The sequence below is a fragment of the Pelodiscus sinensis genome, chromosome 3 (genome assembly GCF_049634645.1).
Source record: "Pelodiscus sinensis isolate JC-2024 chromosome 3, ASM4963464v1, whole genome shotgun sequence".
NCBI lineage: Eukaryota > Metazoa > Chordata > Testudines > Trionychidae > Pelodiscus > Pelodiscus sinensis.
In genome coordinates, this window is record NC_134713.1 from 42,422,140 (window position 1) to 42,710,497 (window position 288,358).

The following is a 288,358-nucleotide window of genomic DNA, read 5'->3' on the forward strand; positions in this document are numbered from 1 at the left end:
CACGACTATATTTAATTTAGCATGTCCTATTATTAGAAGGAAATGAAGAGAATACATCTTAACATTAAATTCTAGTGGGACGGCTCAAAACCAGACACCGGTAACTGAGAAAGATCAATGGATAAACTTATGTATCCTTTTTCAAATGTTGCTCTGGTTACACTCAATGTCTATGTAACACCATATCACACAAGCTGATCATTTTTATCATATTAATTGGCTAATAAGCTGTGCTCTCAAGAATAAGTTCTATTGTGATCTAGCTGTTATTTTCAAGTTCCTTTTCAGGGAGTCCTTAAACACAAAGCTTTCTTTGTGGTGGGCCAGGTAACGACAAACCTGTTACAACAGTGCTCATGTTAAATAATTTGCTTTGATGCCAGAATAACATTTATTTATCTGAGGCCAGCTGCCTGCTTTCTCTCTAGGATTCTATTTGTGAAGTTTCTGTGTCTATAAATGGAAACACTAGCTAGCCAGAAATTATCACCAGTGCTGCCTGATAGAGTTCTGTGTCTCAACTTGAAAAGTACTGTGATACCTAATATGTAGTCAGATTAAATCATTTCTGCCCAGGATCTGAGCCTTTTTTCCCTGGGACATGGCATTAGAAAAACATGAAAAAGAAATCTCAGCAAAGCGCACCTTAAAGGAGCAATTGACGGTAAGACACGTTGAGATTTCTTCTAGAAACATTTTAAACTTACTGCTGAGGAGGAAGGGCAAAGAAGTTGTTGAACCTTAGAAAGGTTCCAGCAATATTTTCATGCTTCCTCTAACTAGTGACCTTGAAGATTAGCTGGTTCAGTGGTGTCTGTTGAAATTAATTATGATGCTATCTTTCAGTGGAATGATGGAATTCAGTGACATTTGTATAGTCACAGAGTGCAAAACTAATTTAGTATAATTATATATCCCAAATCCAGGCCTCCATCAGTTTTCTTCCAGGGTTTCTTTATCAGAGTATTTTCATGCCCTCACAATTTATTTTATTTCACTGGAAACTTGAAATCTAATATAAACTAACGCAGTTGACCATAAGAAAAAAGAAGGGTCAAAAATGCAATTTTAATTTAGAGTAACACAGTTCTACATTGCAAAATAGAACTTATTAATACTAAAGGTCATTTCCCAGGCTTCATTAAAGTGTTAGGTTGTTCTTTATTTTGCAAACTGATAAGCTGTACTTAGCGTAAGTGATTGTCACCTTCTTTAAGAAACAAATCCGCAAGCTACTGTGATGCTAAGAGCAAAACAATACTATTCTTGCCCTATGGTCTATTATTTCACTTCACAATAGGTTAGATATTACTAATGTTTGAGAATAACTTATTTCTGAAGTAACCCCATTTAAATGAGCATATATGTCAGTTGATATGTTACTCAATGAGAATATTGGTATTGGAATCTGACCCTAAACTGGTAATTACACCTAGAACCTGATTGAGACGGGGTAGGTTGGCAAATGAGTCTAGGAGACCGTGAAACAAAATATTAACTAATTTCTCCATCTCAACTGTTACAAATTTTTGGGGTAGAAAATTAATGTTTCTTTAAATAGATTATTTGAAGGAATTTTCAGATAACATTGATATTAGTATTTTGTAAAAAAGCTACTCAATCAAAACAGTTTAAATTTTCATTGGATGAATTTTATTAACACTTCAGAGTGCAAGAAATGCTGAATCTCATGGTAAGATGCATGTAACTTAAAACGTATCAAAGGTTAAAGCAATTGGTAATTCATACAAGCTATAGGAAAAATATGACTCAGTTCTAATTTTGTATGGAAAAAATAGTATGAACATGTAATTAAAGATTGTAATGTAATGCATACACACAAAGACGACCAATTAAGTTTGCCCAGGCAACTTTAATTCTGGCATTTCCTCACTTTTAAGGCATGACTTTGCAATCATTATGTTTTCCTAATGCAGTTTTTCATGTGTAATTTCCTAGATTCTTTTTAAAAAGCAAAGCAAACTGAAAAATCCAAATTCCATTATGTGGAACCATGTTGACCTCCGTGTGGGTCAGCCACATGGTTGAATCCAAAACACAGATCTTTACTAACAAAGTAAATGATAGAGGATAACAGCCTACTATTTCTGTGTGGACCAGACACTAAAGAAGGATTCATGTTACAGCGATTTTCTTAGTGAGTGTCAGAAACATTTGGTGACAACGAAGAACGGCGAAACTCCAGAATCTTGTGCTCTCTTCAGGTTCTGGAGGGAACTGTGCTGAAGTTGTCACAGACCCTTCTGCCTGTTCCCTCTAAACCTGACCCATTCTGCTCTTGTCACCTTAGGCGTACCTCAGCCCTGTCCCTTCTGTTTCATTTCCATCTCTTCATTCCAATCCCAGGCTGTTTGCCTACCCAGTTCTTATCTCCCAGTCAGGACTCCCTATTTAATTCCCATTCTTCCCTGCACCATGTTCCCAGTCTAAATCTCTTCCTTTTGTAATCCCCCTAAGGCTTCTCATCTGGTCTGAGTTTCTACTCCTTGAAACAAGCAGATCAGCTCAATTTCCAAACAATTATAGAAGCCGTGCCAGTTTTTAATCTAAGTATAATGGATAAACATTATAGTCCATGTCTTCACATATTTGTCTTCAGTGTGTAGTGAGTGTGTGAGCTATGATTAATGTTGTCTGAGATACTAATTCTGCATTTTAAACTGAGAGTGCACTGCAATGGCTTATGCTTTGCTGATTATTCTAAATATTTCCACCCATGTATTCACTGTGATTACAACAAAGATCTGATCACAGATTTCTACAGTTCTGAGAAATTTTCAGTGATTCCCCATTTTCCAGAAACTAGTTCATACTCAAGCTACTGTATGTCTCCAAGGTGTACCTTCACTGTACATGAAGGCATCACTGTACATGAAAGCGTCATTGCTTTCTGACACTTCAATAAACAGGAATTATTGTCTCCTTTCACTTCTGCAGTCTGGCTTTGTTGCTGATTCAAACCATCCTGTGGGCCAGATCCCCAGCTAGTGTAAATCAATTTACACTGAAAGTGTGGCTTGCTTACTCTGACCACTGAGGATCTAGTCCTACAAGTCTAGCCACCCCTCCCCCCCGAAAAGTTCTCTTTGTAAATGCCTCATAAATATAAGGCAGTCTCTGCCATTTCACTTAATAATTTCCAGACTTGATTTTAAAGAGCTCCCCTTATCTTGGCTCACTAGAAAAAGTATTTTTGTTATCAAGGTCCCTGGGAGAATTTTTTTAAAAGCTGACTGTGGGAATAGAAGGTTATGTTAGTTCTTTTTTGTGGATGGTAAAGTAAAATAAGCTGTATACTGATATTCTAGAAAATCCCTTTATCTCTGTTAATATTCAGTAGATCAGCCTAACCAGATTCCTGGAGCTATCTGTTTACACTTGTGACTTTATATATGCTCCCAAGGCTGAGGCTTTTATGGAACACCCCTATTGAGATGAAGGTAGATATTGAATTCAGAATAATCTTCCTTTTTCTATTCCTGATTTCTCACTTACTGATACAGGAAGAGCTCTCCTCCCAGCTGTTTGAAGGGCTTTTATTATATTTCACATTTTATCTATTTCTCATTTGAAAAAGTGAGGGAAATTGACACTGGCATTCTTAACAGAGAACCTTCAATCTTTGCCCTTCCATTTTCAGGTTTATAAAACACATTTGACTTTTAAGGCAAATTAAATAATGGTAAAGAAAAGTCACAAAGTGACAACAAATTAAGCCAAACCAATATGCAGAATGGAAAAAATAGCATGTGTTGCTTGATGAGGCATTAGGCTTACGCTTTGATGATGTGCTCTATATAGAAAGGACTGAAGGATTTAGGGTAGAGAATAATTTATTTTTCACAACTCGTATTTGGATTCAGCTAGAGCGGAACCAATGATTTAAACCAAATCCCCAAGTTACTATTCTTTGATAGTGTGAACTGGAGTTTGCTATGACTCTACTGTATAGATTTCTACACTTACATTGTCAATGTATCTGCTTGCAGAGGTCTGTCAGATGGGCCTGAAAAACAGTGGAGTTCCCTAAACTGCTAGCTGTGTAGGTACTCCCCTATTAGCAAAATGATTGCAGTCCCACTTCAATGTTTCAGGAACAGTGGGGAATCTGGAAAGTCAGGCTATGTATTTAGGAGTGAGAAAACTGGGATAATTCTTGATAGTATAATGGGCTGTAGTTTTGCTGATCAACTTATTTACTACTTTCCTCCAAACTTCATCCCCTCCTATACTTTAAATTGCTTCACTGACTCCTTGGGGCACTGAGCCTATTCTGTAAATTGTAATTGTTTCCACAGCACAGGTGAGAACCTAGTTATAAGAATCCTCATGAAGACTTGAGGCAACATACAAGCAACAAACAGCCACAATTAGTGGGGGACCCAGATCCTGTTGCCAGTTAACAGAGGACAATCTCTTTATGGAGTGCAACAAAAAAAACCCAGGGATCCTCCATCACAGAAGAGAGTGCCACACACAGTGGAATAATGATTTACAATTTGGTAGCATTTGTACATTGCTTGCCCCTTCCCTTTATCCTACACTCTCACCACTCCTTTCATCTTTCCATCAAAATACTCCTTACTGTCCCAAGTCTGTCACACTTTGACACCCTCACTTCCATCATTCCTTTTAACCTTCCTCTACCTCCAATCAAAACAATGATCAAAATAAATTGTGCCAGATGTTCATCTATATATTCTATTCCATATCACTTTTCCCCATCTAGTATGGGGACCTTGAGGCTGCAAAATCTTAAGGGTGCAGCTGTTTCCAAGAATGCACTTCATACAGGGCTTAGCATATAAGGGCCAGATCCTGATGGGGTCTGTCTTTTGCTGCTACCATTAACTAGTAAATAACTCTAGTCTGTGTACTCCATCAACGTATGCCCCATCAGCTGAACCTCTTTTCCAGCTTATCTAAATGTAAATAGTGTAACCAAGTAGCTGTACTGGCTGGGTCTGTGTGTGGTACAACTACACAGTCCCTAAAAGATGCAGTGGTTCTCCCACATGGGAGGGGCGCTTATTCAGAGAATAAACCTAGGAAGAAGTTCTGAGGCATGGTTCCTGCCTAGGGAAAGCAGAAGTATTTTGGAGTCAGAAAGGGAGCTGCCTCTACCCCCTCTTCCAGGAGTAGAAATTCTGTTACTGAGAATGTTACCTGTGTCATCCCTCTGGGAACTCTGCTTGAGTTAACCCACCAAGAGGGAGATTATGAGGCCACACAAAAGAGCCATTGCAGGGCTGCCCCTTGTCCCAATGGGATATCATCTTGGCCTTTGGGCCGATCTTATGAATTGGTACAGCAGGCCGTGTAGGTGGAGAGGTGTCAGATGATGGAATGCTTGTGCTCTGCATTTGCTCTTTTCTCTCCTGCTTGCAAAGGGAGCAGTGGCTATGACCAGATGATGTACAAAGCTGTAACTAAGATCAGTTTGTTCAGGAAAGATGGTAGTGGATGTGGTGGTGGTGATGAAATGACAGCTTTGCTAAAACTTTTTTATTTTCTGAGCAGGTCTCTCTTTTTGGCTTTTCTCTCACTCTGTTCTACTTGGGTAGGATTTAAGAGGGGAGCTTGTAGAAAAACATTGTACCCTCTGTCCAGTCTCAGTTAATTTTACTAGATGTCTTACTGAGTAGGTCACATTGTTCTGAGAGCTGTCAGTGACCCCCTTTCACAACAAGAACTGCAGTGCTGTACTGTCAAAGCACAATGCATATAAGGAATTTCCCATTCAGTACCAGGGCACTGCTAAATTTGTCATCTTTCTTTTAGGGGCTGCTGCGTTAATATTGAATCAATTCTTCAAACACTCCGTAAGTTGTTAGCCAACAAAAATATATTTTGATTTTGAACTAGAGACTTCTGTTGTAGATCATGTTTATTATTATTTATGTTAACACTGGTAAATCCCACATGTCTTGAAAGGAGTCCCATTAAAGTCTCTGGAGCTGCTCTGAGTACTAAAGTGAGCAGTGTTTGACCCTTAGATTAAACTTCCAATATAATTTTTTAGGAATTTCCATGGTCCCAGTGTGATACTAAATTACTGGTGCAGAACAGAGCATGAGCTCATAAAGGAAACTATGATGAGGACTTAAACCTAAACTCATTCTGGATTATTTTGGTAACATTTAAATCTATTGGATTCAAGCTAAGCCATAGCCAGATACAAAACTACAAAGGGAAGGGAAGCTGGAGCACAATATAAAATGTACAATCAATTTCATTGTCAAGTTGACATGTACAATATATAATAAAAGTCGACATTGCCAGTAAGCAAGCATGCTCTGGAAAGCTGGAGAAATTCAGGTTTCAATTAACTGGAACATTACATATAAAGGAGATAGAATTAAAGATCTTACTGTTCCCAAAACTTTCAATGTCCAGTAGGTTGTTAGTGGAGGGTTAGGGTTTATCTACACTAGTTTTGTAAGTTGAACTAAGTTGTGCTACTTCAGTTATGTAAGTTGTATAACTGAAGTCAACATAACTTTATTGACTTAAAATAGTATCTACACCAGGGGTGGGCAATAATTTTTTATGGGGGCCACTCAGGCCAGAAGAATTACCTAGGTGACTCCTGGCCAGCATCCCAGCATGTTTCTCAGGCAGCCTCCCTGTCTGCTCCGTCCCACACCGTGGCTGCAGGGACCATGTGGGTCTGTGAATAAGAGCTTGAGGGGAGGGGTGCTTTGCATGTTGCCTGTTCTCCCTATAAGTTGGCCGCCCAGGAGAGATTCAAATGCATCCCTGCTTGTTAGCAGGGTGCCCACAGTGTCCACAGCAAGCAGCATGTGTTTCTACTGGTAGCACAAATCTGCATATGCCTCAGTGCACATAACATTTATGCTGCATGTAGATGGAAAAAATTAGAGGGAACACTGGTTGTGAACTACCTTGTTCCAAAGAAGCACAATTGTCTTGGTGGGTGTGGGGGGATATTTCAGACCTTCTTAGGCTCCTTCATGGCCCTGCCATATCCTGCCCCAATAAACGGCAGAGGAGAGGGTCCTCCAAGATGTTCAGAATGACTCTGGCTATGTCTACACTACAAGGTTTTTGCACAAAAATGGCTGTTTTTGTGCAAAAACCGGCGGAGCGTTCACACCTCAAGTGTGTTTTTGCATAAGAAAATCTACAGAACAGAGGGCTTTTGCCAGTAGAGTTATTCCTCTCTTCACAAGGAATAACTCCTTTTTATGCTACAGCTCTTGTGCAAAAAGGCAGGTATGGACACTCCGGAGGGGTTTCTGCGCAAGAAACCCCTATTGGAAAAAGTACAGGTGCTCTGAGGCCATTCTTTGAATGGCAATCAGAGATTTCTTGCGCAACAGTGTCCATGCAGTGTGGATGCTCTCTTATGCAAATGCACATTGCTTTTGCAATGCACTTTGAGGTCTGGATGCACTTTTGCACAAGAAGTTTTTGTGGAAGATCTCTTCCATAAAAGGCTTCTTGCGCAACAATCTTGTATTGTAGACAAAGCCTATGTGGGACACAGACAATCAGGGCCCATCTAGTCGATATAAGAAGAGTTTGCAGGGCCATCGTTAAGTAAGTTCCTTGTTAGAGCTGAGGAATGTGAAAAGATGTGGGAGCTGCAGAACTTGGATGGGGTAGTGCTGCCAGAAGCTGGGGAGTGTGAGGAGCTTGAGCTGTGTGCAGGAACTCCATCAGGACAAAGCCCTGAGATAAGGGTGAAGATGGCACAGGGGCAGGGGGAAGTGGTCCAGGAATTAAAGCAGTGGTGCAACTTAGCTAATGAGACCAAAGAGATGCTTCTGAGAGGTGTGCGCGCCCCATTACAATGAGTCACTGAGGAAGATGTGATCATTGAGGTATTTGGGTAGATACCTCTGAATGGCTTTGAAGATGGGGACCAATGGCTTGAGCTAACAGTGAGGGTGGACTGAGAGTCCAGGAGGGAACTGAGCCATCCAGATGGCATACTCCAACTGTCCTGTCTGGCCCATTCTGTGGGCTGCTGTGCTGCACAAACTGGAGCTTCTGCATTGCTACCCCTGGGAGCCCCTGAGATTAATGAGAGATAGTAATCCTGTCAAGAGGTGTTGAATGTATGGGTCCCTGTAGTCGGATTATCATCTCAGAGGTAGGAGTGAACTTTACTAGCAAGCTGCAGGTGCCAGAATGCTTGTCACTGTGGATACTGATTGTCTATGGTCAGGGATGAATCAAACAGGGACCAAAGTTGTGCACCATTTTGACAGATGAGGGGGAGATTCTTTTGAAGAAAGGGGGAGGACAGAGACTGTGCGAGTGCTTGAAGTGTTTCCTCTTTCATCAGCATGACTTTACTCTTGCCTGAGTTGGGTTAAAGCCAGCTGCCAGATAGTCACTGGTAGGCTTTGTGAACTCCTTGAGATTGTTCTGGTTGCACTGGTAGAAAAGGAGAGCTACAGATGGCATCATCAGCACATGCTTGGCAGTGGGTTCTGTATATTGGCACCAAGTGTTCTCATAGCAAAGTTGAAGAGGAGGGAGAGAAGAACAGATCCTAAGGGACCCCACAGGTGAGGCATTTCAGGGATGATCAGCAGTTGTATATTTGCCATTCTCTGGATTCACTTGGTGAGGAACGACTGCCCTTGTAATTCTGCACCATATGCTTTAGCACAGTCATACAAGTGGAACAGGGACACATTATGAGCCACTATAGTAAATGCTGCAGATATTTTGAGTTGCATTAGCATTGACTCATAGCCTGGGCTGTGTGCGGGTGTACTCTAAAACCTGATTGTGAAGCACTGAGAATGTTGGTAAATGTCATGTCTGTCCAGAAGATTTTACCTGGGACTGTACAGCTGGAGGAAGGGTGATGTTTTCTGTATGCAGTGCTGGCTTTTTGAGGGTTTGTCGAATAAATAATTGAATTTTTTTTAAAAAGGTAGTTTTCATATATTCATAGAGTTCAAGGCCAGAAGAAATCACTGTGAACATCTAGCCTGACCTCCTGTATAATGAAGAATGTCCCCAAAATAATTCCTAGTAATTTCTTTGATAAAGAAACCCAATCTTGATTTTTTTTTAAATGGCCTGTGTTGGGAGTATCCACTACAATCCCTACTAAGTTGCTCCAGTGGTTAATTACCTTCTCCTGTTCCCAAGCCCTCTTCAGCCATAGATAATAAAACCACACCTGTCATACAGATAAACTCTCAATATAGCTCCTGCATAAACAGATCGCCCCACTTTTAAAAGTGCCCTTTGACTGGAAAAGCACTCAGCAGTACAGTAGCAGTTGCTGCAAGTCTGTCAGTGACACACGCTGCTGAAATGAACTTTTGGAAATAGCCCTTGTGACAGTAAATGAGAGAAGAGAAGGGAGATGATTAATGAGAAGGGAAGGTGCAATCAGGACTGTCAGAGAACTGTGTGTTCACTGTAACATTTATTACATATAGCACATGTGGTAAAAATATTTTCCATATTCTCTTTGCAGCAATTGTCAGATATTGAACTATGTCAAGCCATTTTGCCAAGATTGTTCCCACTGGGGGAGAAGTTTAACAAGACTGGTATTTAGGATAAAGTTAATTTTAAAGGCTGTTTTAAACTACTAGTTTTAAAGGTCCCAAAGTACTTTAAAAACTTGACAAAACTGTATATCTATTTTGCACATTTCACTTCCTGTCTCTTGATGTGTGTCCCAAGATAATTTTTAGACAGCAGTGCTCCTAACACTTCTTCTTAGAAATGGATTGACACTGATTCAGAAAGATAAGACAAAAGTGGCGAGGAGTCCTGTGGCACCTTATAGACTAACTGAAGTGTAGGAGCATAAGCTTTTGTGGGCAAAGACCCACTTCGTCAGATGCATGTCTTTTCCGCTTTTGCAGATTCAGACTAACACGGCTACCCCTCTGAAAGACAAGACGCAGATAGACAGAAAGGAAGTTTTTCTTTTTGTCAGATTAAACATAGGCAGCAAGGCAGTCAGCCACTATGAGCCTCAGGGTAAGGTGTGGGGGTGGGGTGGCTCTGCATCCCTAAAAGGGTGGGATCTTGGACAGAAAGGGGTGGGCTGACGGCAGTCAGCCCATAGCACCATCCAGACTTCCCCTTTATTCAGCTCTGGTGAGGCCACATCTACAATACTGTGTCCAATTCTGGGCCCCCCACTATAGGAAGGATGTGGATGCATTGGAGAGGGTCCTGCAGAGGGTAGCCAAAATGATTTATGGCCTATGAGGAGAGACTGAAGGATTTGGGTTGGTTTAGTCTGCAGAAGAGAAGAGTGACAGGGGATTTGATAGCAGCCTTCAACTTCCTGGAGGGTGGTTCCAAAGAGGATGGAGAGAGTCTGTTCACAGTAGTGATGGATGACAGAACAAGGAGCAATGGTCTCAAGTTAGAGGGAAAGGTCTAGGTTGGATATTAGGAAAAACTGTTTCACTAGGAGGGTGGTGAAGCACTGCAATGAGCTACCTAAAGAGGTGGTGGAATCTCCGTCCCTAGAGGTTTTTAAGTCTCGGCTTGACAAACCCCTGGCCGGGTTGATTTAGTTGGGATTGGTCCTGCCTTCGACAGGGGGCTGGATTTGATGACCTCCTGAGGTCTCTTCCAGCTCTATTGTTCTATGCCTCTCCTCCAGCCCTCAGAGGCTCACTTGGAAGCCTCTCTGATTCTTGTAGGTGCCTTAGCCAACCATTTTAGGCACCACTGATGTTCTTTCTCAAAGCCACTGCTAAGCTGCCTTCAACCCCCTGATGGTGCCTAAGTCTCCATGGTAACAAAGTTTCTCTTGGGAGGCATTTGCAAAGACATGCAAGTCCTGATGTTGTCCTGTAGCAAACAAGCAGCTGACAGCTATGGATAAGTGAAAGGAGAGGGCACATTGTACATTCTGTGTGATTACACTATATCCTGCAAAGTCTGGGGAAAGAGGCCAGCAAAAAGTGGAGATGTATGAAAGGTCAGGTGGACAACTGCCCCTTTTGTCCTATAGCAAATGATGCCTCTACTAAAGTCCCTGAAGCAGGATTCTCAAAGTAGGTGGAGGAATACTATCTTGTCTCTGGGACCTGATCCTGTCAGAGTGCTCTGAACATGCCTAGGACCTGGTACACATCAGACCCTGCAGCAGTAAGACCAGATGCAGGGCCCAGATAAAGGTAGGTATGTGTGTGTGTGTGTATGTGTGTGTGTTTAGAGGGGGGAGTAGCAGAGCACCTCCACAAGAGACAGATTAGGTCACAGGAGAGACAGACTGAGCATGAGCAGTATCACGTGTGAGCAGGAGACAGGGAGAAATGGTTTCAGTTGCTTGAGTATGAGCTATCTAAGGGTACGTCTAGACTACCGCGTTTTGTCGACGGAAGTTTTGTCGACAGATACTGTCGACAAAACTTCCGTCGACAAAGCGCGTCCAGACACATTGAGTTCTGTCGACAAAGCAAGCTGCTTTGTCGACAGAACTCCGTAGTCTGGACGCAGTGTTACAGGCAATAACACCTTCTGTCGACAGAGTTCTGTCGACAGAAGGTGTTATGCCTCGTAAAATGAGGTATACCAGCGTCGACAAAACGGCTGAGTTCTGTCGACGTTATGTCGACAGAACTCAGCAGTAGTGTAGACGCTGGTATAGTTTTGTCGACAAAAGTCCACTTTTGTCGACAAAACTAGGTAGTCTAGACACACTCTCCGACACGTGCATAACTCCAGGAGAGGATTTATGGCTGAGGATCACAGGTGGAACAAAGTGTCTCTACCTAGCCCATCATCCTGGGGCACAAGGTCAGTCACTTAGGGTATGTCTATACTACAAAGTTTTGTTGAAAAACAGCCATTTTTCCAACAAAACCTGAGTTACATCCGCACTGCAATTGCATTCTTCCAAAAGTAAACTGAAGGAACAGAGGTTTTTTTTCCAGCATTGGTAATCCTCTTTCTATGAGGAAGAAGGCTTTTTCCGAAAGAGCTCTTTTGGAAAAAGGTGGGTATGGACAGGGAAGAGGGAGTTCTTTTGGAAGAAGAGGAAAGAGGAAAAAGCACAGGTGCACTGGTGGCCATTCCATCCATAGTAATCACAGCTGAAATGCGAGATAGCGTCCATTCAGTGTGGATGCTATTTTTTTGAAAAAGTAGATCACTTTTTCGATGTGCTTTTGTGTGTGGACGCTCCCTTTCGGAAGAAGTTTTTTAGGAAGATCTCTTCCAAAAAAAAGTTCTTCCGAAAGAAGCCTGCAGTCTAGACATAGCCTTAGGTGCCCAAACTCCTCTCTTCTTCTTATCCTCTTTCTGCTCTCTTCCTTAGCATTTCACTCTTGACTGAGGCAGCTTGCCACTTAGCTTCCCTTCCTTAGGTATTGAACACTCCCAGTACATTGCATGCGGCGCATGGGGGCTTAACTGAGGGCTGAGAATTCCACTAGGTGGTCAGTGCCTCAGAGTCAGGTGCTGCAATGCTGAGAAGATCAATACCTAAGTAACTTTAAAGATCTGGGCCTAGATATCCTAACTTAATAGACACCTTTTACTCTAATCTCTTGGCTCCTCATTTGCCCAGCTATAAAATGGGGATAATAATATCTTCCTGCTTCGTAGGGTTCTTGTGAAGATGAATTCATTAGTGTTTATGAAGCACTAAGATACTATGATGAGCACTGTAAAAAAGCTCATGAAGAAATTATTAATTCTGATTTAAGAGCAGGGCGTGGATGGTGTGTAGTAAATAAGACCAGTGATCAAACATGGCATGCTTAGCTATCATAGTACTCTAATAATATCACATGATTCCTACATCCCAAAATTAATTTTTATTTTTATTCTTGGTCAACCCATTTTTGTAAGAACTTACTTCTTCATTTTAAAAGCATGTATGATCATTTGAAGTGACAACCAAGTTTAGGTCATAATACATAATTTGTAGAGACTGAATCCTTGTTGCATATTTGTATGTAATTCTGTAAATGAATATGGAATGACAACATTTTCTACTACAAAGCTGTAGTTTGTGTCTGAGTTTAAAAAAATAATTTTTAGAAAAATTTGAGAGACTTAACAGCACCCTTGTCAATGAAGTAGAATGAGGCTTAAAGATGCCAATAGCCTGCTTTTCTTATTCTTAGGTATTAAGAAGCAGTTTGTTTCATTAGTGGTCTCTAGTTAAAATGTCAGCACTGACCTCATCATAGTATCTAATGCTAACAGTATCTTGGATCAGAGTTATACGTTTCCTTTCTTAAATACAGGGAAAGGTATTAAGTCATGCTGGGAATAATAATTGATTACAAAGTGAGTTATACCCCCATTGCCAAATACGAGACCATATAATGGTGGTAAAGTCATTCACAGTAGAATTTTCAGTAGTGCTTCCAAAGCCTACCAGTTCCACTTGAGATCACCACTGCACTCAATGAACAGCATTTAAATGTTGGAATCAAATCTAAATTTATTTAACAACACACAGAGATTCAAATAGTAGTAAGTAGAAGTTATGAAAACAAATAGCCACACAAAAATTAAAATTATAAGATGCAACCTTTTCCTCAGTCCCACTGCTATTTCCATTGCCTTTGACTTTCTGGGATGGTCTACCCAGGGCCGGCTCAAGCCATTCCTGCACCCTGGGCGGCGGGCGTGCGATGCATGTGCGGCTCCACCCCTGGGCACACTGCTCATGCGCAGCCCTGCCCCTCTGGTGTGCTGCGCACCTTTCAGCTGCTATCAGGTGCACAGCACCTGATGGCAGCTGTAAGGGGTGCCACGTGGACGGGCGCGCGGTGTCCCTTTCAGCTGCCATCAGGCACCCCCCATAGGTTGGCGCCTCGGGCACTGCCCGGCTAGCCCCCGCCTTAATCCGGCCCTGGATCTACCTTTGTTAGCAGCTTACCCAGATGAAGTGGCAGATGGAAGCAGGCATCAATCCTTCATCCATTAACAAAAGAAATCTTTATTCCATTTGTAAATAATTTACATAGAGTTGATAAATAATTACTAGATTTTTTAAAATGGGGACTCAATTGTTAGAGTCCAATCAATCAATAGCTTATTTATAAATGTGGCTTATACCCATCTATAATACCGTCAATTGATATCCTTATAACTGTCTATTACATACAAATCATGTCAGTAAAATGCCTTGACCTCTATTAATCATTAAATATTTATAAACCAATCACAAATCCTCATTGTAAATTGTGACATTCTTCACTGTGCTATATATTGCATGGGAGGTTTACTTATATGGAGGGAAATCCTGGCCCTGTTGGAGGCCACGGATGTTTTGTCATTGACTTCCTTAGGGCCAGGAGCTGCTTTGTTGTTTGGAGTGATTCTGAAGAATTATACTTACAAGTTTGCCTTTGAGTTACACACATCATCACTCTTTTCCAAACTGAATTTTACACAAGACTCATCTCCCAACCCTTTGGCATCCCAAATATGGAACTTGGCTGCATTATTTGTGTGTCTTTCAGACTCTTCAGACATTGAGGGTTTTTTTTAAGCATGATGCTTCTTCTTCCAGAGACTCCAAAGATAGCTTTGTCTAGTAATAAATGTTCTCTTGTGCCTTTGAATAACTGCTGAGTACAACCTAGCCCTGTGTGAGGAAAGATGTCAACCTGGCAAATGAACAAGGAATATACTGCAGTATAGACTCCCTTCCAGAAATGAATAGACGGTTTACTTTACTATTATTTCCATTATTAATTTTCCTTTGATTTCAGTTTATATTCATCCTTTGTTGCTGTAATCTCATTGCTGAAGTAGTCTTCTCACTCATCAACACATTGTCACCAAGCAATATATCACATTTTTAGGTGAAGCTCAACGTTCCATTTCTTCTGCAAAGTGCTTGGAGAAGTTTGTAGCACCATAGTTCACCATACAGTTCCACTGTGTATAAATAATTAAATTGAGCTAAAGGTTACAAGAAGGGGTGACACTACCAGTTCCTCCTACCCCAACTATTTTGCATTGGTTAAGATGTGCTCAGAGCACAGCTACTGGATAGGTCCCTGAAAGTGAGATAGGTGGGGGAATGCAAAGCTTTGTGAAATCTGTTGGGGCTTAGGTATAGGTTAGAGGCCAAGCTGCAGCGTAGATTCTTTGGGAACTTTTGTGGTGGAATCTTAGGCAGCAAATGAGTAGGGGAGTTGTGAATGTCAATGACTCCTAAATGTCGGATTTAAAAAACTAAAGTGCTGGTCACTGAATTCCAGCCCTAGTTTTCCCTTCTGCTTCTCAGTCATTAATAGAGGCTCTGTAAGACTCAGTAAGGCAAAGAGTGAGAAAAAGGGTCCATTTTCAGTCTGTTACAAGACTTCACTCTTATTATACATCTTGGCTGCGTCTAGATTGGCATGATTTTCCTGAAATACTTTTAACGGAAAAGTTTTCCATTAAAAGCATTTTCGGAACAGAGTGTCTAGATTGACACGGACGCACTTTTTGCAGAAAAGCGTCCGTGCCAATCTAGACGCGCTTTTCCGCAAAAAAGCCCGGGTCGCCATTTTCGCGATCGGGGCTTTTTTGCGGAAAACAAATCTGAGCTGTCTACACTGGCTCTTTTGCACAAAAGCTTTGTGCAAAAGGAACTTTTGCCTGAACGGGAGCAGAATAGTATTTCCTCAAGAAGCACTGATTTCTTACAGTAGGAAGTCAGTGCTTTTGCGGAAATTCAAGCGGCCAGTGTAGACAGCTGGCAAGTTTTTCCGGAAAAACAGATGATTTTCCAGAAAAACTGGCCAGTCTAGACACAGCCCTTATGTATCAGTTATTTCAATACAACAGTTCAGTGATGGCTCATGATGTAAATAAGGAGGCTGTGCAAGACATGAGATACTTGTTGACACAAATGGCTCTGAGATGTCCATCCAGAGAGCTCGAGTGCTGCTTTGGTTCGGGTTTGATTATTTTATGCATACTTTTTCTAACCCATGTGGCTATTTTAGTGCATGCAGGCAATTAAATCTGATGGAAACTGCATGGCTAACTGACATGATTGCTCTGAAGTGGAAGAGATGGGGCCAGTTTCTAGCACACATTAAAACACTTTAAAGAGCACTTGTTTCTTTACTTTCCCCCTCCTTTCGTAGTAGTAGGGCTGCAGCAATCCAGTCACAGACTGAGTCACACCAGAAGATTTTAGTGTATTCCATCAAAATAGGCTGTAGAGATGTTCTGCTGCTATTCTTAGCGGTTCCACACCCTGTGCCCAAAAGGATGGAAGATGAGCCTGTTGATGATGAGTCAAACTGGTGACAAGCACGCTGAATAGTATCAAGAAGATATTTGGCTTCTACACCAACTACTGTTTAATGAGTAAACAACTCTATTAAAATAACCAACAGGGAGTAGAGACCCAGACCAATCTGAGGATAAGTTCAGCATAGGAGAATCACTGTGGGGAGTAGAGCAGATGTAGCAGACTTTATGCTGCCCCTTCTTAGGCTGTTCCCAGGTAAGTATGTTGGGACAGAAACCTTTGTTCTCCCTGTGTCCAACACCAAGCCTATTTTGGACCGAGCTCAGTCCAGTCTGTTTAACTCACCTGTTTTGCATGAATGAACGTGCATAGAATCATAGAATCCCAGGGCTAGAAGAGACCTCAAGAGGTCATTGAGTCCAGCCCCCTGCCCCAAGCAGGACCAACCCCAACTAAATCATCCCAGCCAGGGCTTTGTCAAGCCGAGACTTGAAAACCTCTATGGATGGAGATTTTACCACCTCCGTAGGTAACCCATTCCAGTGCTTCACCACCCTCCTAGGGAAATAGTTTTTCCTAATATCCAACCTAGACCTCCCCCACTGTAACTTGAGACCATTGCTCCTCGTTCTGCCATCCGTTACTACTGGGAACAGCCTCTCTCCATCCTCTTTGGAACCTCCCTTCAGATTGCTATCAAATCCCCCTCACTCTTCTCTTCTGCAGACTAAATAAGCCCAAATCACTCAGTCTCTCTTTGTAGGTCATGTGCTCCAGCCCCCTAATCATTTTGGTTGTCCTTTGCTGGACCTGCTCCAGTGTGTCCACATCCTTTCTGTAGTGGGGGCCCCAGAATTGGATGCAATACTCCAGATGTGGCCTCACTAATGCCGTATAAAGGGGAATAATCACTTCTCTAGATCTGCTGGCAATGCTTCTCCTAATGCACCCTAATATGCTATTAGCCTTCTTGGCTACAGGGCACACTGTTGATTCATATCCAGCTTCTCATCCACTGTAATTCCCAGGTCCTTTTCTGCTGAACTGCTACCTAGCCAGCTGGTCCCCAGCCTGTAACAATGCTTGGGATTCTTTCGTCCCAAGTGCAGGACTCTACACTTGTCCTTGTTGAACCTCATCAGACTTCTTTTAGTTCAATCCTCTAATCTGTCTTGGTCACTCTGGACCCTATCCCTACCTCTCCCCCTAGCTTCATGTCATCCACAAACTTGCTAAGGGTGCAATCCATCCCCTCATTCAGGTCATTAATGAAGATGTTGAATAAAACCAGCCTTAGAAATAATCCTTCGGGCACTCTGCTAGAAACCAACTGCCAACCAGATATCAAGCCATTGGGCCCAACAATCTAGCCAGCTTTCTATCCACGTTACAGTCCTTTTATGCAATCCATTTTTCCTTAACTTGCTGGCAAGAATATTGTGGGAGACCTGTATCAAAAGCTTTGCTAAAGTCAAGGTATATCACATCTACTGACTCCCTCATCTCCACAGAGCCAGTTACCTCATCATAGAAGCTAATCAGATTGGTCAGACATGAGTTGCCCTTGATGAATCCATGTTGACTATTCCTGATCACATTCCCCTATTCCAGTTGCTTCAAAATGAATTCTTTGAGGATCCCCGCCACGATTTTTCAGGGACTGAGGTAAGGCTGACTGGTCTGTAGTTCCCTGGATTGTCCTTCTTCCTTTTTTTGAAGATGATCACTACATTTGCCTTTTTTCCAATCATCCGGGATCTCTCCTGATCTCCACGAGTTTTCAAAGATAATGACCAAAGGCTCTGCAATGACATTTGCCAACTCCCTCAGTACCCTCAGATGCATTAAATCTGAACCCATGGATTTGTGTATGTCTAGCTCACGGGTGGCCAACCCATGGCTCATGAGCTGCATGAGGCTCTTCACCCCTGAAAGTGCAGCTCACAAAGCCTCCCCAATGGCTCGTGAAGCCTCCACTTGCACCCCTACAAACAGCCCCCGGCTCCCTGTGCTCACCGGGTGCAGGGAGCCGTCCTGCACGTCAAAATGGCATTGGCAAGATGGCGGCGACCTTCGGGAGCCTGATGTGGCCAAAAGGCTAACCCGCAGAGGACGGAGTAGGGGTTATTTTTTTTTGTTTTTCTCAACAATTCTGGTGTGGCTCTTCACATTTTTTCCACCGCTGTTTTGGCTCTCTTCATTTAATGGGTTGGCCACCCAGGTCTAGCTTTTCTAAATAGTTCTTAACTTGTTCTTTCTCCACTGAGGGCTGTCCACCTCCTTCCCATACTGCGTTGCCTAGGAGCTGACTTTGTCTGTGAAGACAGAGGCAAAAAAAAGCATTGAGCTTTTCCCACATCATGTGTCATTAGGTTACCTCCCTCATCCAGTAAGAGCCCCACACCCTCTTATTGCTAACATGCCTGTAGAAACCTTTCTTGTTATCCTTCACACCCCTTGCTAGCTGCAATTCCAGTTGTGCTTTCGCCTTCCTGATAACTCCCCTGCATTCTCAAGCAATATATTTATACTCCTTATTCATCTGTCCAAGTTTCCACTTCTTATAAGCTTCTTTTCTGTGTTTAAGCTCACCAAGGATTTCCCTGGTAAGCCAATCTGGTCACCTTCCCATATTTGCTTTTCTTACTGCACATCGGGATGGTTTGTTTCTGTACCTTTAATAAGGCTTCTTTAAAATACTGCCAGCTCTCCTGGACTCCTTTCCCCTTCATGTTAGCATCCCAGGAGATCCTGCCCATCAGTTCTCTGAGGGAATCAAAGTCTGCTTTTCTGAAATCCAGGGTATGTATTTTGCTGTTCTCCTTTCTTCCTTTGGTCAGGATTCTGAAATCTACCATCACATGAGCACTGCTTCCCAGGTTGCCACCCACATCTACTTCCCCTACTAGTTCCTCCCTCTTTGTGAGCAGCAGGTCAAGCTGCACATGTCCCCTGGTCGGTTCCTTCAGCACTTGTTCCAGGAAGTATTCTCCAAAAACTTCCGGGATTGTCTGTGTACTGCTGTGTACACACAAGCCACTTCTCCCCATCCCTCACCTTGTCACAATACCCAGTCAAAGGCTATGTCTATGTTTTGGGGCTTCTAGCAACAATACATCTCTATTGCTTCAGCTGTACAGTTTCCAATGTAGGTGCTCTTTGCCAGAGAGTTCTCCTGCTGGCATAGTTAAATCACCACAGCTGTCCTGCTGACACACCCTGTCCACACTAGTGCTTCTACCAGTGAAATGTATGTTAACTATTTGTGAGGTTTTTTTCACCCTCCTAACCCAAAATATGTGGCTGACAAAAGTGCTAGTGTAGACAAAGAAAAACCCTCTGAACACATAGTGCAAGTTTATGGGAAGATGTTATTAGGCCTGGTTTTAGGTGTGGCTCCATAAATGTTCCCTTCATCCACCATATATGAAGTGTTAACATGCATTTTAGTAAAGTTTTAACTCAACCCATAACAAAGTTTCACCCAACTCTTAACAATATTTTTAAATGGCTTCAAGTTTTTTTCCACTAATCATAGACATCCCATATCTGGGAAAAATTAAATGTCTACTTAGGAATTTAAAGAAGGTTTTAAGTACAGTTGCTGTAAAGATCACAGAGAACTTTGATTAATGCTTCCTCATTTGTGTGTTCTCCCTCCTTCCTTTTAACCTTTTCTATTTTTGTCCCTGTTGTTGACAGTCATTCTGTCCCTTTCTCCAATGGGATGGCAGGTGAACATTATCCACAAAGGCAGATGCTGCTGCTGGATCAGTGAGGAAAGGTTTCTGTGAGAATAAAAACAAGACTATTCTTTGCCTCTGAGAGCGTGAACATTATCTTGTATAACCCACAGTGGCCTGCTTTTGGCTCTGAGTTTGACAACCCAAATCCATTTCAAAGCTTTTCTTTCTCTAATGGCACAGGAATTAATTGCTGCAGCAAAGGGTTGGCAGAAAGTGCTACTTACATTTTGATGTCAAGTCTTTACTAAGCCTAAGCTAGTTGATGTCTTCTAGGGTATTAGGAATGATATTTTAACTTTAATTAGTTCAAAGTGCAGCAAGGGTAGAGGGATAAGTGATTTAAGTACATTGCAAGTTATCTAATGTTATCCCCTGTTCAGTTGAGTCATCCAGCAAGCATCTAAGAATCTCCAACATTAGCAGAAATCTTGTTTGCAGATTGTCATTTTGTGCATCTACTAGGGTGTTGGCATCCCCTTGAGCAGCTAATGAGGAAGTCAGTTTTACTTCTGGTACACTATTCAGGTGTTCCAAGGATATCCCTCCTCCAAAAAAGAGAGAGAAATAATTTATTCATGCCCATTTCTATCCAGCTTAGTTGCTAAAATAAAAGGTCTGAGTCATGAAGTTCATATCTCAAACTGTATCCAAACTACCCAAGGTCCAGTTGGGCTCCATCATATAGAGAAGGGTGTGAGATCACAAGGTGATGATCATTTAGATTTACTGTTATGATTCAGGGGCCTTGTATTATAATGATTTATTGAAAAATCGGCAAGAGTTCTGTGCTCACCATTTCAATCAGAGCACTAGTGAGAAGATAATACTTTAAATATTTATGGTGCCTTTCCTCCTCAAGGATACCAATGGTACTTTTCAATGTGTGCTATCTAAGGATGTGTCTAGATTACAGGGTTTTGTCAACAATGCCTGTGTCTACACTACTGCCGAGTTCTGTCGACAGTAAGTCAACAGAATGCGGCAGTTTCGTTGATGGAGTTAAACCTCATTCTACGAGGAATAATGCCTTTTGTCCACAGAGTTCTGTCAACTAAAGGCGCTATTGCATCCATGCTGTGCTTTTTCAAAAGAGTGTGTCTAGACTCTCTTTGGAAAAAGTGGCTTGCTTTGTCGACAGAACTGGCTGTAGTCTAGATGCTCTTTGTTGACCGAGGCTTTGTTGACAGTATCTGTCGACAAAAGCCTGTAATCTAGACGTACCCTAAAGGTTTAGAGGAATAACCAAAAGGTTGGAAGTCAGTATATCATGAACCCTGTCTCTACTAATAATTTAGAGCATAGCTTTGTACAAGTCACTTCACCTTCCTGTACAGTGGAATACTACTTTCACAAAGATCTTAATAATTAGATAGTCACAATGGGTACGTCTAGACTGCACGCCTTTTTCAACAGAGGCTTTGTCGACAGATGCTGTTGACAAAGCCTCTGTTGAAAAAGAGCATCTAGACTACAACCAGTACTATCGACAAAGCAAGCCGCTTTTTTGAAAGAGAGTTTAGACACTCTTTCAAAAAAGCACAGTTTGCATGCAATAGTGCCTTTTTTCAACAGAGTACTATTAAAAAAAAAAAGGCGTTATTCCTCATGGAGTGAGGTTTACCGCCATCAACAAAACTGCCGCATTCTTTTGACTTACTGTTGACAGAACATGGTGGTAGTGGAGACGCAGGTATAGTTTTGTCGACAAAAGCCCACTTTTGTTGACAAAACCCTGTAGTCTAGACACACCCAATGTCTGTCAAGTGATTGTAACACATTGAATAAAGCCGCATGAATACTAGCAGAGTATTTGATCCTTAAATAACTATTATCTGTGCTCACTTTTATTGCCAGTTTTTAAACTATTTAGTTCACCACAGAAATAGTTACCTTTGGGTCAGAATGTGGGTGGCAGCAGTTTAAGACTGAATATGCACAATCTTTTAGTGGGAAGGTAAGGATACTATAGACAAATGAACCTGCAAGGAAAATTTAGAGTGAAATATTGTCTGGGTACCAGGGGAAATATTCTTACTATTGTGAAAAATGCCAATATTTTCAATAGGCATGATTTTTAATGGTGACCACCATGGTTTTAAAACTTTTCTGAAAGAGCTGAAACTGTGACACTCTAATAGTTCCATCAATTTTCTCTGATGTTTTTTATCCTTTTCTGTTTATTTGTGGAATATTTTTCTTTCATAGTTTTATTATAGTTTATATTTATGCCTACTTATGCACCTCACTTTGTTGAATAATTCATACTGATAGTTATGGAATCAAGTTATGTGGAAAAAACTATAGGTATTATGTCCTTATTAATAGATTATAAGGCCAGAAGTTGGAACATCATGATAGCTGGCCTCACTACATTACACAGGCCTAATTTCTATTAAAGTTATTTTATAGGAAAACATTCAATCAATGGTTATAGCCTATTTTTTATTTAAAAGTTGCCAATGGTGGAGAATCCATACCAGTCTTTAGTAAATTGTTCTTTGCTGTTTAAAAATTGGGCCTTATTTCTTGTCTGAATTTCCAGTTTTTTGCCTTTGGATCTTGTTGCACCTTTATCTGCTAAACTGAGCAGCTATTTATCCTCAAATGTCTATTCCCCATTGAGATACTTACTGGAATCAAGTCACACCTTAACTGTCTCTTTGTTAAGCTAAATAGATTGAGTTCTTTGAGTCTATTGCTATAAGGTGTTTTCTAATCCTTTTGTTAGACCGTGTCTGAATCCTGCTTATTTGGACACAGGTTCCACACTTGCACCATATCTGTATCACCATGAATTAATCAAGTCAAAAAGAAATGGCTGAAACAAGTTTTATTTAACAAAATACTAAACTTAGAAAACAAACATAAAATCTGGTTGTCACAAATGAAGCCTGGCGTGAGGCCAGAACCCCAAATAGGAAAGTTTTAAACAGTCTTATCACTGTCTCAAAGTCTGGAGAAAAGAGGCAGGTGAATATCTTCAGGCTGAGAGAAGGAACAAGGTGAGACAGGACAGAGTTGCAGAGACCCATGAAGGTAGACAGTCTTCTTGCTTCTGGTCTTCTTTCCTCCTTTCTTCTATACTTGATGCGCCATCCTGCGTGCAGTGTGCAGACCAGAGGATGAGATGGTATGTATGCATGGACGTCTGACTGGCCCTGCTGCAGCCTCCTAAATAAAACAAATAAACTGTGCCAGTTGTTAGCCTGTGAAAGTGGATTGCTGCACCCCAAAAGGCTGTCAGCAACCAGGCTGCCTTCTGCCCAGAAGGCCTACAAAGCCAAACAGACTGCTAGCTGTCACCTTAGCACCACTGAGGTGTGCTGATGACATGCACGCAGAGAGCCCTGAGGAGTGGGTGAACTCCCCTTATGATCCTTCTGGTTACTGGGCAGATTACTGTCATGTGACCTATTTTTCCCGCCTTTTCTCTTTTTTCTGCTCTTTTCTGACAGGTGACCAGAAGGTTGGCTGCCATCTTAAAGAGGAAAACAAAATAGAAGAAACATTAAAAAAAAAAACCCTGGCCACCCCTCCCCTCAACATTTAGATCATTCTTGTGGCTCTTCAATAAACTTGCTCCAATTCATCAGCTTCCTTCTTCAACTGTGGACAGCAGAACTGGACAGTATTTCAGCAGTGATTGTACCAGTAGCACATTCAGATGCAATATAACTTCTCTGGTCCTACTCCATTTTCTCCCATTTACACATACAAGGATCTCATTAATCCCTTTGGCCACCGTGTTGCACTGGGAGTTGATTACCCATCGTGATTCCCAATTTTTTCTCAGAGTCCCTACTTCCCAGGATCGAGTCCCCCATCCCATGAAGTATGGCCTACACTCTTTGGTTTTATATGTATGAGTTTACATTTGGCATATTGTTTGCTCATCCTTAGATTTCCAACATATAGTTAATATTATTGATACAATATATTCAGACTTCTGTAAAGCATTTGACTTGATACTGCACAACATTTTGATTAAAAGTAGAGGATACAAAATCAACACGGGGCATAGTAAATGGATTAAAATTTGGCCATCTCCTAGCTCTCAAGGAAATCTGGGCCCCTTTGTCTGACATGGGCTGTGCAACTCCTTCACTCACACCCGCTGCTTTGATCAGACTGTGGTATGATGTTTGGCTTCTCTCCTGTTCCTGCCACTTCCAACCCTTCCCTCTTCTCCCATCACCCAGATCTCCTCTCCTTTTCCCCTCCTTGTTGCTGGTATTTACGATTTCCCTCTGCAATTTCAACACTTGGTTCTCTTGCTTCTCTTCTTCTCACTATCTCACACACTCATGTTGCTGATCCATCTGATGCCTTAGTTTCATGTTTCATTGCCCTCACATCTTTGCTAATTTTCATCTGTCGAGATGAGCTCTACTGCTGAATCCCCCCCATGTAGGATGCAACACTCTTTGAGGAAGAAAATTGCCATCTATAATACTTAAAAATTCTGGCGCATGAGACCATTTTCATCTGTCACTTACCTATAACTCCACAGCTTTTTTCCTGAACAATAGGTGCATAAGGAGCCGGTTGTTCTCGGCCCTACTGTAATCTGGTGGTCTATAGCAGATATAAACTAGTGCCCTGTCCTGTACATTTAGAACATTGATCCACAAGCATACAAGCTTATTTTCTGTGTTGTCTGACTCTGAAACAGGCCGTGACAATTATGAAATAGAATGCTACTCTCCCCTGCTTTGGTCCACTCCATCCTTCCTAAATAGGTTATAACCATTGATTTTAACATTCCTATCATGTACATCTTCCTACCAACTTTCAACACCAATTACAGTAAAACTCCATTGGTCTGGCATCTGATGGTCCGGCACGCCTTATGGTCCGGCACCATCAGGAACCTGGAAGTGCTCCGCAGCCGGACCATTGGAGCTGCTCTGCCTCCAGTTTCCCCTATTCAGCCGCTGCTAAAACTGACCAGCGGCTGAATCGGGGAAGCCGGAGGCAGAGCAGCTGGGGCGTTGCAGGGTAGGTCCCCTAGCGCTGCCTCTGGGGGCTGCGGGACCAACCCGGCAGCACCCCAGGCGTCCCCGATTCAGCCGCTGCTGAAATTGACCAGCGGCTGATTCCGGGAAGCCCGGGGCAGAGCTGCTCGGCCTCAGGCTTCCTGGAGTCAGCTCTTGGTCAATTTCAGCAGCGGCTGACTTGGGGACGCTTGGGGCAGAGCAGCTGGGGTGCTGCTGGGTTGGTCCCTCACCGCTGCTCCTCAGCACTACTGGATCAACCCGGCAGCACCCCAGCTGCGCTGCCCCAGGTGTCCCCAAGTCAGCCGCTGCTAAAATTGACCAGCGGCTGACTCAGGGAAGCCCGGGGCAGAGCAGCTCTGCCTCAGGCTTCCTGGAGTCAGCTCTTGGTCAATTTCGGCAGTGGCTGACTTGGGGACGCCTGGGGCAGAGAAGCTGGGGTGCTGCCGGGTTGATCCAGTAGCACCGAGGAGCGGCGCTGCGGGACCAACCCAGCAGCACCCCAGCTGCTCTGCCCCAGGCGTCCCCAAGAGCAGCTGGGGTGCTGCCTGGTTGGTCTCGCCGCGCCAAGGGTCGGCGTTACTCCGACCAACCCGGCAGCACTCCAGCTGCTCTGCCCCAGGCGTCTCCGATTCAGCCGCTGCTGGTCAGTTTCAGCAGCGGCTGAATCAGGGACGCTTGGGGCAGAGCCGGACTATCGGAAGGGGGGCTATGAGAGGTCTGGGGTGGCACCCCCCCCACCCAGACCCCTCATAGCTCCCCCTTCCAATAGTCCGGCATATTTGATAATCCGGCATCCCATGGGTCCCAAAGGTGCCGGATTATCGGAAGTTTACCGTACATCCAATTTGTGCTCATATTACAGTTCCTCTTGTTTATTACCTAAGCTCCTAGCATTGGTGCACATGCAACTGAAGAATTTATTTTCTTCACATCCTTCAGTGTGGTCATTAATTTAGTTTTCAGCATTTTTATTTTTTTGTTAAATGAATGTTCATTTCACTTTCCCCTTTTGTTATTTCCTTTGATGTCCTCGTGACTCCTCTAGCCAGCCTGTCCATCACAAATTGGTTTCTCTTTTGCTGAGGTGAAGGCCATCCAAACTATACTGACTCTTCTTCCCATAGAAGCAGGGCCAATGTTCCACAAAACTTCAAACCCTCCACCATTTACCTACCTAGTGATTCACTCCCAGAATCTTCTGCCCATCATCTCCTGTCATGAGACCTGAAAGATCTCGGAGAATATCACTGGACATTCTTTTCCTTCAGAACCCTTCAGAGTTCCCTGAAGTAATTTTTATGTGAACTATCCTGTGACATTGACAGTGCCAAGATGTATCCCATGACAGTTTCATTAGTGTTGGTATGCACCATTGCTTCTGAATCTTTACCCGCAGACTTTTAAGTTCGGGGATAATAAAACATTGTTATACCTTTTGGGAAATGAAAGTAGAAGAAAAATGCATTAAATATGCCTAGGGTGAGGGTGACTCTGCTTGAAACCACAGTATGGCAGTGCTGGGTACTGGGATCTAGACAAAGTTAAAGAGGGGACTTCTAATTTCTGATGAGAATTTTTTTTGGCATTGCAGATAGCAAAAGCCTTGTTCTGGGTCCTTATACAAGAGGTCAGAGGTGAAAGTAAGTGGGTGCACGTTGGTGTGCAGATCCAGCAAGAACTGGCTGAGCCGTGGCAAAAGGCAGCAGGGAACTATTGGAAGATCTGGCAGGGACCCAGATTGCAATAGGACAGTACCTGTATGAAGTGTTAAGTTAGCCACTGCAAGTAGTGTCTGTCTTGCTGAAGACTTTACAAATACACCTTTTGTGAGTAAGAGAGGGCTTACAGGCTGTTTTTGCTCAAGTGGCAGAGGGTAGCAACATAGCTGAAGAGCTCATGTCATTTCCCTCTGCCCAGCAATCAATAAAAGCTGTGGTTGTTACAACTGGGAGATGTGCTAGTGTCAGAACAGGCCAGACAGCACTTCCCTTGGGAGCTGGAGCTGGTCCTGCCCAAACTTGGAAGTTGCCAGCCCTGGACAATAAACTGAGTGGGATCGTGGGGGAGGCAGGAGAGGTGTGAAGTGGCTACTGCAGGAGTTCATGGACTTGTTGAATGCTATACATGTTGATGATGGACTGATGCCAAGACACACTGAGAGTGGGAAGACCTTCACTTAATAACTATATACAGAAGTTGTTGATTAATTATTACCAATTTTCTCAAGTTTATTCTGTGCTCTTTCCTCTCTCCATCCTCCCCAAAATTTTCTTTGCCTCTACAGCAGACTTAGTACTTGAGCGAGGGAAGTACTACTTATCAAAGGCTGCTGCAGAGGATTTATTTTTCTCAGATTTCTTGGTGGGGACTTGTACTGCTGCTGTTTAAGTTTGCAGAAGGAACACCTGAATAATTGAACCCAGTCGTTTTGCTGTTGACAACATCTGACAGAAGGGCTGCACACATTTAAAAGTCAATTATTTCCTTCTTCATGGACTGTGTAGTCATCAGTGTCTCAATCCTGAAAAGAGATCAATTCGTGCAGCCCCCTTCTATCCATATGTAGTCCTGCTGATGGCTTTGCCTGCCTCGGAATGGTCACATATGCTAATCCGTTTTGGGTATTCAGGATGTCAAGCACAACTAAATGCTAACTTGACAGCAAAGAGAGAGAAAAAAATTGTGCACCAAAGAGTTCATGTAATTGATCACATTTTCAACTGTTTTTCCTAAACTTTTCTGTTTGGTGGCTGAGGGAGTGATCTGCTTCTTGCTTAGTTCTTGGGAATGACTTTCTATTTTTAAAAGATGGAAAGAGATGTAGAGAAGAAATCCAAATGCTAATGACATGTTTCACACAGCTAATATACAATTCTCTCTCAGTAATAACTTTTTGTAAGGAAACTTATCAAAGTAGTTAACTAAAGTTCTGCGCTACATTAGATCAATTACTCTGTTTTCCTCAGAAGTAGACTGTGCATACCAAATACTCCATCAAATATTTAATTTGAGCTATACTGAAAAATCTGATATTCATAAATATGGGGAACAGAAAGATGTACTATTTAGAGGCTCGTCACTTACTGTTAAATTAAACTATAACTTTATATCCCAAACCCAATAGTGAAATGCAAAACCCAGGCCCTGAAAGGCATGTTGGACCAAATTCTCAGATGGGATCAATGGAATTATGCTAGAAGAGACTCTGGTCTATTATTTGTGGCTTATTTTCCATTTCTGTTATAAAATAGAATGCAGAGCAATTCAACGTTTACAGAAAGAAACATGAAAACAGTCTGGCAGATGGGATGCTTTTGATAAAAGATGTTTTTGTTGCACCCGGGGTACTTGGTGTACAAATAATCACCAAGAGTACCCTTCCAGGAGAGCACCTGAGACATATGAAGAAATGTGTTGCATTGTTTCCTAATGCAGTAACGGGTCTCAAAGCTCCTAGCTAGACTGTATTGTACATGCACAGCATCTCAGTGCCATACAAATATTAATTAATTCTCACAGCACACACATGATTAAACACATTTTCCTACATGAGAAACTTGTGCATTGAGGGGTTTTGATTAGCCTAAGGTTATGCCGTGAGCCATAGGCAGGAATAAAATCCTGGAATCTTAGCCCCTCCTCCCTTGCTCCAGGATCTGAACCATGCACTTTTCATGTGTTACCATAGTAGAAGAGCCTATTTAGTAATCACATATAACACAACTATCTCATTCTCTGCATCAGTTCATCTGTCCTAGAACTTGTCTGCTTTGCTCTACAGTTAATTCACATGTAAGAAAATCAAGTGTCCTTGGTTGTACTCTTTTGTAATAGACTGATTTGAAAAAATAGTTTCCCCACTGTGCAGAGGGAAACATTACATAACTCACTAGTAATTGCAAAACCAAAATATGTGAGGTAGTATTGGGAACAGAAAATGCCACCAAAAGCTAGTAATTTGCACTGGTGAGATTCTACCTGAAGTGGAAAGGAAGCAGGATGTGAAGATTCAGCAAATAGCCGTTGTGCAGTTTGAAGAGGAAATATATTCTCATCACCAAGCATCAGGTTAGTCCCACGCGGATTGTTTGGTTTGATCTGTAAACTCTATCAGACTGAGTAACTATAGTTTTAGCCAGCAGATGAGCAGTATTGTGCTGACACATATCCATCTAAACAGTGGAAAGCTGCAATTTGCCACTTTGGAAACTTGTGAGATCAAAGTGGTTTTATTTCATGCTTGTGTGGAGGCATAAGACCTCTCTACTGATAGTCTTATGGCACCAGTGTATCCACAACACTTGTAGTGGGTCTTATCTGGGGCTCAGATACTAGACTCCTAGCTTGTTTTGTGGGTAAAGAGGGAGCCCCATTTGTCCAATGAAAGCATCTGAAGGAAACTTCTTAATGGGAATTTCAGAGTTTTCTCTTCCCCTTCATTCCCTTCCCAAAGAAAGGCACAATTTGTCCCATTTTTAATTTGGTATCTGAAGTCTGGTCAACTCAAGCCCCGGTGTTCTTATTAACAGTGTTCAAAGCATGAAGACTTCCAGGAAGTTTTCATTTAGCAGAGCTTACTAATGTGTCATGGTTTGTAGTTGCCCACACTGAGAATGGACTGCCTGTGGCCCATTAAGACCAGGCTTATAGTCCAAAATTCCCATTGGTTTCATTGTGTAACAATGCTCCCAGTTGAAGCTTATCTGCAGGGGCTGAACCCCAAGTCCAAAAGCACGAGCCCCTACTTCTCAAACTAATGCTGCATCAGCTTGCATACACCAACAGACTCACAGACTGCTCTCTATGTGGGCTAAGCACAAAGTTTTATTGTAAGTATGAATTCTAATTAGTTTTACCTGGGTGAGGATATAGGCCATGGCTGTACAACACAAACCAAATCATACATGTTGAACCTCTTTAGTCCAACACCCTCTGGACCTGACTGGTGCCAAAACAGAGAATTTGCAGAACAACAGAAGATCAATAATGTCTAGCAGCTTTACCAACACTTACTCTGCCTAGTGGGCTCTTAGTCTGTAACTTAAAAAAAAACGTTGTTTTTCTAACATGGCTATCCCTCTGGCTCTTAGAAGATCTTTAGGGGGAAATCAGAGCTAGATAACAGCACAGGACACTGAAAGTCAGGACTGGTAGCTGTAACCAAACTTAATGGGACCACAGGAACTTTAGTCACGCCCATGATAAGTGGACATCCAGCTAACTAAAATTATGCCGGACCGTAGATGTTGCTGGACCAGAGAGTGCAAGATTAGAGAGGTTCAGCCTAAAAAAAAAGGAAAGGAACTGAAGCACACATAGCTCTTGCCCCTTTAACATTTACTACATACTCATACAATCATCCCATAGGTTGTCTGAGAGAGTAACTGCTGACCAGTGTGAGTAAGAGGATCTGGCTCTGTGTGTAAGAGTGATACAATTGGAGCCCATGTTCAATTTCTCACATTAAAAGCCACACTTAGATTTCAGAAGTAGAACTGAAATACAGGTTGGACTTCCCTGGTCTGCTGCTACTCAGGATCTGACTGGTCCTGGATGAGGGATTTTTCTGGACCAAGGGAGGTCATATCTAGCCCCCCTGCTACCAGCCCTCCCCAGCCATAAACCAGCTGCTGGCCTCCTGGCTGGCTCCTTCCATGCCACACTGCTGCACAGAGCTAGCCTTCTGGTTGTGACATGCCAGGCAGCCAGCCCTCCACTGGGACTTCCTGGTCCTGGACCTCCGTGGTCCGGCTGGACCTCCGTGGTCTGGCTGGACCACGGAGTCTCAGTTAACCAAGGTTCAACCTGTATTCAAAAGGTAAATAAAGGGCAGGACAAAAAACATGCTTAGATGATTACAGGGAACAATGAGCTCTGCCCTCTTTCTTGAGGCTCATAGGATTGTAATCTGGTTATTTCAGGAGGAAAATCTCCTGTTGATATTTGAATGAATATCCAATGCTGTTTATGAGCCAATTTTTGCTACACTATTTCACAGTGTTTGTGCAATAATTAGATAGAAAAGGACCTATTAGCAATGTGTTTTCTAAACAATTGGCCTGAGTTTAGAGCTATTGAAGGCCTTCAGTTCTCACTAATTTTGGTAGCAGATGAGGATGCTCAATCCCTCTCCTCTCTCAGCATATGTTCATAGAATGATTGGCTGAAGGGAACACATTACTTTCCATTTTCTGTTTTTAAAAAAAGTCCCTAAAAGGATCCCACAAATTCTAGGATAAAGCAATATTAAAATATCATGCACGGCATATTAAAATATCATGCACGGCATCATGGTATGTACATTTTAGAATATTATTCTAAATAAATCTAGTTTCTTCCTTTTTATTTTCAAGGTTTATATTACATTGGTTAGAAGTGGCAAAATGGCAAGGGACAAAAATTAAACAGCTATAATATCCATAAGCTGGGTCACTGAACAAGGTAGAGCCCACTTTAGTATTGGTGTTAAAGCTAGCCATACACAATATACAGTGGCTTTTACTCTGCCTTTGCACAGTGTGCAAAGTGGGTATAAAATATTACCAAGTTGGTGTTCTCTCTCACAAGCGTGTTAGAGGTTTAAATTCACCCTGCACAAGATGATACATGGTGCTTAGCAGTAGGAAAACCAGGTCTCAGCTTAGAATTAAATCCAGGAAGTTGGCATTTCTTCTGTCATGTTCTAGTCAACAAGATTGCACGTGTGCAATTGTACAGGAATGGCCATATAACTTTAATTCAGTGTTTTCATATGGAAATTCATTCAGAAGCTCTGTATTAAACTCCAAACACCCCAAGGAAGGAATTATCAGCTGTGTTTGTTGAGCTGTGTTACCTTTATCTACCTTTGTATTGAAAATCTCATCACTTATGCGGCAGAAGACTAACTTTGCTGTACAAGTGACTGCAGAATCATATAAGTTATAAATATTACTCATACTCTGATAGTGAAATGTGATGGCAAAAATCTCAGATACCAGCAGTGTTTAGAAAGGGAATGTGGGCTAAATCAAAATGTTTAAAGCAAGATATATAAACCATGGATGTAGAACCATGGGAATTATAGATGGAAAGTATCTAGTAAGTTCTTACCTACTTTCTACTGCCACTAAAGGATTGCTCTGCTCAGTGGATTAAGCAGCACTCTGTCTAGTTTTGAATCAGTCTAGCATAAAGCTTTCTTCATATTTCTTGGCATCCAACAGGTGATGCTGTTTGGAAATGTTTCTTGATATCTACTCTCCTCCCCCATTCAGTCAGTGATACTGTAAAGTTTTAGTTCTTTTAAGCTTACCCCAAAAGTTATTCCTACTAAAGTTAACAGTGTTCATTGTTCTTTGAATTCCTTTAATTGGTACAATTTCAAGTTTATTTTAAGATTGGTACTATTGTCATAACTTGAGACCTCAGGAAAAAAAAGACAGCAGCATTATGGCATAAATAGTAGATGAGCTCAACATTGCACTACAATATTCCTGTAACAGCTTATTTAGTAGTCGTAAAATATGTCTGTTCTAAAGAAGCAATGCCCTTCAACCAAGTATATTACCCTCACCTAGGGAAGAGTAAACAGCTAACCCATGACACTGGCTTTTAGTCGATGTTGTCACTTGTTTTCCACTTACTCAATGATTTGTGATAATGAAAGTGATGTGGGTTTACCTGTCCCAAAGGGTTTAATTATTGGGTTCATGTCTCAGCTAGAAATTCCATAGTAGGGTTAATGACTTATCTTGTTAGCTGCATTAAATAACTGACATAGTTTAGAAGACAAAAATACTTTCAAGTCAGGGTGAATACATCAGAGAATCAGATACTATTTGCTTTTCCTTTCTTTGGCATAATCTATCCTGATAATTGAATGACAAAAATTTTGTGATTCAGAGGTGTTAATTTACCCCGTCACACACGCACAAAAGACAAAGATTTTGTACAAGTACCAACGTGAACAGCATGTTGTCAGCAGGAGCACTGTCCTACTGACAACATGAATGCTGCTCATGGGGGGTGGAAGTATGTTGTTGGCAAACTAGCCAACAAAGAGCAGCCACTCTGCCTGACTTTTAGCGATATGGCTATGTGGACACATCTGAGTTGTTAAAAGCTGAAAAAGCCTTTGTTAGTTGTAAATATACAGGGGTGCTGGAACAATTTATGTAATGTGGGGTGCTGAGAGCTATTGAATCCAACTCTGAATCTGTATGTGTCAGAAATCACTTCAAGCCAACATCCGTAGTTCCAGCTCCTATGCAGACGTAGTTCTGATGCAGTTAGATTTACTTTTTAGTCCAGTGCCCTGGCTGGGTTGATTTAGTTGGGATTGGTCCTGCCTTGGGCAGGGGGCTGGACTTGATGACCTCCTGAGGTCTCTTCCAGATCTATGATTCTATGAATATTGTAAGCAAGACATGAGAAGTAATTCACTCTCTACTCCTTGCTGATCAGGTCTGAGCTGGGTAGTGTGTCCAGTTCTGGGCACCAGAGTTCAGAAAAGATGTGGACAAATTGGAGAGAGTTCAGAGAAGAGCAACAAAAATGTTTAAAGGTCTAGAAAACATGAGCTCTGGGGTAAGAATGAAAAAAAAAAGGTTGTTAAGTCTGGAAAAGTGAAGATGGATGAAAGACAGGATATCAGTTTTCAAGTACCTAATGGGTTGTTATAAGAAAGAGGGAGAAATTTTGTTCTTCGTAACTTCTGAGACTAGAACAAGAAGCAATAGGCTTAAATTGTAGCGAGAGCTGTTTAGGTTAGGCAATAGGAGAAAAAATTCCTGTCAGAGTGGTTCTTCACTAGAATAAATTGCCTAGGGAGGTTGTGGAATCTCGTCACTGGTTTTTTTAATAGTAAGTTAAACAAACAAGTTGGGGATGGTCTTGATTTATTCCTGCCTTGAGTTTGGGGGGTCTGGACTCAATGTCCTCTTGAGGGTCCTTCCACTCCTGTGATTCAATGGTCAAGAGGTTTCACCGTCCCTCCTTTTCCTGCCCCCCCAAGGACAAGCCCATGGCTTTTAAGTTGCAAGCCTATGACTTCACTTTTCTTTGGGATGGGATCCCACAACACATCTACACTCTAGGTGGGTCTCTAGGTTACACCTCCCTGTCTGCCAACTGTGTTATCTCCAGGTCCAGAGGGACTTGGACCCTGCCGGAGTTCTCCTTCGTAGGCAGTCATTAATAGCATGTTATGGCACAGAGGCAGTTTCTCTAACAGAGTATGATTTATTGGCCCAAACTATACACAGTTTTTTATTTTAAAAACATCAAAGAGACCTTATGCCTATTGTTTTACCTGTTTGACATTCTCTACCAACCTCTAGGTTGACATGACTTTAGCCTTTCTGTTCCCTTTCTCTCTGGGCATAATTATAGCTAATGCTTGTGGCTCCAAAGTCAGCCACTCATGCAGGTCAGCCCTCACTGCATGGTAACACTGTCCCCCTCAAAGTCCAGCTGAGCTGGCTGATCTCCCAACTCTATCTGCCAGGGATATCTATTGATTTCATATGGTCTTCTGATCTCCATTTGAGGAAGAGAAAAACACCCTAATCTGGACAGTGCCAGCCAGGTAGGTACTTCATCCAACTAATAGTTCAGCGATTTGTGTCTTAACTCCTTTGAAGCAGTTTTGTGAGAGGCTTGCCTCTGTCATTGTTTTATCCTTCCTGGGGTCCCTAATAATTCCCAAGCATAGCCTCTTGATTTGATTACAAGCTTTCAGTCAGGCAGCAATTAAAAAATTGAACTGGGAAACCAAGCCATACTTAATATTCCTAACACATGATTCAGACTTCCCCAGTTTGTCATAAGAATGTAAAGTCAGCCATTTGGGAAGGTTATAGCCTTTATGTGGCTTTTTCTTCAAATCCCATTAAATTAATGAATATGATATAGTATTTTATCTTTTGTTAAAAAAGAGAACGTATTTTCTAATGTGCTAATGGAATTTTGTGTTGCTATTGTCCAGATACTGTGGTGCTTTCTGTGCATGTCAGTATAAAAAGTACAATTGCTACCCCAAGACACCCATTGACTATTGCAAAGAAAATCTTGAACAATTTTGGCAAAGATTTTGTAACTGGCTGTATTTGCTTTTTTAAAAGAATTAGGCTCTAGATAAGTGTAATTAGAATCTGTTACCAATGGTGCTGTATTTCAAATCTTGGGCCTCCTACTATTATACCTTTTGTCATAAAGTTATATAGACTGGAGCTCTCATGAAGACAAGTCTGTAACCAAAGTCCTCTTGTTGCCACGCTGGTGTGTCTGCAATTTGTAGACCTAAATGTTTCCCTGTGTGTTTGTATGACCAGTGTAAAATGTCCAATAATACAAATGTGTTGCATTACTTGGACTTTCCAATAGCTCCCAGCAATGTGATCTTCTATTTCATAATCCTTAGCAACTCTGTTTCGCAGGAGAGCAGTTCTGCATGCTGGCAGTAGTGATTTTATATTTCAAAGTGAGAAAACAAATTATGTAAGTGGATATAAACTATTCCAGTACATTCAACTCAAATCCACCTTATGGGTTTTTGCTCACTACAGAAGGCGATATCCCCACCTCATTAGATAGGAGTACTATCATGAAAATACTTAGGATAAAATTGTAAATCCACACTGCCATTTTATAACCTCATGGCCTGAACCCCATGAATCTGATTCAGCTGACCCAGACCTGCTGCAGATGTGCCATTAGTCTTGAATCATAGTGTAGACATATGCATGGGCCTCTACTGGGTTAGCCTGCAGCTAAGCAAGAGTTTTTAGGATCTGAAATTTGGATTTCGGTTCTTAAAACAGGAGTGAGGCACACACTTCTATGTGGAGTTAGTCCTTAGTGGCTTTGTAAAATTCTACTCTAGGTGCTTTGTAACTGCACATTTCTAATAGGCATCTGTGATTTTTGTCAAGTGAATGCAGTCAGGTGGCACCATTCATGAGAACATATTTCAGAATGTGTCTTTCCTTGTTTCCTTAATACGTGTTCTTAATGTGAGCTCTCTTACTCTACAACTTATTATTCAACAGAATGCTCTACTTGGAATGTTCTTTGGGTTGTTAAGATATTAAATATTTTTAATAAAAATAAGTACTGTACAAACACCTTTGGGGGAAAAAAGAGATTATAGCTGAGGAAAAGAACAAATATTTATTACTATGTTGACTGGTCTGTTTCCCTTCCTTATCTCTCACTATTCAGATAGATTGTAATATTTACTCTCACATGAAACGCTTGGCCTACTTTTGGATACTCATCAGAGCAATTCTAAATCTTTATACTTTTTTTGAGTGGCATACTGTTAGTCACTACGGGTGCAATTCAGATAAGCATGAGAAGACAAATAAATTCTTGAAGCTCTATTATGGCAGGTTTAAGTGTTTCATAGACCTCATGCTGGCCCTCTGCACAAGGATGAATTTCAATTTGAAAGAATTAAGCAAGGTCAAAATCTGATCAGAGAGCTGAAAACATCAGTGCCTATTTATCAGTTACGGCACAAGAGAGCATTAGCAAAAATAGACTTTTTAAGTCCCCCCCCCCGTGTAGCTAGTATTCTAACATTGACCTCAAAAGGCTAGAGATATAGTGTTGACGCAGTTACATGATGCTAAGTCATACTCGCTGTAGCATATTGCTGTATGGCAGAGTTACCTTTGAATGTCTTTGCCTTCATTGAGAAGCTTCAGGGGTTAGCTGAGTTAGTCTGATACAGGAAAAAAAACAACAACAAATGGTCTAGTAGCACTTTATGGACTAACAAAACATGTAGATGGTACAAAGCTCATGATACCATCTACATCTTTTGTTAGTCTATAAAGTGCCACCAGACCATTTGTTGTTTTTTTGCCTTTATTGTTTTACACTGCAACTTTTGTTCTAGACTTGCTGCATGCAGTCTGTGGGTTAGCTGCTATGCTCACCCAGAGCTTCAGTCAAGTCACTAGGCAGGAACAGGTTTGGGGCTTTTCTTGTTATTGAAATGCAGTTTAATATGGTTTACTGGTGAGAGACAGCTTTATAACTTATAAGGCACTATTTTTGAAGACTTTACAAGTAATTTACAAGTAATTACCAAGTGAATGCATTTTTGTGCACAAAATGAAACTCTGATCCCCCTGACATCAATGTCAAAACTCCCATTGACACTGGTTGAGCCAGGATTTTACCTATATTTAAGTAAGCACAGTATTCAGGGCTGACCAATAGCATTATTTTTCATGTGTTTATATAATATGAGACTAATTCTGCAAGAGAATGCAAAGTGAGTTCTTGTGGTCTGACTTCTGAAGTAAGAAGAGTAGGAAATCTTGCAAAGAAGCCCCTAGTTTAAGCTTGATGATCTAAGAGGTTTAGATAGCTTAGCTAAGCTTCAGTTAAAATCCAAACCTTTGGAGGCTTATTCAGAATTAGACTATATATCCAAACCTTTGAGGGCTCTCATTCACAGAACTGCAAGTGTTGAAAGAAGGTGAGTCATTTAATATCTGATCTACTGACATGCACTGGAATTTTATTTGCAGGATCAAGGTCTTAATTTGTGCTTACAGGAAGTAATATTTTTCATATATTCAGCTGTAACATACACAGTTCACTAGCTCTCCTTGTGACATTACCTAACTGAAATATTAGTCATCTGATTTAAATGTGGCCCATCGCAAGAAAGGGTTAAACAATTCCAGGCCAAATGACCCAGGTTCAACCTGTAGAGGCATGTGTGAGAGAAAAAGAATATAGATGGTAATTAAGGCCATTCAATGCTTGTTAGGCTAGAACTTCGAAATGCAAACATGTATTGTTAGAAAATAGTAATTAAACTAGAGGTAATACTAGTTGTGTTTTATATCTCATAGATGCTAACCATGTAAACAGATATTTTGTGTCTGTCACTAACGGTGGATTCAGAGACCAAAAGGAAATGTTAACATTTAGATTAATCTTGAGTGAGATAATGTCATTGTCAGGATGTCTTTTTAAAGTTCATGTTAAACAGCTAAATTGATAAATTACCTTATGTTATTTACCTGATGTTTAATTACCATAAGGTTACATCAAGAGACTGTGTTCTTCCAGGCCATGAGGCTGCTGCAAAAGTATGAAGTCCCTATAGACAGGAGCCTTGTTTGGTCTCATATCTGCTTGTATGCTCCTGGGGAAAGCTAAAAGCCATAAGAAATGAGATCCCAGGATATTCTGGAACCCTTTTAATGAACATTGATTCAAGGGCTCTCATGTGCCTGAGGTTTCATATGGGGGAAACTAAGCCACAAGGATTGAAGTCCCAGTCACTAGTTGGAATCACCGTGAATATGGATTTTGAACTATAACCATGGACTAAAATCTAAAAGAACTTTTTGCAACAATAAAATGATTGTTTCTAGTATGTAACCAGAACAAGAATTGAACTAACACCTGTATGTATATAAACTTTTCTTTTTTTAAATAGATTTAATCTAATTAGTAAGAATTAGCTGGGGATAAGGACTGAAATATTTATTGACCTGGAAGGTAATGTGTCAGATCTTTTGGGACTGACAGAACTTTATTTGACCATGTAGCTGAATGGAAGCACGAGGCTGGATACATTAAGGAAAGTGCCTGGTTTGGACAAAAATGAAACTGTTTTGTGTTGGCTTTGTGACAATAGATATTAGAATATCCACCAGCTTTGGGGAACTGGCCACCCCATTTCTTGCAGTGCATTATAATTGAGTGACCCCAGCAGGCTTTCCTGGAACCCCTATTTATGATGTTTATTCTCTACCAGATGATTAATACACATTTATTTATCTTGACTTTTTAAAATGAATTCATCTAGAAACTGCATGACAAGAAGTTGATTAATCACAATCTAAAATTATTCCAAAGTACCACATAAACGAATCCACAGCTTCTACATGAACCAGCTCCCACTGATTTAGGAGGAGTCTATATGAAAGAAGGGATCTGCATAACACAGAGAGAGTTGCAGCAGGGTCATGGCCTAAAACTCCCCCCCTAATACCCCTTCATTCAGAAGCTCTTCCCTCTCTCTACCATCCCTGCCACCTGCAAATACTCCTCCCAAAAAGCCTGGAAAAATTGTTGAGGGATCTGATGGGGAAGCATATTCAGGCTCTAGGGAACTAATGGGGAAAGTATATACTAATGGGGAAGTGTAACTTGGGAGTTCTCTTCCATTGAAGAAGTTACCAAAACCCATCAAAGCATCTCTCTCTCTCTCTCTCTCTCTCTATATATATATAGGTTACAATTGTTAAACCTTGTATGTTTATTGTGATAAATATAGGTAACAAAACTAGCTTATGAAATCCAACCTGTGTGTCTTCCTCAGATTCTTACTGGCATGTGAGGATCAAAGGTTCAAGAAAAAGATAAGGAACCTTCCCTGTAAGCATTCCCCTTCAATCTCCTCACTTATAAACTAATTAATTTGAGCACTTGTGCTGATCTCAACTGCTGTATCATACACTTGACCATCTTGAGGCCAACTTCCTCATTTGTGAAAACCAAACACTAAGAGCTGAAATGTCTTCTGCACACTGCGCCTCTTGAGATCCCGCCCTTGCTTCACCAAGAGGACAAGAAGCAAGGAGCACTTTTCCCCAAGCTTGACGAATCTGCTTCTTGGGGTACGTATACACTGCAATTAGGGTGTGTGACTTCAGCATGTGTAGATGTACGTAAACTCACTTTAATCTAATTAGCTTATATACTGACAGCAATGAGCCATGGCAGGTTGTACAAGCCTGTCTGGAACACTGGGTAGTTACTTGAGCTGCTAGTCCCAAAAAAATACACACTGCCATGGCATAAGCTGCTATGGTACACCAGGTATGTTTTCATGTAGTGTAATTATATTCTGCAAGTGCAATGTAGACACACCCTTAGGCTCAATGAAGCTGTCTGGTGCAAGGATAAAGGAAACAGAGTCCAAGGTTATGTAACAAACTCGCATCCAACTTAAAAATTGTGACAAATCTTACTACCTTCTACTCTTAGTGCAAGGTGCACTTATTTGGCCATTTCTGATAACAATTATAGATACAGCTTGCTGTGTATTTGTGAAAAGCAAAGAGCTCTTGGGAAACCAAATCCCCATCCAATCAAAACTTGTCTACTATGCACACAATTCTCTCCTGGGGGGAGAGAGTATTAGAGAGAGAGAGAATGGACCACACTTCACAGATATTTTAATTTCTTAATTCAGTACTGGAAGGCATGAAGATACATGGTGATGAGGGCACTATAAGAACGTGGATAGAATATAATAGTTGATATCAGAAGTACCTCTAACAGTACAAGATGGATTTTTGTATAGTATGGGAAATTTGAAAGGCTTTTTTAATTGATGCCAACGTCTATTAAAGAAAAAAAATTGCTAGAGTGGCAATTTTGTTTACATGGTTTCTTATCTTGTGCTACCAGCTAGAGCCCATAATTCCCATATTTCATTAGTTTTAAAATTGTCAAATTAAAGCTCAAATATGCAGGGAGTAGACACCGTGGTAAAATTTGTGTTATTTTGCGACTCACAAATTTGTTTTCGCTGAATATTTATATCTGCAAACTGAAAAATACAGCTGCCATCTGGAAAAGAAATAAAATGATAATGATTGACTTTTGATAATTTCAAAAGGGAATTCTATCACCCTTTTAAAACAGTCTTTTTTATTAGTTTAACATCCTGTTTGAGTAGTATTATTTACCCAGATGTGCTAGCCCAAAGCCTAAAGTAAACAAAGACATTTTAATTTTCTGATAAATAATACTGAATTGGTTTTGTTCCATTCAGATAAACAACAGCCATACTTCAATCATTGTATTATGGTTGAGATTGAGTCCAGATATACAGTGTTGTTTTTGTGATTACAATATTCTACTTGACCCACAAAGTAGCTCTTTTTCAGATAAGAACATTGGGTGATTGGAGACAACTATGTATGAAATGCGAAATTTCACAACTTCCATTTCTGGTGCCTTTGTAAAGGTTCATATTTGTCTCTTATTTAAAATAAAGGGAAGCCTCTTATCATTTGTGTACTGAACAACATCAAGACATAGGCATGTAGAATATAGATAATGTTTTAAATTAAATGTCTGAACTTCAAAACTACTTACAGGTCTTGGCACTTGCTTTTGGAAATATCTGCAGTACAAGAATGCTACCAGTAGCATTCCAAAACCAAACATGATTATCCTTTATCAAACTTCCTTTCATCAAATGTACCAGATTCTCCAGGTCTACTTTATGTGCTGCAAAATATGTGTGGCAAAACTCGTATATAGTTTGCAAATTAGCTAGGATCCATTTGGGGTAATGTATTTGACACAATGGAGGGAAGTACGACTAGATGTGGAGAGACTTGGGAAAAAACAGAATAAAAAAGGCAAGATGGATGTAGATGAGGGACAGAAGAGAGTAGTGAAGGCTGTATAAAAAGATGGGGGAAAGGAGAGAGAGGTTGGTCAGATGATAAACTAGCTGATTTCAGAATATGAGGCCAACCAATCAGGAAAGGCCAGAAAAAACAGGAAAATCTGACTGCTGTGATAAGTAACATAATTCATATTTTCAGTCTTAAGGAGCATTCCCTGGGAGATTGAACCTAATGTGTATTGTCCAATGGAAAAGTGGCCACCTTGACTAGATGGAGTTGTCAAGACTGCATCATTTTGTACGAATTGGAATTCTGCTTCCATAAATTATTCTATTCAAGAGTTAGGATTGCAGAAAGATTTGAGTTCTGATCTTTTCTAATAAAACTGAAGTGATTCACCAGCACTTTTATCTAATAGCACTATTGCAGCTGTTACACTAGCACTGGACTGCACACTTATTGGTATAAATGACATGCTGTGTTCTTCAGAGCAAGTGCCACAGTGTGATTACTTGTGTAGCATTGCAAACAATTTTGCCTGTGGGTAGCTAGTGAATTGCAGGCATGCTAGGGAGTTACAATCATATCTGCGGTGGCAAAATACTCTAGGGTAGATGAGTCCAGTGACTTCTCTAGAGTCACACAGGAAGTCTATGGCAGATTTGGGAACAGAATCCCACTTTTCTGGTGACCACTTTTGTAGCTACAAAACCTTCCGCTACTAATTACATTGCTTTTTCCTCAGTACACAATGTACAGTCAGCTTCTTGAAACTATTTCTGGTCTTTCTCCTACTCACTAAAACATTTGGGGAATGGAGCATGACTATGTTTAGTGGACTGATTGAAGCAGTTTGCAAAACAGAAAGTACATCTTTTTCCAATTAGAAAAAATGAAGTTGTGAACAAACAACTGAACATTTTGAACACAGCCATTTTTATATTAAAAGAACATTGAGTAAAATGATGCCATCACACCATGTACAGCATCTTTAAAATGCTTGTAAATAAATACATCTATACCCAAAATAGATCCTTTAAGATGCACCACTTCTGTGGTAGTACTTACTTACAGTATATTTTGGCATGTAGGGATATTAACTTTACAAGTGAAAGAGCAAATGTTTAAAAGCCAGCTACTTTTAATAAAAGTCCAGTCAAAGAAGAAATTGAAATTATATGCCCACATCATCTCCTCCCTGTAAATATATTCAAGAAACAAAGAATCAATTACCATGTTATGTTTTAGTAGTTGGGTGCTTTCAATGTTTCTTTGTGTACAAAATTCTTTTAGGCCCACACATACCTATTCAGAAAATATATTGCTAGAAGTCAATCTAGAAATAATTGCTGAAGAACAAAAATATTATCTGTCCATCAATCTATCATACATATTCATATTGTTGTTTAAAACCTATCTTTCCCCTCCCTGAGCTGTATCCTACATATCATGGACAGCAATGTGGAAAAAGAGACATTCAAGTCATCAATCCACTGAGTTCCTTAGCATAGAATGGGTAAGCAGTTTTTTTTTATACAGTGCTCCATTGCATCTTTGTAAAATATCTTGTAGAGACAACTGAAGGATTGATATTAGGCTTTATTATGCCTAAATATTTTGAGGTTATTGTTCCCAATATAAAAATCTGGCTTTAAATCTATTGTTAATTACATCTGGCTGCTGTCCTTAATAGAGCGAAGTCCTAAATGACTTCATTTCTGCTCAGTTAAGGACCAAAGAATTTAAGCTCTAGTATTTTACAAAATGCTTCATTAGTCTGAAATAGTGTTAACAATAACACCTTTAGGGCACAATTGTACTCTGAGACATATGGATTCCTGTTTTGTAAGAACAAGCATTTGTGGTAGATGGTTATAAAAGACACTCATTGCTGCTTAATTATGTGGTAGTTGGCTGTGCACATCCTTAGATTCTGGTCATACAATTGATGTTTTGCCTAGTAGATTAATCCACTGAATTAAGCTAATTTGGAATAAATCATTCTTATTCTGGAACTAATCATGGGTTTAATCTTGAATAATTCCCTGTGTACCCAAGCCTTGAGACTTCTTTGAAAATCACAAGATATAGTGTTGTAAAAATATACAGATCTTTCTACGCATTGGTCACTGTCCTATGAATTTGTAGTCTTAACAAAACAAGGTGCAGAAATACAAACATGGCACATGTCTGCAATTCAGACGAGAAGAGAAGATATCTGGGGATATGCTAATGTTTTAAGGAGGGATTGAAAAATGTGTGAATGGGTATTTGGAGATGAGGACAGAGAGACAGTCTAAAGCATAAGAGGGACAGCATGAGCAGCTGAGCACAGAAATAGCTGAATATTTTATCGTATTTTTGGCAAAAAAAAAATTTGAGGAAAAACAAACTTAAAAATGTGGATACATTTTCATCAATCCTACCCCCCTCAAATTCTCAAACCATTTCTTTTTGTTTAATAACAGTTTTTGAAATTTTTTTACCCTCTCATATCAGCTGCAGTGAAAGCAAATTAAGGAAGCAAATGGGAGCAATGGGTTGACAGAATTAGGAATGACATTAAGACTAACATGAGAGCAGGAGTGCAGAGTGGTGCCTACAGTGACAACCAGCTTTTGTGTGACCGTATCCTTTCTCTTTTTGCACAAGGATGGGATTTGCCTTTGAATGTCAGCAAAACAGTACTGGTGGGCATGAATTTGGGCCTGATTCTGCACTTCTTAACTAGGGACAAAATGGACCCTGTTTTAATGAGAATTTTGCCTGAGTAAGATATACTGTACACGGCAATTATTGGTGTCATCCTTGTCATGACACAGGCCTAATGACTGCAGCAGGACTGAAGCCAAGGATAGGAGCACAAGTCAGGAACTGGAACAGGAAGCTTATTGGTGCAAGACAGGAACACAGTTGAAGCAGGGCTAGAATAAGGCAAGCACCGAAGGAATCACAAGCTGCAGGCAGAAGTGTCAAACAGCCACCAGACTGAGGACAAAGCCTGTTGTTATGGCAACTTACCCTCCAGTTCACCAAACAAGCACATGTGCTTACCAAAACCAGTGTTGGGCTTCACACCCAGAGAGTGGGGGAGTTGAAGTCACTTGGGGATGACTTCCTAAAAAATGGAGTCATTTCCCATCTTTTAACAAAAAATTCCATTGAATTTATAATAGCATCACCAAGGGTACGTCTAAACTACATGCCTCTGTCGGCAGAGGCATGTAGATTTGTTTGTTCAGCAAAGGTAAATGAAGCCGCGATTTAAATGATCGCGGCTTCATTTACATTTACATGGCTGCCGCGCTGAGCCGACAAACAGCTGATCAGCTGTTTGTCGGCTCGCCGCTAGTCTGGACGTTCCCCCTGTCGACATCAAAGCCCTTTGTCGGCAGCCCCGGTAAACCTCATTCCATGAGGAATAACGGGGCTGCCGACAAAGGGCTTTGATGTCGACAGGGGGAACGTCCAGACTAGCGGCGAGCCGACAAACAGCTGATCAGGTGTTTGTCGGCTCAGCGCGGCAGCCATGTAAATGTAAATGAAGCCGCGATCATTTAAATCGCGGCTTCATTTGCCTTTGCTGATCTGTCTAATCTACATGCCTCTGCCGACAGAGGCATGTAGTCTAGACACAGCCCAATAGTCAAGAGAAAAGTAGTGCCTGAAAAATAAACTCAAATATTTGCCTCAGCTTCATGTTTTCTGAGGCAAACCACTCCCCCTTCCTCAGAAGAGGGGGTGCTACCTACTAGGAGTAGCATGTTGGTATCTCTAATGCTGATCCTCCAGTACCTCTGAACGACAAGAAACAGCACAATATTAGTTCTGATGTGAGTTGCACGTGTGAGGAAGCAGTGGCACATTAGGTAACCACGGTGAAATGACTGACAGTGGGAATATCACAGCAGGCCATGTTAGAAGTCAATGCTGAGGTGTATGCAGGTCTGGCACTGACTTCTGTGAAAGGAGAAGCAATTACAGTGAACTCCATCTGGTACCCAATCATCAGACATGTTTAGAAACTGAAGTGCAAATGACTGATGCATGCTGACATAAAATTAAATTAGAGTTCCTCATTAACATAATCCCAAAAGATTTATCTCTCGACCATGACAGATATAAGCAGAGATTTATTTCTGATCTCTATGTTAGAATTGATAATTATTGCTCCTTAAGAATGCAGATTAAGTATAGCTTTTAGAAGATGAAAATAAGAAAAATTATCATGGAAAATTATGAGTGTGTTCCTTAAACATTGCATGACTTACCTTGGGAGAGGACAGGTGGAATTACAGCACTACTTTGTAGGAATGTAAGGCAGTTTTCTTACAGGCAATCTTCCAGTTGATATTAATTTTAAAACAGTCACTGCTAGAACACTATTAGAAGAATGAAGGCCAGTTCAAAGCCCTCAGTGCTCCTGCTTGCAGCACTGTGTTATATCATGTGTGTAAAATATATATCTATATAGTGACAAAGTCAACAGGATAGGGAAAAGGCAGCCCTAAAAGGGTGAAAGCCCCTCCCCCATATTAAATAGGAATGAATTAGTACAGGTCAATCAGGGTCAACTAAAAGGGATTATCTCTGGCAGATTAAGATCATCTGAGACAGGACTACCTTGGCCCAACTAGGATCAGCTGATTTCATTTTAGGGCTACCTAAGATCTTTTAAAACTCTCCTTTGTTGGGAGATGGAGTAGTAGCATGTGCAACTGACCTGCTTCTCCTCTGTTCTCCCCTCCTGCTCCCCCTCCTTAGTGGCTACTAACCAAGAGATAGCAGGGAGAAGCTAGGAGGAGAAGCTCAACTTCCTACCCTAGGGAAAGACAATGAACCTAAACTTCTGTTAAGAGGAAGGCTGGGTGCCTGGCTATGACAGATAGGGTTGCTTTATTTGAGGCCCATCTTGCTATGGGGATAAGTGCAGAGGCTGAGAAGGGAAAGAAGGTCATTTACCACAATATAAACGTTTGAGAGAGCATATATGTCTGTCTGTTCAAGAGCTAGGACCACCAAATTGGTATACAGCTTCAGCCCTATCCCAGAGAAATGATTTAGATGAAGCATGTACATTTTCATTTTATTTTCCAAATAACTCCCAAAAAAGTGAGTTAAGAACCCAGGTGATCTAATATCAGCAAATTGCAATAGAAACAAGAGGCTTTGGATTATCTAGTGCAGGGGTTTTCAAACTGTTTTTTCTGGGACCACTTTTGAAAATATTCAGGCTGTGATGACCACTGCCTCCCCAGAAGTGATGATACATATTACACTTATTTCTGTGGCACTGCCTTCAAAGATAGGGACCTGGCCAGCAGCCACTACTCTCATGACCCCTCTACAATGATAGTGTGCCACCCTTTTGGGTCAGGACTCCCAGTTTGAAAAATTCTCATCTAAGTCGGGGGCAGGGAAGTCCTGGACCCATGGAAGTCAATAGTTTTGACTAAAGTTGACTAACATGTTCAACCTTAATTTTCAGTCCCACTTTATAACCCATACACCATATTTGCAGGGTGTATATATTGTTTGAATAATCATTTACTACAGTAAGCAAAATGTACAATGGGGCCTACATGAGCCATTTCATAGTGGTCAGAATCTGTTTTCTTTTGTTATGTCATATACAAGTCAAGGCATGAGCCTATTGCTGTAGATTTCTTCTCTCACTTGAACCAGTAAAAGTCAGAAGATGAGGGAAAAGTATTTTCATCTGTAATAAGAGATGAGCTTAGTATTTTGTTTACAAAAGCCACAACATTGACCCTGAGGCATGCCTTGGACTAAACTAATCACTCCTTTCGCCCATACTCTAGGCCATAGGTTTCCAAACTGGGAGGTGCATCCCCCTGGGGGAGGGGGAAGAAATTCCAGGGGGGATGTGAGGCGACCCAGCCCCCTCCCTCCCCTCATCAACTCCCCCCCAAGAAAGAACCTGGTCCATGGTGACTGTTTTTCAGCCCCAGTCAGTTCCTTTTTTTTCCTCAACAAGGTGTGATGCTGAAAAGTTTGGGAACTACTACTTTAGGCTATTAGTCCTGTTAGAGAAGGAAATTAGGTTGGTTTGGCATGATTTGTTCTTCAAAAATCTATGTTGACTACTACTTATTATCCTATTATCCTCTAGATAGCTTTTACGGTATTGAAACTAGGCTGATGGATCCTCTTTATTCTCTTTTATAAAAATAGATACCAGGTTTGCCCTTCTCTAGTCCTCTGCAAACTCAACCATACTCCCTGAGGTCTTAAAAATAATTGCAAATGGTTCTGAGATTGCTTCAGCTAGTTCCTTAAGTACCCCAGCATGAATTTCATCAGGTCATGCCAACTTGAATACATCAACATATTTAAATGTACTTTAACCAGTCTGTTCCCTGTTCCATCTTGTTTTCTGTTCCCCTTTTTGTTGATATTAATCATGTTAAGTGTTTAGTCATAGTTATCCTTCCAGAGAAGACTGAAGCAATTTATGTACAGATGTAAAAATTGTTGATCACATTTCCCCACTGTTTTCCCTCTTATTGCTTCCCTCCTCCCCTCCTTCCCCAACTTCAAATCCTCTAAGGTCATCTTTTTTATTTCTACCTGGTAACCTAGTTTAAAACCTTCCTCACTAGGTTGGTGAGTCAGTTTTCAAAGATGCTCTTCCCTTTGTTTGTCAAGTGGACCCCATCTCTTCCCAGCAGTCCTCCTTCCTGCTATGGTTGAGGAAGCCAAAGCGATCCTGTCAACATCATCTGTGCAGCCATGCATTCATCTCCAAGATACATCTGTCCCTACCTGGGTCCTTACTCCCAACTGGCGGGGGGAAGGGGCAGGAGGGGAAGGATGGATGAGAATACCATCTGTGCCCTGACATCTTGTTCCCAGGGCCATACCTGACAGTATCATTAGTGCTCACGGGGTTGCACACTATGGGATAGTCATCTGAGCCTCAGCAGCCTTTCCATGTTGTCTGTTAACTGCAGGCAGGCAGCTCCCATCCTGGAACAGGTGTCAGAGCAGCAAATGAATGCTCCCTGAGAAGAGGGCCTCTGAAAACCATCACTATGTCTCCTCCTTTTGATTATAGTGGCCTGAGCCTCTCATCCTTGGGAGGGATGTGCCATTTCTTCCTCAGCCATTGAGATCTGCTCCTCACTTGAGGACTGGGATAGGTGGGTTCATCTCTGTTGACTGCCTGAGGGGGTCAGACACCAATGGTCTCGATGCAGAGGTCTAGCTAGCATCCTTGATCACAGATGTCTCCATACACATTCAGTTGGTGAAGTGCTTATACTACTGGATGCTAGTCTGATATCCTGAGAGACCCCACCTACACCTACTGGGTGGTTTCCTGTGCCTAATTTTCATCAGCAGGGTCATGCTGAGTGAGCTAAGACCAGGGTCTGAGCAGAAGCTTCCATGACTCTCTGGACCCACAGAAGAAGAGCTAACAGTGGTGTGGACAGCATGCCATTTTCTGCCTATTACAGGTTCTTCGTTATATGATATCTGAGAGTTAAAAGGTGCGGGGGAAAAAGACTGTTCCTCCTCGCTTTTGTTTGCTGATGAACTCAGCTGGCTTGTCACCTTACTAGCTATTTAGTCAGTGTGCTTTTTATAACCTGGATTTCATGCACAACTAGAAAGACTCACGCTGTCTTCCCTCAGCTGCCTCTAATTGCTGGTCTATTCAAAAAAGCTAAAAAATGCTCTCATATTAAAAAGATGCTAACCCACCTATCTGCAGGGCAACTTTGCACAGATTAAAGTTAGCAACAAAGCTTAGATTTCAAATACCGAAACCAGCAAAGCAGTAAACCAGACCAGAGTTCTGTCAGTTTTTGCTGGCTAGTTCTCAGCACAGAAAAGAGCTCTGTTTCTGTTCCCCAGCATTACACAATAGCAAGAAGGCAGAAGTGCTCCAGAAATACTCACCAGCTGGCTATCTCCCATGTTGGTTGTTTGTTACTTTCCTCATGAGCATAATAAATTAATCTCTGTGTTATAGCTCACTCTCTCTCCTTAATTTCTTCAATTTGTATTGTTGTGAATTAAATTGAGTCTGTGATTTCATTTATGACTGAAGACTGTTTAATATGAAATTGATGACTGTTGTTGAAGTAACAATCTTTTTCAGCTATTTAAATCAATTTAAATAATAGCAGCATGGCAGTTCACAGCTGCTATCTCAGGAAATCTAACTATTTTAATAGCTAACATGTCTTGTAATGGTTTTTACTTTATACAGGCAGTCCCCGGGTTACGTACAAGATAGGGACTGTAGGTTTGTTCTTAAGTTGAATTTGTATGTAAGTCGGAACTGGTACATATTGTAGGGGAAACTCTAGCCAAACATTTTTTTTAGTTTTGGATAGCATAGGGAAAGGTTAACTCCCCTTTAATGTTTGTTTTGCTGTCTGTTCCCCTGTTCAGAAGATTTCACATCTATTTCTGTCCCTGTGACAAACTCAGGACTAAAGGAAAATGCAGGACAATGTAGCACTTTAAAGACTAACAAGATGGTTTATTAGATGATGAGCTTTCGTGGGCCAGACCCACTTCCTCAGATCAAATAGTGGAAGAAAGTAGTCACAACCATATATACCAAAGGATACAATTAAAAAAAATGAACAAATATGAAAAGGACAAATCACATTGCAGAACAGAAGGGGGATGCGGGGGGGTGGGAAGGGGGAGGAAGGAAGGTAAGTGTCTGTGAATTGCTGATATTAAAGGTAGGGAGAGTGGGATGTTTGTGAGTTAATGGTATTACAGGTGATAATTGGGGAAACTGTCTTGGTAATGGGTGAGAAAGTTCAAAGTCTTGTTAAGTCCTTGTTGGCAAGTGTCGAATTTTAACATGAATGACAGTTCAGAGGATTCCCTTTCAAGTGCAGATGTAAAAGGTCTTTGTAGCAGAATGCAGGTGGCTAAGTCATTGAGAGAGTGTCCTTTCTGGTTAAAGTGGCAAGAAACTGTTTTCTCTTTGTGATCTTGTCTGATATCTGTTTTGTGGGCATTAATCCTTTGGCGAAGTGTCTGAGATGTTTGTCCAATGTACATAGCAGACGGACTCTTTCGGCACATGATAGCATAGATTATATTTCTGGATGCGCAGGAATATGTGTTCTTGATCTTATAACTCACTTGGTTAGGTCCAATAATGGTTTCAGCAGAATGAATATGTGGACAAAGCTGGCAACGGGGTTTGTTGCAAGGGAAGGTACCAGGGTTGGTATTAGTGTGGTATGTCCTGTGGTGGTTGGTAAGAATCATCTTGAGGTTAGGTGGTTGTCTATAGGAGACTATAGGTCTGTCTCCCAGAGCCTCTTTGAGTATGGTATCCTGTTCCAATATAGGCTGTAGTTTATTGATAATGTGTTGGACAGGTTTAAGTTGGGGGTTGTAGGTGATGACAAGTGGTGTTCTATTGTTGGTTTTCTTGGGTCTGTCTTGAAGTAGATGGTTTCTAGGTATTCGTCTGGCTCTTTCAATTTGCTTTTTTATTTCTCTGGGTGGGTAGTTGAGATTTATAAATGCTTGGTAGAGATCCTGAAGCTTCTGGTCTCTGTCAGTGGGGTTAGAGCAGATGCGGTTGTATCGAAGGGCTTGGCTATAGACGATGGATCGTGTGGTGTGTTCTGGATGGGAGCTGGATGCATGTAGGTAACTGTATGAGTCGGTGGGTTTTCTGTAGAGAGTGGTGTCTAATTTTCCATTGTTGATTTGTACGGTGGTGTCCAGGAAGTGGATCTCTCGTGTAGAATGGTCCAGGCTGAGGTTGATGGTGGGGTGTAGGTTGTTGAAATCTCTGTGGAATATCTCCAGTGTTTCTTGGCCATGTGTCCAGATCATAAAGATGTCATCGATGTACCGTAGGTAGAGGAGGGGTGAAAGGGGACGGGAGTTGAGGAAACGTTGTTCTAGGTCAGCCATAAAGATGTTAGCATACTGTGGGGCCATGCGTGTACCCATGGCTGTGCCGCTGATCTGGAGGTATAAGTTGTTCTCAAACTGGAAATAATACACAGCTTCCGCAACAACGCACAGACTGACATTATTCGCAAACGACAACAAGCGACACACAATCTTAGCCGCGCTGAACACCATGCCATCCAGAGTCTCAAAAACAACCTGGACATTGTAATCAAACCAGCTGACAAAGGGGGTGCTGTGGTCATTATGAATAAGGCCGACTATAACCAGGAGGCAACCAGACAACTCTCGAACACCACATTTTACAAACCTCTCCCCTCTGACCCCACCTTGGACTACCAAAAGAAACTACACTGTCTCCTTAAAAGCCTCCCCACAGCTACTCGGGAACAAATCCTCACAGAATCACCTTCTGACCCCCGACCAGGATTGTTCTATCTACTTCCCAAGATCCATAAACCTGGGCACCCCGGACGTCCCATCATCTCTGGTATTGGCACGCTCACTACTGGTCTATCCAGCTATGTAGACACTCTTCTCAAACCCTTCATAACCAATACCCCCAGCTATCTCCGAGACACTACTGACTTCCTAAGGAAACTACAAAACATCGATAACCTCCCCAATAATACCATCCTTGCCACCATGGATGTAGAAGCTCTATATACCAACATCCCACATGAAGACGGATTACAAGCAATTAGAAACACTATCCCAGAGGACACTACTGCCAACCTGATAGCAGACCTATGTAACTTTGTTCTCACCCACAATTATTTCCAGTTTGAGAACAACAGCCATGGGTACACGCATGGCCCCACAGTATGCTAACATCTTTATGGCTGACCTAGAACAACGTTTCCTCAACTCCCGTCCCCTTTCACCCCTCCTCTACCTACGGTACATCGATGACATCTTTATGATCTGGACACATGGCCAAGAAACACTGGAGATATTCCACAGAGATTTCAACAACCTACACCCCACCATCAACCTCAGCCTGGACCATTCTACACGAGAGATCCACTTCCTGGACACCACCGTACAAATCAACAATGGAAAATTAGACACCACTCTCTACAGAAAACCCACCGACTCATACAGTTACCTACATGCATCCAGCTCCCATCCAGAACACACCACACGATCCATCGTCTATAGCCAAGCCCTTCGATACAACCGCATCTGCTCTAACCCCACTGACAGAGACCAGAAGCTTCAGGATCTCTACCAAGCATTTATAAATCTCAACTACCCACCCAGAGAAATAAAAAAGCAAATTGAAAGAGCCAGACGAATACCTAGAAACCATCTACTTCAAGACAGACCCAAGAAAACCAACAATAGAACACCACTTGTCATCACCTACAACCCCCAACTTAAACCTGTCCAACACATTATCAATAAACTACAGCCTATATTGGAACAGGATACCATACTCAAAGAGGCTCTGGGAGACAGACCTATAGTCTCCTATAGACAACCACCTAACCTCAAGATGATTCTTACCAACCACCACAGGACATACCACACTAATACCAACCCTGGTACCTTCCCTTGCAACAAACCCCGTTGCCAGCTTTGTCCACATATTCATTCTGCTGAAACCATTATTGGACCTAACCAAGTGAGTTATAAGATCAAGAACACATATTCCTGCGCATCCAGAAATATAATCTATGCTATCATGTGCCGAAAGAGTCCGTCTGCTATGTACATTGGACAAACATCTCAGACACTTCGCCAAAGGATTAATGCCCACAAAACAGATATCAGACAAGATCACAAAGAGAAAACAGTTTCTTGCCACTTTAACCAGAAAGGACACTCTCTCAATGACTTAGCCACCTGCATTCTGCTACAAAGACCTTTTACATCTGCACTTGAAAGGGAATCCTCTGAACTGTCATTCATGTTAAAATTCGACACTTGCCAACAAGGACTTAACAAGACTTTGAACTTTCTCACCCATTACCAAGACAGTTTCCCCAATTATCACCTGTAATACCATTAACTCACAAACATCCCACTCTCCCTACCTTTAATATCAGCAATTCACAGACACTTACCTTCCTTCCTCCCCCTTCTGTTCTGCAATGTGATTTGTCCTTTTCATATTTGTTCATTTTTTTTAATTGTATCCTTTGGTATATATGGTTGTGACTACAGGCAGTCCCCGGGTTACGTACAAGATAGGGACTATAGGTTTGTTCTTAAGTTGAATTTGTATGTAAGTCGGAACTGGCTCCAGATTCAGCTGCTGCCAATGAAACTGAGCAGGGGCTGACTACAGGAAGCCGGAGGCAGAGTTGCTCTGCCCCCAACTTCCTGGAATCAGCCTGATCAGTTTCAACAGCTGCTGAATCTGGAACCTGGGACAGAACAGCTGGGGCGCTGCCCGGTAGGTTCCCACAGGACCAACTCGGCAGCACCCCAGCTGCTCTACCTGAGGCGTCCCGCAACAAAAGCCTGGTCTGCTGGGGGGGGCGGGCGCACTAGCTGCGCCCCCTCCCCTCCGCAGCAGACCAGGGAGACCTGAGCAAAGCCGCACAGGCAGAGGGACCCCGCTGCCCATGAGGCTTTGCTCCTGTCTCCCTGGGGTGCTGGGGGGAGTCTCCCCCAGCAGATCAGGGAGACCCGAGCAAAGCCGCACAGGCGGAGGGACCCCGCCACCCGTGTGGCTTTGCTCCTTTGCCCCCGAGCAAAGCTGCACAGGCGGCGGGATGCCGCTTGTGCGGCTTTGCTCCTGTCTCCCTGGTCTGCTGGGGGGGTCCAGAAATGCCGCTGGACCCCCCCAGAAGACCAGGGACACCCGAGCAAAGCTGCCGCCTGGCTTTGCTCGTAAAGCCGCCCAGGCGGCGGCTTTGCTCGGGTGTCCCTGGTCTGCTGGGGGGGGGGTCCAGCGGCTTTGCTGGACCCCCCCAGCAGACCAGGGAGACCGGGAGAAGCTTTTCTCACTCCGGAGGACATGGGTGGCGACCCGCCACCCGTGAGCTCCGGGGCGAGAAAAGCCCCATTCGTAAGTGCGGATCCGACATAAGTTGGATGCGCGTAAGTCGGGGACTGCCTGTACTTGAAACTTCCTGTATAAGCCTGGCCCTATAAAACATAGGAAGACATACTAATTGGAAGTTGGTGCAATCTAGTTTTTAACTTAATTAAAATATGTTGAATTTAAACAAGCATCAATTTAATGGCACCCTCCAGAAAAGAAAACTATGGTGAATGGAAGTCTTGGAGCAATTGGTGAATGATGCTGTCTAGTTTATAACACAAACATCTTACACAAACCTCTTACATTTAATTTTTCAAGTAGAATTTTATCTTTCTATTAATTTTTATGGTTAATCCATTATATATTTAAGTTAAATAGGCTACACCAGTGCTTCTGTCCAGTTATACATCAGAATATACAAGTGGTATACACTAAAATATACCAGTAATATATCAGGATCAGGGACTCTTTGCTGGGCTATATTCAGTACCAGAAGGATACCACAGTATAATGCTCCAGGCCTTATATTCTCTCTTCTCGCTTGCATTTGCACTTTGGAGGTATGCACATAAATAATTGTGAGCTTAGTTGTTGTGATGGATAAGAGTGGTGCTAGCCAACACTTAGTAACTAAAGGGTTAAACTCAGATAGCTAAGGGCTAAGAGCCACAAGGTTCTTAATTCATTTAAAAAGGCAGTGGGGAGACAAGGTGCGAGCCGGGACAGCTGATTTCTGGCTTGTGCCTGGTCCCCTGCTACACCTGTGACTCCACTGCCTCCTCACAGAGATGGTGCTGGGGAGGAGGGGAACTGGCTTTTAAGCCATCTCCCACCAGCACGGGGCTCCAGCTTCCCCTCCCTTGCTGCCTCTCTCTAATAGAGGCAGCAAGGGAGGGAGAAGTAACTAGTCGAATATGCATATGTTTATCGGATAGTCAATTAGTCATTTATATTCCTAGGTCCCCACCTTTTGCACTCAGAGTGCCAGAGAGGGACACAGCCCTCGTAGTTGTACAAAATACTTTTTTAATTTCTATAAATGAGGGCTCTGTGTACTTGCTTCGCTGTGCCTTTACAAATTATTTGTCTGAAAGCTACCCAGTAACTCCTGTTAAATATTAATGCTACCTCCATGTCCGATCACACAATATATCTGATATCAAGTGTCCATCAACTTCATTATAAATGGGAAGGCAGCAAGGGAGAACATTAGCAACTGTGCCAGGTAACAAGGTTGCTACAGAACTTTCATTTCTTAACTAGTAAGGTCAAAGAACAATCACAGATCCATATAAAAATCCATGTTTGTTTTAAAAGAAGATTTGAAAGGCTGTCTGCAGCAGATTGCAATGAAGAGACAGGTGTTCTAACGACTGTGATGGATGGTGTCAGCTTTAGAAAGCTCAGTCAATGGCAAGCTAATATGATGAATGCCTTAGCTTGAGTGAAGGTGATCACAAATAACATCATAAATATTTGCTCATAAAATCCCTGGGTAACAACAGTGTTTCTGTAACTTTCTATACATAATTTTACACATTTATCCCTTAGCTCCTTGAAATGTTATTCAGGGATATTATGGAACAAAGCAGAGCTACTGAAATTCAATCTACTTGAGTGATAATGCTCATTCTGAAAAGTACCAGCAGTCTTTGGTGTGGAGTTTACATACCGGACTATATGCTAGTCAGAGGATCTGGAAAACAAATCTGCCCATGCTAAACTTTATGCGCATGACTAATACCAACATCAACAGGGTTGTTTGCAGGAGCACGTCTTAAGTATTCTGGTGTGTGCAAACTTATTGCCAGCCTGCCTACCTGATAATTGCATCTCTAATTCATGATGACCTAGAGCAAGACTGAAACACAGGCCCTCCCTCAGGGAAAGGCAGCAAGCTGTAAGAAGCATTGTGGCTCCTTGAAGCAAATTACCACCCTGCACTGCCTGTGAAAAGGATCCCATTGGTCACACACCTTGTCCTTCCACACATCGGTCCTAGTAGCTGAGGCAGGAGCTCAGGCTTTGTTTTTCCTATCCCTTAGTAACCTGCATCTGGAAGCAAGGAGCAATTCTAGATTGCATAATACAGTCTAATAAGTTTGTGAACTAAAAGGCCCAATTTGACCTGTGAGATCATATTCTTCATAAACAATGAGGTGACTATGATGTATCCAGTGCTTTTACCTTATGAACATCTTAAAACATAGCTTGCTCGGAAGTAGATGGTGAAATATAAAGTTGTTTGTCACTGTGTTTTAAAGATTAAGTCTCTCATCCTAACTTTAAAATAATCCAGTGGCCTATGGCTGTGCAAACCATCTGATTGCATCTTCTGTATCTGATTCATGTAACATGAACACTCTAATTCACTATTTTTCACCCTTCCTTCTCTCCCCACCAAACCCTATTTATTTTGGAACTGGACTGTGAATGTGCCATTCATCTGAAGAAATGGGTTATACCCATGAAAGCTTATGATACCATCTACACATTTTGTTAGTCTTTAAGATGCTGCTAGACTGTTCATTGTTTTTTAAGTTTTGCTTTCTGTAGGTCATTTAGAAGGCAGTTTTCTGATAATGAAATCAACATCTACTTAAATTCTTTCAGCTGAAAATCTGTGCTTATCATTTTTAACATCCCAGCAGCTACAAGGCTAGTCTTGTCTTGAGTTATATGTATGTTTTTGTCTCCATGTCCTAAAATCGCTATTTTGTGTACAGATACAAATTACAAAGGAGCATAACAAATAACACGTGGCTCAAATTTCTGTTTCATTGTAAATGAGAAAACCACAGTGGAAAAAATGTCCTAGATTGCTGCTATTCTGCTACAAAATAATTCAATTCAGTTTAGTCCTAATACTTTATTGTTTGTAAATTAGATTAACTAGTACAATCCCGAAGTCAGGTTTTAGGGATAAATTCCATCAATTCCTTCCACCGGGAGGATGGATCTTACACCTGTTACTCACCCATGGATGAATGAATGGATCCTTATTTACAATTCTTCCCAAGTCTGCTATGATGAGGTTCTGCTGAGGTTTCACACCAATGGGGCTGTGGCTTGCGGCTCCTCTCTCCAATTCTGGCAAGTCAGCTTTACAGCAGCTTCACTGGAAGAGCTTTTTCTCCTTACTTCTCCAGACCTCCTATGAAGGGGGATTTCACTGTTTGGAGCAGGATGTGGAAAGTCTGGTGGTGTCTTTTAGGTGGAATTTCCATTTTGTGTTGAAGAAAAACCGCATAGCCCACCCACGTGACTCTCAGCCTGCATTCTTCCTTCCCAGTCTTTGTGTGGTACCCCAAATGGGCAGGAAAGGGGTAAAATGGTGATGGGGCCATGGCTTATCCTGACACCTTCCAATACACCAAGATAACAGAGACTGGATGCCCCTGATGTGGAGGTGAGGAAGGAAGTATACTGTAACCTTTATTTGCCCAGGACTCTCTTGGAAGCAGAACTAATCCCTAAACTCATGCACTGGCTCCATTCCAACTTTTACACTGGGAATTGTGTCATTTGCATGCACATATGCTGTGGCAAAAACAATGAAACAAGTTTGGGTTTTCTTTGTTTTTTCCAAAGTATTTTCACAGGTAAAACTGTGGGTTGTTTCTAGTTAGGATGTAATTTTGTTAAGAGAAAGCTGTGATAAATGAAAGCTATGACCCTTAAGCTTCCTGCTCTATTCCTATGTCATTTGACTAAGTTAAAGGTATCTTGTTTCTAAAAGAACATTTTCAATTTATGTTCAGTTCATAAGCGAAAGGCTTTTTGACCATACCCTGTGTTCATGCTCGTGTAAATCTGCTGAAGGCAGTGAAGTTATACTGTGACACATGCTGACTAGTGGAGTGCTGATGCAGGAGAAATGTGGAACATCAAACTCTGGGCCAAACTCTCCCCTGAGATACCCACCATACAACTGTACTGATTCAACATTTTGTCCTTTATCAAGAGAATTTCTCAGCTTTGATTAGAAAATACATATATTGCTAGGACACACAACCCATCCATCGGTAAAACCAGTGAAATAAGCATAAGACATGAGGATATATGTTAGATCATTTACAGAAATTAAACAGCTTCTTTCTTCTTTGGCAAAAATGATTAAATCAAGATTACAAGATGCATTGCTTGTGTGTCTTGTAGGTCCCCTCTGGAGAATCTGGAACCAAACCTTTGATCTTCACATTTGTTCCATCTATCGGACAACTTCCAACTCATTTTCAGGTTGTAGATGTTTCTAAACTCCTGGTGAAAGCTTCAGAGGAGCCAAACAATGAAAGCAGTCAAGACATTTTAAATAGGGTAAGATTTTATATTGACTTAGTTTGATATTTATTTGAAAGCTATGGAAAAGTCTTCCTGACCATCACTGAACAGTTCCTCCTTAACCTCTTCCCTCTTGGTGTTTGATTGTAAATTCCGGGACCACCAGAAAAGCAGCCACACTGTATACATGGGAACATGGGAATTGTTATAATGGAGCAGACTGGTCTGCTAATAAGGTATTTTGCCTTTGGTAGAATTGATACCTGAAGCAAACCACTCCCTATCTCTATAATATGTTCTTCCCATTAGGTGATGATATATCATGATGATGTGATGAGGGTGGGAAGGAGACAAACATAAACATTTGAATATCACACTGGAAAGCACCAATAGAAAGTCACAGAATCCTGCCTTCAGCAATGGCCACCATTGGATGCGCCACACCAAGATGCCAATTTCCACAGTTATTCTAATTGTGCAAAACTACTGTGGGAAGATTTACATTTCTTCTATTCTGAAACCCCTACGGTTGAGACAGGTGCTCCACACTATAAAAGGGGAGCTCACAGGAAACAAGTATCCTTTGCTAACTTGGAAAGCTGATATTAGTAAGACATGGCCTCTTCGCAGTTTAGTGGTTACACTTTAAAGCAGGGCTACTCAAAATACCTCCCATTTGTTTGCAGCCCGTAGGTGGGAGCCAAAACAAAAGAGTAGTCCATATAATGGTCTTCTATTGATATGTGTGTTAGTAGTTAAATTCCTGGACTGTCATTGCTCGTTAAAAGTGCTGTTATATGGGTGGAAATAAGGTAAATATTACATTTTATCGATATCAGCAGAACTGACTTAAATGGGGCCTGTGTGTTGTGTACGCTTGCCTTCATCTTTGTATTCATGCCTGTCCATGTGAAAGAAGCTATTTGCATATACTTGCATATATATTTGCATATACATGCAATCACACTTAAGTTGCAGTCCTTGGCATAAGCTGTGAGTATCATTATGGTTCCCGGGGCTTCCAAAGTTGAGTAGCCCTGCTTTAAAGTCTTATCTCCTGAAGGCCAATGTCTCATGTAACTTTTGGATTTAGCTGGTATAACCACAAATGTTCCTCTTGATCGTATATGGATACTTTAAAAAAAATGCTGCTACACTATTTGCCTCAGTGATTTCCTGTGATAGTGAATTCCCCAGGCTGACATTACACTGAAAAGGAAAATATTTCTTTTCATTCATTCCTGCATTATTTGAAAGCATAATTATGATCCTCTGACTAATTTCCATGACTGCTTTGTATGGTCCTTTTGGTCTTGGTGCTTCAAGTCCTTGTATGCTGCATAGCAGGGAATGCATTTTGGTGTTACACTGGTTTAAATAAACATAAACCACACATGGGGGCAAGTAATATGCAATGCCAGTAACAGTTCCTGAACTGAATGGCGGTCTCAAGCACTTTGAATATCTTTTCCCCAGAGCACAGCATTAAAAAAAGCAGTTTAATGTAGACAGAGAATGGGTGTGTCGGAGGAGGATAAGTTTAGGTTGCAAATAGTTACTGCTCCTTTGGTCATGTCACTGCTGCTAGAAGTTCCTTTAGTAAAGCAGACTCAAGTTGCCCTGATTTCTGTGTCCATTTATCACATTTCAATATTTTCTTATAAAGGCAGCACTCACTTATGCTGAGCAGCATTAAGAGCTTTGTACCTCCTTTTATTCTAATTTCCAAGTTGAGCGTGGCCAAACCTTTTCACAAGTGAATCACTCTAGTTCATATTTAGGCATCTAAACAAATAGCCTGATTTTTTGAAAGCGCTAATTTCCCTTTTTCATTGCAGTTGGTGGGAATCTAACTCTGTAGCATGCCCATCATAGAGCATACATATGGAAGCCCTATCAGTAGGATTTATTTCATAGTCCGGTCCTCTGCCTGATCCCTCCTCCTAGGGAAAAGAATACATAAATAGCTTCAAATATTGGAGGACGCAGAAATGTGTGTGACATATGCAAAGGATAACACTACTGCTGCTTTTATCCAAAGGGCACTTGCAGGGGTAAATACTAGAAACTGAAAAAAGCAGAATATTATCTGCTATAAAAAAAAACCCAATTGTGCTTTGTGCTAAAATGCTTACCCTTTAACGTACAGTAATACTCCCTGACCTCAGATTCTTTTGTTTCCTCTTTCCAGAAAATGCCCTGGATTCAGGTCCTTTGTTTCTTTGTTGCTATCTATGGATATTGCCCCAGATTTCTCTGTCAGATAGTTGAGAGGTATTGTCTGCTTTTGTGGATCCCACAGTCAGAATTCCAGCCCCATCATGTCTGCTTTAGGCTGGCCTCACAGCTCATTCTGCTTGACTGCCCCCTCCCATCCTGCCTCTCAAATCCCAACCTCAAATTCAATCTCTCATTTTGATGTGAGTCTTCCAGTTCTGTGTTATGTTGTTAGAAAGACAACAAGTGTCTCCCTTCATAACAGACTTAATGTATGGCCAGTGTGTTGGCGGAGGGAAGGTGCTGGGAGTGGGAAAGCATGCTAGTGGAACACTGAAACAGCTTGCTTCTGTCTCTCTGAAACATCCAGCTGAGGCTGGAGCCTTGAGAGCTTGGCTTCTCTTCAGGGAGACTGGTAGCATAGTCCCCAGCTAGTGCTCCAAGCTAAAGGTTCCTTCCTTTCTTAGGGAGAGCAACTAATATTCAGATAAACTAGAATTTATTTTAATGTGTTTTACAGCCTACCATAGCCTCTGATAACCTGGCCTTAAAAAGTGGAATCAGGCAAGACAGTGAATCCATCTACCACGCAGGCATCTACCAGAAGATTTTCCAGCCAAAAGGACATAACACAAATAAAGGAGACATGCAGGAGAGTGACCTTTTCAAGGCTGAGTTTGTCTTTATTACAGACTCTGATGATGGAGATGAAGAGAGTGTTCTCCAAACCAATGTTAAGCAGCCTTCCATAGGTCTTGGCACTGGGCATGTGAGGTGTCAATTATTGGCTACATCCCACATTTCTTCTGGTGAGGAGTCAAGCAAACCTCTTGGTGACTTGAATGTTCCTGGGACACAATGTTCTGTGCTGTCTGACCGTGATACCGGTCCCTCAAAACAACACCAGGTATGTTTTTATTTAAACTCTTGTGTGTAGGTATGGGTGTTCCTGTCAACTTTCACTTGTCATCTCTTTTGTGCTGTGGTCATCCAATTTAGCTTGGGATGGGATGTTGATTGCTGGCTGCTTTTTGTGGATGATTAGTAACTTCTCCTTTTTGCCATAGTTAGTAGCTCTGCATTTCTAGCTAAAAGTGGGAGGTAATGTATAAAGGGAGTAGGGATGGAATTGAGTAGCTGATGCAGATCTGTTAATCTTTTTCTTCTCACCGCTCCGATCTATTGAACACAACACAATCAAAAGGCGTAGGGTTAGATTCTCAGCATGTGAAAATTGGCACAGTTCCATTGAAATCAACAGATTTTGGAGATATGCAGATTTACACTTTGAAGTTTATGCAGCCATTTATATCTATAATTGAGTGTTGTTTTGCATTGGTTTTTGCATGGATGTAAATGACAACTCCAGCTGCAACGCCCATTTTGTGGGCTTGTCTTCACTGCAACGGTTAGTATGTGTGAGTTACTGCGCTTGAGCTAACTCAAGTGAGAGTGAGCCCACTTCAAAACTTTAACACTTGGAGTTAAAAATAGCTATTGGATTAGCAGCACAGAATGACTGGATTAGCAGAGTGATTAGACTGGATTAGCTGCGGATGAGTTGTAACTTGAGCCACAGGACACTCTTCTCCCATTTTCCCATCCCCCACTGGCCAGCGAGTTTGAGTTCAAAGCACTACTTAGCTCATGCTATGAATTGGTTTGTGTGGATGGGAGTCGAGTTAAGGGTAACTCTCTAGTTATAACTCAAGCTAACTGTGCTGTGATGACCCACCCTCTGATATCCAGTATACAGAACACGATTTTATACTGGGCAAAATTTAGGACTCTAGAGAAAAAATAAACAAATGGTGCTGACAGTTGATTTTATTTTGAGACAGGTGAAATAGAATGAGAAGGTGAGTACAAAAATAAAATAAAACCAGTGGCTTTCTCTGCCTGACAAAACGAATAATTCTGGATGTCCAAGGCTCAACTCCTGATGTCCTTATTTAGTTCTTATTCAAATTCCCCATGATCTCAATGTTCTCATGTGACTGAGTAAAACTTGAAGAAAGGAGCTTAGGATATGATCTCCTAACATGAGGAATTATTCATTGGATATGCCCAGTCCCAGTGAAGTCAATGGAAGTATGATGTGGGTAGACAAACCCTGGCAACACATCAGCTAATGTATGCTGAGGCAGCTCTGCTGAAGAGCATCTGAGAGAGATGTCAGTATTGAAGACGGGAGCTTAAAAGGGAAAAACTAAGCTTAGTTAGTGGTACCTTAGTCAGGAGAGCAGGTCTCTGGCCCTCTGGTCATGGACCAAGTATAATGCTGACAGGCAGAACTGAACCTGGGACCTCTGGAGCTTAATGCATGAGCCTCTCTAGCCTGAACTAAAAGCTAGGTGGCTCTCCACTAAGGCCATAGAACACACTCATTCTTTCTCCCTGTAAGTGGTTTCAGTGCCACTACATGGGACAGTGAACCACACTCAGTAGGTGTGTGATATACAAACACTGGCTAAAGGCAAGAATTCCTCAGATGAACACTGCCGGGAGAGAGAGGAACTCTTATGGATCCATCTGTGATGTGACTTGTTTTATGGTACGGGAACTTAGCGTGGCCCACAGATTTTCAAAAGCATTGCGAGGGATGAGAGCTTTACCACATCTGTGGAATGATTTGTTGGTGTGTGTTTGACAACTCCCAAGAGGATAAGTTATCTGGGCCTTTGTCAGAGGACAAAGCCTTGTAAGACTTGATTGGCATACAGGACCACTAGACACCACAGAACAGTGGCTTGGGGTGAGGCTTGGGACTTTACCCAGGGCCTAGGAGGAGGTATCCTGGTGCAGGGACCCTGATAACAGGGAGTTTTGCCTGAGAAAAGAACAAAAGATTTGGTCTTCGGAGAGGCAGCTTACAAGAAATGAAAGATTTAGAAAATGAAAATTCAGTTGTGGTACTTTGAGTCCACATAGATTGTGGAAGAATTAGTTAGGAATTTTCTCCAGTAGCTGCTATCAAATATATGGCAAAGCTTTTATAAAAGAAACAGAGAGGAATATATGTGCTGTAGTTTCTTAATGAGTTTTTGATGGTCTGACAAGTAATAGAAGACTTGTTTGCCAGTGTATGGGAAAAATGGAACCTCTGGCCTTCAGTACAGAGTTTGGAAGAATTCAGATAAAGTCTGTTAAACTGTATTAATCTTATATCTGAGTTTATTATAGGGTAAATGTGTACTATGCCTGATATGCATGCCCCAGGTGTACACCTTCCTAAGTCATTGTTCTAAAAATGCATGGCAGACAGATGAACTTTCTGTATGCCTTCCATCTGCTTTATTTTTTAAATATTTGTTGCCTGTATGTGATAAATACAATATATTTTGACTAAGATGCTTTTTTCTGGTGTTCAAAGTCCATCTCTACTGAGCCCTTCTCAGTATTTCTATGGTAAATCTCTCTTAATGGTTTAGTATTAATGGAGTCACAAAACCTAAAACAAAGGAAATTAGGCTTTAATGTAACAATTTAAAATTGGTACATTACTTATACCAGGCAGGGTGACATGCGCCTGTAATCCAAGATGTTTTGAAGGTTAAGGGGGGTAGATCACTAAAACTCAGGAGTTTTGGGCTGAGTTTGTGCTATGCCAATTGAGCGTCTGCTGCCACTGGCAGTCTGGTCACAAATGGCTGAAGGACTGGCTAGAACAACATGTTATGGTGCTCTCTCTCTGAGGGCTGAGGGACCTCTCAGATAAAGTGATGTTACTTCTCTGCTAGTAAATTTACTGGTTTTATCCACATGGGAATCTTCTCTTTCATAGGGGTCTACATTGCAAAAGGATCTTGATTACAAAATCAACATCACGGTGACTGTACATGTACTACATTGGTTTAAAAGAATCTAGCCCAGCAGTTACTTCACACCATCAAAATCTCTCACATTTGTTTCCTGTCAGTGGGGGAAGGAGGACAGTGACTGACACTGAAGTAAATAGATGTTCTAACCACCCATGGGGAGACTTAACTTGCTTGACCAATGCTCCTGGAAAATTGATGTCATATTCAAAGTATGAAAAGTAATTCAGTATTTCAAATTTAATAATATATTAGTTACCACTTCTTCTGCTGCCTTCACTTCTTGTGAGGCAGCTCTGGCTGCTGAAGTAGCTGGGAATCATGTAGCAGGCAGTTATCATAAAGCAGCCAGTTCTCTCCTTTTTCTCATCTGTAACACTCATGCTCCACCCACATGGCATAATGGAGTTTTAGATCAATTAGAAGCTGCTAGATATAAACTCCCATTTTAAAAAATTACTGAGATCAAATGTTTAGTGACTAAGGAGGAGCAAACAAATAATGTTCCATGTTAAGTGATGATTGATGGCAGATGCACATAATACCAGGAGGTGGCTCATCCTTTGCACCATGCCTGGAGAGAACATGCCCTCATTTTCCCCCTTGTGCCCCTCTGCAAACCCAGTCACCTTGTGACAGAGGGTATAGGTTCTTCCACAGCCTTTCAGTATTTGCCAGTGAAGCTGGTCATTGATAGATGGGTGTGAATGGTGCACTCTCTCTTTGTACAGCATCTTGATTTAGGCTATAATCTAGCCCGGCGGGAGGGCAATAAAAAAAGGCAGCCTGCAGGGTTAGTCCCAGGCATCTGCCACTATGTTTTCCTGCGCCTCTGCAGGTATCAGAGGATCACAGCTCTGGTTGGCTGCAATTCACCATATGTGGCCAATGCAAGCGGCGGGAAGTGTCACAGACCGGGATGCTACTTCCCACTACTTGCATTGGCCATGCACGGTGATTGGTGGCCAATCAGAGCTGCGATCCTCCAATACCTGCGGAGGCTCAGGTAAACAGGGAGGGTGATGGGCCTGCCGGGGACTAACCCTGTGGACTGCATCTGGCCCATGGGCCGGAATTAGATAAAAAAAGACACAATAATCTGTAGATGATCAGCATTCTTGATTTGGTTCCCATGATGTTTCTAAGGATCTGCTTTTCATATTGGCTATTCCTTCACAGACACAATGAAATTTACAAGAACATTCACTTTTCGGGGAAATATAGTTTCAGTATCAGATCTCTGTGTTTGTGTTTGGGTGATCTACATGGAAATCCTGAGTTATCATGCTGGATGTCTTTTTCTGACCCTATTATGACTCGGGAGTGCATGAAAATAGGGAAGATACAGTCTGCTTCCATGCTCCCACCTTGTATAAGAACCTCAGAGAAACTAACCTCTAAAGTAAAAGATGAATTCTCGTTATGGCATTGAATTTCAGGTTAGTAGTCTCACCAACAGTTGTGGTAGGCCATAGTTTGTCTGGTGCAAACTTTCTTTAAAAGTGCGAATGTATATGTACTAAATACACACACATCATATTTATATGCGCATATTTTGAACTCACTTATAAATATAATTATGGAAAACATAAAAAAACCACCAAGATGCCAATCAAACAGCAAAGTGTTGCTTCAACTAGATTAAGATGCTTGAAGTAGGAGACATATTTTATGTTTGTAAATTACCAAACCCATTGCTCACTAGATGATAAAATAGTAAGAAGCAACCCTAGCACCAGATGACATTCTTCCCTCTAAACTGCTACTGAACTAGTTTCTTATCCCGGTGAAAGCACAGTGCTGCAGGACGTGCTGTGTTTAGCATGAATTAATTAAAAATTAAGACCTGATCACTTCTAGTACCCGATTCTCATTTACACAAAAGGTTGATAGTTCTGACACTGTAGAGAGGCATGAAAGAGAGGATGTTGGCACTTATGAAAATGGGAGCAAAATACACCTACACTCATTTTAAGGCCTGATTGCAGAGTGGTGCAAAGAATCTATTATGCAAATGAGAATCAGGCTCCTGATCTTTAGAGTTCCAATAATGTACTTTCTGCAAGAGATGGGGTGATAGCCCTAGTGTTCCAAGTAAATTACATTTTCCTATACATACCGTCAGTCCTCTCTTTCTACATTTCCTCAATATATTCTGCTTTTCTTCCTTTTAATACTTAAGTGTTGTTTGGCAGTTGCCACAGTCCACCTGAGATAAAGCAAAGTGTGACTTGATCTATATACACATTCAATGGTCACCTTTTAAAAGTGAACAATAGTTGCTGCAGAGTGTCACGGTTTTCCCCTGTACTTAACATAGAAATACAATAACTGTCAGAACTTGCTGACTTTGTTTTAACCAAGCTGTTTTGTATTTAATTCTTTTCAGCAATAACAATAGAATATAGACATGGTGCTCACTGGAGATAAAGAATCTAGTGTAGGTATAGCAGCTTTCTACATGCTCTCCCATTGATAAAGGACCTAGTCTTGTTCCTATGGAAACTATCGGAAGTTGTTCCAATAACTTCAGGGAAAGGAAACAAGATCAGTCCAGAAGTTTTTTTTAAATGGTTTGGGACCATCAGGAATGAAAGATGTTCTATCTGCTTCAGATAATATTAATATTTAGAAGTAATAGTTAATATTTGAAAGGAGATGAATAATGTGTAGAAATTTTGTTATAAGAACTGAACAACTGCCCACAAACCACCTCCTCCTTATTTGTCCAAAACAAATGTTAAGCAGCAGTAGTTATTCAAGTGTGGAATGAAACAAAGATGATTTTTATTTTAATTGCAAGTCCAGCAACTTCTCAACTAATTATTTGACAATTCTAAACCACATGGATTAAATCTTCAAGTAATTACTCAGGAAGGTCATTGCCTGACTAAAAGGATTGCCTAACATCAGTAAATTCATGGAGAATCTGTAAAAAAAGAGCAAAAATTGTTCCTGTCCATAAAATCTGTTTTTTTTTAAAAAGCATCCAAGAAAACCCAAACAAAAACCAAAAATAAATGTAGATGTTAGTAAAAAATTAGCTTTGCAGCTCCACAGAGTCTGCAATTCCTGGGGCAGGGGTGAAGAGGGGAACTCTCCTGGCAGGTATGCATCCAGCACATACCCCTGCAGGGCTCCCTGGGGTTTGTTGGGAGGGGCGGGGGCAGGGAGTAGGGTATGGTGGGTCTTGTGTATCAGCCTTTTACATGCTCCCCACTGATAAGTCACAGCTGGGTGGTCACTGGTGGAGTCCCCCATGCCCTGGTAGGGTGAATGGCTATTGGGTGTCCCCTCCCAGGGTGGGAGGAAGGCCTGGAGAGGCGATGGTTTGGGCCAGGAAAGGGGGAGAGCAGTCATTGGAACAGGATTGTATCCTCATGCCTGACCAACATGCTGCGGGTCTAGTTGCATGTGTTGTGGGCTGACTCAGTTTGCTGTCTGGGTTGGAGTTTCACGGGTGTCATTACTGTCAGCAGCTGAGAGACTAGAATCTTGTGATTTATGAATAAAAACATTCATTTTTGCCCTTTGGAGCCATTTTTATATTACTTAAGAATGTATCTGTAAAAAAGTTTGGTTGCCCATAAGTGTGTTCTATACTGTCCCTATAATCATTTTCAGCAGTTGGGATTCCTGCTGACATCCATACTTAGTCCTATATAAACTATAGGGGGTTTCTACTGTATTTTCAGCTGAGGGAGATCTCTTTCACTTGTTGTTTTGCCATTCCAGGGGATAATCTTTTTGATAAGAGAAGATTTGAATTCTGTCACCTTTTTTTTTATTCATGTTGAGTAGGACCTTATTTCATGAGAGACAGAACTGGGCGCTTATTATACATATTTGGGGCCATGCCCTGCTCTCAAACAAACATAACTTTATATGTATCAAATAAAATCCATGCTATTGGTGTACCATAATTTCATAAGTTTAATGGCAGTATAATTACTCCAGACTTTGCTTAAATTAGAAATATAATAGCTTTGAACCTAGAGAAATGGGCAACCTGTTTATATCAGGAAAACAAAATCTCCATAAAAATAACTCTTGCGTACATGTTGTTTGTTCTAAGTCATGTTGCATTAGAAACAACCCATCGGGCTGTATCATTGACAGTTAAGATACCCCTGTGTCTTTAGCCCACAATATAGTACTAACATACTCACTTTTATGCATGATCGTGCAGAGATGTATAGGATTTTAACAGTTTCCCTGGTCTCACCCTATTTTAACACTTCTTTTTCTTTTTTCCCCAGTTAACTTCTCCTTCTACTTATGATCGTCTTTCTCATAAACCACCTGCTGTCTGCTTAATTTCTCCAACTAAATTGAAAGTAGAATGTGACATTGTTAATCTGAATCAAGCCTCTTCCCTGGAAGAATCCCATAACAAGTGGCAGTCTGCAACTAGTTCTTCTAAACAAGATTCATCTACGTGTTTTCAGGCTACTGCTCACAGTTCACCTCTTTATGTGTCCCGGAGTTCCCCTTCTGTGTTAAACAGCACTTCTTCTAGGGCTCACTTCTCCAGTAACCTTCAAATGCCAAATATGTCTATGCCTAACTACGTTTACAAAATGTCTGAATTCACAACATCATCTGTTCCACACAAGAGTCCAACACCAGTTTTATATTTTCCCGATTCAGCAGGAATGCCAGATTCACCAAATCAGCCTGTATCACCCTGTTCAAAGAGATTTAACCCATTTTTTGCCACCCCTGTCCAAATCACAAAACATTCATTATCACCTAATCCTAAACCACTGTCCTCTCCATTCTATGGTTCCTCCTCCACCATATGTAGTGTAAATGAGCCTGGTAGCAGAACATCATCGAGTGGAAATCTGCTGAAGTCAGGAATTAGGCCTCCTCTGCCAACCAGACTCTCTCTTTTAACTGCTATTTTGAAGTCAGGTGCATCTCAGCAAAGACCACTCTCCTCTGCATCCTGTCCCCCTACCTTTTCTCCTAACTCCCTTCACTCCTCCACACTCACAATAGATCAAAAGTTTAACACAAGTCCACCTCCTCCTAAGAAATCCGTCTCAAGCTTTTCTATTAGATCAAACTCTCCAAGCGAAGAGGAACATTGGCCTTCAATATTTTCTCACCCACCCATTCATATGCCTTTGGCCACAAAGCCCATTTCTACTCTTCGGGCTAGATCCATTTCCCCTAAAAAGCACCTTCATGCCAGAACACATTCTCCTGACTCTTTATATCCTCTGTCATCTTCTATTTCTTCCTATAAAAAAACAGTTGTGTCCCCACTGTTACAACCTAAATTATCTTCAATACCTCCCGCTGTCCCAAAGCACTCTTCTTCCCTAAACCCTGCATTTTCTCTTACAAAACCACTGCCTTACCCTGTCCGCAAATCCCAAGGACCTGAAAAGTCTAGGAGAGTCCACACCTACTCACCTACTTTCACTTGTAAATCATATCCTGTGTCCTCTCCTGCCAACGAAAGGGGCACATTCTCCCCTACCCTAGAAAAATGTTTCTCCTCTTCTCCAAATCTTACACACACAGCCTGTACAAAAGCAGGTTCATCCCAGTTGTCTGCTCAGGAATTGAATCCTATCTCCCCTACTCCTTCAAATGTGTCAACTCATTGGTCTTCCTCACCTGCTAATTCTACACTGCCTGTTCACGCACCTTATAATATTCATTCCCACTCACCACAACTTACTTCCTCCTCACTGCCCCCAAGATCCAGAGTTTATTCCTCAGCTGCAAGACCTGGGGAGATGCCCACCATATCAGTAGCACCATGCAGATCTCCTGTCCCAGGACAGTCACCTTGTACACCATTATCCAGATCCAGGGAGCTGATTTCACCAAAGACTTTTTCCCTGCCTCTTGATCATGAAAACCTGAAACCTAAGGTACTTGTATTGCATGCTTATTTTCTAATAGACCTTTATCTTCACACAAAAATTAAACCCGGTTTGAAAGGTGATAGTAACATTAAGCAACTGGGAACATTTTTTTAAAAAGAGCAAAACTTACTGTATTAATGGTTTCAAGGGGAAGCTGAGTTAGTCTGTACAGGATAAACTTACAAAAACAACAAATAGTCTGGTAGCACTTTACAGACTAACAAAACATGTAGATGGTATCATGAACTTTTGTGGGCACAACCCACTTCTTCAGATGGTTTGAATTCAAAATCATAACATCACGTGTTACTAAAAGTAAGTTTTACATTATGGAAATTGCTACATCAAGAGTTGGTAGCATAGAAAGATATTGTCAACAGGTGGGAGGTGGGGCTGGTGGAGGTTTACTTGTTGGCCATTGTTTGTCAATAGATACGATTAACTTTAATTTTTATAAAATCCAAATAAAACATTGCTGGATATAATATTAGTAACTAAACATGTTCTGTTCAAGTTAAGAGAGCAAGTCCTCAACAGGTATAAATCAGCATCGTTCCCCATTGAAAACAATGGAAGGGCATCCATTTATATCAGAGAAAGAATTTGCTGTTGGCCCCTCCTGCTGTTATGCCTGACAATCTGCAAGTTTTGTCTAAACTCCCAGCTATTCTATAGCACTGTCCTAATCTATTTGCCTCATTTTGCTGTGTTCACATGCTGAGGAAGAGCAGTGTGTAGCTTGAAAGTTTGTCTCTCTCACATACGTACAGAAGTTGGGTCTAAAATATATTACTGTGGCCCACTTATCTCTCTACTACATAGATACATTGTCTCCTCTGACTTGGTAGTTAAATCACCCTACTTAGTGCCTCTGCTTCTGTGTCCTTGTTGTAAATTCTGCATTATGAAAAAGGAAACCTCCCAACTAGGTTTGCTGCTGGATAATGTCTGCCATGCACTCTGCTGAGTCAGCTGTGCCTCCATTCTTTGTCACTCCAAGAAAGAGGTGGCAATTCCCAGCAGTAGGAGGACAAGACGTAAAGGCCATTGTTGTAAGAGGATTTGGACCTCAGTGCCTTTTAAAATGCTTGATGTGGAGAGCAGAATAAGAAAGAAAAAAAGAATTGTGCAGGAAGAAAGGGAAAGATGGCTGAACCAAAAAAGGATGCAACACATGTGTATATGTTAGAAAAAAGTTAGAAAATACAAAAGAAGAGATGACAGAAGCAGAATTCGTGGTTTTCTGTCCTCCAGAGCCATGATTCTGCACTGTCCATATTTCTTTATTCCTCCTATTTCTAACGCTTTACCTCTCCTCTTAGAGACAATGTACAGTTACTATATTAGAAGTTATGTAATTTTTATTCATAATCTAGTTATACTGTAGTTTCCTGGATCAATTTGAATCAGGTAGAAGCTCCTAACAGCAGAGCCCTGCATGCACACAAAATTTGTATCCTGTAGCCTCATCCATACCTGCAAAAATGAGCCACAGACATCAGCATCCACATCCACAGATGTGGATACCTGCCGATATAATGCAGATATCCACGGATTTGCAAGGCTTTAGCTAACAGCCTTTAGCAGGTGCAAGAAGTTGTAACAATTGTAACTAAATCAAGCTAGTCAGATTCAGACTAGAAACACAGCACAATTTTTATCAGTAATATTTACCAATAATTAACTACTGGACCAACTTTCCCAGGAGCATTGTGGATTCTCCATCACTTGAACTCTTCAAATAAAAATTGGACATTTTCCTAAAAGAAATACAGGCAGTCCCCAGGTTACGTACAAGATAGGGACTATAGGTTTGTTCTTAAGTTGAATTTGTATGTAAGTCGGAACTGGCTCCAGATTCAGCTGCTGCCACTGAAACTGACCAGGGGCTGACTGCAGGAAGCCGGAGGCACAGTTGCTCTGCCCCCAGCTTCCTGGAATCAGCCTGATCAGTTTCAACAGCTGCTGAATCTGGAGCCTGGAACAGAACAGCTGGGGCGCTGCCCGGTAGGTTCCCACAGGACCAACCCGGCAGCACCCCAGCTGCTCTACCCGAGGCGTCCCGCAACAAAAGCCTGGTCTGCTGGGGGGGGGGGGGGCACTAGCTGCGCCCCCTCCCCCCAGCAGACAAGGGAGACCCGAGCAAAGCCGCACAGGCGGAGGGACCCCGCTGCCTGTGCGGCTTTGCTCCTGTCTCCCTGGGGTGCTGGGGGGAGTCCCCCCAGCAGACAAGGGAGACCCGAGCAAAGCTGCACAGGCAGAGGGACCCCGCCGCCCGTGTGTCTTTGATCCTGTCCCCCTGGTCTGCTGGGGGGGGGGGTCCAGCAAAGCTGCTGGACCCCCCCCCCCAGCAGACCAGGGACACCCGAACAAAGCCGCCGCCTGGGCGGTTTTGCTTGGGTGTCCCTGGTCTGCTGGGGGGGTCCAGCGGCTTTGCTGGACCCCTCCAGTAGACCAGGGAGACTGGGAGACCGTGAGCTCCGGGGCGAGAAAAGCCCCGTTCGTAAGTGCGGATCTGACGTAAGTCGGATCCGCGTAAGTTGGGGACTGCCTGTACTCTGTCTACTGCAGCCATAAGCTGTAGGCTTAATGCAGGAATCTCTAAATGAAATTCTATGGCCTGTGTTTACACATCAGGTCATTCTAGATGATCATAGGGATACCTTCTGGCAGTAACATTTATGAATTCATTAATGGCTGATAAGCATATCCATTTAACACCGCCCTCCCCTATTTTCACGGAGTTGGTCCTAGAGCTCCACAAGCTAGTTGTCGTGGCAGGCCTTTGCTCATTTGTTAATGCTGGTTGCCACCCAGTCTAAAATCTTCCCTTTTTTTGGGAAGGTTTGAGGTGAACTCAAGCAGGATGTGGAGTCCACAGATCTCTTTGGCCCCAGTCAGTTTGATTTTAGCACTAAGTTCTGAACAGTGATTATAGTGGCTGATTATTATTACTGCATGGCATTACAAACTGCATATTTGAGTATGTGCAATGTTGCTGAGCTAACACTGAAGGAAAAATGTTAACTTTTGGACTGTGTTGACTTTTGAGTGCTTGATTTTTCAGCCTTATTGTTGCATCATCACTACTTTTGCATTTAGTAAAATTAATCTTTACTAGCTAATGTGCTTTCTGCAACCCCAATCCAAATAACTTTGGTAACACAAAACCAAAGTGATAATGCTTTTTCATCAGCAGAAAAAGTGTTAACATAACATGACAGGTTTTGGGGCTGAGCCATTTGTGCTGCCATTAATGTAATGCGGATTTGCTACAAAGAGAACAGGTATTATACAGAGCTTATTGGCCTGATTTAATTTTTATTGAGGGGAAATGTCAACTTTAATTCAAAGCATTGATTAAATCATTCAGCTGTCAGTTCTGCTTAGTTTTCTTTCTGATAGGATCGTATCATGTTAGTTTTTACACACACACAGCTGTATGATGTAATTAGATGTATATAGGTATAGAAATAGAATTCTTATTTTAATGTTCTTAGAAGTATTTTGCACAGTATATAAGCTCAAATTCTCAAACCAACCTGAGTAGGCTGGCTTAGTCATGGATAACTGAAGGTATGTCTACTACACAGCAGTGTACACTACATCTACACTACAAGCGTTTATTCCAAAATAATGTTGAGTTGGAGGACTTCTTACTCCGACTTCTGTAACTCTCATTTCACGAGGAGTAAGGGAAGTCAAAGGAAGAGTGTTCTTCATTTGACTTCTTGTTGTGTAAACTGTGCCAAATGCTGGATTAAGCTATTTCGAATTATGCTACACAATTGATGTAGCTGAAGTTGCGAAGCTTAATTCGACTTTAGCCCTGCTGTGAAGATGTGTCCCGAATGGATAGGTAGGGAAAAAGGAAATCTTACCCAAGACTTTGGAGGAGCTATATCAGGCCTGCTGACAGCAATCCAGGGCCTCAAGGCAGAACACTAAATGGGCTCCCATGCTATGCCTGCATGAACATGGTCCCCCCAGTATTTGGACAGTGCTTCACCTGCACTGGGTGGTACCCAGCAAGCTTCCAACTACGCTGCTGGCCATGCTTTTCTGGCAGGGCCAGGGCTTCCACATGTCTGCCCGGTAGGGTTGCCCACTGTCTGATTATGCAAACAAAAAGACCCTTGATCTGCCCCTTCCCTTAGGCCATGACCCTGTCCTGCCTCTTCTTTGAGGTACCATCCCCATTCACTCTATCCTTCTCCCTCTGTGGCTCGCTCTGCCCCACCCTTACTCACTTTTACCAGGTTCGGGCAGGAGGTTGATATGCAGGAGGGGTTGTGGGGTGCAGGCTCTGGGAGGGAGGTTGAGTGTAGAAGGGGATGCAGGCTTTGTGGGAGACTATAAATGCAGGAGAGGAGTGGTGTGCAAGCTCTGGGAAGGCGTTTGGGTGTGGAGGGATTGCAGGCTCTGGGCTGGGGTAGAGGGTTGGGAGAGGAAGGAGGACAGAGTTTACTTTGGGAAGCTCCTGAAAGTGACTGGCAAACTCCTCTAGCAGTGGTTCCTAGGCAAAGGCCAGAGGTCTCTATTCACTGCTGCCCACAAGCACTGACCCTGTAGTCCCCACTGGCCACATTTCCTGGCCAATGGGAGTTGTAGAGTGGGTACTCAGGGCAGGGACTGCATGTGGAGACACCTCCCCCTGACAGATGTACAGTGCTAGGAGCGCATTCAGAAAGGTGGGCAGGGAGCCTGCCTTAGCCCTGCTGTGCTGCCAGCAGTGCCAGAGGCCCCTGGGCAATTATCCTCCTTATCCCTCCATCAGCAAGCCTGAGCTTTAGCAGCCACCATGCCCACACTTAGGCAATGTTCATTTGCTGGTTCCTTACCCCAGTTGTACCCACAGAGCAGAGGGAAGGGTTTGCCATGCAGAGTGTAACTGATGCAGGGATGTAAGCGACTAGTCCACTATCTGATAAGCAAATGCTTATTGGATACTCAGCTCAACTTGTTGATTCCTCACCCCCTTGCTGCCTCTATCAGAGAAGAGGCAGAAAGAGTGGAGGAGCAGGCACCGGTGCTGGAGGGAACTAGTAAAACTGTCTCGGGAGGAGAGGGGGCAGGGGAGGCAGAGGCACAGCAGGGAAACGGCATGAGCAGGGACTGCTTCAGTCCCCACTCATGCTGGTTCCCACTGTGGGTGCTTCTGCTTTTGAAATGTACAAGAGCCCTCCTGGACTCTTGTACATTTCAAAAGCAGAAGTGCCTCAGTGAACAGGGGGCAAGCAGGGACTCAAGCAGTCCTCGCTTGCCCTGTACTCTCTGCAGTGCTCCCCCTTGCTGCCTCTATGGGTATGTCTACACTACCCCGCTAGTTTGAACTAGGGGGGTAATGTAGGCATACCGCACTTGCAAATGAAGCCCGGGATTTGAATTTCCCGGGCTTCATTTGCATAAGTGGGGCTCCGCCATTTTTAAATCCCCGCTCGTTCGAACCCTGTGCCGCGCGACTACACATGGCACGAACTAGGTAGTTCGAACTAGGCTTCCTAGTTCGAACTACTGTTACTCCTCGTGGATTGTCTGCAGGGGTCCCAGCTGGGAGTTGTCCCCCCCCCCCACAGACAGGGACTGTTGCCGCCAAGCAACCCCTGTCCGCCATGAACAGGGGCTGCTGGACTCAGTGCGAGCCGGGACAGAGCAGTATCGACTCGCGCTGATCACTGTGCCTCTGCATTTTAAATGTAGTAGGAGCCAAGGACGGACTGGCTCGGAGGGATACCAGGAATTTCCCGGTGGGTCATCGTCTGGTGGGCTGTCATGTCCGTACACTATTGCCCCTCACGCCGAGTGGCTCCACGTCCATGCTGTATGCGGCACGCAGAGCCCGATCTGCCGCCTGTGCTGCATACCGGACATAGCACAGGGGGTGGGGTTTAGGGGCACACAGGGGTGACATCAGGGGGAGGGCTGTTCTCAACCCATTTCCTGGGCCTATTTTGATTGCCAGTACACTCCTGGTAGGAGCCCAGCAGTTCTTTCTACATTTAAAATGCAGAGCCGCAGCATGGGTGGCTCTGGAGCTGGCATGATCTAGGCTCGAGTCGGCTCCTCTGGAGCTACCCCCACTGTGACTCTACAGAAGTGCTTATCGACTTATCATGTCATCGATACAAATTGTATTGACTGTATGATTAGCCGAATATTTGCATTTTAACATCCTTAAACTGATGGGCCTCTTGCTCAGCCAGACACTATGGAGTATAATTATTTTAGGGAACATGTTGAAAACATATATTTCAATGTCAAAATATAAATGAGAATGTACAGAAAAATATTTTTAGCTACCACTCAATGACAGTTAAGTAAAAATTGCTGTCTATTTGTAAATAAGTTTGAGAACGGTCAGTACTTAATTCATGACCTCTCGCTTCTATTGACTGACTAAAAACTGGGTCATACCAGCTCACAGTGGCTCTAACTTACTTCTCTCCTTGCTTAGAAAACACTTCTTTACCAAGATCTCTTGAGCATCTGTTCCCATACTTATACCTTTTTCTCTTTTGAGAATCACTTCTAGCGAGGATTCAGAGAGACGAAAAAGTTTGTGAGTAGGAGAAACTCTGGATGTTTCTTTTCCAAAATTTATCATTCTCATCTTTTTTTTCTTGCCAAAGAATGGTTAATTGATCAGGTGGTGATTGATTTCATTTTGTTGACCTTGGCTGTGGCATCAGTTTGCCTTTTGTCTCTGAGGAGCTGGTTTGTGACTGCTTCCCCAGATTTGGAATAAGTCTTCGTAACATCATACAGTAGAATCTTAATGTTGCCACATGTATTTTATCAGGTCATACTTTGTACAAATTTTATCATTGACACAATACCTACTTTTACTTATCCTTTGGGTTGGTCCAAATTTTTCATCAATTTTTCTCCTGTGTTTTAAATAACATGATTTATTTTGTGTGGCAGTTGTCTGCTTTCTTCTACATTTTGATTTTTCTTTTAAAAAACAAACCAAAAGCCAGCCAGACAAACTTCAAGTTTGACTAAAAGACAAAACTTTTGGTAAGAAACAAATGCATTTTCCAATGAGCATGCTTACCAGTGAAAAATGCTTCCATATCCAGAAAGTAAGAAAATATTGGTAGCACAATATTTGATAAAATTCAATGCTAGGAGATTAGGAAACATTGCATGTTGTGTTACATATTGGCATTCAGAAATTGTTGAGCTCTCTTGTCTCCCTTTCTATTTGTTTTTTTTCTCCTTGCTCTTCCTTGTTTTGCTGCAGTGTTGAAAACACTGTACTGAAAGCCTCAATTACTGGGTAAGAGAAGCATTCAACACCAGAAGCATTCAACACCATTGTCTTAAACATGCCTTTGTGAATATGCCTCCTACATGTTTGGCACTCAGTAAAGTGTTCCCAGCATGTATTCTGCTGAGGCCTTCACTCTGCCATTGAAGGGCACTCAGGCATGTAGGCTTATAAAGAATGTCATGCATTTTTAGTGCTTCATAATGTTTCAAATTTTCCTGTCTAATAATCTCAGTGTCGGTTCCTTGTACCCAATATCAACTAAACAGATAAAACACTCTCTATTTTCCTTTTCTTCATCTCCACTCCCCATTATCATTTTTCTCCACATCCTTTAGCCCTCTCATTTGTCTTAATCTTCTTATTATGGTGGAAGAGCTTGTCTTTTGGCTTGTAAAGTCTTTCCACGGGCTATGTTCTTGGTAAAATGTCCCAGACTACAGACACTGGGTTTTTTTAGCCATTCTAAAGTTGGATTTCTGGAGTGAAATCCTGACAAAAATCTCATTGACTTGAATAAGGTCAGAATTTCACCACAGCAATATTGAATTTTCTGACTAATATTGAATATTCTGACTTGGACAGCTTCTTTCTGCAGCGAAAATTCTCCAAGACACTGTATCTCCCCTGAAATGTGGGAGAGGACAAGCTCCTTCTGTATAAAGCTATGCTTGCTTATGATTTGCAAATAATTTTGAAATAATGTAATTATAGGAGAACTATTTTTTAAAAAAAGATCAAAGCTCTCATAGCTGCGGAGAAAAGCTTGAAAGTATGAACCTTAAATAAACCAGATGGAAAATAAAAACAATTAAAATGCATCATTTAAAAATCACTCAGGATTGCATACCCAATTTCATTATTTTGGGGCCTGATTTTGACAAATCTGTGAATATTGCACTAGTCACAACAGAAGAGTCTACAGAGATGCCTTACAAGGTCTTCCTGGGTTTGGAGATGCCCAGACAGGGATCAAAACAATATTACATAAGCAAATTGAACCATCCAAAGAGCACAAATAGAAGTTATGCAGGCAATAGAGTCTGAGCCTGGCTCATTAAAATCTGCCTCATTATAATCATATAATTTTTTTAAAAAAATTTATAAAATCATGAAAGTAGCATCACGGAGTGATGCCCATGTAGGTCTTCTGTAAGAAATAACTTTTTCACATCAAATGTAATAATTTTATTATCAATAACTTGTCCATAAGTTTGGTAGAATTAGTTTTCATTCTATCATACTTTTTTTTCATACCCATTCCTGCTTTCTGGCTTACCCCTTCTAGCAATACAAGATCAAGACGAGCTACAAGGCTTTTGCAGCAATCCCTACAAACACCTTGCTAATGGAACAGAAGGTTAGTGTTTGCTCGAGAACATGAAAATTGCTTCATATATTCAAGCACATTCTACTTAAGAACATTTCATAATTAAATTTTTCTTGACACTTATGCTGGGAATATTTCAAAACAAAAAAACACTGTGGCTGACTAGTCAGGATTATATATGCTATTATTCTTCAAGGACAGTAGTGTCTTATAAAATATGTGAGACTTCCTTATTCTGAGCTTCTACAAAAATTCTCTATGAAAAATATTTCTTCCCATGAGAATTGCCATTTACATCACAATGTCTAAAATACTCATTTTCAAGCTTGAAAAGGCAAGATTTTCACAGTTCAAAGACAGTGACAAATGTCTCATGGTAAATTTTGATTACACAATGAAGGCCAAATTGTGCAGTCCTTACTTAAGCAAAGCAACCCTTGAAGACGATGCAACTGACCATTTTAATTTTGAATGAAGGGTTACATTTTCAAATCACTTGTGACTTAGAAGCCTTAGAAGGCTCTCACCTTTGGAAATGTTTGTCCAGCATCAGTCATGGTTGTAACAAAGTCACAAATGGGAACAAAGATTCCCATTGATTTCAGTGGGAGTTAGCACCTAAATTGCTTAGATATCTCGCCCTGGGGCACCTAAATATCTTTGAAAAATTGGCTTGTAGGAGTCTAAATCCCATTAACTTTCAATAAGACTTGGGGTCCTTAGTGTCTAACTCACCTTTGAAAATAGGATTTAGAGTTCTATGTCACTTAGGATACGTCTTCACTGCATTGTAAATCTGGGCTTTATGGACTCAGTGTTCCCAAGATCATACTTAAGCGTCCATACTTCATTGTAAATCATTGGACCAGAGAGTCTCCCAGCCATGTTAATGTGTTCAAACTTTACTCTGCAGACCTTCTCACTTGAGCCTGAAGTTCAAACAATATCCACATTGCAAAATGACAGAGCTCGCACCCAGGTCACAGCAAGAATTGGGCTCTGACCCAGGTCACTGGCAAGGTCCTATGATCCAGGTCCTAAGTTCTTGCTGACCTGTGTCATACTGATTTGTGTGAAAGCAGGAATGGAAGGAGGGCTTGGGCTATACTGTGTTCTGGGTTGGGAATTAGTATGCAATGTCGACATACCCATATGTCCTTTTTGGAATTTTACCCTGGTCGAGTACTATTAATTGTAGGCTAGCAGATAACAGCTGGCATATTTAAAAGCCACACCACATTTAACAGATAACAAATTAGACTTTTTCTTCAAACATTTGATACATTTGTTTTTAAACTCTTTAATGCTTGACTGACATTTTTACTGCTTGTAGGTTGTACCTTCTCTTATTGAAATGTTGAATGCCCAGCATTTTTGTGAACATTGATTTCATTTATTATAAAATCAAAGGTGTTACCATTTTAGGAATGGATCTTGGTAACATTCTTTAGAATTTCCACCTTTTTCTAGTTCTATTCACGTTAGTCCTGCTGCACAATATTTTGTTTGGAGAAACTGATGACAGGCTCATCAGAAAACAAAAGTTTCAGATTTTTTCTAAAGCAGGTTTTGGGTTTCGTGATCAGAAAGTTTAGGCTATAATGTACTAAATTATGCCTTTAGGCACAGCCTGACAAAGGGTGGTGTAGAAGCTGTACCACAAATGGACATGGGGAGTATCAAGCACCGCTCTAAGGTACAATTCCCATTCTCCTCCTCCCTCATTTTGGGGAGAGGAGAGGAAATGGTACTGGCCTTTACCAACAACTACTTACAAAATCCTCCTGTACCAGCTCAGCTGGGTTCACTGACACAGAGGGAGTAAGGAGCACACAGCACCTACAGCCCCCAGGGCACACAGTCCTGTAGCCCACACAAGGGTAAGGGGGGTTATTACTCCTGTAGACTAAGTCAGTCTAGCCTAATATGATTGTTGCTATTGCCAATAATTTTATTCTAGCTACCATTATTTACATGTTTAAACCTAATGTTTTTACAAGGAGAGGTACAAGAGAACCAGATTTTAAATATATAAATAACTTTTTCTTAACCTATAATTCTTGACAAGATCAGACCATATTAGGTGAAAAAGCCCTGGGGCATGTCTACCTATTAAGCTGGAGATAAGATTTCCAGTTTGAAGAGACATAGGTGCCTTAGCTGTGATTCTGTCACACAGTGGGAGGGGCTAACAACCCTGAGTACAAGCCCATTGGAGACACTCAGAACACACATGACTAACAGTACCACCGTGATTATTCTTCTATTTTTAGCACCTTAGCTTGATTGGAGCTGGTGCAGGCATGTCTCCTTCAGCTAGAAATTGCACTTCCATCTCAAAGTATAGACATACCCTTAGAGCTACACTTCTTGCACCATTGTTCCACAACATCCAACATGGGCATTCATTGGTCATGATAGTCTCTACTGAACACAGCATGTATCATCTGCTTATAATTCGATATCACCACTTAGGCATTTTCAGGAAAATAAAACAATCCCTGTTTCACTTCTTAAGCAGTGATATTTAATTGTTCAAGTGATCAAGAGAAATGTGCTTGTCCAGACCCTTGAGATCTGTGATCCAGTCATGGTTCATACGATGTACCAAATCACATGATAAAAAGGTGATTGTGCTTTTGTTTTTATTGCTGATGTGTATCTCTCCCTGAATCTAACTTTTATTTATTTAATCAACCCATCTCTATCTCTAATCTCTTTCTCTCTCTCTCTGCATATGAAATTTGGGTGGGTATATATTTAAACTTCCTTTGATGGATCCCAATGTATTATTGTCAATTTAACACCTCAGAGTCAAGAAAGATAGGAATTTTAATGCTTTTTTCGTCTACAAGACTGCTGGCTGAAGTGGAATCTTTAACTTTCCCTCATTGTTAGATAAATGCATCATTGTACAGCTCATGCTCTTTCTTCCCCTTAGCAGTGCAAACATATATAATTCTACTCTCTCTTCCAACTGTTATGTTGCTATCTCTTAAGCCAGCCCAAGCAAGGTTGGTGGGATACTCCATTCAGTGGCTGAAATTTGCATGTGAATTTGAAACTACATATCAGATCCTTTGTACTATCCAAATCCAAAGGTGTTAGCTCTACAGGGAGTGCTACTACATGGTTGAGCCAAAATAAAATGTGCCATTCCCTCTCCCACTCCTCTAACGGTTTCACAAGCTTAGCTTATTTCCCTAATCCTTCACGATGAGGGTTTGCATTATTGCCTCCTCCCTTCCACTCTTCACAAATCTCTATATAGTCATAAATCAGTTTGTTTCAAAATCCCACCTAGATCAATGTAATTCAGTCCACCTCTTTCTCTGCACCATGAGCGTGACAGCGTGACTCTTATTAAGGCTACCTCCCAATCTGCTACTGGCAGTCATCAAAGGAAACCTAGCAATGTATGACAGTAAAAATGTCTATTTTGAAATGTTAAAAGGTTGTGTCTTCATAAACTTACTACATTAGAATATTTGGCACAATTAATTCTCAAAATCTTTTTTTTTTTTTTTTTTTGTGGACCGCGTGTAGTAAACTACTTCATGTGCTGTCTTGAACATACAACCAACACTGGTATCTTTTTCATTACTGAGACATTTCCTTTAACCTTGTACCACAGCATACTTCAGTGTAGGCTAATGATAGGACCCAACCCTTCAATCATTGTGCAAAAGGGGTGGGGCCTGATAACACCAAGCAACATATTACTCTTTTTCAGCAAGCATCAATAAAGATGAGTTGCCTACTTTAACTGTAGTCTGTTTGGTATTCTAAATTATCCCTTGAGCCATGATTTTTATTCTCCATTATTTAAATATTATGAGGTTAGATTCTAATTAAAAAAATCCAGCTCCAGAAGAGAGTATTTCTTTTTCAGACATAACATATCAATAATTTAGAGATTTCATTTATCAAATATGCTGTGAAGGTGTCTTTCACTCAAAATGGACCATGAGAGAGGGCTTTATTTCACAGAGGACTGAGTAAACTGACTCAAAACTGCCTATGGTGGAAGTCCCCTTAAAGCCACAGTCAAGGCTGTTTCCCACTCTGGCACTCCGAATGCAGAAGGTGGGGGCCCGCAAGAGACCTTAAAAAATATCTTGCCAGTATAAGCTTCAGCTTAAAAACTCCCCAAGGTCAGATTTCCTGACCTTGGAAGGGATGCTGCCACCATCCAAGTGAAAAATAATAATAAAAAAACCCTTTATTTTTGAACCCAGGAAGAAATTACTTGGGAATCTCTTCCAGAGGGGTACCCCAAGCTCTTTTACCACAAGAGATCTTGGGGGAGGTGGGGGGGGGAGAAAACAAATTGTAATTTCTGATAGCTGACTTCTCAGTCTTAGGCATGCATACAGAGACCTCCTATTACCTTGTAGGACACAAGAATCAGATCATAGCCTGAAATAAGGTGATTTTATTAACAAAACAAAAAGATATAATTGGTAAAGATTTCTAGAATAGCTAAAAAAACCCAAATTGAAAAACAGAATTGCTTCCCTGGGATTCAGCTTCAGTTATACTGTATTTTGGGAAGGGGGAGGGAAAGAACTCAGCACAGAGTTTAACCAAACAACAGAACAAAGAAAATGACCAAATCGTGTCCAAATAAACATTCCTGATAACTTACATATCTACAGCTTCAAGGTCTAGTGCATTTCTAGGCATAGGCATTCCTTTTCTGGGCATGGGTATCCCTGTGGTTCAATTTATCTTTCCTCTCCCCCCAGCTCCTGATTAAAAAACTCCCCACAAGAGAAGCAGCAGGCAGATTACCTTTCAATTCAGATCTCAACACTTTATTCCCAGTGGTTCTCTTGGCTCCCTGCCAACACATCCTAGTAGCCTGGGTTTAACCCTTTAGTTGCTAAATGCTGGAATGTTTAGAAAAAACAGCACTCCTCCCATCCATCACATCAGTTAAACATGAAATTATCTGATTTACGCACTCAAATGCACTTAGCACCTTATTTTCTCTCACTCTGTTTTACTTCCATGTCACTGTGAAAATACTGCTCCTTCTGTTTAACATTTGACTAAAAAGGTGAAGGATTTAAGCAGGAATGCTGTTTTTCATACTGTAAAACCAGCAGCCAAGTATGTCAAACTTGGCTTGCATTTGCATATTGCTAATAGCAACAATGCTCAAAGTAAGATTGTTAAACGACACAACCAGTGGTTGGCTAAGAAAAGCCAGATTTAATTTTAAAAAAATCTTACTTTTTAACTAATTTATTTTATATGCTATTAATATATTAAAATGGACCCATTTGGATGCAAGCAATATGTTTCCATAAACCAGTTTCCTCTTATCTCATCCACTGTTTTGGGATAATCTGTCTATCCATGACAAAAGAGAGGGAAAATAGCAGGAATTGAAAAGTGATAGAATCATAGAATCACATAATACTAGGACCGGAAGGGACCTCGAGAGGTCATCGAGTCCAGTCCCTTGCCTTATGGCAGGACCAAATACTGTCTAGACCATCCCTGATAGACATTTATCTAATCTACTCTTAAATATCTCCAAAGATGGAGATTCCACAACCGACCTGGGCAATTTATTCCAGTGTTTGACTACCCTGAAAGTTAGGAACTTTTCCCTAATGTCCAACCTAAAGCTCCCTTGCTGCAGTTTAAGCCCATTGCTTCTTGTTCTATCCTCGGAGGCCAAGATGAACAAGTTTTCTCCCTCCTCTTTGTGACACCCTTTTAGATACCTGAAAACTGCTATCATGTCCCCCCTCAATCTTCTCTTTTCTAAACTAAACAAACCCAATTCTTTCAGCCTTCCTTCATAGGTCATGTTCTCTAGACCTTTAATCATTCTTGTTGCTCTTCTCTGGACCCTCTCCAATTTCTCCACATCTTTCTTGAAATGCGGTGCCCGGAACTGGACACACTACTCCAACTGAGGCCTAACCAGCGCAGAGTAGAGCAGAAGAATGACTTCTTGTGTCTTGCTCACAACACACCTATTAATTCATTCCAGAGTCATGTTTCCTTTTTTTGTCACAGCATCACACTTCTGACTCATATTCAGCTTGTGGTCCACTATAACCCCTAGATTCCTTTCTGCCATGCTCCTTCCTAGACGGTCGCTTCCTATTCTGTATGTGTGAAACTGATTGTTCCTTCCTAAGTGGAGCCCTTTGCATTTGTCTTTATTAAACTTCATCCTGTTTGCCTCAGACTATGTCTCCAATTTGTCCAGATCATTTTGAATTATGACCCTATCCTCCAGAGCAATCTCAACCCCTCCCAGCTTGGTGGTATCTGCAAACTTAATAAGCGTACTTTCTATGCCAATATCTAAATAGTTGATGAAGATATTGAAGAGAGCTGGTCCCAAAACAGACCCCTGAGGAACCCCACTTGTTATACCTTTCCAGGAGGATTGTGAACCATTAATAACTACTCTCTGAATTAATTAAACTTATTACTGTGAGTGGTTCTTTTTTCTCAGTAGTGATGTAGTAATTAGGAAAGTATCTAGATCAATGGCCTTCAAAATTTAAATTATTCATCTTTCCAGGTTCAAAATCAGTACAGATTTCCCCACAGTGGCTACCACACCATGACTGCATTCTGAAGGATTAGACATGTTCTCTCAGACTGTCCACTTGAGTGCTTTTGCATATGTGGTGCCTTGTGGAAAGACTAATCAGATGCTGCTAATTAATAGTTTCCTCATCTCAGAGTATCCTCTTAGAGACAGTTGGAGCATTCTGATCATGTAAAAGTCCCCCCCCCCCCACCCTTAGGCCTTGTCTCTACTTGCCATATCAGAAATCGATCTTCTGGCTAAATTTAGTAGGTCTAGTAAAAACCTGCTAAATAGAATGCTGAGGGCACCCCCAGTCAGTAAAAGTACTCATACTCATCAGGAGGAAGGAAAGCCAGCGGGAACATTTGGTCCTGTTGACCTCCCACTGTGGAGATGGAGCCAAACTCAATTTAAGGTACGTTGACTCCAGCTATGTTGGAGTTGCATACCTTAAGCTGACCTTCCGGGTCGAATACAGTCCTGGCCTTAGTTTGCTTAGTATCCAAATGGAGATGGAATTCTTTGAGGAGCTCAGCAGAATCTCCATTCAGAGGTTTTATTTAAGTATCTTAAAACAGGTTGTTTTCCTATCTTATATCCAGACACATCAGCTATTCTAACTGTACAAAGGACAGGTTCTGTTTCGTGGAGGGTTTTGAGATCTCAGAATTTGTTTTAATTTTTATATGGAATTAAATTTAAATATGTAAACATTTTCTATGAAAGTTCTCTTTAGAAAACACTTCACATTGATAGAAACCTTTACTTCTGAGTTTGACTTTTAAATATATATTGTAACATAATGTGATAAATAATAATTGAAATAGCTGCAAGCTAAAATACTAGTAACTTTACAGTTTTGTATTGAATGCCCTCGATGGCTGGGCAAAGAAGAGTACTCCAACGTGTCTCACTATCTAACAAAATGGAAATTTTGCAACCACAATATCTTGTGTGATGGATACTGCACCTGTATTATGCTTTGATGTCACTGTTTCTACAGAACTCCCCTGAAGCAGGGAATATGCAGGGTAACTAACTTTAAAGAAATATCTTTTGCTCTTTTCATACTTTTAAAAATTAAATAATAAAAATAAAACTATAAAACACCAATGTAGTTAAAAAATCCACAGATCCTGACCCCTGCTGTCTAACATCATTCTCCAGCAGCTTCTAGAGTAATATGGTATCAGCATGGAAACCCTTTGGAAGTTACTTCAAAGGAGGAGTAGGGTAACAGCAACTACTAGAATGTACCTCAGAGCCTAGAAGAAGAAAGGGAAAGAGGAATGTTGTTCTGACTTCTCCTCTAAGCCTGGCTTTTGTGGGTATTCTGCACTTATTGGTAGAATTAGTGATAGGCAAATTGATTTTCACTAATTTCAAGCCGATACTAACTTTGTGGGTTTGAAAGTTGGAACGGTACTCAAAGCACTTTGGGTTTGTGTTGTGCTTTTGAGAGATTATGTGGAGAGGAAGAGAAAAAAAATCAAATAGAATTTAAACAGATACTCATAAATAAGGTACCCTCTACATCCATCAAGGCTTTAGAAGAGATTTTCTTTCATTAATCTGGAGTAAAGGTTTTCCTTTACCTATACAGTTTTTTTGTTTAGAATCCCACTAAACTTACTGAAACCTTTGTCATATGGGATTGCAGTGCTTCTTAAACTGGTGGTATTTATTAAAGGAAGCAGCCACAGACACAAACCAATAGGATTTCAAAGAGATTGAGTCCCTGTCTTATCTTTAATTTACCATGGACCACACCTTGTCTGGAGTGTTATTCAAAATATGGAGACTGAGAGAGAGCAGCTAAATAATATACAAGTAAACATGTTACACACTTGGTGGGGAGACAATGGGTGTAAATAATGTAGGGGAAATTTTTCATCTTTGATACTGTTCTGAACTCCAAGGTTAGGCTCAAAGCAACCTCATTTGCTAGGAGGTTTTCCCCTTTCTAATAATGTGGAGCTCTGTGCAGAACTTCATTAATGATTCAAGAGGTGGTCACTTTCATTTGTCAAAGCTTAGTACAGAGTTATCATATTTTCCAGATGATATGGGGAAGTTCCAAGGAAGAAAAAGTTCACACTGAAAAACAAGCTTTTATTTTCAGCCAATCTATCATCAGAATAATTTGTATTTATCTCTAGGCATTAGAAGAGCCAATTAAAAGAGAAAAAGTGTCCGAGGACACCACTTTGGACACACATTTAGAGGTAGGGAATCGCAATAAATCTTTTCAGTCAGCGCTTCATTTGAAATCACAAAGCCAAAGCTAACTGAGCTGCTGCATTTATTTTTCCAGATGTGTTCTCCTGCCCAGCTCAGGCAACAAACTGAAGAACTCTGTGCTGCAATTGATCAAGTCTTACAGGATCCCATGCCTATGGTAATATAGAACTAACATGAAATTAAAGTGTTTTCTCTCTCCCTTCCTTCTTTTCTTGCTATTAACAAAGTCTGTGCACTTTCAAATCCCATTTTTCAGCGACGGTGTGAATCTTCTCCATCTTCCCTGCACACATCAATGGATTCAGACATAGGCAAAGTAAGTGTGTAAGCTTGGCCATATATAAAACCAGTAATGGTGGACAGCTACAGAACATCCTGAAAGATGCAAGATCAATTTAGCTCCTCCCCTTACTGTCCAAAAACACAAAAGAAAGAGGAAGAATAGAACAGTTACAGCTCTTGACCAACACCCTCTCTACTGCAACATATATACTTGCAGGAAAGAGTAGTTCTAGTTCATGAAGAAAGAGAATTTGTCCTTTGAAGGTCCAGAAGTCAGAGATGAATCCAGAAATACTTGGCCGTTGATAAGGCAGAACTTCTGAGTGAACAGCAAACAGGATGGTTACTGGACCCAGCTGTAGGTACAGAGCAACCCATTCTTCTGGCAAGCTTCCTACATTCCCTCAACCTAGATAATACAGAGTGGGCAAGCCAATGGGCAATGATGAAAAACTAGAGGTATGGAAAAACTCCTAAGATGTCATAAAGACTGTGACTGTCTAAGGCTGTGTCTAGACTACATGGCTCCATTCATGGAGCCATGTAGATGAGGGTTGTAGGCAAAGGGAAATGAAGCCGCTATTTAAATAATTGCGGCTTCATTTAAATTTACATGGCTGCCACGCTGAGCCGACAAACAGCTGATTAGCTGTTTGTCGGCTCAGCGCGCTAGTCTGGATGCTCCGTGCTGACCTGAAAGCCTTTTATCGACATCCCGGTTATGCCTAGTAGGATGAGGTTTACTGGGGTTGTCAATAAAGGGCTTTTCATTTCGACAGGGGAGCGTCCAGACTAACGCGCTGAGCCGACAAACAGCTGATCAGCTGTTTGTCGGCTCAGCGCGGCAGCCATGTAAATTTAAATGAAGCCGCGATTATTTAAATCGTGGCTTCATTTCCCTTTGCAAAACTAACAAATCTACATGGCTCTGTAGACGGAGCCATGTAGTTTAGACGTACCCTAATTCAGAGGGGAGACTCTGAACCTTTAGGCCCACTTGTACCAAATTATTTGTATTTGGAAGGAAGTTGGCAGCACTAGCATTCCTTCTGTAGAGTTGCAGGAGATTCCTCAGGCAATCCCTGATGCTACATCTCTACCTATATCTTTGATGTAGCAGTGTACCTGCAAACAGGAGGGAACTTATTGAGTTATAACTACAATACGTTACCCACTAAACCCCATTTTTCCCTATAATTTCAGGGAATTAACAGGCCACTTATGTTTCATTGGTCTCTTAAAATACAGGTCTCTTAAACTACTTGGCTACGTCTACACTGGCATGATTTTCCGGAAATGATTTTTACTGAAAACTTTTCCGTTAAAAGCATTTTCGGAAAAGAGTGTCTAGATTAGCAGGACGCTTTTCTGCAAAAGCACTTTTTGCGGAAAAGCGTCCATGGCCAATCTAGACGCGCTTTTCTGCAAAAAAGCCCCGATCACCATTTTCGCGATCAGGGCTTTTTTGCGGAAAAGAAATCTCTGCTGTCTACACTGGCCCTTTTGCGCAAAAGTCTTTCGGTAAAAGACTTTTGCCCGAATGGGAGCAGCATAGTATTTCCGCAAAAAGCACTGATTTCTTACAGAAGGAAGTCAGTGCTTTTGAGGAAATTCAAGCAGCCAGTGTAGACAGCTGGCAAGTTTTTCCAGAAAAGCTGCTGATTTTCCGGAAAAACTGGCCAGTCTAGACACAGCCCTTATGTTAAACTTTGTTAGATTGGGTATTTAATTGTGACACTCTCAGGCTACGTCTACACTGGCATGATTTTCCGGAAATGCTTTTAACGGAAAAGATTTTTGTTAAAAGCATTTTCGGAAAAGCGTGTCTAGCTTGGCAGGACGCTTTTCCGGAAAAGCACTTTTTCCGGAAAAGCGTCCGTGGCAATCTAGATGCGCTTTTCCGCAAAAAAGTCCCGATCGTCATTTTCGCGATTGGGGCTTTTTTGCGGAAAACACTACTGTGCTGTCTACACTGGCCCTTTTCCGGAACAGTTTTCCGGAAAAAGACTTTTGCCCAAACGGGAGCAGCATAGTTTTTCCGGAAAAGCACTGATGATTTTACATTAGATCGTCAGGGCTTTTCTGGAAATTCAAACGGCCAGTGTAGACAGCTGGCAAGTTTTTCCAGAAAAGTGGCTGATTTTCCAGAATAACTTGCCAGTGTAGACACAGCCTCAGTGTCTTGCCCAGATCTGAAAAAGAGCTATGTGGAGCTTCAAAGCTTGTCTTTCTCCCCTATCCTCAACAGAGGTTGGTCCAATAAAAGATATTACCTCACCTACCTTCTCTGTCTTATATCCTGGGACTGACATAAATACAACACTGGATACAATTAGCAGCCTTGGTCAAGGCAAATTTGGTGGAATGGAAAGAGCAAAACGAGAATGAAGGATGGAGAAGGCAACACTTAGGTAGTGGAAGTGATCCAAAATCCTCTGTTGTCAGTAGGTTCACTGTGAATGGACAGTCCTCACTGTTGCTCTGCATGTTGTCTGGTCATTTACACTAGTGTGAAGTGGGGGAAAATATTATTATACTGCAATGGAAGTAGACTATATCTGCTCTGTACTGACTTTTCACTGGTATAAGTGATTTCATGAGTAGCAGGGTAATAGGGAAGTAAGTCGTCGGCCTCATGAGAGAAAGTAGAGGAGGGAGATTATATAATAGTTAGAGAAGCAGGTGGAATTAAGGGAAGAGGTTTTTTTTTTTTCTAATTTTTTTCCTACAAGGGATACTTACACAGTCTGTAGCTCATTCTCCAGTGCTTATACCTTGTGTAGTTATTTACACAAAGTAAAGCATCTGTAAAATGTTACTACAGGCATGAGTGAGATTTCTGCTTTGATAGCAATTTATACCCACTTTGTATAGATGTATATAATTATACCAGGTGCAAGGCAGTGGAGAACTGGACCAAAGAAAGAAGCCAGAGTAAAGAGGAATTATAAGGGTGGTAGAAGGAGTGGTAGAAGGAGCTATACAACAGATATCTTAGTTAAAATGCCTTGGAAATGTCATGGACTAGAGAGACAACAGAAGACAGGTGAAAGATGAGAATTCTTGCTGAAAAATAGCACGAGCAAAAAATAGTTCCAATATATTTCCCAGGAAAATAGAAATGAAATCTTGTTTAGGGGTTGAATATATCCTGTTCTGTCTACTAACAGATTCATTCTGAGAGTTTATGTATTCCAAATGCCAAGGACAGCTATAATACTATGAAGTCAGATGGAGTCATATCTTAACGACTACTACTAATAATAACAATAAGTCAAACAATTACTCAACACAGAGAGCTAAACATTAATGAATTACATTTCACCTCTCTGATGAAATTTTCATAAGGGTTGCAGACTGGTGGTTTTTTTAGAATTTTAACAGTTAATTGCTTGCTACAAAGACTAAAGTTTGTGGAATTGTCAGGTCACTGTTGGCTGTATGTTACATCAATCTATCTTGTGTGCAGATGTCTGCAACACTGCAGAGAGCAGCTGGACGAGAAACCAAATATGTAAGTCCCTTCATAATTACTCTGTGTTTTAGCTACAGAATTGTCTTATTTGTAGGAGAAAGCATCCCTCTTGCAGTAATGGCCAGGTAAATTCAACTAGGACATGAAAATGTCTCTACAGTTGTCAGGGAACTGAATAGTTCCAGGCTTTGGAAACAAGACCTGACACCTCTCACCACTAGCTCAATTCCTCCCCAGACCTTACCAACAAGTGGCTTTTCAGGGAGGTCTTTGTTGGTGATTTCAGTCTAATTCCTTTGTAAACAATGGTCTGTATCACCCTTGGTTGCCATCTATGAGAAGCCTTGTAGAGTTGCACAGGTTAAGGTGAAGAGATGCCAATGTCTCTCCTTCCTCTAACAGTCCTGGGCAAAAATGATCACCACCAAAATCAGCGTGAAGTGAATACCTGGAAAGGGGCGGCCACCCCAAAGAGGGGCATGCAGCACCAAAGTGTGATCCATGATTATATTCAGAGTTAACACGTGTGATGTTCTTCAAAAGATGAAGCAAAAACCACTCTGGCTCGCATCCTTCCAGAACTCACAAGGGTGCTGTGCCAATCCAAAGCAAAATGTCTCACCAGGAGCACTTGCTTGGCTCTACATTCCTTTCTTCTTGTATTGAAACCTCCTCCCCTCCCCCACAATTTAGCTCTAATTGGGTACAAACTGTCCTATCACCTCTAGAACTAGTCCCCACAGAACTGGGCTAAGAAGCATTTTAGGAAGAAAATAGAACCGTTATTAGAAGAGGCAGGAGATATTAAGGGAAGGGTTTCTGTTTTGTTTTATTTTGTGGATTTGGGGGTGAAGATAGGTTACATGCAGCATGCTTGTTATTGTACTTACACTGCCAAATGCTGTCCTGTGACTAGAAAAGCTAACTCTTTGCTATCCTGCCTCTGACACCTCAAAGAGATTCAGAAGGGTAGCTGAGTTAGTCTGTAACTGGAAAAACTTAAAAAAACAATGAATAGTCTTGCAGGACCTTATAGACTAACAAAACATGTAGATGGTAACATGAGCTTTCATGGGCACCACCCAAACTTCTACATGTTTTGTTAGTCTGTAAGGTGCTGCGAGACTATTTGTTGTTTTTTAAGCTTAAGCTTAAAGAGAGAGACAGACAGACACACAAGTAGTTCTCTTAAGTCATTTGTTTTATTAACTATTAAACCATATTAAACTCAATTAACATGTTTATTCTCCTTAGGATAAGCAGTTAAGGAAGATACCATTTTTTACTTATGCTCATGATTCACCAATCTACCTTTCTACTCACCACAGAATAGGTGTAGTGTAGGCAAAGATTTTCCAGTTTGTTCCCAGCACACTGCTTTATCAATGTAATTTTTCCCCCGTAAGCAAGTAGCCACAAAAGAGATTTTCTTACATTCAGTTATGTATTTTTATTCCATACTACGGAATGAGAATGTTATAGGACAGAGTGTGCTACTGTACTTTGTGCTAAATAGGAGACTTTCATTTTTAGTGAAATGCAGGAACAAGCTGACACTTTGTATCTTGAGGATGATAATGTATATTGAATGTATATTGCTGTGCCTGACACATTGCTTTCAGTAGAATTATCCTTACAAGGCATATAGTAACTAGCATTTCTGGCTCAGATATTATTTTTGGAACTCACTTGCGACAAGGCAGAGTTAGTCTGATTCATTTTCTTTGATCTTTACAAATGTACTGACATTTTAAAGTCTCACGTCAACTCAGGTGTATATTGTTTAGCTACTGTCTCTTTAGATACCCTGACTTATGAACAATCTTCTTGCCTGTGTGTAGCTTTTTATATTTTGTTCCTAAATGTGGACATTGTTGGGGTTTATTTGTCAGGGCCGGAGAGAAGGTAAATGCCCTAGGCTGGTGGAAACAGGAGTCTAGAATAATGCACATGGAAGTGCTCACATGGCTGCTCCTCAAGAATGCAGAAGGCCAAGTCTGCTTCCATCAGCAGAGCTGTCCCAGAAGATTGAAGAGCTTTGTCCTCAAGGGAATCTATCAGGGGCTGAGGCCCTGGGGAAATGCCAACAAAATCCTGTCTGTCTAGGGGCTCAGTTCTCCTGTATGTTTCTACTTAGCCCCTAAATATTGTGTATCCTGAGGAGTTCCTGAATTCCTTTTTGTCTGGTCTGGACCTCCCTATAATTGCTTAACCTCAAGTCTGCTTTAACTTACACTCTGAGGCCCGGGACTCCAAAAAACCACAGTGGCAGCTAAGAATAGTCAGGTCACACTACACCTTGTACACCACCACCACTTATAACAGTGTCTGCTGAAGAAGGCAGTTCCAAACCATTAATATGGTTTCATGCCACCTGAGGTATTACCATATGTCGAGGTTATCCTTTAGTACAGCGATTCTCAAACTTTTTGGGCTCCGGAGCCCTTTACACGTGTAAAAATTTATGTGGAACCCCAGCGGTCCACTGATTGTCTGTGTTGTACCTATCGATGTTTCTAGTTTGTCAACCTCACGGAGCCCCTGGAGATGCCTCGCAGAGCCCTGGGGCTTCGCGGAGCACAGTTTGAGAAACACTGCTCTAGTGGCTTGCTTTACTCTTTTGTGCAACATAAAGGGACTACAAAATAACATACAATTAGATACAATTAGGTACAAGGTTTCTGTTTTCTACTAGCTGTGTCTCTTCTTAATGAATGATGGACCTGTTGGGGCTGAATTTGCCATCCATGGTAAGGACATCTATAGTATCCATATCAAACTCTGAGTTCATTCAGCATGCTCACTTTCTCATGACTAGTGGTCTTGCATGGAGCAATGATTTTTAAATTAATTTAATTTTTTGACAAGGGATTTGCACTGTTTCTTTTATCTGAAATAGCTACCAGGTATTCATTTGGTCAACTGAAATTCAGTTTACATAGAAGAATTAGTGTAGCATTTCAACAATCCAGTTATCATTATTTATTTCCATAATTTCTATAAGTGGAAGCTTCTTGAGAAGCTGTCTTAACTATGCCATTGGTGAGAGAAGAAAAATAGATGATCTTTGCATACTAATTTGTTTGTGAGTCAGCCAGACACAGCAGAAGCTGTCATCCTGTTAAGCCACCTTACATGTTTTCTTTACATTATGTTAGTGTTTGTATACATCGATCAATTAGAGTAATTGTTAATAGTCTATACAAATCATTGGGGTCAATATTTTCTCAAGGGTGTTAAAAAATGAAAGGGCTGAATTCTCAGCTACCAGTATTCCTTCTGGTGCAGCACTGGATACCAATTTCGAACTCAACTTCCACAGCAATAAGTGACTGCACCAAGTACAAGGCTGTGAAACCTCAGGCCTGAAAGTGCTATGGTTAGTCCCATGGGGGGATGCTGGTGTAGGAAGGTGGCAGGAGGGAACTGGGAGCTTTCCTTTGTTGTGCCATGTGCAACAATGTGACTGATGGATGACCAGTGGTGGCACTATTTATCTCATTGGGCTTAGTGGAGGTGGGTCTCTGGCCTCAGCCCCAGACAACCCCAGTCTGTAGAGTTTGGAAGAAGCAAGGGGTGCATATGTTCTTTCCCTTCCCAGGGTGATGGGCGGCTGTGTTCCTGGAAACCATTAGAAGGAATTGTGGTTCAGTAAGTCAGTGTCCCTCCTTCAAGCTGCTGCTGTAGTGCCATCCAGTGCAGGCTGTAAGTGTATGCCAAAGTCTGGCCCTTAATATGCTATAGCTGTAACATCAAAACCTAGCTATTAGAACAGTTTTTAATTAACCAAAGAAAGCTCTACATTTAGCAATCTGAAGCTTTGTAGTTAAATGTGTCCTGGAAGAAGGGTAGTGAATTTTACACAGGAACCTACTGAAGTTCAATGGAATTCACTTGAAAGAGAGGATAGTCACTTGAAAGATGCATGGAATTTTAATGTCCTTCCAGCATGGAGCCCTATGAGATGTTAGTGAAGAGTTAATTTCATGAGGGGCTATAATTAGAAATACATTTTAATGATTGTTGTTTTAATTGTCCACTGTGCAGAAGCAAACCTTTACATCAGATATAAAGTCTTCTTATAGGCGCTGCAGGGACTATTCATTGTTTTTAGGGGAATATATTGTTTCTCAGATGCCTTTCTTCCATTAGGAACACAAAAGTGCTTACCAGTGACATGATAAAATGTAAATGTACTCCTTCCATCATCCAGAAACCACTCACAATCTATGGAACTATTCTTTTGCCTGGTTTCCTCTCTGTAGCAAATAAGCATTTCTCTTTATCCCAGACTGTGAGACAGTAGGAATGGATTATGCTAATTTATGTTACACTATATATATTTACTCTTTTGCAGGCTAATCTTTACTTATCGGCACCAATAGTGACAAAGAGTCAACCGGTATGTATCTTGTGTCTGAATGATAGTTTTACAAATTACAGGCATAAAATCTGAAGACATTACTGTGTCCTTCCTTAGTCTTTGGAAGGAAGCTGTAGTCCCTGGTTCCACATGAAAGTAATAAGCAGTATGTTGCTCCTTCTACACTGAACATGAATATAAATGCAAAGTGAGATGGATTCATAGGGCAGGGTTTGACAGAGCCCTAAGTGACTTGTGTACTTGGTGGCATAATGCCTCCTAGTGACAGTATACAGTATTTCTGCTTTGATTGAAAACTTTTGTTTAAACAGATGCAAAAGTCTGTGGCTCTATTCTCCTTCCTTATAGCTGATTAAATCAAGAACAGCTAAACTGGTGAAAAGTGAGATAAAAGCCAGGCCCCGGGTTGTATTTTAAGACTAAAACACAAATTTTATGTAGAACAACTTCATTTTGTCCTCACAGTGGCCTTGTGAAATAGGGAAATCTTATTATCCCCAGTTTACAGATAAGATAAGAAACTGAGCCACAGATTCAGGCTCATGCTGTCAATACAGCTCAAATCCCATTCAGGCACCTACAACTAGACATTTAAAAGTGCCTGGCCCAGAACTCCCCTTACAGCACTTGTTGCTGTACTCCCCTGAAAATCTCATCATAAGTGACTGGGCTCTCAGGATACTAGAAGCTAGTCACCATGCCAACCTCTACCATGCTTTTGCACTACTACTCTAGTGCCTTAACCACAAAACCAGTACGGACTATATGTGGGCAAGGGCACAATATGATAGATCCAGATTCACCAGACAATAGACAAGCAGTCAGTGTTTATAACCATCTGCACTGAATGCAGGCCCCTACAGGTTAGTGATATTAAGAGGAATTCTAGATGTGGGCTGAAGAGAAGTCTAAATGTATTTCAGACATGTTTTAAAAAGTGAGAGAAACCTAGATAGTTGCATGGTGGCATGGCACAATTTGTGGAACGGTATAACTTAACTACCCTTCTGTGTATGCATAGCAGTTCTGAGATGTACTGCATGGTGATTTTAACAGCTTGAAGTGATTTTTCTGAAATTCATTCATAAGAAGAAATATATATCATGCAACTCACTGACTTTCCAAGGTTTAAATTGCTTAGAACTAATTTCTGTGAAGTAACTTAAACTGTGACAGAGCAGAATAGCAATTAAACTTTGAGAATTATGGCATTATAGCTGCCTTTGTGGTAAAGCCATCAGAATGTTTTTCAGCAATCGCTCACCACCAAAATCCTGACCAGTGCACTATGTACTGTGGAACACCTGACTGTTCCAGGGTATAGCCAGAGCATGCTGCAAAAGATTCTTAGGGGCTATTAATTTGCCCAGCTTGACTTCATTGCCTTTGGGGAGTGACATCGGAGGAAGCAGCATTTACATCTATACCAGATTGCCTCCCAACAGTGAATTGTAGCCATTTTTAGGGTGAAATATAGTTGTTACTTTTAAGAACACTATGCATAATTCAGGAAAGACAGTAGAGAAAGTCCAAGACAATTGAAATTGCTGCAAGAAATATAGGTAAGCAGAATATAAATACCATAAGTGGCATGACACAAAGGTTCCTCTTATATGCCAGAGTTGCTTCCTGTATACTAAGGAAGGTACTTACAGTTCTCTCTGAATTTTGTATGGACCCTAAGCGGCTTCAGATAGTGCATATTCCTTCAGCACAGTGTTAGTTGAAAGTGTCTTCTGCATTTGTAAACATGTCTGGGATATGTCCTGCTGCTCCATCAGAACAGCAGGATGCAAAATAAATGTCCTTACTCCAGGATCTTTACAGGGATCTGTGAATAACTAGCCAGAGGGGCATTTTTTGCCCCAGGCATTTACCTTCAGACTTGAAGTGTTCCTGGGAAGAACTCCATTAGGCCCTCATTCATTTCATGGAATGTTTTATCACATTTATAAATTTAAGATATGGATAAGAAAAAAAATGAATAGCTTTAATTACAGGCAGTCCCCGACTTACGTGGATCCGACTTATGGGACTGAAGCCGCAGCCGTGGCGGGGTCCCGCACCTCTGAGACTTTGCCAGAGCAAAGCCTCAGAGGCGCGGCACCCCGCTGCCGCTGCGGCTCTGCTCCCCATGTCCCTGGTCTGCTGGGGGGGGGGGGGGGAAAGAGCGCAGCTAGTGTGCCCCCCCAGCAGACCAGGCTTTTGTTTTGGACCCTGGGGCAGAGCATCTGGGGCGCTGACGATTGGTCCTGCAGCGCCACTCTGGGCACTACTGGACCAACCCGGCAGCACCCCAGCTGCTCTGCCCCAGGTCCTGATTCAGCCGCTGCTGGTCAGTTTCAGCAGCGGCTGAATCAGGACGCCTGGGGCAGAGCAGATGGGGTGCTGCTGGGTTGGTCCAGTAGCACCGAGGAGCGGCGCTACTGGAGCAACCCAGCAGAACCCCAGCTGCTCTGCCCCAGGTGTCCAAAAGTCAGCTTCTGCTGAAACTGACCAGCGCTGACTACAGGAAGCCCGAGGCAGAGTTGCTCTGCCCCGGGCTTCCTGGAATCAGCTGCTGATCAGTTTCAGCAGCAGCTGACTTGGGGACGCCTGGGGTTCTTAAGTTGATTCTGTATGTAAGTCAGAACTGGCGGTCAGTTTCAGCAGCGGCTGAATCTGGACGCCAGTTCCGACTTACATACAGATTCAACTTAAGAACAAACCTACAGTCCCTATCTTGTACGTAACCCGGGGACTGCCTGTATATATCTTATCCCCATTAAAAAGAATCCATGACCAAAAAAGTAATGGCAGGAAAAATACTTTAAAACAATTTAAAATTCAACTAAGCAAAGCGCTAAGATTGTACTGTACTTACCAAAACACATCCTTTTGGCATATGCAAAACTCAAATATCATTATAGGGAGCTCAGCCTGATGGCTTCAGTGCCTCTCAAACATGGTGTGTGCTTGGGGCAACATCCTTTTACAGTGGGTCATCCAAAATGACATAAGACCTCTTCCCTCCCTAGCGTTCAATGATCAACTTTGCCCAGCAGTTGCTGAATGCAAAACAGCCATTTTCCTCCCATATCCTGGGCCCATTTTTTTTTAACCAAATCTATCAACAGTGCTTTTTAGAACAGCCTCAGGGCTTCCTTAACCTGCTCTGGCTTGTATAGCACTCCATTGATCTTTGGAGCAGCTGGAGACTCCCCATGCATGCAGTGCTCCATGAGAGACCGAGGCTAACTCTCTTCTCTGGTTAAATATTGTGGAGTCTAATGATGTGGGAGTGTTGATTATGGAGACAAATTGACGAAAAAACCAAGATTGATTAGAAAGCATTCAAAAATGCAATCCTCTGTGAGGGATTGGAAAATACAGTTCTTGTTTACAGGAAGACTGCTGTAAAATAAATGGATTTAATAACTGTTATGAGCAGTGCACACCCTTTGGAACCAGAGAAGAACCCAGGGTACTTGTAATAATCTCATTTTCTAGCATCCCAAATAAGAGGAAGAAGCATTGATTTCTAGACCTTGTGACAGGAGAGTTCCAGAGGAAGATGGGACCTGAGCACAGGAGAATTGTGAAAGGGCAACTAGGTCCCTCCAGAGCCTGTTTTACCAATTTATTAATTTCTAATAAATTGGCAGTCTCTAAGCAAAGACAATTATTGGGGAAAACACACTGGATTTTACTAGAAGCACGGGGTTCTATTGGGTGATTCCTGGCAACCAAACTCCAAACTTTATTTACTTTTGACTTATGTGGGTAGTCAGTCACCAGCCATGGAAGGATCTGCTAGGCCTCATCTACTCTGAGTAATTGTCCCATGCAAATAAATGATTGTTTCCCCACCTCATTTCAATTCACAAAAATCCTTCACTGGATTAGCAAGTGTATATTTAAAACTCCATTTGTGCATACATTCTAAACAGAGAATTTGAGCATTAGAGTTCCTTGGGATAGGGTTGGGTTGCAATCATAGAATCATAGAATAATAGGACTGGAAGGGACCTCAAGAGGTCATCGAGTCCAGCCCCCCGCCCTCAAGGCAGGACCAAGCTCCGTCTACACCATCCCTGACAGATGTCTATCTAACCTGTTCTTAAATATCTCCAGAGAGGGAGATTCCACCACCTCCCTTGGCAATTTATTCCAATATTTGACCAACCTGACAGTTAGGAATTTTTTCCTAATGTCCAATCTAAACCTTCCCTGCTGCACTTTAAGCCCATTACTCCTTGTCCTGTCCTCAGAAACCAAGAGGAACAAATTTTCTCCTTCCTCCTTGTGACACTCTTTTAGATATTTGAAAACCGCTATCATGTCCCCCCTTAATCTTCTTTTTTCCAAACTAAACAAGCCCAGTTCATGAAGCCTGGCTTCATAGGTCATGTTCTCTAGACCTTTAATCATTCTTGTCGCTCTTCTCTGTACCCTTTCCAATTTCTCCACATCTTTCTTGAAATGTGGTGCCCAGAACTGGACACTGTACTCCAGCTGAGGCCTAACTAGTGCAAAGTAGAGTGGCAGAATGACTTCACGAGTTTTGCTTACAACACACCTGTTGATACAACCTAGAATCATATTTGCTTTTTTTGCAACAGCATCACACTGTTGACTCATATTCAACTTGTGGTCCACTATGACCCCTAGATCCCTTTCCGCCATGCTCCTTCCTAGACAGTCGCTACCCATCTTGTATGTATGGAACTGATTATTCCTTCCTAAGTGGAGCACTTTTCATTTCTCTTTATTAAACCTCATCCTGTTCACCTCTGACCATTTCTCTAACTTGCTACGGTAATTTTGAATTATGTCCCTATCCTCCAAAGAAGTTGCAACCCCACCCAGTTTGGTATCATCTGCAATGAGTCTGAGAGGTTGGTTTTAGATGATAGAATGTTTCAACAACATTTATCATTGAATAAATATTTTTGGTTGAAATAATGTGTCTAGCAATGCATTTGTTCAGCCCCACCCAGCTTTGGAGTCAAGGATAAAACTGAAACCTCTTGGTGACTGGGACCCCATCTACACTCAACCAACATTCTGACAAGTGGTGGTTGTGAGTCAGTTGTCTAAATTAATAAATGGTTTTCAATTTGTCCTTTAGGAGGAGCAGCTGTGAGCTATGGCAAGCTGCATGGTAATATCAGGCATTATGGACATGAGGATGAACCATACAGGCTAAATCCTGAGCGGTTCTGAGTACCAGCTGAGTGTATGAAGCCTGTTGTGGTTTGTGGGAGTGGTATGTGCTAAGTGGCTATTTATTTAGAATTCTCTGGAATAGGCCGTGTTTGAGTATATACTATAATGGTCAGACACCAAGCAAAGCACAAGAAAGTGACTCAGTTCAAAATAAAATAATAACTGCACTTGACATTTGTTAGTAATGACAAAAGTTTTGTAGGGAGATGCCTGTATAAGAACAATTCATACATAATTCATTCCTTTCTTGATTTTTTTTAACAAGCTCATGATTTGTTTCCAAAAAGTTTATTATTAAGGAAGAAACATTTCACATTTATATTTTAGAAATACTTTTTTATAGTTTGATTTCTGCATCCAAACACTAAATTAGAGGTTAAGATCACCATGCTAGAAGAAGCATAGTAGTGATATCCCCGCCAAACTAACTTACCTTAAAAGAGTTTTATGCTATACCCTGCCAAAATTTTCTAAAGGCAGAATGCAACATCTGTGTTAGCACTGAGGATTCTAGAGAGCATGGTAGCTGGAATGTGTTTGCAGAATTACAGGAAGGCCCTGGGAATTAAAGAAAACTAGATTAATTTATTTCTTAGCATAGGAAACAGGTAAAGGAGGCCACTGAGCCATATGAAGACCTCGTGATGGGAAGCTAATTTCTAAAATGGCCAGCAGACTGAGGCAATCATCGTAATTGAGATCCTATCTCCCTGTGCAGACAAAATAATGGAACAAAATATGCAGAAAAAGAGGAGAGGGGCAGGCTATGGGTATAGATGAAGACAGAGTGCATACAGACAACAGAAAAGACTAGGTTGGAATTAGAGCCTCAGGGAGAGAGTTTTTAGAAAGGACCTAGACTTAATGAAAGGTTTTGGGAATTAATAACATGTTAAGAAGTCAAAATAATCTGAAAACCTACCCAGCTTCTGGGCAGGTAAGGAGGGTGGAGCCCTAACTCCAGACCTCACTTCCTAGGCATTTTATCTTTCTGTGGACCCTTTCTTCACCCAGCATTTTCAGTAGGCATAAGTGCTTGGAACAGACTAATTTCTAATGTCATCAGAATGACTGCCTGCACCTTTGTATACTTGACTTTATAGTATCCCATCTACTGTACTGTGGGTGTATATGATCTAGTGAGGTTATTTTAATGATACACCTGTAAAATGCAGATAGGGATTCAGCCCTCCATTGAAAAGAGCTTTGAGATCTCTTAGTGAAAAGGACTGTAACAGAGGCTAGTTATTATGATTTAATAATAATAATAGAAAAAGCAAGAGGTGAATATGTGCCTGCATCCACTTCGTATTGAGTACATCACTCACATATAATGTTTGGCCATTACTGTAGCCTTTAGAATTTTGGGGTGGTGGTATTGTCACTCAGTCCCACGTAGAAAAGAGAAATCTCAGATTGCTTATGGGCACTTTACCTACTGTCAGTTTTCCTGTCTGCTAGCAAAGGAAGAGCTCAGGCATTTGTTTCTGAAGTGAGAGTTTTGTTAGAACTTGATAGGTAGCTAATAATGTATTTCCAGTTCTGATTGCTAGCTGATGTGCATCTTACTGTTGGCAGCATATGACTCATCTGACTGAGGGCACTTGACGTCAGTGTTCTTTAGAAAATGCAGCCCTAAAAGCATTTGTAACAATGTGCTTTTGAAGGCAGTGCTTCATCTGTAAAGACAGCTTATCCTTGATTATTTCAGGTAGCTCAATAGACTTCTAATTACATAGTTGTATAAGACCATTAGCAGACCAAGAGTACTTTTGTCAGTACAGTAATCTGATAAGAACTATGCCATCACAATCCCATATTTTACTTTATTTTTTATATTTAACTTTTTGTTGGAAAACAGACAAAACACCAGCCTTTTAATTTATAACTCATCTTAACTGAAACAAGAGATAAATATGAAAGGTACAATGTTGGGGTGAGCATAAGTAGTATTAATTCAAGACCATCCATAATTTAAACTTGTATCCCTCTAATCAACAATCTCAAATACCACCATTCATTTTAAAGCTCTTCTCTTCTTAAATCACTTTACTCGTAGTACTTTTTGATGGCAGATGATTTAGATTAAATGAATTCAGTTTTGTCAATCTCTACTCATATATGAAATCTCTGGATTTTATTGATCAGTTTTGTGGCCCTACCTTCTACTTTCTCTAACATATTTGTATTTTTGTTCAAATAAGTAGTTTAACCAATTATTTGTCTAACCAATTATTTATAATATTCTTTATAAGGACATATTTATGAAATACTTGTACTATCTCACACAATATCCTGTCAGTCTGTCAAGCTCATTGCCAATATTTTCTGCAGGGACTGAAATTAGAGGACATGTTTGAATTTACTGGGAAAAGAGGTTGTTGGCAACACTGCAATATAAGTCAACAGTTAGTTGACTACAAAGCAGGAGGCATGGAAGAGTACACCAGGGATGTAGGGAAAAGTTCTGACAGTCAAAAGCATAACTGGGTTAAAAAAAAGAACATCAGTTCATGGAAAATAAATTTATCAAGGGTGTTAGCCCAGATGGTCAGAGATGCAACCCCATCTCCATATGTCCTTAAGCCTTTAGTTGCCAAAAGCTGGGACTGGATGACTAGCGATGGATCACTCAGTACCTGTTCTGTTCTGTTTATTCTCTCTGAAGCACCTAATGCCAACCACTACTGGAAGACAACATACTGGGTTAGATGGACCATTGGTTTGAACCAGGTTGGCCATTCTTTTGTTCTTACGATAGCACAGTGTCCATAAGCATATACTATGTAACCCCCTTGAGTAAATCCACTTCATATTGGGGTTTTTTATTGCATTTGCACACATTGCTATCCAAGATATATGATATTGAGGGCCATGACACCCACCTACATCTTGCTCCCATGTAGAGCTGAGTGAAATTTTCCATTCAAGCAGTAAATTCTCAAATCAAAAAACAAAGGGGGTCGGGGGAGGAAGTACCAAAACTATCTATGTGTTTGGGTTGAATTGTGTATAAAATTTTGTCTGGAGAAAAAAATTAGGGGTTCTTTTAGAAAAACATATCAGTGAGTTGCTTTGACAATGTGTTTTGAATTAACATAGTATGTCGACACTTAGTTGGCCAAGTAGCCATTTTATTTTGAAATGCCATTTGATATATTGTGTTCAACCTGAACGAAATTTTTTCAGTTTGTTTTATTTTCGCAAGAAAGTGTGATAAAATCAGTTTTGGTTTGAAGTGAACTATTTTATTTTTTTATTGTTTTGGTTTGGCCATTAAATAAAACAAAAAATCAACTCTTTACTTAGCTCTGCTCCGAGGGGCTGTATCTGTGATAAACGTGATGCTTTGGAAACATGGAATATTCAAAGTCTATTATATTAAGATGTAAAAACTTAAAAAACAATAAATAGTCTAGTAGCATGTTAAAGACTAACAAAATATGTAGATGGTATCATGAGCTTTTCGTGGGCACAACCCACTTCTTCAGGTTACAGGAGTATTGGAAGTCCAGAGCCAAGAATCAATAAGGCAAGGTGGAGAGGGAGAGAGGCAAAGGAAAAAAAATGGAAGAAAAAAAGAGACAGTGAGTAGGTGAACTTCAGAGGGGTAGCTGAGTTAGTCTGTAACAGAAAAAAACTTAAAAAACAACAAATCGTCTTTTGTTTTTTAATTGTTAACAAATTGGTTTTTAAGTTTTTCCTGTTACAGACTAACTCAGCTATCCCTCTGAAGTTTATCTACTCACTGTCTCCCCCCACTTCCCTTATTTATTTTTGGATCTGGACTTCCAAATGTGCTAGGGCAGTGGTCCCCAACCTTTTGGGGCTGCCGGGGGTGGCAGGGCTGCGCACATGCCCGGGGGCGGGGCCACCCATGCACCGCACTCCCGGGGCTGGCGCCACTCCTGTGCCAGATGCCTAGGGGTGGGGCTGCCCATACACTGTGCGCCCGGGGCTAGAACAGCCCATGAACTGCATGCCCAGGGCCGGTGCCGCTCCTGTGCTGCATGCCCAAGGCGGGGATGCCCATAGGCTGCGCACCCAGGAGCCAGCAGTGCCCTTGTGCCGCGTGCCTGGAGCCGGCACCGCTCCTGTGCTGTGTGCCCAGGGGCGGGGACACCCATACACCATGCGCCCGGGGCCAGCGCAGCCCGTGCACCATGCACCTAGGGGCATGGTCGTCCCTGTGCTGCATGCCTGGGGCTGGCTCCGCGCCTGAGCCGCGCACCCAAGGGCTGGCACCGCCCATACGCCGCGCACCTGGAGCCGGAACAGCCCTTGCGCCGTGCACCCAGAGGTGGGGCCACCCATACCTGCATGCCCAGGGGCCGGCACAGCCCATGTACCACGTGCCTGGGGGCAGGGCCAGCCCCGATCACTCGGCGGGTACACAGAAATGGCCCAGTAGGAGCCATGGTGCCCACGGGCACCGCGTTGGGGACCACTGTGCTAGGGACTCAGGCAATGACTTTAATTGATAATTAAGTGACAGACACCTGAGGAAAGCAGTCAGTCTCTCTGTGTCTCAGTTCTCTACCTGAAAATGGATCTCTGGTCTCCCACTCATTATCTGACTTGTTTATTTAGATTTTAAGGTATTCAGGACACCGTCTGTTCCTTAAATCACCAATATTCACATAAAATTACATTAAAATATTACAAAATGTTGTATTACAATATAAAAACAAAGATAGAAATAACATAAAGTAAGCACACCTTAAATGATCATTGAATACTGATCACTAAAACATCATCATCATCAACCCTCGTGCAGACATGAGAGGAGTAATATGGTATACAAAATGACTGGCTGTTATGATGCTTTGTCGGCGTGCTTTGGAACAGAAAATTTGTACAATGTCCTCCAAGTCAGGGACATACAATCACTCGGGGACAGGGATGTCGTCAAGGCTGTATCAGAGGGATTTGAGAGGGTGGCATAATGCCTTACCTTGACACACATACCAAAGAGCTGCTGCTTCGTTGCAAAAGGTATATTCACCAAAACCTTCCAGGACAACACTTCCATCTGGTTGCACATGGATCTCATGCATAGAAGGAGACATAGCTAGTGAAGGGAATATTCCCCACACCCTCCTAAAACAATAATCCCTGCAATATTCTGCAAATTCTGAGCAATACTGCTATGCTTAAAAGAAGTACTCAGGATCTTTTTATAGAAATAAAGGCAATGTGCCTCCTTTATTAAGAATACAATAGTGAAGCAGCTAGCATATGGTTACATAGACAAATACATACACACACACTGTCTCACTAATCAATGTTATATTTACCAGTTCATGGTCCGTGTCTCTCTGGTGATCAACCAAATTGATCACGGATAGAAGCAGGGCTCTATCTGTCTGGACTGATGCTCCAGTCTTGGCAGGAAGCACCCAAAAATTATGACAAAACAGCTCCTTTTTATAGCAGTTTTCCTTCACTGGGATCAGTAAGTTTCACATCATCATGCTATAATCAATTGCCATTGGATGAGTTCTTGTTTCCTTAAGTTATTCTTCTCATATCACAACTATCTTGTCCCAATTGATAGGTGCTTGCCTTATCGTTTAGAGTTGTCAATCTGCAATCTGTCAGTCTTTTAGAGTTGTCAATCTTTGTAGTAAGATGCATGTAGTAAGGTCGTTAAGTTCAATAGGCTGAAATGAAAAGCAACTGGTTTTTCCTTGTGAAGACGTCTGATTTGTGGGCATTAATTCTTTGGCGAAGAGTCTAAGAAGTCTGTCCAATATATATAGCAGAAGGACACTGTTGGTACATGATGGCATAAATTATATTTCTGGATGAACAGGAATATGTGTTCTTGATCATATAACTGACATGGTTAGGTGCAGTGATGGTGTCTCCAGAATAAATATGTGGACAAAGTTGGCAATGGGGTTTGTTGCTTGGGAACCTACCTGGACATAGTCTTAACAACCTTACTACATGCATCTTACTTCAAAGAGACTTTAATACCAGATTACACAGGGAAACTTCAGAACTTTCTTTCATCCTTAAATTTGACACTTTACAAATGGGCCTTAATAAAGATGCTAATTACCTTAATCATTACAAAGATAGCCTCCCAGTTATCACCCCTGATTAGCCATTCATTGACTCAAATAGCTATTCCGTCCCTCCCTCCCTCCCTCTCACTCCATCTTCTGTACTAAATCTGATTTGTCAGTTTAATAATGTGTTCACTTTTTTTCATTGTATTTCTTTGGTATATATGGTCATAGAATCATAGGACTGGAAGGGACCTCAAGAGGTCATCGAGTCCAGCCCCCCGCCCTCAAGGCAGGACCAAGCTCCATCTACACCATCCCTGACAGATATCTATCTAACCTGTTCTTAAATATCTCCAGAGAGGGAGATTCCACCACCTCCCTTGGCAATTTATTCCAATATTTGACCACCCTGACAGTTAGGAATTTTTTCCTAATGTCCAATCTAAACCTTCCCTGCTGCACTTTAAGCCCATTAGTCCTTGTCCTGTCCTCAGAAACCAAGAGGAACAAATTTTCTCCTTCCTCCTTGTGACACCCTTTTAGATATTTGAAAACCGCTATCATGTCCCCCCTTAATCTTCTTTTTTCCAAACTAAACAAGCCCAGTTCATGAAGCCTGGCTTCATAGGTCATGTTCTCTAGACCTTTAATCATTCTTGTCGCTCTTCTCTGTACCCTTTCCAATTTCTCCACATCTTTCTTGAAATGTGGCGCCCAGAACTGGACACAGTACCCCAGCTGAGGCTAACTAGTGCAGAGTAGAGCGGCAGAATGACTTCACGAGTTTTGCTTACAACACACCTGTTGATACAACCTAGAATCATATTTGCTTTTTTTGCAACAGCATCACACTGTTGACTCATATTCAACTTGTGGTCCACTATGACCCCTAGATCCCTTTCCGCCATGCTCCTTCCTAGACAGTCGCTTCCCATCTTGTATGTATGGAACTGATTGTTCCTTCCTAAGTGGAGCACTTTGCATTTTTCTTTATTAAACCTCATCCTGTTTACCTCTGACCATTTCTCTAACTTGCTAAGGTCATTTTGAATTATGTCCCTATCCTCCAAAGAAGTTGCAACCCCACCCAGTTTGGTATCATCTGCAAACTTAATAAGCGTACTCTCTATCCCAATATCTACATCATTGATGAAGATATTGAACAGTATGGGTCCCAAAACAGACCCTTGCGGAACTCCACTTGTTATCCCTTTCCAGCAGGATTTAGCACCGTTAACAACAACTCTCTGACTATGGTTATCCAGCAAATTATGCACCCACCTTATCGTGGCTCTATCTAAGTTATATTTGCCTAGTTTATCAATAAGAATATCATGCGAGACCGTATCAAATGCCTTACTAAAGTCTAGGTCTATGACATCCACCGCTTCTCCCTTATCCACAAGGCTCGTTATCCTATCAAAGAAAGCTATCAGATTAGTTTGGCATGACTTGTTCTTCACAAACCCATGCTGGCTATTCCCTATCACTTTATTACCTTCCAAGTGTTTGTATATGATTTCCTTAATTACCTGCTCCATTATCTTCCCTGGGACAGATGTTAAACTGACCGGTCTGTGGTTTCCTGGGTTGTTCTTATTCCTCTTTTTATAGATGGGCACAATATTTGCCCTTTTCCAGTCTTCTGGTATCTCCCCTGTCTTCCATGATTTTTCATGCCAATTCTCTTCCAGAATATGATCTGAGGAAGTGGGTCTGGCCCATGAAAGCTCATCACCTATTAAACCATCTTGTTAGTCTTTAAAGAGCTACATAATTTTTCCTTTTGTTTTATCTTTTAACACACATTCCTCATTCACACACAAAAGAAAATTGAATTCTTTGTTACACAGACACAATATGAATATTTAAACAGGAACATCAAATTACAGACTGGATTCTGGTCTGATCAGCAAGAGCTGTCACTGACGTCTAGCTCAGTCCACTAGGAACAAGCACATGGAACATCTTGGTCAACCCAGACTAACAAAAAAAGCAGAAAAACACGATGGTACATAGGTGACGAGGTCCCAACCAAGTGTTCCTCTGGGAAACTGGGGGAGGGGAGGCTGCTCTCTGGATAGCAGCAGACCACATATGGCACAGGAAGGGTGGGGTTCACCTTCTGGTCTCTTAATTTTCCAGCCTCCTCCCCACTATTCTAGGGTTCCCACATTCTCAGGAACCCCCAAGTCAGCAATATGTGGGCAGGAATCCTGGAAATGACCAGGGTCATCACCCAGGAAATATTTCACCTTTTGAGAGGTTGCTAACATGATACAATCCACCCCATCCATGTGGTGCTTTAAAACAAGATTCAGGATTATTTAGAACATCTTATGCCACATCTACCTGGCGTAGGAATGTCATAAAATGACCCACATCATCCCACCAGCAGAAATTGCTTCATAATAATGGCTGAAATTAGACATTTGTGTCCCATTGTGAAGGAAGAGTGCATATTAGAAAAATTGCTTTAGTAGCAGCAATAAACAAGGAGAATACTTGAACAAAAGATCCTGGACCTAGAGTCCCTCCTGTATCAAATGATTCACAAACAGCTCTTACACCAGGAAAATAACTCTGTATTTGCTCATTCAAGAGGCAGATTTAATGAGCACAGCCAATAATCTTACACAGACTCAGCGATACCTCCCCCACAGTGCAGGAGGAAGCAGGCACACGCCCAACCCCATGCTTGTGGGTCAAACTGCTAAACCCATCTGAAGTGGACCCCATAGAGAAAACCTCACTCCTAAGGGAAAAAGGGAGGGAACCAACGACACCTGTAAAAGAAAGAGAAATCAAGAGACAAAATAAAAACCAAACACAGACTAACAGAAACCCAGCTAGTGCACACAGCACCTCACAAACAGCTTCACTTGAGGCAGCAGAGGAAAAGGAAGACAAAGACAGACTCCGTAGGTGGCCACAGGTTAGGTAACTCCTCCAGTACATGGACACCTCAGGTTTAAACCCTTGCTCTGAATCAGGCAGAGCAATAACTTAAGTCCCCCTATACCCAGGATGAGTGCTCTGCATAGAAAGGGTGAACCTTTTTCTCTCAACCACAAATACAGAACAAATTTTGATTTTTTTTTACACGCTGGAATTACTGTTTTACATCCAGCTGTACTTCATAGAATAAAAAATTACTCTCTCTCATCATTTTCTGCTTTATTGCTTATCAGGGGCTGAAGGATGAGAAAGTTGAGATATTAGTACTGAAAAGCCTGATTACATTTGTGCAAATGGTTGTTTGCTGCTGCTGTTCATAGTCTGTTTCAAGTTTTTGTCCTGTATACTGGGAAAGCTCACATGATATTTGGCCAGAGTTTGCCTGGCCTGGATTTTCTAAAAGTGCTCTCTTGCCATGTGTTGGTGCAGGACATTAGTTAATATACTTGCATCATCTATTACCCTTCTTTCTTGTTTTGTTTTTTTTCATTTTGTGGTGTCTTTTTGAAAAGTTCACACTGGAATTTGCTGCCTACAAACAGATATGGTTATACATAATCCATGCCTTGATGAAGTTGTTAGGATGCAGTTGAGCACCTAGCAAGAGGTGACAGGAACAATAGTTTGACAGGCAGGCTAGTTTCTTTTATTAAATTGATAACAAACAGATGTTAATTAAGAGCTTCCTGTGATTGCAGAATCAAAACGTGTGTCATCTTTCTCCATATTCTGAAATAAAAACAGGTCAGTCAATAAGGAAATGAATGATTTTGGTCCTTGCATATTTTTAAATGTCATCTTCTGAAATATGGTAGCTTCAATACAACTGGAATCAGAATGTCCAAGAATAAATATAATGTTCTATAATCTGTTACTCTTCATGTTTTTAAATATCTGTTCTCTTTTCCCCTGTGCGTGATATGTATCTAGACAAAGCCTGGTGTTATTCGTCCAGGGCCAGTGAAAACAAAAATCTTACTGAAAGCAGAGGAGCCTTATCAACCAAACCCTTTCAAAAAATACCTTGAAGAAACCAGAGATCCAGATATTGAACAGGTGAGTGCTTTATTTAAAATTCACCTCCACCATCCCCAGGATTTGTAGTGGTTGTCAATTTCCAAAGAAACTAATGAAGTTGAATTTTGGACTCTTGTTTATTTTATATATAAACTAAGGGATTTATTCAGTGTTGCTTGGCTCAGATAATTTTTGTTTTTCTTCATTTAAATCATTGCTCTGAGATAGGGCTGGAGATATGGGCTTCAGTATGCAGGCTGCCATGGGAGAAAGGACAACTCCCTCCCACTCTCACCACAGCAGCTTGAGCCCAGATAAGAAGCATCTGTCCATGGCTGCTGCAGCTGTAGTCGGCACAGCTGCGGGAGGGATACATGTCCCTGAGCTTGGGGACAGACAGACAGATACATAAAGAAAAAACTCTCTGAAATATACAGTAAATAGTTGCCCCTTTCTCCACCCCTACCCCCCCTTCTTCCCAATGAAGTTATATATGTCCTGGTTCCCATCTCTGGCCCCTTGCTGCCGTCCTGTGATAATTATACAGTATAACTGTCCCTGTTACCAGAAACTTCCATCTGTGTTTATAAGAAATAATTGTATCCCAGGCACATCCCATTGTCCTGGCATAACCAAACTCTTACTTCATAGAATATAATAATTAGAATAATAGAATACTAGAACTGGAAAGGACCTTGAGATGTTATCAAGTCCAGTTCCCCCGCCATCATGTCAGGACCAACCACCATCTAGATCGGTGAGCTGCATGTGGCTTTTCAAAGAAAAAATTGCGGCTCCTGCACCCGCGGCTCTTCAAGGGGCAGCTGTATAAAAGAGACAGAGCCGCGGCATCCAGTGCATCCTTCAAAATGGCCACCATTAAAAGGACAATGCCTGCTCTGCTGTTAAAAGGGCAGCATCCGGGCCTTTTTTTTCTCAACAACATTTTTCCCTCGTCTATTTGCGCTGCATCCTCCACTATTTTGGCTTTTCATTTGTAATGGGTTGGCCATTCCTGATCTAGATCATCTCTGACAGATGTCTGTCTAACCTGCTGTTAAATATATTCAGTTATAGAGATTCCACAACCTCCCTACACAATTTATTTCAGAGTTTAACCACCCTGATGTCCATCCTAAATCTTCCTTGCTGCAGATTAAGCCCATTGCTTCTTGTCTTATCAGAGGTTATGAAGAATAATTTGTCTCTTTCCTCCTTATAACACCCTTTTAGGTACCTGAAAACTTCTAATGTGCCCTCTGTCTTCTTTTTTCTAAAGTAAACAAACTCTCATGTTATCTAGACCTTCAATAATTTTTGTTGCTGTTCTCTGGACTTTCTCCAGTTTCTCTACATCTTTCCTGAAATGTGGTGCCCAAAACTGGAAACAATACTCCAGTTGACGTCTAATCAGCACAGAGTAGAGGGAAAGAATTACTTCTCATGTCTTGCTCACAATATTTCTTTCAGTGCATCTCAGAATGATGTTTGCTTTCTTTGCAACAGTATCACACTGTTGATTCATATTTAGCTTATAGTCCACTATTACCCTACATCCTTTTCTGCTGCACATGTGAAGCTGGTTGTTCCTCCCTAAGTACAGTACTTTGCATTTCTCCTTGTTGAACTTCATCCTATTTACCTCAGACCATTTTGAATTATGATCCTGTCCTCCAAAGCACTTGCAACTCATCCCAGCTTGGTATCATTTGCAACCTTTATAAGCATACTCTCTATGCCATTATTTAAATCATAGATGAAGATATTGAACAGAATTGGTCCCCAAACTGATCCCTGCTGAACTCCATTTATTCTGCCTTTCCAGTATTACTGTGAATCATTCTCTCCGAGAATGGTTATCTAACCAGTTATGCACTTACATATGGTAGCCCATCTACATTTTGTTTCTCTAGTTTATTGATAAGAAGGTCAAGTGAGACTATATCAAATGCTTTACTAAAATCTATGTTTACTGTGTCCACCGCTTCCCTCTTATTCACAAGGGTTGTTATCCTCTCAAAGAAAGCTATCAGGTTGGTTTGACATTATTTGTTCTCGACAAATCCATTCTGGCTGTTACCTATCACCTTATCATTTTCCAAATGCTTTCTGATGGATCCCTTAATAATTTGTTCCATTATCTTTCCTGGAACAGAAGTTAAACCGACTTCTGACTGTAGTTTCCTGTATTGTTCTTATTTCCCTTTTAATAGATGGCTACTATAATTGCCCTTTTTCAGTCTTCCTGAATCTCCCCTGTCTTCCATGACTTTTCAAAGATGATGACTCAGATATCTCCCCAATCAGCTCCTTGAATATTCTAAGATGCATTTCAATAGGGCATGGTGACGTGAAGATATCTAAGTTTTCTAAATAATATTTAACTTGTTCTTTTCCTATTTTAACTTCTGAACCTACCCCATTTTCACTGGCATTCACTATGTTGGTGGTGTCCAATTGCTGCCAACCTTGATGAAAACCAACACATAGAAATTGTTAAGCACCTCTGCCATTTGCACATTTACCATTGTTGTTTTCTTCTCTCCATTCACTTTTGCTTTAAATTATGATAAGAGGAAGCTGCATGCCAAATGTGGTGGTCCTGGCTCTTGCCATTTAGGAGTCATCTTTGGACAAACAGACAGTCAGACAAACTCTCTCAAGTATACGGTAGATATATTGCTGCTGTTTGATATTAATTTATTATAAAGATATATAATATTGTATAGTATTAAACAGCACTAATATATATGCCACCTTCCCATTTTATATTTAAACACTTTCTTATCGTGGACAGTGGGTGAAGCTGCTGGTTAAGGCTCCCCAGTCTGTCTTCCCCTAATACTCATTCCCTGCTCTACTCAGGTCCCGCCCCCTTCCATTGTCTCACACTTCTCTTCCCTCTTCCTCCGCTCATCTCTTCCAGCCAAATCCCTGAATCCAAATGTAGCAAACGACATTAGAAAAAAACCCACTCTTCTAAAATTTGAGAATGAAGCATGCTTTCCACTGCATTCCAGATTATGTAGACTAGACATGCAAAAGGTACCAATTTACAGAGCCCTACAAATCCATGGATATCTACTTTATATCTGTGGGTATACTTTTGCAGATACGGATGCAGATACAAATTTTGTATCTAGAACCTTGCAAATCTGTGAATACCCACTTTATATAAAATGTGTGTTTTAGATAAGGGTGGTCTTTGAAGAATTTATTTTAAAAACTATATGTCTCAAGATCCAAGCATTTAAGGTGAAAGCTGAATATTCAGATTATGCATCAAAAATCAATTTTTATAGACTTTTTATAGGTGTGATTTTATAATCTTCAGCAGGAAACTAAAGCAATATTTAAAGCAAATTGTAAATGAAGTTCCTGTAGACATAGTAATGCACAATTGTTTTTGTCAGTAAATTCAGACCGACAGTATATAGGAGGCCCTCGACTTGCGATGTGATTGGTTCCAGGGAAAGTGTTACAAGTCAGGGATGTTGTAACTCGACCAAGGACATAAGTCGGTGGTTTCCAGCCTCTTCTGCACTTATAAAAATGGTTGGGGCCTCCTGTGTCTTTCTTGGTTGGCGCATGCCTGTTAAATGTTTTCATTGCCACTTAATGGCTATTTCACAGGTTCAGTGTTATGCTAATTGATCTGGCAAGCTGGATGTTAAATTAATAGATTCACTGTGGCTGGAGGGAATTCATCAGTCTGCAACAGTATGCTGTGGGAGACTTCAAGAATGGTTAGAATAGAGGGGCCAGATGTAGGGAGAGGTTGAGCACTAAAGCCAACCATGTTTGCTATTAAAACAATATAATCTCAAATGATGTCCCATTTTGCATTACCCAGTGGCTTAGCTTATTCTGTGAGGCTTCTAAAAGAGGGGACAATAGCCTGAACATGGATATTAATGAATTGTCGTCATGATCATTCTGAAATATCTGTATGCAACTTAGGACTGGAAGGCTTTGTAACCTTCTACAGAGCCGTCTGCCAGCAAGTTTTTGTGTGCTGATACAAAGTATAGTATAAACAGTAACTACATGATTAAATAACCACCCCATATTTTTGATAATTTGTTATCCATGTCAATTTTAAATCAAATTTTGCTTTCAGTATCAAACATACCAAACATTTGTGTAATGTCATTTAAGAATATCTTGTGGGGTCATTAAGAACACTTTTTAGGAGTAACATTTTTTATTTCTGAGCTGTTTGTTATCTTGGATTGACCATTGTATGCAAATGTATCAATCTATATAGGTAAATAAGTGTTTGTGTATATTGCTTTGAATTAAAATCTTTACTGCAATATGTAATTACATTCCTGGAGAAGCTTCCAATTAACTTTTACAGTATGCTGTGAATCATCCATCTGGTGGGTAGTAAAGGATCACAATGCTAAGCAGTTCTCTTGCCAGATGAAAATTGAACAAGGAACCTTTATAATTAAATCCTTCCTAGCTCTAGGGCCCTCTAATTACATTTTAATCACTTTAGAAATAAAAAGTATTAATTAAAAAGCTTTGTTGTTAAAAATACTTAAAAAGAAAGTCCTTCATTTTAATTCTCCTCTTGCTCACAGTGGGCCAAATTCTGACTCCATTGACTTTCCCAATAGAATTTCAGTGTTGTAAATCAAAGCTAAATCTGGCCTATTGTCCATTATATCAATGAGCTCCAACATCCTCTGCATATGTTTGCATAAATGCTACTTTGTGAAATACAGAGTTTGTCTCTAGATCTGGATGATCATGGGAAATAATATATGGAACTTGAATCAACAATATGATGCTATTGCAAAACAAAACAAAACAAAAAAAAGCAAATGTAGTTTTGCTTTGATTTAACATAGCATGCAAGTCACAGGAAGCGATAATACCACTGTTCTCAATGCTGGTTAGGCCTCAGCTGGAGCACTGTGTCCAGTTTTGGTCACTGCTATATAGAAAGAGTGAAGAGAAACTGGAAAGGATCCAAAAGTGATAAAGTTGATCAAAGGGATGGAAAGTAAGACATATGATCAAAGGTGGAAGATTGAAATAGAGGTCATACAGAGGGGACATGGCAGTGGTCTTCAAATACTTGAAAGATTGCCATAAAAAGATGGAGAAAAATTGGTTTCTCTTGCCACAGAGGACAGAACAAGAGGCAGTGGGTTCAAACTGCAGCATAGCAGATTTAGATTAAATCTCAGGAAAAACTTCCTTACTGTTTGTGGAAGTCAAGTAATCTCCTTCACTGGAGTTTTTCAGAAGAGCCATTTGTCTTGGATGGTTTAGTTATAACAAATCCTGCATTTTGGCACAAGGTAAGGCTATATGATCCTTGCAGTTCTTCAAAGTCCTTGCTTTTATGATTCCAGAGGTGAGTAAGAAACAGTATGCCTGTAGCACAAACAGTTCTGAGATGTAAAAAAAACCCCTTTCCTCTTCCACATTGGAATTAAACTGAGTCCTTTGAAAATTTTAATGAAAAATAAGAAAGAGGGAGAGACAGAGCCACTCCAGAATAATCAGGTGGTTAGCTACTCACATGGGCTACCGGAGATGCAGGTTCAAATTACTCTGTCTAACCAGATGCCACAAGGTTGAGAGCACCAGCTGTAGGGCTGTAGAGTCACGTTTCTTTCACTGACTGTCAGCCAATGGTCAGGGCAGTGCGTGGTGTGTGTTATACACCAGAGTCTTCAACTGCTAGAACTCAAGGTTCCTTCGCAGCGGGCGGCCTAGGGAAGGCCGACGAGTGCCCCAAAAGTTTTACGTCCGTGTCTTTGGCTGCTAGGACCAGGGTCCCTTCGCAGCGGGTAGCCAACAGGCTGACAGATGCCCCAAAGTTTTCAGGGAGAGCTTAATACGCCCGTGTGTTTAGCTGCTAGGACCGGGGGGTTCCTTCACAGCGGGCAGTCCATGGAAGGCTGACGGATGCCCCTATGGATCTGTGCTCTGGAGGCAACACGATCCAAACGACCACCTCTGCCTGCGTCTGCCCCTATGACCGGCTAAAGAGTTCTTTTAAACTGTGCTTGGTTCTGTTACAGCAACTGAAGGAGTCAGGTTAAAGCTTAATTAGTTACAGGTTTATTAAAGAAGCTTATAAATCCTATGGTTACAACGGCTATTGCTCTATTTCTTAATTATTGACAAATACAGGTCTTAAAAATGGTTACAAAGAAAATAAATATAGAAAATAGAAATAATGGGACCAAGTAAAAGCTTAATCTTTAAAGAGCTCTAAGTTTATGTGTACACTTAAGACAAAGGACACACCCAGGTACAATTTTTACCCCCCTTCTGTGCCTCTCGACTCCAGTGTATCAGGCCAGGGCCGGTCCCTCAATTCCTAGGAAAGATGAATACGAGGTGGGTGTCCCCATGGAACCTAGGGAGGCCAATCACCTAACCCAACCAGCAGATAGATGGTAGATTGACGCTCAGAGTAAGTGTGCTGCTGGACTCATTTTTATACCCATGGGGCCCATATCCTCTTTCTTATCTAAGATGCCAAATTGTGTTGGTCCGTCTTTGTGACGCCAGTTCTTACAAGGGAGTTTCAACTTAATTTACACTTGCAAGAGAGATAACTAAATTGTGAGTACTGGACATTCTTTACTGGGTGGGAGATTCCTCCCCCCGGATGAGTGTGTGTAATCATATCAATATGAATTTCAGTCAAGGGCACTCCTTGGAAGCCTCTTGGTCAGCAATTAGCTCGATCACCCTCATATCTCTGCTTACAGTTGTCCAGGGTCACTGTGAGCTAGCATATCTGGGCCTCCTGTCAAGTCTTCCAAGACTATGCTGATTTTACTGCTCTGTGTGTGCCCTGTATGGTCCAGGCAAGTAAGATGAATATTACAGGGGGTTCCTGTCTGGCTACACTGGCCCACTGAGTATTTAATAATGTGTATGTCATGGAGCAGGTCCAACAAGACAGATCCACCCCAGAATATCCTGATACTCCCCTGGAATATGAGTGAAACAGACAGAGTAGAGATTTGAACTTGCTTCTCCCAATGAGTACCCTAACTATCTCACTACTCTAGGATGAGTCTCTCTCTCCTTCTCTCCCTCTCCCTCTGTTGGTTTTGACCAGAAATTTCATCCTGGACCCAAAAATGGTGTAAATTAAACTTGCATATTTTTGTAAAATCTTGTTTTGATGAATTAGTGTTTTCTGACAAAAAACAGAACAAAACAAATACTTGTTGTGTTGTAAAATGTTTAACAAGCTTCTCTCAGAGCCATATCCTTTACTGTAACTAGCTAAACATTCCTGACTGCTTTATAACTATTTATTTAAAAGGCTGGATGCACTTATATATAAGAATAAGTCTGTACAATCTGAATATGCCTAGTTTCTCAGTGGATATCAATTTATATCAACAGCAAAATTCCCAATTTAAAGTTAATATATTACTCTGTAGTATATCCTCTGATCTGCTCTTACTCTTAGTTAAACCCGTCTTAACAAGTCCACTGGAGGGAGGGATGATTATTTGCATCCTTTTACTTGTTGACCTTAGCATTGACCACACCCAGCTACCACAGTTATAAACACCATAGTCTCTGCCATCCCTAAGTGCTAAGTGGTGTTTTAAACATGGTAATAAATGTACGTTAGCAAATATGTTGGCAAACCACATGTTATCTGTTTAAGTTGGACAGGGCCTTACAATATATGACCATGAGATACAATGGGGTTGTCAGACTAGGAGGAGTGGGGTACATTAACTACCCAATTTTTCTTAATCTGAATCAGTGGCTCTAAGGTTTCAGGCTGTTTAGTCAAAGTAATATAATGTTCATGGTGCATTTATATTTTCTATCAAAGTAAGAGTTAAAAATTGTACTAGTGATAATAATAAATACATTTATTTGTGTGTGTTCTGAGAGTTTGACAGAAAATATTTGACCTTAAATGGTAAGGGTGTGTGGAGAATATTAAATATTCAGCACTCCATGTCTCCCAGGACTGCCTTTGTTACCCTGAGGTGGGATCTTAAGCTACTGATTGAGAAATATTAGTGTAAGAAAAGCAAAGGGGTCTATCAGAATGAGACCTTTTCTCATCTGATTAATTAATTTGATCCAGTGCCATGGGTATTTTGTTGAGGAAGGCAAAATGTAGCTCTATGACTTGAAATAAAAACAAGTTGGACTTTATATCTCTGTTCAATCATCTTTCTTATATTTGAGGTTTATTGTGATGAACTAATTTGTCATAAAGAGGAATTATATGTGGACATAAATCCAATTTGTGATGGGTATACTTTGGTGGGAACATACGCCTACTGCCATGTATAGTCAAATTTTAAATCGAAATAAGTACAGTTTAAAATAGAAAAACATTTCTATTGCATTTTTGTTTTATTTCCAAAATTATTAAACAGTTACCCAGATTTAAGCTACATGAGTTGAATGTTCATAAGCTTTCAACTTTCACCTAACCTTCAATAGGAGTTTTGTTGTTTCCTTCAATAGGAACAAAATTAGGCCAATGCTGAGAATATTTGAGAGTCCTACCCTTTATATAGAATATACTTGTAGCCCCTTTGAGCCATCAGTGTATATAATGGCTGGCTGCATCTGATTCCAAAAGTTATTTTGCATGATTAAGAATAGCACAATTTAATTAATGTATCTCTATCTCAGGAGTGGCCAATACTGGCCCATAGGCCAGATATGGTTTCCCAGGGTTAGCCCCGGTCAGCTGCCATTACTATATTTTACCTCCACTTCCATAGGTACGGATGATTACAGCTCCTACTGGCTGCGGCTCATCATTCCCGGCCAATGGGGAGTGCAGGAAGTGGTGTTCCAGTCTGCACTACTTCCCACAGCTCCCATTGGATGGGAACAGCAATCTGTGGCCAATGGGAGTCATAATCACTCTAACCTGTGGATGCGCAGGTAAATATAGTGTCGCAGCCTGCCAGGGGATAACCTTGGCAAACTGCCACTATTTTATTGTCCAATCCTGCTCTAACTTATATCACTTGGGGCATTTTAAATTGTTTTAAAAATAATAAACAGAATTTTGCATTCAAGATTCGCTGATCCCACATCAGAGAAACCAAACTGTGTGCTGTGTTTTGCAGCTATCTAAGCAATATATGCTTGCAGCAGCATTACTGATGTTTGGAGAAACTAACAAATATGTATAGAAATATAGTTGTTTGAGAAAAGCCGAAATAAACTAAAGCAATACCAAATGATCAAAGTTCTTTTCTAACAAATAGACTACTGAATTTGTCAGAAGGAAAAGATTATATTTCATGGTGAATGTTAAATTCAGCTTTTTTGGTGTAAGAAATGTCAATGTATTTTAATGGATGATAAAGTGAACATATTCATCATGACATATGAAATACCATAAATCTACCGTAAAAGACTTTTAATTTTTCAAGGATCTTTAAATGTGAAGTGTTTATCTGCTGGAACGGGGAAATGGGGGGTGAGTGATACGTGGAAAGGAAAGAGAATTCAGGCATTTTATGGCATAGTGAATGAGTAACAAATCCTCAGTTGGCATATCTCTACTGAATTTTCAGATAAATAATCATTTGAGCCAAAATTTGTAAATGTTTTGGGATTTGCAGACATTTTCATCAAACTCCACAGTCGGCTGAATACATATGAATAATTTTCACCCCTAAAACATAGTGAATTGACCTTAGTATATATGTTCAATAAAGTTTTTGAGATTTTATTTTTAATATGCAACTACTGCTACTTGTATAGATTCACTGGATAACTATTTGATTGAAGAAGCTCATCTAGCTGTAAAACTTGCCAACTCATCTTATTTCCCCTTTGTCTACTAAAATATGATTGATATCCCATGTTTATTTCCTCACATTTTTCATGCATGGTACTCTTGGTACTTCTGTAAATGTTCTTACCACTGGAGTCTTTGGTTCATTTCCCCTTTTTACTTGCTGTCACAATAGTTAAATAACTTCTTACACAATGAAGTTGATGATCATTTTTGCTTGCTCAAATCTTTACTTCACTACAAAATTTCTAATGTGAAACAGAATCTTACAAACTTATGTTTGATATATTTAAAACAAAGATATCTTACTGCCCCTATCTTTTACCCTTTATCATGGAAATTGGGGCTTTGTAAATATTTAATTTAGTTTTCTGTCATGTTTCATGTTTCTGTTCTCTGTCTCGATTTATTCCTTCCCTGCCCTTACAATATCACAATCTTCCCAAACTGCCTTTTCCAAGCCATGTTGCCAACACATGAGACAAAGGAATTCCTTGGCATGACAGAACTTAAGAGCAGATAGGGTAGCTGATGGTATAAATGATACCAACTGTATTTACTCTTCTTTTCTGATTTTTCTCAGACTTCTGCACTACCTCCTTCCCTTTCCTGTCATGCCTCCCCATTTGATACTGAGCACTGGTAATCATGTGGATGACATTCAGTTTGAGACCTAGTGATGCAGCCAGCTGTATCTGGTGACCTTCAGCTCCACCTTCATGTGTGAATCTCATAATTTTCATGGCAGAGAGGATTTTTTCACTTATAATGGGACAGGCAAAACTACTCCATATGGAAAATATCTTTCTTTGCAACAAAAATACTACATTTTGCTTTTAGTTTAGGATTTTTCATGCAGTTCTTCATATATAGTATATGTTTTTGCATTATTCAGCTTCTGCCTTTACCTTAGTCTTCATTTGTGGGGTCATATTATGTAAAGTAGGAAAATAATATTTTGTTGTGCTTGGATTGACCTGGCATTTTAACAATGTTGAAATGGCGTGCTGACAATTTTGTCAGGCTAAATTTAATGGAGTTTCTTAATTTGTTAAAATTTCTCTGGAAAAAATGTAGAATTATACAAATATGTGGAGGTCTTTTTACCAATAAGTAATTCTTGTTTGTATACTGGTGTGCCAATAAAATGTAAATATTCAGGGAAAACACTGATTTTATTTTGGCTTTTTCTTGCAATGGCTCATTCAGATTGGCTGTTTTTTTTAAAGAGAAGTGTAGCTTTTAGCAGTGGCCAGTCACTGAAGTGACTATCACCACTGAATATCTAATCAGGGAATATACTATTAATTTACCTTTTTCCTTCTGAAAACACATTCATATTTTCATTAATAAAGACAGATTTTAATATTTTATGGGCTGAATAATTATGGAAAAATTGAGGTTCAGTGCCTACATTTTCTGATCCTTTAACTGTTTGATGTTTGAATAAAATACCATAATTTTTATCATTCTCCTCATCAAGTGAATAGACTTTGTTCTTTGGCTGGTACATTTTATTGATGCTGCTTTACAGTAAATAGTGGAAAGTATGAATTATTTACAGACAATAGTTTATATAAATTCTAATGAATGACAGAGACTTAACTTTCACCCTTATGGACAGAATGAGTTGGTTAATATCACATCTTATTCAGCTGTTCAAGGGTGTTTTTTTACATCTGTGGATATGTATTATTCACTTGCATGATTTAGAATGGAAACAGAATAAAGCTGTTTTCTTTTTTTCCCATAGAGCAACTATGAAATGGAACATGATCTCATTAAGCTGTGGACATGCCCAATTGAAAAGAACACCATAAAATAAAAACACATGATTTTAAATTAGGTTTAAAGTGTGAGTGCTACTCCTAACATGTTGGCTTTACCATAAGGTCCACTGGAGGATTGAATTCTGATGTTTTTTCTTTTGAAAATATAATGTATAATGTACTGACAGCAGTTGGAAATGGATCTTGGAGAACACTGAACATTTACATCTCTTTATAAACATAAGTATTAAGAATAAGAGTAGTCCTATACTTTATCTTTAAAAGTAAACCCATTTGTAATCATACAGAACTTAATCTGAAACATAGCCAAAAAGGAACATATGTTCAAAGCTTGTGTCGCTGATAGAATGGGGAGTCTTTTGAAGAACTCCAGCATGCAGTTTTGGTAAACATTAATATCTGCCAGATGTCTATTTTCTTGTACTTTTTTCTTTTTTTTTCCCTATTGGGACTGACATCCACTTGTTTTCTACAGTCATTATATTTCTGTCTCTACACTATGTATGTGAATAGTATATTATCACACCCTGGAGCTGACAGCTATAATTACAATGAATCCTCTTATATGGAGTCTCCAGGCACTGTAAATGGGAAAGCTTTGATGTCCAAATTAAGTCCCAGCTCAGTAATTAGTCTGGAAGTCCAGGAAAGATTCTGGAGAGATTTGGATTTAACATAAGAGGCAAAACATGATTGAGATTTTGCCCAAAAAGCATACGGCCCTGAATCCATTCTAACCTTTCTTTAAAATGTTTAGAGAATCTTTTCAAGTGATCTTAAATGTGTCAGCTTCACAGAGTTTAAAATCAATTTTCTGTCTTATTGATTAAAAACCTGAAAGCATTGAGGAGGGAAGTTTCATATGAGTGTATCTTCCCTAAAGTGTTTACTAAGCATTCAGAATAAAATGAATGGAATTTTTTTGGTGTATGCTATAAAGTTGTTATATTACTGAATATAAATGTGGTTAAACTCTAAACTTTCTCTTGTATGATAAATCAGTCACATTTAGAAATAAAAAAATCATTGTTGTCAAATATTTTTTATCTTCTGAGCATTCTGCTACTAAGGCATCCCACCTCAAAAAGGCTTCAGGCTAGTTAGACTTTGTGCCCAAACTCCTGCCTTAGTTACACAGGTGGAATCATATTAACATCAGTGGCAAAATGCAGTGGAGTAACCAAGAAGCTAGTCTGCCTTTCTGCACAAGGCTTCTTTTTTTGTCCACTAATCAAACACTTTATATGCTTTTCTTCCCTCTAGGATAATGCTCCCTATCCGACTAAACTGATCTTTCCAACTAAGTCCCCATTACATTCACAGTCCATCTGCCATACTGACTGTTTAATCCCTGGGCCCTTCAGTCATTTGTCTTCTATCTTATGTGATGGTCATGAGGGTTCTTGTAGACCGTACAGTGGCAACGCTTTGTATAATAAGGTGAGCCTTCTGTGCTGCAGTTATCTTGTATTATGTATGATGTAGTTCAGAATTCTTTTGTTGCACTGGAAAATAAATGGTCAAAGTGAATGGAGTTTGAATGTGGATTTAAACTACACCCCTATGTGGTGAGAAGTCAATATGCGCTGGAGCAAGATTTATGCAGGCTTAAAAAAACCTCAAATATGAAAATCTGGTAATCTAAACTCTGTTAAACTTTCCAAACATTTTTATTCACTCAGTAATTTACGGTGTAATATTTTCAAGGTTGCTGCTTCATAAGGGGACAATTTTAATGACTGGTTCATAGGACCATAGAAGAAGAATGACTTTTTGTGCTAAAGTGGAAATTTGCTACCACTAATTTACAGCAAAGGCTTTTGTAGAGACTGTAAGAAGCCCTGTATTTGAAAAGGAAGAGGGATGTTCCAGAGAGTTAGGCAATCAGTTCAGAATCCTTTTTAGTATAAAGAACAAGCAACTTCATTGAACTCCTCCATGCTTGTTGGACACTCACTATTACAGGTTGAACCTCTCTATTCCGGCACTCTCTTGTCTGGCAACATCCATGGTCCGACATGATTTTAGTTAGTCGTATGTCCACTTATCATGAGTGTGTCCAAGTATCTCACAGTCCATAAAGTTTATTTACAGCCACCAGTCCTGGTTCTCATGTTCTGTGATGTTATTTAGCTCTAATTTACCCTTAAATGTTTTGTAAGAGCCCTGTAAGCAGTGGAAGTGTTGATAATGCTACCAGACAATATTGATCTCCTGTGGTTTGGCAAATTCTCTGGTTCAGCACCGGTCAGGTCCTGAATGTGCTGGACTACAGCAGTTCAACCTTTATAGACTTCTTGTTTTTCATTATTTTCTTTACTTAAGAACATAGCGCACAGTTTGCTATTTCCTTTGAATTTCTATGGCAGATGAATTTTTTAAATTTAGCACAAAGATTCTAACTAAAATTGCTAGTAAACAGAAAGCAATTCCTCCCTGAAAAACCAACCTCCCCCCAAGCAAATTATGCTTCATACTGCTTTAAATGCCTTATGAATCCTGAGCAGCAGGAGTTGCAAAGTACTCTCCCTGAGTGAGAGCACTCTGTAGATATTTTATAAAAATACAGAGCAGAATGTTTATGTTGCTGCCGTTCTAAGGAAACAATTTATTTTATACAAGGGGCAGTAGCTGTTAATACAGAGCAACATTTTCAATGTTTGGCACCTAAAATTGGGTTTCTATATCTATTTTTAGGCAGTTGAATAAAAGTGGTCTAACTTTCAAAGCTTTTAAAAACTTGCAGCTCTTAGGGTACTTCTGTGTAGTCCATGTCAGTGACTAACTTGACTAACCTGGGCTCATGGAGCTCATGCTACAAGTAGCTGTATAGACACTGCAGTTTTGAAGAAGTTTAGGAAAGAGGTAGAATTCAAATCCCCAGCTCCAGTCCAAACTCCACGGTGATGTCTACATGGCTATTTTTAGTATGGCAACTTGAATCCGAGTTTATTGACCAGGCTGTGGGATTGCTGCTGATATGTAGGCTTATCCTGTATGACTTATTGGGATATATGGGTTCTCAGTATTTCTGAAAAACAGGCCACTTCTAACTGGGGGCCTAATAATAGATTTAGGCGTGTAGCTTTAGGTACCCAGTTTTGAAAGTGTTGGTCATATGGTGTATTTGGAAATTTTCCTACTTGTGTCAGTTCTGTGTTCACCAACACTCATCCATCATTTTTTCTTTTTTTGCATTTTGAATTTAAATGGATCAGCATTTACCTAACAACCTGTCATGCAAATGAGATAGAAGTGTAGACTAACAGAAAGATATCAAATCTACACTGAAAGCTACAATTTGAGAATCTGTCTGTCTTATGTATGGATCCTGGCCCACATGGAACAAAATATCTCATTGGCATACAGCTGGCAGGCGAAGTAGAGCCTGCTTCTGTATAAATTGCATTACCTTCCTTGGGCAGGGGATGTGATGGCACAGGGCATGGAGCAGAGTTTAATTACACCAAGTTTCCCCTTGCTTCAGATCCCCTGCAGTGGTTCAAATAAAGATACTTCATGAACTAACACCTGTGTGTGGCTCAAAGCTAGGTTGAGAATAAGTTCTGCAATAGTGTGTTCTAGAGTTTCCTGTCTAAGAAGCTGTAAGATAAATACCTTGTCTAAACTCTGGTCATTTTGCCATTAGGATTCGTTTATATGTGGGTAGTTGAAGTTTCCCATTATTAGCATTCCCATTAAACTTCGCTGCTGATCATCTCTCTCTTGAAGCCGTGTACCCAATATCTTAATTTTGAGTAGAAATAAAATGCATTTACAAAACCAAACAAACACATGACTCAAATGCTAGTTATGTCATACTGGGGAATGCTTTGATTTTTTGTGAATTAATCTTTGGTACCAGACAACTACAGCAACATTAGAATCAATTGTTTACCTTGTGAATCAACAAATCTCAATGTTCACGTCAGCCATCGTCTATACTTCCTTATTATATTTCTCAAAATAATGAACATCCCCTCCTAGGCATCACCCAGCTAGCATTTATGCTATGTGTTTGTTTTAAGACGACATATTTTAATTTGTTAATGTGTAGATCTAGTAAAGATGGGGAAAAATACAGTAAAATAGTATCAGCTACAGAACCAGAAGGGTAACAAACAAACTGTTCAAAATTGAAAAAAAAATATTGAAATAGTAATAAATACGGAAAGTGTGAAATTATGCTCCATCGAATATATCCTGTAGTACTGTTACCTTAAAGATTTTTAACAAGCATAATTTTTCTTAATCATTTTTATTTTTTTCTAATCCCTTTCATTCAGTGATTACTCTTACTTTAAACCTCTAGAAATCAATGACAAGAGCTGACAAGACCTACAGTAGTATGTTAGTTAAAATATTCAGCTACTATATGAGGGTATGTCTACACTACAAAGTTAGTTCGAACTAACAGACGTTAGTTCAAATTAACTTTCATAGGCGCTACACTAGCGCTCCGTTAGTTCGAATTTAATTCGAACTAACGGAGCGCTTAGTTCGAACTAGGTAAACCTCATTCCATGAGGATTAAGCCTAGTTCGAACTTACTAGTTCGAATTAAGGGGTATGTAGCCCCTTAATTCGAACTAGTGGGAGGCTAGCCCTTCCCAGCTTTCCCTAGTGGCCACTCTGGCCAACACCAGGGAAACTCTACTGCCCCCCCTCCCGGTCCCGGAGCCCTTAAAGGGGCACGGGCTGGCTACGGGGTTTGTGCCAGTTGCAAGGCTGCCAGCACCCGTGCCAGCACACCCAGCAGCTGACACCCCATGAGCCAGCCACCCGATTCCCCCCACCCCTGCCCCTCTTCCTGGGACCAGCCTGGTGGCTCCCATGACCCTGCCCAGGGCCACGAGAGGCGGGCGCCTGCGTGGTCTAGTGCAGAGATCGTGGACCTCATCGAGGTTTGGGGGGAAGCCTCCAATGTCCACGATCTCCACACTAGCCACAGGAACGCAGCAGTGTACAGCCGCATGGCTGCCAGCCTGGCCGCCAGAGGCCACCAGCGCAGCCGGGAGCAGGTGCGCTGTAAAATTAAGGACTTGCGGCAGTCCTACTCCCGGGCTTGCCTGCCAGGGGCCGACCCGGAGGCGTGCCCCCACTTCCAGGCTCTGGACCGCATCCTGGGGGCTCATGCCGTCCCTGCCCCCCGGGAGGTGATAGACCCTGGGGCAGAGGGACCGCTCCCAGACACCGAGGAGGAGGAGGAGGAGGAGGAGGAGGAGAAGGGCTCCGAGAGCCAGGAGCCTGCCGGCAGCCTACCCAGAACCCCCAAGGCACCCCACAGAGCCGCTCGCCTGTGTCGTCCGAGGCTGGGGAGGCATCCACATGTGAGTACCATCATGCTCCCCTTATGTGTATAGGGGGCTGGGGCGAGAGGGAGCCCAGGGACCATGCGCCTGGGCCTTGCCCACCACAGAGCAGCAGCTGGGGATCCTCCAGGGGCCCTGGCCTTGCAGAGGGGGGCTGGGTTTCACACACCTGGGCCCCTAGGGTAATTGACCGCTGTTCTTGTTTCACCACAGCTGCAGCACCTGGGACTGCAGGGCGCACCACCCCACCTGCAGCAGCCGCCCGCGCTCGGGCCAGCAGGAGAGCCAGGAACCAGGAGGAGTACCAGAGGTGGCACCTCCGGTTCCTGGAGCACCAGCTCTGCATCCAGGACCACTGGGTCCAGGAGGACCTGAGGCTGCGCCAGAGGAGCTTGGAGGCCCTAGAGGAGCAGGGCCGTGCCCTGCGAGGCCACCTCCAGAGCATGCTCGACCGCTTCCTAATTCCTCCTGCTCTGGCTCCTGCTCCTGCTCCCCCTGCTCCTGCTCCTCCTGCTTCCCCTGCTCCCGCTCCTGCTCTCCCTGCTCCCCCTGGTTCCCGATGGATCGGTAGCTGTCCGGCGTGGAGAGCTTCCAGAGGGCGATGGCCACCCGCTTCTGGAGGGGGATGGCGGGCCTCATGCGAGTGTCCCTTCTGCGCAGAGCAGGGGCGAGCCACTCACAGAGATCCAGGAAGGTGTCTCTCCTCATCCTGAAGTTCTGGGTCCACTGTCGGTCTTCCCAGCGCTCCAGGACGATGCAGTCCCACCAGTCGCTGCTGGAGTCCGGACGCCAGATGCGGCGGGGCACACCGGTGCCGGGGTGCCGCCACGGCTCCTCCACGGCCCCCAGGGCGTCCAGGCGGAGAGGCAGGGGGCTGACATGCACCAGGAGGTGCCAGGCAGCCTCAAACCATTGCTGGCAAGCTTGCAGCAGCAAGTCCAGAAAGTGCACCAGAAAGTGCAGGGCGAGCTCTGGCTCCATGTTGCCACCTGCGGCGGCGTCCCTGAAGGGAAGCACTGACACACACGGGCACAGAGACCAACGCTTTGCTGTCCCTCGGCGAGGTTGGCAAGCAAGCAGGAAAAGCTGAGAACCGGCTGTCCGGGGGGGTCCCTTTAAGCATGAGCCTCAGATAGCCTCAGACAGCAGCCATACAAAGCAACTACTGACCTGATGCCGTGCCTGAACCGGTTTCAGCTGCCCTTAAATGCGCCCCTGCATCCAATCAGTGTGGATGCGTTAGTTTGAATTAGCAAAACGCTAATTCGAACTAGTTTTTAGTTCTAGATGCGCTAGTTCGAATTAGCTTAGTTCGAATGAACTAATTCGAACTAATTCGAACTAAGTTAGTTCGAATTAGCGCTGTAGTGTAGACGTACCCTGAGTGAACATCCTTTAAACTCTCATCCTCCAAACACTTATATATGTTTTTTTAACATCTGAGTAATTGCATTGAAGTCAGAGATTATTTACCTTCCTAAAGTTAAATATGTATGTTATTTTTTGCAGATTGAGGCCTGAGTGTATACATTGTTTTGATCTCAATGATTATGTGAAATATTACTGCTACTCTAGGTGCTATCTGCCTACCATAGTCATTTCATCATCAGCACCTAAAATTGCAATACCAAAATGCTGAACACTGTAAATTAGAACTGTGTCACTATTCACGGACAAATTTGGTTGTGGGTTCTGCTGTTTGTGTGTGTCGAGGCTCAAGAGACCTGATCTAATTTCCACTAAAGTCAATAATACTTTTTTCCATTTAATGTAACAGCCTTTGGATAAGAATGTGCTTGCTTGTCTTGGTCAGTAAGTATTTGTGTTTGTGATTAACAGAAAGTGAAACTTTGGTTGCTTTGATATAATTCTGGCAAAAAGATGGTTCTTGCAGCATATTCTAAAGATAGTCAGTCTTTGACTGAGTTAATCCTTTCTACTGCAATATAGCTGCATTAAATGAATTTAGCCACCAAGGGTACATCTACACTGAACCCGAAGCTCAAAATAAGCTACACAATTTGAGCTACGCATACTGCATAACTTATTTCGAGTAAATTTAGAAATAGCTTATTTCAAAATTTGGAGCTGTCTACATAGCACTTATTTTGAAATAAATCACTATTCCAAAATGTCCCTTACTCCTCGTGGAATGAGGTTTATAGGGACGTTGGAATAGCTATCCCAAAATGGCGCTGCAGTGTAGATGTAGCCTAAATATCGAAAAGGTCAGAATATCTAGAGGGATTCATCTATATGTTGCACTTAGTTTGATTATCCACTAGAGGGAAAGTCTCGCTGCCAGAAACATTTAGAAATACACTGAATATCCACAATGGAAAGCATGTAGGATATTTTAGCGAATACAGTTATTATTCTTCACTCTGAAAGTCTATTTTAAAAATCACCTCAAAAGAATACCCTTGTAAATTAGCATTATGGAAAACAGGATGATCACTTTTCTGTGGATTAGTATCTGTTCTGCTAGGTTTTTGTGAGCTTCAGAGCATATATCATTTCATTAGTAGACACAGGGCATGTGCAGACAGCAGGTACTTTAAAATATGAAATACATTTACAAAAAGATGCAATAATTAATAATGTGCTGATTAAACAGGCAGGAGGCAATGTTAATTCTGTTTTAGGCGCTGATCCTTCAACTGGATCTTCACAGGTATATCTCTGTAACCATGTGTAGCCAGCTGCTGGGTTGGGGCCTGAAGTGATAGCTAGATAAAATGCTAATACAGAGTTAGTTATTATTCAATAATAGACCATGAATTTTTAGGCTGATAAACTCATAACAGATTTTACAGGTGTGGAATTTTTTTTTAAGCTCTAATGCCAGGAAATTGCAAGGGCTGTATTTGTCACAGATTAGTACAAGTAGGGGAAAGAGTCTTTGCTTCTTCATCCTGTCCCTGTGCAACTAGTTTTAAAAAAGGACAGGTTTCCCATTGCAAACAAATTGATTCTGCTCTAGCTGTAGTCTGAACTGCTGCTCTCATCACTGATCCCAAATAAGATAAGGTTACTGCACAACTACTTACGATGTCTGCTTTAATTTTCTTCTTCTTTCCCTTCTAAGTGATATCCAGGATGAATTAAGTCACCAGTGTATATGTATAGGCCTTCAAATCCAGGAGTCATCTGGTTATATCAGATTTTTAGCTTTCATTTACAAAAACAGACTTGTTCTTGAGAGTAGAAAAAAGGTTGTGTGACCTGAGTGTAACCAATGTTGTGATGTTGTACATAGCTTGAAGCAAGAGCTCTGAGAGCTGTGAGAAGATGCTGTGTTTGCATCTCAACAGGGGAACTCACTACTCTAGAAGTTCCTTCCACCTAAAAAGATGACACTGCATGCAGGAGAAGAATACAGCTGGCTCCGCCCACCCATATAAGCAGATACAACCCTCCTGCTAGACCAAGTAACTGAGTGAATTTTCTCTAGTTTAATTGTAGTCACATGGCTCATGTGAGGGTGTGATCCTGCAACTTGCTTTATATGCCCTGAACCTGACTAGAGCCCCTTCAAAGTTTATAAAGTGTCTATAGATACACAGATGTGCCTGGCGTAACCAATTGCAGGATGGAAACCTTAGTATGTACAGAAACTATTTTAAGGAACCTTTTAATGTTATTCATAACCTCCCACTGCTATAATGTAATGATCTCAGCAGTGTTTACCCACTAGAACTTAAATTCTGACTCATGGCCTCATACCAGGAATTGAAAGCCTATTTGCTAATTTTATTTTTGCTATGAATGGAAACTGCATTTCTGGGTTCCCACAGAAAAGTATTTCTTTTTCCTGGCATCACACAAATTACATTTTGTCTTGGGTGAGAGCTTCTCTCTTTGAAACTTTGATATTTAGATGTTGAATTCTAACTTAAGGACCCTTGTAGACATGTATTTTTATTAATATTATTTTTTCTATAATCCAGCACAATTACGTCAAAGTTGATAAAGCAACTAAAATAGAGAGAAAACTGAGGAAATTGTTAGTGATTTGATGTGTCCTCTGCAGACTTGAACTTGTAGCTGCAAGATGATGTACACACTCATGCTATGTCCTGTGTGTGTTTCTTTCTGGCATTGCTCGAGAGTTTTGGGCAAACAAACAGCAGGCATTTTTCTTGTTTAGAAATCCAAGCTTTGCTGTCCAGTGAGTTCTGTGCTCAAAAGAACTGTTTCCCAGCTTCCTTCCAGGGCCACATTCAGGAATGCTTCCCTTGTCTACTGCATCTCGTGCACAGACACACACAATGGCAAGCAATCCTTGTCTAAAAGTCTCAGAGGAGTAGCCCTGTTAGTCTACAACTTTAAAAATGAGTAGTCTTGTGGCACCTTAGAGATTAATAAATATACATATAGTGTCATGAGCAAAACTCACTTCTTCAGATGAGATGATCTTGACTCCTAACTCTCATTTTTGCAGTCAACCCCGGAGAGCCCCCTAAAAATCACAAGGATGTTTGCACAGGCATTGTAGAAAGGCTCTGTAGTTTCCTATTATTTCCAGTTATCACTGCATACACAGGTTTAATTCCTTCTTCCAGTCAGGGAATACTTAACACATCCATGGATCTTAATGAAGTCTGAGAATGTCTTTAGATTGAAGACCCATATGATAGTGGCCATTAACACCTTTCAGCATAACAATCCCTTTTCAGGGAGCAAAACATTCATATTTAACATCACCAGAGATATCAGGAATTCTGATTCCAACTGATGATTTGCATGAAGTCTATGAATAAATTTTACTGTAGAATCACTAGGATGTGGTGCACCCCTGCTTTCTATGCCCCCCAACCCTCCTATCTTTGGAGTAGGCAGCCTTGCCTCTCTCCTTGGCTGCTGGGGAAGCCTGGGCCGAGACATGACAGCCCCTCTTCTCATCTCCCCCCCACTCAGCCGCAGGGTGAAGGCCGGGCCAGCCCGGACTCCCCCCCCGCTCTCCCCGGCAGTTGGGCAGGGCTGAGTCTGGGTCACCCTCGGCTTCCCTCTAACCTTGCTCAACCTGTAGTTCAATTTGATTCCCCTGTCTCCATTCCTGCACTCACTATTCTCCCTAGCCCCTCCCCTCCCCACAGTACCTATGCCTCCCCTCCCCTCCTTTCTCCATTCCTATACCCACATCCTTCCCAAATCCCTCCCCACCCCCACACTGCTCATCCACGTGTCTCCATTCTTATGTCCCCGTCATCCCTACCATCCCTTCTTATCACCCTGCACTTCCCCACATACACCCTGTCCCCTTTGCTCTCTCCCTACACATGCCCTGCCCCCCTCCCATTAATTTGTTGAGCTGCACTCCCCCTCCCCCCAAGAGCACCATTGGGTGGGGCATCACAGCCCTGAACACCACAGCACGAGCCAGATCCCACCCCTAGCCCAGCCTTTCTGCAGGGACCTATTGGGACAGCTTTGCTCCGTGGCAAGCCCAGGGAGCCCGGAGCAGAGTGGCCACCCCAGAGGGCTGGGGTGCAAGACCTGTTCAGCTTGTGAGAGCACACTTGAGCCTGAGCCGCATGGAGTCAAGTCGCATAGCAGGCATGTAGAACAGGCAGGCTGGGGGCGGGGGCCAGAGGCAGGTGGACATTGCTCCAGGGGGTGCATGGGGATGGAGCCGCTGTCCCACCTCCCCTTTTGAGAGAGAGAGAGAGAGAGAATGTAGGGCTAGCAGGGACCTTGAGAAGTTATCTAATTCTGTCCCCTGCTCTGGAGACAGGACCAAGTATATCAAGACCAGTCTTGACAAGCGGTTGTCTAACCTGTTCTTAAAGGTCTCCAGCAATCAGGATTGTACAACCTCCCATGAAAGCTTATTTCAGTGCTCAACTAGCCTTATACTTGAATTTTTTTTCTAATATCCAACCTAAGTCTCTTTTGTTTCAAACTAACGTTACATTACTTTTTGTCCTATTTTCAGTGCACATGGAAAACAATAGACTACTGTCCTCTCAATAACAACTCTTAACATTGCTTCCGAGAATATCATGTGGGACTGTGTCAAAAGCCTTACTGAGATCAAGATCAGAAGGGACTGGTCTTGCATTTAAAAACAAGAGTTACTCATGGAAGTATAAGCCTAATTTGGTAAACTGTCCCAATAATGAAGGTACAGCAAGTATTATATATTTATAGAAAGCTCAGGAACAAGTTCTGGAGTGTTTTCCTTCCCTATGTGAATTCCTCATGCACTGTGGCTTTTTTACTTTTTACAGGAAAGCAGATGAGCGGCATTAAGAGAAGGAGACGAAGATGGGTGTGGGTGAAGGAAGATTGGGATTATTGTGCTAGCTGAGGAGGGACATAGGATGTACATTTTATAGAGTAGAACAAGGCAAATTTGTGTCTGGACTTGCAGAAGAAATGTAAAGATGAGTGGGCATAAGTGATAAGAGGAGAAAGTACAATAAGCTATCGGTAATAAACACACAGTTTTCATAGGTTACCTATCTGCACAGTGTTTTATTTTCTTAATGGAGACAAATGATAGCCACAGTCTCAGTATGCCATCTTCTTAGTCAACTATTTTTGCTGAGCATGCTGTGGGCGTTTCATACTTCCCAGAGAACTTAATGACTGCCTGGTAGGTAAATAGAAAGCAATCCATCTACAGCAGCTACCCATGCTGATTGCACACTCCTTACAAATAACATAATTTTGTGTAAGGGCAACTAATGAATTTTGCAGCGTACCAATAATTCATAAGCAGTCAAACTGGCACAACTTTAATGGTGGAACTAACTGTAGCTCACACCTCCTGTTTGTTTACTTGGAATGGACTAGGAGGATGAACTCTCAACTAATGAAATAGACAAGTATGCACTGTGTGTATTTCTTGGTGCCAACATTTTTAGTGCCCGTGTTGCCAGCAATGAATTCTCAACTGGAAGAGTGAAAATATTCTCTCCTGCCCTTATCTAACTTCTCGCCTTGCATTCTTGGCATACAGAAATGCCAAGCCTGTTGAAACAATACTTGATCTACCTTCATTTATTGAAACAGTTTACCAGACTAGGTTTACATTTCTATGAATAATGATTCAAAACTTTCTTTTTTTAAGTTCAGGACCAGGGCATTCTGATCTGATTTATAAATTCAATTAACAGTTTGTGCTATTTATTGACACAGAGCAGTGATTTTGTCACACTGAAAACTAAGGTTTCTAAAGGCTGTACCTCCCTAAACCAGGACCACAAAGCCCAGGAACAGGGAGGTCTGGTGATGGGGCAAGTATGTGGTAGGGGGGACCGGTGACTCAGTTGAGAGCCCTGTGTGTTGGGCAGAGACAGAATGGGCAACATGGCGAAGAACTCCAACCCCAGTGGAAGCTAGGCAGCTCTGGCCCTGGTCCTGCCTCCTGCTCCATTCTGGCTCCAGTGGCCAGGGAGCTCCAGTCCCAGAGGCAGTTATGGAGCTCCGGACCCAGCCCCAGCCCTGGCTGCAGAGCTCCAGCCCCGGCTGTGGAGCCAGGCGGCTGTGGAGCTCCGATCCCAGCTACAGAGCTCTGGCCATGGTGCTTTGGCCCTGGCAGCAATGAGGCTGGCAGCAGTAGGGACAGGCTGGAGCCCTAGCTCAGATGCAGCGGGGCAGCATGGGCCATGAGGGGTCCCGAGGGTGCTGAACCAGTGAGGTCCAACCTGTATAAGTTAAATCCATAAAACTAATATGGGATAGCTCAGTGGTTTGACCATTGGCCTGCTAAACCCAGGGTGGTGAGCTCAACCCTTGAGGGGGCCATTTAGGGATCGGGGCAAATCTGTCGGGGTGGTACTTGGTCCTGCCGTGAGGGCAGCAGTCTGGACTTGATGACCTCTCAAGTCCCTTCCAGTTCTGTGGGAGAGATATATCTCCACATGTAAAAATAATACATTGAGAATTTTTACTGAATAAAACTAAGATCTGTATTTCAGCTGATTATTCAAACACTACAGTCCTATGAACTTGCCATTATCTCTGTGTAGTTTGTATTATGAATTTACCGTGGGCCTGATCCAAAGCCTAGCGAAGTCACTGGGAGTCTTTACATTGGCTTCAGTGGAGCTGGAACCAGGCCTACAATACTTAGATACAAATCTCACAGTGTCAAAGAATGGCCATGACACAACCCTCATTCTGTATGTATTCATAATTGTTCAATGACATTTTTAAGATGGGTATCTTTTGAAACTCAAGGCTAAGGAGAGCTGTTGTGGGAGCTGATTAGGAAGGTATAAATACCTAGCATTGGAAATACAATGGCCAGAGTTCTAAATGGGTGTATGTGCATTGTCTCGTATTAACCTTTCCTTTTCATAGGCATTTGTCCTTGCTATGATTCTGCCTGAATCATTTTAGTGTGACTAGTGTTTTTTAAAGTTATATGAAAATATGATTAGATAGAAACCCGCCTGTATCTTGGACCAGAGATTTTCAAAGGACAAAAGGGAACCTCTGCACTGAGTGTGAAGGTGAAATTGTAGCTCCAATAGACATACCCACGCTAGCTTGGTGACAACAGTAATGGGCCAGCAATGGGACCACATATCCAGGGTCCCCACGCCCACTTCCCTGTACTCAGGCTCATACTCAGACAGCTAATACATGCTGAAGACTGTGCCACCACTTTAGACTACTACTGTTCCCTGTGCTTGTCTAGCTAGCATGGGTATGCTACAGTCATACCTCCACTTGCAGTGTAGACATACCCTAAGAACAGTTAGGTGCCCAGCTACCACTAAAAGTCAGCGGGAACTGGATGCTTAGCTGCCCTGTGCACTTAAGTTGTTAAGGCTCTTTGATAATAATGTTTTGATATCTACTAAAATTTAACTAATAAATTAATGTTTATTTTTTCATTTTCTCTCTCTCTGTGACATCCTTGGCATCTCTACAGCCCAGACATCCCATAGTACCTATTCCAGAAAATGAAGCACTCAGCTCCAAGGAGGTAACTGAATGACATTTACAGTTTATAACTACATGCATGCTCACAATGAGTACTAGCTCAATTGGCTTTTGCAGCAAATCTAAAGTATGGTGCCAGCAGACATACAAAAAGTGTACCCACAGAGAGGGTTTTGGCCCACCATGTGGACTGTACAAATGGTTGTGTTTCGCTTTTATTACCAAGCAAATATTATGTGGTTTTGGAGCCTGTGTTGTGAAGTAATTGTGTTCCTTGTTTCTGATCTGTGCTTGTGGAAGGTTATATGACTGGGAATGGAAATTAATAAAACATATACAAGGGAGCTCCATCTGAGAACTCGGCTTTTCACACTCTGCAGTGACTGTGATACAGCAGGAGTGCCTGTGCTAAACACCAGAGGATACTGCTTTCACAGCAGATCCCTGGGTGTGTGAACATGGGGACTGCAGGAAAACACCTACCATACACTCTATTAAACTATGGGGGACAACATATAACTCACTACAACATGTGCTGACCAGCATTATTTCCTCAGTTAAGGATAAAATCCAGTGACAGTTTATTATAAGTATTGGGTAGACTAGGTCCCACACTTGGTGGGGAATGGCTTCAATGACATATAGGTCTCCTCCATCTCTACTCTGTATGAAACTAATGCCTACAATCCTGGATTGTATTCACTTTGTAAGAGAGCTGATGCTATCCAAGTTTTCTCAGGCCTCCAGGCATTGGGGTAGGGAGGGACAATCTAAAGGGCAGGGAAAAACAGGGCTGAGTGACTTGGAAAGGTGTTGCATGAGTAGAGGGCTGTGGCTCAGGGGTTGCTAGGTGTCTGGTTTTCAATCAGCATATCCGGTTGAAAAGGAATACTAGCTGTTCCAGTTCCACATGGCTCCCTGCAAGCAATGACATATCACTTGAGTTCCTAGGCAGAGCAACAGTCACAGGGCTTCAATGCACTGTTCCCACCATAAGCACCAATTTCACAGTTCCCATTGACTGGGAATTGCAGCCAACAGAAGCTGTGGGGGCAGCACCTGCTGGTGGATGCAGTGCGCAGTTTCTCCTGGCCCCGCCTCCACCTAACAGCTGAGAGAAATGTTGCTACTTCCAGGAAATGAGAAACACAGAGGTGGGGAATGCGTGTGAGGGGGCATGGCCTCAGAGATGGGCTTGGACAGGGGACAGAGCAAGGGTGTTCAGTTTTGTGTGATTAGAATGTTGACAACTCTGTCTGGCGCACTTGGCATCTGTCCCTTGCAACTGGACCTGAGGATGTGTGTGAAAGGCATGGGCTGATGCTTCTCCAGACAGGCTCTTGCAGGCAGATGCCACTCTGCTCAGAGCAGTGATCTGGAGTGGCCAGTGTGATAAGTGGCTGGGGCTGATCATGCTGGTGCAGCAGGAGAATGACAGAACCCTTCTCCCTCCTTGCTGTCAGGCCAAGCAGAAATGGGGCTGGCACTTAACCCCATATGCCCCAGACGTTGCTTATTGATACATGTTGCTCTTGGGACAGAGCATAACAATAATACTGAGCTCCCATGAAGTGAGTTTCATTAGTAAATCAAGATCATTATCCCCATTTTACAGAGGCACAGAAAGGTGAAATAACTGACCCAAGATCACTCAGCAAGTCACTGGCTGAACTGGGAATAGAAACCTCATTTCCTGAGTCCCAGTGTAATGGGTTAACTGTTGGGCCACACTGCTCAAAGAGATCCACTTGTTTGTTAGAGGAGTGTTGACATGAATTTAAAATTACAGTCCCGCTGTTGAAATAAATCTGAATAATCCAATTAAATATCAGATTCATTAATGTAATCTTTGAAATGAAACAGAACATTCTTAATTCAGAAGGAAAGTTGGAGGTCTTAGCATTTTAGAAATTTACATAAAGGATAACTAGCTTCAAGGAATAGCTAAACATTCACTGCAGTAAAAATTTAGTGATGGTAGATGACTGGATTTTGACTACGGAGGCCTCATTGTATTATCCACACAATTTTGGAAATTATACCAACCCCTCTTAGATAAGTTTAACAAGAGAAATAGGATCATCCTTGACGGTTATTTGCAAAGCTATTAACCCAGCTTGTTTCATTTACCGTTGAGAGAGAACATTCTGGTCTATATAAAAGTGCTAAAGATGAGCCTGAATTAAAAGGAATGAGATGGCACTTGTCTATAGTTACCATAAAATACATGGCTTCCTTATTGGTTTGAAACATATTGAGTAGCTGCTTGAAATGAAACATCGATGTATTAGATGCATCACCTGAGAGCTTACACGATGACTTGTTTTGTTAACAAACTCTACTTTTGGAGCATATGGTGGAGTATTTAGTTTTCATTTGATCCCCAGAGTCCACTTCTGCTCCAGGAAGCTGGGGAATGTAAAACCCATTCCAACTCACCTATACTCACACTTTTGTAAAAATTGAGTCAGTGTTGTTTAGGGGTGTATGCTAAATGTCATATTACTAACCATTCCTCAGGTTGTCAAGCCAGCTTTGTGCAGAGAGATGTGATAATGGTGGACAGCAGTCTTATGCATGATGGAAGGATAGGGAGGGCACAAAATAGTGGTTCTCAGGCCAGCCCAATAATTCAAAGACTGGCTTTGCTTATGCTATGTCTACACAACCCATAGTTCAGACTAAGGGTATGTGAATTGCAGCATGCTATTAGCGTGCTGTTCTGTAATCCCCCTGTCTCTCTTTGTGTGGATGCTGTAAGTGGGAACTAGAAGGTATCTAATTTGTGTTAATATAATCATCTTTAATCAGGCCCTAGGGACCCTTTAGTTCATGCAGGAGAGCATACATAGCACACTGGTGTGCACAACAGTTCACACCCTGTCGTCTGAATCATGGGGTTTTGGAGACAAGTCCTTCCTAAATTTTTCAATTTTCACTAATGCTAGCACTAAGCCCATGCTTGCTGCTGCAAGACTTGGCCCTTTACTTCTCACCTACCCCATAACATTGCTGCTAGAAGTAAAAAATAACCTGTAAATTCCTGTCTCCATTTTGCCATACTCCCTTTGCAGTGTGAGGATGTGGCAAGCGGGGAGGATGAAACTGCTACATGCTGGAGTTCAGCCCACCGGTGTCTGTGTGCCCAGCCTCATTTTGGATTTGGCCAGCCAGTATTGGGAGGGAACAAGGGCCCCCTGAGTCTCAGCTCTCCCCTGGTTAACCCACTCAGCACCCCAGCCCCAATTTGATTTTCTCTCACTTTAATACATCTTATTTTTAACATGATGATGTGACTCATGGCCCATGGCTGGCTAAATTCACAAAGGTCATCCTGGGAGGAAACAGAGTCTTCAATGTTCTAGCAAGCAGTAGATGCCCACTGAGCCTCAGCTAAAAGGAAATGAATATAGGTGTCCTTTTCCATGGAGGTGCCTTCCCAAAGGTTGCAGGGGGCACACACTAAGGGAGAAGCCTGAGAATCAAGAAAACGATATAAGTTGGTGGTGGTGCAGGAGATATCCCACCTTTAGGTTTCCAGTCCTGCAGACAGCCAAGGCAACTTAGAACAATCTCTGCACTCTTCTAAGTTGCTGACTGGTAATTGCTCTCTTGGGACATTCTGCTGGATGGGGTCTTCCTGGAATGTGGCAGCATCCTGACCTTGCCTCCTATTACCTGCAGACCTCCCATCTGGAGAATTATACTAGTCTCCGCCTCCTTTTCACCTCACTGAGGAAAAGTAAGCAGGACCTGGCCCAGCATGAATAAAGTTGCAGGAGTTAATCCTCTGTTTTACTATTACTTTTTTAGAAAGTACGAAATACAACCACTAACCTTCCCTAATTGTATAGACTATGCTCAATTATACTCTGATGCTCTGTTTCTCACACCACATTTGTAGCTTACATACTCATTAAAGCTCAGCATAAGATGCTGTATCTGTTTTTCAGTGAAGTCCTGGTTATGCAGCTGAACTGACTGAGGAGTCAGTCAACTGGCTAAATCAACATTTCTCTTTCTTCTGGAATGAGCACCACAAACCCTGCTGCCCCCATCTCTCTCTCATCAGAAGGTTCTCTATAGCTAAAATAATCTATAGAAACATACTTTAAAAAGACTAATGAAATGATGAGAAGAAATCAATTATATCAAACACTTTTTTTCTTTTTTTGATGCGGCGCAGTGTGTGTGATTGCCAGTCCCTCATTCCAGAACTCCTTTTTGCACAAAGTATCAATTTTAGAAAAGGTCCTGAGGTGGATATAGAATAACTTTGTTTTGTTTTTCATGTAACTTTAGTTTCATTCTGCAGTGGTACCACGTAAATCAGATCTGCCTTTCACCAGTGAAAGCAGAAAGACAAGCAAAGGAAAACTTCTAGACAGTGAAAGCTCTCTCTGCAGTAAGCACTTTTCACTCAGATTGGAGGCAGGGGATGCTCGGGCAAAACCCAGCTAAGAGGTACATCAGCAATTCTAATTAGTTATCCTTATATATTATTATACATCAATCTATAATGTACCAAGCTTTATATCACCAAGCTTATGTATGATGCACATAGTATATTATAGTGACTTTAATAATGCTTTGAACTGAGTCTGGCTGTTGAGGTTATGAAAACAATAATCATATGGAGTCATAAAGCTTTCATAGGTGTTGTCGTGTACTTTTTATAATCAAATTAAAACATATTTAATGTGGCCATAAAATTCTGTTGCAATTAAGTCCTTTAACAAATTTCCAGTATAAAGATACCTTGGGTACTCATGGTCTTTCCTGAGCTAAAGCACTTGTTCTGTCTGTGACCTATCTTGATGGCTATATTTACACTACAATTAGACCCCTGTGGCAGGCTCTCGTCAGCCTGTGCAGTGCTTGAGATGTGGGGCTGTTTCATTGTTTGGTAGACTTCCAGGCATGGCCTGGAGCCTGAACTCTAAGATCACTGTTGGTTTGGTGGCTCCCAGTGTTTGGGACCAAGATCAGAAGTATACATAAAAGTGAAACAGGCCTGCAGTCTGAGCCCTGTGAGCTTGAATAGGCTGGCATGGGCCAGACTTTTTTTTTTTTTTTTGCTATATAGTTGTAACCCATGAGGTACTGGGACACTAGGTCTGAGTCCTGAGTTAGCAGGATTTGTGTGAAGACCAAAGAGGAGTTAGGTCTGAGCCTGAGTTTGAACCCTGGCTTACATCGCAATGCAGACATACCCTAAATCATCTACAATAATTATTAGACATCTGCCATGTGCATGCACACACACCCAATTTTGTGTCCATTGACTTCTCCAGAGACAGGAATTAACCCAGCATGTCACAGTCATTCATGTAGGTTCATGAGGCTTTAAACAAAGCAGCCCAGTCCTGCTCATATTTGAGCCACTGACGATTTTTCATGACTGAATGTAATGGGAAAAGTTGTGCAATGTATAAAGCCGTGGAAGTCTGAATTCAGGCCACAGTTCCATTGTTCATTCTTCTTAAGACATGTTGTGATGGATAGGAGGAGTGGCCTTTTCTGAACATCCCAGCATTCAGTAACCAAAGGGTTAAATCCAGGTAGCTAGAAAGAGTTGGCAGGAAGCCAGGAGAACCAATAAGAAGAAAGTATGAGATTTGAATTGAGGGCTACCTGCCTGCTGTCCTTCTTTGTCCTTCCTTAAAAGCCAGGAGCTAGGGGAACAAGATGAATTGAACCAGACAGAACTACCATGCCTACAAAGAATACTGGGCATGGAGATGGATTGGATCTTGAAGCACGGATATGTGAGTAGATAGGGAATTAAATGTCTTTTTGGATGTGATCAGGTTATTTTTTTGTTTTGTTGTTTGGTTAAACTTCTCTGTGCTAAGTCTGTGTGTCCCCTCCCCCAAACACTGTATTTTAAGCTGTTGAGATTTCCAGGGATGGAATTTCTCTGTACTGTATTTTAAAATGGTTCTTTTCTCAGTTGCTTTAAAACACCTAGCAGCCAAGTATGCTTTATCAAATATATCTTTTTGTTTTGTTTAATAAAATCACCTTTTTATGGTGATGAGTTGATTCTTGTGTCCTGGAAGGTAATAGGAGGTCTGTGTATGCATGCCTAAGACTGAGAGGTCGTCTATCAGAGATTGCAGTTAGTTTTCTCTTTTTCTTAAAGCTCTCTTGTGGTAAAGGAGTTTGGGGGTATACCTTTGGAAGAAGTTCCAAGTGCTTTCTTTCGGGGGTCAAGAAGAAAGGGGTTGTTTCTCTTGATGGTGGCAGCCTAAAGGCAGGGTGTTATTTAGAATGTCTCTTGCAGGTCTCCACCTTTTGCACTCAGATTGCTAGAGTGGTGAACAGCCTTGACACATGTCTACAAGGTGCTTCACTGGTGGACCAATTCCAGTAGGTGATATTAGCAAAGTGCTCCTAGCACAGATGCTGCTATACTGGTAAGGCTGCACTATGTATCAACATAGCTTATTTCAGACTCACATGAGCAAAACATGCTATAGTGGTAAAAGCACAACTTCGATAGCTACATTTCCACTGCAGAGTTCTGCCAGCACAGCTATTTTGGTCAAGGATGTGAGATGTGTGATTGACATCTAACAAACAAAGTGGTACCACTTGAAGTCTGTAGTGTAGACATCATTTTCTTCACCTACAAGATGTGCCACATAAAGGACCAGCATTCATTATTTATAATAATTAATAGGTTCTCTGCATATGGAATCCTCAAAAAAGTAAGACGGGCTCATCATGTAATAGGTGTAATATACATTGAACTACGTTTTTAAATTTCAAATTTTTAACCCAGAGTCCAGTTTTAGATGCATACTGCTCTTCTAACAATCAATGATGGGCACAAATGGTGCCAATAAAACCTTAATTACTTACCTTGGGGGCAAAATCCCAGAGTTGGGCAACAGCTGTCACTAAAGTGCTCAATTTTGTTGTCTCCAGGTAACTTCTCTTGCACTTGAGGCTAGGCTGTAATAGGAAGGGTATTCCCCCACCATCCTGTATAAGCCTAGGGTTGTGATAAAATGATTAGCCAGGCGGCAGATAATGTGAGTGAGCATTGGACCTGCACTATCAACAAACTGGAGTTTCCACAATGCAGGCCATCTCGAGCCTTGTTTGCCTTGATAAAGACCACTGCCGTGACTTCTATATATCTATGAACTGGGGCCACCCCTCTCATTTAAGTGATTCCCAACGCTTCTAGTGAGGCAGGAATTCATCCAGAAATTGATCCAACACTCAGAGTGATGCTAGAATCTCTATTAGCATGCACAACTCCTGCCAGAGTTTGAACAGGCAGTGGGAGTACAGCCTCAAATGCATAAAAGGAACGCTGCCTCCACTAGGTACAATCTTGTTGGCCTCTTCAATCTCATCTTTTTAGTACTGGGTTAATTTGTTTTGGGCCCTGGCCAGTTCTTATGTGCATAGGGATAGGATACTTAGACTGCTCCCTGGGCCTCTTCTCCTACCCCATAACCTTCAGCCCAGCACATGCCCTCTCCAGTTTTCTACAGCAGTCCCTTTCTAGACAGGCTATCTCACCCACCTGGCAGCAGGAATTAGGAGTTTGAGTGAGGTCAGTATATTCTACCAGGGGACCTGGGTACAGGGTAGCTTTCACAGCTCTGCTGCTGATCTGTGGAGTATGGACCCCACAGCTGTATAAAGGGATTAGTAAGCAGTCAGGCCTCCATAGATAGTGTGGTGACTATGATTATAGCTTTAGGCACTATGTGGCCCCAGAGAGCAGAATAACTGTTACAACCACCCACAAAACACAACCCAATGAAACAAACAAACCTTCCCTCAGCTTCATGACATACTGTATAAAATACAGAGATTCCCCAAGTACAATTATCTCTGAAATGTGAACTTTATTTTTTTTACTCCTAATTTGGATAAAATATTGTTATGAATTGGATAAAACCTTGTTGTGGGTTGAGTTAAAATGGAATTGAAAATAATGGGTGTATGAACCCTTCCTTCAATGTACCTAACTGTAAGGATACATTAATCCCAATCTCCCACCTATGTGTACCTGCCCAGGAGTTTTGGACTATGTGAGTGGAGGAGCTTTGGCTGTGTAATACGGTTTAATGTGGAGGAAGGCAAAACACAGAATCAGACAGAGACAGCCTTGAAGAAAGCCAAGCAGAAGCCTTTAAGTATGATGCAACCCCGAGAGAAACCTAAAGAGAGGTTCTAGGTCAGGGGTGCATGCTGAAAAAAACCATGGGCCGGTAGACTAAGAAATTCCTCCTCTTGCCTTTAGTTCCTACTGCATTCTCAGAAGCAGGATTTTGTATATTCTTTGTAAGTAAAGAAGATTGCATCAAAGTAAATATTAGGCTCCATCATCAATTTCTATTCACAACTGGAACATTCTAAGGCCCTGAACTTTTGGCTAGTTGTTTAGGTCAAAAAAGGGTAACTCTATTTGGGGTTAAACTGTAGAGTACTACCCTGACACAAAACTTTCTTTAACACAAGTGTGTTCTGACTGAGCAAGGCCTGCAGCATTAAGTCCACTCAACTTTCCTGTAACTATTTAGCTAAATGAAAACATAATGAACCTCTAAATCAGTGTTTCTTAAAATGGCTTGTGAAACCACTTTGAGAAACCTGCTAGCTGGCTGCTCTAGAGTGTTTATTTATTGGCTTCGCAGCAGCCTGGCCCACGCAGCTTCCTGCAGCACCACTTGACTACAAAGGATAAACAGGAGCCAATGGAAGCCATAAGGCTCTGTGGCTGTGGAGCCGGTAAATAAACACACCAGAGTGGCCAGTTAGCAGGTTTCTCAAAGAGGTTGTGTGGGACAGTTTGAGAAACCCTGCTCTAAATGAACACTAAAAGTTGGAGCCTCCACATTTAAGATAAAGGACCAAGACCCTTGGGTATTAACTGTAGCAGGCTCATTATCTTTTTAAATGGTCTAGCCTCTAGAGGATGACAATGACCTACATTTTCCTAGTGTGCATTAAAAAAACCAAAACAAGACAAAAAACAAGTAGGAACAAATTGTGTTCATTTGCACCTGAATAAATCTCAGATAATTTGCCTGAGATCAGTGGAATTACTTTGTATCTACAACAATGTAATAGAGCAGAATTTGATCAGTGCTTTTTGCCAGCTTCAATTACATATGTAGATGCTTTAGCGAAGCAGAAAATTAGTTCTTCTTATTAGTACATTGTGATGCAAGGCTATTATTAGAACATTATAATATTAGAGTAAAATAAGTATTGCTTTATAGTTCTGTATTTTTATATTTTTTTTAATTCCTAAAAATATTTTCTAGATTAAAAATTACAGGGAAGACTTCACTCAGCTACTTTCTGATAATGCATATACAGTGAATACTTTATTATTTGGCATGTAGAGGAATATGTATGTGTGTGTGTGTATGTGTGTGTGTGTGTGCGTGCGCGAGGATTATGTTAGTCAAGCATTCTGGTTAACTAAGAGTTTGGATTATGGGAGGGGGGCCAAGGCTGAGGCAGTGAGATGGGGTGTGGGCGAGGGTACAGGCTTTGGGCTGGGGAGACAGGCACCTGGGTGGGGTCAGAAATAAGGGATTCAGAGTACAGGAGGGCAATCAGGGATGGGCAGAGGGTTGGGTGCAGAAGGACAGAAGGATTTTGGCTGGGGTTGGGGATGTGGGACTTGGAGTGCAGGAAGAGGCTCCAGGCTGGGCCATGGGTACAGAGAGAGGGAGGGGGTACAAAGTTTGGGCTCAGGGAACGAGTCTGGATTTGGGATGTGGCTCAATGCTGGGAGTTGGGTGTGAGAAGGGTTGTAAGGTATGGGCTTTGGCAGGGAGATTGAGTGTGGGGAGTGGGCAGGGCACAGGAGGGTTTTGTGGTACCAGATCAGGGTGAAGCTAATCTCAGGCGGCTCTCTGCAAGTGGTGACGTGTACCTGCTACTCCTGAGTGGAAGCATAGCTAGGTTGCTCTGTGCACTGCCTCCACCTGCAGGCGCTGCACCCGCAGCTCCCTTTGGCTGTGGTTCCTGGCTCAGGGTGGAGTGGGCAAAGACAGCTTACAGAGCTCTGATGGTTGTTCTTCCATCTAGGAGCATCAGGAACATGTCATCACTTCCAGGGAGCCAGGTAGGCAGCCTGTTGGCTCTGTGCCAGCCAAACTATAGACCATACTTTCAATGGAGATCAGACATACCAGCTAAAGAGCTTTCCAGTTGGCATAGGGCCAGGTAACACGGCTTTTACAGTACTAAAAATGTAAATTTTACATACTTTGTGTGAATCATCAGCTTGTCAGCTTAACTGCCATTCTCCTGAATTCTGTTTCTCACACATCACTTTTGTACTGGTTTGACTGCAATAATAATATGAATATTTTATACTGCCTACAAAATAGGTGAACTGCTCTGAAACGGGTACTTTAAAAGATAGCATAAAACCTTCACCAAGATGAATAGTATACTGATGCATAACTAATTAGACTTCACTAAATTGTATCTGTTCATGTGTTCTCTGAGTTAATAATAAAAATAATTTCAGAAGATAAAATTTGATTATACAGGGGATACACAAATACACAGGGGAGTAATCCTATTTAACTCAATACATATAATTAATAGAGAAAATGGCTGAAATATTGAACTTTGTTTTTAAAAACATGAGCTCAATGGGAGTGTTTGTAAGAATAGGCCTATATGCCATATTTCAATTTCTGTTCTCTTCTGCACATCATTTCCCCTCTTCCCTTTCTTTTGCCTCCTACAGACTGCCAATGAAAGAGGTTCTGTCTAGCTGACAGGCAAGTATTGTATTTTTTTAAATTGAATTCAGTGTTGTCTTGGTTATAATCTCACTACTAAAATGTACCCACTACTAAATGTAGGCAAAATGTTTTCATCTGAATCTTCTTTTTCCCGAAAGAAGAAGATGATGATGATGATGATGATTGGATCAATTGAAATGCTTTGCAGATTTGTGTTCATTTCATTTAATTTTTATTATTGTTATTATTTGATTAATCAAAAATGTTGCATAACTTTTGTTTTGGGTTGACTCCAAATGATTTTTTCCAGTTTTTTGAAACTGTTAGCCACCTGAAAAACTAGTTCTTTTAAAGGCTCTGACCACAACTTTAGCTTAACTTTAACAAAGTTTTCCAGTGTTTCAATAATAGAATGTTTTAGCTGTATATTAATTTTAATCTTAGCTAATTTAATTTTGGTATGTTTCATCTATGATTGACCAACAGTATCTATTCACATATAATTCTACTTACTGATCCTATGCAGTTAAAAATACAATTAATTTACAATGTAAATTAAATATAACTTGGTAAATTAGTTGCATAATTAAAACATGCTTTTAAATAATTACTTAGTTTATAGCTTTTATTTTAAAATTTACAGCACCTAAAAGTGAGGTAGGAACAGGTACTTATTGAAAGGTATGGTCCCTCCTGCAAAAGTGGTACAATATACTTTTAGGTGTGACAGAAATAAGAGAAAGCAATAAGATGAGGTGAGAAATGACAAAAGTTATAATATGAAATTACATATCTATTCTATTATGGTTATGCAAATATTAGGATAGTACCATTAAAGTTAATGATTTATCATGGTAAATTAACATAGCTCTTGCAGGCAGTACATTACACTTGTGTGTAGCTACAGAACACGGTATGTTTATCAGCCAGAATTTTGGGTGGCGTATATTGTGATGACTCTGTTATCATCATGGGAGCTACACTTATGAAGACTATCGGAGGATCTGGTGCAATGTTACCTCTAATCTTTTCCATCCATGTGCGGAATACATTTAATGTGCACCAAGGCAAGTGCAATGTGCACCGCCTGTAGAAACAAAAACCTAGCTCTTGGCACTCTGCTAATCAGATGACCAGAATTTCAAACACGTGAGCAGCAGCACAAGTTGTACAGCTTATTGTTTTGGTCCTATATGATTTTACATGCATGTAAAAATTCTTCTTTTCTTTTGCAGCTGTAAATTAATATCAGAAGCTAAAACTGTAGAGTATTTTGAAGACTGTTGCAATGCTGAAATGAAATCAGTGCCTCAAGTGGATTTAAATGTTGTTTTTTTAAAAAATGTTACTTCCTTTTGTATTAACTACAATGCAGCAGAAGCACTCAAATCTGTTTTAAAAGAAATAATTTAGAATGTATCAGCAAAAAAGCCACACAGATACAGTAGTGGATGTGTCAAATTTCTATAGAATGTCCTGAAATGTTTGCTATAGTTTTAATGTGTATGCCAGAAAGCACATTTTTTTTTTAGAAAGCAAGTTCTATTTTGAAATTAAATAAAGTTGGACTAAATAAAGTGTGTATCTACATATATTGAAAAGTTTGTGATTCGTTTTCTGCATTAATCCAATTGCAAACATTAAATGCTGCTGACCTTATTGGCAACAGAACAATCCCACTAACAATACTTTTGATTCTGGTACCATTTCACCATGACCCATATAGTTATGTTCTCTTAAATAGTCAAGGGAATAAGTTTTTCCTCTTCATATTTGTGTGTCTGCCTACTGCACTCAATATGCTCAATGACTGAGGGCCCTTCCTTCCTGCCATGCAATATTTATCTAATCAACATCAATTCCAGCCTGCAGACTGCAAGAAAAATAATCATTGTTGCAGTAGGTTCTGGTGCTTGCACTGGGAGAGATTTAACTTCCTCCTCTTTTAACTATTCACTCTGCTGTTAACTTTGTGAGTTGCACTTTCTTGAGTTGTGTCTGAACCTAGGTGCTGTATAATGTACTTTTAATGCACAGTGGAACGAAGGGTAAAAGACCAATCTCTCTGCCAACCTCTGAGAAAACTGGGCTCGACCCTTATGTATGATCTCTTGGTCCTTGAAAAGGGAAATCACAGATATCTTTGCGTATTGTAGGGCTAGATTTCATAAGGACAGCTATGAAGAGCTTTGGGAGCTAGGTTGACTAGTGGAAGTCTACTGCATGTCAGGGGTTTGATTAAGGAGATTTAGACTTCAATGGAAATTGATTAAGGCTTAACATTTTTATTAACATAAATTTAATTTAGTGATAAAATGTAAATTAAAGCCTTGATAAGGGCTAAATAAAATGGAATTGGACTTTTTTGGGCTGGCATGATTTTTTGTCACTACCAACTGCAGCTCTGTTTGAGCTATTGGTCCACAGGTGAAAACCCCTATATCCTTTTACCATTTCTCTAGGAAATTTAGTCCCCCCATCCTAAAACCTTTTCCCCCAATTGATCTGTAATATTTTATACTAAAGTACAAACGTCAGGAAATCTGGAGCAAAAATACAGTTGTTGGGTAAAAGCTTTCACAGATAGTAAATAATGCACGTTGTTAGGTCACAAGGGTGTCACAATTCAAGGCAATTGTACCTGCATTCCTCTTCTGGGGAATAGCATAAAAACAACCATACTGGGTCAGACCAAAGGTCTATGCCCTGGTATTCTGTCGTCTTAAAGTGGCCAGTGGTGCCCCAGAGAGAATTAACAAAAGATGTCATCAAGTGATTAATTCCCAGTCACCCAACCCCAGTGTCTGCTAAACAGAGGCTAGTGACACCATTCCTGCCCATCCTGACTAAAAGAGATTGATGGATGGATCATTCATGTATTTATCTAGCTCTTTTTTTAAACTTGTTGTAGTCTTGGTTGGCCTTCACAACTTCCTCCTGCGGAGAGTTTCACTAATTGTGCATTATGAGAAAAAAACCCTTCCTTTACTTTGTTCTAAACCTGCTGCCTATTAATTTCATTGGGTGACCCATAGTTCTTGTGTTATGAGAAGGAGTAAAAAGCACTGCCTTATTTACTTTCTCCACAGTCTGGGCTTTATAGGCCTCTATTATATCCTCCCTTAGTCATCTCTTTTCCAAGCAGAAAAATCCCACTCTTACTAATTTCTCCCTGTATAGCAGCCGTTTCATACCCGTAATAATTTTTCTTGCTCCTTTCTGACTCTTTTCCTATTCCAATATATCTTTTTGAGAGGGGGTGGCCACATCTGTATGCAGTATGCAAGATGTGCATATACCATGGATTTATAAGAAAGTAATATAAAAGGCACCTACTTATTAATTCCTGGGTCGTCAGCCATCACCTCTCTTGAGCTGAGACTTTCATATCTAACTCCTGAATGGGGATTTTCCAAGCTGCAAGGTCCTCCACACTACACTATGAATTCCCACGCCAGTCAGGCTGCCTAACCAGACCTGCTTTGTTTTTCCCCAGGGCCTATAAACAGCATAATTGCTACAAGATACATGTTAAAATACAGCCTTGTGAAGCAAGGAAGCAAGTGGAAGCATTACTGAGAAAACAGAGTAAACACCTACATACATGCTAATAAGCCTATCAGCGATCACCCCAAATCCAATCAGGGCACTGACAGGTGACCAGTCTTTCAAACCCCACAAAAGGCTTTTCTATGGTTACAGTTCATAACTGTTTTTACTCACATGAAGAATCCCTATGAATTGGGGAGTCGTCACTCAATGTGGCTTTTGATCTTGATACCCTGTGACCCAGTTACCAACAGACAATGGGTTTTCTTTCCGGGGAATAGCTTCAAAAAATTGGGTCCAGAGGTGGGAATCTGTATACCTCTCCTCCCAAGGAAAACCACTTAACTAAGGCTATGTCAATATTGCTCACCTTGCAGCAGTGCAGCTGTGCTGCACACTTAAGCTGTTGTAAGGTATGCCATGTAGCTGCTCTCTCTTGGCAGGACAGAGGGCTTCAGCCTACAAATTAAACCCACCCCAATGATGGGCAGTAGTTTGTCATCAAGAGATAATCTCTTAGGCTATATCTAGACTACAGGCTTCTTTTGGAAGAAGCTTTTTCCTGAAGAGATCATCTGAAAAAACTTCTGAAAGAGAGCATCCACACACACAAGCGCATTGAAAAAGCGATGCACTTTTTCGAAAGAGAGCGTCCAGACTCATTGGATGCTCTCTCTGATAAAAAGGCCATCCAGAACCACTTCAGGCAAGGCTTTAGGTCACCAGTAGCTTCCAAGTGCTGGTGCTGGAGCCTTGCAGAGACACGTGCTTAAAGGGACCCCCTTGGACAGCTGTTTCTCTGCTTCTGCTGAGGGCTTGCCTACCTCTTTGAGGGACAGCAACGCTCTCACAATGCCTGCTATGGTTGCCCTTTTGCTTTGGGATGCCACAGCTTTTTCACTTGTGCCATGGAACTAGAGCTGCCCCGGGCATACTGTGGCCCCACACAACCATGGTGCAGTTTTTGCAGCACTTTGTTCCAGCTGACTTCCTGGTCCTGCAGGACCTGGACCCCAAGCTTAATCTGGGGACCCTCTCCATGGCTGCAGTTGCTCTACTCTGGCAACTGCACCCCACAGTGGAAAGGCGTTTCTGGAGGCTCAACACCAGTTTGGACTGGTGGCACTGGCTGCTCCTGGAGTGGTGGGATGACCGGCAGTGGCTCCAAAACTTCCACATGTGGAAGGCCACCTTTTTGGAGCCGAAGATGTGACACCCACCTGCGGCCCGCCATCCCTCAGGAGAAGTGGGTCGCAATAGCCCTGTGGAAGCTCACCACCCCCGACAGCTACCAGACGGTGGACAACCAGTTCAGTGTGGGGAAGTCCACCGTTGGGGCCCTCCTCATGGAGGTAAGGCACTCTTGGGATGCAGTCCCTGCACGGGTGGGAGGGAGGGGAAAAGTACTGGAAAGCGGGACCCTTGGGAAAGTGGGGTTGGAGGTTGTGGGGGGTGGAGAGGGAGTGGGGGGGAAGCCCCATCCCCGAGGGGTTGTGCTGTCCTGCCCTCATACAGCCCCGTTACTGGGGGAGGGGGCGGGAAGACACCTCATAGGGGGTGGCTCCTTGGCTGTGGAGGGTGGGGGGGAAGGGAAGCAGGGTGGGCACCTCTCAAGGACTCAGGCACTCCCTCTCTCATTCTCAGTTTTGTGTGTTTCTTTGTCTCCTTCTTCAGGAGACAACTCTATCCTGCTGCAGATCTATTCTGTTGCAGAGGGTCGTCTGTCTGGGAGACCTGGACATGACTGTGGTCGGATTTTCTGCCCTGGGATTCCCGAACTGTGGAAGAGCCATTGATGGGACCCACTTCCCGATCCACGCACCTGATCATCAAGCGGCCCAGTACATCAATCGAAAGGGCTACTTTTCAATGGTGTTTCAGGCCCTGGTCAACCACTGGGGACACTTTACAGACATTTTTGTTGGATGCTCTGGCAGGGCACATGATGCCCAATTCTTCAGGAACTCTAGTCTGTATTGCAAACTGGAGGTGGGCATATTTTCCCCCAACTGTAAACTTGCCTTTGGGGATGTGCAAATGCCACTGCTCTTCATGGAGGGCACGGCCTTCTCCCTCATGCTGTGGCTGATGAAGCCATACACTGGACACCTAGAACCCAGCAGGGACTAATTTAATGCCGACCTGAACTGAGCCCGGATCCAGGTGGAGTGCACCTTTGCCCACCTCAAGGCACATTTCCAGTGCCAGCTGACCTGCCTTGACCTGGGGGAGCACTACATCCCCGAGGTGGTCGCGGCATATTTTGTACTCTACAACATTGTGGAGAAGAAAAGGGAGGGCTTCCTCCCAGGGTAGGGGGCAGATGCTGGCCACAAGGGGCAAGCATTTGAGTAGACAAGGACAGCTGCCATCTGACAGGTCCATCGTGCCAGAGTGCGCATCTGGGAGGTCCTGAGGGAGAGGTTCTCTCAAGTTCCCCAGTAACTCTCTCCAGGGCCTTCCCAACAGAGGGCTTGCAGCCTCACCACGCCCTCTCTTCCTTTCCCTGACCTCTCAATAAACACACCTTTTTGAGTTTCCAAAAAATGAAGTCTGTATTTATGAAACATTCAGAAAAGGTGGGCAGGGGGATGGAGGTTCATGAGGGGGAGGGGGGACTCATAACTGGGAGGGGAAGGGGGGCTCAGGTCTGGGAGGAGCATCAGGAGGGAGGCTCAATGTGCCACCTCAGGTGTGGGGACTTTGTTGGAGTTGGGGTTGGGTAGGTCTGGGGGATAGACTGAGGGTGAGGGGGCTGGAGAGGGGTCAGGATTGACAATAGGGGCACGGGGAGTGGGTATGGCATTGCTGGGGGAGGGAGCAAGGGGCTGTTTCAGAATATAAATTAAGAAATAGGTATAGGAGTGCATAAAGCAACACAAAAAAAAATGTAAATATAAATGGGTTGAACGGGCAAATATCAAGAGCTCCTATGTTTGTTGTCATTCAGCCACTGAATGGGAATGAATTAGCTTGTACACATTTTTATATTTATTTTTAATATAATGCTTACTGTAACTTCAACACAAAAGATCAAATAACCTCTGCGCTCCATTACTGAGATCAATGGCTCTATGACTCTCAATTTCTGGACTGTTAGTGAATCTTCTTTCCCATTCTCCTAAGGCTTCACTTTTCTTGTGAGACTCTTCAGACACCGATTTCTTCATTATGCTTGAATTTTATCTTTATAAATCCTGAATCCCCTTTGGCTGATCTGTATCTCTAGCAGAGATTATTATTCTAACAGTATGTTTTAAATTTTAAATAAGTGAATATTTACAAACTGAAGCTCATAAGTGGAGGAAATTCAAAGAAGATAAAGAGACATTGAAGGCACAGTAAGTTACAAGAGATAAATTTCTTCACTGGCTCCTTGTTTTCGTGAGTTTCTTTATCTATGTATATTTAAAAAATTCTGTAGCTGTAGAAATGCCTTCTTTCAACCAATGAAAAGGCAGAGTATATTGGCAGTTACAGTCTAATAAGCCTATCCCTAATAAAAAATATAAAAATATTTATTTTAAGTAAAGATTATGAAAAGCAAATCTTAACCAGAATAAACTGGATTGCTTTTTCAATAGAACTATATAATTAATAGATACAAAGTATAACATATTTGGTCCAAGTTTGGGTCTTTACATAGTGGTTAGTCACTTTTTTATTAGGTAAACACTCATTGATAGTAGTGAGCATTTGTTTTTCTTTCTCTCAGTCTCTGTCACATATACATAGGAAATGCAATTTCTGCATTGTGCTGGAGCAAACACACCATGAACACACTTCTGTGGTGAGGTGGCTGCTTTGAGCATAAGCAAGCCTTAAAGCTAGGGACTTTACAAGCACAAGGAAATCCCTTGGTGCCATAGAACTGGCTTAGGGGAGATGAAGGTTGTTTTAAAAGGTTCAGTTGGGGATAAGGTCAGAGTTCTGTATTTCAGCTGCGCCAGATTGAGGCTGCTCTGACTTATGCATGGAACTGAACATAGCCCCAGGTGTCAGAAAGGTGCAAAGGTGATGTAAAGCCCCCTTTCATTCCACCCTTAAGTGCTCTGCCAACCACAGCACTGGTGGACTTGAGGGGGTCAGTGCCCAGCTCCTCATGACCAGAAAGTTATTAGCAAAATGGAGGGGTCCAGAGAAGAGCAATAAAAATGACTAGGGAGATTGGAGGAAATGAATTATGAGTAGAATACACCAGGGCTACGTCTACACTTCTCATTGTTGTGCAATAAGATATACAAATAAGGCGCGGGGATTAATATTGCTGTGCCTCATTTGCATACCTAATGAGCTGCCATTTTTGTGGCACGGGCTTTTGTGCAAGAAGGAGCTGTCTACACTGCTCCTTCTTGCGCAAAAAAACCCTCTTGCACAGAGCCGTTCTGCAGCTTATTTTCAGGAGAAACAGCTCTGCACAAGAGGGGATTTTTTTGTGCAAGAAGGAGCAATGTAGACAGCTCCTTGCGCAAAAGCCCATGCCGTAAAAATGGCGGCTCATTAGGTATGCAAATGAGGTGCAGTGATATTCATCCCACGGCTCATTTGCATATCTTATTGAGCAATAATGTGCAGTGTAGATGTAGCCCAGTTGTGTATCAGCCCTTTTGTGTTCACTTTGTGAATGTTCTAGCATATGTGTTGAGAGGGTTACACCGTCACTGAACTAGTGCATTTTGAGGCAATGGTAACAAATGTCTGTGGAAAGTAAACTTTACCTTAGTGAATGCTCATAATTCCACCAGCAATGTGACTTTCTGCATCATGTTCATTCACAGGGCTTGCCAAGCGGCGGCGAGCCCTGCTTGCCAGCCGCGTAGAAGCGCACGCTGCATGGCCCCACTGGGCTAAAATCTACTCACCCTGGGCTAACCATTGTTTGCATTGTATTAGTGAATGCCAAATTAGACATCCACAGACATCCACATTATGGTAAGTTGTGATCTATGTATGGGAAAGAGAAAGAGAGATGCTGTCCATGGGCTTTGTCTAGACTGCACAGTTCTTCTAGAAAAAGATATGCAAATTGCAAACCTCAATTTGCGTATTTTTTTCCACTTCTTTTTTTGGAAAGGCTTTTCCAACATTTGGCCTATCTACATGGCCAAATGTCAGAAAAAAACCCTTTTTTTGGAAAATCCCTTCTTCCTCCTAAAACGAGGTTTACAGGGATGCCGAAAAATGCGTCTGCTCTTCCAAAAAAATTTTCGGAAGAGCAGACATGTTCCTTGGACACAGCAGAGCTGGTATCCGGGAAAAACTCTGCAGTCTAGATGTACCCTATGCAATGGTCATGCACTGAAACACTGTACCCATTTAACGTATAGTGGGACATTAACAACAATAATTAGGGACACCATCTGCAGAGAATGTGACTATTTTGTATTACAGTATATGCAATAAGTCACCTGCCAGTTTTGCCCTCAAGTTAACAGCCTAGTGCTAGCTCCTCTCATGGGAGAATTTAAGCACAGTAAAAACAAATATGTGAAGGTGAAGGGAGGTTTCTACCTGTTATACTAAAAGACAGTATGGCTACGTCTAGACTGGCATGATTTTCTGCAAATGCTTTTAACGGAAAAGTTTTTCCGTTAAAAGCATTTGCGGAAAAGAGCATTTAGATTGGCACGGGTGCTTTTGCGCAAAAGCACTTTTTGTGGAAAAGCGTCCGTGCCAATGTAGACACAGTTTTGCGCAAGAAAGCCCCGATCACCATTTTCGCCATCGGGGCTTTTTTGCACAAAATGGTTCTCAGTTGTCTACACTGGCCCTCTTGCGCAAAAGCATTTGCACAAGAGGGCTTTTTCCCGAACGGGAGCAGCATTGTATTTGCGCAAGAACACTGGCCACTTGAATTTGCGCAAATTCAAGTGGCCAGTGTAGACAGCTGGCAAGTTTTTCCACAAAAGCACCTGCTTATGTGGAAAAACTTGCCAGTCTAGACACAGCCTATGTGAGTCAGAAGTGCTTAACAGTTAGGTGTTGGACTGGAGCCATAGATTATATTCTTGGCTACTGACTCATCACTTCACTTCACTTTCTGGACTTCTAGTTTCCTTCTTTCCCTTTGTCTGCCCTCTTGTCTAAGCATGATATCTGTTCTTCAGAGACAGAGATTGCCTCTCATTGTATTTATACAGTGCCCAGCACAATGAAGCCCTGATCTTGAGCTGAGGCTTCGAGGTTCAACTGTGCAAATATACTTAACAATAGCCACCAGGCCACATCAGAATGTGGGCTAAGATGAAAATGAAAAACTTCCTGAAAAATTAACCTTGCCAATGAAACTGCTAACAGCTGCCTGGTGGAGCCTTCGCTCACAGGAAGACAGTCTGCCCTGGCACCTGATGTGCTTGTGGGAATCGGATGGAATTTTCAGAGCTCCCACAATGTCTATTTTCAGCTTTGAAAATTCTTCCATGGAGGAGAATATCAAAAACTGAGCACTCCTTTTTTGGGCCTTGTTTCCAAATGGTGCCATCTGCAGTGTTTCCTTTAGCAACTGTAATTCTTTGCTCCCAATGTGCCTCTTCTGGATGTGAATTGTAGGCAAGAGCTGACCATGATGTTGCATTCTAACTGTAATGCCATGATACAATTCATCTTATATTGATGTACAGTACAGTAGCCTGTGTGCAAAAGAAAGGTGTTTGGAAAGCTTTCATTTGTACATTGCTTTTATATTTGCAAGCTAATTCACTTTCTTCACTGTAGTCTTCACCCTGGAGCAACTCTGCCAAGTTTCAGCTTTGAGCATCTTTCAACTATTGAGTATACGTGTTTTTAAAAAGAAGTTTGTTATTGGAAATACAAACATAGCTTTTTATCTATTTGTGCTGGCTGGCACTGCTTTAACTTAGGATAACTGTGGAAGCTTGCTTTTATCCCATGCTTACTCAGGGCAAAGTACAGTAGACTTCCGATAATCCAGAACCTATGGGACCTAGGTGGTGCCGGATTATCAGATATGCCGGACAATCAGGAGGTACTATAAGATGGTTATGTATATACTGCATACATTATATACTGTATATAAAGTGTTCTTAACCCTTTTTATTGTACATACTGTATACAGTATACTGTAATGTTTTAGTTTTTTTAAGCCTTTTTTACCCTTTTTGCTCAGTTCAGCTGCTGCCGCTGTTACCTTGTGACTCATTTTTTGCCGAAGCTCACTCACTAGGCTCTTGCCATTTTGATGCCGGACTATCAGGAGTGCCGGACTATTGGATGCCGGACTATTGGAGTTTTACTGTAGTAACTTTGCAAGATTTTTTTTTCCTAAGGAAGCATAGAAATAGATTGGAAACCTGATTCTACCTCACCTTAAACCATAAGTAATTTTACTGATGTGAGGGAATCAGGACCATTATGCCTAGGAAGCAGCTCACTGCAATTCCGATGAACATATCTTTTCTGAGCTCCAGTGCACAATGTATACACAGTGAATCATTGCACTTTAAGAACAGAATCTTAAAAAAAAACCCATCTCACTGTTAAACATGTATGCCTTGTTTCCAGTCTGAATTAATCTAGCTTCAACTTTCAGCTGTAACTCTCCAGCTTCATGCTGCAACTCTCTCTGCCAAAGTGAAGATCCTCTTATTACATGTTTGTTTCCCAATGGACTGTAATTGTGTCACCCTTTAATCATCCGTCTGTTAAGCTAAATTGATAGATCTCCTTCAGTCTGTCACTGTAAGGCAGGTCTCTAATCCTTAATTATTTTCATGGCTTTTTTCTGTAGACTCTTCAATTAATCAACATACCTTTTGAATTGTGGACACCTGAACCAGACACAGATTTGTAGCAGCGGTCTCACCACTGCTAAATACAGAGGTAAAATAAACTCTGAGTTCCTATTTGAGATTCCCATGTATGCATCCCCAGGTCACATTAGCTTTTTTAGCCAGTGTCACACTGGGAACTCATGTTCTGGGATTATCCACTATAATCCTCAATTCTTTTTCAGAATCATTGCTTTTCAGAATAGAGTCCCCCAGCATGTATGCCTGGAATACTAGCTATATACATTTACTCTTAGCTGAATTAAATTGCATATTGTTTACTTGAATCCAGTTTACAAAGGCAACCTAGATTGCTCAGTGTCAGTGTCCTCGCTAACTCGCCTCCAAATATTGTGCTATCTGAAAACTGTATCTTGAGGCTTTTATGTTTTCTTCCAGGTGATCAATAAAAATGGTAATTAGCATAGGACCAAGAACTGATCCCTGTGAGTACCCACTGGAAACACACTCATTCAATGTATTCTTGATTCCCTACTTACAATTCAATTTTGAGAATTATGGCAGTTACAATTTTTAGTCCATTTAATATGTTCCATTTTAATTTTAGCTACAATGCAGGTACATCTCATCTGTTCTTTGAAAAAAACAATCTTTAGCACTCACATTGTGGTAGTCTTTGGTTGCTTGGAACAAGACTGAAGAAGAAGCTTAATATTCTGGTGAAAATCAATGGTCTAGAGACCCGGAATTCATAATAAGAGAGACAGAGCACAGTGAAACTTAAATTTGATGCAATTTTGAGTGATGTAGAGCAGTGATATATAACCCATGGGTTGCGACCCCCTTCCTGGGGGGTCACCACACTGCATGGCTGCCAATGGACAGGCCCAGCCCACGATCACCTGGATCTAAGCGTTGCGTGGCCGCCAATGGTCAGGACCAGCCATGGGGGTCACGGTTGAAAAAAGGTTGCGCAGCACTGATGTAGAGAACATATTGGTTAGATGTGGAATAGCTGGCAAAGAGTGTTGCAGAGATGTTAACAGGCAGAATGAATGGTGACTACACTTGCATCATGTGAGCTCAAGATATTTTAATTTTGAGAGTTAAAATGTGGAGAATAAAAAATGGCTGGATTTTTTTATTGTCCCATGTAGAGTGCTTATGTGTATCACGATCCTTCTCAATTGCTAAAGAATAAATTAAACAGTTTAAACAGATGGATAGTTATCCTCTCAGGATAAATAGATATGCTTTGTTTCCAACAGACTTTTCTTTATCTTGGGTAAACAATGTGGTTTATAGCAGCTCTGACTAATGGTGAATGTATAAAAATTTTGCACTTTGAGGAAAATAAATGTTTTAAATTTCTGTTCAGCCTTCTTTCTGAATAAGAAGTTTCTTGCACTTAAATTAACCAGTCAGACATTTAAAATATTTGAAATCATTGACATATAAACCCCAATTTATAGACTCAATGATTCAGTTCAGAAGCCAGACCTTGATCTTATGTTGCATCGCAGTAGAAATTTGAATGCAGTAACAATTTGTCTCTAGAAGTATCAGAGGGATAGCTGTGTTAGTCTGAATCTGCAAAAGCAGCGAGGAGTTCTGTGGCACCTTATAGACTAACTGAAGTGTAGGAGCATAAGCTTTTATGGGCAAAGACCCACTTCGTCAGATGCATGTAGTGGAAATTTCCAGAGGCAGGTATAAATATGCAGGCCAGAATCAGGCTGGAGATGACGAGGTGGATCCAATCAAGGAGGATGAGGCCCACTTCTAGTAGCTGATCTGGAGGTGTGAACTCCAAGAGAGGAGAAGCTGCTTTTGTAGTTAGCAAGCCATTCACAGTCTTTGTTTAATCCAGAGTTGATTGTGTCAAACTTGAAGATGAACTGTAGCTCAGCAGTTTCTCTTTGAAGTCTGGTCCTGAAGTGACCATTTGAGTGACTCTCATGAGCTCACAAACTCATCAGGAATTTGATCTTTATAAAATCAGACCTATTCTTAATGCTCAATAAATAATAAATGCTTTTAATAGGAACTGCACAAAGAGTGTCAATAGTATAACATACATTTGATTTACAAGTGTTCTTAGTAATCTTGAATTTTAGTATTAACATAATTAAAGACATTTATTTATTATTTATATATTGTGCAACATGGCCTATTGGCCTCATTCAGGTCAGGGTCTCATTGTAGTTGGCTCTTCACTTCTGTTGTGATCCTGAAACATGTTTCACATGGACCCCTTGATTTCAGTGAGACTCTGCATGGGTGCAAAGATCTGATGAAGTGGAACAAACTATTGGATTGAGGTCTAAATGGTAAAATATAGGTGAAGTAAGCAGGGAAGAGGGAGAGGATTTTTAACCTGTCCCCCAATCACTATAAACATTTTCTTCCTTGCATTATTATTGTACTGTTTGTTCATGTGCCATCTGGAGAACAGACAGCTCTGTCTGTACAGGCAGCAAATTATCGCAATTAGCATGGCATTGCTCTTCTATTCATCAAGGGGAAAGATTTTGCTTCTGTCCTGTTAGCCTGAATTGCTGATCTCTAAAGTAGCAAGAGAAGAACACAAGAAACTGGCATTACTTCTGGTCATTCTATGACCCAGCACATCTTCATAGTCTATCAGCCTTATTTAGAAGGCACACGAGTTCAGGCATTGAGTTCACATTGCATATGTGGATATCAAGGCTGCAATTGACTCTGACAGGGAATCTCTTTGGCTGATCTTGAAACACACAGATCTCCCTAACGTGCTCTGTCTCCTAGATGCTGACTCCTCAAGCTGCACTCTTATAAATGGGAAAACATAATTAAATACTTCTTCTGAATTAGGCTGGATGTTCCACGAGAATGCAGTGTCTGCCCACAATTCTTCCATGTCATCACAGACTATGTACTTGGCCAGACACCAAGCAAATGCGTGTTAGGCATACGCCATGCTGATAAGAACCTCACTAATATTGATTTTTGTGATAACGTAGCACGAGTTGTGTAATCAATGGATGAGCTAGTTGTGTCACTAAAAGTCCTAGAAAGCTCTGTGGCAATAGTTGGTCTGAAAATGACTTAGGGTTAAACCAAAATTCTTCCAGTTGGTAATTTTGAACACCCTGTCAGCTGTAGCATCATATGGACCAACCTACGATTTCACCTACCTTCAGCTCTGTTGTCCTTAGCATGGATGGCATCAGGAAGGAATGTGAAGCTTGCAGTGCAAAAGCATAAACAGCAATTAGTAATTCATGGAGAACCTTTTTTATGCAATCCAAATAACCTGAAAAGTAGATGAAGTGAAAGTGGTCAGTATTAGTGATGTATGGTCCCACACTCTCAAGATTACAAAGTTTGTAATCATTCAGATTACATCTCCAAATGATTGAAAACATCAAATGGCATAAATTCACATAGAATGTGATCAGTTTTCTGAGTAAACTGGTCTTGTTTTCTCAGACTGTTGCCCAATGCCCTCTGCTTCAAATGCCTACAGAATTCCTTGAAAGAATTACCTTAGACTTTGACCCAAAGAAAGCAGTTGGGTAAAGACACCAAGAAGACCGAAAACATGATGACTGGACATCATCAACAGACAACTGTGCTATCTCACAGGCATCCTGCTTCATAATGTGCCAGATTTGACCAAGGACAGAATGTTATGGAGGTGCATAAAGCACTCAGTGGCCTCTTAACTGTTTGATCAATGGCACAAGAACTAGATAATCACCAACCAACCATTTGCACATCTCAAGTAGTGATTTTCAACCTATTCTTCCTGTCCTATTTATGGTGAGCTTGAAGTTTGTTTTTCCTTGTAATAAGAACCTGATCTTCCTGCTGAGCAAAATGGTGTATCCATTGAAAGTTAGAAACTTTGTATTTGTGTTTTGTATGTTTGTAATTGTATAAAAGCTTCAAAATATAGAAATGGGGGAAGAAAATAGCAAAAAAAACTCAATGGGAAAAATCTAAACATACTCAAAAGGAATGTGCAGGATTGCGGGGCTGCAGACTCCCCTCCCCTCCCAAAAAAACCTCGAATAATTAAAATAGGAAAGGAAGAGAGGGGAAAAAGAAGAGGGAAGGAAAAATAAATGAATGCCCCGGGATAGCTTTTAAAAACAATATTTCAGCCAGCATAGCTGTGACGTGAAGAAACCAGATGACGCCCTAGAAAATAATACAACACAGATATATTAGCCCAAGGCCTAACAAATCCCAGTTGCCATGGCAGACAAACAGCAGTTGCTTCAGGTTACTTAAGACACCTGAGATCAATTAAGAACTTCCTAGAGCTCTGCTGAGGCAGTTAGGCTGATTAAAACACCAGGAAGCAATCTAGAACTTGCTAGAACTAGTTGAGACAGTTAGGTTTGATTAGGACACCTGGAGCCAATCAAGGACTGGCTGAACCTGGTTAAAAGCCTCCTCATTAGCCAGTTTAGAGGCACAGCTGGAGTAGTGGGAGGAAGATGTGTTAGAAGCTTTTAGGTACCAGAAAGGAACCTTGCAGGTACAGAGAAGAGAGACCGGGAGAGCCCTGCCCGGAGAACAGCTCCTTCAGGTCCCAGAAGTCTGAAGAAGGAAAACCCATAGAAATAGGGGAGAGACTACAATACAAAATCTAGTCTTTTGACTCCATGTCTAGGAGGTCATGCTGACTAGGAGATTTTCCATTCCTTCCCCACCCCTCTTCTATGCCAATGATGATAGTGGCTAAATAAAACTACAGCTTGCTCCAACATAAAAAAGTTAGACTGAGAGCTATAATGAAGCCACTGAGGGGTGAAATTAGACAGGGAATAGTCATTTTTCCCACATGGAAAAATATAGTACTTAACCTATCAGCTACCAAGAAGTGCAGGACTCATTTGTCACATGTCAAGTGAAGTGTAAAAGCATAATTATACGGACAAAAAAAATCTGAAGAGCAACGAGTAAAAGATACAAAAACTAACCATTTTTGACACACATAAGAAACAATAATCCAAGGGTGGGGAATGTCAGGCCCAGGGGCAGGATGTAGTCCCTGGATTGCCTGGATCCAGCTCTGAGACTCAGGGCCTCCCCCTTGCATTGTAGAGACCACACTGGCACTCCAGCTCCCCCCCCCCCCGGAGTGCCCTACCGTGGGGCTGGAGCACACAAAATCTGCTAGGCTTGGTCCCCCAGGCTCTGATGTGTGAGGAGAATGTGGGAAGTGTCTTCTCCTTCTCATTGGGAGCCATGTCATTGAGGTATTTTTGTTTTCTGTTTTTGCTTTTTTTTCCCTTCTCACTTGTGTGTACCACCTCCCACTGATTTTTCTATGGGTCAATGGCCCCCAACCCAAAAAAGATTCCCCACCCATAGAGTAACCCTTCCAAACAATCAGTGAGGCAACTGGATGAGAGAGCACTCAAGAAAGACTAAGCCATTGGAGAGAAGCTAAATTAATTTTTTCCACTAGTCTTCACTGCAGAAGATGTGAGGGAGAGTCCCACACAAGAGCTATTCTTTTTGAGGTGTCCCAGATTGAAATGTTAATAGAGAAGGGATTGAAAACAAAATGACAAATGAAATAGTAATATATCACTAGAATTAGATGGTATTTACCTGAGGGTTTCAAAGGAATTCAAATATGAAATTGCAGAACTACTAACTATAGTATGTAACCTTTTGCTTAAATCAGACTCCATGCTGGATAGCTAATGTAATGCTGATTTTACAAAAAAAAGATTCCACAAGTGATATTGGCAATAGAGGTTTATGAAACCTCAGCAAGTTCACAGATGACACTAAGCTAGTGGGAGAGGTAGATACACTAAAGGGCAGGGAAAGGGTCCAGAGTTACCTGGACACATTAGAGGATTGGGCCAAAAGAAATCTGATGAGGTTCAACAAGGACAAGTATAGAGTCCTGCACTTGGGATGGAAGAATCCCAAGCATTGTTACAGGCTGGGGACTGAATGGCTAAGTAGCAGTTCTTCAGAAAAGGACCTGGGGATTACAGTGGATGAGAAGCTAGATATGAGTCAATGATGTGCCCTTGTAGCCAAGGAGGTTAATGGCATATTAGGGTGCATTACGAGGAGCATTGCCAGCAGATTCAGAGACGTGATTATTCCCTTTTATTTGGCTCTGGTGAGGCCACATCTAGAATATTGTGTCCAGTTCTGGGACCCTCACTATAGAAAGGATGTGGATGCATTGGAGAGGGTCCAGCAGAGGGCAACCAAAATGATTAGGGGGCTGGAGCAAATGACCTATGAGGAAAGACTGAGGGATCTGGGTTTGTTTAGTCTGCAGAAGAGAAGAGTGAGGGGGGATTTGATAGCAGCCTTCAACTTCCTGAAGGGAGGTTCCAAAGAGGATGGAGAAAGGCTGTTCTCAGTAGTGATGGATGGCAGAACAAGGAGCAATGGTCTCAAGTTACAGTGGGAGAGGTTTAGGTTGGATATTAGAAAAAACTATTTCACTAGGAGGGTGGTGAAGCACTGCAATGGGTTACCTAGGAGTCGTGGTGGAATCTCCATCCCTAGAGGTTTTTACATCTTGGCTTGACAAAGCCCTGGCTGGGTTGATTTAGTTGGGATTGGTCCTGCCTTGGGCAGGGAGCTAGACTTGATAATCTTCTGAGGTCTCTTCCAGCTCTATGATTCTAAACTAACATGAATAACAGGCAGATTGATTGAAGCTTTACTAAAGAACAGAATTAGCAGACACCTATATGAAAACAATATGGCTACGTCTACACTGGCATGATTTTGTGCAAGAACTCTTTTGCGGAAGAGTTCTTGTGCAAAAACTCTTCCAGAAGAGAGCGTCTATACTGGCATGTGCCTTTGCGCAAGAGAAGTGCTTTTGCGCAAGAGCATCCATGCCAGTGTAGACGCTGTCTTGTGCAAGAAAGCTCTGATGGCCATTTTAACCATAGGGCTTTCTTGCGCAAGAAATTCATGTTGCCTGTCTACACTGGCCTCTTGTGCAAGAAAAGTTGCACAAGAGGGCTTACTCCTGAGTGGGAGCATCATAGTTCTTGTGCAAGAAGCACTGATTTCATACATTAGAACATCAGCGTTCTTGCGCAAGAACTCGCGGCCAGTGTAGACAGGCAGCAAATTTTGGCGCAAAAGCGGCCACTTTTGCACAAGATCGCACCAACATAGACACAGCTTATGAAAAGGGAAGAGTCAACATAGCTTTTGTAAAAACAAATCATGGCTCGCCAACCTATAATCATCAATGTTTGGATATAGTATATTTGGACTTTCAGAAAGCCTTCAACATGATTTCTTACCAAACACTTTTAAACTATAAAGGAGTAATGGGATAAGTAGGAAGGTCCTCTTGTGGATCAGTAACTGGTTAAAAATAAGGAACAAACGGTAGGAATATACAGTGGCTAGAACTGGAACGATTTTCCGCAAATGCTTTTAACGGAAAAGTTTTTACGTTAAAAGCATTTGCGGAAAAGAGCGTCTAGATTGGCACAAAGCACTTTTTGCGGAAAAGCGTCTGTGCCAATCTAGATGTGGTTTTGCGCAAGAAAGCCCTGATCACCATTTTTGCCATCGGGGCTTTTTTTCACAAAACAGTTTTTAGCTGTCTACGCTGGCCCTCTTGTGCAAAAACATTTCCTGAAAAGGGCTTTTGCCTGAACAGGAACATCAAAGCATTTGCTCAAGAAGCATTGATTTTGGACAGTAGAATGTCAGTGTTTTTGTGCAAAATCAGGCAGCCAATGTAGACAGCTGGCAAGTTTTTGCACAAAAGCAGTTGCTTTTGCGGAAAAACTTGCCAGTCTAGACACAGCCAGTAAGTTTTCATAGCAGAGAGAAGTAAATAGAAGGAGTCCTCAAGGATCTATACTGAGACAAGTGTTTTGGAATGTAATCAGAAATGATCTAGAAAAGGAGGTAATCAGTGAGATGGCATAGGTTGCACATGATATAAAATTACTCATGGCAGTTAAGACCAAAGCTGACTGTGAAGAATTACAAAGGATCTCAAAATGGAGGGTGGGGGAACCGAACAACAAAATAGCAGATGAAATTCAGTGCTGATAAGTGCAAACTAATGCATATAGGAAAACATAATCCTAACTATACATATAAAATGATAGGACCTAAATTAGCTTTTATTACTCATGACAGAGATCATGGAGTCATGAGCAGTCCTCTGAAAATAATGTGCAATGGCAGTGAAAATAATTGACAGAATATTAGAAACTGCTAGGAAAAGGACTGATAATATGATGGAAATGTCATAATGCCACTATACAAATCCAAGGTATGACCACACCTTGAATCTAAATGCAGTTCTCGTTGCCTCCATCTCAATAAAAGATACTTTTAAAGTGTACAGCAAAGGACAAAAAACTGCTAGAAATATGCAACAGCTTCCATCTGAGGACACATTAAAGACTATGACTCTTTAGTTCAGTAAAACAATGACTAAAGGCAGGGTTGTCTGATAGAGGCCAATTCAATCATGAATGGTGTGCAGAAAGTGAATGGAAAGTGTTATTTACCCCCTCACATAACACAAGACTCAGGGGGCAGCCAATGAATTTAAACAAATCAAAGAGAGTATTTATTCACACAGTGATCTATTAACCTGTGGAATTTGTTTCCTGGGGATGTTGTAAAGGTCAACCATATAACAAGTTCAAAAAAGAGCTGGATTAAGTTCATGAAAGATAGGTCCATCAATGTCTATGTCTACATTGCACCAAGGGTATGTCTACACTGCAAAGTTAATTTGAAATAACAGCTATTATTTTGAATTAACTTTAATAGCGTCTATACATGCAAACCGCTATTTCAAAATTAATTCAAATAGTGGAGCGCTTAATTCGAATTTGGTAAACCTCATTCAACGAGGAGAAATGCCAAATTGAAAATAGCTATTTCAAATTAAGTGCTGTATAGACACTTAATTTGAAATAGGGGCCTCCAGCTCTTCCCAGGGAGCCCTGGTGGCCACTCTGGGCACAACCAGGAAAACTTACTCTCCTCTCCCTCAGTCCTGGAGCCATTAAAGGGATAGAGCTTGGCCACAGTGCCTGTGCCAGCTCTAAGCCTGCCAGCCTAGAGTCAGCAGTGGCCACTGGGGCCCCTGACCCCGTGGCCCCAAAACACGAGCCAGCAAGCCACTGGTAGCCAGCCTTCCACCGCTCCCCAGGAGCAGTCTGCCAGTTCCCAGGAGCCTGATGGGCTGGAGAAGGCGGGCACCTTCCTGGTCCAGGGTGGAGATCATGGACCTTATTCAGGTTTGGGGGGGATGCCTCCAACATCCATGATCTCCGCACTAGACGGAGGAATGAGGCCGTTTATGGCAGGATAGCTGCCAGCCTGGCTACATGTGAACCCAGGAGCAGGTTTGCATGAAAATCAAGTTGGTCCAATGAGACTCCCAACCCTGAGCCCTAAGCTTCCCCCTTCCAGTTCCCTCCTCCCAGGTTTCCCCCTCCCCTCTCCCACCCTTCTCTCTTCCCCTCTCCCACCTCATTTTCCCAGTTTCCCTGAGGTTTAACCCCCCCCCCCCCCAAGATTTGTTCAATAAACCCAGTTTCTATTTTTGAATATACGTGTCTTTTGTTTTACATCAGGAAGGGGGATTAGGGAGGGGTAAGTGGAAGGACGTGAGGGAGGAATGGGGCATGAGCCCCCGGTGGGGATGACCGGGGTGGCCCTGGGGGGTCCGGGGGGTGGACGCTCTCCCGCAGGGCCTCCTGGATGCTGACAGCCACCTAATGGACCCCCTGGATGGCAGTCTGCAGCAAGCACAGCCAAACTGATGGCAATGACCCCACGAGATGCACCGGCATGCCCAGGGGCAGCTCTGGCTCCATGTGGCTGAGTGCTGTGGTGTCCCAAGTGCGGACACTCAGGGCATTCCAAGACAGGACTGCTTGCTGTCCCTCATTGAGGTAGACAAGCAAGCGGGGAACCCTAAGAACTGCCTGTCTGGGGTGGGGATAGGGTCCCTGTAAGCACGGAGCTCAGTTAGCCTCAGGCAGCAGCCCCACACACTAAGTCCTAACCTGATGCCCTGCCAGCACTGGTTCCAGCCAGCCTTAACTTCGGTTCAGGGTCCACTTAGTGTGGACATGCTATTTCAAAATAGGTTTTGTGTATATATATGTTATTTGGAATTAGCTTAATTCGAATTAACTATTTCGAATTAAGTTAACTCGAATTAATGCTGTAGTGTAGACGTACCCCAAGGGAGTAGCCAGCAGGGTTAGCGCTCTGCTATCTTGCCTGCCAGGACTCTGGTAAGCTCCCACCCCTGGATCCTGACAGCCTACTTCCTAAACCTGGAGCCTACCCCCACCCCCGTGAGGACCCTGCAGGCTGTAGGAGGCAGTCCCCAAAGCCTGCTCCCCCATGGAAAGCAGGATGTGTGTGTGTGTGTGAGGTGTCATTGGAGGAGGGGCAGCCCCCAGAACCTAACTCCCCCCCCCCCACTGCAATAACTCTGCAGTTCATAGTGGGAGGCCGCTGGAACCTGGGGCCAGCCCCCAGAGCCTCGCCCCAACCTCAACAGCTTGCAGGCGGGGCTAGGAGTGGCCACTGCAAACTGAGGCCATTTCAAGAAACCTGCAGGCTGTGGGGGGCACTGCTGGAGGGAGCCTGCCTCCCCAGAGAGCCTGCAGGCTGCATGACAAGGAGTGCTGCTGGAGGGGGCAGCCCCCAGAGCCTCACCTTTTTTGTGCACGATCCTTATGCCTCTCCAGCATAAGGGTTTTTGCACAAAACAGAAATGTCTATACTGCTTGTTTTTGCACAAAAACCCCTAGCGCAAAAATGGATCAGAAGAGATTATGCAAGTGAAGCATGTGAAAATACTAATCAGTGCTTCATTTGCATTGCCTCTTCTGGCAAAACCTGTAGTGTAGACGTAACCTCAGGGTGTGTCTACACTACAGAGTTTTGTCGGAAAAAATGGCAGTTTTTCTGACAAAACTTGAGGAATGTCCACACTGCAATTGCGTTCTTCTGCAAGAAAATCGAAAGAACAGAGGGGTTTTTATGGCATTGGTAATCCTCATTCTACGAGGAATAAGCCTTTTTGTGAAAGAGCTCTTTTGCAAAAAGGTGTGTGTGGACAGGGAAGAGGGAGTTCTCTTGGAAGAAGAAGAAAGAGGAAAAAAGCACAAGTGCCCTGATGGCCATTCCATCCATAGCAATCACAGCTTACTTGCAAGAGAGCGTCCATGCAGTCTGGATGCTCTCTTTCGAAAAAGCAGATCACGTTTTCAATGCACTTTTGCAATGTGGGCACTCTCTTTCGGAAGAAATTTTTTCAGAGGATCACTTCCAAAAAAAAGCTTCTTCCGAAAAAAGCCTGTAGTCTAGATGTACCCTTAGAACCCGAACAATGCCAATTACATCTGCTAGTATTTCACTAAATGACATCACCTCTCTACAGCTTAGAATAAATCAAATACTAGCTGAACTGCTTGTCACAAAGAGTACTTTGATCTTTTGGTTGACTGTGTCTCACACAGTGCTATTTGTCTATTTTAGTCTTTCAAATACGTCTGAAAATTGAAGTATTTTAGATGACATAGAATGTGAAATACTTAAACAGCTCACTGTTTTATTTTGAACTCTGACTCTTCAAAAATGTAGTGTGCGGCAATAATAGGTGCTTCTTTATTCTTTTGTCTCCTTGGCATTCAGTATTTTCAGAGCCAAACTCATTCTTGTACAACTCCATTGATTTCATGAATACATTATTTATCTCAGTGTTTCTATTATACATTGTTAGAAGAAGTTTCACACAGTAACATGTTGGATGAATTTGCTATTGAATAAAAGTTCTGGTTCTTTATTCACAAAAGCTTAACAGTATGATTAATCCTTTTACTTGTCAATTATTTCTTTTTCAATTTCAATCGCTTTAGTGCTGTGACAAAATATGCGTGTGTTGCCAAAGCCATTACATCAAATCTCTATATGTAAGACAGTTTTCACAGTGACAATGGAAGTGATGGGTTTTATACTTCCATAAAGGAGGCAGCTGTCAGTTAAATGTATACTGTAGGCCAGGTTTAGTTACATATCCGTGTATCTGGTGTGCTTCCAATGACCGCAAATCATTCTGGATTGATATTGGATGAACTGAAATAATAATTCATTTGCTATTAATGTCCTATTTTGATTTGGTGGCAGACTGTCACAAACTATGAGCCATGGAACAATTAACTGTTTCTTGGGTGTACTGCTCATTAGGTGTTAGGATAGGTCAGTGGTTCTTAACCTGAGGGTAATTATCCCTTGAGTGGTAATTTGGCATATTTCAGGAAGTAATGAGCTGGTCAGCTACACACACTTCTGATAAATAGAGTAATACCAGTAAAGAAAAATATGTATTAATTATATTATTAAATTAAACTAACACAGATTAACTGTGACACCAGTAAATTGTTTAATTTGCCTTATTCAACAATATTTTATTTTTGTTCCTTCTGAGGTGATGTAGTATGAATCATGCAGTAACAGTGCACGTCGCAGCACAACTTGATCTGACTTGCAGAGACATGTTCAATCCTATTGCTATTCAGCTCCTATAAAATCACTGGCAAACCCGATGAAACATCATTTTCGATTCAGCCTTGGTAGGGAAATATAATAGCATCTCTATAATAGCACCTGCAGTTCTAGAATCCTGGGTCTGCTCCCCTTGGCCAGTTATCCCGGTGGAGCAGCCTCTCCCTTCCCTCCTCCCTGGTGCTCTGGGGAGGTGGGAGCCATGTTCCTCCCCCTCTCCACACTCTGAGTCCCCTCAAACATCCTCTCGGCCAAGACCACACCCCCAGCCCTCTCACACACCCCTTTCTCTGAGACCCCACAAATTCAGCCCGCTCACTCATACCTCCCAAACTGAGACCCTGGACCCCCTACCCCCTCACACACACACATCACACATCTCCTCCACCAAGACCGTGCACCCTCACACACACCTCTCCACCAAGGCCCTTCACCCTCAGCCCCCTCACCTCTTTCATTGAGACCCCACGCCCGCTGCCTCTTTCTGCACCCTCGCCCCAGCCAGACATCCCGCCCACAGCCTGCTCCTGCTCCCTCCCCCAGCCAGAAACCTACCCCCAGAGAGGAGGGGGTTGGCAAGAGTAGCGTGCAGGAGTGCAGCCCCCTAGTAATGGTTAATAGTTAAATACAGTTGTTACTTGAGGTAAGTCAATCTTTATTAATATTTAACTAAATTTTGTATTAATTATAAATTAACATTCCGACTTCTCTCTTTTAGACTGTAAAAGAGAGAAACAATTTTTAAAATGTAGTCTGTGTAATATACATTAATGTAGTTATTACAAATAAGAATAACACACTATAATTTATAATTTTACATTAAATTTAAATGATTTAATTAGTGTTTTATAATATAATAGATATTTTAACATTGTATAAGGTAATTTACAATCTGGTGAATAATCATATTAGTTTTTCACATTCTAATCAATAATAACTTTTTAAAAATTCATTTTCAAGGTTTCTCATTTTAGATTTTTAATTTCAATTCTGGCTTCAGCAAATAAATGGTCATATAAAGAAGCGTTTTTACAATGAGGATTTTCTAGCATTATTGACAATTCAGTTGAAAAGCTTCAATGCCGTCTTCACAGTAAAGTATTTACTGCAGAGAGTATGAAGCCCAGCAAATGAAAGGACCATTTTGAACAAAGCCATAAAGAGTTTGTAGGAAAATATATTGAATAGTTTTTTTAAAAAAGAACACAGGTTGAAATCGTCTCGTTGGAGTCAACCAATCAGTTTGTGAAGACAAATGAAACTGTTCTTAAAGCAACTTATCGTATTGCTCTCCAAATTGCTGAATGTAAAAAACTTCATACAACCAGAGAGGATCTCAGCAGACCATGTCTAGTTAAAATAGTGAGGCTTGTTCTTGGGGAGCAACATGTGAGAAAGGTGGATAAGATATCACTTTCAAACTGCACCATGAAAGGGCGCATTTCTGAGATGAATGATGACATTTTGGATCAAGTAGTTACAGAGATGAAAGCTAGTCCTTACTTTGAAGTCCTTACTTCAAACTGGATGAATCAACAAATATTCCCTCACCAGGGCCATTCTAAGTTATTCCTCCTGGGGCTCTAAATCGAGATAGCATGTCTACACTAGGGAAATCTGCCTCGGATTAATTTTGAGGCTTCCCTGTAGTGTAGATGTACAATTTAAAAATAAGCTATTCCAGAAAATCTCTTCCAGAATAGCTTATTCTGAAATAACTGCAGTGTAGACGTACCCTGAGGCAGCAAGAATTGTTTGGGAAAATAATGGACCATACATTCATTCTAAAATTGGCATACCTTATACATTTTTTTACTGACATTAATCAGCTAAACCTCTCACTACAAGGAAATAAGGTGAATATTCTCACAGCCTAAGACAAGGTTGTTAGCTTCCTCAGTAAATTCCAGCTTTACTGATGTAGGGTTGAAGCTGGTGATGTCTCCATGTTGTTAGAATTGACAACTCTGCTTGGGACAACTAAACAGAAATGTTCATTTGCTAATGATATCATAAGACACTTATTGTTGGTAACAGAACCCACCAGCAGATACTTTCCAGATATAGAACAGCATCACATAAATGCATGGATTCTGAGACCATTTACAGTGGGAGAAAAAGTAGTTGAAGACTAGGATATCAAGGTGAAAGCAGAATTCATTGTTCTGTGAGAAGATAACACATTGAAAGCAGATTTTCAGGATTCTGATCTGGCATCTTTTTGGCTAAAAGCTGGTTTAGAATACGCAGTTCTCTCTGGCAGAGCTCTCAAACTTCTAATCCCATTTGCCACTACGTATTGTGGTGAAGTTGGCTTTTCTACAGTGGTCAACATTAAAATGAAGGCAAGGAATAGACTGGATCTTAATCATGACTTGAGATGTTCATTAGCTGAGACAAAACCTCATATCTTTAAGCTAGTCAAGCAGAAGCAGTATCAACCTTCACATTGAGAAATTCATCTGAGAAGTGCTATTTTTGATGTGTTTTGATTTTCTGAATAATGAACCAAATATATGTTTAAAATACAATAGGTGTTCAATTTTCTTCAGCATAATGTTGAAGAAAACGCAAAACAATAAAAATGATTAATTGTAATTTTTTTTCTCTACTGCCATTTAAAAAGGAGAGAGGTAATTTTGGTTTATTGGGGTACGTCTAGACTACATGCCTCTGTCGCCAGAGGCATGTAGATTAGGCTACCAGACATAGGAAAATGAAGCGGCGATTTAAATAATCGCTGCTTCATTTAAATTTACATGGCTGCCGCGCTGAGCCGACAAACAGCTGATCAGCTGTTTGTCGGCTCAGCGCGATAGTCTGGATGCGCAGGTGTCGACATCAAAGGTATTTGTCGACCACCCAGGTATGCCTCTTGGGATGAGGTATACCTGGGTGGTTGACAAATACCTTTGATGTTGACACCCGCGCGTCCAGATTATCGCGCTGAGCCGACAAACAGCTGATCAGCTGTTTGTGGGCTCAGCGCGGCAGCCATGTAAATTTAAATGAAGCTGCGATTATTTAAATTGCCGCTTCATTTTCCTATGTCTGGTAGCCTAATCTACATGCCTCTGCCGACAGAGGTATGTAGTCTAGACGTACCCTTGGTTACCAAAAAGATTAAGAACCACTGGGATAGCTGGATTCTTCTAATTTTGGCTGTTACGCTAAAGTGATCAACCTAAACCTCAGTCCCAGTATTTAAAATATGGGACAACCATCTTATTGGTGTTAAAAGCCCATGAAATAATGTTAGTACAGTGCAGATAAATGCAAGATATTGTTAAAGTTAGTGGAGTGAATAGAACTAGATTCTTCTTGGCATAGAGCACTGTTTGATTTCTGAGACCAATGTGATGTTGTGCACTCGTTTTATGTAGGATACTTTGTACTCTGAGGAAGGACTACCTGCTGACCTTAGAGAACTGGTCAGAAAAATTTTCAATCCTAATGAACTGGAACTTGTCTTTGTGGAAGTAAAATATTCGGTATTGCTTTTCTACTGAGTGTTGTAGAGCCCATGAAACTTTCTTTCACATCACATTATAACTTGTGTAGTTAGTACTTTGAGAATTAAATAATTGTTTTTGAAAAACTTCCCCATAAGTAATAAATTACAATTGATTCTGAATAGCTGTTAGAACTCGGTAAAAAAGAAAATTTGGAATTATATTCCATTTTATTAATCATCAGAAAATATGAATAATTTTGTTTGAAGGATAATGATTCACAGTTAACCTAGATGATGGTCTTTTTTCAGCATAAACTATTAAATCAATTCCCAATTTTATTCATTACAGATGATAATGTTTTAAAAGAGAAAATTAAAATCCATCATATGGTCTTTGTTATTTGGCACAAACTGGAAATAGATGTTGTCATCTTTGATCAAAATAATTTATGCATATGACATACAAGCAATTAATTCACTAATAGCAAGAAGTTTGAGCTAATTTACTTCAACAAATTATTGCCTTTTTCACACATCCATTTTTATGCTGGCAGGTTGTTACAAAGACGGTCAACATTACGGAGAAGCAGCAATAATTAAAGACAACTGCAATTATCGTGATGTCTCAGAGAAGAGCAAGCTGAATTTCATTTATCATATTTAACAAAAAAAGTTTGATCCTGTGAGGTTGCAAGTATCTTAACTCACATTAAATATGCAACTCCCATGGAAGTCAAAGTGACGAGAAGATTTGTCTCCATGTTAACTTGTTCAAAGGGGCAGATTAACCATCGAAGTAAATGGAAATACAAATATCAATGGGTTTTTGATCTAAGCCCTCCAGGCTGTTTTATATCTGCTTCCACTGAAGTTTATTCCACTGACTTAGACTTCAATGGAAGAAACTTCAGTAAGAGCAGAATTAAGACAATGCTCAGTGCTTTTGAAACTTTCACTTTATGGCATTTTAGGCTCAATCCGGCAAAGTGAGTGGGAAACCTGGAAATATTGCACTGAACTTCCAAGGGTATATACCTCTTTGCTTGCTTGATAGATCCCCCATACATTTGAACATAAAAAAGTTAAAATTAGAATCTCCTAAATATTTAAAAGGTATCTTATCATCTCCTCCCTCTGTTTCTTTCACACTGATGAATTATCCAGGGTTTTAGATCTTTAAACAGATCTTTAGATCTTTAAACAGAATGCAGCAGATTGAATAAAAGTATTTTAAAAGGCCATCCCTTCATTTCAAAAGTCTGAAGCTCTGTTGATAAAATAAAAAAGAATTTTTTTGTTGGAGACCAAATAATTTTGGCAATGCTACTGAACCAGATTCTGGATAGTCCTGATGTGGGAATGCAAAGAAGAGGTATATAAAAGGAATCTCTCCTCTTTCTCTTTTGCCCTGCTTTTGTCAGGGAAAGGCACATTAGAACTCAGGATGACACTGATTTCAGTGAGAGTTAGGTTTCAACTGAAGGACAGCCTTTGATTTGGAAATGTTAGCCATGGAGATGACATTAAACAGGAACATTTTCTTATTAGTAATGTACTAATACATTTTTTAATATTTTATTTTAAAATGTTTTTTATTTTTATTTGAATATTTGTCCTTTGTCAATGTATTCTGTGCTCACTAGTTTTCTGGTCCCTTCACAACATGCACCAACAATGAGTGGGAATGCTGAACTTTGTCCAGCTTTAGTTCAGTACATCAATACTGGAGATTGAGTGAGAATGCTCCTTTTTAAAGTTCTCTTCGAGATATTTCTCATGATACATATGTGCAAGTTACAAATTATGCCCTTTCTCCTGTTTGAAATCCCAGAAAGAGAATAGCTTCAGAGATTTCAAGGGCAAAAAGTACCATTGTAATCATTAATCTGACCTCCTTATATCACAGACCATAGAGCTTCCCTAAAATAATTCCTAGAGCAGATCTTTTAAAAAAAATCCAATTTTGATTTAAAAATGATCAGTGATTGAGACTCTACCATGACCCTTGGTAAACTTGCAAAAGATTTACAATTTACCAAGGGTTATGGTGGATTCTCTGTTACCATTTTTCAACCAAGGCTACGTCTAGACTGCAAGCTTCTTTCAGAAGAAACTTTTTTTGGAAGACATCTGCTGAAAAAACGTCTTCTGAAAGAGAGTGTCCACATTGCAAAAGTGCATCAAAAAAGAGATGCACTTTTTCAAAAGTGTGTCCAGACTGATTGGACTTTCTCTTGCATAAAAGGCCACCTGGAACACCTCCACCAGGGTTTTAGGTCACCAGGGGCTTCCCAGTGCTGGTGCTGGAGCCTTGCAGAGACATGCACTTAAAGGACCCCTGTGGTTGCCCTGTTCTTTTATGGATGCCTAAGCTTTTTCCTGTGAGCCATGGAGCTGGAGCTCCCCCATGGCCATGCTGCAGTTTTTGCAGCACTTTGTGCCAGCTGCCTTCCTGGTCCTGACTGAGATTGACCCCGAGCTCATTCTGGGGACCCTCTCCCTAGGTGTTGGAGCTACACTTTGGCAACCACATCCCACAGTGGAGAGGCATTTTTGGAAGCTCGACACCAGTTTGGACTGGTGGGACCAGCTATTCATGGAGCAGTAGAATGACCAGCAGCGCTCCAAAACTTCCGCATGCAGAAGGCCATGTTTTTGGACTTATGTGCCTGGCTCGTCCCTGCCCTCCAGAGATGCAACACCCACCTGCGGCCTGTCTGGAGAAGTGTCGCAATAGCACTCTGGAAGCTCGCCATCCCGGACAGCTACCAGTCAATGGGGCAACCAGTTTGGCGTGGGAAAGTCCACTGTCAGGGCCCTCCTTATGGAGCTAAGGCACTCTGGGGCTGCAGTCCCTGCATGGAGTCCTGGAAAAGGGGAACCATAGGGAAAAGGGGGCTATGGAGGGTAGAGTGGGGGTTGTGGGGAAGCCCTGTCCCCGGGGGGGGTTTGCCATCCTGCTCTCATACAGCTCTGCTGCTGGGGGGTTAGCCTCATAGGGGTGGCTCCTGGAGTGTTTGAGAGGGGGCTCATAACCTGGATGGGGATGAGGGCTCAGAGTGGCTTCGGGACTGGCTAGATGTAGCACCTCAGGTGCAGGGACCTCATCGGGGTTGTGTATGTCCGGGGACCACAGGGCAGGAGGAGGGGCTGGAGTGGGGTCAGGGATAGCAGGTGGAGCAAGGGGAGGGGGCATAGGCATCACTTGGGTATGAGGCATGGGCATCACCTGGGGAGGGAGCAGAGGTATCGCATGGGGGGCAGGCAGAGGGGGAATGGGCATAGCAGGGAGGCAGGATGGTGGAAGGCAGGAGGAGCAACAGCAGGCGGATGTGCCATCATGCATGATATGATGGCACACATGGTATCATACTACTCAGAGTCCTTGCGTATCTTGTGTTCCAGGGTCTGTTGCATGCTGCACAGGATCCTGACATGCTGGCACATGTGGTCTTCCTGGACCCTGGTGTGCCTTTGGGTCCCCCAGGCTGTGGCAGCAGGCATGGGTGGTGTGGCTTGCCCCTCAGGCCTGGTTGGTCCATCTGTGGAGAACAAAAAGAGGGAGAGGTGGTCAGTCATCCATGCAGACACTGTCCCTGAGGCCATTTCCTCCTCTGTGAGCAGCAAACAGTCCTCGGGGCAGAGGAGGGGGATGTCCCGGAAGCAAGGCCATGTGTGGGCTGCATAGTGGGCCATGCTCACAGGGGCCCTGAGGTGCCTAGGGGACTGTGTTCCCACCCTGGCCCATGGACAAGCAGGCAAGGGAAGTGTTCGGCCCCAGTAGGATTCTCCCATGGGCAGCAGAGGAGCCAGGAGTTGCCTGGCCTTCACTGGGCTCTGCACATACACCTGAGGGTTGCAGGCATGCCTGCGTGCTGTGTGTGCAGGAGTGGTCTGAGGCTGGCTGCAGCAGCTGGCACCCCAGGCGGAAGATGCGATCAGCTCCCCCTCCTGTACGGCCATCAATGGTCGTGACGTCATCATTGGGCACCCAGGCCGGCGGCGCCCTAGGCAACTGTCTAGTTTGCCTAGGTTTACAGGCCATCCCTGTGTGTGCGGCACTCCTTGGTGTGTCTGGGGTCATGCCCGCACCCTTGTGGCTAGGCTGCTTCCAGCCATGGCCTCCCCTGAGCCGGCAGCAGAATCTCACCCATGCTCAGGGACTGCCTGCTGCGTCTACATGCCGCAAACTAACGCTGTATGTGGTTGCACATGTGTGAACTGCAGCACGATGTCCAGCCTGAGCAGCCTGAGCAAAACTTGCAACCCTCCCCCTCCGTGCGTCTGCTTTCCCCGCCCTGTGGGTGTGAGATAAACTGAGACCACTCACTTGAAGATACCTCCCCGGCGTCCGACGAGACCTGGGAGACGTTCTGGTTGACTGGCACCGGCTACAGGAACAGGGTGACTGTTTCCTCCTCCTTCTCCTCCAGCTGGCCCTAGTCGTCCTGCTCCTCCTCCGCCATGACCTCCAGCTGGGTGACGATGGGAGTCTCGAGGCTGGAGTCAATGACGATGGGTGGGGTAGACATTTCCCCATCCCCCAGGATTTTGTGCAGCTCCTGGTAATAGGGGCAGGTGTGGGATCCTGCCCTGAGTGCGAGCTGCTCTCTCTGACCTGGACATATCCCTGACAGAGCTCTTTGACCTTACACCGGATCTGTTCCAAGTTCCAGGGTGGGTATCTGCGCTCCACCAGGGACTTGGCCATGCACTTGAATATTTCTGTGTTTTGGCACTTGGAGCAGAGATCCTGCAAGGTGTCCTCACCCCACAGCTCTAGGAGGGACAGGATCTCCACTCCAGATCAGGAGGATGCACGCCTCTTGGTCCCTCTGGGTAGGTCCTGGGACACCTGGCACTGATCCATGCGAGGGCCAGGGGGCTCACGAGAGGTTTGAGGCTCTGCCATGGGTGGCAAGGCCTGTGGCAGGGAGAGCCACATGGTGATGTGCTGCTCTCACACCGGCTTCCTGCCACAAGACTTGTCCTGGGTGCCTGCAGCTTTAAGAGGGGCCAGGAGACAGGAACTATAGAGTCCTGATTACTTTGGACAGAGTGGCTACCAGCACACCTGTGTTATTTCCTGGAGGCCTCTTCTTTTAAAAAAACGCCCTCCTCCCTGTCCTCACACGATTTTTTCTGAAAGAGCTCTTTCCAAAAAAGGCTTCTTCCTCATAGAAAAAGGATTACCAACACCGGAAAAACTCCTTTGTTCTTTCGATTTACTTTCAGAAGAATGCGATGACAGTGAGGACATGTATCAGAGGGGTAGCCGTGTTAGTCTGAATCTGCAAAAGCGGCGAGGAGTCCTGTGGCACCTTATAGACTAACTGAAGTGTTGGAGTATAAGCTTTTGTGGGCAAAGAACCACTTCATCAGATGCATGTAGTGGAAGTTTACAATTAAAGTAATTTCCATTACATGCATCTGACGAAGTGGGTCTTTGCCCACGAAATCTTATGATCCAACACTTCAATTAGTTTATAAGGTGCCACTGGACTCCTTCCCACTAATGTGGACATAATGCAGGTTTTGTCAGAAAAATGGCCATTTTTCCAAAAAAACTCTGTAGTGTAGACAGAGTGGATATTTTTCTAAAATATTTGCTGTAGGAATTATTATGGGGAAATTCTAGGGTCAGTTTCATACAGGAAGTCAGACTAGATTATTACCATGGTGCCTTCTGGCTTTGGAATCTATGAAACTATGAAATTGTTTCAATGTTTAATTACACTCACAATTAAAAATGTACACTTTATTTCCAGACAGAACTTATTCAGTTTCAGCTGCCAGCCATTGAATTCTTTTATACCTTTCTCTGCTAAACCGAAGAACCATTATTAAATATTTATTGCCCATGTAGATACTTATAGATTGTAATCAAATCACCCCTTAAGCTTCTCTTTGTTAAGCTAAATAGATTAGTTCCTGGAGCCTGTCACCATAAGACATATTTTTATTCCTTTATTAATTCACATGTTTTTTTTTTCTGAACAAGATAGTAGAACAAGTAGAAAATCTTGTTTGGTAGAAAATGTATACCTGCAGAAAAGTTTTCCCAGGCTGTGGCAGTTTACAATTAGGCTACATCTACACTGGCCCCTTCTCCGGAAGAGGCATGCTAATTTCGAACTTTGGAATAGGGAAATCCGCGGGGGATTTAAATATCCCCCACGGGATTTAAATAAACATGGCCGCCGCTTTTTTTCCGGCTTGGGGAAAAGCCGGAAAAGAGCGTCCAGACTGGCGCAATCCTCCGGAATAGAGCCCTTTTCCGGAGGATCTCTTATTCCTACTTGCAAGGGCTTTATTCCGGAGGATCGCGCCAGTCTGGACGCTCTTTTCCGGCTTTTCCCCAAGCCGGAAAAAAAGCAGCGGCCATGTTTATTTAAATCCCACGGGGGATATTTAAATCCCCCGCGGATTTCCCTATTCCAAAGTTCGAAATTAGCATGCCTCTTCCGGAGAAGGGGCCAGTGTAGACGTAGCCTTAAAGTTCTAAATAAGGAAGATAGTGAACAATGATTTTGTTTACCTCAGTTTCTTTTTCTTCTCTTATACTAGACATTCTAAACACTGTCCAAGTACTTTCCCCCACTGCTTCTACTTCTCATAATCAGTGTTCCCTCTATTTTTTCATCCATGTGCAGAATAAATTTTATGTGCACTGAAGCATGTGTGAATGTGTGCCACCAGAAGAAACACATATTGCCAGCTGCTGCCAGTTGTGGGTACTCTGCTAATGAGCTGCGTGGCATTTTAAGTTCTCCTGGGTAGCCTCCCAATTGCACAGCTTAGAGGGAACACTTTTCATAATATTGCTACATATATCATCTCCCCTGCGAACCCCAATTTTATCAGTCAATGTACATACCTAAACTGGGCCCACAAAATTTGCATCTGTGCTCATTAAATATGCCAAATGTATACTGCATAAATATGTTGAGATTTGGGTATGCAAATAATTAATTTGGGGGCATGCAACTCCTTCCTCTGTAGGGACTGATTGCAGAACAAATACAAACATATGTTTCGCAAGTGAAATTTAGGTACCCATGTTTTAAGTTGTGACTCTGAGAGATATGCTATTCTGCACCTTGTAATCATAGCTATGATTTCTAGCAACTATTCTGTGGGTGAAGAATTCAAAGCAATACAAAGAATTCTAGTCAAATGTCTCTCTTGAGACATGTGGCCCAATATTGTTCAAGGAATAGCTCTCTGATTTAATGAGTTTCAAGTTTGGTTTGCTGTACAGATATCTTTATTTGTGAAGTGTAAATGTTAAATTTGTCAAGTTTTATGTTTCAAACACACTACACTAATTTGAACTAAATTCTGGCTTGTCTTACTCATGTACTGTAGGGTACAGGGTGGGTGAAGAGAATGCAGGGGACCCTTGTTATCTGCACAGAACCCAGGCAGAATGTAGCCAGTGGTGTTTTCTGAAAGGTCCGGGAGTGTCACACCTAGGGTACGTCCACCTTGCAGAGTTTTTCGGAAAAACAGCTGTTTTCCCAAAATAACTCAAGTTACATCCACACTGCAACTGTGTTCTTTCAAAAAAAAAAAAATCAAAAGAACAGAGGGTTTTTTCTGACATTGGTAAAACTCTTTCTACGAGAAAGAAGCTTTTTTCCTAAAGAGGTCTTTCGGAAAAAGGCATGTGTGGACGGAGAAAAGGGAGTTATTTCAAAAGAAGAGGAAAGAGGAAAAAGCACAGGTGCCCTGGTGGCCACTCCATCCATAGTAATCACAGCTTACATACAAGATAGCATCTATTTAGTGTGGATGCTATCTTTTGAAAAAGCAGATTGCTTTTTCGATGTGCTTTTGCTGTGTAGACGCTTCCTTTCGGAAGAAGTTTTTTCGGAAGATCTCTTCCGGAAAAGCTTCTTCTGAAAGAATCCTGTAGTCTAGACATAGCCCTAGAGTTGTGCCACAGCCTCAATGCAACATGGCCCACTGCATGTGGCCCTTAATTCTCTATTGGCATCTGGTTTGAAGAGTACTTTGAGTATGGCTTCAAGGCAACAGCAATTGCTACAGTTGGACATCTGTTTCCAGCACCTCTCTGTGACATTGTGCCTGCAATCTGCTCAGAGCAAACAGAATGTCTTCCTTAGAGCTCCTCCATTCATCCACTGACATGCTGCTCCACCCTTGCACTGCTCATAGTTCAAAAGCTAGAATTCAGCCCATACTGTAGATAACATCTCAGTATTTAATAAAATGTATGAAAAACAGTTTTCAAATAAAAGTAAATTTGAACCAAAATCTCTGCAGCTGAATTTGTTGTTAGTGGTGCAATAATAAGAAAAGCAATCCACTATTTATAGGAACAGTACTTTAATCATGCACTCATTGTGTTGTTTTGCTTGGGGCAGATGGAAAACTAACAACTGAAGCCACTTCTACACTTACGGGCCTGAATGAAACTGAAGTTTGTACTGTACAATTTCATTTTGTTTATTGGTCACAGGACAAAAATATGAATTTTCACGATTATAGGAATATGTCTTTTGGGATTTAATATTCTCTGCCCCAAATTGTATATCACTTTTAGTTAATGCTCACATGGACATGGACATGGAGTTACCATTGCTGGTATTAGTAGATATAATCCTGTGAAACTTAATAAGTAAAAAAAAAAAGAAGCTCTTCCATGAAATGAAAGCTGCATATCAATGACAGCTAGGATTTATTGATATTTAGGAACCACTGACTATTTAAGACTTTATCAATCATCTCTTTCTGTTCTACTTGTACATTCTAGCTTAATAATGTAAATACCACACAGGCGTGTTATGAATATAAATACAACAAAGACTGTAAAATGCTATGAAATCTACTGATGTACAGTGCTATATAAGAGTTAGGTATTAATTATTATTATTTATTATTAAATAAGGCTACCTAAGGCCTCAGTTCAGCATATGCTTGAATGCTAAACTGATTCAGGGATCTAAATTGTTTTTTTAAATTCATTTTGCAGCACTGTGAACTCTAAACAATTCTTGCCATATTTCATTATGCTGCCCCTGAAAGAGCTCTTTCAAAACAGTCTGACAGCCCTGTAAGGTGTCTAGATATGAAAAAAAAAATACAAAGACAGGAAACAGGGAGGAATATTGGGGCCAAACAAAAAGAAAAGATCTGGCAAATAAGAGGAAATGAGAGCATACGTCTGTATTTTTAAATTTATAATCTTCTTGGAGGGACAGTTCTCAAACACTGGCTGGCAACTTGTGTATTGCACATGGGGTGCTCAAATCAACTCTGAAACAAAGTTAAGTACATTTTAAATGTTGGGGACAGAGCAAACATTTTAGTAGAGGAATGCAGATTTATTGAAACCAAATTAATGATGACAATAGTTTGAAAAGAAGAAACTGGAAATAAGTTAGCAAAGTGGCTTTCAAAAGGGACTGGCTAGTTTTGTGGATTGGCAACAGGACACTGAGCATATCACTTCTTGATCTGTGGCTTCCTTTTTTGAAGCATAAGGGAGCTTGTGCAAAAAGGATTTTTTGCAAAAAATGGACCCATCTACACTGCTTGGTTTTGCGCAAAAACCTCTTCTACAAAAATTATTGGCAGAGATATGTAAATTACAGCGCAACAAATGCAATGAGTACTTCATTTGCATTGTCTCTGCCAACAAAAGGCTGCAGTGTAGACATAGCCTCAGAGTTTTATACCCCTTGCAGGTTGTTCAGTAGTCTATTTGAATTCATTTATTGAGGCAGGTGATGTATATGGGTTGCCTCATTATGAAAGCCCATAGGAGGATAGCAGAGATAGTCATACCATTTGATAGGGAGTGCTGAGACAATTTGTGCTTTAACCACAGTTTTAATAGCCTTAGACCTTTGGGGGGGGTTTTTTAGGGGGGGAAGGGGGGAAATATTGTGAATTCTGTGATGGTCGTATTGAGCTTAAGCAAACCACTTCTACTATGCTATGCTATGCTATAAAATTACTTAAATGACAGTTTTACTAAGTATTATACAGTAATGTATCAGTATATTACTATAAACTTTTGATTGCAAAAGTACACAATGCATATTCTACAACAAAGTACTGAATAGATCAGAATCTGTGTCCTTTTTTCCTTTTCTTTCTTTCCCCACCCTCCCTTTAGTTTTTCCTTCTATTATTCTGAAGCATCTGTACCACAGTTCATCAAAGTGCGTTTGTGCCATACCATGCTCCTGGAAAACAAGTCGGAGTCAATGCCCTCATCTTGGAATAATCCGTCACCTGCTGGATAGGCAGCTAGGTAGGCATCTATCCCTGGAATGTAGGATACCGATGTTCAAACTGCTGCTTTGCCTGAGTCAGTCTTTCTCTTGAATGTGAGCACTCTAATCACTGGGTTATTAGATATTCAGAGATGTGGCACTTTTGCTCCTAGATTTATTCATGAGGAAGGTCTTGGGTTCTTTCTGAAAAAGCGACATTTTTGTTTTCCAATCAGCTGTAATGCACATACATTGGTTAAGTAAGACATTATTTGCCTAATAGTAAATTGGTGAACCCTTCTGTGTGTAAATCTAGAATTTTGCTTCTTGGGTGTGCAACTCGGAACAAAATCTCACTGGGAGGGCACAATCCCTGCTGCTGCTTGGCACCAGGCCCTCACAGTGATCCCCAAAGCCACAGGCTCAGGAGATGGGGTGCAATGGTGGACAGAGCATGGGGTGATGTTGGGAAGGGGCCTGGCTTGGGGGCTGGTAATGGACAGGCCCTTCCCCACCGAGCTGCAGGGAGTCTCAGGCCAGATTGAGCAATCACTCGGCTGGGGCTGGCCCACAGGTTGGGAATTTGAGACCTCTGATCTACAGCCTATGCTGAAAAGCCTGTCTGGACATGACTGCAAATTGATAACCAAATATGTAGCTGACACCTAGTATCTCCTAACAAAGTTTAAAATACCCAAATATGACTACTGCACTTTATTGGCTCTATTTTGAAAATAAATATCAAGAAAATCTTTAAACTTATGTTAGCAACCAACAAGTTAAACTTCATGCAGTAGAACGCACACAGCTGGCTTATTAAAAATATGAGTATTTTGATTTTTTGTGTTCATGAATTTTCATATTTTGTCTCAATAGGGAAATTATTCCAATTTGCTATAGTTGAATAATTCTGGGCTTTATTCCATTGCCTGCTTGAATCCATAGGATGAAATGTTGAATAGTTGCGCTAGTTTAGTTTTGACATTAAAAAGCAAGACCTATATGGAGCAGAGTGTGTGTTATCCTTTAAATCTGTAAGTTCCAGAAATACTGTTTTTGAAAAAAAAAAAACCCACCCTCTTTACTCTAGTCTAGAACTCTCATTTGACATATAGGGATACTATTTCTGAATATCAGAGCAACCTCTCCATGGGCAACAGTTTAGGTTTCTTCTGGTTCTTAATGACGAGAGTTATGGGGGAGTGGGTCGTCACAGTTTATGATTCACAGTTTGAGGCTATTAGAGGCATTTGCAGCAGTTTAGGAACATGGAAATTTTCCAACTCAATCAGATCATTGGTCCATTAAGTTCTTTATTTTGGTTTCAGCTGGATAATTTTCAATGTTGTTCAAGGTTATTGTCTATGTAGACATATTAAATAAGCCTTATCAAATTCTACTTAACCATTTGTCCGCACTGAATAATTTTTATCAAGCAAATACAGTGCTATTTTTTTCAATATCGTCAGTCTTCACAATGAAAGCACAATGCTTGTGCTGTTTACTTTTAATAATTTTTCAAGGCAATGTTCAAATCCACCAGTTGTCTTTTTGTGCCATTGGGAGTTGTCAACCAGAAATTTCTGACAGATCTTTGAGGAAATTAACCTTTGAAGCTGTATTGAACTATTTAGATTAATGGCTTATCAGGAGTCAGAAATGATTTGGACTATTATGGAATGGGATATATCTTTCATTATCAAAAGTGACATAGGCATTACGGTGTTAAATCTCAGGTGCTGAAGGCCCAGGTTCACTGATTTCAATAGGAGTTAGGAACTGAAGTACTTTAGAGAATCTAGGACTGAGTCAATTTTGAAAATGTGCCTTAGGTGCCTTTAAAAATTTACCCACCAAGAAGATCCAGAATTGTCAGAGTAAGGATTAACCTGCCACCCTCAATGTAGGAATTATAGAAACCCTCATGCTTCAGAGCATAAGCCAATTTGTAGCTAAGGGCATGTCTATACAGAACTTTCAATATGCCAGTATCCAGCACGTATATGCACTGCATGCCTCTTCATGCATAGGAATGTAGACAGCAAAACACTGCTTAGATGAGCATGGGGTATATGAGACAGCGGAAGACAATGCCTTCCCAAACAGCCTGGCTGGCTCTGCCCATATTCCACCCCTAGCTCCCTCCCCAGTTCATCATGGCTCCCCCAGTCTGATGAATCTGCCTGGGCTTTAGCCACACCAAGGCTGGGACCACATGCTTCAAGCCCTTCCAGTGCTCTGAGGTCAGGGAGGCTGGAGTGGAGGGTATGGGGGAGCCAGGGAAGGCTGGAGCCACAGGCCACATGTGTTCTAGGAGAGCTTTTCCACAGGCCACAAGTGCTCTGTGTGGGTGAGCAGGCCACTATGGGTTCAAGGAGCAGAGGCTTGAGTGGAAGGCATTGGGCTTGCATCCCCCAGCCCTAGGTTAATCCACCGCCCATGCCTCTAGATATGTGTAACATGGACAGACTCCAGTTGTTTTCAGACAGGATCAAATCTGGAACATCTGGATCTTGATGCATGAGTTAAAAGATGGCTTTTTCTTAGCCAAGGTGGTAGCTGGCTTATCAATCTCTTGCCGGTCTAGCTGCTCCTAGACGCAACGAAGTACCTCACCAAGCCTGCATGGATTATATATATTCCCTACATGGCTATCTGCACATTTTAAAAGTGCCTCCCTAGTCTACACTGTGATTTTCAGTAGTGTAGTGTCCCACTACCTAACCACTGCCAAAGTCTTTCCCCAAAACATGGAAAGGTTGTGGCAACAGAAAAAGGCTCCAACATCTCCCTGCTCCTGGAGACTTTCCTTGCTATCTGCATGCTACCCAAGCTTTTCACATTGAGCTGAACACTGCAATGTGGACAAACCCTGCTTTTCTCTGCAGCGTGTAACTGCACATGCTGCCATCAGTGCTGTGCAGTGTAGAGGTACTATAAATGGAACTAGAAGAAAGCTTTCCTTGGAGTGTGGTGGGAAAGCAGGTTAACTCAAAGCTCCCTACTTCAGGCTTTCTTGTACTTTCCTCTTAAGCAGCTGCTACCAATTACAGTTTAAGACAGGGTACAGTACTGATCTGATTCTGTATGATAATTCCTATGCTCCTACACAAAATAAATAATGGTTTCATAAATGTCAACATAAAAGTGAAATGGATCAATAGCTTAGATATTTCAAATATAGCTATCCCTGGTGGATTATGAGCAGCTGTACCAGATGGTGTTTGTATATGTGAATATTTAAACAAATGTTGGAGGAAGCAAATTGAGACAATGCTCAAAATATCATCTCAGGTGTGCCAAACGGAGGTATCATGGAGGTATTGAATTCTCATCAGCTTAGTATCACATTGTGAAGCAGAAGAGAAATACCAGATTTCAAGTTCCGCAAGCTGGAAAATATTAGTGAAGGGTATGTGGATAATCATAAAATCATAGAACTAAGGAACATCAAAGGGTCTTTTTAGTCTAGTCCCCTGAACTCATGGCAAGACTGACTATTCCTGACAGATGATTGTCTCACCTTCTCTTCAAAATCTCCAAAGACAGAGATTCCACAACCTCCCTAGGCAATTTATTCCAGTGCTCAACCACCTTGTCAGGAAGCTTTTTCCTTGTGTCTAACCTAAGTTGCCCTTACTGCAGTGTGTGTTGTGGAAGCGTGTGTGAAAGACAGTCAGTGTTTGTGTCTGTGTGAGAGAGTGTGTGTGTGTTGGGAGAATGCAAGAGACAGAGTATGTGTGTGAGACAGTGTGTGCGCGTGCGCTGGGAGAGAGTGAGGCAAACACACAGAGAGAGAATGTGTATTAAGGAAGTGTGAGAGACAGTGTGTGTGCTCTGAGGGAGTGTGTGAGAGAGACAGCATTCTGTCACTGTAAGCAGAACAACACTCACCAGTCTGCAGTTGCCAGCAGATCCTACTTTTTAGCCTGTCTCCCACTCTAGCTCAACAGAGATCAGGGATACAGAGGAGGGAGGAGGCCATCCCAACATCAGTGTCCCCCCAGCTCTATAGAGCAGACAGCAGGGTCCTGGAAGCAGCTTGGCAAGGCATGACTCAAAGGCTGTGGGAGCAGAAGCAGCCATGGCTGCAGGCAGATACTTAAGAACAATTAGTACCTCTCTATTAGATTCACCTATCATGGACACTGTAATTGACTATTTCTTCCCCCCCTTTTTTTCCCCCTTCCCCTCCCCTCCATCTCCTATGTCAGGGGTTTCCAACCTGGGGTACGCGTACACCCAGGGGGTATGAGAAGCTTGTAAAGAGGATACAGGGAATATTTGGTAAATAACTAGATTATCCTAATTGAAATATTCCAAAAGTAGTAGTATTAGTGAAAAAAGTTGTGGATTCTAGAGTCTAGAATTTATTTCCTTTCATATTGAATAGGGGGTACGGGAAGGTTTACTAAAAGCCAAGGAGGTACAGGAACAGAAAAAGGTTGGGAACCCCTGCCCTATGTATTTAGAAATTGGACCTTTAATAACTCTATTCATCTAAAGAAGTAGGTTGTGCCCACAAAAGCTCATGATACCATCTACATGTTTTCATAGAATCATAGAACAATAGAGCTGGAAGAGACCTCAGAAGGCCATCAAGTCCAGCCCCCTGTCCAAGGCAGGACCAATCCCAATTAAATCAACCCGGCCAGGGCTTTGTCAAGCTGAGACTTAAATACCTCTAGGAATGGAGACTCCACTACTTCCCTAGTTAACCCATTCCAGGGCTTCACCGCCCTCCTAGTGAAATAGTTTTTCCTAATATCCAACCTGGACCTCTCCCACCACAACTTGAGACCATTGTTCCTTGTGCTGCCATCCATCACTACTGTGAACAGCCTTTCTCCATCCTCTTTGGAATCTCCCTTCAGGAAGTTGAAGGCTGCTATCAAATTCCCCCTCACTCTTCTCTTCTGCAGACTAAATAGACCCAACGCCCTCAGTCTCTCCTTGTAGGTCATATGCTCTAGCTCCCTAATCATTTTGGTCACCCTCCGTGGACCCTCTCCAATGTGTCCACATCCTTCCTGAAATTGGGGCCCCAGAACTGGACACAATACTACAGATGCGGCCTCACCAGAACCGAATAAAGAGGAATAATCACATCTCTGGATCCACTGGCAATACTCCTCTTAATGCAACCTAATATGCCATTAGCCATTTTGGCTGCAAGGGCACACTGTTGACTCATATCCAGCTTCTCATCCACTTTGTTAGTCTCTAAGGTGCTGCAAGACTATTGGTTGTTTTTTAAAGTTTTTCAAGCTATAGACTAACTCAGCTACCCCTCTGAAGCTTTCACCTTTTTAAGTTAAACTTGTGTGTGTGCACATGTGTATAGTTGTCTACCTGAGTGCCAGCAGAAGTCAGAGCCATAGGTCAATCCATTTGTGCATGAATATAAATTAAGAGTTAATATGCATTCCGACTAATTCATTCACATGCTAATTAGCATGTCTTTTGAGTGTGGGTGTTATTGTATTTGCTTAGGTGGTGGTTGTTACATTATATTTGCATTATATATACTCCTATAATTATGTTTATATTATGTATACCCCAGTAATTAAATAACCCTAAATCAAAGGTATGTTTAGATAAGAATGTATTTTATGCAGAAGTTTCATGAAAACTAATGACATGCTATGTGTATTGTTCTAATTTATCAGTCTATGTAATGGCAGGCATTTGTATTATGTGTATCTCTGTTGCTAAATTACTTATCAAAGAAGAGTGTTAACTTAAAGCAAGGGTGATTGAGTTCACAATGAGGATTCACAGACTCAATCTGCATTGGAATCATAGAATCATAAGGTTGGAAGAGACCTCAACCTCCTGCTAAAAGCAGGACCAACCCCAACTAAATCATCCTAGCTAGGGCTTTGTAAAGCCAGGACTTAAAAACCTCTATGGATGGAGATTCCACCACTTCCCCTAGGTAACCCATTCCAGTACTTCACCACCCTCCTAGTGAAATAGTTTTTCCTAATATCTACCCTAGACCTCCCCCATTGCAACGAGACCACTGCTCCTCATTCTATCATCTGTCGCCATTGAGAACAGACTTTCATCATCCTCTTTGGAACCTCTCTTCAGGTAGTTGAAGGTTACTATCAAATCCGCCCTCACTCTTCTCTTCGTTAGACTAAATAAGCCCAAATCCCTTAGCCTCTACTCATAAGTCATGTGTTCCAGCCCCCTAATCACTTTTATTCTCCTCCACTGGACTCTCTCCTATGCATTCACATCCTTTCTGTAATGGGGGCCCCAGAATTGGATGCAATACTCCAGATGGGGTCTCACCAGTGCTGAAAAAAGGGAAATAATCACTTCCTTAGATGTGCTGGCAATGTTCCTCCTAATGCACCCCAATATTCCATTAGCTTTCTTGGCTACATGGACACACTGTTGTCTCATGTCCAGCTTCTCATCCACTATAATCCCTAGATTGTTTACTGCAGTACTTTTGCTTATGAAGTCAATCCTCAGCCTGCAGCAATACTTAGGACTCTTCCTTACCAGGTACAGGACTCTGCACTTGTACTTGTTGAACCTCATCAGATTTCTTTTGGCCCAATCCTCCAATTTGTCTCGGTCACTCTGGGTCCTATTCCTATCCTCCAATGTATCTACCTCTCTCCCTAGCATTCCTCATACACTCAACAAAGGAAGGCCTGTGTGGGTACTGCCGTTGTCAGCTACGTGAAAAAGATGGATTCAAGGAAAGACCCCACCTCATTTCTGAAGTGTTTGGACATTCACAGGGATGCATTCCTGATGGAAGACAGAGATCCCTAAAGTTACTTTGGGACTTATGGAAAACTAGCTTATTTTATCTTTGCTATCATTTACAAACTTAGACTCACCTGTTAATATATTTTACCTGCTTTAGCCTCTTAATAACTCTCATTTCCTTTTCTTAGCTAATAAACCTTTAGTGATTTTACTAGAGAAACTGACTGCCAGCATTGTCTTTGGTGTAAGAACCGGAATATCTATGGACCTGATGTAAGTGACTAACCCTTTGGGGCTGGGAAAAACCTAATGTGATATGAAGTTGGGTAAAGCAACCAATACAATGAAATTTAATTTATCTGGGTTGCAAGGTTGGAGAGCCTAAATGAATTGTCTGTGACTCTATGGTAAGACTAATATAATGATCCAGGAGTGCACATTTTTACTGGCTTGGTGAAATCTAATTATAGACTATAATACCAGTTTAGGTTGTCTGTCCTGTTTTCTGACGGTCTGACATTCACAGTTGTAAGCCACTCCAGACAGTATGAAAGTGGAGAAAAGAATGTAGGAGTAAAAGGAACATATAGTCTCAAATCCAAGTAGGTGGTAAGCACATGTGGAGAGAAATGAGCTGATCTCCTTTCTAGACTAAGTCCAAATATGGGAGGCCAGATTACATGGCCAAAATATTTTCTTTTGACTCAATGATCTATGATAAACAAGAGTTAGAGTATATATAGTTTTATGTGCTTGTACAACACTGAAAATTTCCTGAAAATATGTATAAAACAATGGGGACTAAATTAGCTGTTATCACTCAAGAAAGAGATCTTGGAGATCATCATAGCTAGTTCTCTGAAAATATCCATTCACTGAGCAGCAGCAGTCAGAAAAGCAAACAATGTTAGGAATCACTAAGAAATTGATAGAGAATAAGACAGAGAATATCTTATTGTCTGTATATAAATCCATGGTATGCCTACACCTTAAATACTGTGTACAGATGTGGTTACCTCATCTCAAAAAGTATAGGAAAAAGTACAGGAAAGAGCAACAAAAATGATTAGGGGATTGAAATGGCTGTGATATGAAAAGAGATTAAAAGACAGTGACTTTTCAGCTTAGAAAAAAGAGCCTAAGAGGGGGTATGATAGAGGTCTGTAAAATCATGACCGGTGTGGAGAAAATGAATAAGAAAAAGTTATTTACTTGTTCCAATAACATCACCAAATTAAATTAATAGGTAGCAGGGTTAAAACAAACAAAAGGAAGTACTTCTTCATGCAACACACAATCAGCCTGTTTTGAAGGTCAGGACTTTAAAAGGGTTCAGAAAGGAACTGGATAAATTCATGGAGGTTAGATCTATCATTGGCTATTTGCAAGGATGGGGAGTAATAGTGTCCCTGGCTTGTCAGTGGCTGGGAATGGGTGACAGGAGTGGGATGGCTTGATGATTACCTGTTCTATTCATTCCCTGTGGGGGAACCTAGCATTAGCCACTGTCAGAAAACAAGATACTGGATTTGATGGGCCATTGGTCTGACCCAGTATGGCTGTTCTTACGTTTTAGTACCTGGAAAAATCATGGAGCAGGTCCTGAAGAAATCCATTTTGAAACACAGGAGGAGAGGAAGATGATCAGGAACAGTCAATATGGTTTCACCAAGGACAAGTCATGCCTGACCAACCTAATTGCTTTCTGTGATAAGATAACAGGCTCTGTGGATATGGAGAAAGCGGTGGATGTGATATGCCTTGACTTTAGCAAGTTTTATATATGGTCTCCCACAGTATTCTTGTCAGCAAGTTAAAGAAGTATGGGTTGGATGAATGGACTGTAAGACAGATAGAAAGCAGTTTTCAGCAGGGTGTGTAGTGCTTTATTTAAGCCTTCTTAAAAACAATTAAAATGCATGCAGACTCTTCCTAAAAGCCCGTGCAAAATAGTCCCTTCCCTAAGCATGTGTCTCACACCAGCAACAAGATTTCCTTGTCCTTACCTATAGAGAGGAGCATTTTAGCAACTAGCCCGGGGTCCAAGCCAATGGCCATTATTGAGATGAACTGTCATCAATTATTCTTTTTTCCCCCCAATTAACAATTTAAATGGCCTATGCAAGAACTTAGCAGAACTAAGGCAAGTTATGAGAGAGAGACATGAAGTGAGCTTGACTCTACCCCCTTTCTGATATTCTCGGATGTCTGTGAAAAACAGGGGGTCTTAATATATTTCAGGACTACTGTTATAGGAAAATACAATGCCCAGACTAACTGTTTGGAAATTGTTTGGTTAACTGTTTATTTTTTAGTGATATATATTTTGTAACCCCTGCTTCTTGTAAGACTGATTTTGTTTGGTCAGCTATGTAACTTTTTATTATTAGCATATCTCTAAAAGTTTTTGAGTATAATAGGGGAAGTGTGGCTTTGGGTCAAGTGGATTGCTTCATAGACACTTCTAGAAGTTCTCCAGTCATAGATGTGTGGTTGGTCACCTGAACTTTGCAACTGAATCTTGTGAATACTGTTCCAGACTCCTGAGAGAAGTTTGGAATGGTAGTCCTGAGAGATAATTATCAGTTTGGAATGTTCCACAACCTATTGTGTGTAATTGAAATGAAACAAAGCAGTGACTTCAAGTAAAGATATTTCAAGAGGAATAAAGTACTGACGCTAAAGTGAATGCACATGGTTTTGATTTGTTTGTGCTAGCCATCTGGCAGGTAGAAACTTTGCATCACCCTTGATTAGTCCTGATATTACCTAGTGGAGAAAAAAGTTACCAATAGCTTTGGGATCAGTGGAACTTAGTGTAACACCTCCAAGCCCCAGCAATGAATGTCTCCAAATAGTTTTTCTAGGGCAGTTCCTTTCCTTTATGCAATAGCAGCCTTTGGGAGCATCACCCCTACTCTTTTCACAGATGATGTGGTAGTTTGTGGAGTTAATGATAATTAAGGTTCAACTGCTTCTCAGGTGCAGCTGAGAGGATTAATTAAGTAGCCAGGCAGCTCCAGGCCTCTTACCCCAGAGAATGGTATCTCTTTTTGACCTTTAAAAGAACCCTGTTAGATTATAAACAAATAACAGTTATAAAAATAATTAACCTAACTGTTTAAACTTAAAAAACAACAATTGATCTGGTAGCACTTTATAGACTAACAAAACATGTAGATGGTATCACGAACTTTCGTGGGCACAGCCCGCTTCTTCAGATGACCGGAGTTTTGAGTTTAGGATGTGGAGTCCCAAAATAAATAGGGGAGAAAAAGGCGGGGGGGGGGGGGGAGAGGACAGGAGGGGGAGCGGGAAACAAGGAGCAGAGGGTATGGAAATATCAAAGGGAAAAACAGGAAGGCAGAACTGGGAATCAGTAAGCATCTGAAGAATGGGTAGTTAAAATGAAGCAGATAAGAATCAAAGTCAATAGATAGGAAGGGTACTAATACAGGATTCCTATCTATTGACAGGATGCCTGGGACAGGAAGGATTGAAGAGAATACCACCTTCACTCCAAACTCCTTCACTGGTACTCCCAGAGCCCTGTAGCCATTCTTGATCTGCTCAAGGTCACACCTTGCAGTACCATTAGTGCCCACATGGATGAGTAGCACAGGGTAGTAGTCAGAGGGCCTGATAATCCTTGACAGTGCCCTCATAATGTCTTGGGTATGGGCCCCTGGCAGGCAGCATACCTCCTGAGATGACATGACAGGGTGAGAGATGGGTGTCTCCATCCCCCTCAGAAGAGAGTCTCCAACCACCACTACCTTACGTTTATTCCTCTCAGTGATGACTGCAGACTCCCAGGCTTGGGGGACAAGGCATCTCCTCTTCTGCTTTAGTGAGTGATTCCTTATCTCCCATATCCAGAACAGCATAACGGATCAACAGATCTGCATCTAGACTGCCATTTTTTTCAAAAAACCTCCATTTTGAAAAAAAGTGGTGGCCATGTTTATGCTACTGAGGCATGGGATATTTAAATCCCTGCTTCATTAGCAATTTCAATGTGCTTGATTTGCATCCCTCTGTTGACAGAGGGATGCAGTCTAAACATAGCCAGAGAAGAAAGATGTCATCCTGCCATATTTTGTAAGATTACAAAATCTTACACACATCCAGTGATAATACTGTTCTTGGTTACAGCTTCTGTGTACTGCAAGTCTTGTCAAAGGGCCCCTTGGACTAGACAGAACTGGAGCTGAATGAAATTTTCATCCTGCCCAAGAAGAGTTTGTTTAATTACCTGTTACATCTCCAAGCCAAGTGCAGGGACTGAATCCCATTGTCAACACATTCCATAGGGAAACCTAATAGAATTTCCTTTCCTTCTAGTTAAGTCGCAGTAGGGAGTGTGACAAAGTCCCTGCCCCATGATTTATGAGATTGGTTTATGAATATAAATATTCATAACTAGAAGATGCTCTGGACAAAATACCCCATGTAACCTATCAATTTTAATGTTACAACCTGTTGGATCTGTATATCTTATTTGGGTGCAAGTATCGTTCTTGTATATGAAGTTAGAAATATGAGGTATGAGCCTATGCAAATGAGAGCCATCAATGGTGCTCTGGAAGCCTTAATGACTGCGTGATCAACTTAATGACTTGAATACAGCCTTGTTTGTCCTTTAAGTCTAAGCAGTGGTTGGTCCTAGGAAAGCTTGTGACCAAACCACCTAGCAGCAGGATACCGGTTTGACCAGGTAATTTTCTGTGGAAGAGGGGATAGAAAACAAAATTCCTGCCCAAGGAAAGTCTATAAAAAGTCTATGGGAAGCTATCAGTCCCTTTTTCTTTGGTTAGTGTGACTTGAAAGCATGCCTGAAACAAGAGCAGGTTTTAGTGTAAGTTTGCAATAATCTTTAGTGTATTAAAACTAGCTACACATTCCTTTTTATTTTAAATCTGTAATTTACTTTTATCTGTCAGTTTTCACTTTCACTTGCTTTACCCTAAATTCAAATCCATTTGAACTTCCATTTGAAAGTTGGACTCAAAGTCCAGTGAAGCTGAAATTGTTGCATTCTGCTTAGCAGAGTCTGGCGGCGGAGGAGGAGGAGGAAGAGGAGCAAAAAGGAAAATCCAGTGATTCATAAGATGAAAAAAGCAATTTGTACAGATGTGTGTTTAGTATGGTTTGGGTTTTATTTATAACTCTCACTGTAAAGTTTTAGACAACGTTTCACACAGCCCATGCATTGTATTCAGTATAAGGTGATGGAGTGGTACAAAATGTAAATAAGCTTAGAACAGCTTTACAAAGCTATTTGTAGAAAAAACCCCAAATGTTCATATAAAATATTTAGTGGGTTGCCGAATCATAATCAGACTTTTATTAGGTTTGTAAAGTACAAGATATAATTTAGTAGTTTTGTTAAGGAAGCTGTTAGCTATTTGCAATAAATGAAGAGCTTTTTAGTTGTGCATAATCTCTTTGTATTTGCCAACAGAAGGTACTAAGGATTTGGGTTTGCTATAGGCTTAAGGTGGGTATGAAAGCAGAGAAGCTGCCACATGGCGTGGAAGAACTGAAGGTAAATAAAGGGCAATAATTGTGAAGTGGCAGATCATTTAGAAGTCATTAGGGTTCCTTGTCTAGATAAATAAGGCCATACCTATACTGACATGCAACTGATGAAGTGGGTCTTTGCCCACGAAAGCTTATGCGCCAACACTTCAGATAGTTTAGAAGGTGCCACAGGACTCCTCGCCACCTATACTACAGACTTTGGTCAGTGCAAGTTATGCTGCTACACTTAGTATTCACTAATGCATGTGCATATTTGGCAGCACATTCTCATTAAGAGTGTTTGTATTAACAGGGCTTGACAAGCGGCGGGTTTGGCACGCTGCACGTATGCAGACCGCGCTGTGCATGCGCTGATCGTGCTGCAGCTCCGTGATGGCTTAAAATCTACTCGTCCTGGGTGAGTAGATTGACTAATTTGTCGAGCCCTGTGTATTAATGCACAGTGCATGGCACAATATTAGGTATCGCAGTGTGCAACCCATCACCTTCCAGTGTGCTGTCTTTTGAGTTGCATAGGGATGACTGGAAGCAATGGGTCAATTTCCCAGCCTTTTTCAAGATCCTGCGAAGCCCTTCTTGTTATCCACCATCTCTCATAGCTCTGCATTATGATCATAAGTGTTGCAAGCACAGCATTCATGATCCTTTGGTCTTTGCACAGCCTACAAGAATAACCAAATCATCATGAGGGACATAGTGAGAACCAATTCAAGGTTGTTGGTAGAGTTCATGGAACAATTGGAGACAGTGGCGTGAAAGTTCTGAGCCCAGGAAATGAGCATTGAGTGGGTGGGATTGTATTATAATGCAGGTATGGGTCAATGAGCAGTGGATGTAGAACTTTTGGATACACAAAGCCATATTCCTGGCTGTGCATGCTGAGCTTGCCCCAAAGTAGGGGCACCTGCATGAGAGCTGCACTGATAGTGGAGAAGTAGATGGCAATCACACTGGAAACTTGCAACTCTTGTTTAATATCATCCAATGGGAAAGTATTTGGAGTTGGAAAAATCTACTGCAGGGGGTTTTGTCATGCAGGTGTACATGGCTATTAATTACATCCTGCCACACAGGACTGTGACTCTTGGTATTGTGCTGGACATAGTAGATGGATTTGCAGAAGTGGGGTTCCTGAACAACAATGGACAATATATGTATCCCTATTTTGACTCCAGACCACCTGGACCCACAGAATATACCAACACAAAGAGCTACTTTTCTATGGTTATGCAAGCACAGGCAGATCACCCAGGTCACTTCATCAACATCAGTGTTGGTTGGTCAGGGAAGCTGTATGATGCTCACATCTTTAACTACACAGGATTGTTCATAAAACTATAAGCAGGGACTTTCTTTCCCATGATGAACTACCATTGGGTATACTGAAATGCCCGTAATGATCGTGGAGAACCTAGTTTACGCTTTGCTCCCTGGCTCATGAAACCAAACTCTGGACACCTCAACAGCACCAAGGAAAGAGTCAGCTACCATCTCAGTAGATGCATGACAGTTGAATGCTCTTTGATAGATTGAACAGATATAGTTTACTCACAAGACTGGATCTCAGAGAGAACCATCCCAATGGTTACTGGTGTTTGTGATTGCTATGTCCTGCATAACGTTTATGAAGCTAAATGGGAAACATTACTGCCAGGGTGGAGGGCAATGGTGGAGCAGCTGTCTGCTGAGTTTTAACAGCCAATTGCAGGGGCTATCAGAAGTGTTCAGCACTTAGCCAGGCTTTGAAAGAGCACTTTAAGAATGAGACACAGTAATTCATTGTGGTGTAGTGTGCTCTACCTGGCCCTTCTGTTTTGAGGTCTGTTAAGAATTTTGTGGTGCTTGGTGTATGAATGTAACACTCTCAATGCACCTATAAATTTGCAGTGCTTGCTGTACATTTACGATTGTTACATTGTGTATTTATCACCAATCCTTAGAGTTGTGTCATGCTGTACAGTAACAAACTAGTGAGTGCTTTCAGAACTGGTAGGCATTTTGCAGACTATGTTGGGAACTAATAAAGATGCATTATGTTCCAAAGAATAGACTTTTATTCATTAAGAAAACCAGCTCTAAGAAAAATCTGTGCAATGTAAAAGCAAACATGCTTAAAACTCAATAAATCAATAGAACAGAATAGAACTTATCAAGAATAGAACAGAACTTATCAAGAGGACTGAAAATATCTGTCTATTTTAGCTACTTACTGCCATAACTTTCACAGGTCAGTTCAAGTTCAAGTGAAGCTGTAGTTGTCCTTTATGACTTAAGGAGGAGTGGTAAGCGTAGGGATGTGGTCACTGATGCCATGTGCACTGCTGAGGATTGCTGACTGTTGTGGGAAAATGTCTGACCACAGAGGAAGAATTAAGGCTGCTATTCCTAAAAACCATAGGGAGAGGATTTCAGAGTATCCCCATGAAAGTTTCATCCAGATCTCTCAGGTGCTTTTTAAGGGATATCTCTGTGTACATAAACAATGTACTCTACTGCTCTCTCCCTCCCTTGCTTACTTCTATAGGGGAATGAAAAGCAGATACCAACTCTACTTCTCTTTGCTATTCCAGTATGAGTTAAATAATGACAAGTCAACCTCTGAGTCCTGTTAAATGGGAGGGTACAATCACCGTAATGGGAAATACATTTACAAAGTTACCTACAAAGTCTTCCTGTGCATCAGGATTGCCAGTGCTTGACTGTTAGAATTGACTAAACTGCACTGATGTCTCAAATGGGTCTTAGATTGTACATAGTTATATGTCCCTCCACCTTCTCCTCTTCTTCTTCCTCATCCTCACTTGCCAGTGGCTTGGACTCCTTGATAATATCCACACTGATGTGCAGGGACAGTTCTACAGGCAGGTGGAGGAACCTACAAATTGTGTGGCATTTCAATGGATCATATATTTTAAGGCCAAAGGGACAATTAGATCATCTAGTTTGGCTTGCAGTATTCACCCATTTACCTCTGTGATGAACCCAATGATTTGTCCCTGACTGAAGCCCATTGTCCAGAAATACAATTCCCTTCAGTGAGAATTTTTCCTGAGTAAAAAGGCTTTTATTTCCTGCCTCTGAATTTCTGTAAAAAGTCGTGGATACATTGATACTGAAATAGAGACTTGACACTTCAGAGAAGGGTTTGAAGCACTGATTATATTTAGTGATTCTTGGGAATTTATTTTTAGATGTCTCTGAAAAAGGAAAGGGATCTAGCAAATCTTCTTTTTAGTCTTTTCCTATCACTATCTATTCTGATATGTTGAAAATACATAACAAGTCCTAGTCAAACAAAGCAGTCCTGGTCATCTGAAATTGGTACAATTTTCAGACACAAATGGCCACAACATAGAGTTCAATGTAATTACAGCAGAGACTAATTTGGCCTCAGATTTACGTCCGGTACACTCGGGTAGGTAGGTCAGTGTTGCCCAGCCAATGTGTAATGCATATTGTCTATAACAGGAAATTAAAAAGACTGACACATTTCTCTCTGCTGAAGGAGTTTGGAGCACATGTGGTATTCTCCTCAGTCCTTCCTGTCAAAGGTAGGGGCCTGGAGGCGAATGCCTGGCTACAAAGATCGTGTCACCAGGAGGGCTTTGGCTTTCTCAACCATAGGATGCTATTCCAGGAAGGACTGCTAAACAGGGATGATGTTCACATTTTGAGGAAGGGGAAGACCGTATTTGAATGCAGGCTGGCTAACCTAGTGAGGAGGACTTTAAACTAGGTTCGATGGGGACAGGTGACCAAAGCCCACGGGTAAGTGAAGAACATGGAGACTTGGGAGATGGGTCAGAAATGGAAGGGAGTGTGGGCTATAATAGAAGACAGAAAGGAGGGACAAGGCAGAACTGGGAGGCAAGATCAAATTAGATGCCTATATGGAAATGCAAAAAGTAGGAAGAACTGTAAGTGCTAATAAATAAATACAATGACATTGTTGGCATCACAGACACTTGGTGGGATAATACACATGATTGGAACATTGGTATAGAAGGGTACAGCTTACTCAGGAAGGATGGGGGGGAAGCGAGGGGGTGTTGCCTTATATATTAAAAATGTACACACTTGGACTGAGGTGGAGATGGATGTAGGAGATGGACATGTTGAGAGTCTCTGAGTTAGGCTAAAAGGGGTAAAAAACAAGGGTTATGTCTTGCTAGGGGTCTACTACAGGCCACCTACCCAGGTGGAAGAGGTGGATGAGGCTTTTTTTGAACTACTAACAAAATCATCCAAAGCGCAGGTTTTAGTGGTGATGGGGAATTTCAACTATTCAGATATATGATGGGAAATTACCACAGCGGGGCACAGACAATCCAATAAGTTCTTCGACTGCATTGAAAACAACTTCTTATTTCAGACGGTTGAAAAAGCTAATGGGGGTAAGCTGTTCTAGATTTGATTTTAACAAATAGGGAGGAACTGGATGAGAATTTGAAAATGAAAGGCAGCTTCGGTGAAAGTAATCATGAAATCACAGAGTTCATGATTCTAAGGTAGGGTAGAAAGGAGAACAGCAAATTAGAGACAATGGATTTTAGGAAGGCAGATTTTGGTAAGCTCAGAGAGCTGATAGGTAAGATCCCATGGGAGGCAAGACTGAGGGGAAAAACAACTGAAGAGAGTTGGCAGTTTTTCAAAGGGATATTATTAAGGGCCCAAAAGCAATCTATTCCACTGCATAGAAAAGAAAATATGGCAAAAGACTGCCTTGACTTAACCAGGAGATCTCACATGATCTAAAAATAAAAAAGGAGTCTCATAAAAAATGGAAACTAGGACAAATTACAAATGATTAATATAGATTAAAAAGTTCCTAACTGTCAGGGTGGTTAAAAACTGGAATAAATTGCCTAGGGTGGCTGTGGAATCTCTATCTCTGGAGATATTTGAGCATAGGTTAGATAAATGACTATCAAGGATGGTCTAGACAGTACTGGGTCCTGCCATGAGGGCAGGGGACTGGACTCGATGACCTCTCAAGGTTCCTTCCAGTCCTAGTACTCTATGATTCTATATTCTTCCCCACAATCCCCCTGGCAATTTCTCAGTGTCACCTGAGGGAGAAATTGCCATGAAATAAATATAATTTAATGAGGTCAAGAGAATAATGAGGCATGCCCTCAATTCATGTAAATTTGTTTTATTGCCTTCAGTGGGGCAACATTAGTTTACAACAGTCGAGGATCTGGCCCAGAATAAATATTCTTTTTAAATTAAACATGATGGAGTCAAGAACTCAAGACTGCTCTTTGCCGCCTACCCAGACACAGTGTATTTTATGTATGCTCTGCTCTATTACCTTTAATGTCAAGGTGACAATACCTGAACCACTGTGATGGTAACTGTAGCCAGCCGTGCTTACTATTCCTCTGTAAATGATAAAATTTTGGAAGTAGCTCCGGGGCCTGAGAAATCCATCAAAGACCCATGTCTCAAACCACAAGCCAGGTCAAATATAGTTCAATAATGACCAGTATTTAAGATGGGGCACTATAGTAATTGCTTTCAGAACAAGTCTATACAAAAAGTACTATTTACAGATGCTTAGAAAAGTGGTTGGAAAGAGAAAATCCTTCACAAGTTGAAAGAGGAACATATCCACTGATGAGAAGCTAATTGTCCTGCTGTTTTCTTCACTTTTGAAGACACTGCTGTCTCCCACACTGTGCTCTTCAAACTCAAAACAGCAACTAATAGAGTATCTTGTATCACAGAAAATCATGACCTGCAGTATTTTCTCCTTTGACACGGAAACCTTGAAATGTTTGTAGAAACTGTAGAAACCATTTCGTATTTAGCTAGAAGCCATCTTGTATAACAGAAACCATTTCAGCTTTTCTCTCAAGCACGTAGACCAGAGTGAACTTTCTGTCACCCCGTGAGAAGAAGCCTACAAGATGGGCTACTGGTATGTGTTAATTGGGCTGGTTGGGACAGGAGATGTACTCCCTCGTTCCTGTCCGCCATCTTTCTGATAAAGCTTTGTTTTTCCAAGTTTAATTGAAGATTTCTGTAATTGGACGCCCTGACGTCGGACTGTTTGGCTAAGGGTATAAAGATACTAGGATTGATTGTATTAGCCAGCCTTACTGGGCCTGGCTTTGCTGGGACCACGTTTGGCTCATGCTTTATTAATTAATGAAGCTGTTTGTTAGCTGCCTAAACAGAGAGGAGTGTTTTTGCTTTGACATGTTGTTTGTAAACTATTAGGCCACTCACACAACTGAGTCATACAGTTCATGGTGGATCACAACATTGGAAAGTTATTACAGAACCTATTCTCATTCTCTCTCTCTTTTTTTTAACAAAAATAATTCTTTCCCAAACAAAGTCCAGTCACTATATACACATGCATGCACATGCATGTTTTGTGGGCCTATGGGTATCACTTAGGTGTTGACCCACACACATAATTTCAAACATCTTGCTTATGCTACAAAGCCCAGACAAAACTGTTTTGTCAGATTCCAGGTACCATTCTCAAAGCAGATTTACCTGAGAAAACAATACTGAGCAGGATCTCTGATTCTTCTTTTTAAAATAAAGATGAAGATTAAGTACTTCTCTCCTTTCAAATGTACTAGATAAAAGTACTCTCCCTCAGTCAGATTCATTGTATTTGATTATTCTCGTGGGAATAGGGTTCATCATGCTAAGTTACTATGGCTGTGTCTACACTGGCTACATAACCCATAATAGCTATGGAAATGAGAGAAGTCAGAATAGGGAAATGCGCGGGGGATTTAAATATCCCCCGAGGGATTTAAATAAACATGGCCGCCGCTTTTTTCCGGCTTGGGGAAAAGCCGGAAAAGAGCTTCCAGACTGGCGCGATCCTCCAGAATAAAGCCCTATTCCGGAGGATCTCTTATTCCTACTTGCAAGTATGTGGCCAGTGTAGACACAGCCTATGACTATAGTGAGAAACCAGGACTAATCTATAAATTGAGTCCAGAGGGGAAATACATTTCTGGTGGGACAGGTATTAAAGATTTAGATTCTGTATATTCCCCAGCAAAACAAAACAAAACAAACAAAAAACCTGAGAAAAAGTGGTTACTCCTCTTCCCAACAAATCCTATGGTTGTGGCACTCATGTGGCTGTGGAAGACCCAGGTTCAAGTCCACACCTGCCTCATTGAGGACATTCTAGGAGTGTGCTCCAACCATTGGACTATAGGTGCTTCTGCAGAAAGTCTCACTGATTGTTGCCTGTTCAGTCCGTGTATTATTAATTAAATATTCATTGGACCAGAGCAAGCGGATAAGAATGACTCTATAGCCTGCTGGTTAGAGTCTCATCTGAGTTCCAGTCCTTGTTCCAATGCACATTGAATTATTTATTCAAAGTGGAACAGCTTCAACTGGAGCACTTAAGCAAGACATATTGCATCACCCATTGGTCATGATACTCACCTGCAACAGGGGATGTTTATGCTCAGGCCTTTTCTCTGAACCAGGCAAAACTTGAATGGACCAGAAACAATGTGAGTACTCTACTCAAGGGATAATGAGACATGAAGTAGGGAAGGGCTGCTCTTCCTCCAGTTTTGTGAATTGGTGCATATATCCCCAGAGGAATTTAGCTTGATTTTGTTTTCTAAAACTAGTCCATGAAGTTGTGTGGAATTCACAAGTCATTGCAGCCAACCTGAAACTTATTTTCCATGAATAAATTAGTTATCCAAAAATGTTCACCCAGCTCTAATATCTTCTTTGGAATACCTTCAGTCCAATGAGGCTGGAGCAAGGAAGAACACACTTTCTGTAGCACATCTGCTAATTGGTGAGATAATGTATAAAAACAATCAACTTCCTTTCCTGGTCCATGCTGATTTTTTGTTTAGCAGCTTCTTGGTATTCAAGGGCCAAACCCTTAACTAGTGTTAAACGGAATACCTCCGCTGAAGTTATAAGGCAATTTCCGGCCATTACTCCCTAAATTATTAGCCCCGTTTGATCATCAGCACTTTTGATCTGGGACTATGAAAGGGCATATCACAGGCAATAGAATTTTCCCCAGTTACCTCATCATATTCAGCCCAGACATTTCTAATCCTTTCATAATCCCAGATAAAAAATGCTGATGATCACACAAAGCAAATGGCCTATTTAGCCCAAAATTGCTGTTTTTTTTGTTGATATTTCAAAGAATTTTGCATTTCTGATTTGCTGTCCATTATCACTCTTTTGTCTCTTTCAGCATTTTTCCCTGCTAATAGATGAAAACTGACCTCAATGAAATCACTGTCTACATGGAACAAAAAACATGCAGCATGGCTACAGCTGGCCAGAGTCAGCTGACATAGGGTGTGTCTAGACTACAGAGTTTTGTTGACAAAAGTGGACTTTTGTCGACAAAACTATACCTGCGTCTACACTACTGCTGAGTTCTGTCGACATAACGTCGACAGAACTCAGCAGTTTTGTCGACGCTGGTAAACCTCATTTTATGAGGCATAACGTCTTTGTCGACAGAGTTCTGTCGACAAAAAGGGCAGTCTGGACGCGGGGGTTTCTTTTGTTGACAGAAAAAGACCTCCAAGGGAAACCCCCTGCTGGACAGTCCTTCTTCAGGAAAAACCTCTTGTTCCTGTCTGTAGCCGTGTTTTAAAGGCACAGACATCCCTGGCAGGCATTGTGACAGGAAGCTGGCCACAGAGAGATCCTGTCAGCACACAGCTCTCCCAGCTTCACCTGCATGTGGCCATGTGTGCAGCTCCAGCGCCACGAGGCCCCCAAGAACCTTTGAGGGAGCCAGCCCTGGTGCCCACAGGAGAGAAAAAAAGAGCCCCAGACTGGTCAGGGACAGAGGTCCTGACACTGCTTGAACTGTGGGGGGAGGAGGAAGCAGTCCAGGCCCTGAACACCCGGCGCAGAAACGCCAGCAAATATGGCCGCATGGCTCAGGGGCTGGCCGATAAAGGGCACCACCCCAGGACACTGCAACAGGTCCGGGCGAAAGTGAAAGAACTTCACCAGGGATACCTGAAGGCCCAAGAGCAGAGCTCGGCTTCAGGTGCAGCCCCAGCGCACTGCGCCTATTATCAAGAACTGTACCGCATCCTGGGAGGCCAGGAACCTATGTCTGCACCAGTGCTCATGCAGACAGGGTTGCACACACCGGTGCAGCAGAGCTGGCAGGAGGTCCCCAGGGAAGATGTAGAGGAGGAGGAGGAGGAGCAGACCGAGGACACCCTGACCCTGACTCTGCAGCCTGTCCTGGAGGCACAGGAAGCCTCGCAGGCATCCTCCGACGCTGGAGAAGGAACATCAGGTGAGTGCAGGCAGGGTCACAGACATAGAACAGGGGAGGTGGGAGCAGAGAGGATGCAGAGCAGTGTTCACATCTTGGTCCTCCCTCCTGGACAGCTTGCATCTCTCTGTGCATGTACAAGCAGGCGGGCAGGTGGTGGGTATGTGGGTGGGGGCCATGGGAGACCCAAGGTGCTGCAGGCCCGTGTCCTACTGTGGCTGCACACTGATCTGGCCTGGACAGCCACAGTGGAGGGTGGGAGGATCTAGGGGGTGGAGGTGGACATTGTCCTAGCCACAACGGGGCCCCTGTGCAGCCGAGGTGGCTGGCAGGGCAAGATGTGGCCTACCAGTAACAACATTCCCATCCCTTGTTGTAAGGACTTGTGTGTGAATTGCTAACACTGATCGGTTCTCCCTCTTCTCCTCCACAGCTGGACCTGCTGCTGCTGTCTGCCGAGCAACTCCTGTGCCACCACCCACCCGGTCACACAGCACCCGCAGGCATTGGAGGACCTACAACGACCTCCTGAGGAGGCATGTGGAGGCCATGGAGAAAATTGAGGGCACCATGGCCAAAATGCACGAGACCATGGACGTAAGAGCCAGGGAGGAGGCTCGCTGGCATACTCGCCTGCTGCAGGACTTCCTCCCACAGTGGAGCACAATGTCAGGAGCACAATGGAACACAGTGGAGCACAATGTCGCCTGCTGCAGGACTTCCTCCCACAGTGGAGCTATGCCAGGTCCTCTACCCCTAGGGACTCCTCCTGCCCATCCAGCTCCAGCCCCCTCTCACCCCCCCTCCTCTCCCTCAACCCCCTCTGACCGCCCTTCTTTTCCCTCAGCCCCTGCCACCCCTTCCTCTCCCTCAGCCCCTGCCACCCCTCCAGCCCTGCCCCTCCTCCCCCCCGCTAGAGCAGAGTCATTGTCAGCCCCAACTCGAGCCCGAGGATGGCAGGGTCCACGGACAAGGGGTGACAAAGCCTTGCGGCCCAGGCGAGGCCGCCACTACCCTTAAGTTGTCTGCCCTCCCTCCCTCCAGGTTACAATACCCCCTTCTACCACAGTTTCAGTTCTACCACAGTTAGAACAGTTTATTTTTAACAGTTAATTAACATTATATTTTTCATATTTAACATGATGTGTGTATCTTAACTGCTTGGAGGCTGATGCAGGGATGGATTATGGGAGGGAAGGTGTTGGGACCGGGGGCCACAGTCCCCATTGGGGATACCTTGGGGAGTCATAGGGCTCCAGCTGAGAAGCGCTCATGCAGAGCCTCCCGGATGTGAACCCCCACCTGATGGGCTTGGCGAACGGCAGCTGTCCGAGGCTGCGCAAACCACCTCCCCTCCACTTCAGCCATTGGCCCCCAACCTGGGAGGAAGGCCTCCCCTTTGTTCTCCACCAGGTTGTGGAGGATGCAACATGCTGCCACCACCTCTGGGATATTGTGTTCCCCCATGTCTGCCCTCCCTCCCTCCAGGTTACAATACCCCCTTCTACCACAGTTTCAGTTCTACCACAGTTAATAGTTCCAAAAAAAGTTTATTTTTAACAGTTAATTAACATTATATTTTTCATATTTAACATGATGTGTGTATCTTAACTGCTTGGAGGCTGATGCAGGGATGGATTATGGGAGGGAAGGTGTTGGGACCGGGGGCCACAGTCCCCATTGGGGATACCTTGGGGAGTCATAGGGCTCCAGCTGAGAAGCGCTCACGCAGAGCCTCCCGGATGTGAACCCCCACCTGATGGGCTTGGCGAACGGCAGCTGTCCGAGGCTGCGCAAACCGCCTCCCCTCCACTTCAGCCATTGGCCCCCAACCTGGGAGGAAGGCCTCCCCTTTGTTCTCCACCAGGTTGTGGAGGATGCAACATGCTGCCACCACCTCTGGGATATTGTGTTCCCCCATGTCAAGGTGAGTTAGAAGACACCTAAACCTTCCCTTCAACTGGCCAAATGCACATTCCACCTGTAAACAGGCGCGTGTCAGGTGTGCATTAAACACTTCCTTGCTCGGGGTCAGATGCCCTGTGTATGGCTTCATAAGCCAGGGCATGAGGGGGTACACCGCATCGGCCACAATGAAGACCTGCATCTCTACGTCCCCAATAGCAGAGGTTCGCTCGGGGAAGAAGGTTCCTGTCTGCAGCCTTTCATACAGGTGTGAATTGCGGAAGATCTGATCATCATGTGCCCGGCCCGACAACCCCACACAAAGGTCCGTAAATAGTCCACGATGGTCAACCAGGGCCTGCAGCACAATGGAAAAGTACCCTTTTCTGTTGATATACCGGGCGGCTGATGGGGTGGTATATGGATGGGAATGTGCTTTCCATCGAGTGCTCCTCCGCAGTTTGGGAATCCCAGCCCTGCAAAACCAGCCATGATCGTGTCTAGGTCTCCGAGGCGGACAATCCGATTCAGCACCTGTGAGTTGATGGCCCTCACCACCTGCAAAAATAGACACATACAAACACACACAGATTATGAAGTAAGAGGGGTTGACCAAGTCCTTTGGCAACCGTCCCCCCCCTCAAGAACCCAGAACTCCCCCCCCTCCAGTGATTGCTCCCAGTAGTATGATGGTATAAGGCACAGGAGCCCTCCACCACCTCCCCTCCATTGCCCCCCACCCACCCTTTTTCGGTTACAGTCCCCTTACGGACTGCCCCACCCCGCCCCTAAGGGACTTACTTCCATCAACACAGCACCAACAGTAGATCTCCCCACACTAAACTGCTGTCCCACTGACCGGTAGCTATCAGGAGTGGCCAGCTTCCACAGGGCAATAGCTACCCTCTTCTCCAGCGGGATGGCAGGGCGCAGGTGGGTGTCCTGTTGTTGCAGGGTGGGGGCAAGCCAGTTGCAAAGCTCCAGGAAGGTGGACTTCCGCATCTTGAAGTTTTGGAGCCAAGCCTGATCATCCCACTGCTCCATTACGAGCCGGTTCCACCAGTCTGTACTTGTTTCCATCCTCCAACATCGCCTGTCCGGGAAAAAGTTTGGAGGCAGGAACAGTGCTGCTGCATCCTGAAGGAGGGGCTCCAGTCTGGGCTCAGGTTCTGGACCAGGCATTAACAGCATGAAAGTCTCATGCAGTTGCAGCAGCATTTGAAGCACCGTGGAGTGGGGCCAGCGCCTGGCCAGGGGAAGCTTTCGCTCCATGGCAAACAAAGGTTAGGAAAAACCTTAAAAAAAAAAAACCCCCACACTGCTGTGCTGTGCCAGGAAGCAGGGCACTCCAAACAAGCACTGCAAAACCTTTGCTATCCCTCTAGGAGGTAAGCAAGGCAGCTGCAGCAGCAGAGCAACAGCTAGTCGGGGGGGGGGGGGGAGAGGGTGTCCCTTTTCGCATGCGTCTCTGCAGAGTGCAGGCAGCAGAACAAGGAAATACATGCTGCCCCTGTGACCTGGCAGAAGCAGTTCTGGGTACTTTCTTCTGTCGACAGAGCGTCCTGCAGTCTGGACGCTCTCTGTCGACAAAGCAAATAGTTTTGTCTATTGCTTGATTGTAGTCTAGACGCGCTTTGTCGACAGAAGTTTTGTCGACAGATTCTGTCGACAAAACTTCTGTCGACAAAACCCTGTAGTCTAGACATACCCATAGGCTCACAGGGCTCTGGCTGCAGGGTAATAAAACTGCAGCAGGCTGGTGCAAGGCCTCTGAGATCCCTTAATCCAACCCAAACCTGGATGTCCAGGACTGATCCCAGTGACCTAAAAACAGCTGACTAGGCTCTGATACTCAATACCACAGATATTTTTATCACAGTGTATACATACAATGGGAATTTTGCCACTGATATCAAGAGGGTCTGGATTTTTTCCTTTGAGTGTATTTGCTTTGGGTAGATTTTCCTTAGGAAACCGCCTATATTATATTATACTGATTGTGGTGAGCAGAACCATGTAAGCTACTCACATACTAACTCCAACAACCAAAATTAAATTAAAATAATAATGGTTTAATTTTGAGTTGTATGGCTTATAGTCACAGTATCAGACTATTGAAGGGGCTTTTTTTTTGTTCTATCTTTAAGATTACTTCACTAAAAAGAAAGCAGCAATGGTATTTACCCCTGCATTAAGTCATTTTCATCTACAAAAGCTAACACAATGGGGTCCAGTTCCATGAGTAGGGGTCCTAGGTGTACAATAATGTAAGTAATTATTCATATTATTTTATGTTTTTCCACTAAGAGCAGACTTACCCAGTGTTGCTCAGGTCTGTAATTCGGGAATTCCATCAAGTGTATTTTGTTTCATCATCCCTATAAATGCTTATAATTTACCATGTTTTAACAAAAAAAGGAGTATTTGGTTTTCAATAAAATTGTCTTCTAATTTTAAAATCTTAAGCACTGATGTAGCTGTGCCAAAAAAAACCCCAGTACAGGCAGTCCCCGACTTACGCGGATCCGACTTATGTCGGATCCGCACTTACGAACGGAGCTTTCTCGCCCCGGAAGTCGGGGCGAGAAAGCCCCGTTCGTAAGCTGCTCCGGTGCCCCTGGTCTGCTGGAGACCGTCTCCAGCAGACCAGGGGCACCGGGCGGGTTCCCGCGCTTCTGAGGCTTTGCCAGAGCAAAGCCTCGGAAGCGCGGGAACCGCTGCTGCTGCCACTTGGGTGCCGGTGCCTGTGGTCTGCTGGGGACCGTCCCCAGCAGACCACAGGCACCGGGACCCAAGCGGCAGCAGCGGGCGGGTTCCTGCGCTTCTGAGGCTTTGCCAGAGCAAAGCCTCAGAAGCGCGGGAACCCCCGCTGCTGCCGCATGAGACCCGGTGCCTGTGGTCTGCTGGGGACGGTCCCCAGCAGACCACAGGCACCTGGACTGAAGCCGCAGCCGCGGGGGGGTCCCGCGCCTCTGAGGCTTTGCCAGAGCAAAGCCTCAGAGGCGCGGGGAACTGCCGCTGCTGCCGCTTCAGTCAAAGCGGCAGCAGCGGCGGTTCCCCGCGCCTCTGAGGCTTTGCTCTGGCAAAGCCTCAGAGGCGCGGGACCCCCCCACGGCTGCGGCTTCAGTCCGGGTGCCTGTGGTCTGCTGGGGACCGTCCCCAGCAGACCACAGGCATCCAGACTGGAGCGGCAGCAGCGGCGGTTCCCCCCACCCGCGGCTGCGGCTTCAGTCAGGGTGCCTGTGGTCTGCTGGGGACCGTCCCCAGCAGACCACAGGCACCCTGACTGAAGCCGCAGCTGCGGGAGGTCCCGCGCCTCAGAGGCTTTGCCAGAGCAAAGCCTCAGAGGCGCGGCACCCCGCTGCCGCTGCGGCTCTGCTCCCCGTGTCCCTGGTCTGCTGAGGGGGGGGGCGCAGCTAGTGTGCTCCCCCCCCCCCCCCAGCAGACCAGGCTTTTGTTTTGGACTCTGGGGCAGAGCAGCTGGGGCGCTGCCGATTGGTCCTGCAGCGCCCGTGGGCACTACTGGACCAACCCGGCAGCACCCCAGCTGCTCTGCCCCAGGTCCTGATTCAGCCGCTGCTGGTCAGTTTCAGCAGCGGCTGAATCAGGACGTCTGGGGCGGAGCAGATGGGGTGCTGCTGGGTTGGTCCAGTAGCACCCCAGCTGCTCTGCCCCAGGCGTCCCCAAGTCAGCTTCTGCTGAAACTGACCAGCGCTGACTACAGGAAGCCCCAGGCAGAGTTGCTCTGCCCCGGGCTTCCTGGAATCAGCTGCTGATCAGTTTCAGCAGCAGCTGACTTGGGGACGCCTGGGGTTCTTAAGTTGATTCTGTATGTAAGTCAGAACTGGCGGTCAGTTTCAGCAGTGTCTGAATCTGGACGCCAGTTCCGACTTACATACAGATTCAACTTAAGAACAAACCTACAGTCCCTATCTTGTACGTAACCCGGGGACTGCCTGTACTCCAAATTTCTCCATTTGATCTCTTTTGTGTAAGACTTCTAATTCAATCATCTCTCAGATGTCAGTTTTTGAGGATTTTACTTGCTTTGGTTATTCTGTCTCATTTCTCTTTGGTTTTATGGGAATCAATCCCATTCCAGACACATGCCATTTTCCTGGTACAACCTAACCCTTATGTTACAATAAGAGGGAACTGTATACTGAATTTGGTGGTCTTAGCTGTTACTGATAGGGAGAATTCTTGATCAAACAGACATAAAAACTCTCTAAAAAACATAGTAGTTTGTCTGCTTTTAGCCATTTTCTTTATCTACTCCTCAGTACAGTACTACTTTCCCAGTCTTCTTTTTGTTACCTTATGAAAACCTTACATATAAAGAATCATAATCCTGACATTTACTGTCATCATCCTGTATTTTTTGTAATATGGTGGTTTTATTTCTATAGACCCTGACTTTCTATTATTTTTTTATGAAAACGTATGGTTACACTTGTGTAACTTTAGTCTCTGGTACTTTCTATTTCCCCACTGACCAGATAAGGACCTCTGCTAAAATGAAATTGCTTTTTCCACCTTTCAGAACACCAAGGTAAAATCACACTGTAGAGTTTTATCTGTCTTTAAAAATGTAACTTTAAATAGGACTTTTAGTAATTTTTATTGTGTTTATGTTTTCACAATGTAGATAAATATATTATTTTCCATTTTCTGGTTCTTTCTCTGAATCTTCAAATACAGATTTATTTTTTCTGACATATCCTGTTTTTACATTTAGAAATTTCTTTTACTATCCTTCGGTGATCAGATTTTGTTATGTTCTTTTTACTCATTTAAATACTATTTGTTTTATTTGGAGATTTCAAAATAAGATTTTTCATTTTCTTATACTAGCAGGTCAGTGGCAGAGTCAGGAATAGAACCCAAGGCTCCTAGTCTGGTGTCAATACTTCTTACAAATAAACTGTCAGTTTTTAGTTGTTTCTTCTACATTTCACACACCCCCTTCAGCAAATGCATTTTTTGATTTATTGTTTGAGAATGGAACTGTTATTTAGGAATTCTTGTGTACTAATTTCAACTCAGACAAAGACCCTACTTCAGTTTTGCAATCTTTAAACTCAGGATAATATATATTTTAAGTATCTTTCAGAGAAACTGATAGGAAAAAATTGCCACAATTGTTAAGTTCTTGAAAAGTGAGATATAATGCAAATACTAAGTGTTCTATTTTTCTTTTATAAGGTTCCGCTTGTCCACAGCATTCATAGAAACAATTTTACTTTTAAATAACTTCCCCATTGCCCATTTGACTTCAGTGAGAATTGCTGAGCAGTCAGCATTTTGAAAAAGGAAGTAACTTGTTTAGAATTTAATATAAATAAGGTTTTAGCAGCATAACTTTAGGTATTCTAGGTTTTAAAAACTTGCCTCTGAAGCTTCGGAAGATCATCTAACACCTTCCTTGGACTACTAATCTCCAGAGAAAATAATCTAGAATACTAGCTTTTAGCATTATTATTTGTTGATATTATAAGAATGCTTTTAATTTCTAAGAGGCCTATTGTCCAAGTGCTTTATAATGTATTATTCAACCATATGTTGTAAAGAAAGAATTAGTCCCATTTTCCAGGAAAAAAACAAAAACAAACAAACAAACCCCATGAAGCACAAAAACCCTGATTCAGGAAAACACATACACTTGTACTTAAGTTCACCCTATTCAGGAAATACACTCAATGATTTCTTTAGATTTAAAAGTGTGCTGAGAGTAAAGCACAATATTAAGGGCTTTCCTCAGTTGGCATCTGGAAGATAGATGAATTTACAGTCCCAGGGTCACACAGGGTGCATCTCCACTGTGCCCTTAGCTTGAAATATGCTTCACAATTTGAGCTATACAAATTCTGTAGTTTATTTTGAGTTAATTCTAAAATATCTGATTTCGAAATTTAAAAATAAAGTGCTATTCAGAAACATCCCTTAATCCTTGTGGAACAAGGTTTACAGGGATGTTGAAATAGCATGCCTGTTATTTCAAAAGCTATTTTGAAAAATGGGAGTGCTGTCAAGATGTGGAAAATGCTATTTCAAGATACCAGAAGTATTCCCAAATAGTGTCCCTGTGACGGGGTGGAGCAACCCTGCCACCAGCCACGGGCGGAAGGACCGCCTGGGGCTATTGGAACTGCCGGGTCTGCGGCGGCAACCCCGGAGAACCCACCTCCGGTCTGGCCTTGAGGCGGGCAGGGGCCGGGGAAGGCTATGGCCGGCCGGTCCGAGGGCAGGGAAGATGGCGTGCCGCAGCGCCCAGTGATGACGTCGGCTGACATCACTGGCACGACGAGCAAAATGGCCGCCGGGAACCGGGAAGTCAGGGGAACCGCCCAAGGGGAGCATAAAAGAGGCCGGAGGGACCAGCAAGGGAGGGGAGGGGAACAGGAGAGGAACGTAGGGGTAGGTACTGGGTGGGGAGAGGAACCGGAGGGCGGATGGCTCGAGCGGTTCACCTCAGGGTGGAGCGGGAAGGATTGAGTCCGCTGCCGGCGGGGTCGAGAGGCCCAGGGAGGGTCGTGGAGCCCGTGAGCAGGTGAGTTTAGGGGCAAGCCCCCACCTGCTTCCACTGGGAGTTATAGCTCCTAGTGTTAGGACCCTGGGCCGGGGTTCGGGAGCGAGGGAGGGCCCGGACCCCATCCGGCCGGCAGCGGCTGGCACCTTAACCCCAAGGCCTCCTCGGCTTTGGTTCTTTTTTTTTGTTTTTTGTGATTGGCGATTGAGTCGAGACGGGGGGGGGGGGGGGAAGAACCGTGACAGTCCCTGTCTAGAAACACCCTCAGATGCAGAAGAAGAGCTAGAACCCAGCACCCCAGATGCCTTGTTCTGAATTCTGAAATGTGTCCCCTCAAGTTTGAGAGAATTTTCCATAAAAATGAAATATTATGGTTTTAAAAAGCATGTTTTCCCCATCCTATTCATTGTCACATCAGTTCATTGTGGCTGCATTAGGTAGGGCATCAATAAATTGATTTCAATAAAGTTCATGGGATGGGCAGACATTTCAGTGTTTTTTTGTGTAACCAGAACTACTATAGCAGTGAATGCAACAGCAGTCAGAATGCAAGCTGAATTTATTACTATTTATTTATTTTACGTGTTTCTTTATAACGTGTAATATAAAGTCACTTATACCTTCAGATGGCTGGCTTTAGCAATAGCAAGAGTATTTGAATCCTTGGTGAAATAAGTCAACTAAAGAGGAAGCTGTGACTATCTTTGCAGCTTACATTTGACAGCGGCAACTGAAGTATACAACAGAAAATAGACTTATAATGTACGTAAAGATCGATTCATGAAAGCTGCTTTTTACTCAGATATTATAACATAGCCTAGGAAAAGAAGTCCCTGTAGGGAACATTTAGATAAATTTGAGAAGACCAAATGACCTAATCCATATTTACCTTATGAAATGTATGTAGTGTCTGATTCATATTTAGAAAAATAATTAGTCAAATACTTATTTATAACATCCTTGCCACAGAAACTCGTTTTAAAATGTTCAAACTCACTGATAAGGAGGAAGGATGGGTAACAGTTTTATTTTATTTGTCTGGAAAAGTTTTGGATGCTTTGAAATCACATTCCCTTTGAAAGATATATTTTTATGGGGCCAGATGTTAAAGTTCCAGAAATGCTGATTCCCTGAAGATCTCCATCATAACCAGATGTAACATGAATGATGTCACACTGAGCTGGCATGAACATTGTCATTAGACAAATAATACATGCATAGAACATTTCACACAACAACAGAAGCGTTCAGCTAAAATGTAAACTGCTGGGATTTAGAGAAACACATTATTTTGGGCAAAATGAGAAAGGGTCTAAACCTTAGCTGATGCCTTGAACCAAACCTGAACCAAAAGAGTTTCTAAACCAGTTTTCATCTGACTTTCAGATTAATGTAGCAATCAAAAAGTGTTATGGAAGATGGTCCCTAAAAGAACATTGCTCTTTACTTGTCAATTTTGCCTAACCATTTTCAGCTGTCACCAGTCACTTATTTCGTATCGGGATTCTACACTGACATTGTGTCAAGTGATGTGATTTTTTGAGTAAACTGCCCACCACAGCAAGAAATAGATATGAATTTGTTATGAAAATAGATGTTCTATATTAACTTTTATTCATGATTATGAACTGCTTATATGTGAAAAATGACAAATGATTTTAATAATCTCAGAACTTTTACTTTGCTATGCAAAGGAAAAGAAAGAAGGGGATAGGTTTTTAATGAGAGATTTTATTCAATGATCTGGATCACCAACTTATTTCTATGACTCATTACATTTAATGAACAGCAACATTTAATAAGCTGCTTGACACTATGATCAAAACTTCTTGTTACTGTTCAACAGTCACAAGATATTGAGTTCCAGAATATATTTTTTTTATTTAATTGCCCTTATGTTTGAATCCAGTGCTTCCGCCTGGATAATTGACTCCTGAGATCAGGACTGGCAGTACACACAAGACAAACAGCAGACCAGAAACATGTTTTATCTATACTACTCCCATGAGTATTTGGGAAAAAGAAACCCCAAATGACCCCCTCAACCAACCAATCAAAAACCTCCATCTATTTAAACTCATGCAAATCCTGCAAGAGAGAAGACTCTGTTTCCTAAGCTGCTAGAAAAGTTGGTACTTACAATTTTGATATTTGATTTTTATTTTCTCTAGTGCATTAATACTGCCCCCATGCCTATGGTAGGTAGGTGCCAGACTCTCCTCCTTAATAATTTTATACTTAATTAGAAGCTTACATATCCTTAAGTTCATAATCTGGCTCTCAGTAATTACTTTTTCCATAAAAACATGGAGTCCTCTGACACCTTAAAGACTAACAGATTTATTTGGGCATACTCTTTAGTTTTTACCCATGGAAGCTCATGCCCAAATAAATCTTTAAGGTGCCACAGTACTCCTTGTTATTCTTGCAAATACAGACTAACACAACTACCCTCCTGAGACTTGTCACTATACATTTTCCATGATATTTCTGGTATTCCCCTTTCCAAATATAGAAAATGCTGCAAATAAAGCCCAGTCAGAGGGAGATGAGAGTGCTGAGTATCTTTTTGGGGGTATGCTAACTATGTGAAGATTGACCTAAATTGTAGTGCAAGAAAGTACCACATTGCAGTAAATGGCAAGACCTGGAGTGCTCTGCTTGCTTACTTGTCTCTTCTCCAGACACCATGTGCCAGGATTAAAAGTTAGGTCTGTCTTTATTATCTGAGCACAGTAAACTGAACAAGGTTTGTTCATGGATTATCACAAATGTTTTATTCTGCATTCAGATGCACACTTTATACCTTTAAAATATACTTAAATCATACAACTTAATTGTCTTCCCTCATGGGAATGTTTTGTACTAGCATAAACACCTTCACACTAATTGCAGACCCACAGCAGGGGAACTGCTGTAATTATATTGGTATAGATAAACCAGCACAATGTTTTTGTGAAGAAAAGACCTAATAAGAAATCAAGGGGGAAGATGACAAATCCTAGAAAAAGCAAATATCAGAGTAGAGCTATGTTGCTTGTAAGCCAGATATGTAAAGGTATTTTAGAAACAAGTGTGATCCCATGCACTTGCAAATGTATGTCAGCAATAGCTATGCGGGGTCCATCCCTGAACCATTCCCCCCCAATTCCAATTAATGTTTGTCTGGGAGGCAGGATGGTGACAAGGAAGAAGTACTTTTTTTTTGCTACTGTTTCTTTTGCCATGGTTGCTCCCACTCTGTCGATAGAGGTGTGACAGTAATAGACTGAATTTGGTTATGTTTTGCTGGGGTAAGCAGTGGAAAATTCTCTCACTAACCACCCTCATTTGCTACAGTTGGGTGTGCTTGTTAATATTTTCAGTCCTCTCTGACTTCACCTACTACTATTGCTGTGGGCAGCTGGTGAAAAAGGAGCTTCAGCCTGTATCCACAAAGGGTCCTAGATGTTGTTATTCCTGCTTGTAGGTGCTTTGAAAATCATTAACAGCCACAAAATCTGAGTTAGGCACCTATGCTCTGTACTCAGTGCATGGAGAGGTGCCTCTGAATGGGAGTTACAAAAGCCAGCTCTTCTCAGGTGAATGCCCTAACCACTGGACTACAGAGTGTTCTCATTCTTTATTCTGAGCATGCCGACTGGGACCTACAGGAAAGGTAGACGGGGCCTCTATCTCTATCTCACTTCTATCTCCACCTGGTTTGGGGATTGTTTTAGGGATTCAGTGAGAGGCATGTCCCTGAAGCAGCATTGTACACGACTAGGGACAGAAAGGTATGAACCAAGGGAACTTCTACAGCTGACATTTAGGTGCCTAAGCAGTACGATAGCAGTTGAGGAGTGAAGGTTTTGTGGACTGCAATAGTTCCGAACTATAGGATTTAGACACCTATGGTCCTTTGTAGATCTGGGCTTCCCTTCAAGTGCTTTCCACAAGTGCTTCTACATGCATTTGGAAGTGCAGAAGAGTGGTCTGTCTCTGTGTGCCCTCTTGTGGTCAGGATGTCTCTGCTCTACCCTTAATTCTCCCTTTTCCAGGACTTTTTATGGAGACTATACACATCTACTTATCTACTCATTAGCTATAAGGGTCTGGAATTTGTTCAGACAGTAACTGAAAAATAAAATGTGGAGTCTACAAAATCTGTCCAAGGCATAGCTCCTCCCTCAGAGCATGAGTGAGCAAAAGGGTTCCTACTTCTAGGCTCCTCTCTTTTTTATGGATTCTTGGGGGTAACCTATTTGGCAGTTCGGCTTGCAGCTGTCCTGCTCAGTGCTGATTTCCGAGTCAGCTCCCTCAAACACCTGCTTTAACTCTTTCATAATGAAATGTCTGCTTGTAGTTTCCTCCCACTATCAGGCATCTGTATAGATCATTTAGCAAGCTTGCCACAGGCTTCAAGTCTCCTGCATACCTCTCTCATTCCCTTTACTCGCTCACAGTAAGACACACACACATGTCTCTATCCACGCTCCTGTATTTTCACACACCAAATTCCCTCTCTTTCTACACCAGCTAGAAGAGGTTTCTGGCAGTCAGAGAAGATTTGACAACCCCATTAACAAGAGTAGACCCATTCTCCAAGTGATCATCCTGCTCACTTCCAAATGGGAACCCATTCCCCACCCTGCTAACCAGCTAACCAACCTGCAGAAAGAGACTAGGAAAACTTGCCTGTGAACTTTACTGCTTTCATGAGGAATAGCTTTAAGTAGGAGAAGTACTTCCTAAAGAAGCGTCCATGAGGTGCTGGGAAGCATGGTGAGGCATGGGCAGCAGGGCTGGATTGATAGATTTCTGAGAGGGAAGAGTGGAACAGATGGGTGGATATTTTAGGGAGAGAAAGAATATGAAACTAATGGCTTTTTAGGGGAGAGGATACAGACTGTGGAAGAAAGGCAGATTTGAAGAGGGTTTTTTTGAGGTGAAAGATATTTTACCTGAGGATTATTATACACCTCACTGGCACAGGCAGAACATTTTTGAGCTCCTTATTTGCTGCTCAACAGGAATGAGCTCTGCTGTTTTGGCCTTTAGTTCCACATAATCAGCCCAATTTAGACATAAATATAGATCAGTACTGAAAGTGGCTTATTAAAGTATTGAGATAACAAGGTCTTTTGGGGTGAACTGTTCTGAAATGGATAAGGCCTCTGCATGAGGAAATACTTTTCTTAAATCTAATGAGACACTCAGTACTTGTGAGATTAGTGAACTAATGTGACTGGATTGAGCTAGATCTATGGCCAGCTCCTGACCTCCTTACCCACACAATTAATCTTACTGATTTTAATGGGACGAAGGTGAGAAGGATTTGGCCTTCAGATGGGTGATGCTGTATAATGTTATCACACAGCTCTGGCAATTCAACTCGGCAATTGTCATGCCCCCACTATCCAGTTGTGGTAGATTTCATGGGCAAATGTACTAAATTATATTGTGAGTTTCTTGTGTGGACATGAACAATGTCAAATGTCATATGATAATCGTAAAGAAGTTCAAAAAGGGTCACTTTCTGCTAATGCTTAACAAGGAACTTTGTTAGATTAAGGAAAAGATATGAATGTCTCTGTGACTGATATGGCAAGTACATGTGGATTATTTTATTAAGATTATACATGACTTGGTTCTATTTGGAGAGTGACAACTCCTTTGGGTATTAACAACTGTGTGTGGGTGGGTGGGTGGGGGGGGAGGATGATTAAGGCACATGACTGAGACTAAACAAATTCAGAGAAGTCCCACTCCCAGCTGATTTGAATATAGTGGTTCAAATTAGGTATTCCAGGGAGCAAAAGAAAAAAATAAAGGCTTTTGATATTAAAGGGCTGAGTTTGAACTGACAGAGGGCTTTCTTTTTGATCCAGCAAATGGACATGAAACTTTTGTCCATGGGAGCCTCAATCCTGCAGAAAGTATTGGAAAGACTTTGGCCTACTAAGGCCCCACAAAAATGATGGGTGTTTCCTGGTAAGTTTAATTCACGTTTACATTGATGTATTGGTTTTGTATGTGGCTATGTAATGCTTTTACTTTAGGAATGAATGCACAGTTGAGAAGGCTGGGTGACAGCTTCTTGTATCTGCTGACAATAAGCTGTTCCAAGGCCTTGGAGAAAAAAAGATGCACAGCTGCTGGCCACTAGACAGAGGTTATGTCTACACTGCAATTACAAGCCCACAACAGGCTCATGGCAGCTGATTCGGGCTCCTGGGGCTGACACTACGGGGCTTTTTCATTGTGCTGTAGACATTCGAACTTAGACCGGAGCCCAGACTCTAGGATTCTGCAAGGTGGTAGGGGTCCTAGAGCTCTGGCTGCAAGTCCAAACCTGAACATTTACACTGCAATTGAACAGCCCTTTAGCCCAAACAAGGTGAGCCTGAGTCAGCTGGCATGGGCCAGCTGCTGGTGTCTATTTCAGTGTAGACACATAGCCAGCAAGCCAGACTGGGTACCACAGTTCTGGCAAGGGACCGTGCAGTCTTATACTCCCTGGTCACAAGGATGTGGGACAAGGGTCCCTGCCCAAAGACAGTTGATGATTGGAGACCTGACTGGTCAGTCCTGGAGTGATCCATTGAGGGAGATTATAGGTGCAGTCACCCTTAAACTGTGAGTCTTTAGCACTCACTGTCCTCTATGAACTTTTAACCTGTTCATAGAGAGAGTTGGAACTTTTGGGGATACACGTGACTATTCACATCAGCAACAAGGCTCAAGGAAGAATAATTTTAATAATGATTTAATGGATTTCTGCTGCAGTTTTTAAATAAGTTCATTTAAAGTATTTTTGTCATTTATAGATTTGCTTGACTCAAGAGGTTATAATACTAGCAATCGTAAACACACTGTGAATTAAAATTCCCAAACACTCCACCTTTCCCCCTTCTAAAAATTTGGGTTCAGAAACAACAATATAAATATATAACATACAAATCATGCCACATATACTGGTTTGGGGGTTTTTTTGTGAACAAATTATAACAGTAGGCACTTATAACAATAGCCTAGCAGGCCTGGGATGGAAGTTTCCATCTCTGCTGTACCCAGCTTAGCATAGTGTGGGACGCTGCAAGCCCAGACAGCAGCGTGGCTTTATCAGCTCTAACCCATGCCTTGAACTGGGAAACTACTGAGCAGTAAACATGTTTGATCTCGGTCTCAGCTCATAAGAGTGATAAGAATGGTGTTGAGCCAGGTACATGCACACCCGGTAAACAAGGGGGTTACATCTACACTGGCATGATTTTCCAGAAATGCTTTTAACGGAATAGTTTTCCGTTAAAAGCATTTTCGGAAAAGAGTGTCTAGATTGGCACGGACGCTTTTCCACAAAAGCACTTTTTGCGGAAAAGCGTTCGTGCCAATCTAGACGTGCTTTTGCGCAAAAAAGCCCCGATCGCCATTTTAGCCATCGGGGCTTTTTTGCGCAAAACAAATCTGAGCTGTCTACACTGGCCCTCTTGCGCAAATGATTTGCACAAGATGGCTTTTGCCCGAACGGGAGCAGCATAGTATTTCTGCAAGAACACTGATGATCTTACATGAGATCGTCAGTGTTATTGCAGAAATTCAAGTGGCCAGTGTAGACAGCTGGCAAGTTTTTCCGCAAAAGCAGATGATTTTAGACTGGCAAGTTTTTCCACAGACACAGCTCTGTAGTATAACTAGAGTAGGAAGCCTTGTGCCCATTGAGTTTCAACTGGGACCTAGACCTTAAAGGGTGTCCTGAATCCCCCTAGCTGGAGCCACGTCCACTGTGGCTGGGTGTTAGGTAACTGGAACGGGACTCCCCGCAGACCTGAAAGTGCAGAAGCATTTCCAAGTGCCTGTTACTCTTATATGCATTGTTTTGCCCGTGCTGATTTTTGTATTACTTTGCAGTAGCTGTGCAACCATCTGGCAATATTAAGCCTGAAATAGTAGTGATGTAGTGAGATTAATAAAAGCAACTATCTATCCCTAATCAACTGTGTCCTAAAGCGAATCCACAACCCTGTTGGGCTCTGGCCTTCTGACTTGACTTCCAGCACACTCATCTGTAAATGGTTAGGTTTATGTTTATAAATACTTACACTAAAACCAATAAAGGGAACTTTATGGTAGAAATAATGTTTCTTCAATTTTGTTATTCAACATTTGATTAAAAATAAAATCCTTCCCCGGGGTTAAACTAATTAAACAATATTGGTGATGCAAACCCTCCAGAATAGATACAGCAGCCAAACACAAGAATCAGTTGAATACAGAAAAGAAAGTTTCTACCAGAAAACACATAAAAAAGAAGAGGCATGATGACAGAAATATCAGACAATTGACAATTCCCACACATTGATCACAAAGCTGAAATTCAAAAATAAAACAAAACAAAAAAATTTGAAGTGCAAATTGTTTTCTTGTCCATGGAAAGGAAGTTTCCAAAATGGGAAAATGTTACCAAAAGACCCTTCAGTTTTGTGAAAAATGTATTTCCGGAAATCAGCCAGTTCCTTTCACAGGAATAGAAGTAGCATAGAGACCCTCCACTCCACTCTTGTCATCTCTAGGGAAGAAACTCTGCTTTTAAACCCAAACAACCTCCCTGTCTCACCAAAATACCTGACTTCAATAGTATAGGTGATAATGCCAATCTTCAAGAGCCTGATTGGTTATATCAATCCCTTTCCTCCAGAACTGAGACCTAAAGTCTGAGTCTTTCTTCTCAGCCCAGGGAAAAGGATTTAATATATTTTGTAGAATAGTCTATATATAGTACATTTGTTTCATCCCCACGTCTATTAAAGTGATGCATCTTTCTAAGAAATGAATTCTGGGTCATTTGCCTGCTATTATTACAGTTATTTTCTGTGCATATCAGTGTTATAAAATTCCAGAGGCAGGTGGAGAACTGCAAATTGAAATTTATTTTAATTAATATTTTGCCAAAGGCATAAAATAGATGAGTACTCCTGATCTTAGTCCCTATGTGATGAACTAACCACTCAAAAGTAGCATGCTCCAGCACATTAAAATAAATTAAAATGTAAAGTATTCATCTAATTTATGTAATTACTGGAATATTTTTTCATTGAGACTGATAGGAGCTGGCATTATAGTTATCTTTCTTGACCTCATGAGTACAATCACTCAGAGGCCCAGAAGACCTATCATGTAATTTACATTGTATCCTTTTCTCAAGAAGTGCACAATAAACAAGTGAAATTTTGTTTCTAGAAACCAAGTTTCATGGGGTTTTAATTTTTGCTTCAAGCATTTTTGTATCTTTCTAGCTCATGACATTTGTCTCTGATTGTGCCACCTATTGTTATGCTTGTTAACCCTGTTTGTGCATCCCAATGTTCATGGTCTCAAATTAATCTTGTCGTTGATACTTTGGAAGTATTTCAACAGGAGCTGCCACAAAAAACAATTGCTTCATTGTCGGCCCTAAGCTGTTTCTGACTCTGCATTACTTTTATTGTATTGAGTAGAATGAAAATGGGCAACATTGGTTTTTTGGCTAACAACAAAGACTACTCCAGACAAATTAAGCAGCTTAATTGTTCTTGTTTTTAACAGGTTAATTGGTCCTCATTAGCTTTCACTCTGACTCTTGGCACTTTTAAGAATTAAGAAATATCCTTTCTCCTCTGCCTACAAGAACTTGTGTCGTAGGGTCTTATAGCTGGCAGACTTCACCACTGATGCAAAATTCAGCTTCCCAATTCCTGCACTACGTTTTTACATTAGCTTTGGGTCCCAAGCTTTGAAAAGGCATGAATCTGGACTTAAACTTTGCACCTCTGTCTTTCCCAGGTCCCCTTTAGCTCAGCACAGCTGTTTGTGTCAGAGCTTGAGCTGCCATTTTTATCCAATGGAAGCACAGTTTGGTGACACACATACAAACAATTTTATCAGAGGAACTACACTCAATTAAAAACCCTCACAATTGCCCAGTATTCCCTCTAATTCTTTCCATCCATGTGTGGAATAAATTTTATGTGCACACAGGAATGTATGGATGTGCATCACCAGTAGAAAACCATGCTCCTGGCTATTGGCGCTCTGCTAGTCAGCTGGGCAGCATTTGAATCTCTCCTGGGTGGCCACCCAAGCACTCAGCTTACAGGGAACATTGCTGTTGTCTCTTTCCTGACACCAGTGTCCTGCTCTGCTACTTCGTCTGAGTGATTAGTAGCAGATCCCTGAGCCATACATATTGACTTCCCAGTGGAGGAAATTCTATGATGTGGAGTCTGTGTACGTTCATCACCATAACTTGTTTCATTTTCACAAAAGACACCAATCCTGAAACTAAAGTGGTCAAGTAGCACATAAGTGATCATTTGTTTCGGGGAGCATAGCCCAGCATCACTGACCAGTTGTCAAGGAGCAAATTTGCCTCCAGGATTGATTCTAGTCAGACTGTGGTGAGGAAATAAGACAGAAAATAAACTCTCCTGCTTCTTGCACAGCTCCCTCTGCAGGCTGTACTACCCAGAATCTTCCATTATCAAGTTTCATGGAGACTGAATGCTTTCTCCCACCCTGAGAAAAAAATCAAAACAAAATGAAACTTGGATGGTTCTGTGTAAGAGCCTCACCTGCTGACACCTGCCAGAACAATTCTTCATTTCATGCAATTGTCACAGTGCATTGTCTGAAAGGACTGTGAACACCAACTGTGAGATGTTCCTGCAGCTGTGCATGTGACATGGCTTTCAAAGAAGACATCCTCCGCAGGAAGATATTCTAGTGGAGGAAGCAGATCCTCTACCACCTGTTGTGTCCTCAGAAAAACCCAAGTGGCTGTTTGGACGCTCCTCACAGCTCATTACTTCCTGGTTGCTGGACCCTCCCCCTTAAAGCCACACAAAGCCTGCAGATGCCGCACAGCAGCAGCAGCTCAGCCAGCAGCTTCACCATGCAGCTCTGCCCTGCTGCACCCAAGAGCCCATATGTCTGCTCTACAGGCACCCCAGGAACCTGCACCCTCATCCCAGCAGCCACCCCAGGGCTCCCAGCAGGCCTGGAAGGGCACTAAGCGACGTGCCCCTTGCTGGTCCCGGGCTGAGGTGGAGGCCCTGTTGGACCTGTGGGCAGAAGAGGAAGCCCTCCATGACCCCGTGCCTGTTGCTGCAATGTGGACATTTTCAGCCACATGGCCCAGGTACTCTCAGACCAGGGACATCCAGCCTGGAACCCTTGAACCAGGTCCGGGCCAAGGTTAAGGAGCTGTGCCTAGGCTATATCTGGGCCACCAAGGGCGAGGTGGCAGAAGCCAACACTATGACCACCTCCACGCCATCCTCAGTAAGACAGCAGTCCCAGGACCCTTGGTGCCAGTGGACACCGGCCTGCGCCCCCCAGTGACCAGGCCACCAGAGGCAGAGGAGGAGGATGACCTGCCCACCGGGTCCAGGTCAGAGGATGAGGGTGATGACCGCAGCAGCACCGTCATCCTGCACCTGGAACCAGTGCTTAGCAGCCAGAATGTCTCCCGGGTTTCATCTGAGGCCGGCGACGGATCCTCTGGTGAGTGTTGTGCTTCTCACTCGTAAGGGAGAGGGAGGCGGGTGCCCAGGGAGGAGCGGGAGGGAGTGTCACTCAGGCAGTTCAAGCTGCACGCTGTGTAGCAGTACACAGCACGTGCAACCTCGTGCACATGCCAAGTGGCCAGGACCCAGACAAGGGGTCTTCATTCACAGTGATGTCTCCCAAGGGTTACAATCCATGGAGGATCACTTTACTCCCGGGAGTCCTTTATGCGAACTACATACAGGGGACCGAGTGGGTCCAAGCCAGAGTTGTGTAGTGTTGCTTGGGGCTCAGGGATAGTGTTGGCAGGGCTGCCTGACCGCCTCATCATTTTCTCTGTTCTCTGCAGCAGGACCACCGAGGAGGGAGGGACCTTCCAGCGCTGCGGTGGTGGCACCACCAGCCACCCAGGTACCAGTCTGGTGGGCCAGGCAGCAGGACCGGCTCCTTCAGTGGCACGTCCAGGCCATCGAAAGGTTCGAGGCGGCAGTCAGCAGAAAGATCGAGGCTGACCTGGAGTGGCTGCAGCAAGCATGGGGGAAGTTCCTCCAGAGGTGCGACCGGATGTGCTATGTGATTACCACCCTGATGTCGCACATCGGTCATGCTGTGCACTACGGCATGGCCTTGCCACATTCTCCTGCCCTCCCTGCCATGCCCATGCCCCCTCCAGCTGCCATTGCCATGCTCCCACCTGCTGCATCCTGTCCTGCCCACAACTCTGTGCTGCCTGCCCCAACCTGGCCTGAAGGATGCCGAGGCCACCGCACCCACTGAGGCACTGGGAAGAGCTGCCCCTCCCAGCAATAGCTCCCCCTCCCAGTTCAGAGCCCCCTCCCACTGCCCATCCTTCTTCCCTATTGTAAATAAAAATAAAAGCTTCCTCTTGTTTGAACAAAAAAATGGTTTTGTTTATTGGGAGGTGGGGGGGAGGAGATGTAGATGGAAGACAGAAGTGATCCTGGCAGAACATGTCCTTCAGGGACTCTGGGATCCTCACCCCATTGTGATGCACCTGGCAGATGGTGGCTGAGTGGAGCTGCTCAAATGCCCGGCCCTCAGCTGCCATCCACGCCGGGAGGAAGGCCTCCCCTTTCCACTCCACTATGTTGTGGAGCACACAACATGCTGCCACAACCTCAGAAATGTTCTGCTCACCCATCTCAAGACGGGTGAGCAGACAACGGATGTGTGCCTTCAGCCGTCCAAAGGCGCAGTCAATCTTGTTGCGGGCCTGGTTCAGGTGCTGATTGAAATGTTCCCAGCCAGGGTCCATCTGTCCGGTGCATAGCCTCATCAACCAGGGCATGAGGGGTGGGCCGTGTCCCCCACAATGCAGAGAGACATGTGGATGTCCCCAACTGTAAATTCCTACTGGGGGAAGAAAGTTCCTGCCTTCATCCTGCGATACAGGCTGGAGTTATGGAGGACGCGGGCATCATGTGCCCTCCTGGACCACCCCACATAGATGTCTGTGAAGCAGCCATGATGGTCCATGAGGATCTGGAGCACCACGGAGAAGTACCCCTTTTGGTTTATGAAATGGGCCACTCACTGTTCCAGGACACGGCTGGAGATGTAGGTCCCATCAATGGCTCCCTCACAGTTGGGGAACCCCAGGGCACCGAAACCAGCCACTGTTGCGTCCACGTCCCACAGGCGGATGACCCTCTGGAGCAGGATATCATCGATGGCACGGACAATCTGCAGAAGGGCACACACAAACACAGGGAATGTACAGAACGAGGCAGGGTAGGTGCATGATCCTTTGGGGGGTACCCGCCCCTCTGTGATGTCCTCTGCCCCCAAACTCACCAGGGCTCCCTTGCCCCAGAGCCCCCCCATACCAGCAGGCCTGTGTGAGGGAGGGATGGCACAAATCCCTGGGTGATGGGGCTTCCCCCAGTCCCCCCACCCTCCATAGCATGGAGTCTTCCCTTCCCTTGGGCAGGGAGTGCAGCACTCCCCCAGGACTTACCTGCATCAACACAACACCTCAAACTGGTGTGCCACTGAGCGGTAGTTGTCTGGGGTAGCCAGCTACCACAGGGCGATGGCGACCCTCTTGTTGACCGGGATGGCGGGCCGCAGCTGGGTGGTACATCTCAGGAGCGCAGGGGTGAGCCAAGCACACAGCTCCAGAAATATCTGCTTTCGCATCCTGAAGTTCCAGAGCCACTGCTGGTTGTCCCATTGCTCCAGGACCAGCTGGAGCTGGTGTCCAGTCTCCAATATTGCCTCTCCACAGTCAGGTGGGGATGCCACCGCATCTGGGGAGAGGGCGTCCAGAGCGAGCTCGGTGTCGAGCTCCAGCAGGAGTAGTGCGGCAGCATGGAGCAGCAGCTGCGCACACTCCAGAATGGCCATGGAAGGCCAGAGCAGGCACAGGGCCACCGCTGGCTCCATGGCACAGCAAAAAGGCAAGATGAACAAAAGGTACTAGGGCACAAAGCTGTGATGTCCAATAAGGCTGAGAGCAACCACAACTAGAACTTCTACAGCTTTCAGTCCCTACAAGAGGTCCCAAAGCACGCAGCAGGAGAGAATCAGCTGTCCAGGGTGAGCCCTTTAAGCACGTGTCTCAAAGGAGCTCCAGCCCTTGCCCCCAGAAAGTCCTGGAGTCCTTTTGCCCTCTCCAAAGTAGTTCCGGGGGGAAATCTTTGTGCAAAAGTGTCCCGCCAATGTGGATGCTCTCTTGCGCAAAAGCACATAGCTTTTGCGATGTGCTTTGACCAGTGTGGATGTGCTCTTGCGCAAAAAGCCTGCAGTGCAGACGTAGCCTGACAGTCCGATAAAAAGTTATTGGTTTACTCTGCATCATAGGTAGTTTGTTAGATTTTTTTTTAAAAAAATTCCAACAATAAGGCTAGTTAAGCTCTATAGTAAGAGGTTGTAGGGGAATGTTCCTTCTAATTTTTCCATCCGTGTGTGGATTTTTCCATGTGCACTGAGATGTGTGAATGTGCACCATCAGTAGAAACAAAAAGCCTAGCTGTGTTTCCAGGCCGGGTCTGGGCACAGCTGAGGGCATCTGCTCAGGGTGAATTGCTCAAATTCGGGGCTCCTTACAGCCCCCAGACTTGAGACCTTCCCAAACAGGCCACAAACCAGTCTCACAGAGTGCTTCAGCTGCCTGCCTGAAGCCTCACAAGCAAAACCCCTCCGACACCCCAGTAATATCTGGGCCCCAGATGGCCCAGAGCCTCATACACAAGTGAGGGGTCTTAGAACCCAATCTCACCTACCCCGAACAAGTTCTGTCTGGTTCCAAGAAACCAGCAACAGTTCCCAGATCAATTTACACTCTAGATTTTACCCACAAATAACGCTGAGCCAGTCCTTTAGAATCTGCAATCTAAAGGTTTATTACTACAAGAAAGAAAAGCATGAGAGTAAGGTTGCTAAAGTATCATACATTACATGCATCGAATCTCTCAGTTCTCAATGCAGGCTTGCAGCAAAGATGTTATAACTGCTGGCTTAAAATTCCTTGGTGTGCGTCCTATGTCAGGATGGGTCCACAGTTCTTCCCGGCTCCTGGATCCCTGCAAGGCCGCATCTGGGGTCAGGAGCAGATCTGAATACCAACATGGAGTCGACCACCTGGCCTATTTATCCCTCCTTCTAGGTTTCTTCCAAGCTGGCTAGAGTCACATGGCCAGTGGCCAGGTGTGTCTTTGGCCTTCAGAGGCCCATTGTTCCCTGGAGCTTCGCTCATTAGCATGTCCGTAGGCAAACATTCCTAGCCCATTACTCAAGCACATTCAAAGAGACTTCCAGTCTCCATACAGATTACAGATTCCTAACTCCACACACAGACATTATAAAGATATATGAAGAGCAGATATAGAATCAGAAGAAAGTAAGCTGTTATTTGACCCCTCACATGGCCCCCTTTGTACCACTTTTGGGAAGAACACCCCCCCATGGGTGCAGCAGTGACCCAGCTGCTCTCCTCACAATCCAATAACGTGACAGTTCTGCTAATCAGCTGCGTGGTATTTGAATTTCTTCTGAGAAGCCACACAAATGTAGAGCTTCTAGGGAACACTGGTTGTGGAGCACCTGTCACGAGAGGTTTTTAAGAACAGGCTGGATAAACACCTGTGAGGATAGTCTAGATTTATTTGATCCTGACTTAATACATGGGACTGGATTTCAAGGTCCTTTCCAGCTCTGCATGTCTATATTTGCATTACAAATCTATGAATAATTTTTTTAGATCATGATGCCACCGCCCAACTTCTTTTTAGCTCAATGAGGCTATATCTACACTATGGGGTTTAGCCTGGAAAAACACCTCCATATCCAGGGAACATGTCTGCTCTTCTGCTTTTTTTCTGAGGAAGAGCAGACGCGCTCATTTTGAAGGCTTGTCTTCCTCCTCCCATGAGGAAGAAGGGCTCTTCCGAAAGAGGGGTTTTCCCTGAAATTTAGCCCAGTGTAGAGGGGCCAAATTTCAGAAAAGCCCCCTCCAAAAAAACTATCGGAAAAAGGTATGCAAATTGCAGAGTGCCATTTGCATACCTTTTTTCCGATAAAGTCCCGTAGTGAAGACATAGCCAGAATCTTCAGCTAAATCATGTATAAAATACAAATGCACTGGCAAGTATAGAATATCAAATGGTAGTAATGAGAGTTACCTATAGGCCAAATTCTGTTCCAGTGGCAATACTGTCATAGACTTCAATGGCAGTATGGATATAGCAAAATGACATACCTGTTAGCTTATCAGATAGGAGCATAGCTTTTGGTTCGACCTGAAAGTTAACCCTAACTGCGGAGCTTAACTTTTGTGGAAAGTGAGTACAATTTATAAAAGGTTACTTTAAAAGCCTACAACATTAAGTGGTAATGGGAAAAGAGTGTAAAAAAAAAGGGTGGAATTAAAAATTAGTTGACCAGAAATTAGGTTCAATTGGTAAATGAAAATATTGACAGGAAGGGCTATTTGTATTATTTCCTCTTACTGCTTTCAATACACTTTTTTGGGGGGAAAATACAAATAAACGATAAAGGGCTGCTGCTGCTGCATTCACTGTGAAAAGGGAAGGAAATTATTTACTAAACCAAACTTTGCCATTAAGGTTGGCATGCCACCATGCCTGTGAACTCCAGATCTTTCTTTTAATTTAAAAAGTGGGCAAATAAGACCAGGTCAGAGAAAGGAACCAAAAAAACAACATCACTTTCAGTGGTTTTAGCTAAATCTTCAAATATCACTTGGAATGTGAAATTTTGGTTCCTCCCTCATGCCAATGTGTCTTTCCTGTCAATGGTATTTTTTTGCATTTTTTCCGAACAATTTTGTATAACAAATTATTATGACAATTAAGAGACCATATTTACTCTTCACCACTTTGGCTAACAATAAAAATAGATCTGCTAGATCTCAATTATTACAGCTCCGTTTTTTAATAAATTAGTTTCACTTACAATTGTAATTGTATGAACCAACATCCAAATACAAAATTAAACAAAAATAAAAATTACATGTTAACTTTATACTTATTATACATTAATTATACCATTTGCAAGTGGATTTAGTGTTTTATTAAAGATGAAAGTTATATTGATTTAAATACTTTCTTGGTAAAAAAGTGGTTATAAGATAACTTGATGTTATTGCTTCTTTTTACAGCTTTGAGAGTTGGTTATAAATGTGCAAGTGGTGCCAAAAGAAAATCATCTTTTCACTTTGTAAAAGAAAGAAATACATTTGATAAAAATGCCATCAGGGCTAAAGTTATTTCTCCAAGTAAACAAGTTTATCAGCAGCATATATAATTTTCATGGTTTGTGTAAATGGGCAGCTTTAACTATATAAGCAATAAAAGGGAAGTTTCTTCTATCTTTACCCATTCTGGGAGGATAGCCAAAGAAGTTTGTCTCTGAACATTTTACAAATATTAACAGCTGAAGTTTTAAGTTTTCTTTTAGATATGAATAAAGTAAATTATAAATTCTTAGCTTTGTTAACATTTAAAGGTTTAACTCTAATTTTTGTAACATCAGATTGAATAAAATTTGTAAATCCCAATTTTTGAATAAGGAATTTGCAAATCTTAAAATATAACCAAGTACCATTTTTCTTTCCCTTTTCCTCTCTATCCCTAAAATGAAATAAGGATTTTTGTCTGTATCTATAATTTAACATGAAATTTTGCCTCCCAGACCTCATTGCTATATGTCCTTTTCTTTCCTCACTTTATTTCTTCTTCATCCATCCTTTTTATTCTTCCCTCTGTCTAACCCACCAAGACAGTGTATTTTACAACACTTCTGTAAGCTTATAACTAAAAAAGAGGCAACTAAAAGCAATGCCTAACCAACCTAATGCTGATACAAGTTTGGCAGGTCTATATTTCTTGGTTTTAGATAGCTGAACTTGTAAAGAATACCAAAACTGGGTGAGTTGTACCTGGTTTTAGATTTCATGACAAAGCAAAAATTCAGGCCAGATTCATTCAGCAAGGGCAAGCTAAGTTTCAAACAAGCCTGAACAGAGAGATCATTTTTACTGGAAACCTCTTACAGTCATTTTAAACACTAAAAACTAAAACCTGTCCAAGCTTTATCAAAATTCTACTTCTATTATCTGTTTTGTACTAAGCTGAAATGAAAAGGAGCTCAGGGGAAGGATTATTAAATTGGAAGGATTATTTTTAAAGAAAAAGGTTTGCTTGAAGTCTGGTGAACTGATATTGCCAAGTTTCAGACTTCTTTATTTGATGCATAAATAGTGAAAGACCCCGAGGATGGTAATGCTTGTGGCATTTTCAGTCCAATCAGAATGATATGACGATTCATTCAGCACACAAGCCTAGACAGAAAAACAGAATTACCACAAATCTCTTAAGTTTCTTTAGATCAAAATAAATGTTATTCCACACTGAATCAGACCTTTTCATTTTACAATTTTAGACTAACAGCTGGTGTTTTGCTAATTGGCTTTACCAGGATTTTCATTCATTGTGCATGGGGTCCTCCACCTCTTTGTGAAGTGTTCCATTTGATTATGCCTGTGGCTGTCTATTTCCTCTGGCATTATTGACATACTCTTATATTTTGAACTGTAAAGGACATTAAAATGTGATTTTAGGCATACCAGCTGTCTCTATTTGAAAGCTCCCTTTGCATATTTTTCCATGGTGTTTAAGGAAAGAGGCTGATTTGAATTCAGTCCAACAGAACAGGAAAACAAGAGAGTTTATAATAGTTTTGAGGTACTGAATTATTTTAATGGGCAGACCATCCACAGGCCATTACAATAGATTGGAAAGAAGATTGGATATTGGCACTTTTTCTGTTTAATTTACAGGGAGGTTAAAACGTCCCCCTCGGGGGTTTATATGTGCTACCATTTCTGATGTCTGATTGTGTCCATTTATTCTTTGGCACAGAGACTGTCTGGTTTGGCCAATATACATGGCAGAGGGGCATTGGTGGTACTTGATGGCATAGATAACATTAGATGATGTGCAGGTGTATGAGCCCCTGCTGTTGTGGCTTATATGGTGAAGTCATGTGATGGTGTCACATATAAATATGTGGACAGAGTTTGCAGCAGGATTTGTTACAGGGGTAGGTTCTTGGATAAGTGTATCTGTGATGTGTTGTGTGGCTGGTGGTAAGTATTTGTTTGAGTTTGGGGGCGGTATCTGTAGGTGAGAACGTGTCTGTCTCCCAAGATCTGTGAGAATCAGAGATCATTTTCCAGGATAGGTTGTAGATTGTTAATGATGTGCAGGAGGGATTTAAGTTGGGAGCTGTAGGTGACGACCAATGGTGTTCTGTTATTTTCCTTGTTGAGCCTGTCTTGAAGTAGGTGACTTCTGGGTACTTGTCTGGGTCTGTCAATCTATTACCTCACTTCCTTGGGTGGGTATTTAATTTTTAAAAGAATGCTTGACCAAACTCTTGTAGGTATTTGCCGCTATCTGTGGGATTGGAGCAGATCCGGTTGTAACTTAGGGCTTGGCTGTAGACAACAGATCATGTGATGTGTCCTGGATGGAAGCTAGAGGCATGTAGGTAAGAATAGTGGTCAATAGGTTTCTGGTATAGAGTGGTGTTTATTTGGCCATCATTTATTTGTACTGTAGTATCCTGGAAATGGATATCTTGAGTGGACTGGTCCTCGCTGAGGTTAATATCAAGTTGGAAATTTTTGAAATCCCTGTGAAATTCTTCAGGGGTCTCCTTCCTGTGGGTCCATATGATGAAAATGTTGCCAATGTAGAATAAGTAGAGGAGGGATGCTCAGGGACAGGAGCTAAGGATACTTTGTTCTGGATCAGCCACAAAAATGTTGGCATATTTTGGGGCCATGCAGGTACCCATAAAAGTGATGCTGACTTGAAATCAGCAAATAGTTATGGGTGAGGACAAAGTCATGTAACTCAGCTACCAGGTGTGATGTGGCATCATTGGGGATAGTTTTCCTGACAGCTTGTAGTCTATCCTTGGGTGAAATATTGGTGTAAAAAGCTTATACATCCATGGTGATCAGGACGGTGTTTTCAGGATTACTGATTGTAACAGGGCAGCTGCCCTGTACTGGCCCCTTAAGAGCCAAACCCCAGCCTGGAGCAGGCCCGGGGAGTTCAGCCCAGCTGGGCGGCATTGGCCAATTAAGGCCCAGCTGGGGGCTATAAAAGGGCGGGGCTGCTTCAGCCCAGGGAGTGTGAGCCTGGCTGCCGAGGGAGCAGGACGCTCTCTGGGGCTAGGGCAGGGCTAGAGAGTTAGGCTGGGCCAGGGCGCGTGGACAGCCAACCGGCCAGCCTGCTAGGCCTGCGGCAGGGCTGTGAGCCTGGCTGCCGAGGGAGCAGGACGCTCTCTGGAGCTAGGGCAGGGCTAGAGAGTTAGGCTGGGCCAGGGCGCTCGGACGGCCAGCCTGCTAGGCCTGCGGACAGGCCTGCTGGAGAGACACCAATCCCCTGGAAGGGGGGCTCAGAGCGAGTGACTTGGGCACTGCCGGAGGGCAGTGTGGCGAAGAGAGCAACGCGACTAGAAGATTCCAGAGGGGAAGCGCCACGTGAGCGGAGGCCTGTGCGGGCGGAATGGACTGATTCCGGGGACAGATGCCGGACCCCCGCTACGGTGGTGAGTGACCCCCTCACAGATGGTGGAGAATGTGGGTGCTTGAAGCTACGCGATCCCGGCCCTGACGTAAGGGCTCCGCGGGTGCCTCAGTGGACCCTAATCCAAAAAAAAAAAAAAAAAAAAAAAACCCTCACGCAAAAAGAGAGAAGTTTGTGGGGTTTCCCTCCTCTCCTCTCGGCGAACTCGGGCGGGAGGGCCATGGAGGGAGAGGCAAGGCCCGAAGGACTGACTAAGGGGCAACAGCCGCCAGTGAAGCTGCGAGCCCAACGATTGGCGGCGCAGCTCCGACAACAGCAGAGGCTGGTACAGCAGCTGGATGCCCAGTACCGCCAGGCTCTTCAGGAGGTGGCGGAGCAGGACCAGGCCGGTATGGGGGCCGCCCCGACTCCACCGGCTAGCTCCCCATCCCTGACCACGCGGGGACCCGCGGGGGACCCCGCGGTGTTTGCCCTCCTTGACTCAGGATGCAGCCAGACGCTTATCCGCCCTGACGTACTGCCTGACACCGCGGCGCCCGAGGGGGAGATGCAGCTGCGGTGCGTCCATGGGGATGTGAAGACCTATCCTCAGGTCCGGCTCCCCTTGAGTGTGCGGGGAGTCACCCGAATGATGCGAGTGCCGCACCTACCATACCCTATGGTGCTGGGTCGCGACTGGCCAGGTCTTACAGCTCTCATTACAGACTCACCAGCGCCGACCGAGCCCCATGTGGAACTCCTAGGGGAGGAACTCCAGGCAGATCGACCGCCGGGGTCGCTCGACCGGGAAGGCCCCACCCAGCACGACGCATCTGGCCCGGCCGACCCAGGGCGCTCAGACATGGAGGACGTGCCGATTACACTGGACTCGGCAGACTTTCCCCGTGACCAGCGGGAGGATCCCACCCTGCGGGAGGCCTACGTCCAGCTTGCTTGTGTGGATGGGATGGTGGTGGATCCACAGAGGGCGGCTCACTGGCCCCGGTTTGAGCTACGAGCCGACCGGCTCTATCGGGTCGGGCGGAACCCGCAGACGCAGGAAGAAGAGGCCCAGTTGTTGGTACCCTGGGTCCATCGACGAACCGTGCTGAGGTTGGCGCACGACCTTCCGGCCGCCGGGCACCTCGGGCATGAGAAGACCCTGGCCCGAGTCTTGGCCCGCTTCTTCTGGCCCGGGGTGTACAAAGAGGTCAAAGACTATTGCCAGTCCTGTCCAGCCTGCCAGCTCGCCGCAGCCCCAGGGGTGCCGAAGGCTCCCCTCGTCCCTTTGCCCGTGGTAGGGACCCCCTTCGAAAGGATCGCCTTGGACATAGTGGGGCCCTTTCCACGGAGCGCGGCGGGATTTCGATATATTTTAACGATCATGGACTATGCAACCCGGTTCCCTGAGGCCGTCCCCCTTCGAAACACCCGTGCCCGCACGATCGCGAATGAGTTGGTGAGGATTTTTGCCTGGGTGGGGCTACCTCGGGAACTACTGACCGACCAAGGAACGAACTTTACCTCCCGGTTGCTGCGTCAGGTCTGCGACCTCCTGGGTATTCACAAACTACAGACCTCCGTCTACCACCCCCAAACCGACGGGCTGGTAGAGCGGTTCAACCGCACCCTGAAGGGGATGCTGAGAAGATTTCCGCCACCGGACATGAAGCACTGGGACCAGCTCATCCCCTTGCTCTTGATGGCGGTGCGGGAGGTGCCACAGGCCTCCACTCGATTTTCCCCCTTCGAGCTCCTGTACGGCAGACGACCTCGGGGCGTCCTCGACCTGGTCAGAGAGACCTGGGAACGGACCCCCTCCTCCTCGGTTGGGCTTCTGCAGTACGTACTCCGGCTTCAGGAGAGACTCACGCAGGTGGGGGCCTTGGCTCAAGAAAACATACAGGCGGCCCAGGAAGCGCAGGAGCGAGCGTATAACCGGGGGGCCCAGGAAAGAGTGTTTGAACCCGGGGATCGGGTGTTGCTGTTACTCCCCTCAGAGGAGTCAAAATTGCTGGCCCGCTGGCAGGGGCCGTATGAGGTCTCCCGACGAGTGGGCCCGGTTACCTATGAAATTCATCAGCCAGACCGGCGAAGGAAAAACCAAATCTACCACGTGAACCTCCTCAAACCTTGGCGAGGGCGAGAAGGCATGTTGGTCGCGCCCTACCCGTCGGAGCCCGTGTTAGGTCCCCGGGTCCCTGACACCAAGGAGGAGGAGATACCCCAGCTCGCGGATACCCTGTCTAAGGACCAACGGCGGGTAGCCCAGGTGCTCATCGAAACGTTCACCAGGACCTTTACTTCGCGTCCGGGCCGAACCTCAGTGATAACGCACACCATCCGAACCCCGCCCGGACAGGTTGTTCGCGAGGGAAACCGACCTCTTCCCCGACGGATGCGCGACGTCGTGGAACAGGAGGTTCACACCATGTTGGAGCTGGGAGTGATCGAGCGATCCAGAAGTGAGTGGAGGAGCCCAGTCGTGTTGGTTCCTAAGCCAGATGGAAGCATTAGGTTTTGCATCGACTTTCGAAAGGTGAACGCGATATCGAAGTTTGACACCTATCCGATGCCCCGGACGGATGAACTGCTGGAGCGCCTGGGAAAAGCCAAGTTCATAACAACCCTCGACTTGACCAAGGGCTATTGGCAGATCCCGCTGGATCAGGAGTCCCAGGAGAAGACAGCGTTCACCACCCCGTCCGGGCTCTTCCACTTCGTGCACATGCCATTCGGCCTCCATGGGGCACCCGCCACCTTTCAGCGGATGATGGATCGCCTGCTCGCCCCTCATCTGGAATATGCTGCAGCTTACCTGGATGACGTGGTCATCTATGGTCGCGACTGGGAAGACCACATAAACCAAGTGGCGGCCGTGTTACGGACGCTCCGCGACGCGGGTCTCACGGCCAACCCCAAAAAGTGTAAAATCGGCGCGCAAGAGACCACCTATCTGGGGTATCGTTTGGGGCGTGGGCTAGTCCGGCCCCTGGTGGGGAAGGTAGAGGCCATACGAAGTTACCCCACACCGACCACGAAAAGGAAGGTCCGACAATTTCTGGGACTGGCGGGGTATTACCGCCGATTTGTTCCCCAATTTGCTAGCATAGCGGCGCCGCTCACCTCTCTGCTCACAAAGGACAAACCTCAGAGAGTGAGGTGGGACACAGAGTGTGACTCGGCCTTTCAACAACTTAAAGAAGTCCTGTGTAGCGAGCCCGTTTTGCTTAGCCCAGACTTCGATAAACCTTTTTGTCTACAGACAGACGCCTCCGCCACTGGGCTGGGCGCCGTACTCTCCCAGGAGGTCGATGGAGAAGAGCATCCGGTGGTCTTTATCAGCCGTAAGCTGTTTCCCCGAGAACGCCAATACTCCGTAATAGAAAGAGAGGCCCTGGCGATCAAATGGGCGGTTGAAGCCCTAAGGTACTACCTGCTAGGGGGGGAGTTTACGCTATGGACAGACCATGCCCCGCTAAAGTGGCTACACACTATGCGGGACACCAATAGCCGCCTCATGAGGTGGTATTTAGCCCTTCAACCCTATGTGTTCTCCATACGCCACAGGGCAGGCAAGGCCAACGCCAATGCGGACGCATTGTCCCGCCTGGCCGAGGAGCCGGGATCCAATCCCGAGGTGGGGGACCTGGACTTGTGGGGGAGGGCAAGTAGCAGGGCGGACTGGCCGCCCACTGACCCAGAGGAGGAGGAACCCCTCAGGACACCCGGGTGGGCGGAGACGGACCCCACCCCGTCACCTGGCCGGAACCCAGAGGGTGGGGCGGGGAGGATAAGAAGACGGCGGGAGAGGGCAGTCAGGGCCCAGCCGCTGGAGGAGCTGGAGGCAGACCCCAAACTCCTGCCTGGGGAGGCCGAGGTCCGGGCTGGGCGGCACCCAGCTGAGTTCCTGGAGGCCGGCCGAAACGCCCCAGACTGGGGCACGGAGACCTGGCCCAGACCAGCGGCCGGAGCACCCCTGGATCCCGAGGACGACCCAGATGGGCTGGACCAGCTAGATCCCCGATGGGTGCTGGAACGCCGCGGCCGACCCACCGGCGGGACCTCGCAGGACCCAACCCTGGACCCCTGGAGTGGGCCACCCGGACCCTACTAGGATGACTGGGACAGCGCGACAGCCCGACGAGCCCTCAGAGGAACAGGTACCCGGGAAGGGGGGGAGAAGAAGGGGCCCAGGGATCGCTCAGGCGGGAGAGCCGCCACGGCCAGCAAGGCCCGGACTGAGCCAATCGCAGCGGCGCGGCTGCACTCAGGGTCCCTGGGCCGGGGCGCAGTGAGACGGGTGGGCCTGCGCCCCCCTCCCCCCCCTCAGCCCCGGCCGGGCCGTCCCGGGTTCACTCCGGGAGGAGGACTTAATATGGACACGCCGGGAACTGTGGCCTGCCTCATAGCGAGATGGGGGCTGGGGCTTGTGGAACAGGGCAGGCAGCAGGGAAACCCCCCCCCCCCCCGGAGATATTTAAGGGGGAGGGTGTGTAACAGGGCAGCTGCCCTGTACTAGCCCCTTAAGAGCCAAACCCCAGCCTGGAGCAGGCCCGGGGAGTTCAGCCCAGCTGGGCGGCATTGGCCAATTAAGGCCCAGCTGGGGGCTATAAAAGGGCGGGGCTGCTTCAGCCCAGGGAGTGAGAGCCTGGCTGCCGAGGGAGCAGGACGCTCTCTGGGGCTAGGGCAGGGCTAGAGAGTTAGGCTGGGCCAGGGCGCGTGGACAGCCAACCGGCCAGCCTGCTAGGCCTGCGGCAGGGCTGTGAGCCTGGCTGCCGAGGGAGCAGGACGCTCTCTGGAGCTAGGGCAGGGCTAGAGAGTTAGGCTGGGCCAGGGCGCTCGGACGGCCAGCCTGCTAGGCCTGCGGACAGGCCTGCTGGAGAGACACCAATCCCCTGGAAGGGGGGCTCAGAGCGAGTGACTTGGGCACTGCCGGAGGGCAGTGTGGCGAAGAGAGCAACGCGACTAGAAGATTCCAGAGGGGAAGCGCCACGTGAGCGGAGGCCTGTGCGGGCGGAATGGACTGATTCCGGGGACAGATGCCGGACCCCCGCTACGGTGGTGAGTGACCCCCTCACACTGATGTACAGTTTCCTAAGGATGTCCAGTGGTATCTTGAAGATAGCTAGGAGTGCTGGTATCATAGGGTATGTCTACACTACAAAGTTAATTCGAACTAACAGCCGTTAGTTTGAATTAACTTTAGTAGGGGCTACACATACAAACCGCTAGTTCGAATTTAAATCGAACTAGCGGAGCGCTTAATTCGAACTAGATAAACCTCATTCTACGAGGAGTAACGCCTAGTTCGAATTAAGTAGTTCGAATTAAGACCAAAGGTCCATCTAGCCTAGTAGCCTGTCTGCCGACAGCGGCCACCACCAGGTACCCCGGAAGGGATGGACCGAAGACAATGACCAATCAATTTGTCTTGTGCCATTCATCACCAGCCTTCCACAAACAGAGGCCAGGGACACCGTTCCTACCCCCTGGCTAATAGCATTCCATGGATCCAACCTCCATGAATTTATCTAACTTCTCTTTAAACTCTGTTGTAGTTCTAGCCTTCACAGCCTCCTGTGGCAAGGAGTTTCACAGGTTGACTATGTGCTGTGTGAAGAAGAACTTTCTTTTATTAGTTTTAAGCCTGCTACCTATTCATTTCATTTGGTGTCCTCTAGTCCTTCTATTATGGGAACTAATGAAGAACTCTTCTTTATTCACCCTTTCCACACCACTCATGATTTTATAGACCTCTGTCATATCCCCCCTCAGTCTCCTCTTTTCTAAGCTGAAAAATCCCAGTCTCTTTAGCCTCTCTTCATATGAGACCTGTTCCAAACCCCTAATCATTATAGTTGCCCTTTTCTGAACCCTTTCCAAGGCCAAAACATCTTTTTTGAGGTGAGGAGACCACATCTGTGCACAGTACTGAAGATATGGCATACCATAGTTTTATACTTTCCCTCCTCCTTCTTCTCCTGGCTTCCCTCTTCCCAGGTTTCCCCTCCCCTCTTCCACCCTCTCTCTTCCCCTCTCCCACATCCTTTTCCCTGTCTCCCCAGAGGTTAATCCCCCCCCCCCAGTTTTGTTAAATAAAGAGAGTTTCGATTTTTGAACACGTGTCCTTTATTTTTTACATCAGGAAGGGGGATTAGGGAGGGTTAAGTGGAAGGAAGTGAGGGAGGAATGGGGCATGAGCGCCTGATAGGGAGGACTGGGGTGGCTCTGCGGGCTCCTCCGGGTGGAAGCTCTCCTGCAGGGCCTCCTGGATCCTGACAGCCCCCCGATTGACCCCCCCCTCCCGGAGGTCAGCCTGCAGCAAGTGCAGCCGGGCTGATGGCCAAATTGCTGTGATGTGCTGAGTGTGGGCACTCCAAGACAGGACTGTTTTGCAGTCCCTCATCGAGTTAGAGAAGCAAGCGGGGAACCTGAGAACTGTCTGTCCGGGGTGGGAGTTGGGTCCCTTTAAGCACAGCCCTTGGCTAGCCTGAGGCAGCAACCCCACACTCTAAGTCCTAACCTGATGCCCTGCCGGCACTGCTTCCGGCCAGCCTTAACTTCAGTTCAGGATCCACTCAAGTGCAGCCAGGCTTGCAGCAACGCGTCCAAGAGAAGCACCAGAGTGCCCAGGGGCAGCTCTGGCTCCATGTTGCAGAGTGCTGTGATGTCCCGAGTGAGGGCAACCAGAGCATGCTGAGACAAAAATGCTTTGCTGTCCCTCATTGAGGTAGGCAAGCAAGCAGGGAAACCTGAGAACTGGCTATCCGGAGGGGAGGGGGGTGTAGAGGGAGGAGCCTTTAAGCACAGACCTCAGTTAGCCTCAGGCAGCAGGCCCACACAGTAAGTCCTGACCTGGTGCCCTGACCCAGTGCCCTGGTTCCAGCCAGCCTTAAATGCGATTCAGAGTCCACTCAGTGTGGACGCGCTATTTCGAAACAGCAAAATGGTATTTTGAAATGCATTTAGTGTGTAAACACGTTATTTCAAAATATCTTATTTCGAATTAACTATTTCAAAATTAGATATTTTGAAATAACGCTGCATTGTAGACATACCTTTAGAAAGTTTTTCCTAATATCCAACCTAAACCTCCCTTGCTGCAGCTTAAACCAATTGCTTCTTGTTCTATGCTCAGAGGCCAAGGAGAACAATTTTTCTCCCTCCTCCTTGTAACACTCTTTTGTGTTTTGTTAATAGCCTTAAGAAAATTGATCAAGAAAAATAGATTCCCAAGTCTGATTGTCTTTTAATGGGAGTTGGACACCCAATCCTCTTGGGTTCCTTTGAAAATCCCACACTGGATGCAAAATCCCACACTGGATGCAAAACTCAGTTATGTGAGATACTTCATTCCTCACACACACAATCTTAGCTGAAAAGAGGGTAAGGCTAAAAGCATTTCTTAATAGAATTCAGCAAACACCTAACATCAGTATTTCATTTCCCTTACAGGAATCTACACTTATTGAACCCCCCCAAATGTTAGACTCTTTGGAAATGAACAGATGAGGCACTGAGCCCATTTTTACTGGTATATGAATTCTCTACTCAATATCACTCCCACTTGATTTACAGCTACCCAAACTTTGTCATCTTGAGTTGTTCTAGGTCTAGGATAAATAACAATAATGTTATTTAGAGCCTGATCCAAAGTGCACTGAATAATTATATTTTAGTGTAGAATGTTAGTTTTTTAGGCTCCAATATGGAAAAAGAAACCCTACAACAAAAGCAACAAGAAGAAACCCAACCCGTAAGCACATGATTAAATCAAAACTCTCTTAAAGAATATTTTTGGTTTTGATTTTCCCTGTGTTTTGTAGGTATCAAATGCTCAAAGGGAGTGAATCATACTCTTTGAGACCTTATAAGGTGAATCAAATCAGGGATTCACTCCTTGCAGAGATTTGCAAGGAATTCTGTCTAGATGTGTTTGTCTGGGAAGGCAAATCCATAAGTGGAGTAATCAGGATAATGTACTATGAAAGGGAATGCTAGCAGATATTTACTTCACTATAAATGTGTATATGAACTGTATGTATGTATATGAGTCTTGCTGGATTATATGCCCATTCTGTTTACCTGTTGGATTATTCAACATTGTACATTAATTTCCACTCTGGTCATGTTTCCAAGCTTTTCTCTCCAGGATCTCTTGATTCCAGAAGCGGAAGCCTTAAATATATCCAAAATCTCAGAAGACTCGCAATAACTTCATGAAAGTTTGCCATGCTGAGTGAACTTCTGTAAAGGTAAATTAATATTCTTTTATACAATCTTGCAGAGAAAATAGAATTCTGAAGACAGGACTTGACGCGTAATTAAAAGAGGAAATAGCTTTCTTTTTTCTCACGCTCTATCAATGTTATATATTCAGTAGTATTAATAGTAACCGTTATACATAGCAATTATATAGTCTTTTTCATCTTCAGACTGTTTTGCTAGCCCTTTGATAATGTGCATGTTAAGCAATATTAGGTAGCTAATTTAGACCTCTTCAGGCAACAATAGGGATGGTCTGTGCATGACAGTGGAACTCTGCGCAGGCCAATGGTCTGCCTATTTCCATATCTTTTCACAAACTGAGACCAGCAAGAAACTCCTGAATGGAAGATCAGAGAATAACTTCTTTATAATTAGCAAACTGTGGGCTATATAGCCATATTAACAATAAAAAGGTGATCAGGAAAGAAGTGGGACCCTTACTGGACAAGGGAGGTAACCTACTGACAGATGATATGGGAAAAGCTGAAGTACTCAATACTTTTTTGACTCTGTCTTCGCAGACAAGGTCAGCTCCCAGGCGACTGAAACACAGTATGGGGAGAGATGAGCAGTCCTTGGTAGAGAAAGAACATGTTAAGAACTCTTTAGAAAAGTTGGACATACATGAATCCATGGGACTGGATCTAATGCATTGGAGGGTGCAGAGGGAGTTGGCTAATGTGATTACAAAGCCATTGGACAATATCTTTGAAGACTTGTGGCAATCGGGGGAGGTCCCAAATGACTGGGAAAAGGCAAATGTAGTGCCCATCTTTGAAAAAAAGGGATGGAGGACAATCCAGGGAACTACAGACCTGTCAACCTCAGCTCAGTCCCATGGAATCCATTTTAAAGCACTTGGAAGAGAGAAAAGTGATCAAGAATAGTCAACATGGATTCATCAAGGGTAATAGTCATCATGGATTCATCATGCCTGACCAACCTGATTGCTTTCTATAACAAGGTAACTGACTCTGTGGATATGGGGAAGGTAGTGGATGTGTTATACCTTGACTTTAGTAAAGCTTTTGATACGGTCTCACACAGTATTCTTGGCAGCAGGTTAAGGAAGTATGGATTGGATAAATGGACTGTAAGATAGATTGAAAACTGGCTAAATTGTCAGGCTCAGTAGGTAGTGATCAGTAGCTCAATGTCTGGTTGGTGGTTGGTGTCAAGAGGAGTACCCCAGGGGTCAGTTCTGGGGCTGGTTTTGTTCAACATCTTTATTAATGACCTGGATGAGGGGATGGATTGCACCCTCAGCAAGTTTGCAGATGACACTAGGCTAGGGAAAGAGGTAGATACACTGGAGGGCATGAAGAGGGCTGAGAGTGACCTAGACAAATTGGATGATTGGACCAAAAGAATTCTGATGAGGTTCAACAAGGACAAATGCAGAGTCCTGCACTTGGGATGGAAAAATCCCAAGCACGGTTACAGTCTTAATAACCTTTGGTGGCAGCATGACACCAGGATTCCATGCACTAGTGGGGCTTAACACAAAATAAGCTACGCAAGTGGAGCTATGTCAATTGTGTATCTTATTTCAAAATAGCTTATTTCATAACTGGGAGTGTCTACACAGCACTTATTTCAAAATAGAGAACTCTTCCTCTGAATTCCCTTGTACAATGAGGGTTACAGGAGTCAAAGTAAAAAGTCCTACAGCTTGACAGTGTATTTTGACACTATTCTGAAATAACTCCTGCTATATAGACGCAGACTAAGTTATTTCAGATTAGTGTAGAAGTGTAAACATACCCATGGAGAGGCCTGTAGGGAGCCGGAAGAATTCTGCTGAGACAGAGAAACTCAGAAAACTGTCCTGCAGCAGCACCAGGTAGGTGCTGGAAAGTGCTAAGCTCTGCAGTAAGCCTGGGGATGAGGCTTAGACAGGAAAAAATCAATACACTGAGAGTCTAGGATGCTAATGAGGCGTAGCTCAAGGCAAGAAGTGCTAGAGGAAGGCTGCAAAGGACAGTGAAGTAGGGCTCTGAATAGACACACTTTAGTGTGTCTCGACCAGAACCCAGTGGAGACTGAACTTGGTTTCCCCTACTAACCCACTGAGAAATGTTGAGCAGAAAACCCTCCTGACAAAGGGCTATTGACACCCCTTGGCATTAGGTATAAGGACTAGTGAGTCCTGACTCAGACTACCAGTCCAATGTGAGGTTGATAGAATACTATTTAGGGGATTGTTAGTTTACCCTGGAAAGGGGAGCACTATATATGACCCAGCCTGTAAGCCAAGTCACAAGAAGTAGACTACCACAGCACTCAGCAGTGGGCATAAAGAGGGAAAGCCTCCATTGTTACACCCAGCCACCAGGAGGAATGCTGGACAATGAGTCAGGCTTACAATAACATGAAATTAAGTGATGTTTCAGGAGTATTTCCTTTCCATACCTTGGGAATATGCAAATTAGTTATATAATCCAGAGTGTAATTTAAAAAAATATATCTAAATGATTTAGAAGCACAGATTTCCTTTGATTGCTAATGAGGTTTGAAATACTGGTGGACTTTTTTATTATCCTATCTTTGGTGTTGAATTAAGTCTACTAAATTTACAAAAATATTAGTCAGGCTGTGTAACCATTATAATTTGTAGTTATCACATTGTATAACACATATATAGTAATATAACTTCATAAGAACAGAGGAAGAAAAAGGTAAAGTCATTTCCCCAAGATTCCACAAGGAGTTGATGGGAAGAGCTGGGAATAGAAGTTTCTGCCAAATTTTGTACAAGACAGTGTGTTGTCATTTGGTGTAAGAATATGATAGAAGTGAGAAGAGTGATTTGGAATGTCAGCGTATTGGCCAGAGCGTATCATGGGTACTTGAGATTAATTATTATTAAATATTACTGTTTCTATATTGCACCAACAGATTGCTCTTTGGTCTTTGATTTTAGGTTTCTTGGAATGAGGACACCTGTGTTTGGGAGATAAATTGGCTATTTTGTGTTATTCCTGAACACAGGTGGCAAGGTGCTCTCTGGTATTCCTGGATTTACATAATTACAAATTATAATTAGATACTATTTATTGGTATGTATACTACTATATTACTATATATTCAATTCTAATCACTTTTCTTCTGCCCATGCACTCTCAGAAAAAAAAAAGTTCTGTCCTTTGGGCAGTATCAATCTATTCCTGTATTATTATTTTTCCAGATCTTCTGCTCTACACTGTCCCTGTCTAAGCATAAATTAATTTATCTACATGATGATGCCCCCCGTCTTCTTTCTGCAGTCCATAAAGTCATTAAGCATCCACAATGCAGCTGCTTTCTGTTCGGAGTACTTGAATTCCAAGCCGGGACTGAGCCATGGTGCTGAATAATTGCACTTTACGTAAGTGTTTATGACATTATGTTCTGTTGAGTAATACCATACACGGCAAATGCCATATACTATTCACTCATATTGTCTTATGTAGAGATGAGGGAAAAACAGCTTGCTGAAGTGTAGGTCATATAATGTGTATGATAAGATATACAGAAGAGAGACTTCTGACTTGAATGGAATATTCTGGAACTGAACATGCAGAACATTTTGTTGACAAAACATTTTCCTTATATATACAATAATGGTGTGTCTACACAGCATCCTAAACTCGAAATAAGATATACAATTTGCGCTATTTTGATTGTATTTCAAAATAACTTATTTCAAAATTAGCTGCATCTACACAGTACCAAATTTTGAAATAATGTACTATCTTGACACATCCCTTAACTCTTGTGTAATAAAGCTTTCAGGGATGCTGAAATAGCATGCCCATTATTTAAAAATATTTCAAAATAATGAGTGCATTTAAAAGACAAAGGGTAGCTACTCCGAAATAGTCCCATTGTCTAGATGTACCCTAAGGGATTACAAAACAGTTCACCACAACTGGGGAAAGCAACATTTTAAGCATAAGAAGGCAGTGCTGAAATTAAAACTTTGGAAATGCATTATGCTGCTCATTCCAAAGGTATGTAAATGGATACATAATTTCTGCGAGTTACTCTGCTGAGATCTTAGAGGGAGATTTCTTTGTTTTTATTTCCCACAGAGTTCATCATCTTCTTCTAGCATCTCGGTAGTAATCAGTCAATATTTGAATGCAACAGCTAGACAGTTTCTCTGGTTCTTTCTTTGAATAATTGATTGTCTAGCCATGGGCTGATGCAATAAAGTTGCTTGGCTGGTGTTTTTTAATTCTGCGCATTAGCTCAGGTGCTAAGAAAAGCAACACAAACTCGACACCATCATCACATGGCAGATCCTTACACTTAGTGCAAGACACTGCTCTTGGTTGAAAATCTCTATTCTGCAGACTGTACTCTGTATTGCACTTGGGGCAGTAGTCTCCCATGTGTTCATAACCTCAGTGAGAACATGTTGGCTTTCTTCTATCATAAATCCATAGGTCTGAAATGTTCTTGTTTGGACTGACTTACATAGCTCACTTGTGGCTTTGCATCATGTATGCAATCTAGTTATATGAGCACGGAGGTGGTCATGCCAATAGAACATTATACCACAACTTACCACTGTGTGCTACCAAGTAAAACACAGCAACTCTATGTTAATTATGGTTGCAGTATAAATAAAAAACTTTTCACCAAGAGCCAGCCAAGACCTCTGAACCTCAGAGAGGATCCTGCCACTGCCCCTCCATGGGCCAAGACACTAAACAATACTTTTGTTGTTTAAGTCAGCAAATGTTCATAGAATTGCAGCACTGATCACAAGACTCATCCTTTGTGTATCTCTGGCTCGGGAAAGTGCATGGGGTAGGGAAGAGACACGAATGATAGGAGATGATCTAGGCTTCTTGGCATGGCATTGAGTCCTAATGTAGAATTACATGATATAGATGGCAAAATAGTTGAGAACCTCATTGCTGGATAGTAACAGAGTATGAAACCCAGCAACGTTTCAACCTGGTGATATTCTGAACAAAAAGAGCCCTCATCTGTGTTAATAGCTGTTTTCACTGCTTCTAGGCCTTAGAGTGACACACAGACAAGTGACAATCCTAAAAACTTTTTCTAATTAAAGGCCTGATCCAAAGCATACTGACATCAATAGAAAGATTTCCATTAACTGCAGCTGGCTTTCGAGTAGACTCATACAACAAGAATGAATAGCATTTAAGAATATGAATTAATTAAAAATTAACTACATTTTAAAAAAGCCTCTTGTCAGATTTTCCTTAAGTGCTTCTTAGAGACGTAGACTTTGCCAACTTAGCAGTGGCCGTGAACAGTATTTTAGTTCCTAAAAAGAATCAGAAAAACATTTTTATTTAAATAAATATCTACTTACCAGGATGCCAAACAGCTCACCAACTACTTTGTTCAATACGATCTTTTTTCAATTCCATTGTCAGCAGCATTTTCAAGTCTCAGTACTTGCATCTAAGGAGTTTATTTTGCAGTGGAAAATTGCTGGATCATCTTATATTGACAGCTGAGCCACACAACAATAATGACATCAGAGACATTAGCTGATGGTCTTGGTAAAAATACATGACCAGAACTCTGAAGAGCTAGATGTTCCGAGTCTGACACTGACTTGCTGTCCAAACTTGAGAAGACATTCAAAATTTTCTGTGTCAATGTCTTCTGCAAAACAGAGATAATTGGGCTTGCATACCATTCCAGAGGCAAAGAGAGAAGCATTAGCAGGACATATCGGGTACATCTACAATGTGGTGCTATTTCAAGATACTTTTGGTATCCCAAAATAGCTATTTTGCATTTGACAGTGCGCCCGTTATTTCGAAATATCTGTTGAAATAATGGGCACGCTATTCTGAGGACCCTGCAAACCTGAAATCCATTCCACAAGGATTAAGGGACATTTCGGAATAATGGTTTATTTTGCTGCACAGACAGTGCCAAATTACAAAATAAGCTATTTCAAAATACACTAAAAATAAGCTAAGTAATTTGTATAGCTCAAATTGCATAGCTTATTTCAAGCTAAAGATGCATTGTAGACACACCCATCCTCTCCTTTTCCACCCATGGAGCCAGTAAACTCTCTCTTTTCCATGAGGGACTCAAAGTAGTGGAGTGCCACTGGCCTACCGTTTCTCCCCCCTCTGTGCTGTATCAGGAGAAGAAAGTTTGCCTGACCCACCTGAAAGTTCAAAGGATCCAGGCAGCTAGGGAGGAAGGATATTTGTGTCACCAAGAGATTAAGATTTAAAGGATTTTAAGTGAATTGTTTAACATCTTTAGGCCTCCATGCCCATCTGTAAAGTGGAGATAATATCACTTTTGTATGTTGTAGGCATATTGGGTATGTCTAGACTACATACCTCTGCCGACAAAGGCATGTAAAATAGGCTACCCAACATAGTCAATGAAGCGGGGATTTAAATATCCCCAGCTTCATTAAAATAAAAATGGCTGCAGCACTGTTCCACGAGGCATAAGGGAGCAGTCAACAACGGCTTCTCTTGTCGACCAATCTGCGTCTTGACTCGCGTGCTGTGCCGACGACCAGCTGAGCCAGCACAGCACGGCAGCCATTTTTATTTTAATGAAGCCAGGGATATTTAAATCCCTGCTTCATTGACTATGTCGGGTAGCCTATTTTACATGCTTCTGTTGGCAGAGGCATGTAGTCTAGACATATCTATGGTGTGGATAAATCTATCTTTGGGCTGTGGAATTACTGCTGTAGTTGGGGAGAGGAAGGAATATAAATCAAGGCAGATAGAACAAGCAACAGTTATTCAGCCAGGTAGATAAGAAGAGTGAGGAGCAATTTGATCATCTCCCAAGAGTAACTGGCACCACTCAGTTCAGTTTTTTATCTCCCTAGAAGCTATATATTTCTCATTGCTTAATCTAATTCAGTCAATCCAGGGCGCCAATACATTGAGTAAAAAGAGCATAAGAACATAAGAATGGCCATACTGGGTCAGACCAAGGTCCATCTAGCCCAGTAGCCTGTCTGCTGACAGTGGCCAACACCAGGTGCCCTAGAGAGGGTGTACCGAAGACAATGATCAAGCGATTTGTCTCCTGCCATCCTTCTCCAGCCTCCAGACAAACAGGGGCCAGGGACACCATTTCTATTCTCTGGCTAATAACTTTTTATGGTCTTAACCTCCATGAAATTATCTAGCTTCTCTTTAAACACTGTTATAGTCCTAGCCTTCATAGCCTCCTCTGGCAAGGAGTTCCACAGGGTGACTATGTGCTGTGTGAAGAAGAATTTTCTTTTATTAGCTTTAAATCTGCTACCCATTAATTTCATTTGGTGTCCTCAAGTTCTTCTATTATGGGTACTAATGAATAACTTTTCTTTATTCACTCTCTCCACACCACTCAAGATTTTATATACCTCTATCATATCCCCCCTTAGTTTCCTCTTTTCTAAACTGGAAAGTCCCAGTCGCTTTAACCTCTCTTCATAAGGGGCCCGTTCCAAACCCCTAATCATTTTAGTTGCCCTTTTCTGAACCCTTTCTAAGGCCAAAATATCTTTTTTGAGGTGAGGAGACCACATCAGTACAAAGTATTCAAGATGTAGGCGTACCATAGTTTTATACAGGGGCAGTAGGATATTCTGTGTCTTATTTTCTATCCCTTTCTTAATAATTCTTAACATCCTATTTGCCTTTTTGACCACTGCTGCACACTGTGTGGAAGTTTTCAAAGAACTATCCACGATAACTCCAAGATCTCTTTCCTGATTTGTCGTAGCCAAATTAGCCTCCATCATACTGTACGAATAGTTGGGGTTATTTTTTCCAACGTGCATTACTTTACACTTATCCACATTAAATTTCATTGCCAATAATTCCATATAAATTTCAGCAGCATAATTTCAAATAAACCTTGCATCCCCTCAGTGATTTATATTTAATACACATTAGCCTGTGTTCATCACGGAAGCAGCTGTGTGCCTTACATCAAAACAAACAATTGCATAATCACATCAAACTTTCAGGCTGCATCTAGACTGGCAAGTTTTTCTGCAAAAGCAGCTGCTTTTGTGGAAAAACTTGCCAGCTGTCTACACTGGCTGCTTGAATTTCCGCAAGAACACTGACTTCCTACTGTCTGAAATCAGTGCTTCTTGCAGAAATGCTATGCTGCTCCTGTTTGGGCAAAAGCCCTCTTGCTTTTGTGCAAGAGGGCCAGTGTAGACAATGCGGTATTGTTTTGCGCAAAAAAGCCCCGATCGTGAAAATGGCGATCAGGGCTTTCTTGCGCAAAACCGCGTCTAGATTGGCACCATTGCTTTTCTGCAAAAAGTGCTTTTGCGGAAAAGAGTTCGTGCCAATCTAGACGCTCTTTTCCACAAAATCATGCCAATCTAGACGTAGCCTCAGTGTATAGGCTCAATAACAGAAGGATCTACTCAGACAGAGCAGCTCATCAAACTGCTCTGCTAAAAAAATAGAAGTGTGCTGTGGGATGTAGTGGAGATAGATCAATGGTATTAAAAAGCTTAGTTTGCAGAAGCCCTTCCCTGAAACATAGTGAGGTGATGGTCAATGTAATTGATCTCTATTCCAGTATGACAACTTAGGTCAGGGTATGTCTACACTACCCCGCTAGTTCGAACTAGCGGGGGTAATGTAGTCATCTGCAGTTGCAAATGAAGCCCGGGATTTGAATTTCCCGGGCTTCATTTGCATGAAGTCGGCCGGTGCCATTTTTAAATGCCAGCTAGTTCGAACCCCGTGCCGCACGGCCACACGCGGCACGGAGTAGCTAGTTCAGATTAGACTTCTAATCCGAACTAGCTGTACTCCTCGTGGAAGCCTAATCTTAACTAGCTACTCTGTGCCGCATGTAGCTGCGTGGCACGGGGTTCGAACTAGCCGGCATTTAAAATGGCGCCGGCCGGCTTCATGCAAATGAAGCCTGGGAAATTCAAATCCCGGGCTTCATTTGCAACTGCGGATGACTACATTACCCCCGCTAGTTCGAACTAGCAGGGTAGTGTAGACATACCCTCAGAGAGGAGGAATAATAATACTATGTCAAAGAGTTTCTGTAGAGTCTATTGAAATTAAAGTTGCCAACTTTCGCAACTGGATGGACCAGACACCCATCCATCTGGTCGGGAATGTTGGCAGTCCAAATTGAAGTAAAATTTGAATGTTGGCCTTAGCTTTTATTTTGATTTTTCCTTGTTAAAAATAAGATTACAGATGTGAAGTGATACAATTCAATTGCCAGCCTGAAAGAAACATGCAACATGCGACTGGACTACACTTCTGTAGGGATGGGGTGGAGTGGGAGCAGGAGAAGGGAAGGCAAGCTGAGAAGAGAGGGAAGGCTATTTTGTATTTGGTCTCAATTTCTCTTGGAAGAAATTGAGGAAATATTATAGGGAGAGAGAAGTGCAGGCAGGAGGTGCAGAAGATTTAAGGAGTGATCCTAAGATGGTGAAGAAGCTGCTGGAACTATTAGCATGGGATTCAGCTTGGTTGAGAAGTAGATTTTTCAGTTCACCTATTTTCCTAGCTAAACAGGAGAGAGAATGAACAAATCTGTAGCGGAGGAAGATGGTCTGATTGCCAGATTTCAACCAGAGAAGATGCTCACCACAAGTGCAGGAGTGAAGTAAATAGATGTTGGGAGTGAGTCAGGGTTGGGGTTTGGCAGATTGGACCTTGTAATAGGAGAAGGGGACAAAAAAGTCATCAGTGGAGAAGAGTGAGGAATGGAGAGTCTCCACAACCAAACTGGTAGAAGAGGGCTGAGAGCAGACAAGAAAAAAGCATTTGCAAAGGCACCTAAACACCAACCATTAAAAAAGAATTGATGAAAGCTAATACTTCTATTGAAATTTCTTTCAGCCTGTTGAAAATGGGGGAAATAATCTTAAATAAAGGCAAAACCATTGCCTCACTCTTTGGAGGCACAGGGTTGGGGGGTAAGTTTGGGGTGAATCTGCCCTGGTTGTGTGGTGTGTTCCAAAGCAATCTTGCCAGTTTAGGATAGACAGGGTAGTTCAGGATAGTGGAATTCATCTTACAAATGCACTGGCCTGTTTTAGCAAAGTATTAAAGAATATGCCTAATTTTAGGTGTGTGAATCAGAGGTCAGTGGTATACTGAAACATAGGCATATATAGATCACTATTTTACTGATTTAGGGCTTAATTTGGTACCCTGGTTGCTTCTACACAGGTGACCTGGAATGCATGTAGCAATACTTTGTCCTTTTCCTCTTCTAGATCTAATATAATACAGGACAGAATTTTAGCTCTGATTATTTATAACTCAATTTAGGCAAGTTTTAAGCAAATAAATGTGTTTTTAAAAACAATAATGAAACTTTGTATTACATTACAGACATAAGAAAGGCAATTTCCTAATGGAAATAGTGCTTCGTAACTGATGTTTGTTTGACTTTCTTCTGCTTGCTGTTTAATGGGTTTTTCTATTTTTAAAGCATTGAGGGTGTTAGTGATGGATTTAGTTAATTAGCTGTCTTTGTCATTGCAAACAATGATAGCTTTCTGGCAATTTAACGGTAGGCTGAAATAACAAAGTAACAATTCTAAATAATGTTTTAAAGTGAATTTGAAAGTCAGTAATTTCACTGAAAGAGAACTAACCCATTTAAGTTAAGTAGTGGCGAAGAATAATTGCAGTTTTATCATTTGCACCAGGCTTTAATTTAGATTCATATACCCCATAGTCATGACAACAGCAGTTTTATATGTGTATTCAATCATTATTTTCAATCTAAAATGCAAGAAACATTTTTCTTTTCAAAAACAGAAGATTGATTGGACAAATTACAGCTTTCTATTGTCTTTTAAGTCTTCCAGTATTATTCCAGTATTAATGAGACACATATAGCCCGCTGCTAAATATCTTTATAAGAGTATTCATTTAAAGTATGTCTACTCAGCAGAGCTAAAGCAAAAATAAGCTTAGCAATTTGAGTTATGTCAATGGCATTGTTTAAGTCGAAAGAGCTTATTTCGGCTTTTGGTGCTGTCTACACAGCAGGAATTCTGAGAGAGAGAGAGAGCACTCTTACTTCTTGTAAAATGAGGGTTACAGGAGTCGGAGTAAGAAGTTCTCCAGCTTGACATTATTTTCACATTATGTTGAAATAACTGCTTGTAGTGTAGATGCGGACTATGTTATTTTGGAATAATGCTGCTGAGTAGACATAGCCTTAGAGAACAAGAGGAATTCTGTTTGTATCAAGAGGATTATTGTCTGCGTGACACTGACGTGTGATATAAATTTAAAGATTAGGAAGATGAGAGATTGATTTACAGCATAACTTTGGGCAAGTCAATGGAAAGTTGAAAAGAATGTGGAAATTGAGCTACCTTTATTTGAATTTTCCATAAATGCCCTGACACATACATACCTATCCACCCAATTAACTTTCCCTTCTTTTCTGGTATTCTGTCGAACCAGGCCCTCCTTGAACACCCCTTGAAAGAACAATGGACCCCAAAGTGTGTCTGCTCCTTTTGCAAGAGTTCAAATGGGGACTGGATTTGTGCCTGTTCTACTCAGTACCAAAGTTAAAAAGTTTAATGAATCATTAGCAACTGTTACACCAGGATTAGTCAATGGATATTTTGGCTCTTATATGCCTTCTTTAATGGTGCTTTCAGGTTTTAGATTTGATTACGATATTACTTAACAAAGATTAGTTAGCATCCTAGTGTTCTTCAAATTTGCTCAGAGTTGGTTGTTTGATTTTAATGCTTATTCTAAATATTAGTTCCACTGCAACTTGATTATTTAATCTGCTTTAGAAGGTTTTATTATAGATCTTCATTTTCATCATTATAATTTGGCTAAGAACTGTAGGAAGCAAGATACACTCTCCTGAACTCAACGCTAGAACTTTTAGTAGTTTTCTAATTTTAGATAATTATGTAACCATTCATTCATTATGTTTTATTCTATAGAACAGTGTTTCCCAAATGGTGTTCCATGGAACCCCAGGGTTCCGTGAAGTGAAAATAAGAGTTCCGCAAGAAAATTCCTTTACAATAACATTTTATGATTTAAAAAAATAATAATTAATATTTCAAAATTTATGAATTTTATTTAAAACAATTTTCATTTGTGTTTGCCATGATAAATGTCCCTGTGTAATGCCAGCATGCAGTCAGTGGTACGATCACCTATTATATACCATATATAAGACTGTTATTAGGGGTTCTGCAAAATTCTTTTGCATTTAAAAGGGTTCTATGGCCAAATAAAATTGGGAAACACTGCTATAGAATATCATCTTCCCTACTGAAGATGCCAATTTCCATAAGATTAGATTTTATCATTCGAGGGCAAAACCTAGAGTAGAATACTCTGATTGATCTCAGTGGGCTTTGGATCAGTTCATAGCTTTGATTTGTTCTATTGATCTCATGCTTTCCCCACCAAGAACTTTAGGTAGTCTCGGATGTGAATTTCATCCCTAGATACACGTCTGCTACCTTCAGGACCTGACTGGTGCTAAACCAAATAATTTGCTGAACCATGGGAGGTCAATATTGTCTAGCAGCATTACCAACAGTCCTACTACTTATTGGGTTCTTAGAAGATATCGAGGGGTAAATTAGTACTAAATAACTGCACACAAAATAGGAAGCCAGGACTGGTGGCTGCAAACAAACTTTATGGAACAGCAGGGAATTTAGCCACATCCATGATAAATGGACCATGGGTGTTGTCGGACCAGAGATTGCTGAGCTAGAGACGTTCAACCTGTTTGTAAACTGGCATATAATCCTTGCCTTACACTTTCTTTGCAATATTCTGTATGTTGTACAAAGTAATCAGCAATTCAAACACACTCAATGGTATTGGACATTTTTTTTATTCTCAAAACTGTGCACAATGTAAATTCAGCGCTTACCACAACCAAACCACCAGCCCATAATACTCCTGAAGTTGGGGGAAGTTAAAATCTGAACTATGAGTGTTAGAAGTTGAAATTATTTTTTTTAAATGTTGGATGGTTTGTTTAAAATAAAGTTTATTTGGGAAAACCTCAGAGGGGTATCCATGTTAATCTGTAACTTTAAAAACAACAAGCCAGTGGTACCTTAGAGACTAACAAATGTATTAGGTTATGAGCTTTCATGGATTAGAGAGGAAATTATAGAATCGTGGGTGTATATATAACAGCAAAGGAAGTTACCAATCAATTGTAGGACCAGTTTTAATGAAGCTAATTAAATCAGGCTGGCAACACCATGACATAAGACACACCATCAGGAGCTCATACACCTGCATATCCACTAATGTGATATGCCATCAGGGGCCAGCAATGTCCCCCTGCCATGTATATTGGCCAAGCTGGACAGTCTCTGCACCAAAGGATAAATGTACACAATCAGACATCTGGAATGTTAACACACATAAACATGTAGGGCAGTGGTCCCCAACCATTTGAAGTTGCCGGGCGCCAGGGGGCGTGACCGTTCATCTGCCGGGCGCCAGGGGACGGGGACACTTGCACGCCCGGGGGCACCCCCCCCCCATAGCTGCATGCCCGGGGACGGGGCCCCCCATAGCCACGCGCCCGGGGCCGGTGCTCCCTCCAAGGGCTGCGCGCCCGGGGCTGGCGCCCTCTGCAAGCGCCCCACGCCCAGAGCGCGGTGGCCAATCCGCGGCCAATCCGCAACCCGGGGCCAGTGCTCACCGTGCACCATATGCCTGGGGCCAGGCCAGCCCCGAGCACTTGGCGGGCGCATACAAATGCCCCCGCGGGCGCTATGGCGCCCGCGGGCACTGTGTTGGGGACCACGGATGTAGGGGAATATTTTAACCTATCTAATCACTGAGTCATGGATTTAAAAGTAACCATTCTTCTACAAAATAATTTTATCACCCAAATACAGAGGGAGACATCTGAACTGGAGTTCAAGTTGAACACTATCAATGTAAGTGTGAATAAGTTCTTAACTGGTTAATGCACTACAAAGGCAATTTCCCTGATTTTGATATGCACATTTTCACATGACATGACATGAATGAGACACATCCAACCTGACTTAATTAGCTTCATTAACACTGGTCCGTCCCACAATTGACAGGTAACTACATTTGCTAATATATATGCTGTGTTCTATAATTCCTACTCCAACTCATCTGATGAAGTGGGCTTTACCCACAAAAGCTCATGACATAATACATTCATTAGTCTCTAAGGTGCTACAGGACTGCTCATTGTAGGGAAAACCTATCCTTCTTCCAGAGCTCAAATTTTTAAAATTATACTATCAGCAATGTTAACCCTTTACACAATAGGTATTTAATATTGGAAGCCCTTCTGGACATACAGTAGTCATCATTATAGGGTAAATATTTGTTTACTCTATTGTTTGTTTCCCACTGTGTTCGGTTCTAGGTGTAAAAGGATCTTGTAGGTGAAACCCATCTATTTTGCCGAATGGCATGTATTGTGAATGACTTTTAGAACTGAGAGATAGTTGCTCTGAGATTACCAATACAGAGAGGAGAATGAATTTGGTAGTTATAATGAAAAGAGGGGAAGGAGGGTGGGAAGAAGAGAAAGGCAAACCTGCCAGTAGCACATGTAAATCTCAATTGGAGTGCAGCTGAAAACAGCCTAAGAGTTAGGGGGGACTGTTTACAGGTGGCAGGTGTGTACAGGAGACACACAGAGAGTTGATAGAGAGCACAAGATAACAATGAAATGGTTATGAATAGAATAATAAGCAGTGATCACAGCTGCCTAAAAATCCTGTCAGTGGCAATACCCATGTTTTGGGGATAGAATAATGCTATCTGGATTAAGACAGAATTGTAAGTGTTCTGCAATTTGTTCCCTTGTAGCTTTTGATTTATATGATTGCTACTTCTTGGAGGAAAACAGCATGTACTGGAATAGTCTGTACTTTTCTACTGAAAGTCTAGTCCCCCTTGAACAGCCTTCCTTTATAAATTATTGTCATGATTAAGCAGTCATCCAAGTCATACATTCAAAGTTGTTCTTAAAAGCTTTATTACTAACTTGAATCTATTTCTTTTATTTAAGAGTTTCTTTACAAAAGCAATAGCCAGAATACAAGGGATGGCAGAATTAAGCTCTCTGTGATCAACATTAATAATCTGGTTTGCTCTTCAGAGGCAAAAGTAATTTGTTACTCTGTAAGATGTTTGACAGGTACCGCTGCAGGAGCAATAAAAGCTTAGAATGGAAAACACATAGAAAAGTGGTACATTTGGAAGTCATTCAAAGGTAAAAGTTTGGAATTTCAGGTTTCATTCGTGCTTCAGAAAGGTGCAGGAAATTAAGAAGAGGAAGATGATCAGAATGATTAGAAGAAGGCAAAAGGAAAATAGGGTTGGAAGGAAAGAAAGTAGAGGCTACTACTTTCCACAGAAACAAATCTGGAAAAAATTAAATTAAATGTTAACTATAAGGTAATTAAATAACGGGGAGGGGGGGAGGGAAGGGAAAGAAGTTTAATTTTTTTTATAACTTAATCCGTTTACTGTATTTAAATTGATGAAATGTAATTAAAAATAAGAAACACTAAAAAAAAGTTCATCTACTTTATTGTGGTATATATTCTGACGTGCCTCTTGTTCCAGTTCATTTGATGATGCAGCCCACAGACTGTAGTATCAACAAGTGCTACATCATTTTAGGCATGTAACACACAGTGGCTTGTGTTGCACCTTAACCCCTTTTTGTTGCTTTCTTTTATATGTAGGAATTTGTTACAAGCCAGAGCAAAATAGAGCAGTCTTAGGGTGCATATATACTCCACCCTTACCTTGAAATAAGTTACACAATTTGCGCTATGAACATTTCATAGTTTATTTTGAGGTAATTTTGAAATAGCTACACAGCACCAAATCTGGAAATAAAGCACTATTCCAAAATGTCCCTTAGCCCTCATAGAACAAGGTTTACAGGGACATTGGAATAGTGAGCCCATTATATTTCAAAATAATGGACTCGCTCAAAAGACACAGAATAGCTATTTTGGGATTCTGCTGCAGTGTAGACTTAGACTTAGGGAGAATCAGATCCTTAATGGTTGTTAGTTGGTCTGTGGAAATAAATGTTTTTTCCCTTTCATGCAGTTAGTTTGTCTTATAACAGAGGATAAGCATGGAATGAGGATAGGGACTTTCCAGGTTTCATTCGCACATCAGAAGGAAGCAGGAAATGGAAGTTGCTCAGATAAGTTTGTCCAACAGGCATTTTCTGCAAAATAAGAAATAAAATCAGAATTGAAAATTCACACCAAAAATACCATCGTTTTTAATATCATGGCTCCAGGAAGAACTCTAGATCAAGTAATAATTGATATAGCTTAGTGAATATATTTTAATGTGATATTTCAGAGAGTTTTTCTTCCTAGCCGGAAGCCTCTTTTATTTCAGTGTAAATATGTTGCTCCATGATCAATCTTGGTTTAAGCAATCAAATGGGTATCACAAATTACATCAAGGATGAATCTGATCAGTTTCTCTGAATATAACCTGCCCTAAGGCTCTCACCACATTTCCCATTCTTTGCCTGTGACGTATGAGATTGATTTGCTGGACAATCACTATGCACTGCCAATGTCCTTGAACCACTGTAGCTTTCATTAGTGGGTGAAAGGCAATTGTTTTTGCCTTGTCCAAACTGTGGCAGGATGTTAGGAAGATATCCTGACACTCACATGAATCACTTTATCTTGGTCAGAAAAGAACAGTTTCTAAATTCCTGGCTGTTTTCAAACCTATGCATGGTTTAGCAGAAGAGTTAATTTTATTTTCTATTATAACTTAGTCTTAATTTAGTGCCCCAAATCCCTCTTCTCCCCCCGCTTTATTTTCAACTTGTATTTCATACCACAATATTCTGTATTGAAGTACCTTCTAGCAGGAAAACATGATTGATTGTTTAGAGTTTGAAGTTTGTCTTTTTTGAAAACTCATATCCAAATATATTATCGCCACTAATTTCTTTGTCAAGTGGTTTGAAAATTAAAACATGATAAGTAAATTATTAATTGCTTGCTATTGTGTAGGGAAGCAACATGATCTAACGATCTCAGCCTAGAACAGAAAGTCAGATGTTTTGGATTTTACACTCAATGCCACTGCTACTTCAATGCATTCTACTATGTGCCACTTAAACTATCTGTGCCTCAGTTTATCCTTATGTAAAATGCGATAATAACACTGTTCTCTCTAAACGGAGAGATTAGTCTTTGTTTGTGGGATAAAGTCTCAAGATTATAGTATACATTTCTTTTATAGTAAAACAGCAAGGTATCACATGATGAGGAACTATTTTACTATCTTGAGAAATTATCCCTGGTATCCTACTGATAGTCACCTGTTTGGTTGTCCACCTCTGGAGTATTATGCAGTTAACTGTAATGTGCTTTCTTTAATCCTAAAAAGTGAGTGAGGATTTTTTGGATTGGCTGAAAATGTAAACATAATCATCAGATCTTAATTATGCACACCAGAAAGGATAACTAAAGCCAATCTGTGCATAATTTTATTCATTTAGTTTTAAGGATCTCGATATGTAAGCAATTACAGTAAAGCTCCAATTGTCCGGCATCCAGTGGTCCAGCACTCCTGATAGTTGGCACCAACTGGAACCCAGAAGTGCTCCGGCCAGCTGGACAATTGGAGCTGCTCTGCCTCCGGCTTCCCCAAGTCCGCTGCCAGTCAGCAGTGGCTGACTTGGGGAAGCTGGGGGTAGAGCAGCTGGAGTGCTGCCGGGTTGGTCCTGCAGTGCCACTCAGGTGAGGGACGGCACTGCGGGACCAACCCGGCAGCACCCTAGATGCTCTTCCCCCAGCTTCCCCAAGTCAGTTTCTGCAGCGGTGGACTTGGGGAAGCCGTGGGCAGAGCAGCTGGGGTGCTGCCGGGTTGGTCCCTCAGTGCCGCCCTCTCCCATGCTGCACAGTTCCCCACTGACTCCCCCACCCCAGCCCAAACCCCTCATAGCTCCCCTTCCGGTACTCCGGCATATCTGATAATCCGGCACCCCCTGGGTCCTAAAGGTGCCGTATTATCGGAAGTTTACTGTACATGGTTCCAGATAGAGTGGAGTGACTCAACATATGGGGGGGGGGGGGGGAGAGAGCTGCTCTAAATCCTAAGATATTGGTAAAATCTAATTTATTGTTGCATATCATAACAAATGGCAGTGGATACTAATATTTTTAATAATTTGGGGGGATGGGAGGAGAGGAAATTGCTTGACAGATTACCTGCCACTCATAGGTCTCTCTCTCTTATAATTCCTCTTTGTTCAGAAGACTTACTGTGCCATTGGCCACTCTAAAGCTTGTTTTTCTGTAACAACACTGAGCGAAATAGTAATCATGAACAGCTTTTCATTAAAAAAATTGTTGGTTTTGAGTCCTCAGAACAATTGTGACATGAAAACAATTTTCCAACTGTAATTCTGTACAATTGCTTTTCAAATGTTCTAAATGAATTTCACAAGCCAATATGTTTATAAATAAGGTGTTTTGGGGCCCTTAAAATACAACATTTGGAGGACTTAAAAGCTACATAAAATCAAATATTTGTGTGAAATTACATACAAAATATCTTCATTATTTCAACCTGCCTAAGAATGAATATACAAATAAAGGTCTTGGCCCTTCAATGTGTGGCTTCAGTGGGTGAGTGCCTGAGTACATCACACTTTAGGAATGGGGATTAAAGGATAAATTGTGTAGTTGCTGCTTCATGTGGGTGAGCAGTTATTCACATGAGTCATCCATTCACTGCAATGTGCGCTCATTTGAATAAAGATTGTACATCCTAGACCTAAAGGGAGTCTCTCATTATACTCATTGTCTTTGTATCAGCCCCTCATTTAATTTTTTTCTTGTTAAAACAGAAAAATTGAGACTATTGTGCTGATGCTTGCAGAATTTGGAATAAATACAAGATATTTAACTAGGGAGTTTGTCTAAAAAATGGGTTGCATTTTTTAAAATCCATGTTCTATAATCCATAATATAAATAGCTGGACTCCAAATATTGGTAGCTATTGAACCATCTGCATAGCATTCTATGGGAGGATCTTATAGAATTGTATCTAATGATGACCACAAAAGAATTGGTGGCAAAGCTACAACATATGTCCCTGTAATCTCTTAAAGTGCTAAAAACCTAATAAGAGCTAGGGGCATAATTTCTAGATCTTGCATTTATAATTGGCTTCGGAGCTGTTCAGTTTTGTAATCTCTCTTTCTACCCCCATTCACTAACATTATCATCTCCTCTGTTCTAGGGAAAAAAAGGAATATTCAGCTCCTGCATGATCAGCATTTTGCAGTTTCATGGTTGTGAGATTTAAAAAATCGTACATTTCATGATTTAGACATTTTAACTCGGAAATATCATGGTGTTGTAATTGTTGGGGGTTCCATAAATTAGTTTGTGGGGACTGGAAAGTTATTCGAGGGTGGATTACTTTACTGCTACCCTTCGGCATTGCTGCTGGAAGGGCTGGGCTCCTAGCCAATAGTTACTGCTCTCCAGCCACCCAACTGTGAAGGTAGCACAGAAATAAGGATGGGAATATTGCAACTCCCTCCCCTAAAACTAACCTTTTGAAATCCCTGTCCCCAGGGCCCCCAGTTTGAGAAACGCTTGTCTTTCTTTATGAAATAGGGTAAAAGTGGACAAAAAGCCAGATTTCATGGGGGAGACCAGATTTCCATGACGTGTTCATGGCTGTGAATTTTCTAGGGCCCTAGTACTTAAATAAACAGATTAATTTTGTGGTGTGTGTGTGTGAAACCCATTCATAATCGTCTCTAGGCATATCCTCAATTGGCATTAATCATGCTTCACTTGTCTGCTCTCTTTATAACAAAGTGCCCAGAGTTGTCTATTTTTGTCCTTTACACTATATGGCATAGAATGATTTGAAAAGGTTAGAATTATCACTTTGCTTTACTTTCAAGGTAACCTTATAACCTACTTCAATATATTGTAAAACATTTGGTAAATGGATAGCAATTTTCAGGATCACTTTTTATCCACATGAGATTTAGCCTTCTGAAAATATAAATGGAAGACAAAGACCTAATCAAGACCTCCAGAAAGCCCAAAATAATTTTGACTCCACTTTATTTAGTTTTACATGTCATTGTCACCTCTAGCTTTTCAATTATAGGCATCTTTGACAAGTGGATATTTGTAATGTGGTCTTGAAATGCTAGTTCTTTATAACTTTCCTTATGGTGCTCTTCAGATATTAGGCAAAACTACTGCTGCATATGTATTCAAATTTAAAATCAAAGGCTAATATCCTCTTTCAACCTTAGTCATAATCACTGGAGGGTCTTTAGTTTAGGATTATATAATTATTATATAGGAGAGTGTGCTTTTTTAGAAAAAAAACCCTAACACTGTCACATTCTATATGTAAGGGTTGATTTTGGTAGATGTGCATAGGTTAACTAATCTTAATTCTCCTTTTTTATGAATGTAGGGGATCTACCCCCGGGGAGGGGCTTAAGTCCGCCCCCCCTCAGTTACCAAAGTCGTTTGCAACCCAATGCGACTCGCTTCGCTCGGTTCCGCTCGGCGGTTGGGGGAAGGGGGTCCAGGCCCGCCCTCGCTCCGGACCCCGACCCAGGGCCCTAAGGTCAGGGATAGGCTCCCCACCTAGCGAGGGGGGTCGAAAACCCTAAACTCCCCCGCTCTCAGGGTCCGCGTCCCTGCCCTGGGTCACTTCTTCCCCCCAGAACCAATAGGCTCACCTGGGCGTTCCCTCTGCTCCCACCCAGGGCCTCCAATACCGGCGTCTGCTCTCCGGTCCTTGAGGGGGAAGCGTCTCCTCGGCGTCCCCCTCCCTGGCTGGTCCACGGCGGCCTTTTAAATGGCCCGCCGGTCGCAGGCAGATGACGTCGCCACCTTCATCCGCCTCCGGCCCCTCCCCGGGCCGGTTGCCCCGTGACGTCATCGCCACGTCTACCCGCCCCCGTCCCCTTTCCGCGCTGTCCGCCGGCCCCGGCTCGTTACCCGGCCGGTGCGCCGGCTCCCCCGCGCTGGGACAGCGGGCGGCCATCCATGCTGCGCCGGGGGGTGAGCCCTCCCCCCGCGATCGCGGCGTCCCGGCGGTCCCTACACTGCCTGCCGGCCCCGGCTCGTTCCCCGGCCGGTGCCCTGGCTCCCCCGCTTTGAGACCCCGGGCGGCTGTCCGTGTCGCGCCGGGGGGTGAGCCCTCCCCCCGCGATCGTGGCGTCCCAGTGGTTTCCGGGAGGGATGGGGCTACCCCGCCACAATGAAGAACAATGAAAACTATTTCAATCTCTGCCTAAATTGATAGCTGAGTGAATAACATTGTTTTCTTATTCTGTTATTGTTATGCAATGTAGTAATTAAGTTCAATAACATGTTTCAAAATGATGGTAACAATGAATATAAAAATGGGAATGAGTTAAATTTAAATCACAGTTCTCTTTTTAAAAATTCTAGCTTAATGAAGGATGGTTTATATATCCTTTCAAAAGCCATACTTTCAAAATGAACATTTCAGCTGATACTATAAATTGCGGTAGCCCTTTAATTTTTTTTCTGTCACCATAGTATGTTTCAGGTTCTTAAAAAATGTTAGTTGATTATACTCTGTTTAACCCTTGAAATCTCTCGCAGCTAGGTTTTTATGGACTATATCATGGGGTAGTACCTAGTTGCACTAGAGTTAAACACAAATTCTGCTGCAACCTTAAAGCCCAGTTTTTAATAATAAAATGTTGATACTCGTTCTGAAAAGGGCGGGGGGGAGGAGGGCATTTTCAAAGATACTACGGGGAATTGTAAATCCAGCTCCCACTGATATGCAATGTGCCTTTGAGCATCGCCTCCACAGGTCAGACTAACTGGCCTAACTTTTTGATTTTTTCAGAGGCATCCAAAATTACAGATACTATAAATACTAAGTGGGCTCATATAGAAAATATAGGCCATGGAGCTGACCTTTCTTCTCTTCTCAGGATACAGTGAAATACAAGGATCCTTATCTGTCACCAGTAGGGGATTATGGGTTGACACAGAAGAGGCCAATAATAGGGACAAATTGCCTGCTGCACTTTGAAGAAAAATGTGCTTCCACAACAACTCAAGATCCGTGTGCACTGGTAGTCATTTTGCAGTAGTATGCCATAACTATTCATGTCCTCAGCAGCATGCTATGCAATAATTTTGAAGGCAAATACTGTAGACGCTCTGATGTCAAGTCTTATAGAACCTATATACAGTTGGTTCTCAATTTACACTTAAGATCAAATAGAGACAGGATTACTTAATAGCACCACTAAGAAAGCAAGAGTGAAAAGAGTGTAGTGGTTTAATCAGTTACAATAAGATAAGCACACACCTGGGGTAATCTAATAGAGGAGTACTAGAATAATTTAGCCCCTTAGGGCTTTTGAAACCTGATATCTGAGGTCGCACCTCAGGCCTAACTGTTTACTTATCTCTACATCTTTTTATTTTCTGCAGTCTTGAAATCTCAGCACTTTCCCTCAGCCAGTTCATTTCTGCAGGAAAAATCTTTATTCACTGGCTTTCCTCATACTTTAGCATTCTGATCCATATTAGTATTAGGATGACAGTTGTCTCATATACAGTGACTGCAAGCTATTGCCAGATTTGTTCAACAGGATACTGGAAGGATAGTAGCTGTAGTACTGAGATGAAATGGGAGGAGTCAGATTTTGTGGTATAATCTTAGATTTACAGGTGATATTGACATTATTGACTGAGGATTTACAGAGAAGAACTGACAAGGTAGTCCAGGAAAGCAGGAGATTTAGACTGAAGTTCAGCATAGAAAAAAGACAAAAAGTATGGTGATTGGAAGAGGAAAGAAAGCTCAAACGCTAAGACAAAAAACTAAATAGAACAAATGAAAAAAATCCTACTCTGTGGAGGATGAGTATCAATGAATTATTAGGGTGGCAAAGTATCAGATTAACCCAGTACCACATTTGGAAAAGTCTGCAAGATCTGGAAGGCACAAGATATTTTGATTAAAAACAAAAATCAGTGTCTTTTAGAGACATTCTATTATTTTTACGGCTATTATATCTACATTGTTATTGCCATTAATTTGATTGTTATGATCCCTGTGAGTAGACGGGATCCTGAAGAGTCTAATTCCATCCCAGGGAAAGAGACAGATCCAGGCAGCTATTTAATCAGCAGCATGCAATGACTTCCAAGCGACAAGTAACCTTTCATAAAACAGTACATCATCTGCAGCTGCACAGCCCAGGAGGCCAACAGAAGCTTCACTTCAGCAGTCAGACAGTTGAATTTAGAGATGGAAATTGAAATTAGTGTGAAATTAGTTTTGTTTTCCTGTGATATGAAAGGATTTTGGGGGGGGGGAGGGAAATTTTAAGAACAAAGTCTACAAGCTATTAGCTGGGGAATAAAATGGCACATTTGTAAGAAGAAATATAAATATATTATAAAAGAGTAATTAATATGCTGCAGTTATCACCTCGCCTTTAAGAATATTTTTTCTATTCACAATTGATAATCTAACCCTACTATAGATACACCAGTGTTCTTCAGTAGAGGAAAACAAGAATGACATTTTAAGAAACACTCCATGCATGTATAATTAAGAGGCAGTGACCTGGGTCCATTGGTTTTACCCATGCATGCAAAGAAATTCTTTTGATTAGAAAGGATTGTGCAGTAGCATAAGTGTGGCTTTGCTAAAGAGATTATAGCATCATAATCCAATCCAAAGAAAACTGAAAAAGAACATGATGCAAGTGAGAACCACAGAAATGCATAAAGTCCTACAAGACGGGAAACAATGCAAAAATGAGGGCAAATCAAGAATGCTGAATATAACCCCCAAAACAAAATATAGGCTCCTCTGAAGCTGTTCTTAAAAACTGTTCTCAATGATGTATGTCTAATAAGTATCTTTGCACTTTCCATTACTCTCTTACATTAAAATTGCAAACTCTTTGCGATATGAACTGTCCCTTACTAAGGCTACATCAGCACTTGGAGCTAGAGCTATGATTCCAAGATCACTCAGACATACTAGCGCTAGCTTTCATTGAGTAACAGCACTAGAAATAGTAGCATGGCCCTGGTGTCCTGAGAACATACCTGTGGGATCCTAGTGGGTTGCATTTGGATGGTTAGCCCATGCTGCTGCTTGCCACTACCTGTGCTATCATGGCTACACTGCTATTTTTAGGTCTCTAGCTCAATGAGAGCTAGCATTAGTATGTCTACATAGGCTGGAAATTACATGCTTAGCTCAGTGGAGACAACCTAAATGTCTGCACAGCACCTTACACAATCGGGTTTCAACATGATTGGTGCTTCAAGGCATGGATGTAATACAAGCAATGTAATACAGGAAAGCATCCAATTTTCTTTTTAGTCCCCCATCCTCTTCACACTACCTCACTGACTTCCTGTCTCTTTGTAGTGTCTCTGGTTCAAAGCTTTTTTAACACTCCTCAGGTTGGACCTACATCTCTGCGGGGCAGTGAGTTGCATGGGCCTGTGATGCTACGGTTCTACCAGTGTTGGAGCCCTTGAAGCCCGGCTCTACCAACAGCAGCATCAGGGCTCTCCCCTGGCCAGTATGCCCTCCCCTGACCTTTCCTGATCTGCACCCTGGGCAACAAGTGGCTGCCTCCGGACGTCAGCACTTCCTCGCCAGTTGCGTCACTGCAGCCTGATTGTAAGGGAGCAGGGTTGGTGGCAGGTTGACTGCTGTGTCTGTGGAAGAAGGAGGAAAGGAGGCACATGGCAGTTCCCTCCTCTCCCACACACAGCAGGCCACTCAGGTTATATCTAAATAGCAGTTTTATTTTGGAATAACTGACACTATTCTCTGACTGCTTACTCTGACTCTTGTTACCCTCATTGTGTGAGGAGTAAGGGAAGTCGGAGGAAGAGTGCTCTATCTCACAATAATTGCTGAGTAGACAGCACAAAAGTTGAAATAAGCTATTTTGACTTAAGCTACGCAATTAGCCTACCTAAAGTGGCATAACTTATTTTTAGTTTAGCCCTACTGTGTAGACATGCCTTAGAGTGGACTCCTTTTGAGGCTTGGGTTAGTTCAGGGAGGAGGAGGATTGGGGAAAGTCCTCTTCTTTGGCACCAGCCCTGGGATAGTCTGATTGCTTCAGCCAAAATTTTGAGCTCCTTCTCCTTGACACCCCCAGGCTCTAAACCTCTGTCCAAGCCCTTCCCACACCCCAAACCTCTCATCTCCACCCCAGAGCCTGCACCCTCCACACCAAACCTCTGCCACAGCTCTGAGCTCCACCCATACTCAAAATCCCTCATCGCAATCGCAGAGCCTGCACCATACCCCAACCCTCTGTCCTAGCCCTGAGCCCCTCCTGTACCCCAAACCTCTCATCCCCACCCCAGAGTCCACATCCCAACCCTCTGCCCTAGCCCTTAATCTTTCACACATCCCAAACTCCTGATTCCCATCCCCACCCCAAAGCCAGAGCCTACATCCCCCAACCCTTACAAGACAAGTGGGGAATGAGGGGAACTTAGATTCATTCTGGACACCACCAGAACTTATACAAACCTGTACTCACTGCATGTCTGCTCTCATTTCCCTGTCACTGCTTCCAGAGCTCTTTGATTTCCTATACTCAGTTTCCCATTCTTTTCATGCCGCTCTCTGTACTTGGAGCAGCCTTCTGCTTGTCCATCACCTGTCCTCCTCCTCTTTTCCTTCAGATCCCAATACTCATTTCTTTTACCAAGCTTCCAAATGTTCTGATGTCCACAGAAACTGTTTGTTTCCATATCACTTCTTTCCTGTATTGTCTTCCCATGTATCATCTCTGTCTATCTGACTTGCTCAGGTTTTCATCAGTGTGAACCTTTGTGTATGGTCAGCCATATTGGCTTCAATAGAACTCTGGACCATACTGTGGATTTCTAATCCATTCTGTAAAATCTTCAGGAATATAATACAATTTGTTGTATGATTCATGGGAAAAAAACTACACTGGGAAGATGGTGAGAGACATCAATGTTAACATCAGATTTGGAGGGCTTGTCAAAATGTGGATTAAGGAGGGCTTTGGAGGAGATCACAAGAGCTCTTTGCAGTCAAGAATTAACAGCTTGCTCCAATAAAGAAATATAATCTTATTCAGTAGAACAAGCTGCAATGCAAATGAAACCATCTGCATTTTGATTCTATGCTTAGTTGTGTGAACAAGAGTGGTGGTAGGAGGAAACACTTTGCGTGAGTGCACTAGGAAATGTCTTTGCAATAGGAAATACAGCAAAATGAAATGAGCACCAACAATGACAACCTGTCAGACCTTAACCAACTGAATTTAAAAGAGGTCATGGGATGTTTGCAGGAGGGCACTTCTCTTCAAAATGCACTTGTTTTTAAATTACTCCAATACTACAAAGCACAGACTACCTTTTCAATGTGCCCAGGAATTATGTGCTTGATTTGTGTATTTCATTTTCAAAGTTTGTAAGTTGTCTAATAAATTAAATGAAGGCACATAATTAAATGTTAGGTAGGCCACTTCACTGCTATAGGAGTATAACAGCTGTCAATTTCTGTTAACCATGGATGAATCTATTAGTGATTAAAAGGCAACCTTTTCCTCTAAGGCACTTTAAGTAATGAGATCAATAGATCATTTCTGGTATCCACTATCTTTGTTCCTGGATGCTCTTCCAATTTAAATTTGAAGCACTGTGTGGTTTCTAGGTCAGGAGCACTGCAGAATGCATTGCAAACAATGACTGATGGAGACAGCAGCTATGAACTAACCTCATAGCAAAGAAACTGTCAGAGCTGCTGGATGCTCCATCAGGAGCTTTCAAATTTAAAGAGAGTGGAGCCAGAATTTAAGGTACTTCCAAAAAGCACCTTTTTGGAAAGTGCTTTCTTCCTTGGTGCCCCTCACGCTTTAATAGAATCTCCCCCAATCATCTTATTGTCCTCCTCTCCTCTCTCATCATGGCTCCAAATATTGGACAATACTTAGGCAATTGGTGCGCTGTGATCACAACTTTTCTTGCTGATCTGTATTGCCTGTTGTATCCATCTCTTGTCTTGTGGTTTATGTGTACTTTGTAGGCTCCTTGGGGCATGGACAGAGGTGAAAGTAAGTGGGTGTGCCCTGGTGTGCAGCTCCGGCAAGAACTGGCAGAGCAGTGGCAAAAGCCAGCAGGGTGCTATTTAAAAAGCTGTAGGGACCTGGGTTGCAATAGGACAGCACCTGTAAGAAATTTAAGTTGCTTTCACCCCTGATTATGGACCATCATTTTTGTTGTGCTCAGACCAGTACAACTACAGTGAGGCTCTAATCTACGACTGAGGTGCTTAGGTACTACCACAATAAAATACTAAATAATAGAAACAACAAAGAACTATTGGTGGCTAATCATGGGAGGTAGAAAGCAGGGAACAGAGGTCTAATGGAAAGCTACAGGAGGCAGGGACTACTGAGTAACAGAGACAGAGGGAGGAGAGGGCAGATGTACATTGACCTCACCTTAGAAATGCTTAGGTTCTATAGAAAAGAGCACAAGAGAAACTCTAGGAGGGTATGTCTACACTACAGCGCTAATTCAAACTAACTCAGTTCGAATTAGTTAATTCGAACTAAGTTAATTCGAACTAACGTGTCTAGAACTAAAAACTAGTTCGAATTAGCATTTTGCTAATTCAAACTAGCATGTCCACATTAAGTGGACCCTGAACAGGGCTTAAGGATGGCCAGAAGCAGTGCCGGCAGGGCATCAGAGGAGGACTTAGAGCGTGGAGATGCTGTCTCAGGCTAGCCGAGGGCTGTGCTTAAAGGGTCCCGACCCCCACCCCGGACAGACAGTTCTCAGGGGTGCCCCGCTTGAAAACCAGTCCTGGCTTGGATTGCCCGGAGTGTCCACACTGGGCACATCACACCACTCGGCTATCAGACCGGCTGCACTTGTCGCAGGCTGCCATCTGGGGAGAGGGGCAATTGGGGGGCTGCAGGAGAGGTTCCACCCCCAGAAGCCCACAGAGCCAGCCCAGTCCTCCCCATCGGGGGCTCGTGCCCCATTCCTCCCTCACCTCCTTCCACTTACCCTTCCCTAGCCCCTTTTCTTGATGTACAAAATAAAGGACAATTGTGTTCAAAAATGGAATCTGTCTTTATTGAACAAAACTGGGGGAGACTGGGAAAAGGAGGTGGGAGAGGGGAAGAGAGAGGCTGGGAGAGAGGAGGGCAACTACAATGATCAGGGGTTGGGAACAGGTCCCATATGAAGAGAGGCTAAAGAGACTGGGACTTCTCAGCTTAGAAAAGAGGAGATGGAGGGGGGACAGGATAGAGGTCTCTAAAAGCAGGAGTTGGGTAGAGAGGGTGCATACAGAAAAGTTCTTCATTAGTTCCCATAAAGAAGGACTAGAGGACACCAAAGGAAAGGAATGGGTAGCAGGCTTCAAACTAGTAACAGAAAGTTGTTCTTCACAAAGCAAAGAGTCAACCTGTGGAACTCCTTGCTGCAGGAGGCTGTGAAGGCTACAACTAGAACAGAGTTTAAAGGGAAGTGAGATCAAGTGAGGAGGTTGGGTCGTCCGTTAGTTCGAACTAACTCTGTAGTGTAGACATACCCGGAGAGACTTATAAAGGTTCTGAATTAGATTAACATCGTCTGCTTCATACTTATTACAAAGTTGGCTTGTCCATTCTTAAATGATGTGTCCACTTCACACAAAGGCTTGGAATGGAGTACTTCATTAAGTGCCTCTCTATCCTTGTCTGCTAGGTATGACCATGTATCCTTCCTTCCACACAAACTGCCTTGTAATTTAACTGGAAAATAGCAGATACTCATATTGTGCAATGATACCAATCTGTTCTCTTTTAAATTAGTTTTGCAGTAGGCAATTTCCTTCACTTGTTCAAGTAGATGTAAACACTACAAGGTCAGTTCATGTCTAACTGAAAGGTTATCCAATTTAATTTTGTACTCCACTCAGATGCTTTCTAAATACCACTCCCAAGCATCAGTCCTCAGCACAAGCTTACCTACGAACTTGTACTGAAGACCAACTGATTACTGTGTAATGTAACATTTATATAAAATAGCTTTTACTCTCTTATTTTTAACTAGCATAGAAACACCAGATTATTTTTACATTTATAAAAAGTGAAATACAGCATACTGCTGAGTATATTTTACCTGTACAAATACTTACTCTGACTTACTGTTTTACTGTCGTGATTTGCAAGGTAGAAAACTGAAACTTTGAAATAACAGTCCTTTTGCTTTTGCTTGAGCGTTTTAAACCAATTTTAATAGTTACTGTCCAACTCCTCTATTTTCTTGATAATCACACAATCATAGGACTGGAAGGAACTTCAAGAGGTCATCTAGTCCAGTACCCTACACTCATGGCAGGACTAAGCATTATCTTCTATACCATCTCTGACAGGTTTTTGTATAACCTATTTTTAAAAATTTCCAATGATGAAGATTCCACAACCTCCCTTAGCAATTTATTCTAATGCTTATCCACCCTGACAGGAAGTTTTTCCTAATGCCCAACATCCCTTTGCTGCAACTTAAGCCCATTGCTTCCTGTCCTACCCTCAGAGATTGAGAACAATTTTTCTCTTTACTCCTTGCAAAAGCCTTTTATGTACTTGAATATGGTTATCATGTCCCTTCTCAGTCTTCTCTTTTCCATACTCAACAAGCCCAGTTCTTTCAACCTTGTCTCATAGGTCTAGACCTTAAATCATTTTTGTTGCTCTTCTCTGGACTTATTCCAATATGTCCATATCTTTCCTGAAATTTGGGGCCCAGAACTAGACACAATACTCTATTTAAGGCCTAATCAGCACAGAGAAGAGCAGAAGAATTATTACCAGTGTCTTGCTTTATACAGTCCAAAATGATGTTTTCTTCTTTGGAAACAGTGATCCTCTGTTGACTCATATTTACCTTGTGGTCCAGATCCCTTTCTGCTGTGTTTCTTCCTAGTCAGTCATTTCCCATTTTGTATGCAGACAACTGATTTTTCCTTGCTAAATTGATTTGTCCTTATTGACTATTGCATTTGTCCTTATTGACTTTCTTCCTATCCTGCCACGCACCTGCAACCACTCTCAGCTTGGTATCATCTGCAAATTTTATAAGTGTATTGTCTATGCCATTACCTAAATTATGTCTAAAATGATTTATTTGCTTTTGTTGTGGAGCTTTTTGGTGGTTGAAGAGGCTTATTTTTAATATCTTTGACAGAGAATTGAATTCTATATGTATTTTTACAATGAAAGGTCATAGATAAACATGTCTTCCATGTCCTATAACTGTCTTGAATATGCAATCCAAAATGTAAAGGATATTTTGGTGCACAGACAATTAAATTACATATAAAACACTGTTTCCAAAATTTCAAATTAATTAGAATATTGTATGCATCCCAAGTTCCAAACAGTCAATAAGCAACCAGACTTTCTATCTGAATACTTACATACATATTAAACATGTGGGCCATGTATACTTAATCAGACTATACAAATAAACACTGCTTCAAGATTTTAATGTTCTATTGAAGACATGTCCCATTGTTTGGAATAAAGGTTTCAGTTGTATGTGAATGCATATTAAGCAAGTGGATAGCTTATATTGGTCAGAAGCTTACCGCAAGATTTATTTGCTATTGAGAACATTTATCTTATTCAAGATAAAGGTTTTAAATAGCCAATAGGTCACAACAAATATCTATTTATCAAAATGTACAAATAACTGCATAATCATACTGGGAACATCTTTCAAACAAATATTTCTACCTATTTAGGTAACTACTAGGGCAGGGTAGTAGCGGCTGGAGCCCTGAGCCCCTTGCTGCAGGAGTGCTGCTCCACAGGTATTTGCTTAAGTGATGGGCCATGCCTAGGTTGTCTTTAATCTCCACCCCCCATCTTCAGTGCTTAGTGGTGACACTTCTTTCCTTGTTTTCTTTTTATTTGTATATGACCACAAAACCTTTGTCGTGTTCTTTTCCAGGTTCAACTCTGCTTGAGTTTTATCCTTACGTTTCTGATCTCCAAGGGGCATTTTTCCTTGCTCATCCATCCCATCTTCCATTCACTGTAGGCTTTCTCTTAATCACCTATTTGAAGTGCTTACTCATCCAGCGTCGTCTGCAATCCTTACTTATGGATCCGTCCCCCCCACGGGATGCACACTTCGGGTAGTTTGTGCAACTCTGATGTAAAGTAATTCCAAGCCCTCTTCACCTTCAGATTCTTAAGTTCTTTGGTCCAGTCCACTTCCATAACTAATTCCTTTACATTAGGCAACTGGCATTCTTGATTTCAAAAGGGTGTAATGTTATCTGATTAAAATATGACCATATAGATGACTGTTGCATCCACTGTTATATATTTGCAACAAATCTTGCACAATGAGGTGTCTATGAAAAGCTTATGACTTACTGATTATGATTATGCTATTTCTAGCTATGCATGTATCACTTTTATATTTGAAGTTATGAGTATTGGCTATGTACTTATTTCAATGCTTGATGCTGAGTTGTAGCAGTGAAGTATTTGGCCAGTTATTGTGAAGGAACTATTCAGGTTGAATGGCCAGTTGAAGAGTAATTGACACATGGCAGGTGATGGAAGATAGCAAACCAATCTGACCCATCCTGAGAACTTTCAGACAAGCATGTGGGCAATGACTTCTACCTGCAAAGGACAAATGATTTATCCATGTGATGGCTCATGTGATTGGACACCATTTTCTTACTGTACTTTTCCACAGTAAGATCAATGGGAGTTCCTTTGCATAGTAGAAAGTATAATAGGTCTTGGAAACACCTCATTTTTGCCTTCAATCTTGCTTCTTACCTTTGGAGGAAATTTGCTACAAACTGAAGTTCTAAACAAAGGACTGAAGGGTCATCCAAAGTGTGGATGTATTCAAGAGACTTGACTCCAGAAAAATGTGGGCTCTACTATTGTTAGTAGTGCTTGCCCTGCAATCTGTATCTGGAAAGTTAGTCTTCCATGATTACACAATTTCCACTAGTATGCTGGGAAAACTTGCATTTTGGAGTTCCCCACCTCCTCCAACACCAGTGCTTAATTTGTATCGAAAGAGATGCCCCAAGGACTGCTCCAGCACAAATTAAGCACTGTCTGGGTGGTCTGTTAGCAGTAGCTACTGGCCAGGCACCCAGCTCTGAAGGTGATGCCACCACAAGTAGCAATGAAGAGGATGAGGGAACTCTAATTTCAAGAGCTATTTAAACACCTGAAAACTGCATGGTGTTTTGGTTTCGGTTTTTTCCCCAGATGATAACATAGGAATTAACTGATAAAAGCACTGTATCTTATTCCAATATAGAGACAAAATATACAAATACCAATTAAAACTATATTTTAAATGTATATGCACATTTTAAACAATCAGGAGATAATACAGGAAGATATTTCCAATCCCAAGACTTGAAGTATCAGTTCTGGAATTTAAACACATTATCAAACCCAAGTTTGATACTTTGTACACTCTCTTTAATAGAAAAATAAAATCTGCTTACTTTCTCTAACAGATATACTCTGTGTTACTGCCATTATCCCCCCTATTTTAGTCAATAGTTTTTCATTCTACTAAAAACGTATTTATCTAATTTTAACATATGTGAATAAGTTTTTGCCTCTTAAGAAGACAAACTTTTAATTATTTTGAGTTTTATGTTTACCAGTCACAATCTTGTTCATGACTCAGTAACATTTAGCTTTATTCTTGCTATTAGTATAATCTTTGGAACTGTATTTATTTGTATATGAATTTTAAGTTATTTTAGAGAGAGAGAAGTGAAAGTGCAATTTGAAAATAAGTGACTGTCATCCACAACATGTCTACAGTTGTAATTAGCTTTTTTCTGCAAAAAACTAGCACTGCTAGAATGAGTACAAGTTCAATTTACATTCTACATTAATTGTTCAAATTTAAATAAAGAACAACAGAGCTCAACATGTTAATAAAAGTAATAATGCTAATTACTCCAGCAAGGACAAATTAGACATTTTAGACCTCACTACTCAAGGAATTCAATTTAAAATTATGAAATGCACAGATCAGCGAAAAAAATAATAGTACTGTAATCCTTAGTGAATTGTGAAAGAATAAAAATACAGAGGCTATGTGTGCATTTTGACAGGAAGTACCATGAACAACAAGAATGGAAGTGTGTGTTGTGGGAAGTGTGTGTGTCAATGTGCTGTCCCTTTAAGCAAAGCCTTCAGTAGTCTAAAGGCTTGCTCAGACAGCAGCAGTTCCTACTCCTGACCCAGAGGCAGACTCCTGTCCCCCTCCCCTGCCCAGTGGAAATTAGATACATGAATGGGAGAGGATGGGGAAAACTGACATCAGCCTCCACTCCACTCTACAGAGTGTTCAGGCAGTACCCAGGAACAGCTTGACCAAAGGCAGCTCCAAGGTGGTAGTGGGGGAGGGTGCAGGCGCAGTGGTGGCTGCAGACAGCAGCAGAACAGCACCTGGAGAAGAAGGGGCACCTCTGTGACAGAGATGACCCTTGAGCACAATGCTCTTGCTGCTGCCAGCCCATCCATCCCTAAGGCCTGCCTTGAACTCAGGGGAACCTCTAGTAGCTTTCTTCCCCAAAGTGATTTTGGCCCAGACAGACAGAGCTGATTGGATTAGAGCAGTGTTTCCCAAATGGTGCTCCGCGGAACCCTGGGGTTCCACGAAGTGAACGTAAGGGTTCCGCGAGAACCTGAACGCTCCCCTCCCCCCGCCCATAAAGAGACAGAGAGGAGCCCGGCGTGCAAAGATGCTGGCTCCTTCCCCACTGCCCTTTCAGACATCTCCCGTCCACCGCTGCCGCTCTGCTTTTACCACCGGACTTAGCAGCAGCAACAGCTGCTTGTCCCGCTTCTGCCCGATCAACCCAAGATACCTCTCTCGCGTCCCCCGCTGCCACTCTGCTTTTACCACCGGACTTAGCAGCACTTACTACATCCCTTGGAAAAAGCAGAGCGGTAGCGGAGGACACAGGAGAAGAATCGGGTTGATGGGCAGAAGGAGGACAAGCAGCTGTTGCTGCTGCTAGGTCCGGTGGTTGCTGCTAGGGGGTTCCTTTAAATTTTTCTGAGTTTAAAAGGGTTCCATGGTCAAAAAAAATTGGGAAACACTAGATTAGAGAATCTTTTCTCTTGACCATTATCCTACCCACTGTTGTTCCTTTTCCCCACTACTATGTCTTTTCTGTCTCATTTAATTTCCCTCCCTTTCAATGTTAAAATCAGGCATGGAGATTATATGAGCATTATCCAGCTGTCTCCCATGAGTTCCTAGTTTAAAACTCTAATCAGTTGTGCCAACCTCCATCCCAGAAGTTTCTTTCCATCTTTACCTGGATGTAATGCATGAGAACTGTCTATGAATGTTTCCCAGTGGTCAAAAATTTCCAAACCCTCTTTATAGCATCACTGAGCCATGTGTTGATCATTACAGTCTTGCCATGCCTTTGATCTTTTTCCTCTAGAGACAGACAGAAGATAACCTGAACCTCCATTTCCTTAAACATCTTCCCCAGCAAGACAGTTTCACTTGATATGTTCCAGTGAGAATCTAGGTATATCATTGGTACCCATGTGAAAGATAAGTGGATATTTTCCTTCATTAGGATCCTCTGCAGGCTCAGGTCAACATTATGTATTTTAGCTGACAGCAGACAGCATATCTTCTGTTCTTGGGATCAGCTCTGGTGACAGGCTTGTCTGTTCCTCTAAGTAGGGAGTCACCAGTCATGTAAACCTGTCTTTTCCTGGTGTTGGTAAAATTCTCTGGCCTTCTTCCTGTTCTTTCTGGCTATGAATTGTGTGGTCTTTTATTCTCTCTTTCAATTTTCTGTGAATCAACCTATATGTTGATGGGGCTCTTAACTCTGGGGGTATGTCTAGACTACATGCCTCTGCCAACAGAGGTACGTAAAATAGGTTACCCAACATAGTCAATGAAGCGGGGATTTAAATATCCCCGGCTTCATTAAAATAAAAATGGCTGCTGGGCTGTGCCGGCTCAGCTGATTGTCGGCACAGCACAGCAGTCAAGATGCGGATCAGTCGACAGGGGAAGCCTTTGTTGACCACTCCTGTAAACCTCGTTTCACAAGGCATAAGGGAGCGGTCAACAAAAGCTTTCCCTGTCGACCAATCCACATCTTTATTGCCACGGTGTGCCGACAATCAGCTGAGCTGGCACAGCGTGGTGGCCATTTTTATTTTAATGAAGCTGGGGATATTTAAATCCCCACTTCATTGACCATGTCAGGTAGCCTATTTTACATACCTCTTTCAGCAGAGGCATGTAGTCTAGACATACCCTGGGGCTGTGTCTACACTGGCCACATAACCCGTAATAGCTATGGAAATGAGAGAAGTCAGAATAGGGAAATGCGCGGGGGATTTAAATATCCCCCGCGGGATTTAAATAAACATGGCCGCCACTATTTTCCGGCTTGGGGAAAAGCCGGAAAAGAGCATCCAGACTGGCGTGATCCTCCGGAATAAAGCCCTGTTCCGGAGGATCTCTTATTCTCATTTCCATAGCTATTACGGGTTATGTGGCCAGTGTAGCCTGGGTGTCTACATTAACTCTTCCCATCTTGTGGCACCTTATAGACCAACAGATGTATTGGAGCATAAGCTTTCGTGGGCAAAGACCAACTTTGTCAGATGCATGCAGGACTCCTTGTCACTTTTCTTCCTTGCCTTCCCACCATCAATTACAGCCTGCTGTACCCACCCTTCTAATTGTACAGCATGAAAGGGAGGTGACTAAAAATTAGGGTGGGCTGAGATACTGAACTCCTCTGAATCAACATTAAAATTTAGAAAATAAGTAAAAACTTGGAAAAAGACATTTTCCTCTTCATAAATTTACCTCTTCATAAATAAGCAGATATTCTATAATGGTCTCACTTGGGGATGTGTTGGGAAGGAAAGTTCCAAATTTGCATTTATAGTTAGATGTCACTGCAGTAGTTTCTAATTTGCACTAAATAATACAGGACATACTAAAACTACTTGCGTAACATGTTTAGCCTACCCAGGCAATCTAAGTTTTTAAGGGCAGCTATTGTATCATAAATTTGCACACCATATAAAACTGCTGGTCCTGATGATCAGCATCCGTTCCTAAGATGCAGACAGGGTTAGACATAAAACTTACAAAGAATTATTTCAGAAGAGTCAAAGGTACCTGCATACAAACCAAAACAACAGAGACAAGACTTTTTTTTTAAGGAAAGGATAGCTACCATGAGGGCCGTATTATTAATAAGTGACAAAAAGCGTCCTTTTGGGGGTGTTCTGTGGGAGCAGGGATGATCCACTGTGGAATGAGTTAAAAGGAGGGTCAAGAATTTTATAAAAATCTATCTATATGCATGTGAGAGAAGAATCATTGGATATTTGAAACAAATTTACATAGTTGGTTGAAATCTTCCAGAAATTTTAAATGTGTATTTTTATAGAAAATATTTAAAGTGAACCACATGCATGAGTGCACTCTTGACAAACCTTTCCCACTTGCAAGTATAAATCTTTCAGTAAACATTTTGTGACAAATACTAGGGACAGCTGCTCAGAAAGATACAATACCTCTGGAACTCTACCTCATCAGGAACCATTCTAAGGCCAAGGGAGGGCTCACAAATTATGAGGTGTTATTTGGTGGGTTCTGTGCTATTTTTGCAGCTAGACTATAAGCAAAATAGGATTATGTATGATCATCTGCAACAGGATACAGAATCATAGCTGTGGGCCAAGAGGAAATTGAGGCTTCCAATAACTAGCAGCCTAAGACTACACAACCCAAAGTACAAAAAAAAAAAGTATATGGACATTCTTTTCTTGACAGAAGCTGAGGTGAAACAGGAAAGGTTAGCTGGAGTCTGTAGATGGAACCATTAAGCAAATCAAGATGTTGTGGCAGTGGGGGAGGGGAAATGCTAAGACACTCCTACACAGAGCTCCCATATTGACAATAGTCAGAAAAGAAAGGACTGGAATGCTCTGGGAACTCTGAAGTACCCTGTAATGGGATTGAGATTCGGTGTCATAGTGCCTCCTGCTGGTTACTCTGGGAACTAGTTCAGTCCTCAGCAGAGTACCTCCTTCTGGCCAGTGTCTCATCCATCATTACTCTACGCTCTCTCCACCCTCTAGCTCTGGACCTGCATTGCTCCCAGGACCATGGTGTCCTCTTCAGCATGCTGCCCTTCAGGAGTGCCCAGCGCTCCAGTCTCTTGCTCCTTTCTGGGGGTATTAACAGTCCTCAGTCTCACTCTCTGCCACCATGGCCAACTTTACCTAGCCACTCATCTAAGGGGCAAGCCACAGCCTAAAAAGGCCACTAGCTAGGTGTGATGCAAGAGAGAAAAAGGAGGAACAGAGACCTGCCCACTACTCTGGGTCCCAGCCCAGGGAGCCTCTGGCAACATCCTTTTCCTGCCCTCCTTCATTCCCCTCTACTGCCTCTCACTCCCTGGGCTACTTCCCCATAGACCCATTGCACCTTCTTAGTCCTCCTTGTATTAAGGCCACAGCCTGGGACATATCAGACTAGAGCTTCCCTCTTTCCCTGGAGCCTACCCAGCACTCAAAGGTCCTTCACCCTTACTATTCAAGGCCCATCTGCCCACTCTTTTTCTGAGAAGCTTCTTATAACAGAGCTGCTCCAGCCAGCCACCCTCTAATTGGCTTCCTACAAGCCTCTTCCTGACTGGCTGGGGCTCTGCACGGGTTCCCTGCTACCTGCTTTAACCCCTTCCCTGCTGACATCATTACAGTGTATTGGTTTAGATGCAAACTGCCCTTAAATGAAGTAAACATGATTAACTATATCTAGAAACTATTTTTAATAACTTGAGATGGTATCTAGATTTTTGGGTAACTCCTTTCCCTTCTACCATCAACTTTGGTTAAACTAAGCTTTCCTTTTCTTTCTTCCACATCCTCTTTTTCTCATTCATCACAGGGGCAGATGACGCTTTTGGAGGCCCTGGGGCAGCATACTTCCGCGGGGCCCCCACTTTGCCACGGCACATGCGCAGTGACGCCATGCACATGCGCAGCGGCGCCACGGCGCATGTGCGGGGCTTTCTGAAGCACGGGGCTCACCATTCGCCCTGCCATATATCCGCCCCTGATTCATCATTCAGCTTACTATTTGTATTACAGTAGCCTTATGGGCTAACTTTGCTGTGTGGTTTAAAAGCAAAGTATTCTAGGTCTCTTCTCCTCTCTCCCCTCCCCCCCCCAAACACACTCTCTTCCTTATCTTTTCTGTTACTTCCTCCATTTCCTCTAAGAGCACATACATATCCAGCATAATTAAAATTATTGCAATTTTATGGATTTTAAACTTATGCAAAAGCAACGAGGAGTCCTGTGGCACCTTATAGACTAACTGAAGTGTAGGAGCATAAGCTTTCGTGGGCAAAGACCCACTTCGTCAGATGCATGTAGTGGAAATTTCCAGAGGCAGGAATAAATATGCAGGCCAGGATCAGGCTGGAGATGACCAGGTGGATCCAATCAAGGAGGATGAGGCCCACTTCTAGCAGCTGATCTGGAGGTGTGAATTCCAAGAGAATAGAAGCTGCTTTTGTAGTTAGCAAGCCATTCACAGTCTTTGTTTAATCCAGAGTTGATTGTGTCAAACTTAAAGATGAACTGTAGCTCAGCAGTTTCAGTTGCTGAGCTACAGTTCATCTTTAAGTTTGACACAATCAACTCTGGATTAAACAAAGACTGTGAATGGCTTGCTAACTACAAAAGCAGCTTCTATTCTCTTGGAATTCACACCTCCAGATCAGCTGCTAGAAGTGGGCCTCATCCTCCTTGATTGGATCCACCTGGTCATCTCCAGCCTGATCCTGGCCTGCATATTTATTCCTGCCTCTGGAAATTTCCACTACATGCATCTGACGAAGTGGGTCTTTGCCCACGAAAGCTTATGCTCCTACACTTCAGTTAGTCTATAAGGTGCCACAGGACTCCTCGTCGCTTTTGCAGATTCAGACTAACACGGCTACCCCTCTGATACTAAACTTATGCAGACCACTGTTTAAATGCATTTTAAAACCAGAACTGTATTTTGTGCCATAAACTGTTAGGTTTACTATTTTTTTTAATCATACTTACTATATGTACATATATTGCAAGTTTTCCCTTTTTTTGTTCTTTAAGGATAATTGAAAGCAATGGATTCCAGAAACTGGGGTGCCAAAATTATTGAAGTTGAGTACTGACAAAGTTCCATTAAACTCTTTTGGATAAAACTTTAACTTTAAAAAGACTTCAGACATGCATAATAAAACTACTAGTCTGATTAAAATATAAAATACTTTTTGTAAATTTTATGTCTCAGATTTATGTTTGGTCTCATAAGGTGACTGTCTCATTTTCATAGATATAGCTGTATGTTATTGACATGAGATTTTTAAAAACATAAAATTGCAAAAACATGTACAGAGCCATTAGAGGAATGATACATTCTCAAACTCTATACAAGATAATTGTGTTTATTTCACTGGAAATAAAATAAGAGCTATTTTTCTGTCAGTGTAGTGAATGACTCACAGTAATCATATATCTAAAATGGTCTATTATACAACCCACTGCAGTGTGGCAAATTTAGTTTTTAAGACTTGTTCAACAAAAAAAAGCATATTTTCCATGACTATATAATGTAAATGGATGTGATAAATTAAACAGAACTGCAATGCGGTGCAAAATTTTAATTTAAAAGCCTGGTTAAGGAGACTGAACTGCTGTTTATTGAATTGGACACTGAAGTTTTATTTTGACCTGCAGTATGTTCAGTGTACTAGGATAATATAGGTTTGTACTTCTCTCGTAATATTCATCTCCACAACCTTAAATATTTTAAAATGGAACCTGTGTAAGGTTAGCAGTTTTACTATATTTTTCATACATAATATAGCTGTTATAGAACAAAATATGATTATAAAGGGAAATATATATTACAACACCTGAGTCATAGGCAACCTACTGGAAATCTCTCCCTTGAGTTAGTTGCCCAAACACCTGATACAACCCTTTATGAGTCAGGCATCTAAGAATGAGATCCTCAAAACCAGAACACTCTGCAGCAAACTGCTTAAGATGGGCAGTGTTTAAGGCCTGGATTTTCCAAGGTATTAGGTACTTAACTCCCATTGTTTTGGGACTTAGGTGCTTGACATGGCTGGATCTAGGTATCTATACCCTCACAGTATTCTCAGTTGTGTACTCTCCCCTAGAGTGATGGCTGACCATTCTTAGGCAACTTCATTGCAAGTGTGTGCATGCCCCCCCACACAAGACCCACCCCTATCTCCCCTAGAGTGAGTGGCAGACCCAGTTGAATCCATTCTTTCCCTAATTTGGAATACGGACTCATAGCTGGGTGTCCCAGCTGCATGCCATGTTGGGTTACAGAGTCGGTGTCCTTCTGGCTGAATGTGCATTATTTATACAAAGTGGAACAGGAGAGATCGAGACTCAGCCAAGAATGCTTCATAGTTAGGACACTCACCTGTGAGGTGGGAGTCTGGGATTTAAATTCCTGCTCCAAAGTAGGCAAAGCAGGGATTTTTAATCTGGGTCGGCCACATCCCAGGTGAGCACTCTACCCACTGAGTGCAGCTCCCATTGAGCAGCCACGCCTACTGACACTCAGGTAAATAATGCCTTTTGCAGCCTGCCATTGGCTTACCGTGATAAGCCAAACTCAATATTTGAAATCCCCTGACCTAGGAATTTGTCTTACGTGTTCTTAAAACCTCCAATGCCTGGGTGTGTCTAGACTACATGCCTCCTTCGACGGAGGCATGTAGATTAGCCAGATCGGAAGAGGGAAATGAAGCCGCGATTAAAATAATCGCGGCTTCATTTAAATTTAAATGGCTGCCCCGATCTGCCGATCAGCTGTTTGTCGGCAGATCGGGGGAGTCTGGACGCGATGCCCCGACAAAGAAGCCTTTCTTCATCGACACAGGTAAGCCTACCTGTGTCGATGAAGAAAGGCTTCTTTGTCGGGGCATCGCGTCCAGACTCCCCCGATCTGCCGACAAACAGCTGATCGGCAGATCGGGGCAGCCATTTAAATTTAAATGAAGCCGCGATTATTTTAATCGCGGCTTCATTTCCCTCTTCCGATCTGGCTAATCTACATGCCTCCGTCGAAGGAGGCATGTAGTCTAGACACACCCCCTGAGATTCCACAACCTCCCTAAATATTTAGTTGCCGTTCTTAACTATCCTTACAGTTAGGAAATTTTCCCTGATTTCTAACTTAAGTCTAAGCCCCTTCCTACTTGTGCTATCCTCTGTAGATGAGAATAATGTATCACCCTTCTCTCTATGGACTCAAAGAATGCCATCATCCACCTTCCTCTCCCTCCATCTTTTCCTCTCTAGACTAAACACAGTGTTTTCACTCTTTCCTCATACGTCATAATTTTTGTACATCTTTTCTGGCCTTCCAATTTGCTTGCATGTTTTCAAAGCATGGTGCCCAAAACTGTACAAAATAGTCCAGTTGAGGTCTTATCATTGCCAAGTGGAGCAGAAGAATTACAGGGAAGAACTAGTAGGGCAAGTAGATGTGGGTGGCAACCTGGGAAGCAGTGATCACGAGATGGTAGGTTTTGGGATCCTGATCAAAGGAAGAAAGGAGAGCAGCAGAATACACACCCAGGACTCCATAAAATCAGAATTTGACTCCGTCGGAGAACTGATGGGCAGGATCCCTCAGTCACTGGAAAAATCAGAGAGGGGATCCTCAGGGAATCCATTCTGAAACACTTAGAAGAGGTGTATGTGATCAGGAATAGTCAACATATGGATTCACCAAGGGCAAGTCATGCCTGACCAATCTGATTAGTTTCTATAATGAAGTAACTGGCTCTGTGGACATGGGGAAATCAGTGGATGTGATGTACCTTGACTTCAGTAAAGCTTTTCATACAGTCTCCCTCAATATTCTTGCCAGCAAGTTAAGGAAATATGGATTAGATAAATGGACTGTAAGGTGGATAGAAAGCTGGCTAGACTATTGGACCCAAAGGGTAGTGATCAATGGCTCAATGTCAGATTTGCGGTTGGTTTCAAGTGGAGTGCCCCAAGGATTGGTTCTGGGGCCTGTTTTGTTCAACTTTTTTATGAATGACCTGGATGAGGGGATGGATTGCACCCTCAGCAAATTTGTGGATGACACTAAACTAGGGGGAGAGGTAGATACATTGGAGGGCAGGGATAGGGTCCAGGGTCCAGAGTGACCTAGACAGATTAAGTGGCGAGGAGTCCTGTGGCACTTTATAGACTAACTGAAGTGTAGGAGCATAAGCTTTCGTGGGCAAAGACCCACTTTGTCAGATGCATGTAGGTCTTTGCCCACGAAAGCTTATGCTCCTACACTTCAGTTAGTCTATAAGGTGCCACAGGACTCCTCGCTGCTTTTTCAGATTCAGACTAACACGGCTACCCCTCTGATACTAGACAGATTAGAGGATTGGGCCAAAAGAAATCTGATGAGGTTCAACAAGGACAAGTGTAGAGGCCTGCACTTGGGATTGAAGATCCCAAGCATTGTTACAGGTTGGGGACCGACTGCAGAAAAGGACCTGGGGATTACAGTGGATGAGAAGCTGTTTATGCGTCAACAGTGTGCCCTTGTAGCCAAGAAGGTTAATGGCATATTAGGGTGGATTAGGAGAAGCAGATCTAGAGAAGTGATTATTCCCCTTTATTCGACACTATTGCATCCAATTCTGGGGCCCCCACTATAGAAAGGATGTGGACGCATTGGAGAGGGTCCAGCGGAAGGCAACCAGAATTATTAGGGGGCTGAAGCACATGACCTATGAGGAGAGGTTGAGGGATTTGGGCTTATTTAGTCTGCAGAAGAAAAGAGTGAGGGAGGATTTGATAGCCGCCTTCAACTTCCTGAACGGAGGTTCCAAAGAGGATGGAAAGAGGCTGTTCTCACTTAGGCTGTGTCTAGACTGCAGGTTTTTTTCGAAAAAAATAGACTTTTTTCGAAAAAAATTTACCTGAGACTAGACTATAGCCGCGTTCTTTCAAAATTAAATCGAAAGAATGCTGCTTTTCTTTCGACGGCGGTATTCCTCATTTCACGAGGAAGAACGCCTTTTTCGATGGAGATCCATCGAAAATAAGTGTGTGTGGACATGAGGAGCCCTTTTTTTTTTTTTTAAATAAGGGCCTCCAGGAAGAAGCCCTGGTGGACAATCTGGGGCATGCTTTGCATGTCTCTGGTTCCTGTCTGCAGCCATCTTTTAAAGGGACAGTCACCCTCACAGCAAGTTGTGGCAGCAAAGCAGCCAGAGCACACGGCTGTTCCAGTGCAGCCATGTCCCAGCCCCAAGACCCTCCTGGCCCTTCCGGACAGCCTTCTGGGGACCCAACCAGGGGCTCCAAACTCAGGGAACCAGTATGGTCTGGGCCAGAGCTCAAGACCCTTCTCGAGCTCTGGTAGGAGGAGGCCTTACAAGCCCTAAACACTGGGCGGCGAAATGCAGAAATTTTTGGCTGCATGGCAGAGGCCCTGGCCAAGAGAGGGCACCACCCCCGCACCCAGGACCAGGTGCGCTCTAAAGTAAAGGAGCTGCGCCCAAGGCTATGTAAAGGCCAGGGAGGAGAGCTCCAGTTCTGGGGCAGCCTCCCGCTCCTGCCCCTATTATTCAGAGCTGTCCCAGATCCTTGGTGGTGGGGAAGCACGCACGCCACTGCATCTCGTCCAGGCTGGCTTGGGGGACCCTGTGGTGGAAGCACCAGAGCAGGACCTAGAGCAGTCCAGGGAGTCTGGAGTCTGGAGACAGGGAGATGGTGCCAGAGGAGGAGGACAGCGAGGAGACGGTAACCGTCACTCTGGAGCCAGTCACCCAGACACCTCCCAGGTATCACCTGATGCCGGAAACGAAGCAGCAGGTGAGTGCAGTGAGGTCGTGTAGCACACAGTGAGGGGGAGGTGTGTGCACAATGGGTGATGCACAAGGGAAACCTGTAATGCTCACCCTGGACATCATGCAGCTAGCTGTGCATGTGCCAACATGTTCAGTGGTAGAGTGTGACACATGGGGGTGCGCCACGTGGTGGCATAAACCATGTCTGGAACACACCCAGGTGGGTTGTCAGTGTG

General features: G+C 42.5%; 1 protein-coding gene across 20 annotated transcripts; it reads left to right on the forward strand.

Annotated features, from left to right (window-relative positions):
• The first annotated feature begins 491 nt into the window (after positions 1-491).
• MLIP (muscular LMNA interacting protein) lies at positions 492-150,560 on the forward strand. 20 transcript variants are annotated; one of them, XM_075923625.1, is made up of 17 exons: positions 526-664; positions 39,280-39,577; positions 58,407-58,565; positions 61,267-61,653; positions 68,824-70,455; positions 79,011-79,082; positions 87,777-87,842; positions 87,932-88,015; positions 88,115-88,174; positions 91,610-91,654; positions 95,973-96,017; positions 111,113-111,238; positions 124,034-124,210; positions 136,973-137,026; positions 141,286-141,447; positions 147,728-147,761; positions 148,961-149,591. In XM_075923625.1, the coding sequence occupies exons 4-15, from the start codon at positions 61,393-61,395 to the stop codon at positions 141,442-141,444; spliced, it is 2,781 nt and encodes a 926-aa protein (XP_075779740.1). In that variant the 5' UTR covers positions 526-664; positions 39,280-39,577; positions 58,407-58,565; positions 61,267-61,392; the 3' UTR covers positions 141,445-141,447; positions 147,728-147,761; positions 148,961-149,591. The 20 variants fall into 20 exon arrangements, 18 of the variants coding, with proteins under 18 accessions (XP_075779745.1, XP_075779730.1, XP_075779734.1 ...); XM_075923626.1 differs by lacking the exon at positions 39,280-39,577 and adding an exon at positions 5,803-5,843 and having other exon boundaries at positions 534-664; XM_075923629.1 differs by lacking the exon at positions 526-664 and adding an exon at positions 42,760-42,842 and having other exon boundaries at positions 39,482-39,577; positions 148,961-149,588.
• Positions 150,561-288,358: the final 137,798 nt, after the last annotated feature.

What these genes read in the sequence shown, in the direction of transcription:
- MLIP (XM_075923613.1), top strand. Translation starts at nt 602, where the DNA reads ATGGCATTAGAAAAACATGAAAAAGAAATCTCAGCAAAGCGCACCTTA. An exon ending in ATGAAAACCTGAAACCTAAG is followed by an intron (nt 70,456 to 79,010) that starts GTACTTGTATTG and finishes TACCCCTTCTAG; the next exon opens with CAATACAAGATCAAGACGAG. An exon ending in GCAACGCTTTGTATAATAAG is followed by an intron (nt 124,211 to 136,972) that starts GTGAGCCTTCTG and finishes GCATCTCTACAG; the next exon opens with CCCAGACATCCCATAGTACC.